The sequence below is a fragment of the Rattus norvegicus genome, chromosome 1, assembly GCF_036323735.1.
Source record: "Rattus norvegicus strain BN/NHsdMcwi chromosome 1, GRCr8, whole genome shotgun sequence".
In the NCBI taxonomy this organism is placed as follows: Eukaryota; Metazoa; Chordata; class Mammalia; order Rodentia; family Muridae; genus Rattus; species Rattus norvegicus.
In genome coordinates, this window is record NC_086019.1 from 254,589,922 (window position 1) to 254,850,920 (window position 260,999).

The 260,999-nt window shown below is 45.8% G+C and overlaps 5 protein-coding genes across 19 annotated transcripts; 2 read left to right on the top strand and 3 right to left on the bottom strand.

Annotated features, from left to right (window-relative positions):
• Positions 1 to 250: 250 nt before the first annotated feature.
• Kcnip2 (potassium voltage-gated channel interacting protein 2) lies at positions 251 to 24,516 on the bottom strand. Of its 8 annotated transcripts, NM_020094.2 has the most exons (10): positions 23,683 to 23,977; positions 4,850 to 4,945; positions 3,864 to 3,917; positions 3,160 to 3,284; positions 2,805 to 2,874; positions 2,593 to 2,663; positions 2,369 to 2,476; positions 2,073 to 2,177; positions 1,887 to 1,949; positions 251 to 1,609 (listed from the first exon to the last, which is right to left on the bottom strand). In NM_020094.2, exons 1-10 carry the CDS (start codon positions 23,753 to 23,755, stop codon positions 1,562 to 1,564), a joined length of 813 nt encoding a protein of 270 aa, NP_064479.2. In that variant the 5' UTR covers positions 23,756 to 23,977; the 3' UTR covers positions 251 to 1,561. The 8 variants fall into 8 exon arrangements, with proteins under 8 accessions (NP_064479.2, XP_063128139.1, NP_064480.2 ...); XM_063272069.1 differs by having other exon boundaries at positions 251 to 1,949; positions 23,683 to 24,516; NM_020095.2 differs by lacking the exon at positions 3,864 to 3,917.
• An 836-nt stretch (positions 24,517 to 25,352) lies between these two features.
• Positions 25,353 to 207,752, bottom strand: Armh3 (armadillo-like helical domain containing 3). Of its 5 annotated transcripts, NM_001402549.1 has the most exons (26): positions 207,566 to 207,651; positions 191,282 to 191,394; positions 186,450 to 186,506; positions 186,199 to 186,345; positions 183,663 to 183,770; positions 179,517 to 179,609; positions 178,803 to 178,877; positions 178,605 to 178,691; positions 174,662 to 174,718; positions 172,911 to 172,954; positions 171,393 to 171,453; positions 168,256 to 168,302; positions 167,234 to 167,309; positions 165,209 to 165,302; positions 160,323 to 160,424; positions 153,217 to 153,275; positions 149,368 to 149,433; positions 147,750 to 147,819; positions 146,155 to 146,215; positions 133,144 to 133,232; positions 104,155 to 104,237; positions 103,289 to 103,415; positions 97,541 to 97,616; positions 56,077 to 56,155; positions 28,415 to 28,531; positions 25,353 to 26,959 (listed from the first exon to the last, which is right to left on the bottom strand). In NM_001402549.1, exons 2-26 carry the CDS (start codon positions 191,381 to 191,383, stop codon positions 26,867 to 26,869), a joined length of 2,070 nt encoding a protein of 689 aa, NP_001389478.1. In that variant the 5' UTR covers positions 191,384 to 191,394; positions 207,566 to 207,651; the 3' UTR covers positions 25,353 to 26,866. The 5 variants fall into 5 exon arrangements, with proteins under 5 accessions (NP_001389478.1, XP_038957352.1, XP_017445873.1 ...); XM_039101424.2 differs by lacking the exon at positions 186,450 to 186,506 and having other exon boundaries at positions 207,566 to 207,751; XM_017590384.3 differs by lacking the exon at positions 28,415 to 28,531 and having other exon boundaries at positions 207,566 to 207,751.
• A 4,576-nt stretch (positions 207,753 to 212,328) lies between these two features.
• Hps6 (HPS6, biogenesis of lysosomal organelles complex 2 subunit 3) lies at positions 212,329 to 214,938 on the top strand. The gene has a single exon (NM_181432.2). The coding sequence runs from the start codon at positions 212,397 to 212,399 to the stop codon at positions 214,824 to 214,826; it is 2,430 nt and encodes an 809-aa protein (NP_852097.1). The 5' UTR covers positions 212,329 to 212,396; the 3' UTR covers positions 214,827 to 214,938.
• Positions 214,939 to 223,239: 8,301 nt separating this feature from the next.
• On the bottom strand, positions 223,240 to 249,010 carry Ldb1 (LIM domain binding 1). 4 transcript variants are annotated; one of them, XM_017589289.3, is made up of 11 exons: positions 248,878 to 249,010; positions 239,978 to 240,080; positions 239,807 to 239,851; positions 239,612 to 239,687; positions 239,409 to 239,511; positions 239,110 to 239,282; positions 238,493 to 238,615; positions 238,230 to 238,313; positions 238,013 to 238,136; positions 237,653 to 237,801; positions 223,240 to 223,278 (listed from the first exon to the last, which is right to left on the bottom strand). In XM_017589289.3, exons 1-11 carry the CDS (start codon positions 248,900 to 248,902, stop codon positions 223,255 to 223,257), a joined length of 1,029 nt encoding a protein of 342 aa, XP_017444778.1. In that variant the 5' UTR covers positions 248,903 to 249,010; the 3' UTR covers positions 223,240 to 223,254. The 4 variants fall into 4 exon arrangements, with proteins under 4 accessions (XP_017444778.1, XP_006231556.1, XP_006231555.1 ...); XM_006231494.3 differs by lacking the exon at positions 223,240 to 223,278 and adding an exon at positions 236,217 to 236,966 and having other exon boundaries at positions 237,659 to 237,801; XM_006231493.3 differs by lacking the exon at positions 223,240 to 223,278 and adding an exon at positions 236,217 to 236,966.
• Ldb1l (LIM domain binding 1 like) lies at positions 248,942 to 253,853 on the top strand. The gene is made up of 2 exons (XM_039101427.2): positions 248,942 to 249,479; positions 253,509 to 253,853. Exons 1-2 carry the CDS (start codon positions 248,942 to 248,944, stop codon positions 253,586 to 253,588), a joined length of 618 nt encoding a protein of 205 aa, XP_038957355.1. The 3' UTR covers positions 253,589 to 253,853.
• Positions 253,854 to 260,999: the final 7,146 nt, after the last annotated feature.

Below are 260,999 nucleotides of genomic sequence, written 5' to 3' on the forward strand. Positions count from 1 at the left end.
CCTGCTCCGTGCATACAGTCCTTACATGCCATCCCACCTTTTCCTGTGTCTTCTCAAGTCATGCGAGGAGATTCGTGGAGGGGCTAAGGTCAGGTGGATTTCTAACCTGAGTCTTGGTCATGTGCCAAGTCATAGCCATCCTTGGAAAGACAAGCACTTCCTTGAGCATTTAAAGGGCTGCAGGTCTGTCGTTGGATTCCATGGCAATTGCATGGCGGCGGTGGGGGATAAAGAGGCAGAGCCAGCAGGCTGTGCATAGCCGTGTGTTTTATTGGATCTGATGTCTTATTTTACAAAATAGATAGAAGAGCCCAAAATGCAAAGCAGTCAACCATGTCTGACGGATGGGGAAACGGGAGGCCCTTCCCCTCAGACCCTGGCTGACTGAGAAGGGGCGCAGGAGGAGACAAGCAGGTTTGTTAATGAGGAGCAGCAGCATGGCAGGGTGCTGACCTGGAGAGGTTGGACCTGGAGCCTACCGTCCCTACCCTCTAGGTGAGCTCAGGAGCATCTCTGGGTAGACTAAACAGAGGGAGCGGGTACCCTAGGGGACCCTAGGGCATTGTGAGGAACCGGGCAAAGATTCTAATGGGTGCCCCCACACTGGGTTCTTCCCATTCCCCTAAGGCAGCCACTAGGAGGAGTGGTAAAACTCAAGTTCGGGAAATCCCTGACTCACTCCATGCCTCTACATCTAGATAGGGGTCATGGAGAACCAAACAGCTGTCATGAGAACAGCCGGAGGGGAGGTGGGACCTTGACAGGCATCATCCGGGACACCACTCATCTTCCCCTGGCCACCACTCCCACCATACGAGCAAGAAGGAGGGAGAGGATTCAGGGATGAACCAGACATCTGGATCCCGGGCCCTCCTAAGACACTGAGAAGTGTATGGTGAATTTCTGGGACATTGCTAAGGACCTTCTGGAAAGTCTGGGAACTCATACTCTGCTGACCCAGGGCTGTAGGCCCTGGAACCTGCAGTGACAGCCCAGCTGGGCTCTCATCATCTGCCCAGGCTTTCTGGCCTCCACTCCAGCCAATTCCTAGGACCTAACCACTGGCTCGGGGCCAAGACTTTTCTGCTTTCTTGTCCCCGCCTCCCCACAGGGCCCTCAAAGGCTAGGCTGAGAAGCCAGCTGGGGACATGGACAGAGCGTGTTCTCTGAGAAGGGAGTCTTGAGGAAAATCTAAGAGATTAGGGATGGGGAAAGCACCATAGCAGGAGACCTTCTGTCTAATGTGGTTTCTAGAGTGGGACTAGAAAGTGGAGAACCACTTGGTCCCTACACCAGGGGTGTCCTCAGCACTAGGTATCAGTTGAGAAGGGGTGAGAGCTGTCGGGGGTTGGGAAGCCCCCAGATTTAGCTTGCCTACTCTTGCCTACTTTTGTGACTTAGCTCAGGGATCTGGACTACTGAAGCCCCAGGATATTGAATCCCTACAGCCCCCAGGGTACAGGTAAGATGAGGACAGGCCTGGAGAGAGAGGGTTAGGTTCGTCTGGACTAGGACTACAGCCTGGTCACCCTAGGACACACTAACCCCTCTCCCTGGGGAGCTAGATGACATTATCAAAGAGCTGCATGGACCTCATGATGTTCTCGTCCTGTGGTCATGACATGAGGGAGGCAGGTAGAGAGAGAGAGAAAAAAAAATAAAAAAGCTTGTCAGAGACACAGAGGAAGACATTCAAAGATGGGGGCATTCAGGAGTTAGGAAGAAGCTTATCTAGGGGGATCTGAGGTGGTAAAAGGGTAAATCTGCCCTGGTCATAAAAGAATAGGATTGGGAGGTGGGGAGTGAGTGAAGTTGAGAGGAGCCTTCTCCCGTTTCACGGATTTAGGTTCAGAACAGGGACAGATGTGTAGAGAGTGGAACCATACCTGTTGACAAGACTCGATGAATTCCTCGATGGTCACCACGCCGTCCTTGTTCCTGTCCATCTTCTGTAAGAAGGTGGACAGGCAGGGGCGTGAGGGGACAATGGGAGAGAGATACTTAGGTTAGTGCCTTCTTGGGCCCTGGTGTCCTTCCCTCCACCCCTGGGCCACCAGCCTACCCAGACGCACCTGGAAGAAGCTCTCCACGTGTTCTCTTGGGGCCTCCTCCCGGAGGGCAGGGTATGTGTACTTGCCCATCATGTCATAGATGGACTTCATAATGTCAAGCATTTCCTGTTAAGCCAAACGAGAGATTTCACCTAAGAGCCTCTAGCCTCCAGATTTACAGCCTAGGGCCAAGGACCGACTCGACTCGCTCACCGCTTACCGCTGACACATACGACACACATGGTTCCATACCAGATCCGACTCTACATTACCAGCACCCCACCCCCCACCCTTCTTGCCCTGCGGTGGCCCTGCACCTCCTTTGTGATACAGCCGTCCTTGTTGAGGTCATATAAGTTGAAAGCCCAGCTCAGTCTATCATCTATGGTCCCCCGAAGAATCACCGACAAACCAGCCACAAAGTCCTGGAAAGGAGGTGGAGGGAACTCTGCCAACCCACTCTTTGGGTTTGGCGTGCAAATCTTGGCCCCCAGAAGCCCAGGGAAACAGGCTTGCTTGACCCATCTCTCTTAGCTCTCACCTCAAAACTGACAGAGCCATCGTGGTTGGTGTCAAAGGCATTGAAGAGAAAAGTAGCATAGTTGCTGGAGTCTGTGGATGAGGTGGGACACGAACGTGGTCTTCAGGCAGGGGTACTCACGTCCCCTTAGCTTTCTCAACCCCCAGTTTCTCAGCACCCCCAGGCCTCCAGAACCCTCTTCCCACCTCAGCCTTGGGTGTCTGACTCCTCACCTCCTTGGGGAAAGAACTGAGAATAAATCTGCTTGAAGTTCTCCTCGTTGACAATCCCACTGGGGCATTCCTGGGCAGAGACAACCAGACTGAGTAGACACTCCCTTCCTACTCATCACCCTGAGAGAGACTCCCAGAAGGAGGGAAGATTATCCTGCCTCTGTGGAACTTACCACAGAGTTCTGGTAAGGACTAGCAAGCAACTTCTTCCCCGTGTACAAACAGACATGAATTAAACCATCACAAGCCCAGCTTACCAACCCCAGGGCCCTGAACCTCAGGATATAGGTTGGGTCAGCTACGCCTCTGCCTCTCCGATTCAGCCCTTACCCAGTTGGTGACACCCTCCACTCACGTTCTTGAAGCCTCGGTACAGGACCTGCAGCTCTCTGCGTGTGAACTTGGTCTGTTCCTGGAGTTGTTCCAGGCCCTCAGGTCGGTGACACACCGTGGATAATTCAAACTCATCCTCTACGCTGTCTGTGGGGAGTGGGAGGGGGATAGCTTTGCCTCAGGTCAAGCCCCTGAGATCACGTGGGTAATCTTCAAAGTAACTAATCCATCATCACCCCCACCCCCACCCCCTTCTCCCTGTCCCCTCTTCCACACCCGAGAGAACAGTTTGCCAGACTCAGAGCTGAGAACATCGAAGGAAAAAAAAGACACTGGCCAGCTTTAAGGTCAGTTGGGGCTAAGGCTATGCCTGGCCCCAGATTCAGCACTGGCTCCTGGCCCTTGGTAGGGGACAGTCCAGTGTTATAGCTTCTCAGTAGGGGGATAGAATGGGGCCCCAGACGCCAGAAGGTCGGAACCTCTCTTGAACCAACTTAGAGCTGCCCAACCCTAGTTCTGGAGGGCCCACAACCCAGCCCGATCCCAATCGAACCCCGTCCATCTCAGCCATGCCCGAGCCATGCCCCGCCCAGCTCCAGCCAATCATCATTCAGACCCCAAATCCCAATTCCAACCACCCTCAGTCCCACCCTAGCTCCCAACATCCATCCCTCCAGGCAAGTACCCTCCCCTCCCAATCCCGCCCCAACCAGGAGAGTAAGTCACCTGGGTCCAGCGGGCGGGGTCTGTGGGGGCGGAGGGAGGCTGGGGCAGCTAATGCTGAAGGGAGCGAATTGTCACCGAGAAGGCGGCAGCAGAAGATAAGGCCAACTGCAGACACTCCCCAGGCCCCACACTCACAGGAAATCTCACAGACTTGAGTGTTTCAACAAACGAACCCCAGACCCACAACAAAGGCACATCGCAGTGCACACAGACATTCATGATGGTATGGGCTCCCCATAAACAGTCCCCTTCTTTTTCCAAGGTTTTTCCACTCGGTGACACCATCCGAGTGAAGCAACTTTAAGTGCTCAATTAGCTACTGGGCCTTTATGGCTTATAAAATTCAGTGCGTTTTTTTTTTTTTTTTTTTTTCCGGAGCTGGGGACCGAACTCAGGGCCTTGTGCTTCCTAGGTAAGCGCTCTACCACTGAGCTAAATCCCCAGCCCCTCAGTGCGTTTTTATAAGGTGGGCAAGGCTCAGCTGAAGAAACGGAACCTATAGAACAGAGGAGGTCCCTACTTAATTGGGGACCACTCAGTTCAAGATCGGGCTAGGACAGAAAAACCTCGGTATCCTGACATCTGGGAAAGTGGGCTCCATCCTCTACACCTGTCACCTGTTAAGGCACAGGTGACATACATTCCAAGGTCTAAAACAGTAGGGAGGCCACAGAGTTGCAGACCAACCTCACCAGCTGAGCCAACCCATCACGGTCTTGGCTATACTTACAAGGGCTCGGAGTTGAGGCCTTAACGCACTAGCCATGGTTCACCATTCTGCAGATTTAGGGATGCTCACTCACAAGCACTCATGATTTGCCTGTTACATTCCAGTTTGTAGCTACACCCTTAACATTCAGACCCAACCAATTCCCAATTCCCGTCACATATCGCTCGCTCGCTCGCTCGCTCGCACGCACGCACGCACGCACGCACGCACGCACGCACGCACGCCCCACCCCCAGAAGCATAGGAGAGGCACTTGCTTTCACTGACTGAGGGCAGGGCTTGGGGCCCGCAGCACGGCAGCAGCTTGAGGAAACGCTGCTTCAGGGCTTTTTTACTGGGCCCTGGAGGGTGGCCTGGGAAGAGAGAAGACCCCGGGAAGGTACATTAACTCCCACAGCCCCTCAGTTCTCTGTTTGCCTATCTGCTCCCCCACCAATCACAAATCAACACTGGCTGGGGTGGGGACAGGAAATGAATGGGGGCTGTGTAGATGGGCAGGATAGCTGGGGCCAGGATGCCTCTTGGGTCTCATAGGCATGGAAAGTCAACCTCGGGCCAGGCTTGGTCATGTTGTATAAGGAGAAAAGCAGGTAAGAGTGAGGCAGCCTCAGAGTCTGCTAACTGCTAACCCCACTTAGGGTAATGTCTAAGGAATTGTCGGAATAGGACTCACTCTCTCTCTCTCTCTCTCTCTCTCTCTCTCTCACTGTCTCTGTCTCTCTCATGCACACACATGCACGTACCCACAAGCATGTTGCATAGTAACAAGTGAGAATGGCAAGTGACATAGAGAAGACAGTAACACTTGATGGTATAAGCATGTTCCAAACACAAAGTTTTACCCAAAACTCTAATATACACAAATATGACCAAAGTAAAATATGATCACACATATGGAGAGCCTTATAGACCATCTCATGCACAGTATGATCAAACCACATAAAATATACAAGGACCCTCAGGCATCATAACACTATAATGATCTCAAGACAATAATAACCAAAGTTATTATGATCATTACATTCTGACCTAGATCTCTGTGAAGGTTAATATCTATTATTAACTTGACTGGATTTAGAATCATCCAGAAAGCTGGGAAGTGGTGGTGCATGCCTTTAATCCCTGCACTCAGGAGGCAGAGGCAGAGGCAGGCAGATCTCTGTGAGTTCAAGGTCAGCCTGGTCTACAGAGTGAGTTTCAGGACAGCCAGGGCTACACAGAGAAACCCTGTCTTGAAAAAGCAAACAACAACAACAACAACAAATTTCCTAGAAGACACACCTCTGGACATTTGGTTGAAGAGGAAAGGCCCACCCTGAATGTGAGTGGCATCATCCCATGGGCTGGGGTCCAGACTGAATAAAAAGGGTACAAAAGAGAAGGTGGGCTGAGTGCCAGTAATGATGTATGTTTCCTGACTGGGACAGCTTACTGTAACCTTCACTACTGCACCTTCCTAACACAATGGACGACACCTACAACTGTCTGCTGGTCATTCATCACAGTAGGAAGTAACTATTACAGAGAACTGGTTCCAGGAGTGGGGTTGTTAGCACAAACCTGAGTGGTCTGTAGGCCTTTAGGGCCGGTTTATGAGAGAAACAGAGTCTGAAGCCATGGGATAGAGAAGGCCTAAGGTACTCTAATTAGGGCTTACTGGGCCGTTTTAGTGAGATCGTGGCAGACAAGCATGGCAACAGAAATGCAGACAGTGGGGCTCATGACACAGTTCAGTGGAAGAGTACTTGCCCTTGAGAAGACATTACATGAACCTCTGAAGCTGATACCTAAGCTGCATTGGAGCCTCAGGGTGTTGGAGATGCCAGAGCTATGGGAAACCGTGAAGGAAAGCTGCCGGCATTAAATAGAGAAGGTCCACGAGAGATTACAAGTAACAGTGGGAAGGGACTACCCAAGACTTGCCCAGGTGGTGCCACCAAGATCCCAATACCAAATGCAGCACGGCAGGACTTATTGTTTGCCTCGCTGGGCTTAAGTCTTGCTTTGGTCCAGCCTGTCCTTGCCCTGCCCTCGTCCTTTTTTTTTTTTTTTTTAAGATTTATTCATTTATTATATATAAGTACACTGTAGCTGTCTTCAGACACACCAGAAGAGGGCATCGGATCTCTTTACAGATGGTTGTGAGCCACCATGTGGTTGCTGGGAATTGAACTCAGGACCTCTGGAAGAGCAGCCAGTGCTCTTAATGGCTGAGCCATCTCTCCAGCCCCGTCCTTCTTTTTAAATGTGAATAGTTGCTCTGTAACATTATGTATTGGAACCTCATTGCTTCTTTTTACTTTACTGGGGCTCACAGTTAAGAGATTGCTCTGAGTCTCAAAAGAGACTTTGAGATTTTGGACAAATTTAGAACTGTTAAGATTCTGGGCAATCTGGCGCCAAGGGAAAAGCTCACTAGGTAAAAGCATTAGCCACACAAGCCTATTGACCTGAGTTCAGGCTCTAGCATAGTGGAATGTGGGGGTACACATTTGTAATCCCAAGTGCTCCTATGGGGAGATGGGAGGCTGAGACAGGATAATCTCTGAGAGGCTCACATGCCTGCTAGCCCGGAGTACACAACAGAGCAGTAGCAGAAGCCAGCGAAACCCTCACTCAATAGAAATTGAGAATGGACTGCTGAAGGGTGGCCTCTGACCTTCACATCATAGCGTATGTATAGCTACACACACTAAAAAAAAAAAATTGTGTATGTGGGGGGGCTCATACACATGAACTAAACACATTTGTTTTATGAGGTAACCAGGAGCCTTTGAAGACCAGGGATGGAGAAGTTGACAATGAATAAACTTGTGATGACTGGGTTTACAATCACTTAAGGGGACACACCACTATGTATGTCTGTAATAGTTTAAATGAGAATGGTCCCCAGAGGCTCCTATGTTTGAATACTTGGTGCCCATTTAGTAGAACTCTTTGGGAAGGATTAGAAGTGTGGCCATTTTGGAGGAGGTGTGTCACTGGGGGTGGATTTGGAGGTTTCAAAAGCCCATATTAGGCCTAGCTTTTCTCTGTCTTTCTCTGTCCGATTGTCTGTCTATTTTCCTCTCTCTCTCTCTCTCTCTCTCTCTCTCTCTCTCTCTCTCTCTATCTCTCTCTCTCTCTGTGTGTATGTGTGTATGTGTGTGTATGTGTGTATGTGTGTGTGTATTTGTGTGTGTATGTGTGTGTGTATGTGTGTGTATGTGTGTGTGTATGTGTGTGTATGTGTGTGTGTATGTGTGAGCATATGTGTGTATGTGTGTGTATGTGTGTGTATGTGTGTATGTGTGTGTGTATGTGTATATGTGTGTGTATGTGTGTGTGTATGTGTGTGTATGTGTGTGTATGTGTGTATGTGTGTATGTGTGTGTATGTGTGTGTATGTGTGTGTATGTGTGTGTATGTGTGTGTATGTGTGTGTATGTGTGTATGTGTGTGTATGTGTGTGAGTATGTGTGTGTATGTGTGAGTATGTGTGTGAGTGTGTGTGAGTATGTGTGTGTATGTGTGAGTATGTGTGTATGTGTGTGTATGTGTGTGTATGTGTGTATGTGTGTGTATGTGTGAGTATGTGTGTGTATGTGTGAGTATGTGTGTGTGTATGTGTGTGTATGTGTGTGTATGTGTGTGTGTATGTGTGTGTGTGTATGTGTGTGTATGTGTGTATGTGTGTGTATGTGTGTGTGTATGTGTGTGTATGTGTGTGTGTATGTGTGTGTATGTGTGTATGTGTGTGTATGTGTGGGTGTGTATGTGTGTGTGTATGTGTGTGTATGTGTGTGTGTGTATGTGTGTGTGTGTGCTGTCTGTGGATTAGGATGTAAAGCTCACCTGCTACTCCAGTGCCATGCCTGTCTGCTTCTCACCAAGATGATGATGGACTAAGCCTCTAAAATGGCAAGCAAGCAAGCCCCCAATGAAATGCTTTCTCTTCAAATGGTGTCTCCTCACAGCAGAGGAACAGTAACTGTCTCTGAAGATGTTTCTAAGTTGCTTTAACAGAGGACAGAACCCCTCACGAATGCGGGCACAGCAGTATCACAGGGCTAGGAGCACAGGCAGAATAAAGAGTTGAACGGGGGAGCTGAACATCAGCATGTAGTTCTGTTTTCTGACTGGGGACACAATGCGACAGACTGGCTGCTTCCAGGTCCTGCGGCTACAGCGAAAGACAGCTCACCACCCTGCCTTCCCCACTATGGTGGACTACATTGAAACTTCGAGCCAAAACAAACCCTTCTTTTAACAAGTTTCTTTTGTCATGTATTTTGCCACAGCAATGAGATACATAGAATCACATAGAATCACCACACACATGGCACCCACACACCTATGACTATACTTCATCTACAAAGGCCTGGCTTGTCCTGTCCCATGCACCTGTCCCTCTTGAAATCCCTCACTCCATTGCACCCTCAATCTTCCTTCAGAGGAACAAGGTTCCCTGTTCCTGAGTCCTTCACTACATGGCCAGCTCTTTGAAGGTGAAATAGCAACTTTCACACAGTAGCCGTCCTGGGAAGCTGGATGGGAGAGTTCGAGCCTGGAATTCTAGCACTTGGGAAGTGAAGGCAGAAGGATCAGGGGTTCAAGGCTAGCCCCACTGATTGTGTCCTCCTCACTTCTACGTGTGTCCTTCACTGTAGCCGAACCCTGGGAGACCCCTAACGCTATTACATGTGTCTCTCAGCTGCACTCACCTAGTACTACAGATCCGCTGGAGTTGGCACCCTGACTAGGGTTGACGTCATTCCTAATAGGGCCCAACTTCCTTCAGTTATATTCCTCTTCTGTCATAGCTCTCTATGCCACACTGTCCTCCCAAGTAAGGCTCTACACATGGGACCAGTCCCTCCTCCAAGGGGGTAACTACATAAGGTCACAGCCTTCTACCCTCCAACCCATCCCATCTCACCCCAGGAGTTACTGAAAGGTAGTGGGGGAAGGCAATGGGCCAGGCCGGGATCAATGGTGGCCTGGCCCTTGGCCCAGGCCTCCATTAGCCTGGACTCTGGTTTCCCGAAGCCAGATTATATATATCCAGGGCCTCTGGTGGTGGTGTCAGTCACCCGGGTGGTGGGTGGCTCTCTCTCTTGGGCCCCCACCTTCCTTGCTCTCCCATGTCACCTGCTTGCATGCTCCTAAGCCTCATGTGTCTCCTCTCTTGCATACTCTGTGATCACTGGGGTTTTCTTTTTTTCTTTTTTTTTTTTCCGGTTCTTTTTTTCGGAGCTGGGGACCGAACCCAGGGCCTTGCGCTTCCTAGGCAAGCGCTCTACCACTGAGCTAAATCCCCAACCCCTAATCACTGGGGTTTTCTAGATGGCCCCTTGCCCACCACCACAGTCTAGAGGGGATGGCGAATTAGATGCAAATTACTTCATCTATAATGAGATGCTCAGCCCGGCTCCTCAGACAGTCTGGGTCTGATTCCTTGTTTAGACCTCAATAACACTGGCAGGTTATTGATGGCGGGTGCTCTTACTGAGCCCCAGAACAGGCAATCCCTAGACCTTCCTCTTGTCTCTGGCTTCCTGAACATCTTTCCAGTTCTGCCAGGTGTCTATCCTACAGCGTCCTCATCCCCTTCCCTTGCCTGTCTCTAATATCCCTGGGTGACTGCACCACAATTAAAAAGATCCTTACTGTGAAGAAGCAGGGGAGGCCGGACCTCTGTCTGGGGCTCTGTCTGGGGCTCTGTCTGGGGCTACCTATCCTCTGGGAACACTATGCCTCTGTCTGGGGCTACCTATCCTCTGGGAACACTGGGGACAGTTACTACCCAAAGAGGCTGAGCCACCCATCCTGCCCAGCCCGGGAACAGTAGCATCCACTGTCTCACAAAGCCACATTCTTGTCACTCTGACATATGCAGTCACGTCTCTGTCACATACACAAGCTTACACACTTTTGTCTTCTCTTACACATAAACAAAGAGGGACACCCCATGTGTCACGCAGTGTATTTACCCCCCACGCCTTCCTGAAAACCTTAAGTCAGTACCCGGACCTGGAGTCACACATCCTGAGAGTCACTGTGGGACCCTGGCTCCAAGAGAGACTTCTGATGTGCTCTCTGGTTTCCTTTTTGACACTAAACAATGTGCCAGATGGCTACTGGTGTGGCCCAGGTTCTTCTCACTCCCTCTCCATACCCCTCCCCCTGTCTCCCAGATGCCATCCTCTTGTCCCTTTGTCAGTTCCCATGAATCCTGTTCCCAGCATTCCACCTTCTCACTCACCTGCTCGCCCTGAACTCAGGCACGAAGACAGCACAACCCAGTCCCCAAATAGTAACTCACATATGCCCAGCTACCTGGGTTACCTTCCAAGGAGACAGGCTCAAAGAGGCCAAACTGTTCCAGAACCTTGACAAAAAGAACGAGGACCACGAGTACAGCCACCATTTCCAGCCCTGCCAGGGTCATGGCAGTCCTGGGGCATGGCCCCCACCTACTGATGCTCAGTCAGGACACACTGCCCCACAGCACTTCCCCCCAGACTCCCCTGCTTGAGTAAGGCTGAGTAAGACAGCCCTGCAGCCTCCCTCCTGTCTCCCGCCCTGGGTCTCCTCCCTTCCCCTCTCTCCCCGCCTCTGCCCCACACACCTCCCAGCTACAGCCTCCGCCTTTTTCCTCTTCTCCAGGCTACCTCAGCCCTTGGACCAGCACTTCCTCCACAGGATCTTTTGGTGTGGGGGAGTTAGGCTTAGAAGAGTGACCTGCTGCAGTTGTGGAGGGCTTCCCCAAGACACTCTGTGATGCAGAGAGGGGACAGTGAGAGCAGCTGAGTTTTAGAAGGCAGGCAGGGTGTGGATGCCTGCATGCGTGCATGAGGAACTGTGAACTGTCCCGGGTAAGTAATAGATGGGTAAGAGTAATTATGAGTTCTTGATGTTTTGCTGTGTGCCTGTCTGTCTGTCTGCCTGCCTGCCTGTCTCTCGCTCAGTGTGTGTGTGTGTGTGTGTGTGTGTGTGTGTGTGTGTGTGTGTGTGATTGTGTACGATTGTGTACGTGTCACAAAGGTATGTTTGGGAGTATGACTGGCTTGGGTGACTGTGGAATATCTGTACGTTGTCAATCTGTGTGGGGATTTCTGAGGGTGTGTTTTGGGCTGGGATGCCCTGGCAAGCATGCGCTGTATAGTGAGGCGATGATGGGTCTATGGCTACAGTAACAGATTGATATAGAATTGTGTGAGAATGTAAGGTGGAGAGAAGGCAAGTAACCTCTCCTGTCAGAAGGACGCGATCAGCATCGATTGTGGTTGTCATGGAGACTTTGAGGCGGGAAGCACTCTCTTCCCACAGGCCACAGGCAGTGAAACTGAGGCCCCGTGGAAGGGAGAATTAGATCTCACCACGGAAGCAGGAAAAAGGCCACTAGCCTCTTCATGACCCTCCAGGAAGGGAACTTATTGAGGCTGCCTTTGGGACTCAAACAATTAAAGCTCCTGAGGGGAGGTGGAGAGAGCTGTGTTTTTCCTTCCTTCAGGCTAGAGACTCACTCATCCTGATATGCGAAGCCTGATCCCTCCTTGGGGAAGCCCAGGATAGGAGGGAAATATGAACCCCCATGGTACCATCTCCCAGCCCCTTGAAGCATTTCTGGAGTCTCTCCCTTCCTGTGTGGGGCAGTGTGTGGGGGTCGAGAGGCCTTCAGAGCCTGTAAACCACAAGACAAGGGCCCTCTGAGTTAATGCTGTTACCATGGCATTGCAATCGAGCACTCATTACTAGATGATGCACTAGAGCTGACTGATGCTATCAAATGGCGCGTTCCCTATAAATCTTTGAAGACGTTCCCCTAAGCCAGAACCAGAGTGAGCTTATGTCCGATGTCAGTGCCTCCATTTCAACCCAGGGTGACTCCGAGACTACCCTCTGTTGCCCCATTCTTTAAAAGCTCCAACTTTTGTGGGGGTGGCCCTTGCAAGGCTCCCACTCTGAAGCTCTGGGATTACTGGGTCTCAGATGGGCAGGAACCAGCCTCTTGGCTCCAGCTGAAGGTCCAACTGCACTTCTACAAAGCTACCACTGGGGGTCAGTGTCTACCTCGTACCCTATCTTAACCCTGTGTGTTTACCTGCCCTGGAAAGTTGGAAGGAAGACAGCTGAGTGCTGTGTCTCAGTGCTCTGTTGCCCACCTCCCCGATATGGGAGTCAATTTATATATTGGCTGCTGTTTCTCATACCTTAGAAGCTGTGGTTTCACAGATAAAATCAGTAAATACCCCAGGAGCATACTCCACCCCTGGCCTGTGATGCCCTTTTACCACTATCACAAGAGCCCTCCCTGTTTCAGCCACTGTCCCACAGGTGCTCCTACCTGATGACCATAGACTCGTCAATCACTCTCTAAGCCTATGAAGCCTCCCCTTTTCACTACCCCAGAAACTAGAGGTGTCACCCACCTTTCCAGGCCATTTAACTCTCTTTCTGTCACAGCCTTCAGCCCTCAGCACAGAGCTGGGTGGGTTGTGGCAGCATCTTGCTGTAATCCCAACACCTCTGCAAGTGGCTGTGGGAGGATTAGGCATTCAAGGACAGCCTTGGCTACACAGGTCATTTAAGGCCAATATGGGCTACTTAAGATCATGGTTGTTTGTTTGTTTTGTTTTTTAAATCCTGTTGAATCCACAAAATGCAACCCTCACTCAAGAATGTTAATAAAGGAAACAGAAGAGAGATGGCTGGGATCAGAGGCTAAAATGCCCTACTCGCCTGGGCTCAAATCACAGCTTGTACTTAACTGGGTGAACCCCGGACCTCCCTTATTTCAAAAAGTGTTACTTGAGCTGGACATAGTGGCTCACTCCTTAGTCCCAGAATTCAGGTGACAGAGGCAGGCAGATCTCTGAGTGCAAGGCCAACTTACCTGGTCTCCAGAGTGAGTTCTAGGACAGCCAGGGCTACAAGAGAAACCCTATCTTGAGAACAAAAACCAAACCAAATCACAAGGAAAAAAAAAACAGTATTATTTGGAGGAAGAGTTCAGGGAACTGTCACAGCATACGTGTGGAGCAATTTGTAGGAGCCTCTCTTACCAATAGGGTCCAAGGGCTTAAACGCAGGTCATGAGGTTTACTGGCAACTACCTTTGCCGGCTGCTGGCTGAGCCTTGATGAGTGGGGTTTTTTGTTTGTTTGTTTGTGTGGGGTTTTTTGTTTGTTTTTGTTTTTTTGAGACAGGGTTTCTTGGGAGCTCAGTCTGAAAACCAGCTTAGCCTGAAACTCAGAGATCCTCCTGCCTCTGCCTGAGAGCTGGGATTAAAGGTGTGTGAGCCACCACCACCTGGTGCTTCAATGAGTTAACATGTATGTGGGGCTGGAGAGATGGCTCAGCGGTTAAGAGCACAGACTGCTCTTCCAGGGGTGCTGAGTTCAAATCCCAGAAACCATGTGGTGACTCACGACCATCTGTAATAAAATCTGATGCCTTCTTAACATCTATGTGTTTCAGCTTCTCAGCAAATGAACTTGAGCATAAACACTGGACAATTTCATGAGTGCTGGCTGAATAAGCACTGCCACCTTAACTGACACAGCCTCCCTCCCAGAGTTCCACAGCACCCACTGTGACCAACACAGCCTCCCTCCCAGAGTTCCACAGCACCCACTGTCCCACTGTGACTGACACAGCCCTCTTCCCAGAGTTCCACAGCACCCACTGTGACCAACCCAGCCCTCTTCCCAGAGTTCTACAGCACCCACTGTGACTGACACAGCCTCCCTCTCAGAGTTCCACAGCACCCACTGTGACTGACACAGCCTCCCTCCCAGAGTTCCACAGCACCCACTGTGACTGACAAGCCTCCCTCCCAGAGTTCTACAGCACCCACTGTGACTGACACAGCCTTCCTCCCAGAGTTCCACAGCACCCACTGTGACTGACACAGCCTCCCTCCCAGAGTTCCACAGCACCCACTGTGACCAACCCAGCCCTCCTCCCAGAGTTCCACAGCACCCACTGTGACTGACAAGCCTCCCTCCCAGAGTTCCACAGCACCCACTGTGACTGACACAGCCTTTCTCCCAGAGTTCCATAGCACTCACTGTGACTGACCCAGCCTCCCTCCCAGAGTTCTACAGCACCCACTGTGACTGACACAGCCTCCCTCCCAGAGTTCCACAGCACCCACTGTGACCGACCCAGCCTCCCTCCCAGAGTTCCACAGCACCCACTGTGACCGACACAGCCTCCCTCCCAGAGTTCCACAGCACCCACTGTGACCGACCCAGCCCTCCTCCCAGAGTTCCACAGCACCCACTGTGACTGACAAGCCTCCCTCCCAGAGTTCCACAGCACCCACTGTGACTGACACAGCCTTCCTCCCAGAGTTCCACAGCACTCACTGTGACTGACCCAGCCTCCCTCCCAGAGTTCTACAGCACCCACTGTGACTGACACAGCCTCCCTCCCAGAGTTCCACAGCACCCACTGTGATCGACACAGCCTCCCTCCCAGAGTTCCACAGCACCCACTGTGACCGACACAGCCTCCCTCCCAGAGTTCCACAGCACCCACTGTGACCGACACAGCCTCCCTCCCAGAGTTCCACAGCACCCACTGTGACCGACCCAGCCCTCCTCCCAGAGTTCCACAGCACCCACTGTGACTGACAAGCCTTCCTCCCAGAGTTCCACAGCACCCACTGTGACTGACACAGCCTCCCTCCCAGAGTTCCACAGCACCCTGTACTTCACAAATGGTTCAGATTTGTCACTGTGATTTTTTTTTCTTTACTGTTTTTCCGCAGACAGGGTCCGCCCCCTTTAGATTTATTTTATATGTATACATATTTTGCCTGGATGTATATATGTGCACCACCTGAATACTTGGTGCCTGTGGACATCTGAGGAAGGAGTCAGATCCCCTGGATCTGAAGTTACATGTGATTGTGAGCCATCATGACGCTGAGAACCAAATCCAGGTCCTCTGCAAGAACAATAACTACTCTTAACTGCTGAGCCATTTCTCTAACCCCCAGTCAGGTTCTTAACATAGCCTGGCCCCAAAGGTAAACAGCTCAGAAAGACCTCGAACTCCAGATCTTCCTGCCTCTGCCTCAAAAGTGCTGGGACTCCAGGTGTGTGCCACCAAACTGAGCACATTTCTACTCTGATGGCTTCTTGTGGCAACCCGTGGGGTCCATAGCAACTAGGATTGTGCCCCTTGCACTGACGAGGTAAAGAAGATTCCGTGTAACCTGCTCACGGCACTCAACTGAGAAGAGCTAACTTGGAGACGACTAGATGGCAATGTACCCTCCACTCGATTCTAAGTGCTGGGATGGTGAGAATGCTCAAAACCAACCAACCAACCAAACGCGACAATAACAAAAAACTCCACTGGCCCCGGCATGGTGGTATACACACCTGGGATGTCAGCACTGCAAAGAGTGAGGCAGGAGGATCTCTCAAGTTCCAGGCCAGCGTGGGCCATATAAAAGGAAACCCACTAAAAACATGGCAAAGCAATTTACACAAATTGATCCCGAGGTAGAACAAGATGAAGGAGATCCAAACTCAAGCTTAACTTTCATTGCGTGGGGAGACAGCCCCCACCGAGAAAAGCTCATTAAAAATTGTTCTGCTGCATGGCTAGTATATGATAAACTGTTCTAGGCAGGGTATTAAACGAGTTAGTTATATTGCAAACGATTTCTAATTGGGAGGTCAAGGGAAACCCAACCTAAGTTGGTATCATGGTAATGAGGATCAAACCCAGACAGTATGTGCTAGACAGTAGTTTTAGCACTGAGCAGCTGAAGAGAGGACTCAGTAGTTAGCAGCACATACTTCGGCTGCTCCAGAGGACCTGGGTTCAGTTCCCACACCCAACAGCTCACAGCCTCCTGTAAAGCTAGCTCCAGGAGACTTGGCGCCCTCTTCTGGACCCTGAGGGCATTTGCACAAACATTATATATAGACATACATATTTAAAAAAAAAATAGGTCTACCATTGAGCTATATCCCTCAACTTTGGGGTGTCTGTTTACTTTTTAAAGCCATATCCCCAGTCCAGGGTCTTGCTATGTAGCTCAGGGTAGCCAGGTTCTTCTGCCTCCACCTCCTAGGTGCTGGAATCACATGTGCTACTGTGTTCAACTTTGAGCTGACCATACGTGCCTGTGAAACTAGCACTCACAAGGCTGAAGCATGAAGATCTTGGAGTTTGAGGCCAGCTTTTACTATATAGCTAAGTCTAGGCTACCCAGCCATGGCTATAGAGTGAGAATCCATCTAAAATGAAATGCTGGCTCAAACATCCACCTTAGCAAAAGGACCAGCATTTGGTAAGCACACTTCTAGTTATCTGTATGTACTATTCTATGTCACCTCCATGATAAACCTGAGAGGAACTGATATCTATGAAGTGACTTTCCCCAAGAAAGTAGTTAATGTTCCAGTAAAAAGTGACTTTGGCCACAGCCTGTCATCTGCCAGCTCTCTCAGCCATCTCTCCAACAGTCATGGTAGTGTCAAGAAGACAGTTTATGTTGGGAGAGCTAAGGGTGACAAAATTTAAAAGGGTTAGATTCTATGAATGCTAAACAGACTACCTGGAATAAAAGAGGCAAAATCTTTAATTTAAAAAAAAGGAAAAAGCATCATAGCAACACATCCTGCTTTCTGCTGCTGGAGAGACCAACAACCCTGAGTCCAAATGTCCTGTCCTTTTCCCTTCCAGCTCTCAGAGACCTTGATCTAGCCTCACAGTGACTCCTGATTCTAAATCCCAGGCATCCTGGGAAGTAGTGAAGAAGCTCTTCTCCAGAGTCTCCCTTCCTCCTACAAAAACTTTTCGGACTTCCCATCCCACAATCCCTTGCGCCCTTCCTTTCCAACTTGGGCCTGGCAGAATGGATCCCACAAGGAAGGGTGGTGAGAAGAAGGGCCGTTCTGCCATCAGTGAGGTGGTGACCCAAGAATATACCAACAACATTCACAAGGGTATCCATGGAGTGGGCTTCAAGAAGCGCACTCCTTGGGCACTCAAAGAAATTTGGAAATTTGCCATGAAGGAAACGGGGACTCCAGATATGCGTATCGACATCAGGCTCAATAAAGCCGTCTAGGCCAAGGGAAGAAGCAATGTTCTGTACCACATCTGAGTGTGTTTGCCCAGAAAGCATAATGAGGACGCAGATTCACCAAACAAGCTCTACGCACTGGTAACTTACCTGACTGTTACCACATTCAAAACTCTACAGACGGTCAATGTAAATGAGAACTAACCTGCTCAGTGTCAAATAAAGCTGCAAACTGCCCCTCTCAAAAAAGAAAAAAAAAAAAAAGAGAAAAAAAGAAAAAGAAAACTTTTCAAGTCTTAAGAGAAACTGATAACAGACTTGACTTGGCGACTGTCCCACCAGCTTTAATCATCCAGTTTGCAGTGCCTGGGGATCAAACTCTGGGTCAATCATCTGTGAGGCAAACATGTGATCTGTGAGCTGAACTTACAGAGGTCAAACCAGGAGGTGGTGCCACATGCACAGGGGAGGCAGAGGCAGGAGAATCTGAGTTTGAGGCCAGCCTGGTCTACGGAGTGAGCTCTAGGGACAGCCAGTGATGAACAGAGAAACCCTAATGGTCTCTAAAAACCCAAACCAAACAACCAAACAAAAGAACTCACTGAAGTCCCCCGGGTGCTGGGGCTAATGGTGAACTCCTGTTTCCCCAGCCTGGATTTTGTTTTTTAGGATGGGCTCTCGCTGTGTACCTGGAGCCCGAATTACCTGAGTACTCATCCTGTATTTCAGGTTAGCCTCAAACTCACGGCAGTCCTCAGCCGCAACGCCCACACTTTCCTTTAGAAGATAAAGTCTTTATTTTTTTTTTTCTTTTTTCTTTTTTTCGGAGCTGGGGACCGAACCCAGGGCCTTGCGCTTCCTAGGCAAGCGCTCTACCACTGAGCTAAATCCCCAACCCCCAAAGTCTTTATTTTTATTTCCTCCTTCTTCTTCATGTTTAGAGACAGGGTTTCTCTGTTTAACAGCCATGGCTGTCTTAACTCTGTCCTCATTCTGTCTCAGAGATCTGTCTGGCTTTGTGTGTCCCCCCCACCCCAAGTTCTAGGATTAAAGGCACGTGCCATTGCGTCTGGCTAAAAGACATGGTCTTACGTACGGTCTTTCTATGTAGCCTTGGCTGGCTTGATACTTGATCATGGGTGTGCATGGCCACACTGTCTTAAAGATGTTTGTTTGGGTTGGTACTGGGGATTGAACCGAGGGTCATGCACATTAGAGGTGAACACGCTTAGACTGACCATATAGCCAGCTCCAGAGGGAGATCTTAATGGAATCACTTTAGGCAAAGTGAGAACTCAAGACTCAACCGTAAGGGCACTGGGCTGGTCCTTCCCAGACATCTCAAATCTCACCACAGAGATACCACTAACGTTCAGTCACTATCCACAGTTCAAGTCTGGAAAAATACTGCTCTGTGGAGGAACCCACACCCTAAGCCACCTGCTCTCCACTGTCACCCCATCAGCAAAGACCCTGGAGCCCTTGTCTCAGCCCCCCAGACCATTCCATCCCAAGCTAATCAAAAAGATCCTGCAGCCCCCAGCTGCATCAGGTGATTAATGACCTCCCTAGGCGTTGGGGCTATTTTGGGTCCTGGAAGTCATGCCCGCAATGATTGAGAGCTGGCTCCGCCTGGCTCCAGCCATCTGTCACTAGAGACAAGCCCAAGCAGGGGGCTTGAGGGGATTCATGCTCCCCAAGAGACTTGTAAGCATGGCTCTCACTAAGGCCCAACACTCCTCTCTCTGAAGGCACATGGCGTGAAGCAGCCACAGGCCCTGAATATAATCCAGGGGCTCAGGGGGAACCCCATGTAATGAGGCAGAGAACTACAGATCCCGGAATGCCATGGGGCCAGATTGTTTCAGTTTCTTGGAAGCCAGATGAAGGGAGAATTCCAGGTTCTGTGGCCCAGGTAGCCCTGAGGAAATCTAAGTGCAGGTGTGTGCCAATCTCAGTAGACTCATATGAAACCCACAATTCACAGCATAAACCCACAAACTTTATGCCAACATACAACTTCATGAAAGCTAGTTGTCTGACTCAGGGTTCTCAAACTCCAAAGCATTATAACCCTGGCAATCCTAGGGATGTGCCATCCAGGATACACAGCCTTGGAGACCTATAACTCCATCTGTCTGGTCAGGCACAAACTCACTAGTGAGCTCAGCTTGTTCTAGCTCTTTTTTTTTGGACACTGATAGCTCACTGTAAGAAGACATCCCCCAAAAACCAAAACCCAAGTAATGCAATATGGGGGCCGTGCCTTTTCCCAGATCAGCGGCAAGCTTCTTCCTTCCATCCCCGCGCCCTGCCCCTTTCTTGGGGCTTGACCCTTCAATGAGCAGCCCTATCCAATGTTGTGAGCCATGATGTCCGAAGCTTCCTTTATCCTGATGCTTCGTGAATGATCCTTATCCTCTGCTCTACTCTGTGAGCGAACTTGCCCTCTTACCCAGTTTATGTGCGAGTCCCTGCTTCCTCCGACCTCCGTGAGAAACCCTTCTCTTGACTTCTGTAAGGCTCCAATCCTGAGCCACTCATTTTTAGAGGGGGTCCTCCCTTCCCTTCCTCATACCTGGCGACAGCGACCCAGTTACCAACTGGTAGAGAGATCGAGCTGCCTGCCCCAACGGGCTCCGGCACCTGCGAGGGCAGTGGTTCATGGCTTGACTGGGAGCACTGTGCCCAAGCTCCGCCCCCAAGGTCCCTGACTGAGGGCGGTGCCGCCCCCATTAGAGTGGGTGGTGCGAGAGGACAAGACTGACAGGCCCTGAGCCTTTCAGCTGCAGGTTGCTGGCCTCACAGGAACACCTTGACCAGCTCATTTTAAGCACTCTGCACCCACCCGCAAAGCTCTTAAGAGACGGGGGTGTGGCGGAGGGGCAGGGCGTTCTCTCCTCACAGCTTTCTCTCCAAACGTCTTCTGGATTTCTGGTAAGGAAAAGAGGTACACACGAATTTTGAAAGAAAATCTGGATGACTGAATGATGAATGACTTATTTGTTTATTTTAGATCGGGTCTTGTCTGGCACTTGCGACATGATTCAGGCTGGCCTCAAATTTGTGGCAATCCTCCTGTCTCATCTTCCCAAATGCTGGGATTACAGATGTGAGCCACTACTGATCTCATTTACCCTTTATTGCTCCACTTCAACCCCTCTTCCAGCTCTTTCCCCCACCCCCACCTCCCGTATTAGCACAGGGACGCTACAGGGGTGAGAGGACACAGTTGTCATGGCAACTCTCCACACTTCCTGGACCAATAGGAGAAAAAGCAGGAAGGAGGAGAAAGGACCGTACATTAGCTTAGCAAAGGGGTGGCGGGGTTGAGTGCCTAGTGATGCCTCCTGGCTCCAAATCCCTTTCAAAACTATGCCCATCTTTCGAGTCTTCTTTCTTAAAAAACTCGACCATCATGCACTGGCTCCCAGCCAACTACAACAAGTAGAAGCTCCCATACCTATCAATCTCTGTCTAAACCCTTTTTTCTAGGACTTATGCTATTAATAAAACCCTATGCAAATCCTTCCAGCACCTACAAACACTTCAAAATCCTGGGGTAGGCCATAGAAGATGTATGCTCCCATTTCTTCCACTGTGTGTGTGAAGGGAAGGGGAGCGAGCCTATAATATTAAGAGCAGACAATTACCACCAACCACCATACTTTGTCCACTCCCATCCCACGGGCAACTGCCCACGAGGAATTAGTTTCATACTCAGGGTTCTTTGGCCACACGGGGGCGCTCCACCCCCAGAAACGATACTTTAATTGCCAAAGGAACAAGACTCGGGAGATTCTGGACCCAGGTCCTGGGGCATGGCCAATCAGGACCCAACTTTCATCTTAGCTTGTACTGTTCTTTCTGGCCTCTTTTTAGACGGGGTTGCTGCTGAGTGCTGATGCAGCTTTCTCCACTGAGCAGTACTGCCAAACAGCCCCACTCGGCCAGTAAGATACGAAGAATGAAGAATTGGGGGTAAGGGGGCGGGCACATCCTATCCTACCCCTACTATGACACAGTCGTTCCCAACTGTTTTGAGCTTGAGGTAAGCCTGTGACGGTCGGGGTGTATCCAAGGTGCTCCGAGTCACAACTTTAACACCACTTTGCTGCCAGCATAATGAACCAAGATGATACATATGCATAGTCTCTTCCCCTACCCCAAATCCAACTGAGGAATCCCGCCTGCATAGGGAAGGGGAGGGCTGGAGCACGCTTCAGCACCGTGGACAACGACTCCCCTTTGGGCTCCAATCAGCAGACTCTAGTCACAAGATAAGCCTCTACACAAAGGGGAGGTTTCCATGGTGCTTTTTCTACTTCTCCGGTCATGTGCAGAACTATCTACAGCGAGGGTGATGATGATTAGAGAGCTTAAGCTTTGGGTCCAGTCTAGACTACATAGTGAGTCCAAGGCCAGGGCTATGTAGCAAAACACTATCTCAAATAAACCAAGTAGCCAAGCAAGGAGGAGAACATTTCACTAAAGGGGAGAATCTCGGGATAGGAAGCAAACTGGCTAGTAGCATGTTAGTGAAGGCTCCTGGACTCTTACTGCTTTCAAGGATCCTTAGCTAATGGTACAGAGTAGAACTGGATCCCACATGGGTGAACATTCTTCCTTCTGGGGGTCTTGACATTGCAACTAGGGTCTTCCCAAAGTCAGTAGCTGAGACTTATCCTCAAAGCACAATATCCTGGTCCCCTTCCCTGCTTCCCAGGTTTTATCCTGACTCCACGAGGAAGGGCAAGGATTATGGTCTTCCCCACTTGTCCAGCTGTCTGTCTGTCTTAGGACAGACAGAGTCCCTCCTACTCTTGGTTGGAGTTCTTAGGCAGACTGCACAATGAGACACACAAATACGGAAATGTGGAAATTTGGAAATATATGAAGGTAACAAAGTCATTTACACAAACACAATCTAACCTATCAAGCTCAGGACTCTACAAATTCATACAGATGTTCTTTGTCTCACGGACTCTCCCAAGGTGGCCGCAAAGTGACCGGGGCAGGGGGTGGGGGGAGCCTGACTGCACGTCCTAGGCCCATAATTTCTATCTTTGGCCCTGAAGGAAAGCAAGAGGTTTGGATGAAGTTCTAATAGGGTTGTTGGTGATTAAAGGGGCTTTGCATGACCAGAATGATGTGAGTAATTTTCCTCTTGGATAGAAACTAATCCAGCACTAACTGAAGTCCCTCTACAGGGGCTAGGGGCTAGAGCCACAGGGTGCTTCTGCAAGCCAGACTGTCTGGGTGGTGGGTCTCTCTCTGGGTCCTTGAGCTTTTGCAGGAAATGGAGGGGACAAACGGGGAGGGGGAGGGCACTAAAGACCCTCGCTAACAGCAGGAAGACAGAAAGGCAAAAAGGACAGAACTACCATTAACACTCACTACAGGCATCACACATGAGAGTAGACAGCACCAAATGCTGAAACAACCCATAGCCCCACAATCACAGACTTTTAATGAACGCTTACCCCAGAAGTCTTCTAAAGGGACACAATACCACCAAGTGACACCCTGATGCACTCTGGTAGTCACATGACATTCCATATGGGATCACTCAAAGCACATGGTTGAACATGTAACAGACATACGGTTAAAACAAACTTCACTAGTGCAGCCAGGGTCCTACGCAACCACACTCAAACATCTGGCAAGACCATAAAACCCGCACTGCCTCATGCAATCACACTCACCCTGGCTGTCACCAAAGCTCAGGGCACATGGCAACTAGCCGTGGGAGGTGCACACATACATACACAGACACACAAGAACGGCAGGTGCTCACGCACGTAACACCTCCCACTCCAGACACACTCCTAGCCCTGTGTCACACCCGCCTACACCTGCTGCCTCTCTACACCTGCCCCACCTGTTCTTCCTCAGCCCCCTAGGAACCCCAAGCTTTGAATCCTAGGGTCTTGCTCCCCAGACTAGCCTGGAGGTGCATAGGAATGGGGCAGAGTGTGTATAAGGGCCAAGCCAGGGTCAGAGAGATGGGAGTGTGCTCACCCTCCCAGGACCCCTGAACTATCACCGACTCACCCGTAAGCTGGTCATAGGAGCCGTCCAGATCTCGGGATTCGGACAAACTCTCCTTTCTGCCTTGGCCCCGCATGGCCCCCGGCGCCCCGCTCCCGCCTGGGCCGTGGGAGGGGGCGCCGGGTGGCCAGAATAGGGCGCTCACACAGCGCCCCCCTGGCGGCGCAGCGACCTGCTGGGGTTGGGGGCCGGGAGTAGGGGCTGGCAAGGCTTTTCTTTAGAGAGCGCTGGGTTTTAGGGCCCACCTCAGAGTCCTGGGGCAGGAGCAGGAGCCTTGGGCAGCAAGTGAGAGCGGAGCAGAAGGCAGAGTGGAGCTGAGAGCCGAGCTGGAGCCCAGCCGCCTCTCCTCCGCCCCCTCCCCGCGGCTGTCACTGCCGCCTCCCCCCTTAGGCGCTGCTGGGATTGGCTCCCCCTACCCCCCGCCCCCCACCCTCTGCAGCTCGGAGGAGGCACCGGGTGAAGGGGTGAACTGGAAAGTGCCGGAAGGGAGAATAGCTCTCCAGCTACACCACCCACTAAATTGCGGGGCTTGGGGAAGAGGGGGCCAGAAAAGCCCCGCTGTAAAGAAACTCCGCCTCCAATTCTCAGGCAAACTCCCCCAATCCCCCCAGTCAGCCAGCCCTGCTCAGCAGGGCGGGAGCCTGGGGTATGTGTGAGTTCCTTGTTCCCTTTGGTCTTCATCTCAGCCTTATTTTCTCGGTTGTTTCTCCTGCCTCGTGTTGCATGTTCCCAGTCAGCAGTCACCCTTCTCTAGCAGAATGGGGATGCAGAGCCACCTGGCCTCTGGACACGGGCTCACAGGTGGCACTGGGTACATTTGTCTTCTCAAGTTCCAGAAGGGGCCTCACTTTGTGAATGCCCTCTTCCCAGATCTGATGACTCTTCCCCACCACTTCCCACCCACCCGCTCAGGCCACTGGGAAGGTGAAAGCAGTGAACTTTTTGCCCGTTTCTCGTTTCCCATCTGCTGCTCTAGACTTTGTTTTCCAGCAGATTTAGGGAGCTTCTGAAAGGTTTGGGGGTCCGGGTGTGATACAGAAGAGAGATGTCTCTCATGAAGCCACCCTCATTTTCTGAAGGGAACCAGTACTGCACAGCACTGCACAGAGCTCCCTTCACCTCAGTCTCCAGGAACGGCCTGCTGAGAGAAAAGGCCTAAGCTAAGGTAGTACCTCAGTGAGCCTTTTCAGTCAGATTTTCTTTCCAAATGCTGGAGTCAGTGAACCCTGGTGGGTGTTCCTGTGTGAAGCTGGGACAGGCAGCAGCCTTAAGGAGGCCTGTCTTTGGGAGGAACACTCCCAGAAACCTCCACGGAGCTGTCAGAGGCACCAGCCAAGCTGACTGGTAGATGAGGCAGACTCCAGGTTAAAGGTCTCAGGTGTACATGAGAGGTGGGCTTTTAGTCAGGGGAGAAAAGAGATACTTTGCTTAGGGCTGCTCATCCTAGACTGGCCCTTGTTCCACTATAGGAAGGGCTGGAGAAACCCAGAAGGCACCTAAGGGACCTGCTCATAACATTCTCCCTTCTTTCTCTCAGTGGCAAGGGAGACCATAGTTCTCAGGACCCAGCTGGACCAGGAGACTCAGAAGAACCAAGTCTTAAGGAAGGTCCCTTTATGACACAGGACCAATCTGCATTTAGGAGACGAAGAGGGGAAAGACACTAAAGAGACTAAAGACACACAGATCAACTTTTAATAGCTTTGATTTGCCACCAGCTCCAGATCCAGCTGCTCTGGGGTTCATAACCATGGGGAACACTAAACACCTCAGGTCAAGTTACCCATCTGGTGACCAGTGAATAGAGATGATGCACCCCACAATGGCTTAAGGTTCTACATCTATGCATGTCAGTCTGCCGACAAATTCTCTAGAACTATTATACTTCTGCTCAATCAGAACTCTGGCTTCCAGGGAGGCAAGTATCCCAAAGAGACAGATGCTAAACAGACAGGAGCTCAGAAAGCCCCAGACCTACCCTCAGCCCCCCTCAGACCCTCACTTGCTGCTTGCCCTGGCCATCCTGGGGCTTCACAAAGCTTTAGACTGGAGGGACCTCCGAGCAGCAGCTATTTCAGGGGCATCTGTGGGACAGGGAGAACCCTACAGTGGTTCCACGGAGACTGTCCGATGATAGAATCCACAGGCCAGCTTCATGGAGGTTGGATGTGCTCGAGACCCAGCTACAGTATGGCTGGACAAGATGGAGGCTCGAGGCATGATGCTCACCTAGGCTGTCCGGATGAACAGCACTCTACCCCCAGCAGGTTCTCTCCCAGCACCAGACCACAGCAGGAACAGATTCCTCCCCAGAGGAAATTCTTAGGCAGGCTGAATGTAAACAACAGCAGGGTGAGGGGGTGGAACACGTGGAGGGGAGCTCATCTAGGCTCCCACTGGAGGGGTGGGTGGGGAGGGGGGAGCTGCTGGAAAGGGAACCAGCAAAGTAGGCACCTTGAGGGCTCCAGAAAACCTGTCAATGTTTATTTCACACAGACTCTTTTAAGACAGTTTAAAACACTAAAAAGGCAAGGCTAAAGTTGTGGGCCTATTGTGTTGACGAGTCAACGTGGGAAGGCAAGGAAAGGAACAGGTGCTCCTGGTGCCAAAACTAAAATCCAGAAAGGAGAGGTCGGACAGCAGAGCACCAGGCAGATCCAATCTCCAGTCTCTCAGAGGTGTCAACTTTGAATTTAGAAGACAGAAAAAGGCGCCAATCCCTGACCTACTCTGTGCCAGAACTGAGGTGCTAAGGACTGCGCAGACTGCAGTGGGGGCAGGGGCCTTGCTCAGCTCCAGGTCCAAAAAGAAACAGGATGTGGCATCAGCCAAGAACAGCCGTTTGCCTTCAGAGTGTTGGCATCAGCTGCGGACTGACCAACCAGCACCCGAATAATCAGAAGCCAGAACGTGGAATCTCAACTGGAATCATGAGGCAGTATCCAGGGAATGCAGCCTGGAAATCCCACACTTTAGGTTGCCTCTCCCATTACCCTCCCATTTCTCCCAAATAAGACCATCCTGGGCTTGCCCTTGCTGTCCAAGCTCACTGAAGTACGGCCTTCACCAAGAGCCTCGGGGTCTGTGCTTCTCTCCAACCTTGAAGGCAGTCCCCACTCCTTTTGCTCGCCCTCCAGCCCAGGAGCCTCATGGGTAAGGCAGTCAGTGGCTCTCAGGCAGTGCAGCCTCAGGAGATGGTGGAGAACTCCTTCAGGAGGGCTTCCTGGCTGAGTGTGTGGAAGGCGAGGTTCCTCCGGACGTTGGTACTAATGGACCGAACCTGGGAGAGGGTTGGGGAGGTGGAAGGGCAGAGAAAACAGTTACATTACAAACAGCAGAGGGCAGGCCTGAGGCACCAGGCCAAGATGAAGTGTTCACTTGCTGGCAGGAGAAGACTTGTGAAGAAAGGCTGGGAGAGCCAAACTCCCAGTTCTAGGAGGCTTATGGGAATTCAGCAGCCTCTGCAAGGAGGCTCGTCCATGGAAATACATATGTGTTTCTATGAGGAACAAACCAACAGCAGAGGGAAAAAATGTATCTGCTTAGTCCTGGAAACCCAGAGCTTTACTTTAGTTCTTGCTTTGCTCTAAGAGTCATCTGGCAGGAAGCAAAGGGAAAACAGCAGGGCAACACCAGGCAAATCCACCTCATTAAGGACCAGAACTTTGCTTCCCTGTGCCAGAAGTACAGCCAGAAGGAGTAAGGGAAGCGGGGCAGTGCCAAGGATCTGCAAGACAGCTCCCTCTGCAGAGGCTCATGCCTAAAAGCCCAGCACTTGGGAGACTGAGGCAGGATGACTACTCCAAGTCCCAAGCTAGCCTAGGCTATATATAGTGAGATACTGTCCTTGAGAGATAGGCAGGCGGGCAGGTGGGCAGACCCATTCTAATTCTTCTTTACAACCCTCTCCATAAGTTAAGTCATTCTCTTATTTGTTTCTGGCACCCAGTAAATCTCTACCCAGTAAATCTCCACATTGATGTAAAAATCACTATTCATCTCATTGAAAACACTGTGCCTACTTATTACACGATGGGTTTTTGTTCATAACTAACTCACCACAGAAAAATCCTGAGGCCTTTCACGTCAGGGTTGGAGTTGGACTGTGATGATCTGAAATCTAGTACCTCTGCCACAAACTTATGCATTATGTTAAAGCTCTGTTGATGAGAGCCTGGTGAATGCTTTAGAACCTCTCTGTCCTGTCCCATTCACTAGCAGGGTTTGTGTCAACCAGGAAGGAAGCGTACCTACAGGAAGGCAGAGCTTCCCCTGGGGCAGCTGAGTACAGAACAGGAAAGGGTCATTCAAAAGGGAGGCCAGCTTGGAGCCACACCTGGGAGACTGGGTGGGTGAGATATGGGAGTGGGCACAGACAGTGAGGAACGCAGAGCTATAGGGCAGTCTCTCAAGACAGGACCAGTCAGGGAGTGAGGAAGGAGCAACTACTCTGTTTAGTTGCTCTAAGGACAGCAAGGGGTGCTGCATCATGGCTGCCACTGGTGACCCATGCCAGACCCCCGCCCAGCCCTGCTGGAGCTGTGCAAGGTTGTCTCTGGCTGCAGACGAGGTGGATAATGCTGTCTCTCACTGCCTCATCCAAACTGCTTCGGTAGAAAGGCTGCATACCAAACTCCTCTAGTTTTATTAATCTTTAGCAAACTGCAGACATATCCAAGAGTACAGCAGATCTCAGTGTCTAAAGACACAGGCAGGGTTGGGGATGGGAGCTCACCAGCTCTTTGAAGAAGGCGGCCTCCTTGTGCTGCTCAGAGTAGCGCTCATACTGGTCCAGGCCATCTTGCAGCTTCAGTGTGAGTGTGTCGTAGTTGGCTCGCACTACCTCTAGTACCTGAGGGAAGTCAAGGGCCAAGGGCTCTCAGTCCTGGTAAGAATCTCTATGTAAAGCAAGGAGGAAGGATGGCAGGGGGTAGTTTCTCTGGTTTATGAGATTTTGTGTGTGTGTGTGTGTGTGTGTGTGTGTGTGTGTGTGTGTGTGTGAGAGAGAGAGAGAGACACACACACACACACACACACACACACACACACACACAGAGACATACCTCGGGGTAGGGGGACAGAGATAGACAGACACACACACAGACACACCAGAGAGAGAGAGAGAGAGAGAGAGAGAGAGAGAGAGAGAGAGAGAGAGAGAGAGAGAAAGAGAGAGATTTCTCTGTGTAGCCCTGGAACTCACTCTGCAGACCAGGCTGGCCTTGAAGCTTGGATTAAAGACGAGGACCCCCCCCCCCCCCCCGCTAAAGTCTCTCTCCTTCCCGAGATGGAGTCTCATATGTGGGGCTGACACTGAATTTTTTTATCCTTTAGCCCCTGCTAGGCCTTTCCTGACAGCTCATCCTGACCACAAAGACTGTGCACTCTGGTTATGGCCCCACTGTCCCTGACACCACCAGAGCACTCTTAGCCTCTGCAGGAGGCTCACTCTGGTCAGGTTTTCCCAGACACTGAGTTTGCCAATGTCTGACTGCTTCTCCTTTCTGGAAACCATGTTTCTTCAGCCCTGGAATGTTCCTGAGACCATCTGCCACTTGTTTTCATGTGCCGACCCATTATTCTTATCCATCTCCTGGAGCAAACTTTTGGGTATCCAAGCACTGAGTCACAGTGGACACTGACGGGGCACAGGATGTGCATCTCCTCAACAATGCTTCTCTAAGTTTTGTTTTAGAGACAGGGTCTCTCTATGTACTCTGGGCTGGCCTGGAACTCACTATATAGCTCAGTCTGGTCTGTAATTTTTATCTTCCTAACTCACCTCCTGATATCTGGGCTTATAAGTGTCTACTACCACACTTGACCTGACTATGGGGTGAGGAGTCAAAATTCAAATGACTTTAGGAACCCTGGTGTCTGAGGTTAAAAATAAAGGATCTGGAAGCCAAACTTGATGTGACTTCAAGACCCTGAATCAAACAAAGGCAAGGGTCGGGCAGGTGGGAGGAAAGGCACTTGTCAAGTCAGCGGAAGTGGACAGGGCAGAGGAGGAGCAAGGAGGAGGAGGACTCAGTCTGGTGACCTGCATGTAGGTATCTGATATGCAGGAAAACCATGTCGTTAAGGAAAACCCTGCTCGGGTTGGGGATTTAGCTCAGTGGTAGAGCGCTTGCTTAGGAAGCGCAAGGCCCTGGGTTCGGTCCCCAGCTCCGGAAAAAAAAAAAGAACCAAAAAAAAAAAAAAAAAAAAAAAAAAAAAGGAAAACCCTGCTCATCAGGAAGTTAAGTGTGAGGGACCTGGCTCTGACAGAAGGCAAAGGGGGTCAGCCAGGGTCAGGACATGTCGTGGGACAGAGGCCAGGCTCCCCGGTGCAGAAGGGTATACCTCTGCATTGTTTCCTTTTCAGACCAAATTTGTGGTGGGCCAGGCTTTACTTGGGAACAAACGCTCCTGCCTGCCAAGTTCCTGAGGTAATAAAGGAAATGGTGAACACTGGGAGGAGAAGCTCTGCGTTTGGGTTTCAAGGGAAGATGCAATGAGGACCAAGGCCTATCCCCTTCTTCCCTCTAAACATCCAGATCTACCGGACTGTTTTGCCTACTGGGTCCCACAGTGTAGGCCACTTGCTCTGCTTCCAGCAATACTTCCAGTGACGGCGGGCACACAGGTAAACCAGGCCTCTCCAGCTGTGGGCAGCATTCATAGATAACTGGGATGGCTGCAGTCAAGGTCTTGGCTCAAGGCCAAAAAAGGGGCAAAATTCCTCCAACATGATGCCAGTCCCTAGAAACCAGGCAAAACAGAGTAATATATGCTTTCCTAAGACCTAAAATCTGGGCAGCCTCAGCGATGCTTATAATCTAACGGCTTGGCTTAAGTCTTCCCTGAGGAGAGTCAGGTACCAAGTGATAAAATTCACACCAAAGCCAGCTGCTGAAAATCAGATGCGGCTCAGGAAGATGGCTGTTCCTCCCAGTGTATCCCCAGAGACTCAGCCTAAGAGCTTTCTGGATTGCCTGGATATTCTCTCTTGCCAGGTCAGAGCAGAAGGTAAGGCTATGTATGCTTAGAGCAGGAGAGTGGCCTGTCAGTTCCTGTAGGCTCTGCTGTCTTCTTCTGTCCCCACTGCTCTTCACTTCTAATGACATGCTTGGCTTGGTTCTGGGTTGAGCACACTTAGTGATTCCCCACTGCTGTAGGAATATCACTTTTGGTGTATCGCTTTTTTAAATGTAGACCAGGCTGCCTTGATCTCAGAGATCCACTTGTCTTTGCCTCCCAAGTGCTGGGATGAAAGGCCTGTGCCACCACACTTGGACATTACTATATATCTTACTTGAGCCTCAGTACTGGCTTGGGTCATGGCAAAGGCAGTGCTTGGGCAGGCAGCAAACGTCCAAATGTCCAAACGTCTGTGTGCCTAAAGGCATTGAGCTTTCTCACAGCCCCTTCTGTACCTAACTTCTTGGCAGCTCCAGTAGCCCTTCGTAAGCTCTCTTTATCTGTGGCTTTGTAGTGCAAGCCTTAGACTTGCAGTCTCCTGACTCAAAAGACCTGAGTAGCTGGGATTAGAGACCTGTGTCACCAGGCTGAGCTCAGATACCCTCTCAAACTATTACCACCAAGTACAAATTACACACCTTTAATCCTAGCAGTGGGGAGGGAGAGGTAGATAGAAACCTATGAATCAGAGGCAAATGTGTCTAAATCGAGTTTCCAGGCCAGCTAGGGCTACAGAGTGGGACCCTGTCTCAAAGCACCACCACCACCACCACTACCACCACCACCACCACCACCACCACCACCACCACCACCACCACCCACCACCACCACAATACCACCAATACCATGAATGCCACATAAATAGCCTATTCTCTAAACACAGGCCCCACCTTTCTTCATATGCTGCTTGGTTTGTAGGCTTCCTAGATCCATACCTACAGTTTAGCCCACAGTAGCTTCAGAGTAGGAAAACTACCCACTAGCCATGCTTTCTAAGGAATCTTCACAAACCACTATGACCCCAGGTAGCCAGGAAACTGGATGTGGGAAGGCTCTGACAGAAACAGACTATTATCAACAGTCACTATAGCTCTCTTGCTTTGGGAACTGAGATACACTTGACATCTTATGTGTATGTGTGAGTGCATGTGTGCACAGGGGTAGGGGAGAATGCATGCTGGTGTGTGTGCGTGCATGTGCATGCACATGTATGTTCACACTTGGCCTTATTTCCTTGAGATGAGGTCTCTGACCTGGTGTTCTGTTAGAGGCTAGGACAGTAAACCTCTTGCCTCTGCCCCTCACAGCACTGTGTTACAGGAGCAAATATAACTATGTTTGGCTTTTTAAGTGGATATATACATTTTGAACTCTGCTACTCATGCTTGCAGAGTAAGCACTTTTACTCTGAGTCCTTTCCTCAACTGCAACAGTTGACGTCTTTGCACCTCAAGCCTTCTGTGAAATGTAACTTGAATTTTCCTTTCTAAAGCGACCTCCTAATAAAGTTTGAATATTATAATGTTACCACAGTCGATGGAAACACTGGCCTCCCAAATGGCTACACGGCTACTCTGACAGTTCCCGGGTCTCAAGAGCAGCTACCTTCACAGGCCAGGAAGTACCTGAGTCTCACGCTCTGCCGACTGAGCTAGCCAGGCGTTGGAAGCACCTAATTCAAATTCCCCAAAGGCACTACTGGCCCACATGATTCTTTACCACACAGGAACATTTGGGTTCCAGGGAGACAGACAAATGGCCTCAGTCTCGAAGACCTTATGCCCACTTTGGTTTAAAACCACGTCAAAAAAAGCCAAGAGAAAGCAACTGGGGCTGGAGACAATAGCAGGAGAAAACAGCAAAGTAATTAAGATCATGGACTTTAAAGTCACAGGTCTGAATTTTGGTTTCACATTAAGCACTGAATAACTATATACATTCACTGTGAGTTTCTGGTCTTTCAGCTTAGTTCTTCTAAGCTATACAGGGGTGTAACACTACCTGCCTCATCAAGCTGATGGGACATGACAGGAGATAGTGACTTTCCAGGACCTGGAACACAGTGAATGGCCAATAAGTAGATACTAATTATATAAAGAAAGCTTTCCGGGGATGAGGGTTTTGGATGTTCTTGCTGTCCCCAGATAACCCTAACTATAAGGCAGGAGAAAGGCCGAGCTAATCCTCATTCAGCTGACAGGTTCTCTGCTAAGGACACCAGACTCTCCTATGCAGTATAAATGCAGGACACCGAAGTCAGAAGAGTACCTAGGACCCCTGGCTGGAACATTACCCCTTGGTGGTGCAAGGGACGCAGGCATTAAGAAAGGACAACTGAGGAGATAGACCCAGAGAAGCCTGGCTTTCCACAGCACAGGTAAGCTGTTGGAGTGGTTTTGTTTTGTTGTTTCACGCTTTAGAGCAAGGCCTTTGACTCGCTCTGTAGACCGGATTGGCCTCAAACTCAACAGAGATCCACCTGCCTCTGCCTCTGCCTCCCTAGTACTGGGACTAAAAGCATGTGCTACCATGCCTAGTTGCTGCTGCTGCTTTTTTTTCTTCTTCTTCCTCCTCCTCCTCCTTCTCTCTTCTTTTTCACATGGAGGAGGTTTATTGGAATGGTGGAGACAGAGGGGTGGGTAAGAGACGGAGAAGAGAGAGAGAAAAGGGAAGAGAAAGAGAAGAGTAGAGACCGGCCATGAGCATGTGGAGAGAAGTGGGGAGGGGAATGGGGAGAGAGGGAGAAAGGGAGAAGAAGGTAAGAGCAAGAGAGCAAGAACAAGAGCCATGCCTGGCTTTTAAAGCAAGGTCTTTGAAACAAGAAATCACTCTAGTCTGACTGTCAGTCACAGTGAATAAGAATCACCAGGTTAGGGGTTGGGGATTTAGCTCAGTGGTAGAGCGCTTGCCTAGGAAGCGCAAGGCCCTGGGTTCAGTCCCCAGCTCCGAAAAAAAGAAAAAAGAAAAAAAAAAAAAAAAAAAAAAAAAAAAAGAATCACCAGGTTAGTTTCAAGTTACCTCCAAAGGCCGACCTCTGAGTTGATTCTGATAAGAGAAAGCAAATGACGATTTTTTTCCCCAGAATTCACATTTTATAGTTAAATTCAGGACAGATTATGGCTGATCACTGAAAAGATGTTCACCCTGGCTGCTGGGCCTCCCTGCTCATGGGTATTGAAAAAGTTTCAATCAAAAGTATTTGGAAGCCAGTACTTCAGTTAAGAGCAGAGGACGAAGGGCCAGAGAACTGGCTCAGGGGACAAAGGCACCTGCACTAAGCCCGATCGATGACCTCAATTCCATCTCCAGAACCTACTAAGTAGGAGAAAAGTGACCCCTGGAAGCTATCCTCTGATGTCTACAGGTGCTGTGGCAGGTGCATGCCAGTTTTCTTGTTTCCTGTTTTGTTTTTGAGACATCCCTGGCCTGGAATCACGCTGACCTTAAACTCACAGGATCTGCCCATTGGCTGGAATTAAAAGTGTACATTACCACACCCCATGCAGTTTTCTCACCGAGTGGGTAATGATATTTTCATCGAACTGCTAGTTCTGGTGACCACACAGGGTGGTGACTGTAAGGCACCGCCATGTCTGACGCGGCAGTCCTAGTAACTGCAGCTATGCCTACTGTTACTTTTCACCTGCTTGAACCTATTGTTCGCTATTTTAGGGCCTGAAGTTCACTTCCACTCCTAGCATAAACAAGTCCCTTCCTATCCTCCTGATCTCTGGGAGACACCTATATTTTACAGGTTTCCCAAAGAGATATTCGCTGGCAAGCCTTCTCCTGGGGTAATAAACATGGGATCACCACCATTAATTTCCTTACTCAGAATTGCCATATTAGTGAGCGCTTTGCTCTCTGAACAGAGTCAGTGTGACTTTGTGAATTTCTCACATTGCCAAACAGAGTCCCAAGAACAGTAAACACTTAACAAGCTTGTAGAATTAATTTAGTAACACAGGCTCAACTAAAAAGGTAAGGAATCTCTTGTTGGGGTCACATGGTAAGATCAGAATTAGCCCTGCTGATCTAACACTCAGCACTGTTCTTAGCACTTTGAGAGGCTTCTGAAACCTTCAAGCCAAGTTCTGCCTTCATGAAGCCAATAAGAAAACTGGGGATTCAAATACATGTGGAGCCAAGCAGGGTCAGGTATGAAACAATGAATGTGCCCTAGGTTGAGATGCCACTACACAATTCTGTGAGACAGGGTTTCAAGTAGCCTCAAAGTCCCCATGTGACTGAGGCTGTCTTTGCCTTCCCAGTGCTGCATGTTACCCTATGCCTGGCCATACACCCGTGAAAACAGGCAGGAGGAATGAAAGGCCTTAAGGTTTCTTCTCTTTAAAACAAAAGTTTACATTGTGTGTGTGTGTGTGTGTGTGTGTGTGTGTGTGTGTGTGTCCCCACTTGCCATGACATGTACAGTGTCCACCTATTATGGCATGTAGAAGTCTGAGGGTAATAATTTGTTTGAGGCCATTCTCTTCCACCATGTGAGTCCTATTGACGAGACTTGGGTCTTGAGCCTTAGTAACAAGTGTCTTTACCTCCGATCACTGAGTGTGAAGGTCTCTTCTAATCACCATCTCTCCTACTTTATGCTAGTGTGACAGTTAATTCAGAATGCCACATTCTAGGCTGACAGGACCCCTAGGACAGCAGCTTCAGAAAAAGCCACTTACTTGGGCAAGTTGGCCCTGCATTGACAGCTGCAGGTCCTGTCAGGAACACAGAGTGTGGGGGGACGGGAAGAAGGGGAACACAGGGTGTTGGTGGATGGAAAGAAGGGAAGTCCCTTTATTCCACACACACACAGACTAGACTTTAAGTTTCTCAGAGTTCAGACTCACCCCATTCTGAAAGGTCATAGTGAGGCATGTTCTAGTTAGTGATAGTTTTTACAGCATAAATGCAACTCAATGTGCAGTGTACTCATTAGATAACCATGCCAGCGAGCTAAGCAGACACACACGGTGATCTCAGAGCAGCCAGGTTCAAATACTTGCTGAGCTATTTTTAGCACTTGTTTACATAGAACAACGAAAAGATTTGCACCTCAAAGGACAAGAACAAACAAGGAGATTCATGAGTTCCAGGTCTAACCAGTACCCAGAGGAAACTAATCATTCCTTCAGACACGGAGCTGCCATCTCCCCCTCCCCTTCCCTGAAGAACAGTGTGTGAGTGTGGAGGTGTTTATGGAGGTCAGAAGACGATGTGGGTCCCTTAGAGCTGAAGATTCAGGCAGTCATGCATCACTGCTTGTGATGGAACTGGGACTTGAATGCCAGTCCTCTGCAAGAGCAGAGGGCACTCTCAGTCAGGGAGCTCTCCAGCTCAGTCATAAACAGTTTTTAAAGATGGGTTTCTCTGTGTAGCACTGGTTGTCCTAGAACTTGCTCTGTAGACCAGGCTAGCCTCAAACTCACAGAGATTCTCCTGCCTCTGCTTCCCAAGTGCTGGGACTGAAGGTGTGTGCCACCGTGTTCAGCTCCCCATCTTTACAGTTTTTCTTTCCTTTCTTAAAAAATTATTTTATTATTTTGTGTGTGTAAGTGTTTGGACTGAACTGATGTGACATGTGTGTGCAGTACCTTTGGAGACCAGAAAAGGGCACTGATTCTCCTAGGACTAGAGTTACTGAGAGTTGTGAGCCATCATGTGGGTGCTGGGAATTGAACCTTGTCCTCTGTAAAAGCAATCAGTGCTTTTAACCAGAGCCATTTCTCCCCACCCCCACGCCCTATTTTTTTTTAAATACACGTGTGTGTGTGTGTGTGTGTGTGTGTGTGTGTGTACGCGTACGCGTACGCGTGCGCGCGCGCGCGCACCTGTCTGTGTGGGTGGGTGGGTATGGACGTGCCATGGGCTAAGTGTATGTATCTGTAATGGACTTCCCATGCCATCTTCTGGTGTGTCTGGAGACAGCGACAGTGTACTGACATACATAAAATAAAAAAATAAATCTTTAAAAAATAAAAAGAAAACCCAAGAACAAACATATCAGTAGCAGGCAGGTTCTTCCTTTTCTTTTTTAAACGAAACTTATTTTATTTTATTTTTTTATTTATTTTATTTATATGAGTTCACCACAGCTGTCTTCAGACACACCAGAAGAGGGCATCAGATCCCTTTACAGATGGTTGTGAGTCACCATGCAGTGGCTGGGAATTGAACTCAGGACCTCTGGAAGAGCAGTCAATGCTCTTAACCGCTGAGCCATCTCTCCAGCCCCAGCAGGTAGGTTCTTAACGGGAACATTACCATATGAAGGCTACTCCCAAGTCTACCTATCTGAAGATGAAGATTGAAATGGATCATAGTACTCTACAAATAATTCACCTGCCTTCTTGAATAAAGTCTACCACTGCTTAAGGAAGCCAGCAGGACTGGTGAGATACCGCTAAGGGTAAAGGCTCGCCACCACACCTGTCAACCTGAGTTTGATCCCTGAGATTTACATGTTGAAGGAGGAGAATCAACTTCCTCAGGTTGTTCCAACCGTCACACACAGGCTCACCAAATAAACACATGTGAGAAGAAAAACAGCAGGCACTGAGTCAAATCCTCCAAGAAGGAATCACTCACCATGAGACATAACAGCCCTGCATATGTGTGCAGACAGTAACAGCTTCAAAGCTCTGAATGAGGCACACCGACACTGAGGGACGAGAAAGAGGGATCTGCAGTTACAGCTGCAGGCTCCATCACTGCCCTTAGTAGCTGATGGGACAAGCAGACAAGCCCCAGCGTCAACCGTCAGACTACCAACCTACTTGACCTAAGGGTATTCATAGGAAAACTCTACTCCACTACAGCAGAGCACATTCTTCACAAGAGCACAGAACATCAACAAGACAGACCATGTGCCACACCATAAGCCAAACCTCAGTGCATTAAAGGAACTGGAATCACACCAAACACATTTTTTGACCACCAGGAAATTAAATAATGAGTTAATAACACATATATCTAGAAAATCCCCAAATAATCAAATAAAATGACACATTTTAAAATGTCATAAAAGAAATGAGAAAATATTTTCAGCTGAATAAAAATGAAAACAGAGGGCTGGAGAGATGGCTCAGCGGTTAAGAGCACCGACTGCTCTTCCAGAGGTCCTGAGTTCAAATCCCAGCAACCACATGGTGGCTCACAACCATCTGTAATGAGATCTGATGCCCTCTTCTGGTGTATCTGGAGACAGCTACAGTGTACTTATAGATAATAAATCTTTAAAAAAATGAAAACAGAATTTATGGGATGTTAACCACAAGGAGAACTTAGGCCACTCGATTTCTGTGTTAGAAAACAGACAAGCAGAGGTGGCACAGGTCTTGAATACCACGACTCTGTGAGTTTGAGGCCAGCCTGGCCTGGGCTATCGAGTAAGTTCCAGGACAGTGAGGGTACACGGAGAGTCTCTGTCTTAAACCAACAAAAAAGAAAAAAAGAAAATAAAACATGATCTAAACCAATCACCTGTTTTTGACTTAAGTTAGAGAAAGAAAAGCAACTTAAACCAAGGTGAAGAGGAGGAAGTAAGATAACCTTATAACCAATCAAGACAAAACAACAAAAAAGTCTGATGAGACTAAAGGCAGATTGATTGAAATGATTAAGGAAATTGATAAACTTCTAGCCAGACTGGTAAGGAACAAAAGAAAAAAGGTATACCTATATCATTAATCCCATAGGCATATCAAAGCAAAAAGAAAATGGCAACCAACTCCCAGTAAGTTCTGTAACCTAGATGGACAACTTTCTTAAATAAGCCTGCTGTGTGTCACATGATTATCCACAGAGGATCAACACCATCCTCCCTACATGGGAGTCCCAGGCCATCTGGGGCACATGAGACCCTGGCTGAGAAATTAATAAAACTGCTACAAGCATAAAGTAAAACACCCTGGGCTGTGGAGATGGCTCAGCGGGAAAAAGTGCTTTCCTCTGTGCCTGACGTCTCAGTCCCACCCCCAGGAGCGGTAGGGTGGAAAGGAGAACTAACTCAGGCCAGTTTTCATAATATCACATTTCAAACCCCATGGCTGAGGTGCCTCTTAACTTATTAAAGTGGACCTGACCTCCAGGTTCTCCAGCATCCCCTCAGTTCCTGTTTCAGGATATGACTGGCATAGCCACCCTCTACACTCACTCTTCCCCTCCAGCTCTCCAACCCAGGGCCTGGGCTGCCCCTCCCAGAGGTTCCTTCCTAGATAATCCAGCCATTTTGGTTACCTGCCCTTTTGTACTTTTGGCATTCTGGATGCTGCACCTGGTTCCCGTCTCTAACCTCTCCCTTTCCTCTCTCGATCTCTTCAGTGGCTCAGGGTCAGGACCACTCTGGGCTTTCCCAGATGTGCCTGATTCTGGCTGTGCTTTTACTAAACTATGGACTAGAAGTTTTGGACAGAGCAGTGAGAAAAGAGAAAGAGACTAAATGCATACAACTTTTAAAGACAGGAGTGAAAAAGCATGTAAAACTGTATTATTTATTCATGCCCAGCATGACTGAGAGCCAACAATTCTAAAGACTTTAAAAAAGAGAACAAATGACAGGCACAGTGACTTAATCCTGTGGTCCCCACAATTGAGAGGCCGAAGCAGGAGGACAAGTATCAAGTTCAGGGTCAGCATGAGTCCTTTAAAATCAACAAACTAAACAAAGAATTTCCTCTTTGTGGGTCCATCATAACTACACACAAAATGTAGAAACAGCCAGGACATGGTAGTAAACACCTGATGTCCTAGCACTCAGAAGACTGGAGCAAGAAGATGGGGGGGACACAGAATCAGAACCCTGTTCTGAAATTAGACACACACCATATGTAAATTCCTCCTCCAGGGAAGGACAGATAGTTCAGTTAAAAGCATGAACATGCCAGGCAGTGGTGGTGCACACCTTTAATCCAGCTCTTGAGAGGCAGAGCAGGTGATCTCTCTGAGTTTGAGGGCAGCCTGACCTACAGAGTGAGTTCCAGGACAGCCAGGGCAACATAACACAATGAGACTGGGTCTCAACCAAAAAAGGGAAGTTGAAAATACAACTATATAACATAATGTAAGATTATCTTGGGAGAAACAGAAATAGGTGAAAATAAGATAGGAAATAGGTGAAAACCAGTCCACTAAAAAGTACAAAACACTGATTAAAAAAAAAAAAACAACTTAAAAGGTGGCTGGAGAGATGGCTCAGTGGTTAAGAGCACTGACTGCTCTTTCAGAGGTCCTGAGTTCAATTCCCAGCTACCACATAGTGGCTCACAATCATCTGTAAATGAGATCTGGGGCTCTCTTCCGGTGTGTCTGAAGACAGCTGCAGTGTACTTGTTCTTTAAAAAAGAAATCTTAAAAGATCTCAAGAGATGCGCTCATAGACTTGAAGACAGTATCATCACCATTAAATGCTGAGTGCTGAACATTAAGCCTAAGTCCGTGGGTGCTAAGCACATGCTCTACCATTGAGCTACATCTCAAAAACATACTAAGGTATCAGTTCTTTCTAAAAGTTTCTAGTAAAGTAAAAGGTTTCTAGAGTTATTACAATTCTGATCAAAATCCCAGAAGCCTTATTTTCTTTAACAAAAAAGGTCATTTTTTGCTTTATATGTGAATTCAAAGGATTCAGAATATTAAAATCAATTTTTAAAAAGAATGAGTATAGAAGACTTCCATTATTCCATTTCCGTTGTATGCGGTAGTCATACAACGATGAAGACAGCGTGGCTGTGGTGTGGAAGAGGTGGGTAAGAGCACTTGCTCTTTCGGAGAGTGTGATTCTCAGCATCCAGTTGTCATCTCAAAGCTATGTGTAATTCCAACTTCAGAGGTTTTTCTGACCTCCTTCCATGGGTACTGCACATGTGTGGTGCACTTATACACACATACATGCATGCAAGCAAAATGCTCCCATGTTCAAAAACAAGTACACCGTTAAAAAAAGACATTGTGGCCAGGTATTACACATATAAACCCACAGAACAGACCTGACTTCTGAATGGACCTGCGCATGCCTGGTCAACAGGCTCTATACTAAACCAAGGCATTTAAATTAATTGTCTATAATTTACTTGTTTATCATTTGGTTTTCAAACTGGCTTCAAACGTACTCTAGAGTCCAAGTTGGGCCTGATGTCCTGGACTTCCTGCCTCTACCTTCTGACTGCTGGGGTTACCAGCGTGGAGTACCACACCGGGTTTACTTAATGCTGGGGATCAACCCCATGGCTCTGAGTAGGCTAGGCAGGCGTTCTACTGACTGAACTAGATCTATAGTCTTCAAGGTATTTAAGTGGGGGAAAGGTCAGTTCTTAGAAGAGACAGTAATGGAAGACCTGAGTATCACAGGGAAATGGATATTTACTTTTACTACACATTAAACAAACACTCCTTGAAATAAATCACAGATCTAAATGTAGGAGCCTGAATTATCTGGATTATAAAACTTTTACATGAGGGCTGGTAAGATGGCTGAGAGGGCCACTTGTCACCAAGTGTGAAGGCCTGACTTCAACTCCTGGGGCCCATAGAGTGGGAAGGCAGAACTGACTCCTGCAAGTTTTTCTCTGACCTTCATACACAAGCATCCCTTCCCACCTACAACAAACAAACGAATGTAATTTTTTTTGAGACAAGGTTTCTCTGTGTAGCCCTGTCCTGGAAGTCACTCTGGAGAAGGCTGGCTTCAGGGATGTGCCTGCCTTTGCCTCCTTGGGGCTGAGGTATGGATGGCCCTACACTTAAAGTGACTGACAACCCTGTGTGGATACATCAGTGGCCTTGAACCAAGGGAACTTACAGTCACAGGAGCAGGAGGTTCAAACTCTGAACCTTCCCATGCTGGCAGAATGGGAAAAGAGCCCACAGAGTGGTGAGTACTAGCCACAAGTGGTGCCTCAGTGTGGGGCTGGAAAGTTAAGGATAAAAATAGGAAATCTGAATTAAAATGCTGCAGGGGATGAATTTTTTTTTTCAAGAGGCCAGCAAAAAGTTTATTGTTGCTGCTATCACTGCTTTGCTCCCAGAGGGGATTTTCTATTTTTTTTTCCTTTTCTTCTTTGTATATTTTGTTTCAAAAAAGTTTGAAAGACTAACTGAGCAGTTGGAAAAATTGTGAGTGGAAACCGAGGAGCCTGAGAAACAAAAATTGGCTGAAGTGGGAAACAAAAGGGGTCACTTTATTCTCTTTTCTGAACGGTTGCAGAGTTGGCTGCACACCTGGAGAGGTTGTAGATGGAGAGGGAAGCCCTTGGGAGGTGGGAGCACTGGAAAAGAGAGAACAAAAAGGCTCAGTCCCATGAGCAAGCAACAAAGTGGGTGCCTCACCCAGGAAGACAGAGGGCAGAGACTGCACTGGAGGGTGGTGGATCAGAGAAAAGCTGGAAAAGCAGGAGGACAATCTAATGAAACAGCCTTTGGAGAGAAAGGGTTAATCTCAAACCACCACCAGGGTAGTGGGAGGCCGGGAGGCCTGGGGTTATGACACCATCAGCCCTCCCAGTAGTCATACAGCATGTACCTGCTAATGATGTGGGACAAGGTTAGGAGGAGATAGAATTCGTCCTGTGGAAATGACAGATCTAAGGCATTTTAAAGAGGTTATGATTTCATATGAGATGCACTCCTCTTGTCTGAAACCAAGTCTAAATAACTGAGCTACTCAAAATAGAATTATTCCCCAAGACTGGAAGGGATTGGTAACAGTTGCATCAGAGGCAGGTCCACAGTTGCAATGGTGGATGGAAGAATAAGGAACAGTGAAACAGTGAGAGAGATGAATACAGCAAAGACCAGTTGCTGGGTGAAGAGCCGTGCTCTAGTGCTCTAACACAGAACAGATTCAATCTGAGGATGATACTAAGGAACAATGCTGCACTGTAGCTTTAAGAGTTTGGAAAAAAGTCCACCTCATTTACAAAGATTAGACAAGGCTCTGGAGAAGCCTTCACTGATTTGTAACGATGATTAATCTCAGCTGTGAACAAAGTCATATCAGACCCTGATGCAAGACAGGTGTTGATAGAGACCTTAGTGTATGAAAATACAAATACCAAATGTAAAAGGCTACTGGGCCATGAAAAGTATGAACAATGCCTACAGATGAATTGTGCCACTGATGTTGGTCCCAATGTACACCATGCTAATATAATAGGCCAAGGTAAGGCTTGAGGTCTCTGATACCAAAATGCCTGGTGCTTCAATTGAGGGAAACATGGTCGTTTGCAAAGAGACTGTGACCAAACCGTTAAGTGCAAGAAGCAGCACTGGACTGGAAAAGTGAACAAGCTGGCTTTAGGCTCCATGGCTTTCCTAAATCTCACACAGAAAGAAGGCCTAGGCTTCCCAGGGTGTGTATGTGACATGGAAAAGGTCGAACTGGGTTCAGGAATGCAGATCCAAAAGATTCAAGGTAACTTCTTACTCTCAGGAAACGGCCTTGGGGGCCTGGCTCCGGGCTCAAAGCAAAATTACTATCCATCTCAGTCAAGGAGTATCATGCTACAAGGGAGAAAAATAAAAATCCCAGACATAGAATCAGTAGTGCTGTGTTAACTTTAAATTTTCTGACTGTTAATGAGAAAGGAACAACTGCATCAAGAGACATTGGGTTACAGAAAAAAAACGTGGAAATAAATCAGCCTCTACATACATACATACATACATACATATATATATATATATATATATATATATATATATATATATATACTGTAAGGATGTGTTAGCTGAATGAAAGCCAATGTGAGTTTTTGTGTTGGGGACACAGATTTGCTTTTATAGCCACAGGAAATGAGAAGCTGTGGACACATCAAAACAGACACAGAACAGAACTGAGCATCAGAGGTCTCCTGAAGACCTAGCCCACTCTCCTGAAAAGTGCTTAGTTCATTGAAAATATCTGTTTGTAATTTACCACTACACACAGCATGACTAATGGCCTAGCATGGAGGGAATGTATTGATAATTCTGGGATTTTGCTTTCTTAAAAAAAAAAACAAAACAGAAATATTTTAAGAATATGTTTTATTTTAACTCCAGGTGTGGGAATATCAGGCTGTTTTCGACTGTCTGCGACAGCTAACTATGATTTACTCTGTGCTCTAACAGAGGTGTGGTTTCGCCGGCTGCAGATAATTTCTGTGATTATGCGCTGTTTGGAAATCTGGGAACTTTTCAGAGGGTATAAATGAGGGCCCTAAGGTGGATGATGGTTGCTCAGGGAGATTAGTTGGGGTTTGCTACTAGCCATGATCAAAGAAACAAGGAGAAAGACATTAGATACAAGGATCTGTCTGTCTGCCTGCCTGCCTGCCTGCCTGTCTGTCTGTCTGTCTCTCCTCTATCCTTTCTCTCCTATTTAGTGAGAGGGGGGTGAAACCAGGGGATGGGGAGAGATAAAGGGTAGGATAAAGAAGAACCCACAAAGTGGCAAAGACCAGCTACACTGGGATTAAAGGCATTCATCACCACTGCCTGCCTAAACAAATGTAATTTAAGAAAATTATAGAGGAAAATAAAAGTTGAAAACTTTTGTGCCTGGGAATAGGTAAAGATTTATTCAGGATGTCCTTGAACTTGTTATGTAACAAACAGTGACCTTGAACTCCTGATCCTCTTGCCTCTGCCTCACTGGTATAACAGGAATGAAGGAGGGGTGTCTTAAGCTGGGCATGGTGGCACATGTCTGTACGCACAGCACTCAGGAAGAGGATGCAGAGGGATCACAACCAGTTTAAAGCTGGTGTCTGTCTACCTGTTGAGTTCTCATCTCCAAAGATAAATATCCAAAGCCAGCCGTGCTGCGCACTGTGCTTCTTGGGCAGATGCAGTTTTGGAGTGTGTGTGGCTCCTAGATTGGTACAGCAAGTACTTCTGTACTGTTTGCACAGAAGAGCTGGGGAGAGTCAGTCTAGGCAGGCACATAGTTCCTGTCTTGTACCAAAGATGCTCTGAAGCAGGGAATTCTCAGACCACAGCAGTTCTTGAGAGTTTCCTTTAGAGATAAGAACTTGTTCTTTTTCAGAGTACCTTAGCTCAAAATGGCTGCAAAGGAAAGAAAGGAAGAGATACGAAAACACACACACACACACACACACACACACACACACACACACACACGCAAAGAATGTAACCCACAAAACAAAACAAACACACAAACATACACACACACACACAAAAAAACCACCCAAAGCCAAGAGCCAAACAGCACAAAACCAGACTGTTGCTGAGTATCTGTCCTTCCTCTGGGTACTTTAAGTGACTTTCTACCGAGACACCTTGCTTTTCTCCTAGGGCACTACCATTTCATATGACTTGCTGGGAAACAGGGCTTCTAAGGGTGGAGGCCAACCTCTTGGCTTTCTGAGAAGCGGTCTGTTTGAAAGGGAACAGCTTCTGCTACGGCCGCCTGCATACAATATGCACAAGTTTGCTGTTTGCTTTCCTTCCTCCCTCTCTGTTTTCGTCTCCTGTACTTCAGGAACAAACTCAATTTTAAAACCAATTTAAGCTGCCCAGGTCTCACAGTGGTCTATGCCTTTCAAGGCTGCTACCAAAGGGCTTTCTAGTGCCTTGAGACTTATTGATTTGACAGGCTGTACCTGCCCTTCAGCAAGGTGGACCAGATAATGAACCTCACAGTGGGTGATTAGTAAGAGGCTGCCACTTGGGTAAAGGATTGGTGACAGTGACTTTCCTTAATTTCCCTGGGCAGTCACCCCACCTCCCTTTATTTGGCTGAAACCACAGACAGCCCTGTGAAGCTTTTCTTTGCACTAATTACATGTCCAACACATTCAGACCCATACACTGTATAAGCAAGGCACCTAATCATGTCTACAGGTGCCAAGGTAACAGGAATGGAGGAGACACAAGACTTCCATCAGGCCTTCTTTACATGCTGCCCCAATGTGTCTGAACTCCCTACCTGAGGTCTCTTTCCTTGGAAACAGGAAGTTTCCTGTTCAACTCTGAAGAAACTGTCATCTGCTGCCGGTGGTGCACAGCAGTTTCCAATCCTAGCACTTGGGAGGTGGAAGCAGGAGGATTAGGCAGGATTTCAAGGCCAGCCTTGGTGATAAGTTTTGAGGCCAGCCTTTCTGACCCTAACTCACTAGTCTCTGCCTCCGTGTCAGGGCCTCGCTTACTTCCCACCCCTAACAGATTATCATTTGTGATCTATGCTCAGTGTCCCCTTTTAGCTGAGTGGGTTCTTTTTCAGATTGCAATTATCACATGGTCACAACTGTTATGAAAAATTGAAATACTGTTATGGTTCCCAAAAACTATTTCAAGCTGGAGGGCTGGCTCGGCATTTAAGAGCACTTGGTCGCTCTTGCAGAGGACCTAGGTTTACTCCCCAGCACCCGAATGGTGGGTCAAAAACCATTTGTAACTCCAGTTCCAAGGATCTCTCATCCTCTTCTGGATTCCATAGTCAACACGAATATACCTGGTGCTCAGGCAAAACGCTCATACACACAAAGAAAGAATGACAAAACCGAGATACAGCTTTGCATAAGGGTACTTCTAGCCTCTGCTACTATCACAGGGGCAAGCCAGGCTCTCCACACATCTCCCGGAGTTCTCAAGACCTTCCTAGAAGAGATGGCAGTGGAGATCTCTTCCCAAAATCTTCCCAAAATCAAATGAAGGAAGTGGTTGTGAAGAGAGAAGTGTCCCTGAGCATCCCGACTACACCCAGAGCACTGGAGGGAGACCCTCCCTCCTGCAAGTGAAGGAAGCAGGACTACTCGGCTGCAACTCTGAGGATAACAAGGTCCTCAGTGCCTACTGCCATCCTCTAGCACTTCCTTCCTCACACTGACAAAGTGGCTTCATAGCTGCCACACTGAGAAAGAGCAGACATTCATGTGGTGGCCATTTCCAAGTTCTCCTGCAGTGACAGCAGCAGACACAAAGAACAAATGCTGCACCAAGGCATGGCCTCCACCACACAGTTGTTCCCTGGCTGTGCAACAACTAAACTGGAATAAACAGACTCACTACGGCAGTTAAGGGGCTGGATAGACTTAGCTTGTAGACTGCTTGGCCAGCATGTAAACCCTGGGTGGGACTCCAAGTACCATGTAAAGGAGGCATGGTAGGTAGCACATGCCATGTAGTTAGAGCACTCAGCAAAGCAGGGCAGAAAGATTGGACGTTCAAGGTCATCCTTAGTACAAAGTGAATTCCCACAGGGGTAATTAAACTTTAATGTGAAAAAAGTGGAAATATATAAAAAAAATCTACTGTGTAAATAAAAATGTTTCTAAAAGGTCACCATGACACCCCTTTATTTGGAGGAAAGTCTTCCTAGGATACCTGTTTGGAATAAAGGGGCGCATTCCATTTATGAAGTTGTCACACCACATTAGGACCCTGTATGTGGATATATCCGTAAGCAACCCCTCTAGCATGGACTGGTACTTTGCATCCTCAGCTAAATGCCTTCTAAGACTTCTGGCTACCTCCCAGGAACAGGCCCATCACTGCCACTCTCCTGCTTCTTGCTCCTTCATAACCCCAGCTTACCTATTCCTTCAACCTATCTGACAGACTCAAATTGTCATACACGCCTCAGCCTGACAAAACAGAGAGGCTTAGATTCTGGAGAAAGTCCAGCCTAGCTACATTTGTAGCCCTGAACAAATCAGTTCTTTGTAGTGTTTTCACCTATAAAATAATAATTATGTTTATCCCCAAAACCTGACATAAGATTAAAGTAAATAACCCATACAAAAGTGCTCCCTCAATAATTACAAAGTGTCCTCGTCCTTGTGTGTTTTTGCATCTGTATTAAATCCAAGACACTTTCTCTCCTACACAGGCCACTGATGGTATAGTCAACTCACTGGTCCAACTAAGACAATCACCCACAGTTGGCTTTCTTCTGGGGGCTTCTTATGCCTATGGTATGTAAGCAGCACGCAGGAGCCACCCTTCCCTCTGACTTTGTGTCTTTCTTGTTTAAGGGAATGAATTCAGTGAACTAACAGCTCCATTGAGGTGTTTTTCCACCCAACGAGTCAACTGAAATGCCAGAACACAAATAAAGACAGCAAGGCAGGCAGGGTGGGACAGCAGCTAGAGTTGGGGTCACATGTCTCACTCAGCCAGAGTTCTCACAGCAACAGTCACTCATGGCTACAGAGAGGCGGTCCACTGCTATAAGCCATTGTAGAAAAGCACGCTGTCAAGTACAGGAAACGAATCACGGCTACTGTGGGAGTCTTAAACCTTAAATCTTGAGCATGTATCTTTCTGCCAAGGCTGCCTTGTTCTAAGAGGAGAAAACAGCACGGGGCACTGGGAGCCTGCTGTTCAGAGTCTAAAATCACCATGTTTAAAATGCAAACGTGGCCTGGGACATTATTTAGTTTACTTTAGTTGTGGGAGAGACAAAGTCTCTATGTAACACTGCCCATTCTGGAACCCTGTAGGTAGACCAGGCTGGCTTCTGCCTCTGCCTCCCAGTGCTGAGATTAAAGGTGTACTCAACCATGCCTGGCTGGGGAGAATTTTTATAGAGGTGGCTCCCATGAGGAAAGTGAGCCATAAGAACTTCCTCCTTAGAAAATCCTGATAGGAACAATAGGCTTCACCTTGTACCCATGGTGGGAGCTTCACACCAAAACACACAAATCAGCCCTCTCTACTGCTCACATCCACAGAGGCTGCTACACACTCACGCAGTACACCAAGGGGGGAGAACGCTGAAGATGAAAGAAAATGAGGCTTGGTTCTCCTCAGAGGCCTGTAAGTTCTTAGGGCTTTCTACCAAGTTCTCTCACACAAAGTATTCTACTCGGGCTCCTAGAGACACGGTGCCACACAAAAGTGGGGCTCCCCTCTTATTACAGTTCAGTTTTCACTGGAAATAAACCAGGCTGGGCCTGATGGCTCAAACTTCTAATTCTAGCACCCAGAAGGCTAAGGCACTAGTTAGAGACCAGCCTGGGCTACATGGGGAGTTCCAGATTTGTTCTAAACAGAACAGAACAGAACAAAAAATCCAAACAACGAGAAACTGAAAAAAAAAAAAAAAAAAAGGCTAGGTATCATTTGGATTTCTAAATATCTAGCAGTCATTTGTAGTTTTTTTTTTTTTTTTTTTTTCCGGAGCTGGGGACCGAACCCAGGGCCTTGCGCTCGCTAGGCAAGTGCTCTACCGCTGAGCTAAATCCCCAACCCCGTCATTTGTAGTTTTTAAGATTTATTTTTACTGTATGTCTACCTGTGAGTATCTTCAAGTATATAAGTGTATCATGCACATGTTGGTGTCTGTGGAAACCAGAACAGGGTACTGGATACCCAAAGGTGACGTTACAGGTGGCTGTGAGCTGCCCAACGTGGGTTCTGAGAACCGAGTACTGATCTGCAGCAGCGGCCAGTGCTCTTATGATAAGCTGTCTCTCCTCCCTTCAGCAGTCATTTGTAATGGCTCTTAGGAGCAGGAGAAGTCAAATGTATTTAGAAACTTTACTAAAGTAATACTTACAGCTTTCCACACTACTCTGCTTGTAATAATACTTTAAAAAAATGTCTTGAGGGCTGTCAAGATGGTTCAGCCAATATAAACATCTGCTGCCTAGGCTGGCCACCGGAATCCTCAAAGCCTACATGGTAGAAGGAAGGACAAACTCTGAGCACGAGAGCACACACACACACACACACACACGCGCTCGCGCTCTCTCGCAGGCAGACACACACACGCGCGCGTGCACACACACACTATGCACTATGTAGTATGTGCATCCATACATGTAAAACTGCATAGAGGCCTCCTTTGGATCCAAAATCCAAAGCTCTAGGGAGAGTAGACAGGAATCCAAACCTCGGCAAAGATTTGCTAACACAGCTGTCTCACACCTACAATCCCAGAGTTTGGGAAGCTGGAGACAGAGACTTTTACAAACTCAAGGTCATTTTCAGTTACAAGGAAGTTAGTTTTGGGCTAACCTAGTCTATATGAAACCTTTCTTAAAAAACAAGGTAGGGATGTGGTGAACAGATGTATATGCACTAAAACACACTAAAAAAAAAGTAAATAAATCTAAAATGACAAACTGATTTTGATTATGTCATAATATTAAAAACAGTAACAATTCCTATCATAGAAAACTAGGGGATCTGACTGTATCAGCCTAGGGCCATAACACTGTGGGTCCCAGCAGAATATCTTTCTCCCAATTGTCCTTTCTTTGGAGGGTGTGCTGGGAAATTAAACCAGAGTCTTCGGTATGCTGGGCAGAGACCCACAGGGTTGAGCTATATCCCAAACCTTAAGGTTGTCTCAGAAAATCTATAACTTTGTATGCAGAGGAATTTTTAGCAAGCTCCAGGCCACTGGGGTGAAAGTAAAGCTTCAAGATAGGTTCTCTACCCTTAGAAACAGAAAGTAGGATGGTGGTTGCCAAGGCAGCAGGCGGAGAGGAACAGGGAGTTGTTCAGAGGACAGAGCTTTAGTTCTGCAGGATGGAAATGGCTTAGAGATCTGTGGCACAACAGTGTACGTGGTGTTAAGTGTACTGTTTCATGCCCTGAGAAATGGTTAGTATGGCAAATATTTTTAACTGCGATTTAAAAAAAAGGCTTTTCCATCAGGCCTCACCATATGCCTGGCATCGTTAGACCCTTAATAAGTGTTTGTGATCAAATTAAAAACAAGTAATCAGGAAGAAACTCTGGGTATGATGGTGCATACATGTAACCACAGCATTCGGGAGGCAGAGGCAGGTGGATCTCTGTAAGTCAAACCAGCCAGAGTTATATAGTTACGTGCTACATTTTAAACATTGTCTGTTAAAAAAAAGGAGGGGGTGGGGGAGAATCTTGTGCACTGTGTATTCAGATGCTGATTTCTGTGCCCAGAGTTCAGGTTACAGTCTAGATGCTGGCATTGTCACGATTACTGAGCCATCTCCTGTATCTATGCTGTGTAAAGAATGTTCCCATTATGTCTGATTGGTTAATAAAGAGCGATCAGCCTATGGCTGGGCAGGAGAGCACAGAGAAGCCAGGACATCTGAGAGTCCCAAAGAGACAGAGTGGAAGGGGGGTGGGGAAGGGAAGAAGGTGTGGAGAGGCCAAGTGGAGGGACCAGGAGGAGAAGAAAGTGGCCAGGAGGCCAGTGACGCACCATGAGGAGTCTCCATGAGGACACATGGAACAGAAAGAATATGGACACGACAAAAAAAAAGGGGCTGGGGATTTAGCTCAGTGGTAGAGCGCTTACCTAGGAAGCGCAAGGCCCTGGGTTCGGTCCCCAGCTCCGGAAAGAAAAAAAAAAAAAAAAAGAATATGGACACGACTCAGATTAGAGGTAAAGGACCTTGTGGCTAGGTGGTAGGCAGCCTAACTGGGTTAGATTAGGATAGCAAGGGGGTGAAGAAAACCCCCCAAATTATTATTCTGGGGTGGTATTGGGGGGAAATCAGGCTGGCCTTAAACTCACAGAGCTCTGCCTGCCTCTGCCTCCCCAGTGCTGGAATTAGAGATGTGTGCCACTACACTCCACCAAGCTTCAGACTGTTTTGTGACCCAAGGACATGACATTCAAAACTCTGGGATTCTCCATTCTTCCTGACTTGTTCAGGTCCTAGTTTTGAGTATACTTTACAATTTATGTCTCTCTGTTAACTAAGCATATCCTTCCTCTTCTGAGTTACGTTGAGCTGGCCTTTCCTCCCTGTCTTACGAGCACAACTGCAGATTCCTTGCTTACACCGTTGGCTGCCATCTCTCTCTCTGGAATTATCTTCTTTCATATGTGTGGGTGTTTGCCTGCATGGATGGACCACATGCAAGCCTGCTACTCACAGAGGCCAGAAACAGGTACGGGATCCCCTTGAACTGGAGTTACAGAAGTTGTGACAACACCTACAGTGTAGGTGTTAACCTTGGGACCTCTGGAAGAGCAGCCAGTGCTCTTAACTGCTGAGCCAGCTCCCAAGGCCCCAAGGATTTTTCTTAAACACCAAGTGGGATCTGCTGCACGATGCATCCCAGGCACCAGGAGGCCTGCAGCTTGCCTGGGCTACACAGCAAGTTAAAGAACAATCTAAGCAAATTAGTAAGACCCTATCAAGATAAAAACTAGCAAGGGGGGCTGGGGCCACAGCTCAATGGCAGAACACTTGCTTAACTAAGTGTGTGAACCCCTGGGTCTCACCATTACGTGCCTTCAGCCCACATTTATTTAGTACAGATAAAGCAGTCACTGAAATGTTTCAAGGAAACAGGCTGTTTAGCTCAACTACCTTATGGGAATGAAAACCGGGCCAGGGCAGTAGTGGGGGAAGACAACTCACAATGACTTAAAGGGCAATGTCTGAAGCTGCTCCTTTTGCGTCCTTTTAAAAGGATGGAGTTCTAGAAATGAACACCAAGGAAGGCCGACGCAAACCTCATGAAGTCAGAAGTTCTTTTGCTGACATGCATTTTGACAGCGACTCACTCTACAGCCTGAGCTGACCTCACGCAGCCATCCTTCATGCTGGGATTACAGGCATGAGGAACAGTGACATCATCTTTTAAAAGATCTTACTTCTTGATGGTCAAGTTTCCCAGTACAGCAAATGGTTCTACTAGGTAGGCACGAATGTTTGCTACCGAGATACCCGGGAGAGAGACAGGAGCTAAATCCCAGCCGAGGGTAGACAATTAGCCTGAAGAGCAATTTTTCTCCAACTGTTCTAGAAATAACCATACCTCTTAGTTTCACTATTGATGGTGCACTCCCTTTTGTTTGTTTTGTTTGAGACAAGGTCTTATGTGGCAATGGCTGTCCTAGATTCCATTATGTAGACCAGGCTGGCCTTAAACTCAGAGATCTGCCTGCCTCTGGTATTAAAGGAGGACACCACTACATACAGCAGGGATTACAACAATGCCTAGTATGTTCAAAACATTTAAACTTACAAAATAAATAAATCTCCCCAAATCCTTACAAACCTAGGTAACCATGGTAGCCTCCTGGTTCTAATACCAGCACCTGGGAGGCTGAAGCAAGAAGATTCTATGAGCTGAAGGCCAGCCTGGGCTACACAGTGAATTCCAGGTTAGTCCAGGCTAACCCTGTCTCTAAAAAAGGAAGAAAAAAAAAAGATTCATCCCAGTATTCCAGAGGCTGAGGCAGGCCAATATCTGTGAGGCCAGCCTGGTCTACAAATTGAATTACAGGACAACCAAGACTGTTACACAGAAAAATCCTGTCTCGAAGCCCTCCACTCCCCAAAAAAGGATTCACAAATCTTTTCTAGAACAAAATGGAAGGCTGGCAGGTAGAGCTAACAAAGAGCCTGCCCTGTCCGTCTAACTTAACTGATGCTATTAACTCCTGGGAATGCCTATTAACAGGCTTTAGGCTTTCTCTTAGAAGGACTTTAGAATCTGCTAGAGATTAAAATCCTGTTTTGTTTAGCTCTTTTTTCTTTTCCCTCCCTACTAACATAGCTGCTAACAGCTGCAGGGCCTTACTGCTGTCAAAGCCAGCTCTTTGGGAAGTGTAAATCCTCTCGACTTTCTGACATTAGTATTAATGTTCATAAGTAAAGGGAGAGAAGTACTCCACATGTTGGAGACAGACAAGGGAGTCAGATGCTTCTAACCTGATAAAAACAAGTGCATTTGCTGTTACAGACAGGGAGGGGGGAAGGGAGAGGAAGGGGAGGGGGAGAGGGGGAGAGCGCCATTACTGAGCAGCCTTCCGAGGCAGTTGGGGAAGAGAAACTCTATTCTGCGATCAGGGTCCTGGGGTAACAGTGCTCTGTGAGAGGAAATGAGCGCATAATAACCAGGGCTGCAGAGATTACACTTGGGCTTTTCACCAATGAGCCTCATCGCCCTCTGTACTGTCACAGGCATGTAACTGCTACAAAGCAAATGGACACTGAGGACCCCTTCTCTTTGTGGTGCTGGGAATGAAACAGCACATCACACATGTCAGACGAGCATCACAAGCACACTATCCCCAGCCCTCTTCCCTGTTACTGAATCAGCTCAGCTCCTTTCCCTAGGAGCCACCTCTCTGCTGGCTCAAGGAACACTTTTCTCATCACTTTCAACCCTGAATGGAGGTGAAAGGGCATGAGGATACAGCTTGTCAGTTTTCCCCTTTCTGACTTTCTCATGCACCACATGGTTTTGTTTTTTGTTTGTTTGTTTGTTTTTGTTTTAAATTATTATTGGCTGGTGGCTGCTACTTCTAGAGAAAAATGTCAGCTGTCCTTCCCAGGCTGCTGTGCATGGCTTTCAGGCTACCCAAAGCTTAGAGTGGTAGGAAGACCATCTTGTTCCCTTAACATACAGAACATAATACACAGACGTTCTGTATAAAAATGATACACAGACAGCTCCAGTATCAAAGGAACAGGAGTCTGCTCTGCTTCACAGGCAGAGGGAAAAAGAAAATGTTAGCCATTTATAAAGGCAGCTTTAAGTGTGAGGATGGAGCCACACAGCTGGCTTCACAAAAGAGAACAAATATTGAATAGGAAACAACTGACAGATTAATAGAGCTCCATCCATCTGGCTGCAGAAAGAGCCGCTGGGGGGAGTACTGAGAAGGCTCTGTTAGAAAAAAGCTTGCCTGCTGCCTCGCTGGGAGAAACGAGTACCTCTCAAGAAGGCTGGAACACATGGTCACACACAGTTGCTGGCTGGTCCTGTTCCTTAGAAAACTCACAAGAGGGGCTGGGGATTTAGCTCAGTGGTAGAGCGCTTACCTACCTAGGAAGCGCAAGGCCCTGGGTTTGGTCCCCAGCTCCGAAAAAAAGAACCAAAAAAAAAGAAAAAGAAAACTCACAAGAGCTACAAGGATGCACTGGCAAGAAAGGGAGACCAGAACATACGAGGTTTGGGATTCATCCCTTGGCTTCTCCAACTCAGAAGAAGGATGACATGCAAGAAAGGAGATTCAGGTACGTATGTATCCACGTATGTGTGTATGTATGTGTGTATGTATGTATGTATGTGTGTGTGTATGTATGTATGTATGTATGTATTTAGTGTGGGTGTGTGCAAGTGAGCATGTGTGGAGGACAGGTTCACAACCTGTGTCTTCAACTGCTTTCTACCTTCTGTGTGTGTGTGTGCTGGGGTCTCTCACTGAGCTTAGAGGTCACCTGTTCAATTAGACGGGCTAGCTAGCAAGCTCTAGGAATCCACCCACCTCTGCCTTTTTCATGTTGGAATTACAGGCACACCTAGCTTTTTTGTGTGTGCTCGGGGACTGAGCTTGGGCTCCCTTGCTTGAACAGCAAGCACTTCACCCAAATAAGCCATCCCCTCAGCAACTCAGTTTGTGCTTTTGACATAAGACTCGAAAGCCTTCAATGAAAGAGCAAAGTAAAGGCAGGAGGTCAGGAGTGAAAGGTCATCCTCAGCTACACAGGGAGTTTGGCCATATACACGAGTTAAATTCTTATAGCCAACATAGGCATGTGAGCCTGGTTTCACGTCTTCTTTTTCTTTTAGCAGCAGTTTTTTTTTTTTTTTGTTTTGTTTTGTTTTTTGGTTCTTTTTTTCAGAGCTGGGGACCGAACCCAGGGCCTTGCGCTTCCTAGGCAAGCGCTCTACCACTGAGCTAAATCCCCAACCCCGCAGCAGTTTTATATAACGTTATCAAGCAGTTTTATATACTTATCAAGCTATTAATAAAGATTCTTACCCAGAGAGAGAGAGAGAGAGAGAGTGCGGGAGTGAGAGCGCTCAGATGAAACAGTAGGTTCAACTCCATGCCATGCTGAATGCCATCTGTACTTTTACATGGTGTAGAGCCCAGCACAAGTGCTAGCTGAGAAGAGGAAATCAGGCCAAACAAACGTGCAGGGCTATCTGCATCCTCGACTCAGTTGCTAGCACAGAAAACCCTGCTCGGAAATAACTGCTCAGGCAAAGAGAGCACAGCCACTAAGGAAAACGAGCTCTCAATTAAAGCTTATGCTTTCCATTCATTCCTAACTTATCATGCCTTACTTTTTTTTTTTTTTTTTGATTTGTTGGCGTGCAGCGCAGACTGTGGCTGCCTCACTGTGTAACCAAGGATAACTCTACTCCTGCTTCCAGGTACTGGGATTACAGGTATGCATCATGATGTTGACTTTTCTGACTTTCAGAATCAAAATCACTGTGACTGAGAGCTTAACAATGAAGGCCTTGTCACCTGCTCTAAGACAGTAATGCATCAAGTTTCACCTCATGCTTGATACAATTAAACCCTTCAGATGGCACGAGTGAAGGAGGTATTAATGGCTTTAAAGAACCAGCAAGCAATCTTGCACTAACTCTTCCCACCAGCCTGGTTTTACCACCCCACCACTACCCTTGCTCAAAGCTCAGTAACAGAGTCCCATTACTAGAAAAAAAAAAGAGCCATGAGATCCTCCTCACCATGAGGTCAATGTGGGGAGAGCAGTGACTTACCTGTTCCTCTGAGAGTTGAGAGATGTGGTTCACAGCAGCGTAGGACTCAATTTTGGGAGTAAAGTGACTGACGATGGCTCTGAAATAAAGAATTAACATTACTATGGTCCCAGACGGAAGAAAATGATAATCCAGTTAATAACTAGCAGTAGCCTTGGGTTTATCTGTGTCAACTTGACATAAGCCACAGTGTCAATCAAGAAATGCCTCCATCACACTGGCCTCTAGGCAATCCTTAAGGAAATCTCTTTGATTAATGATTATTGATGCGGGAGAGAAATGCCACTCCTGGACAGGTGGTCCTGGACAGGGTAAGAAAACATGCTGAAGGACCAGAGAGATGCCTCAATGGTCAAGATCGATTGCTTGTTCTTACAAAGAACCCGGGTGAGCTCCTAGCAGCCACACTGGGTACCTCACAACTGTCTCTAACTCCAATTTTAAGGGAGCTGACACCCTCTTCAGGCCCCCAAGGACACTGCACGTGCTTGGTATATACATGTAGGCAAGCGCGCGTGTGTGTGCGCGTGCACACACACACATACACAAGAGAGAGAGAGGGAGAGAGAGAGGGAGGGAAAGAGGGAGAGAGAGAGAGAGAGAGAGAGAGAGAGAGAGAGAGAGAGAGAGAGAGAGAGTGTAAGTAAGCAGTGAGAAGAAAGTCAGTAAGCAGCACCCTCCACGGTCTGTTTCAGCTCCTGCCTCAGGTTCCTGTCTTGAGTTCCCACTCTGACTTTGTTCTGAGGGAGTGACCTAGGAGCTATGAGATGAAATAAACCCTTTTCTCTCCAAGTTGCTTCAAACCACAGTGTTAATGACAACATGAGGACAAGGACAACTGTCCTCTTCCTAAGCATGAGTTATAAATGATATGAAGTGGGGAGGATTTAACAACCCACTGAAGAGTAGAATCAGATGCCTCTGATATGGAAATGAGCTACAGAGGAGAACATATAAAAACAAAAACCTAGCATGGATGAAAAAGGTCCTGGAGGTGTCCACTAGGGGGCCACAGTGTTCCAATTAGAAGGAGGCGTACAGGCGGGTACTCTGAAGCTGGACCAACATGTAGACAAAATACAGTCTCTGAGGAAGCTAAGCTTTGCCAAAGCTGACATTCAGTCTTTTTTTTTTTTTTTTTTTTTTGGTTCTTTTTTTCGGAGCTGGGGACCGAACCCAGGGCCTTGTGCTTCCTAGGTAAGCGCTCTACCACTGAGCTAAATCCCCAGCCCCGACATTCAGTCTTTATGCTTGTTAGTATTAGTCCCAAACCATAATCTAAACTACAAAATCAATCACTTGATCACATCTAAAGTCACCACATCCGGTTAAATTCACCTTTCAAAAAAAAAAATCTCTGAGGGCCTGGAGAAAAAGTGTGTGTTAAGCAAACATGAGAACCTGAGTTCAGAGCCCTAGCACCAATATAAAAGTTGAGCACAGGGGTTGGGGATTTAGCTCAGTGGTAGAGCGCTTGCCTAGGAAGCGCAAGGCCCTGGGTTCGGTCCCCAGCTCCAAAAAAAAGAACCAAAAAAAAAAAAAAAAAAAAAAAAGTTGAGCACAGTCATGTGCCTGAGTCCCCAGATTGTGTGTGTGTGTGTGTGTGTTCATGCAGAGACAGAGGGCTGGGTAGCCAACCAGTGTAGTGAAACATAATGAACTCCAGATTCAGTGAGAGGAGATCATGTTTTAAAAATTTAGGTTCCCATGGGTACAATAGTGTCGTGAACAGGAAGGGTGGGTAACTACTTTCTGCTTGGTTACTTGCTGCACAGATGGAAACACATGTCTAGTTCTGTAAATTAAGAGCCAAGGTTGAAGAGCTCAGAAGACCCAGGGATGAGCCGCCGCCTACTACTACTACTACTACTACTACTACTACTACTACTACTACTACTATTGTTTAGCTCAATGAAAATGTCAAGCTGCCCTACAAATCTGTAGGTCTCAACCACGGATTAGTGTAGCTCTCAGACCTCCTCAGAGAAGAAACTCACACTAGGTCAAGCACAGAGAATCAGGGTCAGCAGAGTGCTCAGCCATTTATGGGACACATCTATATCACACCCCCTGCATTAGGTTCAAGGATCATTGTCGAAGACGGATGGGAAGACTCCAAGAGCCAGAGGTCAAGGAGGAGAGAGCGAAATACTATCTTCTGAGTCCTATCAGCCACGAGGTCCCAGCAGCCAGAGTTGCTGAACAAAATCCAGCCGCTCAGCATTTCAGCACAATCCCCCACTCCTGCCTGTGGAGTTGAACAGAGGATGGTTTCTGGAAAAGGGAGGGTTTTATTTAAGGATGTGGCTCCTGGTAACTTGGCCACACTCTGGTAATGGCCTCACACCCAGGAGTATATGGGCAGCACAAATTGTAGTCAATGGGTTATTAAAAAAATCAAAAAGAGGGAGGGGTTGGGGATTTAGCTCAGTGGTAGAGCGCTTGCCTAGCAAGCGCAAGGCCCTGGGTTCAGTCCTCAGCTCCGGGAAAAAAAAAAGAAAAAGAAAAAGAAAAAAGAGGATTATACCCCAACTCAAAGATAGGGGTGTATTAGGAAGGGGATGTGTATTTGGAAGGCAATGTGGATCTGGGAAAAGTTAGAGGGGAGAGTTGGGGGGTAAATATGATTGAAATGTACTATAAAATTCTCAAGGAATTAGAAAAAAAAATTAAAACATATATAGTGGAGAGGAGTTGATGAGGAGGGAGAAACATTTCTTCAGTGGTGTATTCACTGGTTAGGAGCCCATGATCCTATAAAATTACCTTCACCTGTGTCTATGTGAGCAGCCTAACTAAACTCGATGGGGTTACACATACCAAAAAAGGTCATTAGGGTAGAAAGGATCCATGGGAGTGAAAGCAGGGCAAGATAAGGTAACTGCGGCATGGGTATTACTAAAATACATCAAATACATGTGTGAAAATATCATAATAAAATCCATTATGTCAACATACACAAATAAAAATACAAAATTGTAGACAACATAGTACACAGAGACAATGTAGATTGTTCCTCACGTCCATTATGAATCCAGTGCAACTCTTCCCCAGATGCAATTCCCAGGTCTAAGATATATCACACGGATGAAACATACACAAGTCTTCTATGAAACAATAAATAAGTCACGGTTTTCATCCAGCAGCCCAGAAGAGCACAACTGCTTCCGTTCCTGAGTTCCCTGGAGCAATCAGGCAGCCTCCAAGAGCAGCTATATGAACCCTTTGGGCAGGTGTGGCAGCAAAAAGCAAACGCCCAGTCTTATGCAGGTGACTGCCTGACCATGCTTAGAGCTTGCAACTTGAAGCTCCACCTTCAGAAGAGGTATAATGCTTAATTTCAACTGTGGTGATCAGGGAAAAGGTCTCCATTTTGTTTACTGGGTTTTGGTTATATGTAATGCTATTTCTCTTCACTACTAAAAAATCTGAATCTTATTTTTTCCCTGGAGGCCTAGGTAGAATAACACTGTTTCCATGAACAACACATAATGAAAACGAAAAACAAGAACAAACAAAAACAATCTCAAGGACTTTAGATGTAGAGAAAGAAGGCCCCAGTTGAAATCCTGATTCCTCACTGAGCCCTGAGGCACACACCTATAATCCTAGCACTCAGGAGGCTGAAGGTTTTTTTTTTTTTCTTCTTTATTAACTTGAGTATTTCTTATTTACATTTTGATTGTTATTCCCTTTCCCGGTTTCCGGGCCAACATCCCCCTAGCCCCCCCTTCTATGTGGGTGTTCCCCTCCCCATCCTCCCCCCATTACTGCCCTCCCCCCAGCAATCACGTTCACTGGGGGTTCAGTCTTGGCAGGACCAAGGGCTTCCCCTTCCACTGGTGCTCTTATGAGGTTATTTATTGCTACCTATGAGGTTGGAGCCCAGGGTCAGTCCATGTATAGTCTTTGGGTAGTGGCTTAGTCTCTGGAAGCTCTGGTTGCTTGGCATTGTTGTTCATATGGGGTCTCGAGCCCCTTCAAGCTCTTCCAGTCCTTTCTCTGATTCCTTCAACGGGGGTCCCGTTCTCAGTTCAGTGGTTTGCTGCTGGCATTCGCCTCTGTATTTGCTGTATTCTGCCTGTGTCTCTCAGGAGAGATTTACATCCGCTTCCTGTCGGCCTGCACTTCTTTGCTTCATCCATCTTGTCTAATTGGGTGGCTGTATATGTATGGGCCACATGTGGGGCAGGCTCTGAATGGGTGTTCCTTCTGCCTCTGTTTTAATCTTTGCCTCCCTATTCCCTGCCAAGGGTATTCCTGTTCCCCTTTTAAAGAAGGAGTGAAGCATTCGCAATTTGATTATCCGTCTTGAGTTTCATGTGTTCTGTGCATCTAGGGCAATTCAAGCATTTGGGCTAATAGCCACTTACCAATGAGTGCATACCATGTGTGTTTTTCTGTGATTGGGTTACCTCATTCAGGATGATATTTTCCAGTTCCATCCATTTGAGGCTGAAGGTTTTAAGGCCAGCCCGAGTAAATGAGACTGGTTCAAAAATACAGGATTGGGATGGATCTCAGCGGTAAAGCATCCCCCTAGCATGTCCGAGACCTTAGGTTAGATCACTCAGCAGTGGGGAAATCCTCACTCTTCTGCTGATTTGCTGTAAGAGTTAAGCACTGGTTTTTTCATGTTTTCTTGTATACCATCTCACTAACTTGCCCCAAAGGGTAGGTTAGAAGAGTGTGTGTATGTGTGAGTGTGAGTGTGTGTGTGTGTTTGTGTATGTATGCATGTGTCTCTGTGAGTATATGTGTCTGTATGTGAGTGTGTTTGTATATATGTGTATGTCTTTGTGTATGTATGTGTGTGTCTCTATGGGTGTATTTGTGTGTGTGTGTATGTGTTTCTGTGTTTGAATATGGGTGGATCTGTGTGTATGTGTGTGTCTCTGTTGGTGTGTCTGTATAACAGTGTGTGTGTGTGTGTGTGTGTGTGTGTGTGTGTTTTGCCACTGATTACCAGTAAGCTAAATCCTCATCTGTGCTTCTTTTTGTTTGTTTAGTTTTTCCTTTTAAGCAATTTCTCCTTTCCTTGACCATCCTGAGACATAGTATACAATATACTACAGAGTGTATTCCTGGGTACCTGGTGATTATAAGTGGGAAAAACATTCTATGCTTTTAAACACTCTTAAAAGTAGAAACCTTCCAACACACTGGCCTCTGAGAACAGGGGAAGGCATGACTGAATGGTGTGTGTCAGTTGATAAATTGTTTGTCTGAGGTTTAGTTATTTAATTTTACACTAACTTTTCTTTTCACCTTCACAACTTCACACACACTCCCATTTCATGCAATAATAAACTTCTTACCTTATGGAGCCAATGAATCTTTAGCCCATACAATTCAATAACAAAAGCAACAAAAAAAGCAATTTCCCTTGATGCCCGTTAACAGCGGTGCATTACAAGCCTCAGAGCCTCTGCTGATTAACATTTAACAAAATAAAACCGCAAATAAGAATTCCTCTCAACCTTTTCACTTTGAAACTATCTAATCACAAACTTCCTCAGCTGACCTGTTGGGCACTCCTCTACCTTACCCTCAGGCCTTGTGCACTCCTACCTGTGCCCTAGTGCACACTCCTGCCCCGGTGGCCATTCTTCCCAAGATCAAAGACCAAAATAAATAAGCAAGTGTGTACATTCTTAAAATTAAATGGAAAAAAGGAAACCTTAGTAGGAGAGGCATTTTGATGAATAGTGAAGAAAAAAGCGCATAGAAACCAAAGATGAGCGGCTAGGGATGTGGACATGGGGTGCAGGGTCGGGGATGTGGCTAAGTTGGTACGATGCTTAGCCAGCACGGAAGGAGCCCCAGTACCACATAAACTAGGTGTCTGTGACTCCAGAACGTGGCAGGTAGAGGCAGGAGGATCAGGAGTTCTGCAGTAAATATAAAAATAATCAAGGAAACAACACATTACACGCACATGTGAAAAGGTCACGATGAAGCTCCTTATGATATGTAATTAACATGATAAAAAAGGAGATGGGTAGGCATTCTGCCAGCTGACAAAAAGAATAAGCCATTGGCCAGGACGACAGTGGCTTGCTTTACTCACTGGTCCAAGCTTGTCAAGTGGCTTAGGAACCTATTAAAGCAACTGACTGGTTTAGGCAGTAGATCTGCTGGCTGAAAGGAGGGCACTGGGAATGAGCACCATTGACTGCATCCTAGCAGCTCATACCCTTTAATGGCTTGAGAAAGCGCTTTCCTGACTTCTAAGTGGGAATCACACGTGTCACTCCAGGGCTCTATTTGCCTTCTGTCTTCATTTCTCAGGTAAATGAAGGTTCACAACTCACTAAACCGGAAGCAGCAGGGGAGTAACGTGCGTGAACTACACAGGCACATGGTCTCTGGGTAGCTGCCCCTCTTCCAAAGCTTGTGCATGGCTGTCTAGTTGGGGACTTTAGGCTTTCTACCTTGATGCATGGCTTCATCTGCTGGAGATTTCTACCTCATTGCGGGCTGGAAATTAGGCAATAGCTTATAGCCACTTTCCTTGAAAAACGAGTTTGTGTATTCTTTTTTTCCTCTCTCTCTCTCTCTTTTTTTTTTTTTTTTCCAGAGCTGGGGACCGAACCCAGGGCCTAGCGCTTGCTAGGCAAGCGCTCTACCACTGAGCTAAATCCCCAACCCCGAGTTTGTGTATTCTTATTCCCTGTGTCTGGTGGAGAACAAGCTGAGTTCCAGTTCTTCTGTCCTCTAATCACAGATTTCAGCTGAGTAAGATGGACACCACAGCCTTCATACTTGGCTATACGTTATACTGCATCTCTTACATGGCTGTGCGAGGGGACAGACATGCTCTCCTGCTTTAGCAGCTAGCCTTACATTTGTTTCCAGTCTCTGCAATCAGTGAATATAGAGAATTAGCCACAGGAGCTGACAGGGCTGCCCCCTTTTGACGAAGGACATAAGTTACACACTCCTCTCAGACACGCCCACTTTCTTAGCAGATCTTTCCCCCAATAAATGAGCAGAATAAAATCTTCTGAAAGGGGGTTGGGGATTTAGCTCAGCGGTAGAGCGCTTGCCTAAGAAGCGCAAGGCCCTGGGTTCGGTCCCCAGCTCTGAAAAAAAGAACCAAAAAAAAAAAAATCTTCTGAAAGATAAAAGACTCACGTGACAGACCCAACCTGCACACATTCTATTACTCTGTAATAGAGAGTTTTCCTTTCCTCCCTGTCTTTGACAGGATTTCTTTCTATAGCTCTGGCTGTCCTGGAACTCACTCTGTAGACCAGACTGGCCTTGAACTTACAGATACGCCCCTGCCTCTGCTAGAATTAAAAGTGTGTGCCACCACCGCCTTGCTCATTAAAATTACTAATTTTTAGATTTCATTTTGATTTTATGTGCACATTTTGCCTGCATGTATGTCTGTGTGAGCAAATGGATCCTCTGGAACCAGAGCTACAGACAGTAGCTGCCATGTGGGTGCTGGGGTTGAGCATAGGTTCTCTGGGAGAGCAGCCAGTTCTCTAACTGCTGAGCCGTCTCTGTCTCTATGGCAGGTCAGGAATAGCTCATGGGAAATGTTCTTGAGGCTGGAGAATAAAACCTTTGGAGTCTGGCCCTGGGTTTCCTATCTCTGGAAGCAAAGGTAAGGAAACAAAACAAGCCATTTGAAATTATATACTACATTCTTCTGTTTCTCTTGAGAAAATAAAGATACCTGGCAGAAATTCCCAAGAGTGAGAATCTGTTAAAAATCCCAGAAGCAACCTAATTTTAATTAATGGTAAACATTTTAACCTTTTGAATATGACTTGAACATGTTCCAAAACTGGCATAGGACAAAGGCTTGACATGCGCTAGTTACCTCTTATTCTCATTAGCCCAACCAATCTATTGTTATGAGAAAAAATTAAGCATGGAAAGGGAAGGAGGCCAGAAAATAAGGTTATCACCTCAAAAATGGAGGCAAATTTTGAGCAGTTTACAAACTGAGGACTGAGGAAAATACTCTGTGGGTCCTATACCTCATGAGACAAGGGGCAATCAGCTAACATATTCCTCAGATATACCTCTGTGCTCGACATCATTATTGGTGGTGCACGCCTTTAATCCCAGCACTTGGGAGCGGAAGGTAGTCAATCTCTGTGAGTTTGAGGCCAGCCTGGTCTACAGATGAGTTTCAGGATAGTTAGGGCTACACAGAGAAACCCTGTCTCCAAAAGCCAAAAACCAAAACCAACCAAACAAAAAAACCTCACTGTGAACAGAAGAGGAAGACAGCTATCAAGAGCTCTGTGCTACATGAGAGGGCCCAATGTTGTGCATAGAGAAAAGGGATAATGGGTCATACGGATCCCATACTGGTTCTCAAGGGCTCCAAGAAAAGAATGACATGAAAAGACATGGGAAGAGGTTTGTTTTCTATCCCAGGGGAGCCTTTTAGAACTCCTTAGGAAAGGCAATCATTGAGACTGCCAAAGTAATTAAGCAAGTGAGCACTTACCATAAAGCCCACATCAGTTAAGTGAGCAGAGATGAATCTTATTACAGTGCACTGTCAGCCCTGAGCCTGCAGGTGCTAACCACCGAGACGTGGTACAGCTCTGTCCTGAATGCTCTCCACTAAGGGTGACAGAGTGCTTTGCCCTTCCTGCCAGTTCTGAAGAGGGCTGTTGTCACCTGCTTTGGCAGTGACATATTTAGAATCCTGACACAGTGCTTTTCTGTAAGTCGGTATGGCTTCTGTGAGGTGGCTAGAAAAAGCAGTACAGGGTAAGGAAGATGGAGAGAGAGCAGAGGAGTCAGATGGGGCACTGCTAGTAAGGAACAGGGTGGTCTAGTAGACTAAGAACTAAATGGAGAACAAACTATAAGTAAGACTGCGTCAAAAGAGAAAACTTAATACTGTCTGTTGTAAACTACCTTCTTGGAAAAAGAAGCATTACCAAGGACACGTTTCACAATACTAAGGAAGCATCGACATCAGCATCACTAGTGAGCTGGTGTCAAAGACTCAGATTCTCAACAGCCTAATCAGTAGCACTAATAACCAACTGTTAACCGAGGAGACGGCCATTTATCCTAAGATTTGCAGATGGCACTGGAACACCTTTTGGTTCTATTTTGTCCTGTGACTAGTTTGGTGAGCTAACATGAAAGTTCAAAATGGACTAAATGACAGCTTATTGTCAGAGACTCAGCAACAGGAACTCTCCAAAAGGGAACAGCACAAAGTAACTGTGGAGACAAATTCAAACATCAATTAAACTCATTGTAAAAACCCTATCAAAGACCATGTCTATTACTCCAAGGAGAAAGCCAGAGTAGACGGAGGTAGGCAAAGCTGGAGTCTAGAGGCCAATTCACATCGAACTCACTACGGAGCAGACCTGACAACACTGCTGGGTGACAGATGTGACACCAATTGGGTTACAGCATGAACCAGATGCTGAAGAGCTCACTGCACACACTGCACACCAGTTTCTCCTCTCTGAGGCCCTCAACGGGAGCAAACAGGGAGCTCTGGAAGAGAATGGTTTGCAGCCGCACCTTCTCCCACAGCTCTCTGTCCGCAGCAGGGCCTGCAGTTCCCCTTCAGTGCAGTGCAATGAGAAAAGCAGGAGAAGCTGTGTGGCTACTCCTCAGATCTAGCAGCGCTGCCCGGGAGAGGACTTAAGAGAATAAATTTGGGGCCCCGTTCTTTGACAGCACCTTCAGTGATATCCAGTAAAGCAAGGGTGAGAGCCGGCTCTAAACATTCATCATCATAGTGCAAGACGAAGGTCTTTAGGGGAGCATCTGTGGAATTCCAGAGTAAGAAACTGAAGCTGGGAGAAGGAGGAGGGTTGGCTCTGGCATCGTGTCTCTATGGGAGGCTGATGTAATTGTTTTATGTCCACGAACAGGCTATTAACTGTTTTCTTTCCAATGTATTAGGAAAGAAATGTATTTGGTGTGCTCTCCCCACCAAAGGTGAGGCTATAAAAGGAAAAAATAAACATGGTTTGAGAACTTTGAAGAAATAACTTTTGTATTTTCTTCTCCTTCACTGCAATACTGCTTTCTACACAGTGAAGGAGCACTGTTCCCAGGACAAAGGCCTGTGGTGTCTGAGGTGAAGGGCTGCTGGTGCCATCAGAGACTCTCGTTCATTCAGACTGTGTTGACAGATGTGTGAACACCCGCCATGTGCAGGTACCATCAGGAGAAACAGAGAGATGATTCCAGAGATCCAGGAGCATACAGGGTCCTGAGAGGGACACACACCAGACACTATGTCACTGGGATGTGCTAAGGACTAAGACAAAGAATAACAAGGTTCCACGGAGGCAGAGAGCAGGAGCACTTGGCCTCCCTTTAGGGAAGGCATGTGGAAGGCTGGTGCTTAAGTAGTCTAAAACCACAGTGGCTTTAATCAGGCATTGAAGGACACTTTCTTACAGGGTTAGAGACTCTGTATTAATAACATTAGAACAGGTTTGCTAATAAGTTAGATTTATACATCTAATAAATAGTTAAAACTGTCCACTAAACTACACAGGAAATGTGTACTTTCTTACCTAAGGTCTTACTTTAAACTTCCTCTAGCCATAAGACCTCTGCCTACGGTGTTGTCTGTTCAGTGCTCACTCAGACAGTGCAGACTTAGTGCAGCTCCAGAAGATCCAATGCATCTGGCCTGCACAGGAGCCTGTACTCATGTGCAATACCTACACACACCAAAGAAGCAGTTGCAGTGCTGGAGGGATGGATGGCTCAGTGCTTAGTGCACAGGACTCTTGCAGAGGGCTGAGTTCAAGTGCCAGAACTCATTCTGGACAGTTCATAGCAGTAACCCCAGCACCATAGGCTCCGGCAGGCAACTGCAACTCACACGCACATCTTCCACTCATATACACATAATTCTAAATAAAAATAAAGGCATCTTTTTGTTTGTTTGTTTTTTGAGACCGGGTTTCTCTGTGTAGCCCTGGCTGTCCTGGAACTTACTCTGTAGACCAAGCTGTCTTCAAACTTAGAGACTCACCTGCCTCTGCCTCCTTAGTGCTGGGTTTCAAGACATGTGTGATTACACTAATTTTCTCTGGTTCTCTGTGGACTTATAAGAGTAGATATTTGGAAGGTGGCAAGATGGCTCACCAGGTGTGATGCTTAGTTTTGGGTTTCTTACAATTACTTGTTTATTGTGTGTATATTAGAGTACGTATGTATGTGAGGGTCAAAAGGTAACTTAAAGTCCTGGGGACATCAAGCTCAGGCTATCACATTTGGTGGCAAAAGCTTTTTCTCATAGGCTCATTTTGCTGGCCCTGATGTTTAGTTCTGATTGTCAACTTGTTATAGTCCAGAATCATTTGGAAAAATTCTCAGTGAGATAATATTTAGATTAGGTTGGCCTATGGACATGCTCATGAGGGATTTTCTGTAATTGCGGTGGCTTGAATGTGAAAATACTGTTCCCTAGGCTTGGGTCTTGGACCACATAGATGGCTGAGCAGAATCATGCACACATTCATTCTCTGGCTGTTGGGTGTTTTTGGGGAGGGTTGCAGAGACTCACGAGGAGGCACCTGTCTGCCTCCCAAGTGCTAGAATTACACTGTGCGCCCGCCAGCGCTCTCCCTGCTCTTTACTGTGGACATAACTAGCGGCTTTGACTCCTGCCCTGAGTTCCATGAAGTCGTGGACTAGAACCAGGGATTGAGAGCACATAGAACTTTTCTCCCTTAAAGTTGGTTTGTCAGGGTGAGTCGTCACAGCAACTAACGGAAAACTGACACAAGCAGGTACAGTCTTATCCCCAAGCCTGAGGACCTGGATTTGACCTCTCAAACTGACCGGGTAGAAGCCGCCTTCTGATTTCCACAGGTGTGTCCTCCCCCACCTCTCAATAAACTGAATTAAAAAAAAATGTAAAGAAGTATACCTGGGAAGGTCCTCAGTGAATGCTGACAGAGGAGCGCTGACTTTAGAAAGAACCTCGGCAAACATCTCACTGCTCTTGGCAGTAAGATGTCTAGACACCTAAGCCAGTGAGTGGCCCATGACAGCACAGAGCCCACAAACTCCTTCTGCAGGGCTGCTAGTTTACATAAATGACAGAAACCGAGCATTTAGCCAACAAAGGTTTCTAAAGGCACTCTTAAAATCGCTTATAATTCAGGAAATCGGCAAAGATTAAAAACAGCATTAACTGCCTTACTTTGTTGCTTAAAAGCACATGCAAAATAAGCAGTGCTCCCAACCACCAATAATCCGCTTCACAGAAGCTGTCTCGAAGCCTCCATCTGGATAATTAAAACTTCCCTGCTCTTCTCTCTAACTCTGGAGCGACTGGAAGCCAGTAAACTCTACTGTATTGGGATAAACAATTCAATTCACCACCAAGAAAGGAGTCTGGTGACAACTCCAAAACACACGTCACACCTTGGCTACACTGGGTGAGTACAGGGCCTGTCCGTGCTCACTACATCTGCCTACTGAGATCTGTGCAGACCTTTATAATGAAGCCTCCAGATACTTCTATGGAGCATCGTCACAGGGAGTGTGCTTTAATTTTTTTCTTACTTTAAGATTTATTTAGGGGCTGGGGATTTAGCTCAGTGGTAGAGCGCTTACCTAGGAAGCGCAAGGCCCTGGGTTCGGTCCCCAGCTCCGAAAAAAAAAGACCCCCCCAAAAAAAAGATTTATTTATTTTTATTTTATAAGCATGAGCATTTAGCCTGCATATATTCTGGGTATCACGTGACTGTTTGGGGCCAGAAGAGGCCAGAGGAGGGTGCTGGGAATTAAACCTAGGCCCTCTGGAAGAACAAGTGCTCTTCACTGCTGAGCCGTCTCTCCAGCCTCCTGTAAGCATTTCTTGATATCTCAGTTTTCTTTCTCCAGTCTAAGGTAAGGTTGGCCAGGTCCCTTAGTGACTCTGAAACACAGTACTTTGGTTACTTTTCTACCGCTGTGATAAGACACCATGACTGAGGTAATTTATAGAAAATAAGTGTATTTGGGATTTAAAGTTTCAGAGAATCATGACCATGGCCAGGAGAATGGCAGCAGGCAGGTAGGCCATGGTACTGAAGCAGTAGCTGAGAGCTCACATCGTGAGACACACCGAGAGAGAGAGAGAGAGAGAGAGAGAGAGAGAGAGAGAGAGAGAGAGAGAGAGCGCGAGCACACTGGCAACGGCATGAATCTTTTGAAACTGAAAGCCCACCCCAGTGACACACATCTTCTAACAAGGCCACGTTTCCTAATTCTTTCCAGACAATTCCACCAAGTGGAGACCGAGTATTCAAATATATACTCAAACCATATATATATATTCTCAAACCATCAGTCATAAAGACCCTAAAAGAGGAAACAACTCTAGCTCTACATGCATTGTACTGTGGGGCTGGTAGGCTGTGCGACCAAGGGAGCCAGTCTGGAGCAAGAGTGAGGTTGAGATGTGTCTAATCCCCAAAAATCTTGTCCTGAGAGCAGCAGGAGTAGGACTGCTTCCTTCCTGCCCTGGGCCTGCATGTTCTAGAGCATGTAGCCTTGTGATCCTGAGGTAGTCAGGTAGCCTGGTGGTCAGATACAGGTTAAACTTCCTTTCTCCTTATAAGCCTATGTCCAGCAAGCACCTGGAATTCTTCTTGCAAATGAAGCATTCCTTGGCACACCAGGCTCCAGCCAATGATGTACACTCATCCCCAAACCCCTACCCACCCCCTAAGGTTTATACCCCCCAATAAAGAGAGCTTCTTCCCTGAGAACTGTCCCTGGAGGAGGCTGTTTCTCCCGCACTCCACTGACTCAGATCCTGCCGAACCCGCCTGTCCCAGCTAAGCTTCATTCCCTCCAGCCCAGCCCTGGGTGCAATGTGCTTGGGTGTCTCATGGGGAGACGCAGACCCAGGGTGGCATTGCACTGTACCATTCTATGCTAGGAACAGAGGTCACTGAAGTAAACACAGACAACAGAAATCAGGGCTCCTGTCCTTAGGAAATGGTCAGTGGTGACCAACAGACATAGGAAGAGCCACCTCAATGTGACAAAGGCTTTAAGTGAGAACTAGACAAGGTCCTGTGGCAATGCAGGTGTGAATCATTGTGCGACAAAGAATTCAGGATGTTTTTAAGAACAGTAATCACTGAGTGATTTTGAAACATAAATAGAATTTTGTTGGATAAAAAGACTGGCAAAGCCTTCTGGCAAAAGCTTACACATAGCTATTGTGAGACTCTTGGGCCAAGTCTAATCTGCCCATACTTTGGGACAGACAAAAGACTAAGGGTAAGAAGTAAATTAGGATCACCTGTGGAAAATATGGACATTATCCTATCAATGACGGAGAGGGAAGGGACACTTAAAACCCAGAATCTTTCTAATGAGGTATTTCAGGCATAGGAAGAGAACATACTGAAACCCTCAAACATGGGGCTAGCATCTATGCCTCATCAGTGGAAAGACCTACACTTCTCCAGTCCTTGTAACTGAACAGACTAGATGATGGCCACTACAACAGGATAAAAGGAATATTCTGAAACGGCTTGCTCTAGGTGGAAGGCTGCAAGGCCTTCCATAAAAACAGTGGCTGTAGGAATGGAGAGGAAATTCAAAGAACCTATTGATTGAGGGGAACAAAGAAAGAAAAATCTTGTCACTTTTGAGATTTCTACTTTAGGCACTGAACAGCTAACAGCACCATTAGCTGAGACAATGCAGGGGAGGAAATGATCCTGGGAAGTCAAGACCTAGTTTTTATAAGGTCATGTTGAAGGACTGTGAGGCGCATTAGGTAGCGTATGAAGTTCAAGAGGCAAGGCTGGTAGTGCAGACTGGGAAGGTTGCTCACCTGGGGAACTACAGAGAATCGAATGTGTGGACAGAAAACAACTAAGGACATAATAAAAACAACGGTGCTCTACTAGTTAACATTCGTCTCTCCACTTTAGGGTGGAGGGAAACCAGCTGCACACCCCAGGATACCAGGGACTTTCTAACTTTGAACTATTTCTGAACGTTACTCTGCCTGTCTAGACTGATACCTCCTGCTTGAAATAAAATAGTTAGAGATGAAAGACCGGTTTGTGCCCTAGACCTCAGAGATACCAAGTTGTGCTTCAGATATCTAGCAAAGGGGAGACGAAATGACATCCTGCTCAACAAGGAAATAAGTCCGTGTCTTCTAAGTGTAGCCTGCTTACGGATATATTCAAATTTCCCATACTTTCTGAGTCTGACCCATTGCATTTCTAGAGCTATAGAACAGTGCTTTTCTTTCTTCATTTTAAAGAAATTTCTGAGTTGCGACCCTAATTACTTTTTATTTTGTTTGCAATGGGGTTTGTATCCATTACTATTCTCATTCACTGTCATGAAGTACCTGACAAGGGTTTATTTGGCTCAAGGTGGATGGGGTGACATGATTCAACACAGAGGAAAGCCATGGAGCAAAGGTTTCAGGTGGCTAGTCACACTGCCTCGGTGGTCAGTTCTCCTTTTCTCTCAGTCTAAGAGTCTGTCTTTAGAATAAGGTCACTGGGGGCTGGAGAGATGGCTCAGCGGTTAAGAGCACCAACTACTCGTCCAGAGATCCTGAGTTCAATTCCCAGCAACCACATGGTGGTTCACAACCATCTGTAATGAGATCTGATGCCCTCTTCTGGTGTGTCTGAGACAGTGACAGTGTACTTATATATAATAAATGAATAAATCTTTAGAATAAGGTCACTGATATTTGGGGTGCGTGTGTGGGGTGAACGCCCTGTCTTCTTCAGTTAAGTCTCCCCACAAAAGCTCTTACAAGTGTGCCCAGACACATCTCCTGGTTGATACTACATCTTGAGAAGTTGGCGTCATGATATTCTGGATAAGAAATGTTCCCTACGGGTCACTCGGTGTATGCTCCCCCCCCCTCCCCGGAGCTGAGGACTGAACCCAGGGCCTTGCACTTGCTAGGCAAGCGCTCTACCACTGAGCTAAATCCCCAATCCTCAGAGTATGTTCTTGCTTGACTGGGCAGACAGAAGAAACAAACTATCTTAACCAAAATCAAAGGCCACAGGATTCTCCTGGTGCTGTGGGGGATTCAGGCAACGCAGCGTAGCTGCAGGAAGTCTGACAATGGGAGCGTGCTGGAAGAGGAATAGCCACCCTAGTTTGCGCTTTCTCCTTTGTGTCTGTGCTCACCATGTGAGTACTCTGTTCCTGCTCCTGCCAACGCGCCTGCTGACGCCTTATGGACTCTAACTCTGTAAAACCATAAGCCGAAATAAACTTCTTCTACAAAAATTGATGAAACAATTGGCATGTGATATCACAACAACAGAAAAGAAATCAAAATGGCCCTCAAGACAAACTGTTATAAGCTTATGGCATTGCAAGGAAGGCCCTGGATTCCTAGGCTCAAGCAATCCTCTAGTCTTAGCCCCAGTTAAATGTTTCCTTTATAAGAGCTGCCATGCTCATGGTGTTTCTTCACAGTAATAAACACTGACAAAAATACCTGTATATAGGAGTAGGCAAAAATCTATTATACTACCAATGTCAGGCCTGCTCTTCAGCTGTAAGTGTGACCTTGAGAATATCAGGGTTATGAAGCCAAAGAGGTAGTTCGTAGCTCCATAATGCACACATGTTCTCTAGAAGGACACCTAAGACAGAGAGGGGAAAAGGAACTTTTGCTCTGGAAGTTATCTTGTTTGACAGGACAGACAGAGGAAACAGACTATCTTAATCAAATGGGTAAATGTCCTTAGCAGTCAGTCCTGTTTAGTTTAATGCTTAAAATGGTCTTATTCCTGAAGTGGCCATGACTGCACAGAAGGGATTACTCCAAAAACTTTGGAAGAAAATGATATGCGGTACGCAGTGGTGTGCTGTCTCCTAGAGCTTTTCAAAAGAGTTATAATGAGAAATACAAGTTATAGTCTATTTTAGTTACCACAGGGCTGTAACCTAGCCTTCATGTATTCCTCAAAGTCTTAACTGTAACGTCATGCTCATGCAACCGAGACATGCTTCCAAGACAGGTCTCACATAGCTCAGGGTGGACTCCAACTTGTTGTATAGGTACACGTAGCCATGAACGCCTGTGCTGCCTGACTCTATATTCTACATGAGGGATTCCAAGTATGTATACACCATGATGCTTAGCTTAATAAATGAAGCCCTAGCCAGCAGCGGTGGTGCACACCTTTAATCTCGTCACTTGGAAATGAAAAGCAAGAGGATCTCTGTGAGTTTGAGGTCAGCCTGGTCTACAGAGCAAGTTCCAGGACAGCTAGGGCTACACAGAGAAACCTGTCTCAATAACATAAATAATAAATGAAGCTTTAAAAGAGAAACTAAGGGCTGGAGAGATGTTCAGAACACTGATTGCTCTTCCAGAGTTCTGAGTTCAATTTCCAGCAGCCACATTGTGGCTCACAACCATCTGTAATGGGATCTGATGCCCTCTTATGCTGTGTCTGAAGACAGCTACAGTGTACACATATAAATATAATAATAAATAAATCTTAAAAAAAAGAGAGAAACTAAACTTGGATGGTAACACATTCCAGCATTCAGCAGGTAGGGGCAGGAGGGTAACCATGAGTCTGAGGTCAGACTGTTATGTTCTAGGCCAACCAGGGCTACATTCCAAGAGCCTGTATCAGACACAAAGTCTAAATTATATTATAAAACTCGAAAAACTGGATCCAACCCATAAACTAGGGAAATGATCCTCTCATCTATGCCTGGTGGCTATCAGCACAATTCAACAGCTTTTTCAGTGAGCTGTCCTCGAACAGTCCTTTTACTGATTGTATAATGCTCACACATAAGAAAATGCACAGAAACCCTATTCTCCTATTTCTCTTCCCACTCAAAACTGTACAGAACCTTAAAATCTGGAAGAAAAGTGAAGAAAATTTAAGCACTGCAAGGACTATGGAAGCAAGTGTCCTAAGTCCAGACTTCCGGGCAGCACACAGTGCTTCAAGTCTGCAATCTCAGGACTAGGAAGCAAGGCAGGACAATCAGGTGCTCAGGGTTATCCTGTTACATAGCCAGTCTGGGCTCCACTAGACTGCCTTAAATTTTTTTCAAAGAAAGATGACTCTTTTATGTCCTCTTCTATGAAGATCTTTTTCCCTGATTTAAAAAATTATAGTTTTTATACAGTAAAATGTATCCACTCCAATGATATGATGGCTCATTTTTAAATGTATTTTTTAGTTAAAACCTTTTTGTGGAGGCTGGAGAGATGGCTCAGTGGTTCAGAGCACAGAATGTTCTTCCAGAGGTCCTGAGTTCAATTCCTAGCAAGCACATGGTAGCTCACAACCATCTGGGATGGGATCTAATGCCCTCTTCTGGTGTGTCTGAGACAACAACAGTGTATGCATATACACAAAATAAATAAATCTTTAAAACCATTTTGTGGTTTGCACATGTGTGCATGCAAATATGTATGCACATGATATGTGTGTTGAGGTGAGAGTTTAACTTTGGTTGTCATTTCTTAGTAGTCTACCCTGGTTTTGCTTAAAATAAATCTCTTCATCTGTAAATATATCTTTTTTTTAAAGATTTATTTGTTTACATTGTAGCTGTCTGCAGACACACCAGAAGAGAGCCTCAGATCCCATTACAGATGGTTGTGAGCCACCATGTGGTTGTTGGGAATTGAACTCAGGACCTCCAGGAAAAGCAGTCAGCGCTCTTAACCTCTGAGCCATCTCTCCAGCCCAAGTATGTTTTTATTTGCTTGTTTGCCTACATAATTCTAATCACCACAATAAACACATAGTTTCCCAAGTTTTGAAAAGAGTACATACACTATGAACCCACCACACTCAAGATAAAAAAGTTTCATCACCCCAAAAGTTCCTTGGTGCCTACTGATAGTCAACCTGTCTCACATCTGGCACCTAGCAACTGATCTAAATTCTGACCCCTTAAGGCTGACATTTCCAGAATGCAAGATAAATGGACTCATATGAGACTTAGCGTAGATTCCTTCACTATGTACAGTGCAATTTAATTCACCCATGTTACACGTATCACAGCTATTCTTGATTGCTAAGTGGTATTTGACTACGTGGACATTTCATAGTTAGGAAACACTTGGGTTCTCTCCAGGTTTGACAGCTTATGAATAAAGCCACTGTGAGTACCTGTCTAAGCCAAGTCATTACTGCACTTAAGTGGGTACTTACGAGTGGACGGCTGGAGGATCTGCTTTACAAAATATGTGCCTGATTCTGTTCCTGCATATGCATTTTTCTATGTAGCAGAGACCTTGGTGAAACCTCTCTTCCTGGTGTGTTCATATTAATTAATTAATTATATTACTAAATTAATTAAATGCTCTGCCTTCTGGCTGCAGGAAACATCTCTGACTCTGGATCGCTTTCAGACTCCATGAACCTTACTTTGCTTACTGTTGTCCCAGACCATTAACAAAAACGTTGACCATGCCTGGGTGCCTCACCAGTACCCTGCAGCCTCCAGAAAACAAGGCTTCCCTAACCCACACACTGTCTGCTTGCTTTACACACATTTCACAGCTCACTTTCCAGCAGCTTCTCCTCTGTTTTGTTTGCACAGGGTCTCACAAGCCCACACTGGCCTTGAATCCGTAAGTATCCAAGGATGGTTTTGACCTTCCTGTCTCAGCCTTCCGAGCGTTCAGGTTACAGCTGTGAGCCAGCACATCCACTGCTCTCCTTTTTGACAACTGCAGAAAATGGAGCCAAGTTTTCCCAACTCACTGGCAGCCAGTGTGCTTTTCATAATCGTGAATAAACTAAGGCTAACGTGAAGTATATTCAGAAAATTCAATGTACTGGTCCCTAACATCAGCTTAAAAGCAACTGTGGGCTTTGCTGCCCCTAAAACTGACAGCACCCAGTCCTTTAAAAGTCTCTTAAAGAAATGCTATATTAATTAAACTAAAGGGAAGGGGGAAAAAGTCAGCATAATTAACATAGAAAGCAACACAATTGCCCAATTAATCACTATGAAGAGCAATCGAATAAAATACTATGCATTTTTATGGAGCAATTTAATCTGGCAAGTAATTAATCACAGAAACACTGAACAAAACAAATGGATTTCCCTTTAAGGAAGTCACATTTATCATCTCTAATGTATCCCAAACCCTAATTTGTTATCTAGGAGACAATGAATTGTCAGCCTTAGCAGAAAATGGGTTTCTAATTAAAAAAGAACCCTTAGCTTTTCAAGTGAAGCCAAGTTCCAGGGCATCCAACATGCTAAAGCATCAGGGACCGAGGTCTATAATGACCAGCATGGAGGTCTTAACCTTGGCAGGTCTAAGTCTAGATCAGTTCAATGAGTCCCACAATTGTTAAATAAATCAAAGAGAAAATACTTATTATTAACAGTAAACATAACTGGCTACAAATAGTACCAAAATACCTAAAAAATGGAAGGCCCTCCAGAAGACAACAGAGCATTCTTCAGAACAAGCAAAAGGGTGGGGGTGGGGACACATGAATGTCCAGAAATTTAACTCAAAGAAATTCTTCTATCTTCCCTAGTTCTGTAGACTAGGCTGGCCTTAAACTCAGAGTCCTGCCTGTCCCCGCCCCCAGAGTGCTGGGACCAAAGCTGTGTGCCCTCAGTGCCTGGCCCTTTCTTATTTTAAACAATAACGCATTTAAGTTCAAACAGCCTTACTAGTTTGATCATCAACAGACTGACCCTTTTTGAGACAGGGTCTCAAGGTGTAGCTTTGCTCAGCCTGGAATTCACTATATAAATCAGGTTGACCTTGAACTCAGAGATCCTCCTGCCTCTGCCTCCCTAGTTCTAAGATTAAAGGTGTGAATCACCAAATCCCACTAACAGGCTGAAATTTACAATAACTTTAATATTCTAAGATAGCAATAAGCATAATCTAAGAATGTATAACTGACATCTTTCCACCTCCTCCCAGCTCCTTCTGTGGAATATATGTGACTATTCAACCTGCCCTTTGTTTGCCAAGAAAGTTTATGACATTCTCGCACCATCTCCTTTCCTATTTTACAGTACCAAAAGATTTAGCTTCTCTTATAGAACAACCCCACAGACTAAGGCACCTAGCAGAACCTCAGGTCTTTGAGGGTTGCAACTACAATGTTGTCTTTACCAGTGCACCCCATCCTCAGTGCTAGACCCTATGACCTGCCTCTTAAACTGCTGTATCTTTCCCAATTCTTCCACTTGAGAAAAGGTACTGCCTGGGGGTTGGGGATTTAACTCAGTGGTAGAGCGCTTGCCTAGCAAGCGCAAGGCCCTGGGTTCGGTCCCCAGCTCCGAAAAAAAGAAAAAAAAAAAAGAGAAAAGGTACTGCCACTATCCTCTCTGTCCCAGGCCACTGTCTTCCAGACTAACTCTTACACCTTCCACTTTGTGCAGGTGTCTTTGGTCAGTACCACTGGCTTGGGTTCTATTTCACCTTGCCTTTCAGTAGATTTCTGAGTGGTAGAGTCTGCTGGCATTTTTGTTCAGACTTTATCTGAGCTCTTGTCTCTGAACTGTCTTATTTCTTCCCTTCGTCATGTGAACTTTCAACTACCATTACTCCTGTCCATGCCATGTCAGGCCTGGGTGCTATTTGGCATCTCTAGTTGTAAGAAAGAAACTCTGTTTGCTGATCTCTAGTCAACAAATAATCAGCAAACAGAAGCACAGATGCCACCTGTCTTCAATAGACTTCTATAAAGGACAACAAAAAACAGCTACTCTGGAATATGGTCAAGCTTGTTTGAAAAGAGCTGAGGCTGAATATGTACTCTGATGAGACAAGCTGACAAGTTGGCTAAGGACATTCCAGAAAAGGATGAGACTTATAAATAGTTTATCCAGAGAAACACATATGGCTAGCCCACTAAAGCTAACATATCAATATCTACCTTTTCTAGACTATTAAAGATGGAGGCTGGGCTTGGTGGTATATGCCTATAATCTTCCAAATCCCTCTTTATAACTAACCAAATAGATCATTCTTTTACTAAAGAAATTAGTTCAGCCATGCAAAGTGATTCATGGATGTAATCTAAACATTTGTGAGGCTGAGACAGGAGGATTGCTGCAAGTTTCCGGTTAGCCTGGGCTACATTATCTCAAAGAAGAACAGAAACAAAGCCAAGGGGCTATACAGATGGCTCAGCAGTTAAGAGCACTGACGTTCTTCCAAAGGACTTAGGTCCAATACCCAGAACCTACATGGTGGGTCACAACTATCTGTAACTCCAGTTCTGATGATCTGACACCCTCTTCTGGCCTTCACAGGTACCAGCCATGCACTCTTAAGCATAGACATGAATGCAGGCAAACACACACATAAAATAAATCTAAAACCCAAAAACCTTTGATGAGGAGTTCAAGGCCAGCCTTGTATGGGAGGAAAGGAGAGAGAGAGAGACAGAGAGAGAGACAGAGAGAGAGAGAGAGAGACAGAGAGAGAGAGAGACAGAGAAAGAGACAGAGAGAGAGAGACAGAGAGAGAGACAGAGAGAGACAGAGAGAGAGACAGAGAGAGAGACAGAGAGAGACAGAGAGAGAGACAGAGAGAGAGACAGAGAGAGACAGAGAGAGAGACAGAGAGAGAGACAGAGAGAGAGAGACAGAGAAACAGAGACACAGAGAGACAGAGAGACAGAAAGAAAGAGGGAAAGGGGAGGAAGAAAAGAAGGAAGGATGGACAGACAAACCATATGAGAGAAAAAATAGATTTTAATCCACCTCTATCTACAAGGCCCACTATGATGACTAACACTGTCATTGCCAAACCAACCTGACAGGATCTAACGTCAGCAAAGAGACGATCATCTGAGCAGATGATCATGTTACGGAGACTGGACAGACCCACACTGTAAGCGTGCATGGCACAACTGCGCAGACTCAGCCCTGGGTTACATTTTAAAGGCAAAGAAAGGGGATTCTGAACAGCAGCATTTCACCCTGTGCTTCCCAACTGTGGCCGAAGTGAGACCGCTGCCCCAGGCTCCGCTATCAAACCTTCCCCAGCCCTTCCTCCCTTTTAAGTTGCTTCTTGTCTTGTATTTGCTCTGAGCAAGTCCACTTAATAAGTCATCCCCCAATAAGATGAGGTATTGTAGAAACTACAGCAATCATGGGCGCTCCACCAGCACCAGTGAGCACCAGTGGCAGAAGCAGTTTCCAGATGCTCTCAGGTGCACTCCGAGCATGTGAGGTGTAAGTAAGAAATGAGTTTCTCTGCTGTGAGGGTCTTGGAAATGCATCAGCACATCTTGAGCTTCACATCCTCATCACATGACTGGTTTTCAAAGACATGATATAGAAACCAATTACGACAACAACAACAAAAATCTCATCAAACCCGTTACTACAGGAGCTCACTTTGCTAGAGCAAATATCTGAGCTCCAGGGAGAAACGCACAGTTGAGGTAAAATTAATCAAACCTACATAAAAAGAACAGCAAGAGACGGTGTAAGAAGAAAATTTTCCTCAGAAATTCCTGAAGTCTGATCACTAAGTGCATAATTCTGTTTACTATTATCTCCTACAATGTAAACCTGTATTTATAATTAGGTTGATATTACAGTAATATGACAGTACCATGTAGACACAATTCATTTAACGATTAATCTACCGGAGCTAGAAATTCTTAGCTTGTCATTAGTCGCCTGCTTATTAAAGCAGCACCTCAGCTTCAGTTGCAGACGATCACACCCTTGTTACAGCCCCAGGGGAAATGCAAGCACACTCACGGGACAATTAGCAAGTAAGGGGACCCCAACTCTGAAGAAAGCGGAGAGACCAAGGAGATCCTCTGAGAGCTCTCCATTTCCCTCAACCCCAGTTCCCATGCTGTCTTCTCACTGCCCTCTCCCTGGGCCTGCATCCTCAGTTCTCAAAGGCAGAACCAATGCCTGCTACAACCACCCTCTGCGTCTAGTTCTTAGCTGGCGAGTCCTGCTGGGGCTTAGAGAGCGCAGGAGAGCAGAGGACGATCTGACCCACTCCAGGAAGGCCACGGTCTGGTTTGTTTAACTAAGGCTATTGTTTTTCTGGTTCTGCGCTGCTTGAGGGCTCTACCCACACTTCTAATTCCCCGAGGGCTTTCCAGTTGCCTCTTCAGGAATGCGTTCAGGCTTCGGGGCCATTTTATGTAACAGTAACAAAGCAGAGCCCAGAATGGAGAGAGATTAGTCCCAAATCATCTACCAAATCAGGAGCAGAGTCAGGAATAGATCAAAGCATCTGGACAAAGACTCTGAAGACACATTTAGGAAATGTGCTGAGGACACAAAGCTGCAGAAGGTCCCAGCACACAGGATGACGTAACCAGGACGCAGAGCACACCCTGATAAGCTAAAGTGATGGGCTGAACACATCAAAACAAACAAGGATAAAGTGGTGAATATAGGTTAGACACAAAAGAAAAAAATAAGCTGTAGAAATTGAGGAGATTCACCAAAATAGTGACCGAAGCTCTACTGAAGGGTGAGACTGTAAGTTCTGAATTATTTTTACTCTGTCCTTTGTACATTTCTTCCAAGTTTTATACCAAGTACCACGTAGATAGCAAAATGCTCCTATCAACTGAACAAGCATGGCATGCGAGAACAGAGGAGGGCCACCTCTTGAATCGGCTTTGAAGGTTTCCAAGGGTCCTACGAACGAGCAGCACAATTCACCTGACAAATAATCTAGTGCCGGTCAGGGATGTAGCTCACGGGACAGGGTTCACCCAGTGTGCAAAAGTCCCTGGTTTTTGCACCAGAGGAACTGAGCATGTGTACACTTCCCAACATCTTCCAGGTAGAAGAATCAAACGTTTAAGGCTGAGGCTAGGACAGCTCAGTGGTGATGATATGTGCCAAGCAAGCCTGGTGAACTGGGTTTGATTCCTGGAGATGAACGTGGAAAGAGAACAACTGACAGCTGTCTGCTGACAATCCCTCTGCATGTGCACTGTACCAAATACGTCATACACACAGACAGACACACCTCATACACACAGACAGTTAAATAACTAAGGTAAAAAGAAGTTCAAGGTGATCAGCTATATTGAGAGTGGGAGGCCAGGATAGACTCTGTGAAACCTGCAGCTCCAGTTCCAGAGGATCTGACGCCACAGACACCCACATGGTGCATAAACATACATGCAGGCAAAATACACACACACGGAAAATTTTTAAAAATCCAAATCTTCAAAATCTTTTAAAAAATCCAATTTAGGAAAGCAAGTAAAATGTTCTATTTGGGGTTATTCTATTTCACTGGCTCTGAGTACCCTTTATAACCTGCACCACGCACGTATCTGGGTCCTGTCTGACAATCTGTGCTGCATAGTTTTATGTCAACCTGATACAAGCCAAAGTCATCAGAGAGGATTGAATCTCAACTAAGAGAATGCCTCGATAATGATTGGGGAGGGCCCAGCCAATTGTGGACGGTGCTATCCTTGGGCTGGTGGTCCTGGGTTTTATAAGAAAGCAGGCCGAGCAAGCTGTGATGACTAAGCCAGTAAGCAGCACCCTTCCCTGGCCTCTGCCTCAGCCTCCAGGATCCTGCCCTGTGTAAAATCCTGTTCTGACTTCTTTCAATGATGAACAGTGGTAAGAAGTTTTAGCTAAACAAACCCTTTCCTCTCCAACTGGCTTTTTTGTCATGGTGTTTCATCATTGCAGTAGAAACCCAAACTAAGAAAGGACCTTTCACTATAATAAACATTTTCTCAAATACACCTTTAATCCCAGCACTCAGGAGACAGAGGAGGATCTCAATGTGTTCAAGGCCAGCCTGGTCTACAGAGTAAGTTGCAGGACAGCCAGAGATACACAGAGAAACCCTGTCTCAAATAAACAAAACAAAATAAAAAATTTTTGATGAAAGATATACCTGACACCATATAGTAGAGGTTAAATAATTAAGAAATTAAATATGAGACCCCAGCATGGCCGTACATGACTTTACTCCTTGTACTCAGGAAGCAGAGGCAGATGAGTCTCTATTTGAGGCCAGCCAGGGCTAAGCAGTGAGACTGTCTTTGAAGAAAGGAAGGGTGGTGGCAGGGAGGAAGACCAGAAGGAAATAATTAAATTACAGGTCTGCAAAGATGGTTCAATGGAGAAGAATGTTCCCTGCAGAAGTCTGAAGATCTGAGTTCAGATGCCAGCACATATGGCCACACATCTGTAACCACAGCACCGTGTGGGACAGAGACAGAAGAGTCCCTGAGCTTTCTGCCCACCAGCCTAGCCTAAGGTTCAGTGGGAGAGCCTGCGTCAAAGGAGTAGTCAGAGAGCACTAGAGCAGGGACCCGGCATCTTCCTCCTGACTATAACAAGGGAGCACATACCCACACCACACACACTCACACATTCAACACCCCACACGATAATCTAAAGCAAACCATAGTATGCAAAGAAAATCTGAAACCATGTCCTAAAGAGTCATTGATGGGAAAAAGGCGTTTTACCTACAAGAGAGCAGAACTAGGGCTAAAGAGATGGCTCAGCAGTTAAGACATCTGCTGCTCTTGCAGAGGACTAAAGTCTGGTTCCCAGCACCTATGCTGGGTGCTCACAACCATCTATCTCCAGCTGCAGGGGATGATGCCTTTTTCTGGTCTTCTAGCTCTGAAGGCAATATACAGAGACACACATACAAAATTAAAATTATATATATATGTATATATATACATATACATATATATGTATATGTATACACACACACACACACACACACACACACACACACACATATATATGGAGAGAGAGGAAGAGGGAGAGAGGGGGGAAGGAGGGAGGAACTATATATAATAGTCATTTGAAGAAGTTAATATTTAGAAAACAAGGGTAAGTTTTTGGTATTTTATATTCATGTTTTATTTTGATTTTTGTTTTATCTTTTGAGAAAGGGTCTCAAGACTATACTTTTGGGGATAATTTCTGTAGTTTGAGAAAGGCCCTCATGTTACCCAAGCTGGTCTTAGTTCCCTTTGTAGTCAAGAACTGGTTTTAAAGTCCTTGCCCTCCTGTCTCTCTGTCTCTTGAGTTTTACTATTAGAGGCCCCTTCTACCACACTGGGGTTGGTGCTATATTTTAAGATTCTGAGTTCACAGGTTAACATAAGGAAGTGATTTTCAGGATATAAATTACTGGGTAGTTTGAAGCCTCCAGTATTAAGCACTTCACTGAAGGTTGGGGGGAAGGAGGGAGGGGGATTGATTGTAGAGAGAAAATCTTGTGTTGTATGAATGCACCACCTGTCAATCACCTGTGGCCTATGGCTTAGGCAGGAAATGGGAGGTGGGACATCCCAGGGGAGAAGGAATTCTGGGTAGAGCCAGAGATTCACCTGGACGACGTGACAAAATGGATGCATGGTACCTGAGCACAGGTAAGCAGCCACGCGGGAGAATAGAGGTTGGAATAAGCGGGACATCTGAAGTTAGATCTAGGCAAAGAAGAGCCTAGCCATATGGCCAAGGTATCTGTAAATATATTTCGAGTCTGAGTCTTATTTCTGGGGTCATGGGCTGGAATGAAGAACCACTCCTAACTTCTAGGATGGAGAGAGAGAGAGAGAGAGAGAGAGAGAGAGAGAGATTGATTGATTGATTGATTTGGCTTTTCAAGACAAGGTTTCTCTGTATAGCCCCAGCTATCCTGGAACTCATCCTGTAGATCAGGCTAGCCACCAACTCAGAGATCCACCTGTCTCTGCCTCCCAAATGCTGGGATTAAAGGTGTGTGCCACCACTGCTCAGAGCTGTGGCCTTGTTAGAGGAAGTGAGATACTGGGGCAGGCTGTCTGGTAGCGTGCACGCCTCCTGCTTGTTGTTCAAGGTGTGAGCAGCCCCCAGCTTTGCTTCTGGCCAGCGCATGTGCTGCTTGCTCCCGTACTTCTTCCCTGTCCTGATGGCCTCTGGAGCTGTAAGGCAAGCAACCCTCCTTCTCTAAGATGCCTGCGCTGCGGGGCTTTACCAGAGCAAGAGAAAAGCTAACTAACATAACCCCGCAGCCCTAGTATAAATGAGCCAACTGGAAATACCTTTTCCCTTGTAAAACAGCAGTTCAGGTCACCATGACGGATCTTATGGAATTGTTTCAAAGATGAGGAAACAACAGCAGAAGCAGGAAAATAAAGGCTTAAAAGCACTCCAATCTACCAAATGCAAACACATTATATGGCTTCTTGTTCATTCTCTCGCCCTACCTCTGACGCTTACCTAAAGAACCTAGGAACAGTCCATGATGGAGCTTCTCCGGAGTAGAAAAAGGTTGGCATAAAGGACACATCTGACATGCTTCATCTCAGATATTCATAAATTTTAAAGATTATACTGAAATTATGAATAGGAGAGCCTACTAACTATATGCAGGATGCCTGCTATCCTGAGAAGACACCTGGGGGTGGGTGTAAGTCACAGCAGCATACACACCAAACACATAGAAGGCCTTGGGTTTGACCCCAACACTAAAAGGGAAGGGGGAAAAGGACTGGGGCTGAGGTCAGGAATTGGCTCTCTTGCCACACAGAGGTAATTCATCCTGACCTCTGGGACTGAGAGCTCCTGCATCGACCTGGGAATCGTTCGTTCACTTCTCCAGTGCTCTCTGCAATGTTAGCTGCAACAGTGCTCAAAACATCATAGCTTAACTTATGCCAAGGCCTAAAATGTTTGGTTATCTTAAGTTACCAGGAAGTAACTATCCTACTATCACCAACTCAGTCACAAAGGTATTCCCTATCAACTACTGCCCAAAAAAAAAAAAAAAAAAAAAAAAAAAATCAAGCAAACATTTGTGATAAGCTATGAAGCAAGAGAAAATTGTCAGTGTAATTAGTAAGCAGATTGCCAAAACAACAAAGTAAGGTTTCCAGACTTAAATATACATAAGATTTCTTTGAACTAAACCATAATGACAATAAAATGCTTTTATAAATTTCCTGAAGCTGGAGCTAGCAAAATGTTTCAGTCCATAAAAGTGTGTGCAGTGCAGTGCAAACCTGATAACCTAACTGAGTTTCCAGAACCAACAGTAGAGCCTGGCTCCCAAAAGCTGTTCTCAGATCTCTACATGTGCTCAGTATCATGCACATGCCTACACTCAAACACTCATCAAACACACAAACACACACACACACACACACACACACACACACACACACACACACACACAGACACCCCCCAAAACAAAACAACAACAAAAACCTAAATACACCTCTACAAAGGGTGAGCCTTCAAGTGAGTGTCTCAGGATATATGTGTGTAGTATCTGGATCCTGCTAATAAGGAGAGCCTTCTATTTCAGTCCAATAGCCTGATTCGGGCTCAGCTCAAGATTGACTCCTTTTCTCCTAGGAGCCATATTCCAGAAATAGCCTCTTATTTGAACCAATAAAAACAGGCCGCAATCAGTAGCCTTCTTGGAAGAAAATGAGATGCAGAAGGCAGAGCAACCAAGAACATCTTCTACAGACCAATGCTGACTCTAGACATTTAAAAAGCACACATAATAGCTCCTTCAGTCACTCCACATCAAAGTTCTATGTCCTTTCAAAATCACAAAGACCCCCCCACGCAAATGTTAGACTAGTCTTGCTACTTTTGTACCAGCTCTTTTCTTTGTTATAAAGATCAACATGCAGGCATCAAAAGCCAATGAGCTTTGACTGCTCAGATCCCGAATGCAGAGAAGAAATAGCTATAGGCTATTAGCTCACCAGGGAATGCTGTGTTTAACACCTACACGCAAGAAAATCTCTCACAAAGGAAATGTACGTGTATAAAACCAAATCCAAACTTCCCCACTATCACAGAGCTGCAAATACAGTAAAGAGAACAGTACGAGTCCTCCTCACTTGTTTCTGAAACTGAGAAATCCCTCTTGTGTTTTTTTTTCTTTCTTTCTTTAAAGTAAAAAAATTTTTTACTGAGATGAATATAGTATGTCTATATTATTTAGAGCTGCACAGAAATGTCTATATTTCACTGCAATTAGTATAAATTTTGGCAGGGCATAGTGGTATGTTATCTATTAAAAAGAAGGTATAATTTCCAGAGTGGTTGTACCAGTTTGTAATCCCAACAGCAGTGAAGGAGTGTTCCTCTTTTTCTATATCCTTGCCAGCATGTGCTGTCACTTGAGTTTTTGAACTCAGCCGTTCTGACTGCTGTGAGATGGAATCGCAGGGTGGCCCTATGGCAGAATTAGGGACAGGATTGAAGAAGCTGCAATCGTGAGAGACCCCATAGGAAGACTAGCTCCCAGAACCCAGGGAGCATACACGGGCTGCTCTGAGTGCCGGGCACGTATGTAGCAGAGGGCTACCTGGTCTGGCCTCAGTGGACTCCTCAAGATTTTTGAGGCCCCAGGGAAGGGGTAGGTCTGGTAGGGGAGAGAGCTCAGAGGAAAGGGGGAGGAGGAATGGGATGAGGAACTGTGGCGGGGGGGGGGGGGACAACAATGACTGGAATGTAAATAAATAAAATAATTTAAATTTAAAAAAGGGAAAAAAGAAAAGGAGGAAGAAGAGGAAGAAGGAGGAGGAGGAGGAAGAAGAAGGAAGAAGAGGAAGAGGAAGAGGAGGAGAAGAAGGAGGAAGAAGAGGAAGAAGAAGAGGAGGAGAAGAAGGAGGAAGAAGAGGAAGAGGAAGAGGAGAAGAAGAAGGAGGAAGAAGAAGAGGAGGAGGAGGAGAAGGAGGAAGAAGAGGAAGAGGAGGAGAAGAAGGAGGAGGAATAAAACCAGGCATGTCAGTGCATTCCTATGCTCCCAGCAGTAACAGGAGACCAAACACAACCCCTTACAACTAACTCTCTCTCTCTCTCTCTCTCTCTCTCTCTCTCTCTCTCTCTCTTTCTCTCTTTCTCTCTTTCTCTCTTTCTCTGTTTTTGTTTTAGTAAGCCAGGTATGGCAGAGTTTGTAACATTAGCACTGGGGAGCGCGCGGATCAGCCAGGCAGCTTTGAGCAGCTCAGTCACCCCTTGTCTCAGAACACAAAGCAAACAGAGACTGAGGAGATGGTTCAGAGGCTAAGCACATGTAATGCCCTGCCGAGGTTCTGGCTGTGGTTCCCAGCTCTCATACATACTCAAGAGGATCTGATGCCTTCTGGCCTCTTTGGGTAGATGCACACACATGCTGCACATAAGCTCACGCACACGCGCACACACACACACACACACACACACACACACACAAAACTAAAAATGAGTAAATATTTTTTAAAACATAAAGAGACTTGTAGGTAGAACTTGGCAGCATAATACTTGCTTCACAGCAGTGAGGCCCTTGCTTCAATCTCTAATACAGCAAAACCACAACAGATAGGAAAGAAAAGAATTAAAGAAAAATGTAGTAGGCAGATGAAGTCCAATTGAATCCACAATAATATTAAATGTGAGTGAAATGAACATTCCAATCAGAATGCAGGAACCGTCAGACCAGAGGAAGAGTCTGACCTGCAGAACAGGACAAAGCATGTCTTTAATCCCAGTCCTTAGGAAGCAGATTTCTATGAGTTAAAAACCAGCCTGGTCGGGGCTGGGGATTTAGCTCAGTGGTAGAGCGCTTACCTAGGAAGCACAAGGCCCTGGGTTCGGTCCCCAGCTCCGAAAAAAAGAACCAAAAAAAAAAAAAAAAAAAAAAAAAAAAAAAAAAAAAAAAAACCAGCCTGGTCTACACAGAGAGTTCCAGGCCAGCTGAGGCTACATTGTGAGACTCTGTAAGAGAAGAAAAAAAGAAGCCAGATTCAACTATCTATCACAAATATTTTATAGAGGTAAAAACAGATAAAACATAAAAGAATGGGAAAAGATATGTCATGACGGAAAATATAATTAGCAAAGAAGCGTAAGAGTTAACATTGTGTATGTATTTAACATGTCTGCAGATGCTCTATAGCCCACTGAACAACAGTCGGGTGTCTAAACAAGGTGCATCATTTGTGAGGCAGTGAACCAAACTTCAGTTTAAAACATTTTTGGTTTTTGTTTGTTTGATTTTTGGTTTTGTAATAGGAGCTCCTGTATTTCAGGCTGGTATTGAAGTCAATATATAACTGAAAATAATCCTGAACTTCTATTTTCCTGCCTCTGCCTCCAAGGGCTGGCATTACAAGCATGTGCCACCAAGTGTGTGCGGGTACCTGCAGAGGTCAGAGGCACTGGATTCTCCAGAGCTGGAGATGCACATGTCCACACCCTCCTCCCCCTCAGACACACACAGACTTAGTGAGAAACAGTAACAGTCATGCAAGAAGAAATGAACAACATGAAGGGTTATCAGACAGAGGGATTAAATCACTTATTAAAAAAAAACAAACAAACTGGGGGCTGGGGATTTAGCTCAGTGGTAGAGCGCTTACCTAGGAAGCACAAGGCCCTGGGTTCGGTCCCCAGCTCCGAAAAAAAGAACCAAAAAAAAAAAAAAAAAAACCAAAACAAAACAAAACTGCTTCTGGGGGGTTGGGAAGATGATTCATGGTTAAAAGCACTGGCTTACCCAGATGGTTCTTCTAAAGGACCTAGGTTTTACTCCTAGCATTCACATGGCAGCTCATTGTCACCTGTAACTCCAGGTCCAGGGGAACCAATGTCCTCTTCTGGCCTATATGGGCACCAGGCACATTCATGGTGCACAGATATTTCAGACCAAACGCCCTTAAACATAAAAATAAAATAGTAAAAAAAAAATATTTGTGAAAAGAACATCAAGTTCTAATAAATTTTACCATACATTTAATATTAATCCTCTGCAAACTCTTCCAGAAACAAAAGGTGAAGAACACAAACCAATTTATTCCATAGTGCCATTATTACCCTGATATAAAAACAAAAACATCACACGAAAACTACAGAAGACAGAAATACAATCTTCTCAGTTATAGGTAGAGTCATTTTGGGACTTTTTAAAAATCATAATAAAAATACAGCATAATACAGCAGGAACCTCTGGAGTAAAACTAGGTCAGACATCCTATGAGCAGACTCAAAGTGAAGGAGAGCACGAATCTTCCCCCTACTACTCTCCCATCACTGGGGATAGGAACAGGCTGACAGCCTAAGCTCCCACATGACCTCTAAAGCCAGCCTGTCACTACCATCATTTTAGATCTCCAGTCTCTCCAAGTGCACACGAGAAGGGACAGAGACAGGAGGAAAGTGGATATGAAAGGGCTTAATCCTATGGGCTGAGTTCTCCCTGAGACTCATGCGAACTGAAACTGTAAGATCTGTACACTTGTACAATCAGGACACAATTTTTAATAAATTAGTAAATATTGAGTATATGCCATTTAATAGTCTCCTTAACAGCTCAGGCCCATGATTAGCCTCACTCTGTGGCTGAGAAAACTCAAGCACAGGGTGGCTGAATCACTTGCCCAAAGGAAGAATAGAACTGGAACTCAAAATTCAATCTCCTTTATTCTTATCCCCCCCCACGCCCCCAACCCGGGACTGAGCACCGAACCCAGGGCCTTGCGCTTGCTAGGCAAGCGCTCTACCACTGAGCTAAACCCCCCAACCCCATCTCCTTTATTCTTAAGCATTTTATTACCCAGTGTCATAAACCACACTGGAGTGAGTAAACCTACAAAGCAAAGCCAAGGGGACACGTAGGAAAACTACAGACAAACTGAGTTTCTTTCTTTGTCAGCCTGAGTGAAGATGAGAAACTGGAGCCGTTCAAGAATGTGCAGGAATCAGTGGGACTGAATTCTATTCCCAGGAACCCCTCAAAACATTCTAGAATCAGAGCTGGTATTATCTTTAAAAAGGCAAAGTAGGTGCTAGTGGAACTGCATTTCCACATAGAAGGAAGTAAAGCTTGGCCCTCGGTTAATTTTATATACAAATCAGAGCTCCGGGCAGAGTGCTTGCTGAGCATGTGCAAAGCCCTGGGTTTGAGCACTGGATTTGCTCTCCAGCAACACATTATGATAGTGGTGATATCATGTGATAGTAAGACAAGTGTTCAAAGATGGGACAAGAGACTGGGAGAGCAGGGATAGAGGCAGGGGGATCAGGTGTTCAAGGACAGCCTCTAATACACTGTAAGTTTGACACCAGTCTCAGGTGCACAGTAAGGTACTTCAAAGGTGGGGTGGTACAGTGGTGCACGCGTGCAATGCTCAGGAAGCTGAGGTATAAGAATCCAGAGCTTGGGGTTGGGGATTTAGCTCAGTGGTAGAGCGCTTGCCTAGCAAACGCAAGGCCCTGGGTTTGGTCCCCAGCTCCGAGAAAAAAAAAAAAAGAAAAAAAAGAAAAAAAAGAAAAGAATCCAGAGCTTGGGAACTCAACCATTCCTGAGTAATATAGTTTACATCTGACTACATATAAAGATCAACTCTTCTGTGCACCAAAGAACACTGTAAAAAGTAAAAAGGCAACTCACAGAATGGGAGAAAATAATTGCAAATCATCTGATACAGGATTGGCATATAGATTACATAAAGAATGCCTGAAATCGGGGCTGGGGATTTAGCTCAGTGGTAGAGTGCTTACCTAGGAAGTGCAAGGCCCTGGGTTCGGTCCCCAGCTCCGGAAAAAAAAAAAAAAAAAAAAAAAAAAAAAAAAAAGAACCAAAAAAAAAAAAAAAAAAAAAAAGAATGCCTGAAATCCAATAACAAAACCCAACTCAATTAGCTGAGCACAGTGGCACAGTCCTTTAATCCCAGTACCTTCAGGTCAGCCTGGGTTACATATACACAGGTAGTCACTATCACCCTACCCCACCACTGCCCCCACCAAGAAGAAAGAGAGAGCTGCTGTGTGTGTTGGGGTGAGGATGGGGAGGATTTGAATAGTATTTCTTCAAGGAAGAAATATAAATGCCTAAGAAAATTTTTAGGTGGCACATGCCTTTAATACCAGCACTGGGGAGGCAGAGGCAAGTGGATCTTTGTGAGTTTAAGGCTGGCTTGGTCTACAACATGAGTTCTAGAACACCCAGGACTCTATGCAGAAAAACCCTGTCTCAAAAAAAACAAAACAAAACAAAACAAGTGTTCAACATTACTATTAGTCATTAGAGAAATGCAAATTAAAAATATAATGAGATACATCTTCACACCCATTACGATGGGTAGTGCCAAAAAAGGGAAAAGCATTAGTAAGAATGTGTAAAATTAGAATGTAAAATAGTGCAGCCACTTTGAGAAATGGTTGGCAAGTTCTCCAAATGTCATACATAAATTATCGTATACTGTAGTAATTCCACATCTGAAGCAAGCAAGGTACTGAAGAGATTTATGTATAATCCTGCTCATATAAGCAACACTCACAGCGTCCGTCTGTCTAAAAGGTAGAAGCAATTCAAGTATTTTCAACATGACAACAGAGTAACAAAATGTGGTAGACACACATGATGGAACTCACACAGGAAATTCTGACATGTTAACACAGCACACATGTTGATGCTTGAGGACAGTATACTACACGAACTAAGTCAGTCACAATGGACAAACAGGATGAAGTTCTCGGCAGTCAATCAGAAAATCGAAAACAGAATGGGATTGCCAGGTGCCAGAGGAGAAGGAAAGGGAGATGGGACTGTGATGGGTGCGTAGTTTGAGCTGGGAGTCAAGCCCTGTGGTAAGTGCTAGTCTGATATGTAAGGCTCTGCTTTCAGTCCCCAATGCCACTCAGAATACTAAAGTTCTGAAAGTGATGGTGGCAGTGATACTGTAACAAGGTAAATACACTTACTGTCAAGGAGCTATACGGTTAAAAATAACTAAAGAAGGGGCTGGAGAGATGGCTCAGTGGTTAAGAGCACTGATGCTCTTCCAGAGGTCCTGAGTTCAATTCCCATCAACCGCATGACGGCTCACAACCATCTGTAATGGGATCTGATGCCCTCTTCTGGCATGCACCATATATGCACACAGAACACTCATACACAAATAAGTAATATTTAAAAAATAAGATCTGGAGCTGAAGAGATGGCTCATCAGTTAAGAGCACTGGCTGACCTCTAAGAGGACCTGGATTCAATTCCCAGCACCCTCATAGCAGCTCAAAACTGTCTGTAAATCCAGTCCCATGGGATCCAATGCTTCTGACGTCCTTGGGCACTGCACACACATGATGCACAGACATGCATGCAGGCAAAACATACACATGATGACGATGAAGATATAGAGGAAGCAAAGTGCAGAAGTACTCCAAGGGAATTTTAAGCCAAGTTTAAGAGGGGTATACTAAAATCACCCTCACCTACAAATCATTACAGACCCAGATAAAAATCTCAGTATTTCACTATAAATACCCCATTTTCCTAATCCAAGATTCTTAACGTCTCTGCAGTTCACCAACCCTAGCTATGTCCTTATGCAAAAATCTCACTTTGTAGCGTAAACTAGCTGCAGTCTTAGAAGACTGGGAGCACTGAGGAAACAATGTTCCTGTGGCTTCATTTTAGTGCTTTGTTGTAATGTGCATAGGCTTCTCACTCTGTCTAAAGGTGTGGATCAGGGTCCGATTAACAAAAGCAGGGCCACCATTGACAAATTCTAACTCAAGCGGCATCTAAGCCTAGGCAGACAACTCTGTGGTCACATGCTCCCTGCTACTTGCCAATTATCAATTCAGTGCCCCTGCTCATATCTTTTACTTTAGTCTGCACTTCATCCTCTCCCCTAGTCCACATTCATTTCTCAGTAACTAAGTTGCATCCTTCTGCTGAAGTGCCTGGGCCTCAAGCTGCGCCTCTTCTCCCTTCGCCTGTGCTCATTTTACCTCTAAGTAGGAGGAGGACACTGAAGCCCAGACAGTGCGTGAGCAATGACTTCAGAGCTGCGAAGACTTCAGAGGACCGAGACCTCCTCACATTCCCTTCTCAGCTCCAATTCTGTCTCCATTAACAGAGGTAACCAGGCTAGGGTGGTGGTGTGCACCTCTAATTTCCATACCAGAGAGAGGTGTAAGCGAGAAAGACCATGTATTTAAGGACAGCCTGGTCTGTGTACTAATTTCCAAATTAGCCTTAGCTACTAGCACTTGGCACAAAGATCAGGAACACAAAACCATGCTTGAATACAGAACAAGTTCAAAGTCAGCCTCGGATACTGAGGCCTGTCTCATATAGACAAATACCACAGAATGCACAGGGAGAGAGGAGGCAGACCTTCCAAACGGTTGGTAAAGGAGCCATAGTGTATCTTACTCTTCTTATGAAAGGACTACAGTTCCTGTGGGGAGGATCTGCTAAAAACAGGAAGAGGCTTGTTCAAATGCAAATAACTTTGACAACTGAAGAACCAAAGTGACTAAACCATGAAAGACAGAAAAGCAGAGCACCTGAAACTCCATGCTTGTGTTAGTACTTTAGCTCCCACTGTCAAAACCCAAGCTCCAAAGGACAGAAAGGTCCGTGGTCTTTCTGCTACTCCCCAAGTTGTTGGGAGGCCCTAAGTAAGGGTAGTCAACAGACCCACCACATGCCAGGAGACCCAGAGGCACAGCTTTACAGTGTCATCTGGAAGTTGGCCTTCAACTCATCTCTTCCTGGGGAATATCAAATAACATTCTCCAGGCAGGTGATAAGAGTTTGTTCATGCTGCCTTAGCAATCCTTCTCTTTTTTTTTCTTTTTCTTTTTCTTTTTCTTTTTTTTTTTTTGGAGCTGGGGACCGAACCCAGGGCCTTGCGTTTGCTAGGCAAGCGCTCTACCACTGAGCTAAATCCCCAACCCCAGCAATCCTTCTCATGTACATATCAGCACAAATAACCTTTAGAAACAGCTAAAATAAATTGTGCCACCACAATTTTCCCACTAAGCCTTACTCTATGGTATTTCTTGGAGACCCAGTAGTGTGATTGCTGACCCAGCCCTTGCTTTCTCAACCACCCAAAGTCACAGGTGCACATCACAAACCTTAAGTCACAAGTGTACATCACAAACTAAGTCACAGGTGCACATCACAAACTAAGTCACAGGTGTACATCACAAACTAAGTCACAGGTGCACATCACAAACCTTAAGTCACAGGTGTACATCACAAACTAAGTCACAGGTGCACATCACAAACTAAGTCACAGGTGCACATCACAAACTAAGTCACAGGTGCACATCACAAACCGTAAGAAAAGACAAAAGTGCAGGGAAGCCTGGCTCAGTCACACTGTTCCTCTCCTTCCTCGGATATATAACTACAGAAAATGACACAACTTCCTTGATCATTCTCATCCAAAGCCAGCAATGTCCATCTACAAAGAAACCCAAAACATTTTAACCTTCACAGAACAGAAAGGTAAAGGGTAGCTGGAATACTAAACAAGCTTCAAAATAGGCCAAGTGCAGTGGTACATGCTGTTAATCCCAGCACTCATCAGGCAAAGCCTAGTGGATCTGAGTTTGAGGCATGTCTACTATTGATTCCTAGGCCAGCCAGGGTATACAGTGAAACCCTGTCTCAAAGTTAAGGTGTGTGTGTGTGTGTGTGTGTGTGTAAAATGTTAAAAGCAACTGCTGCTTTTGTGAGGACCCAAGTTCAATTCTTAGCACCCACATGGTGATTCATACTATCTGCAACCCAGAACCAAAAGTTTCAATGTCCTCTTCTGCCCCCCAGGGACACCAAGCACCTATGTGCTATATATACATGTAACATAAAACTAAACAGAGGACTACCATATGATACAGAAACTCCTCATCTGGGCCTATGCCTCAGAGAAATGAAAGCAGGGTCTCTTTACTCCTTTTAAGAGAGCCTTGCTATGTAGCCCAAGATAGCCTAGAAATGGCGATCCATCTACCTACCTCAGCCTCCCAGTGCTAATGTTAGAGCATGCAACACCATATGGATCTGAAAGCAAGCTCCCAAACACAACTTACCATACACACAACCAAAACAGTAACGATAACTCAAGTATCTATCAGCAAATGAACAGATAAAATATGGTAAATAAATACCATGAAAATATTAGTTGGCCTAAGAGAAGAAAAGAGAGTCTGGCATCCTATAAGATGTATGAAACTTAAGGACATTCTCTATGAAGTGACCACCATTTTACAGTTTACTATCAGGAGCTAATGGTGGGAGAAGGTCCAGAGAAGGCCATTGCTCACATCATATGGCAACAGTAGCAGCAGCTTCTTCTCTAATTCAACTCACCCCATGCCTTCCAGTCCATAGAAAAAGGCAGAGGGGCATAAAGCATCTCTGTGAGCCTGGAACATTACATCCTGAAAGGAAGAGCCTGTGCTCACAACTTTGCCACGAAAAGAAAGCAGAGCTTTCCAAAAGTCACTCTTTAATCTCTAAGAATTGCTGTCCCGGCCGCCATAGGAGAGCAGCAACCATGGCCCTGTGCTACCCCATGGCCATGGGCCCCAACAAAGGCCACAGGGTCAGGTCAGAGTGTCCAAGGACAAGTGTGCACTCAAGTTCATCAAGAAGAGGGTGGGCACACACATCCATGCCAAGAGAAAGCAGGAGTGCCAAGCACACATCTGTGCCAAGAGAAAGTAAGAGGAGCTAAGTAACTTGCTGGCAACCATGAAGAAGGTGGCAGCCAAGAAGGATTAATGAACCCCAATAAAAGATTGTTCTTACAAAAAGAAAAAAAAAGAATTAGTTTCTTTGCTGGTAAGGTGTATTTTGAGGAAGGTGTGGTGACAAACACATGTAATCCCAGCACTTCAGTAGTAGAGCAGGAGGTCACTGTTGGCTACTGAGTTCAAAGCTATTTGAGAATCTGTTTCAAGTGGCAAGAACAAGGACATTTTAAGCAGAATATACTATACTCTAGAGTTGGAAGACTAAAAGATTAGAGAAATAGCATATGGAAGAACACTCTACACCTGACATTTAGTAAGGGAAAAGAGATGTCAATAAGGAGCAAAGGAGTTCTGTTCTTAGTTTCATCAGTACATGTTCCTTGAACAAGGTTTGCAGTGATAAGATTCCCACGAATCTTTCCAATGATGTCTTCAGGAAGCTGAAGGGTGCTTGCTTCTTTGGCCAAATACTAACTAGCAACAGTGAAATGGATGCGCTCACTCCACAGGAAGCCTGGTGTGAGAAGTGGAGAGAGGCAGCCATGCTGATAGGCATCTTTTCCAGGCTCAGCCTGGTTTTCTCAGTTACTCAGAGAAGGCAAGGGACTTAAGCCAGCCGCCTGGTGGCCCTTGGGAAGAACAAGGGCAGCAGCCAAGGCAAAAATCATTGAAAGCCAAAGCAACAGAGTAGAAGATACAGTAAACGGGCCCCAGACGAATGAGAGCTGCCTGGAAAGCCTGTGTAAATACACGATAAATAAATAACACACACTATATCCTTACGGACTTTATACTCTCACCCAGAAGCCAACGCCGCATCCAAACATCTACGGCTGTCTCACTGCCCTTACGTCATAAAGGGACGTGGCAGAAGAGTCTGTAATGTCAAATTCTTTTAGAAACTGACATTTATCATACAGACTCACTACAGTGTCTTGACTGCTAGGTGCAGCTCTGCATCTGTTGGTGAGATTTATAAAACTGTGTTTGCTGCAAAATGTCCCTGGGTGTAGGCAGGCCATGCAACGTCTTTCACTGTGTCTTGTTAGCGCATCTCACCTCATGCTCCCTCGTCCCAGCCCACCTAACACACATTTCACAGCTTCCCTTTTATTCCCAGATGTGACACACTGTAGTAAATCACTGCCGAGATGAGACATTTTACTTTAAAAGAAAGACAGCAATAAACACACACTCCTGCCCTCTCACACATTAGGATCTATACAAAGTTGTAAAAGCGCGCTCCTATTATTGGAGTGCCTGGCAAGCCTTACATCTGGAGCTAAATCAAGTTCCCCATCTGCTGGCTTTGCCTCTTTTAATCAACATTAACTTCTTGATTGTTTGCAAAAACAACTTAATAACTGTTGGGAAAAAGGAAAATCATAGGAACAAAGGGAGGAAACAATGGAGAAAGTCAGACTGAGATCTAACATGTAGCCCTTTCCCTCCCCACTCCCAGACCCACACATTCCTATGAGATTACTGCCTCCCCCGGCCTGGGAGCCCCACATCTGACACAATTTGACCTAACACGTACAACACTCTGCTTTGCTATTTCATAAGGAACTAAAAATGACTTAGCCCTTAGGGCCTTTGTTTGCTTGTATTTACCACAAATAGAAATAGCTATCTACAGTAAAATGTGAAAGTTCTAGATCCCCATGAAGAAACTCTGGTGAGGAGCAGAGGAAACCTTAGGGGAAGCTCGCTCTCGGGTAGCTTATGCATAAAGAACACTTTGGCAGCTAAGGTGCCTGCAAAGGGCATGCAACCATCTCTGGGGTAGAAAATTCACAAAACAGCCAGCACTTTGAGCTATTTCAATATGACAAAATGAGAGCCTCATGTACTCCTGCTTCTTGATCAAGTATGACAATTTCTTCCACTCCTACAGACATCAGGGCTTAAAATAGTCGCAGTGCTTAGAGCGTGCTCCTCGGGAAGGTGCATCAAGCTTGGGATGAGCAGCAGCTCTGAGGAAGCGTTCGTCCCTTACCTGATATTCACCAATGCGTGTGTCACCTTGCTCGCTGCTTCCTTCCACTGGCCAGCGTTGGTGGAAAGCCTAAGGACTGGGAAAGAGAGAATACCGGTCTGTCACGCTCCTGACAAAAAGCAAATGTGAGGAGTGAGGACACGCCTCAGAATAGCATGATTACAAAACCAAACAAAGCCTGTGCCAATCTTGTTTTTAAAAAGACAACAAATGAGGCCTTATAGACTCTTTCAATGATTTTCTCCAGGAATTGTTCTTTCTCTGACTTCTTACTTTTCATCAAAGTAGTCACTACTCCTTTTCTGCCTCAGGCGGTTCCTAGCCCCTCTCCTGATAAGAGGCCCCCAAATTTAGTTTCTGTAGTCACTTAATATACAAAGAAGATGAGGAGTTAGTGCAGTTGGCCAGTAGAGCACGATGACCTGAGTTAGAGTCCCAACCCATGGGAAAATATCGGGTGCAGGACACAGGCTCGTCATCCCAGCACTGGTGAATAAAGACAGATGGGACCCTGGGCTTGCTCCTGGCTAGTCAGCTTTGTCTTCTTGGCAAACCCAGGCCAACGAGTGGTCCTGCTTAAAATGATGAGGTGGGGGGGCTGGAGAGATGGCTCAGCGGTTAAGAGCACTGACTGCTCTTCCAGAGGTTCTGAGTTCAATTCCCAGCGACCACATGGTGGCTCACAACCATCTGTAATGAGATCCAATGCTCTCTTCTGGTTTGTCTAAAGACAGCTACAATGTACTTACATATAATAAATAAATCTTTAAAAAAAATGATGAGGTGGACAGCTCCCGTGTAATAACCTGAGATTGACCCCTGGCCTCCATGCATGCATGCCTGTACAACACATGCACGCTCACAGATATCTACTATAGGAGTGGCATTGTGAGGGCAACCTGGTTGCCATGTTTACCGTTTCGCTAATGGCAAGGGTTGCACTTGGTTAGCATGGAACTATGTAGACGAGGCTAGCCTTAAACTCATAGCACTTCTACTGGCTGAGCTGGTGTCCCTTCCTGCTCCACACACATCTTTATAAACCAGCCATACATCCAGTCAAATAGAACGAATAACCTTTCCAGATAGAGAATGATCATGTTTCAAACAAGGAATATGCTGTTTTCCTTCTCTAGCTTACATGGGTAACCTGCAAAATGAAGCAACAGAAAGCATTCACTATCTAACCAAATTCTCTTTTACAAACACATTCACAGGGAGACAAACACAAAAGTAAACATATTCCTTGACAGCTATGATTTCAGGCCACACAGGTATTATAACCATGCCATTTAGAAAAGACACAACAACACAACTACTCCCTGGATAATGAACAGAAGGCAGGCATTCAATTACATTTTTGTTTTTGCGGTTTGTATGCATGCATACGTGCATTCATGTGTATAGGAACATGTGCACAACATGCATGTGAACATAAAAAACGGAGATGAACTTTGCCTTCTATCACTCAGTACATTTTATACTAATTAGTAAAATTTTTTTTTACTAATTTATGTGAGTGTTAAAGTGCACACTTATGGAGGTCAGAGGACAATTTGTGAAGCTGATTTTCTTCTTCTATTGTGTGGGTTCCAGAGATTGAGTTTCGGTTGTCAGGCTCAGAGGCAAGCCCCATTACCTACCAAGCCATCTAGGTGGCCCTTCTACCTCATTTTTTGATATATGATCTCTTACTAAACTTGGAAGTCACTGATTGACTCTATTAGTAGCAAGAGAAGCCTTGTCTCTATCTCCCCAGCATGGAATTATGAGCATATACACATAACGTGTGTACTGAGGATTTTACCCACTGAGCCATCTCTCCAGCCCCCAAATATGTTCTTAGAGACTGTGTGATTACAGAGGCAAATGTGTGGAATGTTTACAAAGTATTAGGCACTGGACAAAGGTCATATATAATATAGCATACGAATAGGTGTTATGTAACTGTTTCCTCTAAAATCAAAACATTCCATTCTGCAGAAAAGTTCTTTAGGCAGGAAGAACTACTCAAGATGCTTCAGGAAGTTCCTGAAACTGACCAGATTCACCAGGCCCCTCCCTCCAAGAGTTAACAAGTCAAGCTCCTAAGAGTCACGCTCAAACAAGCCGAGTAACAAAAAGTTCTCTTTAGATAAGCCAAGCTATAAAGAGGACCCAAGAGACTAGCTGCCCAGAAGAAGCAAAGCCAGCTGAGCTACCTGAAAGAGGTTTAGACTGGAGTCACTTAGAAAGGACATTCTCTAACCTGTTGAGATACCTGCAGACTATGGAGTATGTTCCAGGTTCCTGGCTTTTGTTAGCTGTCACCAGTACTGGGGTGGACATTAGTGATGAAGCTGTCTTTGAGTCATTACTGTTCCTGTAATTCCTCACCCACATTCTTATAAGTAACTCTAATAAAACTCACTGGTTCACCAAGTTGGATTTTGTTGGTATCTATACTTTGGTTTATCCTTGGCTTCCTATCTGGTGTGAGTAGACATGTCTCCCCTCCCCCCAAAAAAGCCTTGTCACACAACAATAGGAAACTCTGAATCAGAGAAAACAAGTGATTGTGATTATTCACAGTTGTTTTGTTGGTGTGTGTGTGTGTGTGTGTGTGTGTGTGTGTGTGTGTGAGCAGAGGTCTTGTAGGCCCCAGGCCCACGCACAGAAGGCATAGCTCTAACAGGCCTTTCTCTTTCCCAGCTCCCTTAGATTACATTCCTAAAGTCAGCCACCAAGGTCTATTCCTTATTTGGCCACTTCTTCCCTCTGAGATTGACCACCCAGGTCCAGCTATCACAGTAATGTAGTTCAGCAATCTAAAGTCCCCCTTTGGCTGCCCTAATTAACATGTACAATCAAAACAAACCAACTCTTCCTAACAGTTTCCTTTTTTCCCTTTATAAACTGCCATTTGCCTGTGAGCCACAGCTGTGGCTTGGGAGATGGCTCAGTGGGTAAAATCCATGCTGCCCAAGCATGAAGACCTGAGTCAGCAGCACACAGAGGCAGCCCTTTATCCCTGTGAGACACATATCATTTCCCTCTTTCCCTTGCCCCTTTTCTCCCCCTCCCTTGTTCCTCTTCCCTTCTTACTCTTCTTGTCTGACTTGTTTCTTATTCCCTGCCCTAGTCTTTTTGAATGTGGTCTTGGGGTGTCTTGTGCTGACTTCAAGGGGACTGATAGTTTGAAGAATTTTTTGGTTTGTTTTCAAATATTTATTTAAGGGAGGGCGAGAAAAACAGGTGTGCACACGCTCACATGTGTACATGTATGTGCATGTGTGCTCCATCTTTAATGGTCTAGGAAAGGCCTGGGGTGACCAAAGCATGGACCGCAAATGCTCTTTGAAAGTTTGAAACTGCTGTCACTGCCTTCCATTTGGAATAGCTAGCACTGGGTAGGAGGTACATGCAGTAAATAGATCTGAACTTCAATCACAATGGGTAGCTCTCTTTTTATCCTCTCCCTCCCTCCCTCTTCTCTCCTTCCTTCCAACTGAAAGTTGAACTCTGGTCCTCATACTTGTATGGTAAGCACATTACCAACTGATCTGTCAGCCCAGAATTTAATAGCCCTGGCTGTCTTGGACTTGCTTTGTAGACCAGTTGGCCTCAAAGTCACAGAGATCCACCTGCTCTACCTCGCAAGTGTGAGATTAAAGGTGCTCGCCCCGTACACAGCCTTATTAAAGACATTTTAACAGGGGCTCAGTGGTTAAGAACAGGTATTGCTCTTCCAGAGGGTCTAGATTCAGTTCCTAGCAGCATGTCAAGAGTTGCACAACCTCCTGTGACTCCAGCTCCAGGGAATGCAATGCCTCTGGCCTCCATGGCACCTGCACGCATGGAGCATACACTGACACAGACATTCTTTCAAAAATTTTAGAGATATTTTAATGTAGACTTGAGCAGATGGAGAGGAGATTCAGAGGATCTCAGAAGAATTAAGACATTCCACGTCTAGTATACTGTTCTCAAGGAAGAGTTGCCTAGCGATACATTTTAAGTTTTCTTAAAACATTTATTTTATTCATTATGTGTATGTGTGTGTACACTGAGTGCAGGTTCCTGTGGAGCTCGGAAAAAGACACTGGATCCACACTTAGGCAGCAGCCATGTCCTACACACCAGGATGCCCTCGATGCTGAGACTGATGGTACATAACGCCACATCTGGATTCCCTCAATCTTCTGGCCTCTATGCACATTTCTGACCACAGAGATGTACATGTGGATGTGCACATGCACACATACGTGCACACACATACACACACAAAACAAAATTTAAAAACCTCAAGACAGTGCCTCCTCTAACTCAGGCTGGCTTTGAGTTTGTTGTGAAGCCAATTGTGACCCTGAACTTTTGATCTTCCTGTTTCTACCTCCATGCTGGGATCAAACCCACGTCATGCACTTAGGAAGCGCTCTACCACTGCGCTGTATCCCTAACCCCTCGTCACATATATGTAATTTTTTTCCCTTTTTTTTTTTTTTTTTTTTCGGAGCTGGGGACCGAACCCAGGGCCTTCTGCTTGCTAGGCAAGCGCTCTACCACTGAGCTAAATCCCCAACCCCAATTTTTTTTTGAAACAGAGTTTTATGAACTCAAATTTCTCCAGATTTAACTCTCCAGCTGGGATTACACAGACACCATCTTTACATCGGAGGCCAGATCTTAGGTCCTTATGTTTGCTAGGCAAGTACTTTACAACTGAGCTGCCTCCCCAGCCCACCTATGGCTGCTTTTGCAGACAACAGCTCAGGTAGCCCAGATTGGCCTAGACCTCTTTATGTCAATGAGAATGACCTTGAACTTCTGAGTCTCCTGCTTCTACCTCCAGAGCGCTGAGACCACAGGTGTGTGTGAGCATACACTGCTATGTGTGCTAAGGATTGAACCCAGAGTTTCCTACATTCCAAGAAAAGCACTCTATCAACTGAATTACATCCTCAGCCTAAAATCCCCAACTGGGGTAAGTTTCCTCAGTCTTTCTTTCATGACTTTAATAGTGTATTACTTTTGTTTCCCATAATTTGCTATATAAATAATATCTTTAGTTTGAAGTACAGTTACAATGTGCACATAGGGGTCAGAAGACAACTTTTGAGAATTTGTTCTTTCTTTTCACCATGGGTTCCAATGACTCAAATAAAGTAAGCAGTATTGTACAGTGAGTACTGTTACTACCAAATGAGCCATTTCATTGCCCTGTCTCCTTTAACACACGTTTAAAAACATTTTGTCTGTACGGGTTTGTTCCTGTATGAGATTACGTATACCGTGTGCATACATACACTCATGTGCCTGTAAAGGTCAGAAGGCATTGGATTCCCCCTAGAACTGGAGTTGTACATGGTTTTGAGTCACTGACATGTTTTGCTGGTGAGCTTTTGTTTTGTTCTGCTTTGTTTTTTAAGGGTCAACAAGAGAGCACTCACCTAGCAGGCAGGATGTAACTCCTCAAGGATGCTCTCTACCTCCTATTTTGAGATAGGGGCCCTCAATGGCCTGAAGCTCACTGAGTAGGCTAGGCTAGATGGCCAGTACACCTCAGGGCTCTATTTATCAGGTTGGTTTCTGGAATTCACAGAGATCTGTCTGCCTCTGCCATTTGAGTGCTAGAATCAAAGTCATTCACTATCATGCCTAGCTATGATCTATTTACTTCTATACCATCCAACTAGGGAATCTTTCATAGTATTTTCCTGTTACTTACTGGACAGGGCAGAGAAAGATAAGGAGAAAGACAGAGCTTACCCATGCAGTAGAGGTTGTCAAAGCTCTGGTGCATGCGGATAATCTCATAGTAAAGCTCGTCATAGCTGCTGGGGGTTGGCAGGAATGTGTCACCGTATGTGATGAACATGTTAAATAGGTTCACAATCTGAAAGAGAAGCAATAGCCCTTATCCAGACACCATGCTGAGAAGACCAGAAAAGCACCACTAGTGGTATGCTGTAGGCATCTCTTATTGATTTCCAGATATATACTACTTCGGGACTTTGTAAACCGGTTGTAAAATAATTATTAAAAATTCACTGATAAAAACTAACAAATTGCTTACTTACTGTCTACCTTTACTCTTACATGTACTCTGAAACTAACTTATCCATGTGACGGAGTATCATATAATAAGGTACTGCCACATGTCTCAACCCTGCATGACTTTGTTGTCATGCTGAGAGTTGAAAATTGGCCATCTTGGGCATAGTTCTGCAATTACAGATACTACAAAATCAGGACATTCATCCCCACCAAATACTTAAGATTTACATGCTGTATAGACAACTGAAAGGTTCGGTGCCTCCTTCTGCCCTGAATTACCAGCCAGATAAGCATTTCTGTGTACTCTTCAGAAGCCAAGTACAATGATGATGCAACTACTTATCTGGCCAGGAATCCTCTAGAAAACTTACTCCTCACCTACACAGACACTGCAAGAGTGCAGATTCTTAGCTGGAACCAAACTCAATCTTCATAGAGATATGACCTGTATCCATGCCTCCCAGGCCAAACCCAAAAGGAAAATATAGCTTAGATCCCAGACCCTGGCTCCTATTACAAACCAGCCCACTTCTGCCTTAGTATATTGGCTTTAAAAAAATATTTTTATTAATACTCACCATAAGGGTCAATGTAAAAATGTTGTGTTTGGCCAAAAGTACAGTTTCATTTGACATAAGGAACTTCAGCAAGTTTATCAAGGCTTTAGAGAAAAAAAAAACAAATTATTCAAATCATAATCAATATAATCAATAAAGGTAAGTAAGGACCAGCAGGATGGCTCAGCGGCATCACTGAGTGTGATGACCATGGTGGCTCCAGGTTGTACACAGTAGAAGGAGAAAACTGGCTCCCACGATGTGTCATCTAACCTCCACCCATGTGTACACATGCGATGTGTCCACATACAAATGCGCACACACACACACACACACACACACACACACACACACACACACACACAAATAAGTGTAATGAAACATTAAATAAATAAAAGCAGAATAGCTCTATAGGAACCCATAAGTCAGAAGAGCCTCGGCAACCAAGGCATTTTGTTATTATTAACATGTAATTGTGCATGTGCCTCTGTGTGCGTGTGTGTGCGCATGTGTGTGTGTGCCTGTGTGTGTGTGTGTGTGTGCATATGTGTGTGTGTGCGTGCGTGTGTGTGTGTGTGACCTGAAAGTAGTAAAGGGCTATGAGGAGTGGACGAGGTTTAAGGGAGGGGTGGGAAACAAGAGCCTAATAGAGCACATGTGACAATGAAAGCAGAAGGAACTACTTAGTGGGGAAAAAGGAACCAGCGACTGAGGAAGAAATCCATTGTTTGATATGCAACTAAAAACAAAAGAAACACACAATACTTAAGATTAATTTATGGGTTATAGTGTGCTATTTCAATATACACAGAAAGAAAAAAAAGACTAAGTCAGAATAACTAAAACATAAATAACCTTTTCTCATTATTTATGTTTAGAGCCTTGGAGCTTTTGAGAGCTCCCAAGTTTAAAAAATTAAGTTTTTCAAAGTTAAAAAAAATAAAAGTTAAAAATTAACAAAAGAACCCCCCTACGTATGTTTATGTAAAATAGGTAGTTGTAAAACACCACCATCTCACTGTGGTATGAAACACTAGCACCTATTTCTTCCATCCGGTGCCTTCCGGTGCCCATTACCCAACAGCTCTCTGCCCTCCCCCAATTATCAGTGTCAGTAATCACTACTCTACATTAAGACCAAATATTTTTAAAAACTTCCATGTCTAAGAGAATATGGTATTTGTCTTTCTGTGTCTGGCTTATCTTGTTGATATACATCCTCTAATTCCATACACTTCATTTGACTACAGGTGACAGGATTTATCCTTTATTGGGCTCAATAATATCCCACTCCTCTGTAAACAATTATTTTTGGTAGTAAGGAGGAACTGTTGTAGAATGTTGTAGGATGAGAATGGCCACAAATAGGCTTGTATGTTGAAATGTTTGGTCCCAGCTGGTGGTACAGTTTGGGAAGGATTAGGAGGTGTGGCCTTGTTGGAAGAGGTGTGTTACTAGGGGTGGGCTTTTAAGGTTTCAAAGCACTGACACCATTCCCCGTGTGTCTCTGTCTGCCTCCTGCTTTTGGGTCAATGTGAGCTCAGCTGTTCCTGCTGCTGTGCATTTGCTCAGCCTTCATGGACTCTTACAATGGCAGTTTTATGCCCATTTAACATGCATTACAGTTATCTGAGAGAAGAGACCCTCAATTGAGAAAATGTCTGAAGACTGAGCTGCAAGCAAGCCTGTAGGACATTTTCTTAATTAGTGATTAATGGGGAGGGCACAGTCATTGTAGGTCAGGCTAATTCTGGGCTGGTGGTTCTGGGTTTGATAAGAAAGCAAGCTGAACAAGCCATGAGGAACAAGGCAGTAAGCAGGACTCTTCCATGGCCTCTCCATCAGCTCCTGTATGAGTTCCTTCCTGACTTCCTCCTGATGAGGAACAGTGATGCGGAAGCTTAAGCTGAATAAACCCTTTCCTCCCCAGGTTGGGTCAGTTATGGTGATTCATCACAGCAGCAGTAACCTAAGACAACTCTAAGTTCTGAAACCATGGCCAATAAATGGCCAATGGCTGGTTATGGTTTTGTCACAGCAACAGAAGAATAAGACAGGGACAGAAGAGAAGACTGTCTGGCTCAGACCCCAGGCTGACATCAAATTCACGATCTTCCTGCCTCTGACTGAGTGCTGGGATCACAGGCACATACTATCTTGTCCACTGTACCACATATGTGTGTATACATCCCAAACACAGGCATGGCCTCCAACTCGCTATAACTGAGAAGGATGCTCGTCTTCAGTGAGCCCAGAGCCACGGAAATCTAGGTAAGTGTCCCACCGCTGAGCTACACCCCAGACCCCTGCCCAATATAACTGCACCTTCAGTGCCTTCCCCCATCCATGTGTAAAAGAGAATCTCATGGAGCCCAGACTAGCCTAAAACTTGTTTTACATAGAGGCTTATCTTAATTATTGATCCTTTGGCTTCCACCTCCCAAATGAAAGAATTATCACATCTGAAGCTCTGGCTCATTTTTAAACTGTATTATCTGGTTATGTTTTTGAGTTCTATATAACTTCTGGTATCAATCTCTTGTCAGGAAGTCAGAGAGATGGATTAGCAGTTAAATGCATACTGTTCTTGCAGATGCCCCAAGTATGTTTCCCTGCACCTAGGGAAGTGGGGCTCTCACAACGTCCTGTAATTCCAGCTCCAGTGGAATCCAATCCCCTGGCCTCTACCACCACCCATACACATAATTTTTTAAAAATTATATATAATATCTCACACACACACACACACACACACACACACACACACACACACAGTCTCATTATGAAGCCCTGGCTGGTCTTGTGCTCACAAAGATTCTCCTGCCTCTGTTTCCCATGGGATTAAAGGACTCTACTAACATACCCAGCTCAAAAAAGAAATCTTTTAATAGATCTTTTGGTAGATGAACATTTTGACAATTTCTCATTTTGTAGGTTGTCCACATTACTTCTATTTTTGCTATGTATAGTCTAATATAATGCTATCTGTCTATTTCTTGCTTTTATGGTATGCATTCTTAGGGTCTTTTATTTATTTGCAATAGTGGAGGTAGTACCTAGGGCTTTGTACCTGCTTAGTAAGTCTCTGCTATATAGTCCTTTCTTTTGTTTGTTTTTTGTTTTTTGAAACAGGATTTCTTTGTGTAATAGCCCTTGCTGTCTTTGAACTCACTTTGTAGACCAAGGTGGCCTCAAACTGACAGAGATCCTCCTGCCTCTGCCTCCCGAGTGCTGGGATTAAAGGTGTGTGCCACTGCTACTCAGCTACATTTTTCATTTTAGTGTGTGTGTGCACAACACTTTTACTGGACTATGGTGATCAAGCTTAGGTCCTCACCTTTGCTCAGCAGAACCTTAGCCCTTGAAACACATCCCCAGTTCTTCATTTTTTATTTGATACAGGGTCTAAGTTGCCCAAGTAGGCCCTGAGCTTACCCCATAAGGTGGCTTTGACCTGGCTTTTTGAATACATGGAATAGCAGGCCTGTGCCACCAGGCTCAAGGTCATTTAAAAGCAGACTAAAGGCTGGATAGTGCAGCTCAATGCTACACAGTCGTCTAGTATAGACAAGGCCCTGGTTCCCTCTAGCCCAGATAAACTGGAACATTTTTAAAAAGTGGGTCAGTGTGGAGGCACACCCCTATAATCTTAGCACTTGGTTGGTGAGGACAGGAGGTTTCTGGTTGGGTCATGTGATGCAGACTCATGTGGTGTTTTGCTGAGGCAAGCCCCGTGGGAGGACATGCTATCTGGAGAGAGTATAAGTAGGACTCAGTGGACAGAGATGGTTCGCTTGCACAGTCAGCCTTGCAACACTTTGTTGGTCTTCGTCTTCGTCTTCGCAGATCTTCATTTGGCTGCTGACTTGCTGTATCCTGGCACTACTGAACTGGACTGCTGGTGTCCTGACAATGGAGGCTGGAATCACCCCAAGGAACTCCTCCTAAACAGGCCGAACCCCTTGTCCTATTTACCATCTTTCTCTCCTACCTCTGGACTGTGGGGGTCGAAGCATCTGAGACCTCTTACTAAAAGCTGATTTTGATCAGGTATGGGAGGAGATTTTGATCAGGTATGGGAGGAGACAGGGATGACATACAGAGGGTCAGGAAATTGAACAGAGGTGTGTAGCAATGGGGGGATGGGGAAGTGGGGGTAGCCACCAGAAAGTCCCAGATGCCAGGAAAGCAAGAGGCTCCTAGAACCCAACAGGAATGAGATTGGCTGAAATGCCCAACAAAGAGGAAGGGGAACCTGAAAAGACCAAATCCAGAGTGAGGCAAGGCCTCCGGTTGTGGGGCCACCCACTCATCTCCAAATTTTTAATCCAGAATTGTTCCTGTCTAAAGGAAATACGGGGACAAAGTGTGGAGCAGAGACTGAAGGAAAGACCATCCAGAGACTGCCCTACCTGGGGATCCATCCCATATGCAGCCACCAAACCCAGTCACTATTGCTGATGCCAAGAAGTGTTTGCTGACAGGAGCCTGATATAGCTGTCTCCTGAGAGACTCTGCCACAGCTGGACAAATACAGATACAGATGCTCGCAGCAACCAATGGACTGAGCATGGGGACCCCAGGGGAGGAGTTACGGAAAGAACTGAAGGAGCTGAAGGGGTTTGCAACCCCATAGGAAAAACAATATCAACCAACTAGTTCCCCAGAGCTCCCAGGGACTAAACCACCAACCAAAGAGTAAAAACATGAAAAGACCCATGGCTCCAGCCGCATATGTAGCAGAGGATGGCCTTGTCTGGCATCAATGGGAGGAGAGGCCCTTGGTCCTGTGAAGGCTCAATGCCTTCACAGTGTAGGGGAATGCCAGGGCAGTGAGGTGGGAGTGGGTGGGTGGGGAGCACCCTCATAGAAACTGGAGGAGGGGGGATGGGATAGAGGATTTGCGAAGGAGAAGCCCGGAATGGGGATGACATTTGAAATGTAAATAAATAAAATATCCAATAATAAAACTGATTTTGAAACAGGCGGCGCCCAAAGTGGCTGAGGCATGAGTAGATCTGCTTCGGGTGCAGTAGAGGAAAGGTCAGGTTATGAGGGGTTAACAGTGCTCTTTAAGGAGGTTGGCATAATAGTAGTTACCAAGGACAGGAAACCTCCTACCCTGTCCCCAGAGAGGGTTTTCAGAGTTTGTTTCCTGGTTTTCATGTATAATCTTTTGAAAAAGACTGGGGGGAAAGCTGACAAGTCTCTTATGTCAGAGAAGACTGCAGAGTTGGCCATGCACAGAGGTAGTGAATAGTGGGAGAAGTGCTTGGGAAGCAAAAAGGTCCAGTGGCAGGAAAACATCAGTGAAATCCAGCCTGTGCTAAATGACACCATCTTAAAGAAAACCAGTCATCTCCCCAGGTGCACCGTCTTCTTATCTGCCCATTTAAGGTTTTAGAAACATCTACTTCTTTTTACCACTTCTTACAAGCAATTAAGCTCAGAGATGTGACTGCTAAATTGACATCTTAGAGTTCCAAACCCACTCCCACATGGTGATCTCCCCATCAAACTTTCTCAATTTACAAGTAAAGTACAAACCCCTTCCACCTCACACTCCTAGCGTCTACTGTCCAAGTTTCACCTCGCATCTGTTTCAGACATCAGTACTGGCAGGTAGATATTCTGACTGGTTACCAGATGTGGCAGCCACACTGAAGGACCCACAGCAGCACCGCTGCCCTGTGGGAAGCCAGCTCATCAAAAGGTGAAAAGCTGTCAGGTGAGCTGGCACGTGCTTGTCATCCCAGCTACTTTAGAGGCTCGGGTAGAGGCAGGCTGAGCCAAAGTTTAGGCCTACAGAGGTGACTTCCTGTGAGCCTATATTTAAAGGGCTGGCCTTGGGAGGGTAGGCAGGAGGACTGTTGTGATTTTAGGCCACCTGGGCTATATAAGGACAGCATAGGTTATTGAATGAGCCTCTCAAAAACAAAACCAACCACCCACTGCTCCCAAGTCCTGGCAATATAGCTCAACTGTACACCACTTACCTAGTGTGCATGCTCAATACCCGGTACCAGAACAAGAAAAAAATGCTTTTTTATTAAAATTTTAAAGATTTTTTTCATTTTGTATATGTGCACACAAATGTCAGTGCCCTCAGATCCCCTGTAGCTGGAGTTACAGGTAATTGTTAGCTGGGTGCTGGGACCCAAATTCCAGTCATCTGCAAGAGCAGCCAGCATTCCTGACCAATGAACAACCTCCTGCCACCTGGGGGAGGGGCGGTGTAGGATCTTAAGTATTCTAGTTGTGCAAATGAAAATGTAGCTTGTTCTGTCCACTCACAGCAACTTTTACCAGAAAGGATTTTCTCTGCCTGACATTCAGGAAAGACTGTCCGCACAAAGCGATCTTGACGAATATAAAGTACTGTCAAGTCCCAGGGGTAACTTCGCAACTTTAAACACCTTATTATAGCAAAATAAACAAAAAAATCACCTAGGGCAGTGGTTCCACCCTTCCTAACCCTGGAGCCTTTAATGCAGGCCCTAACGCTGTGGTGACTCCCAAGGGAAAATACATCACTGCTACTTCGAAACTGTCATTTTGCTACTGTTACGATTCATGACATAAATAGCTGTTTCCCAATGGCCTTAGGCACCCTCTGCGAGAGTGTCAGTTGACCCCTGAAGGGTTTTGACCCACAGGGTAAAACACTGACCTAGGACACTTGTTTATGAATCGGATCCAACTTCTGTGCCCATCCTGCCCCGCCCTGCACTGAGAGGGAAAGGAGGAAATCAGCTAAAGCCTTCGGTTCTCTCAGCGCCGGGATTATAAGCATGCATCTGACATCTGACTTGTGGTGCTGGGATTTGAACTCAGCTCCAAACGATTGTGCAGCAGGTTCTCTTACCTAGCCTTTGAGACAAGATTTTAAGGTAGCCCAGGCGAAGCTGGAGTTCATTATCTTCCTGCCTGTGCTTCCCCACCAAGTACAGCGATTACAGGAGCACACCACCACTCCTGGCTTCAGTGATCTTCTTAAACTACATCTGGTTTTGGTCAGTAAAGAAGTCCATTCTTCTATGCTGTCGGTACTTTGTATGAAGTTCACTGTTCTTAGAGAAGAGTTCTGTGCTTTGATTTGGAACAGCAGGGAAAGATGAGTGGAAGTGACTTAGCAAAGGCTACCAGCCATACAACAGTCCTCCCATGCAGTCCTCTAGGAGTTAGACAAGCAGCGGACGAGGACAGTGCCAGAGGCTGGCTGTGCCTACATTCTGTTCTCAAGGTTCACTATTCCCTCAGATAGCAAGGAGATAGAGACGAAGAAGGCAGGAACCCTGATGTATGCACTCTACTCCTGTCTGGAGGAAAGTTCTCTAGGGTTTTGTGTTGGAAAGGCAAAGCACAGGCAGCTTGCCTGATGGTGTCCGTTAACAAGTGACTCAGGCAGGGTTGGGGAAGCTCCACAGGTACCCACAATAGATCACACAGTCTTCTTAGCTCCTACTGGCAGCTGAGAGTACAAGCCGGCTAGGAAAGCCACGTAGATGACTAACCTCAGTCCAAACGTCTGTCTTGCTGCAGACCACCTTGCTCAGCTGTTTGGAGCTACCACTGATATAGTGCTGTGGTTGTGAGATTACAGCGGGCCTTGATCAGCATCCCAGAAAGAAGTGTCTGTTGGGAAAACCTATGTCCCAGGATAACTTGTCTTATCTCAAACAAACAATTTCAGATAGGAGAGACTGCAGAACCACACAGCCCTCTAGGGCTGTGACAATTTCCTCATTCTGAAGCTTCTCAGCCTACCCTTACAAAGGGTTTTCCCTTGTCAGGCTCCTCAGCTGCCCAGCGGAGAGAGGCTAATACCCACTGTGTGTGCTAATAAACAGTCCCCTGAAGGTCAGACTCTGCTCTCTTTTTGCCCTCTCTCTTTACACTGCCCCAGAACCCTACACCCTTCTCTCCCTCAATCCTAGCACTCACAAAACTACTGTGAATGGATGAACACCTAACAGACTTCATTAACTCACAGGAGACAAGAGAAAGAGAGGGTAGAACATAAGGAGTAGAGAAAGACATAGCTTTTCTTCATATCCCAGGCAGAACAGCAGAGATGCAGCTTCGGCAGTGCCTGTGTGGTAATTAAAGGGTACGAGATCTGGAGGACGGGAACTGGGGACAATTTTGTCCCTGTGATGGACTTCTGATGAACATGATTCCTGGGAGTCAGAGTTAGGAATGACAAAGTAATAAGAGTGTAATTCTAGCACAAGCCAACAGGCAATTAGTGTCCAAACTGATGCAAACTCAGGCAGAGCAAAACAGCACAGAAGACAGTCCAGCACATGGATGCTCTCTGTGTAAGTACTGCAGAGACATGTTTATCCCTGTGATTCGGGTCACATGTCATTCTCCTGTCACCCAAAGATCACTAGGAAGTGAAATAAACCCTATGGGTTGAAACCTCTCTGGGACTCTTACTGAGTTGCCTAAGACCACCAGAAAACACAGATAATTATATTATGATTCATAAGAGTAGCAAAATTACAGTTATGAAGTTGCAACAAAATAATTTTATGGTTGGAGGTTATCACAACATGAGAAGCTGTATTAAAGGGCCACAGCATTAGGAAGGCTGAGAGCTACTGTCCTAGATGGTATTTCTCTTTCCTTGTTGCAACACCTGGGAACTGAACCTAGGACTACGCACAGTCTAGGTAAGTGGCTGAGCTACTGAGCCTAGCTAGAGGGATCTTTCACAGGCAGCTAACATGAACAAAGCAACCTGAAACTTGGCTCCAAAAAGCCTAATACCATAATCCCCTGTGGTGGTTTGAACAGGCTTGGGCCAGGGAGTTGTATTATTAGGAGGTGTGACCTTATAGGAGTAGGTGTGGCCTTGTTAGAGAAAGTGAGTGACTGTGGATGTAAGCTTTGGATGTGGATGTCCTAGCTGCCTGGAAGTCAGTCTTCTCCTGTCTGCCTTTGGAAGATGCAGATCTCCCAGTTTCTCCAGCCCCATGTCTTCCTGGACACTGCCATGTTCTTTCCTTGATGCTAATGGACTGACCTCTGAATCGGTAAGCCAGTCCCAGTGAAATGTTGTCTTTATAAAGTTGCCTCGGCCATGTGTCCCACGGGGAGGTACCTAACATCTGTAAGCGCAGCTTCCCCTTCACCATCTCACTGACTTCACACACACCACATCCTGTGCAGTCGGCAGTGCACACATATCCTCTTCCCCTTCAGACCTTTAGATTTACAACTGCCCTCCTGCTAAGGCTGAGAATAAAGTTCCAGAATTTAGGATCTCAAGAGGTCATTTAATCCAATTCCTCATGTTTTAGAAGAGAAAAACCTACACCCATTCCCATTCCCACTCACTAATGATTAAACAAATTGGCAATGGTGAGTCAATTTCACTGGCTTTAGAATCACCATGGAAACACCTCTCGGGATGTCTTATAAGGTGTTTCCAGAAAGGTATACCTAAAGAGGGAAGACACTCGATGTGGGTGGCAGCATTAGAGGTGGGATCCTGAACTGACATAAAAGGAGAAACAGCACTCCCTCCCCCCTCCAGCAGACACACTGAGACCAGCTGCCTCCCTGGCCTGCACTGAGCCTTCTCTGCCATGATGCCTTCCGAGAAACCAGGTTACAAGTTTGCACCTTGGCATTCAGCTTGCATAGGCAACTTGGATTTTCATGCTCATCCAGAAAATACTTTACTGATGGACTGCTCTTTTTTAAAACATATAATTACCAAGTGAAATTGTTTCTAATTTCCTCACTCAGAGTTGGCTCTCAAAATTATGTCCTATACACAGAATATGATTGGATAATGGACTTTACAAGAACCCAGAATAACCTTCATGCAAAATCAGAACCAACACAAATAAAGACTGGGCATAAACAATTAATAACCAAGATTATTCCTATGCAATTAAGGCACAGACCTTTGCCCAGAGCTTATGTAACAGGCCAAAGAAAATAGTGACCTATGTCTGGGGCAGCTTCAAGGACAAGAGAAAATGTACAGCCAGGCTCTTGATGCCAGCACACAAACAGGACAGAGATTGTGCTGGCTGCTCCTAGCTCACTCTCTCCATATGCATTCATTTTTAGAAAACTGCCCTTGATCTACTTGTCCTCTGTATGCCAACTGGGCACATGACTAGCCAAGCTATTCCTAGGATAGCCACAAAAGTCACAGTACATGGCGGGAATAATAAAGATAACCATAAAAGTCAAAGGAGTGATCGAATAAACGGCACTGAGTCATGTGTTTGTAAGCATTTGCTATCATGAACTGCATGCTGTGGCCACTGAGAAGATACAAGAATAGAATGTGCCTTTTTACTCTTCCTTAGTTAATGCTTTAAATGGTCATGCTTCTCACAGTTAAAGAATTTTTAAGGAGGCAGGGGTAGGGAAGAGTAAACACAAGCCTCTTCCTCGCCGCAGGCCCAGCACTTTTGATCCCTGTTCTGGAAGGTTTCCAAAGAACAGCCACATCACACAGGGACTTAAGTAAGTTAAAGGTCGGGCTGGAGAGATGGTTCAGCGGTTAAGAGCACCCGACTGCTCTTCCAGAGGTCATGAGTTCAAATCCCAGCAACCACATGGTGGCTCACAACCATCTGTAATGGGGTTGGGTGTGTCTGAAGACAGCTACAGTGTACTTATATATAATAAATAAATAAATAAATCTTAAAAAAAAAAAAAAGTAAGTTAAAGGTCTGGTGCGAGCAAGGGGTGGTAGGTCCTGCCTGGAGTTCCAGCTCAGGAGGCACAAACAGGCAGATCTCTGAACTCATGGTTTGCCTGAGCTACAAAGCAAGTTGTAGAATAGCCAGGGCTACAGAGAGAGACCTTGTCTCAAAACCAAATGAACAAACAAAAGAAGTTTGGCTCAGTGAGTGAGAAATTGTTGCTCATCTCTCAACGAAAACCTTGTTGAGAGGTTGTTGTAGCTTGTTGTAGCTAATATTTTGATATTTTGGTTATAGAGAAAAATCTCTTAGGTATTATGTGGAAGCATCGCCTGTCAATAAAAGGTTGTGGCCTAATAGCAAAAGGCAGGAAATAAGACATGGGAGTTCTGGTAGAGAGATAGGAACTCTGTGAGTTAGTGAGAGGTGGGAAGATTCGCCACCAGGCTCTAAGGTGACAGATGTATGAAAGTGAGGAGAGGTAACCAGCCATGTGACACGCATAGAATAGAATAGGTAGGTTATATAAGTTAAGGGCGAGTCAGGGAACAAGCCCAAGCTTATGGCCTAGGCATGTATTCATAAATAACTAAGTCTCAAAGTAGTTATTTGGGAACTGAGGTGCTGGTAGAAAAAGCATGTTACAAATGGCACACTGAATGTGTGGCTAGAAATTCCAGAGTGGAATGTGAACCACAGAGAGGCAATGTGGAAGGTGGCTCTTTAAAAAAAAAAAAAAAAAGCCCCTGCTGACTAGGAAAGCCAGCGCTTCTACCAGAGCCTCAGCGCACTTCCCAGGCACAGCTCCTGTAACTGGGGCTGATGAGCTCACTCAGCTGCTGCAGTCTCTTTCTGGCTGGGCTGTAGTGCACTTCCCAGGTATGGCAGAGGGAATGAGCAGCCTACACCTGTGGGAAGAGCCTGCAACAGTCCAAAGCCAAAAAGGTAGCAAAACACTGTGGCCAGGAGCCACGCCCCAGAGCCAGCAGGCATCAGAGGGCAAAAAAGTGGCCCCAGGCCAAAAAACAACAAGGAAAGCCTGCTAGACCTAGCAGCCCAGTCCAGGGTGGCACAAAGACCCTAAACAAACCATGGGAATACATGCCAGTCTAAGCCAGAGGGCTGAACTGCTATTCCCCTGTGAGCAAAAGGGAAGGGGCATGGCTGGTTACAGCTACGGGAAGAAGAAGCCAGAAAAAAACAGAAAAGAAGAAATCCAAGCACAGCCAAACTTTTGATAAGGTAAAAAAAAAATGTTTGAAATTATGTTTTAATGCTAAAGAAAGAAAGAAATTGGGTATAAAAATTCATAGATAGAGTTAGTTTGAAATAGTAAAATAAAGTTAAATCATATTTTAAAGTTTGCCTAGAGGAAAGAGTTTAGAGAAAATTAAACAGACAAACAGATATTAAGTTTAGAGAATGATAAGAGAGAAATGAATAAAAGAACATTGAAAGAAAGGAGAGAAAGAAAAATAATAAAGTACTTGTAGAAAGGAGAGAATTGGAGAGATTAAAAAAGAAAATGTTTTCCATGTTAAAAAATGGAAGGGGTTGGGGATTTAGCTCAGCGGTAGAGCGCTTGCCTAGCAAGCGTGAGGCCCTGGGTTCAGTCCCCAGCTCCGGGGAAAAACAAAAAAAAAAAAGAAAAAGAAAAAAAAAGGAAAACACTATGGAAGAAGGCATTAGGACCCCATAGAGTTTTGTTTTGACTGTCAGCATAAAAATAATTATACATTTAGTAATGATTATAATTTTACATATCCTCTTTAAGAGAGATCAGAATAAAGCAGACTTAGATACAGAGAGGACTGAAAGACAGACTGCTAGGTTACAGGCCATAGGACAGAGGTTAGAGGAGTCTTTAGATCAGAATAAAGCATCTTCAGAAGAATCCAATCTGGAACCTACAGCAACAGCAAAAAAGGTAGTACCAAGTGAAAAAAATCCACAAAGGCTTGGGGAATTAGAATGGCAACGCACCGAACTGGAATATACTGAGTTAAGAGTACAGACTATGTTTGAAGCTACCTTAGAGCAACATCATACAACAGATTATATATGTTTCATTCTGCAGAGTTTGAAAAAATAAAATACACACACCATACCATAGGCACATATTCAGGATTTAAGTGGCCAATTGCTTTAAGTCACAAAAAGGCTGATTCTATAACTAGGCATTTATTAGAAGTTACAGCAATTATGGGATACCTGTACAAATCAAAACTGAGAATGCTCCAACATATGTCTCTAGTCAAATGGAACATCTTTTACATATTACAATGAAGCACACTGCGGGTGTACCGCACAATCTACAAGACAAGCAGTGGGAGAAAGCTCTAACTGTACTTAAAAAACATACTAAACAAACAAAACGGGGTAACAAGACTCCCTGAGATAGATTACATAATACTTTATTGACTTTATCTTTTTTTAAATACTAATGAACAACAAAAAAACTACTGAGAGACAATGGATTACAGAAAAATCCTGCTGAAGGAAGTCAGCCTGTTTATATTAAGGATGTCTAACTTCAGAATGGAAGGAAGGAAATGTGTTACAGTTGGGGAAGAAGTGGTGCATTTGTTTCCACAAGAGAAGAAAAGCTATGAATTCCTTCAAAATGAATAAAAATCAGATATGACAAGGGGAAACCCCCTGAAGAAATCAATAGGACCAACAATACAGGTAACATATTGCTGATCCTTGTACGTGGGAACAGCTCTGAGACTGGCTGGGAGGTGAAAATGTCTCCAGCCAGGACTTCAGCTAAGCATAGCCAATAAATCTTGTGGGCTACAGAATCCTTGAGCTTGATTTTTCACATTTTGGCTTCACTAGAAAACCCTGGCACCAAGCCTCCTCAGATAGTCAGTCCCTGACCCCATGGACTGCAGTGACGACCTACTGAACTCCTCTTTGGGTCCCTCTCACACACCAAGTCCTGGGGATGCCTTGAACTACAGTCGCTGGACCTTTCTCTCTTCCTCATCCAGGGGAATGGTCTCATCTATAGAAAAACTCCACCCTTTCAACCTAGCACCCAACCCAAAGGACTCCAAATTTATCCACTCTTGCAATAAAATCTCGCCTCAATATCCTTTAGCTAACTGATCCAAATGTGGCCAACTAACCGCACCCTAGAGTCTAGTATCATTCAAGGCCTTTACAAATGCTACAGTAGATCAAGGTCAATGGAAAGAGAGTCTCCACTCCCTGTTTCTCTTCTCTCCACTCCAAGTCCTGTTGGTTTTTGTCTGGTCTCCCCCTACATTGTATAAATGTCCTATCTTTAGGTTACAGTTCATAGATCTGAAAGTCTGTTGTAAAGTGGGAGTCAGAGTGTACATAATAGGAGAGAAAGGAAATGATGGAGTAGACCAGCCCCAAGTGCACACACCCCACACTGGCCACTGCACCTCCGTGCCCCCCCCCCAGCATCCTCTCCTAAGATATGTAAGGACCATTTGTTTCTACAGGACATCATGAGTTTTGCAGGCAAATGGATGGCACTAGAAAATACCATCCTGAGTGAGGTAACTCACACACAAAAGGACAAGGTATGTACTCACTAATAAGTAGATATTAGCCAAAAAAGTACAGAATATCCAGGATACACAATCCACAAAACTCAAGAAGGTTAACAAGCAGAAGGACCCAAGTGAGAATGCCTCAATCCCACTTAGGAGGAAGAAAACAATTATGAGTACAGTGGTGGGAGGAGGGAGGAACATGAATGGGGTGGGGAGAAGGGGAAATGATTAGGTATGGGCAGGGGGACAGGAGAGAAGTCCTGAGGGCCAGCAAAATAAATGGAAATATGCAACCTCAGGGGGTGAGGTAGGAAGTAGGGGGACCCTATAGAAGTATAAGAGGGTGTTGGGGATTTAGCTCAGCGGTAGAGCGCTTGCCTAGCGAGCGCAAGGCCCTGGGTTCGGTCCCCAGCTCCAGAAAAAAAAAAAGAAAAAAAAAAAAAAAAGAAGTATAAGAGACCTGGGAGGTGAGAGACTCTCAGGACTCAAAAGCAGGGGGCTTAGATAAAATGCCCTACAGTGAAGAAAAGGAACTCGTAGAGTCCATCTCCCGTAGAAAGACAGGGCATCAATTGAGTGATAGGGTTGCCATCCCACAGTCAAAAACTCTGACCCAGAATTGTTTCTGTCTAAAAGAATTGCTGGGACAAAAATGGAGAAGAGACTGAGGGAAAGGAGGTCCAGTGACAGGTCTAACTTGGGATCCATCTCAGGGGAGGCTCTAAGGCCTAACACTATTACTGATGCTATGATGTTCTTACAGACAGGAGCCTAGCATGGCTGTCCTCCAAGAGGCCAACAACCAGCTGACTAAGACAGAAGCAGATACTTCACACCGAACCTTAGACTAAAGTCAGGGACCCCTGTGGTTGAAATAGGAAAAGGCTTTTTTTTTTAAGATTTATTTACTTGGGGTTGGGGATTTAGCTCAGTGGTAGAACACTTGCCTAGCAAGCGCAAGGCCTTGGGTTCGGTCCCTAGCTCCGAAAAAAAAAAAAAAAAGATTTATTTACTTATTTATTTATTATGTATACAGCATTCTGCCTCCATATATGTCTGCAGGCCAGAAGAAGGCCTGAGATCTCATTATAGATGGTTTTGAGTCCCCATGTTGTTGCTAGGAATTGAATGTAAGACCTCTGGAAAAACAGACAGTGCTCTTAATCTCTGAGCCACTTCTCCAGCTCCATTACCAGCATTACTTACAGCCCCAACCATTGGACTAAGCCTGGAAACCCCAATGGAAGAGTTAGGGGAGGAGCTGAAGGAGCTGAAGGGGAATGCAACCCCATAGGAAGAGCAACAGTGTCAACTAACGTTAACTCCTCAGAGCTCTCAGGGACTAAACCACCAACCAAAGAGCACACATGGCCCAGTCCATGGCCCCAGCTACATAGGTAGCAGAGGACTGACTGCCTCATCTGGCCTCAGGGGAAGGGATGTGCTTTGGTCTTGTGGAGACTTGATGCCCCAGAGAAGGGGGATGCTAGAGGGGTGAGGTGGGAGTAGAGGGGAGAGGTAGGAGTAGGTGGGTGGGTGGGTGGGTGAGTACCCTCTTAGAGGTGAAGGGGAGGGGAAATGAAGTGGGGAGATTGTGGAGGGGGGACCTGGAAGGGGGACAACATTTGACATGTAAATAAATAAAATAATAAAAAAATTTAACACAGATCTGGGTTCGGTCCCCAGCTCCAAAAAAAAGAACCAAAAAAAAAAAAAAATTTAACACAGATAAAGCTACAAAATCCTAATCTTATAAAAAAATTACTACCTTATTGTAAACTGTTCAAGGTAATTAAGTCATGCAAGTTAGTAGTCAGTCATCTTATAAATGATCAAATGTGGGGAGCGGGTGTGGCGGCAGTCCCAAGATGGCCCCCGGGACTGCAGCTAAGTCTCATGACTAGCATCTGACTTCCTCATACACCTGAAACTAGCCACGTCCATTGTGAGAGCTGCGCAGGCGCACCACTGTGCAAGATCAGGCCATGTGACATAGACCTATGAACTGAGATGACGCAGACTGGACTGAGGAGGCGGAGTTGAGGGAGGATATAAGGGAGTGTGCTCGGGGGCTGAGGAAAGGGAGAAAAAAGAAAAGATTCCTGCTTGCATGCTGTAAGGTTCCTGAATAAACTGCTTTGAGAAGAACGCTGTGCCGTTGCTCTTTTCTTCAGGTTGGAGACAGAAGTGACAATCAAACTCTTTAATGTATTCAGAACCATACTTGTAGCCATGCTGATAACTAATGTAATTAATTACAGGGGTCAGCCTTATTTAGCCTCCTGTATGTTTTCAAATTGTAACCTAAAACAAGGAGCTAGAAATGACCAAATCTATTTAGTTTAGATATAGCTAACAGACAATGATCCTCAAAACTTTTCGGAGACCCGCTGAATATGCTATTTAAAATATTTAGTGGGAAAAGCTTACAGAGTTCCCCAGATCCTAGCAGTGACCCCCCCCCCACACCAAGGTCTCCAAAGATGATGATGATGAGACACAGAAGAATTATCTGGAGATTGCTTTAAATGTGCCAAATCCAGCCACCTGGTGACAAATCCGGTCACTGCACTGCACTGACTTCATCATTTCAGGACCCTGTGCAAACTGTGGACAAGCAGGACACTGGGAGCTGATTGCCCCATTTTCCCTAGATAAGGCAGGCCAATCCCCAAAGCTCCTACTCCACAGAACAGTTTGCTGGATCTCCTGGGCCTGGGTGGCAAAGACTAATGATGCCCTGGGACCTCTGCACCATCTGCCTAGCGTGAGTGTCTGCAGGAGAAGTCTACCCTTCTCAGTCTGATGGGGTGGACAACAAGGCCAGTGATGATGTCTCAGTGCAAAGGCAGCACCCAAGGTTTCAGCTGCCTCCTCATCGCTTCAAGTGTAACATCAGGACGCAGGCCTCACTTGCCTAGAGCTACTGCTAGGTCTAGACTCAGGTTAACGTTCTACCAGATTCTGGAAAGAGATAGATTGTTTTAGTTAAAGGGACTCACTTTACAATGACTGCTCTTTGTAATCAACAACCTGTGTCTGTTGGTAAATAACAGTAAAGTTTATGCCTGTAAGATATGAAAGTTTATGTGAGTCATAAGGACTAAAACGTGTTTTAATATATGTAAATGTGGGGTTGGGGATTTAGCTCAGTGGTAGAGCGCTTGCCTAGGAAGCGCAAGGCCCTGGGTTTGGTCCCCAGCTCCGGAAAAAAAAAAAAAAAGAACCAAAAAAAAAAATATATGTAAATGCAAGTTATAAAGGTCTAAGAAAGTGTCTTAAAGTGTTTAAATACAATGTGTAAAAGTATAAGAGAGTAATTTAATACATATGCAAAAATTTAAACTATTTCAGATTTCTCTTTATGCTATTGTTATGTAATGCTTCAAAAGTTCAGAGCTTTACACTCATCAACGGAGTTCTGATAAGCTCTTATCTAGCTGGTAAGGGACTGACTACTATTATCATGATCACAAGCTCAATATTTTAAATTTCCTTTGGTTGTCTTCTAAGAATAAACTTTAGCAGTGCTTCTCTTATGCTAAGAACATCTGTCTAATCTCTACGCCCAATCTTCTGGACAGAGAAAAAGTATTCATGCCAAGGTCATTTGGGGTCCCAAGCTTTCCTATAACTGGAAGGCCTGAATATACTGTCTTTTCTACAATGTGAAGTACAGATTACAAACGTGGTAATGTTAACTAACATATCTAAAACATATCTCTTTATATGAACTTAAATTCTTATAAGCTTCAGGGGACTGGCTTGAATCCACCTCTCACAGGTCAAATGGATTTCAGATAAGCACTGTCAATCAGCAGCCTGCTTCCCCACCTGCTATTCTGCTTTTCCCTGAGGGTGGGGTATAAGCTTCAGGGGACCCAACTTCAGGGGACTCCAGCTTCAGGGGACCTGACACCCACCCGCATCAGGCCTTTGATGGCAATGGAACACACATGTACATATACACACAGAAAGATGAACACATATATAAATGAAAATAAAATCATCTTTAAAAGAAGGAAATCATGTTAGTGAAGAAGCTACTCATAAGAGTCAACAGGATGGGGGTTGGGGATTTAGCTCAGTGGTAGAGCGCTTGCCTAGCAAGCACAAGGCCCTGGGTTCAGTCCCCAGCCCCAAAAAATAAGAAAAGAAAAAAAAAAAAGTCAACAGGATGGGCTTAAGAACTAAATTTCGTGGGTTCGGTCCCCAGCTCCGAAAAAAAGAACCAAAAAAAAAAGAACTAAATTTCGGGGGCTGGAGAGATGGCTCAGTGGTTAAGAGCACCGACTGCTCTTCCTGAGGTCCTGAGTTCAAATCCCAGCAACCATATGGTGGCTTACAACCATCTGTAGTGAGATCTGATGCCCTTTTCTGGTGTGTCTGAAGATAGCTACAATGTATATAATAAATAAAGATTTAAAAAAAAAAAAGAACTAAATTTCGCTTACTAGGAACGACTTGAGTAGTCAAACTCAAAGAGACAAAGTAGAATAGAAACCCCTCACTTGATGTTGTGGTACAAGCCTGTATCCCAGCAGGTAGAGGCAGAAGGATCAGAAGCTCAAGGATGGTCTCACCTACACAGGAAATTCAAAGCCAGCCTAGGCTACATGAAACTGTTTCAAAAAGAAAGAAAGAAAAAAGTCAGGGTTGGGCTCAAAGCTAACTAAGCTCTTCAGATGCCAACAATACCTTATGTATCTTAAGGGACCCTGAGTTTGACTTCTAGTCCAGCCTCTCATTTACTAGCAAAGCTCTAGATACTTGGCTCCAAACACTCCAACCCGGACCGAATGAAAAAGTCTTCCACCCTCCACAGCCACATGCACACAAGAACCGAGTTTACACCATAGATAAACTGAAGGTAAGTAGCTGCTTTGAATATACTTATTTGTTATCAGAAAGTCATTTTCTACAAGAGTCCTTGTAATCTTGGTTTCTGGGTGTTTGTCCAGAACCTGGCTCTTCTGATACTGCTGGAGGCAAGTAGCTGTCTCCTAAGTAGCTTCAGCCTCCGTTCCTTTCCAGTGAGGTGTGCACTTCGCACTGGTGTGCACAGGCACTCGCACTGTCTAGAAATACAGTGTCTAAGCTCTAGAACGCTGAGCCAAGACTATTATGGTACTGTTTTAGGTTCCCAAGTCAATACTTAAAGACAGCAGCAGCCAACCCACCGGCCAAATAGAGGGTTCAGTACCACCCCTTGAAAACCTCGCGCCTTCATAGGCTCCCATCACAAAGCAGAGAACAAGGCTCTGAACTTAATGAGCTGTCCTTAGTACTCATGTGCTCTACACAATGAGGACTTCCCCAGATTTGGTTCTATCCTCCTTTGGCTTCAGGGGGAAGGAAAGAAGATAGCAGCAAATTGTGCTGCCATGTAGGAGCAGAATGAATAATGGATACAGGAACTTGTCCAGGACCAAAATCTGTCCCCACATGGAGGGCAGACCAGGTGCAGAGAGAGAACAAGTCAGCCACAGGAAGCCACGTTGAGTGGTAGCTCAGCCTCCTTCTGCTGCCTCAGAGAAGAGAGGGAGGCTTAACTGTGAGAATTAAATGAGTGACATTTAAATAAAATTAAAGACAGGAAGGAGACAGACTCCAGTTGAGCACAAATTGGTGTCTCTACAGAAATAGGGCAGAGAGAGCTGTCTGCATGGCTTCTGTCCACAATGAAGAGGAAAGGATACAATGGGAGGCAAGAGTCTATTTTGTGGTGTGGTACGAAGCTAGGACTGGGTGCCACTGAGCTCAAATCACAGCACAGGGAGATGCATAATTTCAGTGACCAATAGACAGGCAATAACAGTATCTCACTTGCTTAAGAAAGAAGCCGAGGGGGGCTGGGGATTTAGCTCAGTGGTAGAGCGCTTACCTAGGAAGCGCAAGGCCCTGGGTTCGGTCCCCAGCTCCGAAAAAAAGAACCAAAAAAAAAAAAAAAAAAAAAAAGAAGCCGAGGAGAAGCTAAAAATAGCACTGATATAACAAGCTAAAGCCACCAAAACCCTAGAGGCCCCATGAACTCCAGCCAATTCCAGCATCCCCGGAGAAAAGTCACCAATCACCCAAGGACACCAGCAGTGAGTGAGCAGCAGGCTCACCGTCAATCAAGATCAGTGCAGAAGGGACTGGAGAGATGGCTCAGCGGTTAAGAGCACTGACCACTCTTCCATTGGTTCTGAGTTCAATTCCCAGCACCCATATGGTGGCTCACAACCACCTGTAATGGAATCCAATGTCCTCTTCTGGTGTGTCTGAAGAGAGCAACAGTGTAAGTGTACTCATATAAATAAAATAAATATTTTTTAAAAATAGAAAGAAGGGGTTGGGGATTTAGCTCAGTGGCAGAGCGCTTGCCTAGGAAGCGCAAGGCCCTGGGTTCGGTCCCCAGCTCCGAAAAAAAGAACCAAAAAAAAAAAAAAATAGAAAGAAATGTTACATTAAAAGAAAAAAGAATGGTGCAGAAAAGAGTAAAAAGGAAATACCTCCCAACTGAATCACTTTAAATTACACTGGATGCCGCCAAAATACAGGTTTCTAATGTGGTGCTCTGACTGTACCCCAGCACTGGAAGGTAAAGGAAGGCGTCAAGAGCTCAAGATCATTCTCAGGTACACAGTGTGTTCAAGCCTGTGCTAGATACATGAGAACACAATATTTAATTAAAAGATTAATTTTAAAAATTCATCCATTTGTCTGTGTATCTAAGCACCTCATCAACACAGCAGCAAAAGAATCCACTATAAACAAAACAGTTCCACGGCATTTGCTGGTGCTCCGAGTCTCCGGGTAAACAGAGCACACAAGTCAGTAGAACAAATCGTTCTTAAATGGAAGTCAGACTTCTCTATTTCCCTCCTATGAATGTATATCTACTAAAAAGGAAAACAATGTTCTTAGTCACTTCCCATCCTGTTTACTTGGGAGGATGCAACCTTCCAATTACCACCTACCCTCTTCTTCATCATGAATGAACTTTTAAACTGAAGTTCCCAGGCTCAGCCTGTATGAACCTCTATAATTCTAGCCAGGGGAAGCAGAGGCAAGACAGTTGCTTACCACTGAAGGAGAGCATGGGCTTGGGGTTAGCAAAACCCTGTGTCTCTAAAGTGACTAAAGAGGCCGGCTGCATACCTTTTATCTCAGCACTCAGGAGGCAGAGGATAGCCAGGGCCAAGAGAGAGATCCTGTCTCAGAAAGGGGGGAGGGGGCTGAAGGAAGGGGGCTGGAGAGAGGGAGGGAAGGAGGGAGGGAGGGGAGAGAAAGAGGGGTGGGGGTAGAACTGGTTGGATTCTCAATACCCACATGGCAGCTAGCTCACAGCCATTCCTAGCACCCATTCCAGAGGATCTGATGCCCTCTTCTGGGCTCCAGCAGTACTGCACACATGTGGTGTACAGACTTAACAAGCTGGCAAAACTCCCATACACATGAAAATAATTAAAGAGAAAATGGAAGCCCTTTTTTAAAAAAGGAAAAAAGAGAGGGAGAAAAAGAAGGAAAAAGGAGAGAGGAAGAGGGAGTATATAGAGCCTAGACTTGGGGCAACATAGGACCTCTGTGCAGCTCCCCATCACTAAGCATGCTGGGAACCACCTTCAGTACCTGCTGCTTTCCCCAGCATTATTCAACTGAGTGACAGTCAAACTCCCTCCATGAAATTTAGCACTCAGTGGAACAGATCATGTCCACACTGCATCTGCCATGGGACCAAAGGTCACTCTCTCCCAGGCTACATGAGCACCAGTGTCACATCTGTCTGGCCCAGTCAAGAGGTTAGAAGGATAACACCTTATAGAGGTCAACTCTGTGTCCTGTTAGGACTGGGAAACCAGCACAGGCACAGTAGCAAGAGCAGCTGCTCCTCTCCTCACCCTACCCATGAACTGACAAGACACTGACTGACTGGCCTGTGGACGGTAACTTCTCTTTATATAAAGAGACTTTCACAAGCAAAGAAAGGAGAAAAATAATTCCTGGCTCTTTCAGAGCTTTAGCCTCTATGTGAGAATCTTTTTCCATTTTTTCCCCTAAAACTGGATTTTCTCTGTATAGCCCTGGCTGTCCTGCAATTAATTATGTAGACCAGGCTAGCCTGCTTCTGCCTCCTGAGAGCTGGGATGCCTGCCTTCTCCTTGATTCTTATCTTTGCCTTCTGTCAAGTTTCTGAGAGAATAAAAGAGGATTCCAGATAGTTTAAGCTTTAGATTTAGTCAAATGTAATGATCTAACAAGGAAAAGAGTTCCCTACTAGTCTTTTTCTATACCATACAGACTATTCACAACTAAGCAATAGAAAATGAGGAGACACCTAAGGAACTTGCACAAAAACACTCTAAGTTTAAGAACTTGGTTACCCATGGAGGAAAGTCTGTCTTTCACACATGGACACGAAAGGAGTCTCAAGGGTGCATGCAGCTTTCTATTTTGTGATATGCTCCCCTAAATCCGCAAATATTTTAAAGTAAGTGTGGGAAATGGTTTTGTTTTTCTCTCTCACAGGTAGCTAGCTTGCTAAGAGCGAATAGTTCAGAAATCTCCCCTCATGTCCACCACCGTGCAAACCTTTCTAAGAATCTTTAATCTCCTCTGCCTCAACAGGCCTTGATGGCCTGGGACAGCTGAACCCTGGCCCTTTTCCTTTGTTTCCTTTGTTCGTTTGTTTGTTTGTTTACCTGTTTGTTACTGAGTGTGGGGGTCAGAGAACAACTTTTGAAAGCCAACTCTGTACTTGGCAGCAAGGGCTACCTGCTCAACCATCACACAGCTCACCCTCAACCTTCAATTTCTGAACTCCCTCCTCCTCCTGACTCTGAGCCCTAGAATCAATTCCGTCCTTCCTGTCTCCTCTTCCTGAGTGCTGGGCTAGATAATTTTCACAAGCACACTATATTCTTTCCCACCTGAAGAACCTCTTCAAAACTAAAAGGAGGGTTGGGGATTTAGCTCAGTGGTAGAGCGCTTGCCTAGCAAGCACAAGGCCCTGAGTTCGGTCCCCAGCTCCAAAAAAAAAAAAAAAAAAAAACTAAAAGGAGTCAGTGGCTGTCTGAGATGCTCTCTTTGGAGGAGGCCAGGGAAAGGTGTACTTGTACTATTTTGAGAGGAGGCTGGGGAAAGGTATACTTTTACTATTTTTGCAACTTCCTATAAGTCTATAATCACATCAAATTACAGTTTAAAAACAAACTAAACCAAAGGAAGCAGACAACTAAATGCTCACAGGTAAGAAACTACATTTGGGAAGGGCTGCCAAAGCCATACCTACAGTACGGCTGCCAGATAATGAAATACACCCAACAGTTCAGCCCTGAGCTGGCTGGTGGTGGCTCATGCCTTTAATCCCAGCACTCAGGAGGCAGAGGCAGGTGGATCTCTGAGTTCAAGGGTCTCCAGAGTGAGTTCCAGGACAGTCAAGGCTACACAGAGGAAACCCTGTCTTGAAAAACCAAAAGAAAAAAAAAATCGCTTCCCTGTAACACCCACAACAACATAGCTTCCAACAACAGGCTCTCAAATTGTTCCTAACCATGAAGGCACAGGTTGTGCCAGTGATGAGAGAGCCAGCTGGATCCGGAAAGCTGTGACGCTCTCTGGGTGTTCCATGGTTCCCAGTAGGTACCTAAAAGGTCAGACCATGTACCATTTCCCTTCTGCAAAGCTAAATGCTTGGGATGCTATGTAGCACAGTGAAGCTTAACAGATTGTTTTGGGGGCTTTGGGACCTTCCTTCCTGCAGGGAGTAAATGTTGCCTAGTGATCTACATCTCAGCAGAGAAGTCAGGAACTCTAAGTTCCAACCATGACTGTTTGGTATCTGGCTCCGTAATCCTTTCTAAGTCACTTAACCCTTTTGTGTCTCTGCTCCTTTCCCCCCAGAATAGGGATTTAAGTTATGGCTGGCTTCTCACCCTGAGACATGGCATAGTGAAGGGGTAAGGACTTTGATCTACAGACAAATGCTGAATAGAGAATCCCAGCATAAACCCGCCTTTAAACCATGTTTTCAGACTGTGGAAACCACATATTTAGATGCAAGCTGCTTTCCCAGTGCTCCTTCTGCCTACTGTGGAAGTAAAATAAGCTGTCTCTAGGAGGCTCTGCTCAAGTAGCTCCTTCCCAACAACTGCAAGCTTCTCCTATTCTTTGGTTAATGGCTTCGAAGTCATCAGTCTCCATTCTTCACTTGGTTAAAAGTAATGCATTCATCTGTTTCTACGGAAGAAGCACACAAAGGGAGGAGAACAGGCTCTACTTCCTTGCAGCTCAATGATTCCAATAAATCTTAGTCGGGGTTGCTGTACCCAGAGATGCCGAGCAGCTCCCATCAGAAGCACTACAGCAACCACGTCTGGTCCTGCTGCTGCTGTTGTTTTAAGGTAGACGCACAACACTGTGTTGTTTTAGGTGACTGTTAATTCATTATTAGTGAAATGTCTACACTGTCATTTGTGAATCTATTACTCAAATGTTTTCTACATCCTTATTAAAAGCCATGTAGTCAGGGCTGGAGAGCTAGCTCAGTGCTTAAGAGTACTTGCTGCTCTTCCAGAAAGACCCACGTTCAGATCCCAGAACCCACACAAGACTCTAAATACATACATACATACATACATACATACATACATACATACATACATACATACATGGCCCAAAGTGCCATAGGGACAAACAAGAAATTAGACACAACAAAGAAAATTATCTATAGCCTCAGAAAGTTCAGAAAGAAGCTGGCTATGGTGGTGCATGCCTTTAACTGCAACACTCAGGAGGCAGAGGCAGGTGGAGTCTGAGTCTGAGACCAGCACGGTCTACACGGTGTACTCCAGGACAGCCTGGTGATATAGTAAGACCCTTTCTCAAAAAAAAAAAAAAGTGTTCAGAGAGAAGATGGTGCTAAAAGTCCACATAGATAAGGCCAGCATGATGGGTTAACAAAAAAAGCTTGACTAGACACCAGGATAGGGCCATTATTTTTTTTCCCATTTAAGATCATGGCTGAGGGGCTGGAGAGATGGCTCAGCCGTTAAAGGCTTGGCTCACAACCAAAAATATAAGATCCTGGCTGAGTCTCACAGGGTTCAGGAACTCCCTGACATTCTATGTAGCATATGAATACACAGATGTTTCATTCTGGTTTCAAAGATAAAAAACTGTGGCATCTGATCCCCAAATCTCATTTTCTGTCTTCATCAGAGATGAGTTTCAGATAAGATTTTGCTCAGAGACTGGCATTTAAAGATCATAAGAGGATTCCCAAACTGTCTACATCTAGGGGAAAACAATGGTTCCTAAAAAGAAGGGCAGAGCAGACATACAGGACTTCCTTCTTCCACAGATGTCCTCCTACACATTCAGACACCATGGCAACAGCCACTGTATAAAGAGTACAGCAGGGAGTGGGTCAGGGCTTGTGTATGTGAAGCCAACTGCAGGGAAAGGCATAAGTGGACCTGGGCCACAGTTAATACAGCTGCCATTTTCCTCTCCCACATCTGCTTCTTTGGAAATTCATTTCAGGAATTTTGGAGACTTCTGGCAATCTTCCCCCAAAACAAAGAGCAACCACAAAAATAAAAATTAACACTGAAGAAATATAGTGCCACTGAGCACCCATATTCCAAACATAGAGGCATCTGGACCCTGACTATCTTCCATAAGCTCAAAAGCTTCTGGCTGTTCAATCTAACATTACATGCCTTACACTCTTATTTATAAATAAAACTCATTTATAATTCATAACCTATACATGGGCAGCATTTATCTACACTGGTTTATTTTCCATGATGAGTTTCACACACCTCCCTCAAACCATAACTCTAGAAGCAAAGAGAGAATGAAAACATGGGCATTCCAACATGAGGGTAGTGGCAGCCAAGGAGTGGGTGGATCCAACACAGCCACACTGTACTCACTGGATGCGCTGTTACACATTACCATGGGCTCTCACTGCACTGGCTGGAGCACTGTGTTCTGCAGCTTTCCGTAACACCTGCTGCTCCTCACCTCATGGTATACGCCATGTATGAACACACAGAAGCAGGGTTAGAGGAGAGCTCACTCCGTCACTACAAGTGAAGAAGGGCTCAGAAGGTAAAGGCGCTCGCCACCAAGCCTGACAACTTGAGCTTTATCCCTGGGTTCCAAATGGCAGAAGGTGACAGATGACTCCAGTAAGTTGTCCTGTCATCTTCACAAACATGGGTAACGTGCACACATAACCAATCAATCAATAAATAAATGTGATACTAACCTCACAAAGCACAAACATCTATGCCTTAGAAACAAGCAGTCACTAATGGTGCTCCTCCATAACTCCCTTTAACACACAAACGACAGTTGAACATTAATCAAGACAGCAAGTGATCACCGAGCAGAATACAACAGAAAGTTCTCAAAGACATAAAGTCAACCAATCAACACAGGATAAAGAATAGTTTTTTTCTTTACTAATTAAACTGATCACTGCTAGGCCTCCTTCAGTTATAGTTACGCCTACGGGGAAGTCTAGCACTTGGGAGGCAGAGGCAGGCAGGGGTGATGGCCTCCTCCATCTTAAGATCAGAAGTCATCCTGTTACAAAATAAAGTCATCCCTGTTCTGTCAATCCCATTTTCTCCTATGTTCCATGCTGTTCTTTCAAACCCTGCTTTAAGGAAACAGCCCTGTGTGACAGGGAGTAAAACTTGCTTACTTCCAATAAAAGAATTTGCGTAATGGTCTTTACTCTCCTTCAATGGGATTAACAGCAGATCTCTGAGTTCAAGGCCAGACTGGTCTACAGAGCAAAGCACAGAGAAACCATGGCTATACAGAGGAACCCTGTCTCGAAAAATAAATAAATAAATAAATAGTAAACAAACAAATAAAAAGAAAACGGTGATTGGAAATATGACACAGAAGCAGAACAGTCGGAAGCCTGAGAGGCCTGAGGAAAACACAGCAGGGCAGAGTAGAGAGCAGCAGGCAGCACACAGTGGGACAGGGGATGAGGGAAGAGGGACCAGCTAACTGGTCCACAGGGGCCAGGGCAAAAATGACCAAAAAAAGAAAGAATAAAACTATATGAGAGCCAGAAGCCGTAGACAACTGCTGTTCCACAGAATCCTAAACACTACCTGAAACATGGTCTCACGGCAGTCTCTAACCACAGGCATGTGTTCTACGTCCTACACCTGCCCCAAGTACACGAGTCTGTACTGTTTTCATTTCCTTTTACACTCTAGGCTTTCAGAGCTCTATAATTATATTACTACTCTATGTGGTGCACATGCCTATAACTCCAGCATCTGGGAGGCTGAGACAGGGAGACGGCCTTGAGTTCAGGGCTACAGAGCAAGACTCAGTCTCAAACAACACACACAAATCTCTTTCAATATCTCTTCTAGCACACCCTCAACCTCAAACCCTCCGACTATATTCTTCTGTCCTAAAACTCAGACTAAAATTGCCGCTGTCGCCCCATTGGTATGGCTCTCCTGCCCTCCCCTTTACTGTCATACACAGTAACTGCTGAAAAACTTGCTAATCCATTAATTAAAGATCTCTACTTCCCATTATGGAGGACTAAATTTAGAAAGCCAAATTAAGCTGGGAGGAAAGCATGTGTCACAATAAGGGAGATGAATTCCACAGAAGGGGCTGGGCTCCTGGCCTGTATCTTACAGAGCCCCTGACACTAACATGTTCTCCTCTGCTCAGCAAACAGAGACACATCCCACCGGAGGGCAGCCACTCATCACTGTAATCATCTGGAGAAAACTATTATCCCATCAGGTCACAAAAGCCACAGGACATCAGCAAGCAACTGCCTCAGAGGACAATCTTTGCTTTCCCAAACCTCCAATTTAGTCACACAAAAGAAATGGTGACAAGCCTAGCATTAACTGTGCCCTCAGAGAAGAGCCACTTCCCGCCTGCAGGGGTGGCAGTGACTTTACTGGGTTACCAAATGGATATAAAGACAAAAGTAAACATTGTAATTTTCTGTTTTGTCTCTGGCACAGGGGGAGTGGTACCATCTACACAGTCTGTAAACAGTAATAATGCCAGATGTAACAAAAGAACAGGGTTCCCCCCATCTCTCCGCCCCCATCTCCATCCGCCTAATGCCCTTCCTTCTGAGATTACTCATCTTGAGGAAACACACAGCAGCTTCCCTATAGTCCATATGCTGCTACCAAATGGAAGTGGGTGAGAATCCAAGTTTGCACTGATTCCTCCTTGCTGTTACACAAAGCCATAATAACTGAGATTCAAGACACTTTTGTTTGGTTGGTTTGTTTCTTAAGACAGGGCACCAGATGGCCTGGAATTCACTATGTATCCCAGGCTGGCCTAGAACTCACAAAGATCCACTTGCCTCTCCCTTCAGTGCTGAGAATTCAGGTTTGTACCATTACGCCTGGCTAACAAGTTATACCCCTTCTTGAAATTTTTTCTTTTCCCTTTTTTCTCACTGCTTAGGGTCAAACCCAGGGCCTTATGCTTACGAGGCAAGCACTCTACACAAGCTAATAGTTTAGGCTGAGAACGCAAGGAACCGTCAACTGTTTCTAAAGGCTGACAGACAGACAAGACACAGGGAAGGAGAAGGAACAGGAAAGCAAGTATGGACCACACAGCATGCTGAAGTCTAGACTCAAATAAGACTGAAATGTTAAAAATAGATAGTATACGTGAAAACAGAATATTCTAGGAAACTGAGGCTAAACGGGCTACTAACAGTCTGAGCCTGAGCCTAGGGATCCACAGAACACACAGAGGAAGAGGACGAACTGGAGAAGGAACGTTACCTGACCAGAGTTCCCGCCAGGTGTAATGCAGGCGAACTCTACACTTCTTCTGGTAACACAGCAGTTTGTGCACTACTTGGACACACCGCCTGCAATGCAAAGAAAACCGGACGAGCTTCAGAATCCAGCACAGCTCCCCGTACTCTTCCTGTAGGGAGGCAGCTTTGCTGGGGTCACTAAGACTGAGGTTAAAAAAATAAATTAATTAAAAAAAAAAGATAATCCTATTGAATTTCCTGTCAGTCTCTTTCACACCCTCAAACCGACTCCCCAATTCCCCAACCACCACACACACAATTTGTGCTATCAATGGGGCTACAGTCTCTTAGAGGTCTGTACACTGAAGGGGCTCTCAATGGCTCTTCCAGAAGACCTGGGTTCAGTTCCCAGCACCCACATGGCAGCTCACTACTGTCTGTAAGTCTGGTTCCAAGGGATCCAACATCTTCTGGCTTCTCTAGATACCAGGCATATATGTGCTATGCAAAGTACATGCAGGCAAAACACCCATACACATGAAACGTTTTTAATTAAAAAAATTTTAAAAGAGGAATGGATTGAATATAAAAAAATTAAAGACATTAAGACTCTAGATCAAATTCAGTTTTAAGAGATGGCTCAGCAGGTTCCAGGATCTTCCAAAGGCTTCAACAGAATCCTAGTACCTACACAGAGCGGCTTAGAGTTACCTGGGACTCCAGCTCCAGGACCTGACACTTTCTGGCCTCTAAAGGCACAGCAAGTTCCAGGCCAACATGAATGGAAACAAACACCAGCCTAGGGATGCCAGAAGCACACACAAATCCAGCTCCTTAGCTGCACAAACCAAGGAATTAGCTGCAAGTGCTGCAGCAGCCACAGAGGCCAACAGCCCAGTCACCAGTCTCTCCAGTTACACATGTCACAACAACACACTGTAACAGCCCAGTCACCAGTCACCAGTCTCTTCAGTTACACACATCACAACAAGTGTCACAGTGCAGTCACCGGACTCTTCAGTTATACACATCACAACAACACAATGTTTCATTTGCTGTTTTGAGACAGGATCTCATGTAGTACAAATTCGCCTCCAACTTAATATGATAGCTAAGAATGACCTTGAACTCTTGATCTTCCTGGCTTCACTTCCCACGCACTGGTATTTGTTTTGTGGAGGTGCTAGAGATCAAACCCAGAACTTCATGCATGCTAGGCAACTCTTCTACCAAATGAACTATATCCCCAGCCTGTTTTGTTTTGTTGAAACAGAGTTTCATGTAGCCCAGACTACCCTTGAACTTGAAATGGAGCCAGGGCTAATGAGGCAGGGAAAAAATATAGGAAAAAATTATGAGGACACGGAAAGACAATCTCTCACTCCACTCACCCCGGCTGAGAAGCAAGAGGTTACTGACACAGATAATTCTAAAACAGCAATGAACCAAGACTAAGGCCTGACTATGTATGACCTTGGGTAGGACCATATTCCATCCCACATGTTTCTGGGGGTCTCAAAATTAATTTTGTTTCAGTAGAGATGTCCTAACTCTGCACTACATCCCTGTATTCTAGAAATGATTTTATTCACATAGCATCTCATTTATATTTCTGGCAACCCTCTCAAGAAAATTGTTTCAAAAGCCATCAAACAGTCCAGCTGGCTACTCTGAGTTACAAAGGCTATCTCCTGGGGACACACACACCCATGCTTTCAAGTCTTTAACTTCTTGCCCAATATTTGCTCTTAAATCTTGGGCTTAATATCTATTTTATAAAAAATATTTCCAGACGCTGGGGCTGAATTGCCTAGCTTGCCTAACATGAGTGCAGCCTAGTTCAATCCTGTGTACTGTATACACTGGACACACTGGCAAGCATCTGTAACCGAAGCACTGTGTGGGTGGAGCAGAAGGATGCCAAGTAATGAACTTTAGCTTACATAATGAGTAACAAACACCCTTCATTGGGTTTGTATTGCTATGTGATTAGGCACTTTAATTCCTCTTGCTCTGTGGTTCTCAACTTTCCAAACTCTTCAACCCTTTCATTCAGTTCCTCATGTTGTGGTAACTCCCAATCATAAAATTATTTTCATGACTACTTCATATCTGTAATTTTGCTACTGTTTGAACTGTTATGTAAATGTTTGTGATTTCTGGTGGTTTAGGCAACCCCAGTAAAAGGGCCATCTGACTCTTAAAGGAGTCATCACAAGCCACAGGTTGAGAGCTACTGTTTGAGCTGGTCTCTCTGGCTTTTACCTCTCAGAGCACAGTTAGCACTGTTTTTTTCTGTTTCTTTGAGAAAGAGTCTCACAGTGTAGCGTTGGTTGCCCTGGAACTCATTATGTAGACTTTCAAATTCACAGATATCCTCCTGCCTCTGCCTCTGCCTCTGCCTCTGCCTCTGCCTCTGCCTCTGCCTCTGCCTCTGCCTCTGCCTCTGCCTCTGCCTCTGCCTCTGCCTCTGCCTCTGCCTCTGCCTCTGCCTCTGCCTCTGCCTCTGCCTCTGCCTCTGCCTCTGCCTCTGCCTCTGCCTCTGCCTCTGCCTCTGCCTCTGCCTCTGCCTCTCAGGTGCTTGGATTAAAAGTGTGAACCATCATTCCAGGTCCTCTTTTTTTTTTTTTCCTCTGCTTATTTCTCCTTTACAAAGAGGGTCAAGAAATGACCCAAAGTGGGTTTGGACCAACCTCGGATACATGAGATCCTGCCTCAAAACAAAACTACCAACAACAATAATAATAACAAAGGAGGCAGGGAACAAAAGGAAAGAAAGAAGGAAGGAAGGAAGGAAGGAAGGAAGGAAGGAAGGAAGGAAGGAAGGAGGGAAGGAGGGAAGGAGGGAGGGAGGGAAGGAGGGAGGGAGGGAGGGAGGGAGGGAAGGAGGGAAGGAATTTTACTAAACTCCAAATCTACTACATATAGGCTTGTCTTGAAATTCTTCTCTATAAGGAAGAAAAAAATATGATCTTGCCTGAACTGAGGTCCCTAATGGATTAGGGGAAGTCTCCAGGCTGCTTCAAGTGACGTCATGTTTTTATCTGATTGCTGCAGGAGGGTCTGCTCATGGCCCAGGCTGGCCTTCACCTTTCCTAAACCTAGGGTTATAGGTACAGGCCACTGTCCCAGCTCAAGCCAGTGCTTTGTATCACCCATTCACCAAACACTGGTTGAACTGCTACTTAAATCCTGCTGTGCTTATGTTCTAAGGTTCTTAGCACACTTGTGCCAGGTAACCCATTGGTTTTAAGCAAATTGAAAAGTTCCTTTCTGTGAGAACTGTTCCACAGAGAGAAAGTGAAAGCAGAACCAAATAAGCAAGGCAAAACAGCACTGCAGGAAGTGGCCGTTGCCCATCTCCTTTGATTTACTGAAGCTTTCTAATATATTCAAGGCCACTTCAACTGAATGGCAGCTTCAAGTAGAGGATACTTCCTGAGGTAGGTGCTGTGCCCTTAATATAAGGCAAGGATGCCTGGGACACCAATTGCACTGCCCTGTGGGTACCAATCTGCTACTGAATAAGCTACCTTAAGGGTAGCTACTCTAGGGGCCTCTATCGAAGGTGAAAACAGAAAGAACACTAACCGACCTCCCTGAGAGGTGAGAGCCAGAGACAGGCTAAAGGACACAGCAAAGACACACACATTGTGTGCTTGCTCACTCCGTATGTAGACTGACGGCCAGAGTTAAGCCAGCTATGGTGGCACATGCCAGTAATCAAGGTCAGCCTGGACTACACAGAAAACACTAGGCGTGGGACTAAACAGCTGTTTCAGCAGATTCAGGTTTAAATCCCAGCAACCACATGGCAGCTAACATTCATTTCTAACTCGAGTTCCCAGAGGTCCAATTCCCCCTTCTGGCCTTCTTGGGCACTAAGTGCACATACATGCAGGTGAAACACATAAAATAAAATGTTTTTACAAGAAAATATTACACCGTCCAAAGCTACGCTGCAAGACTTCTGTCTCAAGACGACAAGCCATCAGGCCAGGGAGATGGCTCAGCAGATAAAGGCTCTTCTCACACAGGCCTGGTAACCCGAGCTTCAACCCTGGACCCAGGAGAGAAACCCTGGATGCAATGGCACACATGAACACAAGCTGCTATGAGGAGAAGACAGAATCACCCAGAGCCTGGCGAGCCAGTACAGTACAGCAGAAACAATAGAGACATTCTGCCTCATCAAGGCAGGAGAACCAACTTCTTACATGAATGGCTGATTTTTTTATGTTCACCATAACACACACACACACACACACACACACACACACACACACACACGAGTCAGCAATCACAAAAAATAAAAGGTAAAACATAAATTAATATACACAACAACAAATTTTAAATATTTTTCTCTTACCCTCAAGAAAAAAAATGTACTGAAACTGCCTACCAAGTGATACAAATTTCAAACAAAGTATCCTTCCGGTTTCTAAGTCATTTCCTTGTTTTCTAGAGATGATGGCACGGTCTCATTTGGTGTGGCTGGCATCTGCCAACTCATTTGAGTCAATCTTAAAAAATTAGTCTAAAACATTACCCAATCTGTAAAGCTTCTATTGATTTCTCCCTAGAACTTACAGTGATTAGGTCCCAGCTGCTAAAGTTATGTTGCAGCCAACAAGGATAGCTGGAGGCCACCTGTCTGAGACCACCCATGTGGGCTGGTCCTTGGCAAACACACGCCTTAGCTGTTGTGGACAGTGACCACACTGAGCTACTCCAGGGTAGCTCCTTGCTGACATGCTTCCTCAGCGCCTAGCCATGCCCCTGCTGCTCTCTGCCTTACTTACGGGGTGCACACCTCACTCCAGCTCTGCTCCTAGGCTCTCTCGCTGTCTCCAGTCACCCAACAGGTGCTCTGTCAGCCTTGTGCTCACAATTACTCACACTATAGAGGTTTTTTTTTTTTTTAAGAGCTGGGGACCGAACCCAGAGCCTTGCGCTTGCTAGGCAATCGCTCTACCACTGAGCTAAATCCCCAACCCCTATGACTCACACTATAATGGTACCAAGCACAATGATATTTTTAACAAGTGGCAGGTGCCAAGGGAGACAAAGTACATTATGATCCCAGCACTCAGAAAGCTGAGGCAGGAAGCTGGACAGTTTGAGGCCAGCCTGGGTTACATTACAAGACTGTCTAAAAAAGAAAAGAAACAAAAACAAATTTAACAACTGTTACATCCTTAAAAATACACACTGGCAGAATGACTCCAGATTTACTGCTTCTTGGGGTAGCTCCCTCATGCACACAGTGGTTTCCTATTCTAAGAAAAGACAGCCCTGCCTTCTCCTGATTTTCCCTTTCTCCTGTACCTTTTGTAGACCCTGTCTCAAAAAAGAAGTGGGGTAGGCTTGAGTTTTCCATGTAAGAGTAATTTTGAAGAGTTTCTTTTCCTGGATTCCCTTCTCCTCCCTCTCCAATGCTGTGGTAAGCAGAGGAGTGACAAGAACACAGCAGACCAAGGGCTGGTTGCTTGGTTAGCTTGGGGTTTTCTCCTACCACTTCCTGCTCGCAGTGAGACTGTCACCCCTTGGACAAGCAGCTTTCCCCATTACTCAGTACATATAGTGCTCACACAAAGAAGCTTGCCCACTGCTGACCCAGATTCTGTACTCCATATTTCTTCACACTTCACCATGAGGATTATAAACTTGTCTAAAATGGTAAGAATTCATTTTGCTTTCTGCTCCTCCTTGGCCACATGCTGCTGAGAGGCCATACATAATGAGAAGTGGGAGCAGCAGCCTGGCCTGCTGCCCAGCCGGGAGCAGACACGTTCACCTAAAAAGGACTTGATGCTCCAAATACCAAACTGAAAAAGGAAATGGGGAAGGAAAATCTGGACCATATCCATGGATACAGGCTTGGAGAAAGTAAATCCACACGAGGGTGGGTTTCCTTCTGCCTAAGCTTCTTCTCATCATCTTCACCACTCTTAACCTCAGTACACTCAAGGAGGAAGCAGGTGGAGAAAAGGCAAACTGCAGAGAAAGCAAAGCCATGGAGAAGACTTCCTGGGGCACAGGTATTCCTAACTGTGGAAGGAATAAGCACAGGTTAGCATGGAGAGTGGGTCAAGAACATGCACTGTAAGCCAGGTAAAAGGTTGGGTGGACAGATGCGGCGTCCTTTAACTCTACGGTTGTAAGCATAGGTCCGTCCAAGCACTCTTCCACTGTCCACGTTCTCTCAGGCAATCTTTCCTTCCACTCTCACCTTTCCTCCTGTACCCTGCTCTCTAACCGTCCAAGCCCATCTACTCCTCTCCAAACACTGCACTGAGAAGCTACTGCAATCCTGAACTGTGTGCCGATCCCTACCTGGAATGCTCTTTCCTACTCATCCACATAGAAAACTCCCAAGGTCTTTTCATGGATTAGGTGGAATGGAAGGAACCTATTCTGGGGTTCTATCAACATGGTCACTCTGTATCTTTCCGTTGTTCCTTATCACCAAAAAAAAAAAAAAAAGCTGAGAGTGCAAACTAAGATCAGGGGAAATGAGGGTTGGAGAGGTGGCCCAGTGGTTAGGAGCACTGACTGCTCTTCCAGAGGTCCTGAGTTCAAATCCCAGCAACCACATGGTGGCTCACAACCACCCGTAATGGAATCCGATGCCCTCTTCTGGTGTGTCTGAAGACAGCTACAGTGTACTCATATGCAAAATAAATAAATAAATCTTAAAAAAAAGATCAGGAGAAATGAATTTGAATCTTGCTCATACAACTCACTAGCCATGAAGCTGAGGTACCAGCTTGCCATACGATTACTGGCAATCCTAGCCCCCTAGAACTCACAATTCTTCGTCACAAATAAAACAATTTATAAGGAAATGTGTTCCTTGTAGAGTCCAGTGTCAGAGTGCTAGCATTTAAGAAGGGGAATCTTCCACGCACCATTCACAATGGAAGGTGGAAGGAAAAAGGACAGTAAGCTCACACACAGCTGTGCACACAAACGTGTGCAAAGGGCTGAAGATGTGTAGGGAACGAAGAGAGGGTGTGAGTAACTGGGGTCACAACCTCTAGCCCTTTTTTAGTTGATACTAATCCACTCATGAGTGGTGTCTTCATGATCTAAATGCCTCTCATTAGGGCCTATATCCCTACACTGTGTCCTGGAGATTAATTTCCAACATAGGATTTGGAAGAGACAATCAAACAATAGCACCCTGGCATAATCCTTCCCACATTATATCCATGTGACCGAAAGAAATGCAGAACACTTGGTATTCAGTTATAACAGACACTGTATCTTCCATCTCGGGCTCCACACTCCTCCTTTCTCTATTGGATTACTCGCTGTGAGGAAAGCTAACTGCATGTAAACAACCTAAACAGAGAGTCAGGGGAAGAACAGGATTGTACCAGCAAGATGGCTCAACAAGTAAAAATGCCTGCCACCGAGTCTGAGATACTAAGTTTGATGCCCCAAACAGTCCTCTGACACACACACACACACACACACACACACACACACACACACACACACAAAACATCATTAAAAAACCAAGGCTTACCAACAGCTATTACATGAACACCAAAGCAAGTTCTCCAGCCCCAGGACTTCATTGAGCGTCAGCCCCACCTAGCACTTTTTTCTACGGCCTTCTGAGCCCAGTACAGCTGAGGCGGATTGGTGTGCCTGGGCTATACAGCAAGCTCCAGCCCAGGGCAGGGTCAGTTGGTAGAGGGTCTGCCTCTGTGCACAAAGGCCTGGGCCCATCCCTAGCACTACATAAAACCAAGCCTGGTAGCATGTGTGATCCCAGCATTCTGCACATAGAAGCAAAAGACCAGGAGCTCAGGGATGGCCTTAGATCCGTAGCAAATGCCAGCCTGTGACACATGAGAATCAGTCTGAAAGAAATAAATTATCGACCCATGAGAGGTCTCAGGTTAAAAATATCCGGGTGTGGGGTTGGGGATTTAGCTCAGTGGTAGAGCGCTTGCCTAGCAAGCGCAAGGCCCTGGGTTCGGTCCCCAGCTCCGAAAAAAAGAAAAAGAAAAAAAAATATCCGGGTGAACGTTTCCACAGAAAATATAAAATTATGAATATTGATCTTAAACTACTAGGTTCTAGAGTACTTTGGTACACTAATAATGCATTTGTGAAGGACACTGACAGCTCAACATTTATAGGAAAAAAATTTAGAGTTAGGTCTCGTGGTGCCCATTTTTTTTTTTTTAATTAACTTGAGTATTTCTTATATACATTTCGAGTGTTATTCCCTTTCCCGGTATCCGGGCAAACATCCCCCTCCCCCCTCCCCTTCCTTATGGGTGTTCCCCTCCCAACCCTCCCCCCATTGCCGCCCTCCCCCCACCAGTCTAGTTCACTGGGGGTTCAGTCTTAGCAGGACCCAGGGCTTCCCCTTCCACTGGTGCTCTTACTAGGATATTCATTGCTACCTATGAGGTCAGAGTCCAGGGTCAGTCCATGTATAGTCTTTAGGTAGTGGCTTAGTCCCTGGAAGCTCTGGTTGCTTGGCATTGTTGTACATATGGGGTCTCGAGCCCCTTCAAGCTCTTCCAGTTCTTTCTCTGATTCCTTCAACGGGGGTCCTATTCTCAGTTCAGTGGTTTGCTGCTGGCATTCGCCTCTGTATTTGCTGTATTCTGGCTGTGTCTCTCAGGAGCGATCTACATCCAGCTCCTGTCGGTCTGCACTTCTTTGCTTCATCCATCTTGTCTAATTGGGTGGCTGTATATGTATGGGCCACATGTGGGGCAGGCTCTGAATGGGTGTTCCTTCAGTCTCTGTTTTAATCTTTGCCTCTCTCTTCCCTGCCAAGGGTATTCTTGTTCCCCTTTTAAAGAAGGAGTGAAGCATTCACATTTTGATCATCCGTCTTGAGTTTCATTTGTTCTAGGCATCTAGGGTAGTTCAAGCATTTGGGCTAATAGCCACTTATCAATGAGTGCATACCATGTATGTCTTTCTGTGATTGGGTTAGCTCACTCAGGATGATATTTTCCAGTTCCCTCCATTTGCCTATGAATTTCATAAAGTCATTGTTTTGATAGCTGAGTAATATTCCATTGTGTAGATGTACCACATTTTCTGTATCCATTCCTCTGTTGAAGGGCATCTGGGTTCTTTCCAGCTTCTGGCTATTATAAATAAGGCTGCAATGAACATAGTGGAGCACGTGTCTTTTTTATATGTTGGGGCATCTTTTGGGTATATGCCCAAGAGAGGTATAGCTGGATCCTCAGGCAGTTCAATGTCCAATTTTCTGAGGATCCTCCAGACTGATTTCCAGAATGGTTGGACCAGTATGCAATCCCACCAACAATGGAGGAGTGTTCCTCTTTCTCCACATCCTCGCCAGCATCTGTTGTCCCCTGAGTTTTTGATCTTAGTCATTCTCACTGGTGTGAGATGAAATCTCAGGGTTGTTTTGATTTGCATTTCCCTTATGACTAAAGATGTTGAACATTTCTTTAGGTGTTTCTCAGCCATTCGGCATTCCTCAGCTGTGAATTCTTTGTTTAGCTCTGAACCCCATTTTTTAATAGGGTTATTTGTTTCCCTGCGGTCTAACTTCTTGAGTTCTTTGTATATTTTGGATATAAGGCCTCTATCTGTTGTAGGATTGGTAAAGATCTTTTTCCAATCTGTTGGTTGCCGTTTTGTCCTAACCACAGTGTCCTTTGCCTTACAGAAGCTTTGCAGTTTTATAAGATCCCATTTGTCGATCCTTGATCTTCGTAAGCCATTGGTGTTTTGTTTAGGAAATTTTTTCCAGTGCCCATGTGTTCCAGATGCTTCCCTAGTTTTTCTTCTATTAGTTTGAGTGTATCTGGTTTGATGTGGAGGTCCTTGATCCACTTGGACTTTAGCTTTGTACCTGGTGATAAGCATGGATCGATCTGCATTCTTCTACATGTTGACCTCCGGTTGAACCAGCACCATTTGCTGAAAATGCTATCTTTTTTCCATTTGATGGTTTTGGCTCCTTTGTCAAAAATCAAGTGACCGTAGGTGTGTGGGTTCATTTCTGGGTCTTCAATTCTATTCCATTGGTCTATCTGCCTGTCTCTGTACCAATACCATGCAGTTTTTATCACTATTGCTCTGTAATACTGCTTGAGTTCAGGGATAGTGATTCCCCCTGAAGTCCTTTTATCGTTGAGGAAAGCTTTAGCTATCCTGGGTTTTTTGTTATTCCAGATGAATTTGCAAATTGTTCTGTCTAACTCTTTGAAGAATTGGATTGGTATTTTGATGGGGATTGCATTGAATCTGTAGATTGCTTTTGGTAAAATGGCCATTTTTACTATACTAATCCTGCCAACCCATGAGCATGGGAGATCTTTCCATCTTCTGAGGTCTTCTTCAATTTCCTTCTTCAGTGTCTTGAAGTTCTTATTGTACAGATCTTTTACTTGCTTTGTTAAAGTCACACCAAGGTACTTTATATTATTTGGGTCTATTATGAAGGGTGTCGTTTCCCTAATTTCTTTCTCGGCTTGTTTCTCTTTTGTATAGAGGAAGGCAACTGCACCTTTAATCCTAGCACTCAGGAGGCAGAGAGACAGATACATCACTGAGTTTGAGGTTAGCCTGGTCTATGGAGGGAGTTTCAGGACAGCCTGGGCAACACAAAACAAAAACAAAAACAAAACACGTGTTTTGGGCTAGCAGGATGGAGCACGCCTGTAATCACAGCACTTGGGAGATAGAAACAGAAAAAAAAAGTAAAAGCCATTCTTATCTACATAGAGGATTCAAGACCATCCTAGCTTGGAACCCATTTTAAAAACAAACCGAGGTGGGGGACTGGAATAATGCACCATCATGCCTAGCTTGTTTTTGTTTTGTTTTGTTTTGTTTTAGATTTTTTTATTGAATATTTTTAATTGGATTTTTAAATTTACATTTCAAATGTTATTCCCTTTCCCGGTTTCCTGGACATAAGCCCCCTATCCTATAAAGCGGATATTTTAAATTAGAATATACCCGGGATTGTGATCCACGCCTGTAATCCTAGTACTTAAGGCTGAAGCAGAAGGATCACCAGTTAGAAGGTAGCCTGGAGGGCTGGAGAGATGGCTCAGCGGTTAAGAGCACCCAACTGCTCTTCCAGAGGTCATGAGTTCAATTCCCAGCAACCACATGGTGGCTCACAACCATCTGTAAAGAGATCCGATGCCCTCTTCTGGAGTATCTGAAGACAGCTACAGTGTATTTATATATAATAAATGAATTAAAAAAAAAAAAAAGAAGAAGGTAGCCTGGTTTACATAGCAAGTTCTAGGTTAACTTGAGCTAAATAGCAAGACTCTGACTCAAACAACAGCACAAATTAATAACAATTTTTAAAAAATATATGGTAGGGGGTTGGAAAGATGGTTCAGAGGAGAAAGACATTTGCCACCAAGCCTGACAACTGAGTTCAATCCCAGGGGCCTACCTGGTAGGAAATCATGCACATAAAAAGTAATAATAAACAGAGTTGGCAGTGGTGGTGCAGGCCTTTAATCCCAGCACTTGAGAGGCAGAGGCAGGCGGATCTCTGTGAGTTCAAAGCCAGCCTCGTCTACAGAGTGAGCTCAAGGACAGCCAGCTCTACATAGCAAGACCCTGTCTTAAGGAAGGAAGGAAGGAAAAAATTTAAAAACAATAAAGGAGAAATGAAAAGAAGAAAAAGTCAGAAAGTCTATACTAAAAATATATTTAATCCCTAAGGTACTGGTTGGTGTTCACAGACTCCATCTAAAATAAGCTGAAATTCATCTGCTAAGTTTTATAAAAAGTAGTTTCATTGCCTTTGAGTTAAAATCAAGCATCAGACATCTAAACCCAAAAAGTATGGCAAACTAACTTACTAATCCAAAAGTAAAGTTCACTATTATTACACTAGACCCAGGAAACCATAACATTCAGCCTGTAAGCAATCTGAAATCTGGTGGTCTGCTCTGTGAAGCCCTGGGCACACCCACATCCCTGACACTGGGATAGTGTGCCAAGTTAGCACACCAATGACGCTCTCAGACGGAAACAGGAAGGCATCAATTCCATTGTCAGACTTAACTGAGGGGTGTGTGTGTGTTTGTGTGTGTGTGTGTGTGTGTGTGTGTGTGTGTGTGTGTGTGTGTGTGTGTACAAGGTTTCCAATAACTCAGCTTTGCCTCAAAATCACCGTGTACCTAAGAATGGCCATGAACTTATCCTGCCCCCATCCCAAGTGCTAGGATCGCAGGCCTGTACCAATCCGCCCCTCCTGAGCTGCTTCTGAAGAAAGAAAAATATACAGTTAAGTGGCCTACCTGAACCCCAAGAAAACTTCAGTGGCCTCTCACGCGTCATGGAAACAACTGCTATGGACAATCACATCTCCTTAGGAGTTTAGCATGGCCATTGGCGACATAAACCTACCTGACAAGGGTGTGGGATATCAAGACAGTATAGACAAAGAACAGAGCAAAGGTCTCTGCTGACCTCTACCTACTCTCTAAACATTAGTGACTGCTTGATACTAGCACAGAGAGCGAATGAATGCCGGCTTTATACATCTTTAGAGCGCAAGAGCCTCCTGATCTGCTTCCAGGCATCTATCTACCTAGACCTCCATGCAGTAAGCTTAAAAGTGAGATAGAAGAGATACGTAAAACCCAAACTCTGGCTTATACTTTCTCCCTTCCAAAACAAAACAACAAACACAACATTTCTTGGCATTTCTTCACACACAAATGTTTCCTTCCTTTTTAAAAGAATCTTGGTTTTCTTTCCTAAAGATTTGTTTTATGTAGGTATATGCACATGAGTGTGGGTTCCCACAAAGGCTAGAGGTGTCAGTCACCTTGGAACTAGACTTACAGGCTATTGTGACCCGCATGCCATGGTGCTGGACACTGAACTCTGGTCCCCTGCACAGGCAGTATGCACTCCTAACCACTGAACCACCTCTCCTCCCAGTGAGTTTTTCTTGAAGTAAACACAGAGCAAACATTTTCTATCACTTGATTCTTTAAAATAAATCTGCACATATAAAATGAGCCATGGAGCTTACACATAGAGATCCATAGGGAATTCCTTCATCATGTGCGTTACAATGAACTCCACCATCAGGTCTAAAAAGAGAAAGGAGAAAATTTTTATCAAACACAATCAAATTCACTCCTTACCTTTGAGTTTGGGGAAAAAAGCTCCTCAAAACTGTGTGCCTTCTGCTCACACTGAGTGACATCCCCTGCTGACATCTATCTGTAAGAACTTATTTTCTATGCCACTTTTTAAACACTTGCCACTTGGAAATTAACAAGCAAAAAGCTTCGGTCACTATTACATTTCAGTAAAATCGTTCACTGTCTTCTAGGTTAACAAGATAAAGATCTTACTCTCCTATGCCTAGAAAGACCTGCCAACACATTTAGAGTCAAGGGAGGGGCTGGAGAGGTGGCTCTGAGAACTGAGAACCCCAGTTCAATTCCCAGCACCCACATGGCAGCTGGTAACTGTCTAGAAGTCTAGTTCCAGAGGATCTGCCAACCTTGCCCAGACATACATGCAGGCAAAACACCAAAGCACATGAAATAAAACAAATCATTTTAAGAAAATGTGGATACAAGGGAAATTTCATTGTACACATATCTCATTCCACACATAACACAAATACAAATGCCTACAGGGGATCTGAGACTAGAGAAATGAAGCAAGCAGAGATGAAAGTACTTGGAACCCATTCACACAGGCAGAGGCTCAGCTCTAAAGCTGTCTGTCAGTCTGTCCCAGTTCACTATCCTGCTGATTGACAGAAGCTCATTGAAATCGGCTGTGAAGCTCTGGGCCAATAGAGGCGCTTGCTCTCTTTTCTCTCTCTCTCTCTTTCTCTCTCTCTCTCTCTCTCTCTCTCTATATATATATATATATATATATATATATATGTATATGTATATGTATATGTATATGTATATGTATATGTATATGTATATGTATATACACACACATGTATATATGTATATATGTATATATACACATAGTTTCTAAGATCAGGCAGATCCAGGAACTGAGGTGCAAGTGAGATCAGGAGCTTCTCTAACAGTCAGGGGTGATAGCGCACACCTTTAGTCCCAGTGCTTGAAAGACAGAGGCAGGGGGATCTCTAAGAATTTGAGCCCAGCCTAGTCTACAGGGCAAGTTCCAGAGCAGCCAAAGCTACAGAGAAAAAAGAAGAAAAAAAAGTGCACCAATGCAGATTTCTGAACAAAGAGGATGATACAAGACCCTACCTACCAGCTCTGTCAGCCCCATCTCAACTTACTCAGGGAAGTTTTCCATGTTTGAATCTCAAATTGTAAAGTTTCTGACCTTTAAACACATCACTGCAGACCACGAAAGAGAAGTAAGAATTTGAAATCTTGGTGAAGAGTAACACATACTCATTTTTGTCCTGTCCCAGGGAAGTTGTTTGGGTTTGTTGGTTGGTTGTTTTGTTTTTGAGCAGCAGCACCTTTTACTGAGCACTCTAGTCATTGAGGTGATTTACAGAACACAAGAAACAGAGCTTCTTCTGTAAATATGCTGAGGAAAAGGCATGACAACCAAAACCTTCACCATGAAAATCACCAGTGCTTCAGAAACATGCCGTTCTGACTGCTCACTCACCCAGGACTGCGCACACCAGGGGACGGCAGGGAAGATTCTTGTCAGCAGCCTTCTTCCTGTGTCTCATAGGCTTTAAAAATGCACATGCAGAAAAGAGGGAATTAGCAGACACTTGAACTGAAATCCAATGACTTATGTTTCTCATGCAAATAAAATGACCACTACAGAGATTTACTCCAAGGCATCCACCTTGTCTTTCTCTTTCTAGTGGGGTGCAGGAGGGAGCAAGCAGGACAGGCACAGGAAAATGCTTCTGAGTTATCAATGAAAGGTGTGTGACAAAAACACAAATTACAGCACGTCCCAAAGGAAACACTACAACAGGACAACTGTTATTACTTTCATTTATGGCATTGTTAACAGCAAACAAGGTACAATGGTACTTTTCTATAATAATAAAAATAAGTAAGAAAAAGAGGAGGTGCTGGAGAAATGCTTCAGTTGGTAAAGCCAAGCACAAGGCATCCAGAAGCCACAGAAAGCCACTCGTGTGTAATCCCAATGCTGGGTTGGTAGAGTCAGGCAGATTTCTAGGAGTCTCTGGCCAGCTCCAGACCAGAGCCCTGTCTCAAAAAGAAGTGGACAGTGCGCTGGGAGCAACACCGAAGGCTCTGACTATACCATATGTACCTGCTCAGACACATAAAAGAGGACAGGGCCTAGAAAGATGGCTCAGCACTGGCTGCTCTTCCAGATGACCTGGGTTTAATTAGGAGCACCCACATGACAGCTCACAACTGTCTGTAACTCCAGTTCCTAGGGATCTGAAATGCTTTTTCTGGCTTCCTCAGGCACCAGGCACTTAAGTGGTACAGAGACATACATATAAGCAAAACACCCATACACATAAAATTAAAAAAAAATAAATTTAAAAAGTAAAAAATAAATAAAAAGAGAAGGAAGGGATGGTGGTAGCTTACGTCAGCAACTGTAGCATTGGGGCGGGGGGTAGGGAGGAGAGCTAAGTTTCAAATCTAAACCATGTTGTAACATGTTTCAACACACTCCAGTCTGAGCTTCATCTTCCCTATTCTGATTTCTCCACACTCCGCCTCTCGGGTGAATGAATCGAAGCAGACCATAGTCTTATAGAATAAAAGCCATGCTACATGGCTGGGCACAATGGATGGACACCTGTACTTCTAGCATAAGAAGTCAGAAGCAAGAGACTCAGAAGTTGAAGGCCAGCTTTGGCTACAGAGAACTCAGTGTCTGGAGAGACAGGGCTTAAAAAGATGGCTTGGCAGTTTAAGGCACTTGTTGACAAGCCTGAGTTCTGGGACCCGTGTGATACAGGGAGAGGACTAAGGCCACTCCTGCGGGCTGTGCTCTGACCTCCATGCTCACACCGTGCCACACTGACATGAGACCTTTTGGGAATCCATGTCCCTCTACTGCCCAGTATTATGATAATCGCCATCTGGCTGTAGATCTTTCTGTCCCCAGGAGAGCAAAACACATCTCCATGACAAACAAAAGCACCCTAAAGGGCAGACAGGTCTGTTGGAAAGCAATCGTGCCCTGAGCCCTTTAAGCACAATTATCCAGCGACATTTGTTCTGAAAGAAGCATCCTAACTCATCCAACACACGAGAAGTAAATGTAAAGTCGCACCTACCATTCTGTGTAGGTTTACCCGGAAGTTCATGTTGTCATCGTGTAAAAAGGCGTTGGCATACTGATCCTGACAAAAACAGAAAAGGCAAGACGTGGTAACTACATTTAAGAAACTCAACTGGGCATGGTGGCACAGGCCCAGTCTTCAGCATTTAGGAGACAGGAGGACCGGGAATTTGAGGTCATCCTGCTATACAGTCAATTTAATCCTAATGGAGGCTATATGAGACCCTGAGGAAAGACAAAAACACAATAAAAATAAAAACAGAAAGACCGAGAAAGACAGGATGAGAGGGGCGGTGAGATGCTCGCTCAGTGGGTAGACGACTCCACCATGTTGACGAACGGATTGAGTTTGCTCCTGCAACCCACTGCGCTGCAACCCGAAGCTGCCCTCCGACCTCCGTGTGTAAGCCAAGACACAAGTGCACGCGCATCCACTCATAAATAAGCAAGCACACTTTAAAAGACAGAAGAAAGACGGGATGGAGGTGGGGAGGGAGCGACAAAGGAAGATAGGAAAATTTAATGAGGGTGGGTTTTGGTTTTTTGTTTTGGTTTGGTTTTTGGTTTGGTTTGATTTGTTTTGTTTTGGTTGGTTTGGCTTGGTTTGGTTTGGTTTTGGTTTTTTGAGACAGGGTTTCACTGTGTAGCCCTGGAGGTCCTGGAACTCACTGCATAGACCAGATTGGCCTCAAATTCACAGAAATCCACCTGCCTCTGCCTCCTGAGTGCTGGGATTAAGGTACCCAGCACCAACCAGCTGAAAGGCAGGAAGAAAGGCAGGCAGGCGAGCAGGCTGTGACATCCTACAAATCCTCCCTCCCTCCTTCCCCAAGCTCTAAAACAAGGTCCCCTCCAGCCTAGGCTGGCCTCCAACTCCCTATGAAGCTAAGAACAGCCTTGAACTTCTGCCCCTCCTGCCTCACCTCCACCTCTGACTGCTGGGAGTACAGGCATAGTTCCTGCAGTGATAGACTGAACCAAGTGCTTGGCCAACTGAAATATAACCTCAGACCAAACTCTTGGACCTTTAAGATCCACTTTCAGGATCAGCTGGAGAGCTGAAGTGTAAGTCTAGAGCCTTTCTCTCAACCCCTCGCCTAAGCCATGAAAATGAGTATAGTTTCCCAGCATGCCTTTAGCTGGTCAAAGATCTCTGAGAAAATTAAATACAATAAAGATTAAAATCCAGGGATTTGAGACAAATGCTGAGAGGAATCTGACTTCCTATTCTCTCTTCCTTTCCATCTGCGCAAGGAGTCAGCTGTGTTTGTGACAGCTTGTGACAGCTTGGAGGCTCTCACAGGGGCAAGACCATGCATGTGCAAGAGCCACATGAGGCTTTGGAATAAGGCAGGCCTGCGCTCTGCTGGGAACGAGCTCAGCACAACAGGAAACAACTGCTATGCTGGCAGCGCAGAAGCAGGCAAGACCCCATCTCTCCCTGGCTTTTAAAGACTGATGGAAAAATCAAATCTCACCACAGTGGATTGGAAATAAGCATCCACTGTCCCTTTCCCAACACCGTCCTGAGATCTGACATGCCTACAGACGCCCGTTACCAAAACTGTTACCATTTGTGAAAACAACTCCTTCAAAGATTTTCTTTAAAAGATTTTTGAAAAGCAATTACACAAGGCCCACTGTTAATAAGCAGTTCGTCCAGACCTGGCCTCCCCTGGCCTTGTGAAAAGAGCTCATCTTCCCAAGAGAACACAGAAAGGAAGCCAGTGGGAGACCGCTACACCCTGTGGATTACCTTGACTATTGTCTCAAAAAAACCAAAGACAAGGACAGGGAGTTCTGAAAGCAGAGGCTGAGGCTCTAAATGTTGCTCAAGCTCCATCAGGCTGGGTGGGGCTGGGGGTCACCACCGACAACAAATGTGAGTCTAGTTGGCCCAGCCTTCTCACAGGGAAGCAGCAGTTGCCATAGGTAAGCTTTACGGATGATCTGAATAGTTTTCAAATCACTGCTAAGGCATCCTCCATGTATATCTAAGAGGGTGTCTTCCGAGAGATTAAATTAAGGAATTAAAGATCCATCCTAATTGTGTCTCTATGGGCTAAGGACTCAAAATGAAGAAAAAGAGAAAAGGAAGAATGCCTAAATGTGGACAGACTTTTGGCTACTTTGTGGGTCCTTTTTTTCTTCCACCCTTTCAACCCCCTAACACTAGACAGGAGAGAAAAAAGGACAGAGGGAAAGGGGATGTCATTATTCTTAGACTTCCTGATGATTAGGGGTGTCCTTGGGGCAAATTTGGTCTTCGATGTCAGGATATCTAATTTCTTCTCATTGTTTCTTCTTTACGAACTATTTAACAAACCACAACCAAGAGCAAGCACCGACCAACAACCCACAGGCCTCATGGGGCCCTAGCAGAGGCCCCAGAATTCAAACGTCACACACGTGCAGAAACTATCTGCAGCTGTCGCTATCATGCCCCTGCTACCGCATGAGGCAAATCATAGTCAGCTGCTGTGGACAATTTGAGGTACCCCAAATCCCACACCTGAAATTAAAATAAAAACATATGCTTATAATATCTCTGTGTTTTTAAAGAAACCAACATTCTCACTGCATCTAACTGATAGACACCAGCAATCAGCTCTGCTTCTGAGGACAGCAGCTACACTGTGAACAAGATGCCTCAGGCTCCAGAGTCGTGGCCCACAGCCGTGTCTTCCCTCAGCAACAGACTGTACCACTTAAACCGCGTAAAGAAAACTGAAGCCCCTTTGTTAAAAAATGACACTACTGTGTGTGAATAAGTGCACAGGTGCACATGTGGAGGTCACAGAACAGCTTGCAAGAACCAGTCAGTTCTCTCCTTCCATCATCTGGATGCCAGGATCAAACTCAGGCCATCAGACTTGGTAGCAAGTGCCTTTACCAGGGGAACCATGTCCCCACACGTAAACTGCTGCTTATTTGGAATTTGGTTACAGAAATGTAATTCATCCGCATGACTTCCTCCTTCGGGTCCTACTCACCACCAAAATACAACAGGAGAATTCCTGTTTCTCTTCTACTCCTCTATCCCCAAGATACCTCAGCTCTTTTTTAATTCACTAAATACAAGATACAACACGGGCAGCTCCAAAGGGAAATGACTGGTTTTTAGAACATTTTAAACCTTTTGGTTAGAACTGTTAAATGCCAGAACACAGATGGGGTTGTAGCTCAGCTGGCGTAGTCTTGTGCAGCAAGCATAATGCAGTCCCACCACCACATAAAACCATGTGTGGTGGTATGCTGTGTACCTGTAAGTCTAACGCACAGGGGGGTAGAGACAAAAGGTCAGAAGTTCAAGGCCATCCAAAACCACATAGGAAGCTTGTGGCAGCCTGGACTATAACAGACCTCTCTCTTAAAAAAGATGGTAGATGGAATACCATCCTGTTCTCAACCACCACAGTTACTGTGCCAGTTGGGCTTTATTTTAAATGGAATCTCACGTATTCCCAGGTACCACAAACTCACTATTACAGCAAGGAAAGCCTTAAAATTCTAATCTTCCTGCCTCCTTCTCCAGAGACATGCCAGGCTTTCATATGGTGCCGGGAGTCAAGGCCAGGGCTCCATGACTGCTCGGCAAGCACTGTTCGGCTGAGCTACATTTCAGGCACCTCGAGGTTCACTAGGAATCCATCTAATGGATGCTAACTGAGTCCACAGAGTGCGCCAGAGGAGGAGGGCAGAGTGGTGCCTAAGCTCACGTCCTAGAGGAAGAAGATGGACAACACAAAAAACCTTCCAGTCACAGAAGAGAAGTGGGTGGGCAGAAAGGAGCACTCTATCCGGGAGACATCAGCTCACACCCAGGACTCACAGCAAGACCTACCTCTGCGATACACGTGAGGATGATCAGACAGAGCTTGCCACTGTGAAGCCTGTGTTCATCTGTAAAGAAAACAACAAAACTCTTCTTTGTCCATAGTCCAAACCACACGTCCAGAGAGAACAGAGGCACACACCATAAAACGGAACAGTGTGTTCTCATCCCACAAAGCCAAGAGTGAAGGGCTGGGGAGACAGTTCAGTCACAGAACTGCATGTCTTGCAAGCATGTGGATTTCAATTCCGTTTTATGTAAAACCCCTGCAATACACACTTGTAGCCCAGCTCTGAGAAGAGAGAAACAGGATCCCTGATGATCACTAGCTAGGCAGCCCTACCTACTTGGTGAGCTCTCAGCAGGTAAGAAACCTGTCTCAAAAAAAGGTGGATGGTGCCGAGGGAATCTCAATCTCAATCAATCAATCTCTCTCTCTCTCTCTCTCTCTCTCTCTCACACACACACACACACACACACACACACACACACACACAGAGGGGGTGCATATGTATGAGTATGGATACGTGGTGCCTATGTGTGAAGATCAAATGTCAAAGTGTCAAAGTTAGGAGCTTTCCTCAATCACTTCCCACCTAAGTTTTTACACAATCTCTGGACCTGGATTTCATCAATCCAGCTAGTCTTGACTGGCTAGCAAGCCCCAGGGATCTGCCTGTCTCTGCCTGACAAGTGCTGAGATTCCAGTCCTTTGCCACAACGGCCACCTTTTTATATGGGTACTGGATCTGAACTCAGGAACGTGTATGAGTACACTGTCACTGTCTTCAGACACACCAGAAGAGGGCATCGGATCCCATTACAGATGGTTGTGAGCTACCATGTGGTTGCTAGGATTTGAACTCAGGACCTCTGGAAGAGCAGTCAGTGCTCTTAACCTCTGAGCCATCTCTCTGGCCCACCTTGATCTTACAAAATCATCATACTACTTGGCTTTCCCATACAGGGTTCTCACCCCTATAAATGAAAAACAATGGTTCCCACCCTTTCTTTCTTTCTCTCTCTCTCTCTCTCTCTCTCTCTCTCTCTCTCTCTCTCTCACACACACACACACACACACACACACACACACACACACACACACACACACCATCACATACAACTGTAGACAGTTAAAACACACAGACACACATGAATCAAAACCAGATGATACTGACATCTTGCTTCCCTCCTAGGCAAAGGAATTGACACAATTTTTTTTTTTTTAAATCCTGGTAGCTTGTAACATATCTGCCTAGGATGTAGGCCTTGTACCCATTCCTATGGCCATGCCCTTGACTTTTCTTCCAGTGCTGGGGGCACTATATGTGCTAGGCAAGAGCTCCACGACCGAACTGTACTCCCCAACCTTAAACCTATTTTAAAGATCAAGCATATTTCTCTTTAAGGTAACAACACCAAAGACACCACTACCAAGGATTTTTAAAAAGCCTTAAAAGTAGAATAAAAACATAAAATCCGGGCTGGAGAGATGGCTCGGCGGTTGGGAGCGCCGGCTGCTCTTCCGGAGGTCCTGAGTTCGGGTCCCGGCGACCACATGGTGGCTCACAACCACCTGTGGGGAGATCCGGTGCCCTCTTCTGGTGTGTCTGGGACGGCTACAGTGTATTCATATATAATAAATAAATAAATCTTAAAAAAAAAAAAAAAAACATAAAATCCCAGAGAATGAAGAGAAAGGAATGACTGAGGAGATGACTTCAACAACATAATAAAATACGTTTTTAAAAGCTGAGTAGGTAGCAACGGGATGGAGAGATGGCTCAGCGGTTAAGAGCACCAACTGCCACAGCCAGAATACGGCAAATACATAGGCGAATGCCAGCAGCAAACCACTGAACTGAGAACGGGACCCCCGTTGAAGGAATCAGAGAAAGGACTGAAAGAGTTGAAGGGGCTTGAGAACCTATATGAACAACAATGCCAAGCAACCAGAGCTTCCAGGGACTAAGCCACTACCTAAAGACTATACATGGACTGACCCTGGACTCTGACCTCATAGGTAGCAATGAATAGCCTAGTAAGATCACCAGTGGAAGGGGAAGCCCTGGGTCCTGCCAAGACTGAACCCCCAGTGAACGTGATTGTTGGGGGGAGGGTGGTAATCGGGGGAGGGTGGGGAGGGGAGGCCCATATAGAAGAGGAGGGGTTAGGGGGATGTTGACCTGGAAACCGGGAAAGGGAATAACAATTGAAATGTAAATAAGAAATATCCAATTTAATAAAGATGGAGGGAAAAAAAAGAGCATTGACTGCTCTTCTAGAGGTCCTGAGTTCAATTCCCAGCAACCACACAGTGACTCACAACCATCTGTAATGGGATCCGATGCCCTCTTCTGGTGTGTCTGAAGACAGCTACAGTGTATTTACATATAGTAAATAAATCTTTAAAAAAAAAAAAAAAAGAGTGTATTTTCAGAGGACCAAAGTTCAGTACCCAAGATATATGTGAAACAGCTCACACAGTCTGTAACTCTACCTCCAAGGAATCTGGCAACCTCTTCTGGCACCCATGTACACAACACACACACACACACACACACACACACACACACACACACACACACACACACACACACACTGAATAAATAAATCTGAAGGAAAGCATTTTATAGATGTTGACTGATACATACATTTTTTTAAAAGGTATCTTAGAGCCAGGCATGGTAATAAACACCTTTAATCCCAGCACTTGGATGGCAGAGGCAAATGGATCTCTGTGAGTTCAAGGCCAGCCTGGACTACATAGTGAGGTCCAGACCAGTCATCTATAAGGTGAGAAACTTTGTCTGACAAAAACAAAAGAAAAAGACGCCTTGTTTGGGACAAAGAAAATGTTGGTTCTATTCTCCTAAGATCATGATGTGTGACCGGCTGTGGTTAGCGGTAGGGCGTCTGGTTTTATGGGGAAGGCCATACATCTCATCCCCAGCACCACAGGAAAAAAAGTATAAGACTTATGTTAATAGTAACAATGATAGCTCGATCCTGTAGCCAGGTCTTGTACAGCAGGTCTTGAGCTAAGACAGAGAGAGATCGGGAAAAAAAAAAAAAAAAAGCCACAAAACAGCCATTTTTTAAATTAACTATTCATCATGCCTAACCTCGTCCTTAGCCATTTTTAAACTGCTTGCATTCTACAGACCTGTGACTACCCATATTGACTATTAATTAATTAGTCTTTAATCTGGGCTTATATTTATGAACAGGAAGTGACCAGGACAGAGGCTTATAAAACTATTAAGAGCTAAAAATACATTCTAAGAGCCTCAATTCACTGTGTAATATCAAGCAAAGTAAAAGTTCATTTTTCTGGGTCATATCCAAGCAATTTCTTTCTTCTGTGGTTGCTGCAGTCTGTGTGGAGAAAGGAGGAAGCAGGCCATGTCCATAAAGAAGCAATAACCTCAGGAAGCTCAGAGGCACAGGAGTCTTTCTTGTTAGCCTTGCCTGCCAGGTCTCAAAGGGCCAACAACACCAGCAGCTCCCAGTGGACTGTTATGTTAGGATCAGGTAACATGGAGTATCTGCATGTAGTTAACCCCTGTGTGTAGCTCTTTGCCTTGGAAGAAAATCACAAGAGACGAGAGGGAAAGGTCTGTTTTCAAGGCAGAAATCTCCAATAGCAAACCCAATGTCTGAACACAGCACAGCTTCGCCTCACCCAAGCTCCTTTTAGCTCTAGCTAGTCTCCATTTCCCGTACTGACCTTTCACCTTCCTGATCTCTGCCTACCAGTTTTTTCTTCTCTCCAGAGTCCCTGAACCTGCTCTTTCTTTCATTTCTAGAACTCTTGAAAACCCTCATAACAGAAACCTGCTCACTTGGCAAGGAACAGACTTCTCAAGTACAAACCATGCTGAAGGGAGCTCCAGACAACCTCAGGGGCAATATATCGTCTTTTCACAAAAAAGCAAGGCAGCAGAACAATCAATCTTAATAATTCTCAGTTCTATAAATAAAGCTGGCTTTTATATCTAGGAATATGAAGTTACTTATAGACTATAAGCTAATAACACACTGGGCATGGTAGTATACATATATAACTCCGGCAATTGTAACAGACAGGAGGATCAAGAGGTCAAGGCTGGCCTCTACGACAGAACAAGTTTGAGGCAGTCTGGAATACTCGAGACCCAGAAAGAAAAGAGAAAAGAAGAGGATAGGAAAAAGGAGAAGAGGAAAGGAGGAGGGAGAGGAGAGGAGGAGAAAGGAAGGGAGGGGAAGAGAAAGGGGGAGAGGAGGGGAGGGGGGAAAGGAAAAAAACACTCATGTTTATACCCACCCATAGACTTGTGTTAAATCTAAATCTAGCTTTTATAGAGAAGCTTCTTATCACAACAGTCCAGAGTATGGTGTGACCAGAATGAAAATACACATGGAGTAGCTCTAATAGGAGGTATGGCATTGAGGATTGGGTGTGGCCTTCTTGGAGGAAGTGTGTCACTATGAGTGGGCTCTGAGGTTTCAGATCATCAAGCCAGACCTATTCTCATTCTCTCTCTGTCTCTCTTTCTCTTTGTCTCTCTGTCTGTCTCTCTCTGTATGTCTCGCTCTCTGTGTGTGTCTCTCTCTGTCTGTCTCTCTCTGTCTGTCCATCTGTCTGTCTGTCTCCCCCGCAACCCAATGCTGCCTGCAGGTCCAGATGAGAAGCCCTTTTCTAGCACTATGTCTGCCTACATGTTGCCATGATTCTTGCCACATCGATATATGGACTAAATCTCTGAACTGTAAGCCAGCCCTAATTAAATACTTTTCTTATAAGAGTTGCCATGGTCGGGGTTGGGGATTTAGCTCAGTGGTAGAGCGCTTGCCTAGCAAGCGCAAGGCCCTGGGTTCGGTCCCCAGCTCCGAAAAAAAGAAAAGGAAAAAAAAAAAAAAAAAGAGTTGCCATGGTCACACTGTCTCTTTACAGCAATAGAAACCCTAATGAAGACACCATGGTTACAGGAACCCATAACTGACAAAAGTGTCAAAGATAAGTAATGGTAGAGTCTCTAAACAGCGCAGCTATGTCACCCACTCCAAAGCTCAGGAGACATCAGAGAGGAGGGAATGGTGAAATGTAAGGGTCAGAAGAGAGGCAGACATGCAGCAAAAGGTACGTCCTGGATATGGCATACACTCACACTCAGGAACTCACCAAGGCTGTGCCCATAGCACAAGACCTACTCAAGACGGGACATCGACATTTCGTCATGGATATGGAAGGCCCAATGAGGCCCCAGCCTTCCCTCTGGAACTACTCACAATGAACAGCTGTTGGGATTGACGGTGCTCTAGAGAATAACCTCCCGTCTACACTTGAGCAAGAAATTTGAAATTAAACTAGGGGGGTGGGGGTGGGAGTGGGAGAGGGAGGGGGGCTACAGAGCACCTGGGTTCCATGTCCAGCACCTACCAAACAGCTCACAACTGTCTGTAACCTCAATTCTAGGAGCTCCAACACTCTCTTCTGACCTCCTTAGGCTCCTCCTGCACAACATCACAACGTGTGGTACACAAACATGACCTAAGGCAGGCACAGAGAAAGAGAGAGAGAGAAAGAGAGAGAGAGAGACAGAGAGACAGAGAGAAAGAGACAGAGACAGAGAGAGACAAAGAATATCAAACAAAAAAAAATCATACATAAAATCAAATATACAGGGGGTTGGGGATTTAGCTCAGTGGTAGAGCGCTTGCCTAGGAAGCGCAAGGCCCTGGGTTCGGTCCCCAGCTCCCAAAAAAAGAACCAAAAAAAAAACAACAACAACAAAAAAAAATCAAATACACAAAAGGAAGACAGGAAGTACATGGGGGATGGGGTGACTGGAGGTATGCAGAGATGACTCACTCGGCAGCTGAAAGCACTGGCCTCCTCCAGAGGGCCTGGATCTGATTTCTAGCACCCTTATGTGGCTTACAACCTTCTATAACTATAGTCCCATGGGATCTGATGCCCTCTTCTGGTGTGCACATATGGAGACAAAACACTCCTATCCATAAATAAACAAATCTTTTTTTTTTCTTTTCTTTTTTTTTTGGAGCTGGGGACAGAACCCAGGGCCTTGAGCTTGCTAGGCAAGCACTCTTCACAGAGCTAAACAAACCCCTAAACAAATCTTTAAAAGAAGAAAGCAACATGGAGACTTGTTGGGAAGAGGCCTTCAGTGGGAGGAGAAAGATCAAAGATCAGGACCCGACATGCTTCTGCATGCTTTAATCCCATGACAATGGAGGCAGAGGCAGGTAGATTTTATGATTTCAAGGCCAAACCCATCCACATAGTGAGTGACAGGCCACACAGGGCTATAGAATGAGTCCCCAACGCAAAATTCAAATACAAACAAAGAAAATTTAAATCTGACTAGAAAACTACTCAAATTCATTATATAAATGTATGAGACTGCCAACTTTGTAAAAAGGAAAAGAGAAAGACTTGAGGAAAACCGAAGAAATTTAAATATGGACTGAATATTATATGCTATTAGAGAGCAACTGTTGATTTTTTTAGGTATAATAACATTTTAAATATCTAGAAAAATATTTTCAATTTTTAAAGATACACACCACAGTACTTAAATGTGAAGTAGAGTGCTGTTTGTGATTTCCTTCGGAATTTAAAGGCAAACCAAACACAGCAAAATGTCAGTGTGATGCAGGTGAGGCTCAGAAGGGATCTCCCCATACCCGTTAATCCCACCCACCCAACTTCAGAAGAGCCTGCATCCTGGGGTTGGGGATTTAGCTCAGTGGTAGAGCACTTGCCTAGCAAGCGCAAGGCCCTGGGTTCAGTCCCCAGCTCCGAAAAAAAAGAATAAAAAAAAAAAAAAAAAAAAAAAAAAGAAGAGCCTGCATCCACTTACTAGGCCTTGCTAAGAAGACTTAGTAAATTTTGTGGGGATCAACTGCTTTCCTTTTCTATTTTTAAGCACTTCCCTCCAACTTCAGGTTTTCCCAAACCACCTAGTTATCACCCAGAAGTAAGAAACCACTGTTTCCCAGAAAGCAGGTCTGTCCCTGCACAGGAGGTCCCAGAGACTCAGCTGTCAAAGCCCCAAAGCCTCCGCTCTTTGCAGCGAGCTGCCTGCCACAGCTCCCCAGGCGTGTCTTACCCTTGGTGTCCTGCATGACGATTGAGCTGTACTTTAAGAAGGTTATCAGGAGATTGCTGGTCTGTACATCTGCGTCCAGTGAGAGCTCCACGGAACTTATAACTGGAACAGAAGAAATAAAACACTTAGCCCATAACATACTCCACCTAACAAGTCTACCCACACAGCCAATGTACCACCAGGCAAGGAAAGGACTAAGTAAGCTGTCCCCACAACAGAAGTGGACCCAGGGCTTTCCATAAAACTTTCAGCTGCTCTTACTAGGCCTCTAGAGCCCCTACCCCACACTCCCCATTCACCTAGTACAGAAAGTTGTTCTCCTAACATTCTGGCCCCAAGTAATCAATAGTTCAAGGTCCTCTTAGAGAGATTGTCATTTCTAACTAAAGGAAAAAGTTATACTGAACATAAGTAAGCTTTACTTTGATGAGTCTCTCACTTAAAATGAAGAGTTTTCTCTTCCAAATAAAGAGAAGTTTTGCTCAGTCTTGAAAACAAGTCTGACACTGAAGTAAGGAGCACAGGCTGAGGAAGAACTAAGTTCAAACTCCACCCCTTCAGTTCGTCTCCTAGGAAGGGAACCTGAAACGCAGTATCAGACAGAAAACAGGTGGGCATCACTGACTAGCACCCAGGAATTGCAATTTTATATGTCCAGTCTCTGTGTGCAAAGAGAAGATCCTTTTGCTTACTCTCCCACCCTCTCCGAGTCATGGCCCCAGAGAACAAGGGGATGTCAGATCAGAACTGACCCAACCACAACAGCTTTAACTTAGAGCTCCTGAGATTCAAAGACTTTAAACTAGAATTAGTCACCTTGTTAAGTGTTTTAAATGTCTAAAACAGACACATATACAAAAAGAGCCTCAAGATGACACAGGGATATTTGAAAATCTATAGCTTTCTGCTATATTTTAAACTATAAACACATGGCTAGGTTTGGGGTATTAGTCATAATATGTATTCATAACCATTATGGATTCCTCTGGAGTTATCACAATGCATGAGCAGGACATTTATTAACAATGGGAAACACTGCACATTATGGTTCCATAATACACAGCAAAAAACTTATGAAAAGAAATTAGCATGTCCAACCCTTGGCTCTTTTCCCAAATATAAGATAAATTTATTTTTGTATTGAAACATTAAAATATTTCTTACAGAGTGAGACCCTGTCTCAAAAACAAACAAACAAACTTAAAAGGTTTTAATTCATGCTATGGTTTAATAGCACAGGCTATCACCTCAAACCTCAGCCATTTTGAACTTATAACCTATAATCATTCCTTTGTTATCTAACTAGTAAGTTACCCTACTCACACAGAGTGATAACTAGGAAGCTCTCTTACATAATATAGTAGAAATATAGAACTATATGTATTTTTAGTTTACCAGAAAGTCCTCTCATGCCAAGGCGGAGTTGTCAAATGTCAAGTCTGAGCTGTGAACAAATGTTACAGCTAACTGCTGGCTTTTAAAAATAATAGTGCCAGTGACATCCCTTTAAATATAACTGGGCTACAGAGCAGCACTATAATTAAAAACCAAAAATTGAAAATAAGGCCATAATACTTAGGACCCATGCAGAAAGTAAGTGAGTTAGGGGAGAATAAAATAAAGACAGAATCAAATCCCTTGTAAATTAAAATCCCCTTCCTAAGCAAGTTTCATCCCTTAATCGTTGGCTTTATAATTCTTCCCAGTAGCTTTTGTCAAGAGAGACAGTCATCCGAAAGTGGGCTGATCTTCCCACTAGAACACTAAAGGCTCAGTGGTTGTAGGTAAGCACAAATCCTGCCATTGCATAATCAAGTGTGTGGGTGAAGTGTTCACAATCAACAGTTTGAAAGGCAGTGCTCTGAAGTATCCAAACCCAACAACACATGGAACCCAGCTATATATACACTCACACTCACAATTACACATATATGGCTTTGGATATCCATGGTAACCAGGCAAGCTTCATCCTTAAAGAGGAAGTACAGTGTTTCTATTGGCTTATCCAGTGACCTGAATAAACAGATGGGTAGGCAGTCCTCACTACACTTCTTCTCATTAAGATATTTTGGAATTTGGCTTTCAATTCTAAACAGACCCAATTTGCTATCATAGATCTGGCTATCAATGACACCTCCTTGCTGTTCTCTGGTGCTTGTACTGCCTTAAAATACAAATGCACACCATATAACATGTAGGGGCTAAGCCGGGCAATGGCGATGCTCGCCTTTAATCTCACCACTCTGGAAACAGAGGCCAACGGATCTGTGAGCTCTAGGCCAGCCTGGTCTACAGAGCAAGTTCCAGGACAGCCAGGGCTATACAGAGAAACCCTGTCTTGGGGTATAGGGGGAGCTGGAGTGGAAAAAAACTTGATAATTATGTACAAAGCACTAGCTATGATTGGAAAAAACAAAGAGAGACATTTTACTGAACCGGAAAGGGTCAAAGTTAGATTTGTTAACATTTTAAAACCATTATTAATGCTGCTGTTGTCACTGAGCTCATGTGTCAATGATCTGCACATGAAGGTGAGGGGACGTCTCTCTCTGCCTTTATGCCAACAGCTAGGGATCTAATTCAGGCTCTTGCAGAGCAAAGAGTCTACTCACTGAACCACCTTGCCAATCCCAAAGTTGGATATTTCTCATACTCATTACACAAAACAAGTTCAACATTTGAAGAATAGCACCAAGTATTAATGTATATATTTTTTAATTGTTTCAGACAGGGTCTCATAAAGCCTAGGCTGGCCTCAAACTCACTATATAGCTGAAGATGCTCTTAAACCTCTGATGCTCCTGCCTCCACATCCATTGTCATGTGCCACCACATTGACTTTTATAAGGTGCTGGCAACCAAGCACTCTACCGTTGGACTACAGCCTTGGCCATATATTTATATAATAAAATAATATATCTCCCCTGAGCCTCTCGAGCAACCCACGAGTCCTCGAAGGACAGGCATTAGTCAGTGGTGCAGTCACTTTCAGCTCTTTTGGAATCCTACGGCTACCTAAGGAGGACAAACCAGGCTAATGCTGCTCCTGGGGCTGTGTGACTGTCTGGGGTATGCTAAGATAAGAACTCTCCATATACATACATGTAGCTGTCCTGGCACTCACTCTATAGACCAGACTGACCTCAAACTCACAGATTTCTACCCGCCTCTGCCTTCCAAGAGCTGATAAAGGTGTGCCACTACCACAACCCTGGCTAGTAATTTTTTGAGATGTTTCACGGAGCCAAGGCTGGTCTTGAACTGATCCTCCTGCCTCTAGTTCCTCCAGCTGGGATAACAGGTATACACTACCACACGTAGCTTTAAATAGTTCCTTTTTCTTTGAAGAATTATTTTTACTTAGGTGGTGGTGATCAAGGACTACACAGAGAAACCTATCTCAGAAAGGAAGGAAGGAAGGAAGGAAAGATGGAAGGATGGAAGGAAGGAAGGAAGGAAGGAAGGAAGGAAGGAAGGAAGGAAGGGACAAAGGAAGGAAGGGAGGGAGGGAGGAAGGGAAGGAAGAAAAACAGAAAAAAAAAGTTTTATTTTTAGTATTTTTAAGTGTGTGCACGTGGGCTAGAGAGATGGCTCAGTGGTTAAGAGTCTCCATCTGCTCTTCCAGAGGTCCCGAGTTCAATTCCCAGCAACCACGTGGTGGCTCACGACCATTCGTAATGGGATGCAATGCCCTTCCGGTATGTCTGAAGACATCAACAGTGTATTACACATATACATAAAATAAATCAATCTTTAAAAAAAAAAGTGTGTGCATGTGCCTGCACCCATCTACAGGTCTAAAGTGTTACATTCTCTGGAAAGTTACAAACAGTTGAGAGCTGCCTGATATGTATGGGTGATGGGAACTGAACCCAGGTCCTGTGTAACACAAGCGTGTGCTCTTAGCTACTAAGCCATCTTGCACCCCCACATGTTTCTTACACACAGATGAAACATTCCATTTGACTATCTTTCCAAATTTTTCTCTAGAACTTCAGAGCCTAAAGCATATCATCATATACTTCCTTTTTGTTTTTGTTGTTGTTGTTGTTGTTGTTGTTGTTGTTGCTGTTGCTGTTGTTGTTTTGAGGGGAGGCCCATTGGTGACAAGTGTTTCTTTTATTTACTTACTTACTTACTTACATCCCAAATGCCACCCCCCATCTTCTTCCCTTCAGAGTCCTTCACCCATCCCCATGCCTCTGAGAGGGCAGTGCCCCTCTAGGTATCCCCCAACCCTGGTGCATCAAGTCTCTGTAGGAATAGATGTATCTTCTCCCACTGAGGCCAGCCGAGACAGCCCTCCGCTACATACGGGGGAAGGGGGTGCGGAGGGAGCTTGGTCCAGCCCCAAACTCAAACAAATTCATTCTTTTCTTTTTCCTTTTCCTTCTCCTTCCCCATCTTGGGGATTAAACCTGGAGCTCATTCATGGGCAGGCATTCTACCACATAATTATATCCCCATCCCTTTTTAAATTTTAAGTTGACCAGGTAAACCAAGCAGGCCTTGAACTTGTAATCCTTCTACTTCAGCCTCCAAGTATCTGGGATTACAGATGTGTACCAACACTAATTACACACTTAGGCTAATTAAAATAATTAATAAATGTATTCTTTGCTCAACACAACTATGCTTAACCCTGAAAGATCTAGAGTCAGCAGGGAGTGGTGGCACACACACACCTTTAATCCCAGCACTCAGGAAGCAGAGGCAGGCAGATCTCAGATTTTGAAGCTAGTCTGGTCTATACAATACAGTAAGTTCCAGACAGCCAGGGCTACACAGAGAAACCCTGCCTCAAATAATGAACACACTAAAAAGAGAGAAAGAAAGATCTAAAATCATATTAATCAAGAATACAATAATACAAGTGGTGGCCTCACCATCAGAGGAAGGCGGTGTAGTCCCAAGTGGTGTGGCTGGGGTTGTAGGAGTAGGGCTGACAGGGGTTGTCACCAACCCCATCTCTGGATGGCTCTGAAAGAGGACACAGAAGGAAAGGAAACAGAAAATCGACTTCTCAGTAAGTCTCCTCTTCTAAGCATGCTTACTGGTTTTCCAGAATCAAAATGAGACTGGCAGCCCACTGAGGACCTCTATTTAGCACTCCTTAATACTTGATTACTATTAGTTCCTGCTGAACTAACAAGAAGCACTGTGAATTAATTTTCATTAAGGAATTTGGGTTCCATTACAAATTTTTGTGTTGAGTCATATAAACTAAAAGAAAAACTGTTCTGAAGAATGCACTATTTTCATGAGCACAGAGTTGACAATAGACATAAGAAAACCAAGGGAGGCCAGGAACCACAGAAGGTGCTGTTCTGATTGCAGCCTTGCTGTTCCACAAGAAACATAAAACCAAAAACAAACAAACAAACAAACAAACACCCAAGAGCACGTAAGCCAGCAAGATGGCTCCAAGGGGAAAGGTTGTTACCAAGCGAATGGCCTGAATTGGGTCCCAGGACCCATATGATAGAAGAGAACCAACTCCCAAAAGTTATCATCTGACCTCTACATGCACCACACTTACACATCCCCCAACATACACACACACACACACACACACACACACACACACACTAAACTGTGTAAAGTGTCAAGGCAGAGAAGACAAAAAGACATCTAGTGTGTACAACACAGAGGGCCACTGTGTCCTTGATTTTCCTGGCCACCTCAACTGAGAGAAGGAGGCTCAGAAGCAGCCCTTTCATTTTTCAACAGCCTGACCAGTCCTTCATCTTTCTCACATCTTCTAAAGTCATTTATGGAATTTGATAGACAAGAAATTGGCAAGAATAGCAGATAAACTTCCCTAAATTATCTTATAAAACTAGGAAGAGTCCAAAGCACACCCCAAAACAGCATATGTTTTCGAAGCATAGCTTTACTTTCTGGGTAACATTCTACTAGTAGGTTACCTCAAAAGAAATACACACACCAGGAATGGTAGCACATGCTTTTAATCCCAGAGTTCAGGAGGCAGAAACAGGTGGATCTCTGAGTTCCACAACAGCCAGTCAGGCCTACAACACGAGATCCCATCTTACCAAAAAACTAGGGTCGGGGGGAATGAAGAAAGAAACTCACATATCTTAAACAGTGTGCCATTAGGATAAAAACACTTCTGTCTTTTAAGGTACATCCATGGGCCAGAGTCCTGGCTCGACTTAGTCCCTCCCTGTGCCGACTACTGAGGACGCATGCCCTTGGGCATGTGAGCGAGAGCCCTGTGTCTCCTCAGCCTCCATGTGTGTACACTATTTTGTCTGCTAACAGCTGACACACGCTGGTTAGAAAGCCTTTTGACTTTGCTCTCTGGAAACTGGTAAGATAATGGCATAAGTGACTTGGCCTATAGTATCCCCAGTTGTAATTCCATCAAGACTTAGAAAAAAGACAGACTAACAGAAAACTCCAAAAACTACATAGAACAAATAAACCCAGCAGACCCTGAGGGTTAAAACGCAGTGATCTCAACTCTTTCAAAGGGTAGCAGCATCAGCAAATCAGTCTAGCCACTAACTTAGCATGCCCCAGTTGAACGCAGTCACTGAGGACACAAAGCTGGGCAACTACGCAGCACCTGCTACTCCCACCGACTGACGCAGAGCAGAGTTTAGACCGACACAGACAGATGGGCTTCGAATGGAATGAACCTGTGTCAAATTCAAGGGGAGGGCTGAGGATACAGCATATACAAGGTCCTGGATTTGCTCCCACAACATCACAAAAACTAAAGATAAATAAAAAGATAAAATTTGAAGGAGAAAGGGATAGGGGAGGAGTACCTCACTTTGTAACCCAGGCTGTCCTGGAACTCAGAGATCCACCTGCCTCTCTCTCCCCAATAGTAGTATTAAGGGTGCAGGCCACCATGCCCAGCCAGGATTGGGGTTACCAACCTGAGCTAAAACTGTGATGAAGTTTCGATTTAAATGGACAGCTTCATAAAGTGCGAGAAGAATGGCCTCATTGGTTCTAAAGAAAAAGAGAACAATCAGATTCCTTTTTAAAGAGTAGACATTGTGGAACATATAATAACTGTCAAGAGCTCCTCCTGGTCTATCCCTCCATTACCCTTTGGACTTATGCAAATGAACACAGGTTAGGAACCTGAAATCCCAGGACCAGTTCTCCCCACCCCTGCCCACTAACCCTGTAAGAGGTGGATACCCAGCCCCCAGTCATTTCATTCCAGACACAAAGCTAAAGTAATGATGACCTTAACACTTAGGAGGCAGAAGCAGGGGGATGGCTACAAGTTTGAGGCCAGGAAGACTTATTTATACAGAGAGTTCCAGGGCAGGCAGTATTACTCATAGCAACATCATGTCTCAAAAACTTTTTTTTTTTTTTTTTGGTTCTTTTTTTCGGAGCTGGGGACCGAACCCAGGGCCTTGCGCTTCCTAGGCAAGTGCTCTACCACTGAGCTAAATCCCCAATCCCTCAAAAACTTTTTAAAGATAGGGTCTCATGCTGCCCAGATTGGCCTCAATCTCACACATAGCAAAGGATGTTTGCACACTTCTGCTCCTCCTACCTCCACCTCAGGGGTACTGACTGGGATAACAGGCATATGCCAATCACATTCCGTTCATTTAATGTGGCTGATCAAACTGAGGGCTTCATGCACACTAAGCAAGCGTTCTACCAAACCTAGCCTCTAAAGCAAAGATCTCTAAGAACCCACTGTGGTGGGGTTGGGGATTTAGCTCAGTGGTAGAGCGCTTGCCTAGGAAGCGCAAGGCCCTGGGTTCAGTCCCCAGCTCTGAAAAAAAGAACAAAAAAAAAAAAAAAAATCCACTGTGGCTTAAAACACAAGAAACACTTCACAAATCATAAAAAACTTTTAATCCGCAAAATGTTGTCAAGATGTTATGTTTGTATTCAGCCAGAGAGCCCACACTACAGCCCAAGTACTTACTGAACTGAGATTTTCTCATGGGCGTCTGCTATGAACATGCTGCCCACCTGTGGAAGAGAAGAGGAATAGCAGCGGATTTTACACAGGAGGACGGGGAAAGAGCTCATCCTAAGAAATGAATCCGTGAGAAAACAAAGAACAAGGAACTCTGGGCGGCAGTCATACTTTGAAAACTGTGAAAGACCTATAAGTAATAAGTGTAATAACGAGACTCCTACTACATCATCCAGCCTCTCAGTGTGTAAGTGTGCAAAGTGTCAAGGTTCCTCTAAACCTAAACATTCCAGTCCAGCTCTTTATTCTCAGCCAGAAGCTAACTCACAAAGAACTTCAAGCTTGCCCTGAAACCACAACTATCATCTGACAGGTTCAAGATCAGTCTGGGCAACATAGGGAGTAGAGAGACAACCTGGGCTACATAGGGAGTGGGAGACAACCTGAGCTACAGTGGTGAAACCTGTCTCAAATGGAAATAAGAGAAAATAAGTATTTAACTTCAGAGAATAGGCTGATACCAACTACGGAAAACCATTTTCCTTTCAGATCACAGAATTTGAACTTATGTGCTGTCAGGGAAAGGAAGTAAATAACAGACACAAGCTGCCTTTAATACACAAGATTTTAGAAGTCAAATGTGGTGGTGCACACCTGCAAACCAGGCACTGAAGAGGAAGGATCAGGAGTTCAAGGTCATCCTCAGCTATACAAGTTCAAGGCCAGCCTGGAGTTCATGAGACTAGGCCTAAAAATCTGAAAACACCTGAGAACAATATAATTATATCTAATTCACATAATCAAGTATTAATAGAAAATTCACACTTCTATAGCCCATGAGATCCTTCAGTGATGTATGTCTGAGTTAAAGCATTTTTTTTTTTTTTTTGGTTCTTTTTTTCGGAGCTGGGGACCGAACCCAGGGCCTTGCGCTTCCTAGGTAAGCGCTCTACCACTGAGCTAAATCCCCAGCCCCGAGTTAAAGCATTTTTAAGATTCTTTTGAAATCAGGTTCTTAAGGAAAAGGATGCACAGACACGGCGGGGGCGGGGGGCGGTTGGTGTGTGCAATAAACTCAAGAAACTGTCTAATCTCTAGGGCACTTGTACACTAACGCCCCCCAAAGTGGGTTCCAAATTTGCCTATACTTTAGGATCCACTAGGTTTATTTATCTCCCCTTCTTCCCCCTCCCTTTTTATACTTCAAAATTTTTTTTATTGCCAGGTAGTGGTAGCACACATCTTTAATCCCAGCACTCAGGAGACAGCAGCAGACAGATCTCTGTGAGTTCAAGGGCAACCTAGTCTACAGAGTGAGTTCCAGGACAGCCAGAAATACAGAAATTTCAAAACCTTGTCACAAAACACTTTAAATATATTTTGTTTTATTTTGTGAATGGGTATTTTGCCTGTGTGCATGTCTGTGTGCCACATGTGTGCAGTGCTCACTGAGGCCAAAAGATGAAGTGAGAGCCCTCAGAAATGGAGGAATGGACAGTAAACTGACAGTTGTGAACTGACATGTGGGTGTTGGGAATTGAACCTGGGATCTCTGCGAGAGCAGCCAGTGCTCTTAACTACTAAGCCATCTCTGCAGCCCTCTCTCCTGTATTTTTGAGACAGGGACTCAGGAAGTCCTTTGCCTCTTACTCTCAATTGCTGGGATTACAGGTATTTGTCCCATTCTAGATTTCTCTCTCAGAGATCAATCTCATTGACTGGAGATACAGCCCTGGTGGTTCAGTGCTTGCCTAGCATTCCCAAAGTTCGGGTTCAGTCCTCAGCACCATACAAACAAAGCATCGGAGTGCTGTGCCTCCTCCAGCTACCCAGATCAGCACCAGGGAGGACTCATGTCTGTGTTCCAGAGTCAATCTTGAGCACGCTCATGGAGGTCTTGAATGTGTAGACGATTCAGGTACGTGCATCTCATCAAGCAGCCTAGGCTGCAGGACAATTCTTTTATTGGGGTCTGCTTCAGTTTTTTTTTTTTTTTTTTTTTTTTTTTTGTTTGAGAAAAGAGTCTCCCTGCTTAGCTTTGACTGGCCTAGAGCTCCATGTATTCACTAGGCTGGCCTCGCAGTCATAGAGATCCACCTGCCTCATCCAAAGTCTACGTTAATGTGTACAGTAGCTTTCTTTCATTCCTTCTCTGTTCCTTCCTTTCTTACTGTAGCTTTCTTTCGTTCCTTCATCCTTCCTTCCTTTTGTTTATTTGTTTTGGGTTGTTGTTATTGTTGTTGTTGCTGTTATTGTTATTGTTGTTCTTGTTATTGTTGTTATTTTGAAACAGGGTCTCACTGTGTATCCCTGGCTACCCTGGAGCTCACAAAGATCCTCCTGACTCTGCCTCCCAAGTGTTAGAATTAAAGCTGTACACCACCATGCCTGCTTCTTACTTTGTTTCTTTTTTTTTTTTTTTCCGGAGCTGGGGACCGAACCCAGGACCTTGCGCTTCCTAGGTAAGCGCTCTACCACTGAGCTAAATCCCCAGCCCTCTTACTTTGTTTCTTAAACCAGCTTTCTTTATGGAACCCAAGCTATTATCAAACTCCTACTTTCCTGCCTCAGTCTTCCCAGAGATGGAATTAAGCATCCACTAAGTCCAATCCTACTTTTCTTTACTAATTAATCATAGGAAAAAAAATCAGTCCCAGAAAATCAAGGCTGCCCTCTACACTGTGTAGCCTGGTTTTGGAACTTACTGAAAATGCTGTGGTTCTGGTGAGGGTATGGCAGCCACATCTGTGACCTCAGCGTTTGAAAGGTTAGGGCAGGACTGTCATGTGTTCCAAGCCAGCCAGAATCTCAATCTGTAACTAAAATTATTATTCTTTTAATGATTTATTTACTTGTGTTTTATGTGCATTGGTGTTTCGTCTGCATGTATTTGTTATGATGGTGTCAGATCCGCTGGAGTTACAGATAGTTGTGAGCTGCCATATGGGTGCTGGGTGTTGAACTCAGGTCCTCAGGAAGAGCAGCCAGTGCTCTTAAGTAAGAAAATATGGTTCCAAATAAAGCCTAATCTGTTCTCTCCTCCTTCCACCATTACCTCCAAGACACCTGCCCTCCTGAGCCCAGATTTGCCCCGAATTCTTCCTGCACTTCTCAACAAGAGGGAGAACATAAGCAGAACTTACCATATTTGTTAAAGCAGAAAAAAAACCACTCTGATGTTCTTCTTCCTTGTCTTTATACTGCCTAAAAAGAAACTAAATTAAACTGGAGAATTTTTTTTACCACATATATATTCGACCCTGACATTCTAGGGAATCAGGGCAGCGTACTCTTAGAATGTCTGACTCTAGAAATCTGAAGCAGATGACGCTCTAGCCATGGCAGTTCCCCCGCAAGCTGAGGAGCCCATCTGCTCTTAGGTACTGTGTACCCAATGCCTGGCTACTTTGGGAGAGCCGTGGAAGGCAGCTGCACAAGTGTGGAACTCTCGAGCATATGGCTGATCCAGTTATTTCCCAAACACATGACTCCTTGAGAAGTGTGGCAGTGAAAATTCTTCCAGGCTGTGGAAGACAGTGAAAGCCTTGTTTGTGTTTGAAGAAGGAATAGAGTTGAATGGCTAAGACATTTGAGGAGATGGGACATCCTTGAAGTTTTAAAACCCAAGGATATGTGAGGAATATGTGGAGAAGCAAGAAAGATCCTGAGGGCCTTCGAGGGATCTCAGTATTTCTGGTTTCCTTCATGGAACCCCAGATCCTTCCCTATCTATAGGAGGAAAACCAAGCATCAACTTATGAGACCCTGAGACTAAACAAGGATTATGGGAGGTTGAGTCACTAATGAAAAAGAAACATTTGGTTCAGTAATAGAGGTTGTTCTTAGCTTGCATAAGGGCCTGGATTCAACTCCCAGAGGAAGGAAGAAGGGGGTAAGGAAAACTCTGCAAATCTGTCAAATGAAACTTAACTCAATGCACTTTTTCTTTTTATTCTTTAAAAATTTTAGCCGGGGGCTGGAGTGATAGCTCATCAGTCAAGCACTGGTTGCTCTTCCTGAGCTCAATGTCCAGCACTTACATGGCAGCTCACAACTATCTGTAACTCCAGCAGATCTGACACCACCACCAAACATACATGCAGATGAAACACCAATGCACATAAAATATGAATAAATAAATCATTAAAAATAATAATTTTAGCTGGGTAGTGGTGGCACATGCCTTTAATCCCTGAACTTAGGAGGTAAAGGCAGGAGGATCTGTGGGTTCAAGGCCACCCTCGTCTACAGAGTGAGTTCCAGGATACACAGAGAAACCCTGTCTCAGAAAACCAAAAACCAAAAGCAAACAAAGAATTTTAAAGTGATAATGGCATTTACATGACATTCTGGGTAAAAGCCTGCTTTGGATCTAATAAGCTAGAAGTGTTCTTTAACAAGATACCAAAGGCTGGAAAAGAATGTGCCTAATTGCTAGACCAAAGGTGGGCACGAAGTGGATGGATGCTTTTCCTTGATGTTAGCACACGGCCCTTTGGATACCTCAGGCTGAAGTAGAGCAGATGCATCTGCATGCAGCTACCTTCAACTATTCTTTTGGGATAGGTTAGGAATCTTTACCTAAGAATTCTAACAAACCTCTTCCCTACTCACCCCATTCAACTGAAAAGTTGCCTTTTTCCCTCTGGAAAAGCACTTACCTGTTGTACTCAGATAAAGCCTGAGTGATCACAAGCCCCATTCCCTGGAAGAAAAAAATACAATGCTCTGAAAGAGGCCAGGAGCCTTGAGGTGTGGGTTGCATTGCTGCAGCTCAGCCAGGAAAGCTCTAAAGCCCTCCCGCCTGCACCCTGGATGTTCTCCTGAGAGCGGACATGAAGAGCAGAAATGCTCAGTAGAACTCCGTTTACTTGTTCTGTCAAAGCAACAAAACTTCTAAACCAAGGGGCTGGGAACATCCTCTTTGGAAAGATTGTTTATCTAATTATTTTGCTTAATGTTCCCACAAAGCATTTCAAACTGAGTAACAAGAGACAAACGGGCCAGTGTAGGTTACCGACAGCTCACTGGCGTCATTTCCCCTCCTGAAAAGGCAAGTGAGTGAGAAGACGCAAACAAAAACAACTCACAGACTGCAAGCAGCCGCAACAAAAGCGATTGTGCATGCATGTGTATGCGTATACTTGTCATGTGTGTGACTTGTTTGACATATGTAAGACATATGTCACATACATACATATATGCATACAAATAAATTTACACACAAACACACTCTAAATAAAATGAATTTTTTTTTGAAACAGGGTCTCACTAAAAACGAGCCTTTGCTATCCTAGAACTCACTATGTAGACCAGGCTGGCCATGAACTCTAAGAGATCTGCCTGCCTTTGCCTTTCAAGTGCTGGGATTGAAGGTGTGTGGCACCACAGCCATCATAATTTTAAAAATGTAAAGAAAACAGGAAGTAAAAGGAAAGAAGCATGGAATAAATATTGAAATGACAGTCCCGTTTTCTCCACTCTGTGAAGCATAGCATAAAGATCTATTAAGGTCACAAGGATAAGTCACACATGTACTTTTTAAATAAGGAAAATTAAAAGAAACAAAAGGAAGTAAAGCCAAATTATCTGGTAACTTTTTCCTCCCTATATCCAGAAAATTTTAAGGACAATATATACATACACATACACATATACATCATCCTTCATGTCTCAGCCTCCTAAAGTCAGGCTACAAATTGTATCAAGCTAGTTCTTTAAGAAGGAATTTCAGGGCTGAAGAAATGGCGTGGCTGTAAACGGCCCTTGCTGCTCCTGCGAAAGACCCAGGTTTAGTTCCCAGCACCCACATGGAGGCTCACAACCATCTTTAATTCCAGTTCTGGGAATCTGGCACCTTCTTCTGGTCTTTTCAGGCACCAAGCACACATGTGGTTGTACATGGACACACTGGTAATCCCATACTGAAGCAGAAGGACCAGGAGTTTAAGGCCAGCTAGGGCTACACAGTAGGAGTGTCTCAAAAAAAAAAAAACCAAAAAACAAACTTATAATAAAGCTCTTGCTTTCTGGGATTTGTTTTGCATTTGTTTGTTGTAGAACTGGAAGTTGAACCCAAAACTAGTAAGTTATATCCCCAACCCGTTTTCTTTTCATTTGAGATAGGGTCACATTATCTCACAGGACGCCTGAACCTGCACTCTTCCTACCAGTTTCCATTACCAGCACCACTAACCCAGCTTCTCTCTTCTTTTTTTTTTTTTTTTTTTTTTTTTGGTTCTTTTTTTCCGGAGCTGGGGACCGAACCCAGGGCCTTGTGCTTCCTAGGCAAGCGCTCTACCACTGAGCTAAATCCCCAACCCCCAGCTTCTCTCTTCTTAATCTCCATTGGAAATAAGGTCTCTGTATGCAAGTAAGACAATACCGAAACATCTAGAATCTAGATACTCACATTCAGCGTAGCCTCATCATCCACAATAGACAGCTTCACAATGTAAGGATTCACAGACTATTAAGAGAAGAGTGAAGGTAAGTGTGACCAAGTTAAGAGAGACTGCTGGCTAATTAAGAAAGTAATAACACAAATGCTCTGTAAGCCCTCTTTCCACAGCGATGCGTCCAATAACAACCCCAAGCATCCTGCCTGCTGACAGCCCCACTGCCTGTGACTCTCTCGGATTACCCAGGCACTGATCAAGTGCATACGTGTGCAAAGGACACACATAAACACAACTATCAGTTCTGTTTCACCTGCATTTCTGTCTGGGCTGAGTTAGCTCATGTTATTACCACTCCTATTATTTCGTTTCTTGCATCTAAGAAGTGAATACTCTGAAACCTCAATCTGTCCTCCTGAGTCCTCAGGGATAGCCGTCCTCTGGGAAAAGTAACATCTTTTTCCTTTAAGACAAGTACTTGTCAGCTGCTAACTTACACTCTCCTCCCAAAGGCTCCCTAACCATTTCAGAACCACATGCAAGGACTGATTCACCCACCCAGAAAACAAAGCCACCTCAGGGGTGGGAAGTGGCAGCTGCTTAACAGCCAGCGAGGCCATTTATGGAGATCTGATACCCAAATTACACTGCAGGGGGTACTGAAGGAGGGATGCTATTATCCAAGCAACAATCTGGGCAGGACACTGGGGTTTAATGTCTGTCCCATCACTTACAGCACTGGAGGTTTAGAGACCCAGTCTCAGCTGGGCACATATTCAAACTCATTAAAGATATGACTACTTCTGAAAAGTGGGATGAGAGTCAACGACCTGCTCACCTTAAAAACATTCCCCACCCACAGGATATGAGGAAAGTTCTCTTAAGGACCAAGCACCAATCCAGCCCAAGGAGGGCGAGTAATGCAAGAGTTCAGATTGGTACAGCTACCAAGAAAATTCATTACTGAGAAACCTGAAACTGAAACTGAAAAACTAATCACCCACATAGATCTCATTTAATCAAATTTCAAACCACATCTTTCACATGTAAACTGAGAATATAAAAAGGTTTTAAATGTTTATTATGTTTTACATGCCACTACAGACTGGCATGCAAGACCCAATGCAGGTGGATCCTTGGAGAAGAAAAATCAGCATTGGCTGACCTACGGGCCTCACCATGTTGGTAGCAACGTTAGAAAAAGCAAAGCTTCTTTTCTTTTCAAGACAGGGCCTCACTCTGCAGCCTTAGTTTCCGTGACTCTTGCTACACTGCCCAGGCTGGCCTTTATCTCCCAGAGGCACTTGTTGGCCTAATCTGTGTGTCTCCCTCCTGAGAGTGGGAATTAAAGGCGTGCACGTGTCCAGTCACAGCACATTTTCTTGACATTGTTTCTGTAATATCAGTCACTCACCTTCCCAAAAGAACACTGTACGTGGAAGTAAGGATTCGGGTGAGGACTTGGGAAGTACCAGGACTGGCATGCGTGTGGGCAGCAGCTGAGGGACAGGGAAGGATTATGCTCCAATGCCCCTTACTAATAATGACATGCTACACAGATTACCTAAATTTCATCTCCAGTCTTCCAGTCTTGTCCCCTCTGGTGCTCTGAGGCTTAGTTAAGACACATAAAACCCTTAGCAGAACATCTAACACACTGCAAGCCCTTTTACTCTGTTCTATGACGTTACCATAGTCAGAGGAAGTTCAGTGTGTGTGTGTGTGTGTGTGTGTGTGTGTGTGTGTGTGTGTGTCCATAAAGCTATCCATAAAGCTATCCATCTTGCCTTGTGACTGGGTTTCTCACTGGAACCTGGGACTTGAGGCCTGTCAACTAGACAAGGCTGGCTGGCCAGCAAGCCCCAAGGATGCTGTCTCCTCCTCTGCAAACTGGGATTACAGGTGCACGGCAGTGTACCACCTTTTCTGAGAGTGCCGAAGACTGCAATCACGTTCGTCATTTTATGCCTGCTTTACCAACAGGGCCATCTCCCCGACCCAGGGGAGTTCTTTATTAAAAAGAGGAAAAGGAAAGAAAAAAGAAGAATGAAAGAGAATGAGGGAGGGAGGGGGAAGAAGGGAAGGGAAAGAGGGAAGGAGGGAGGGAGGGAGGGAAGGAAAAGCTTCCTATTAGATACAGTTTAATTTTTTTCTTTAATTTAGGGAAACAACAGGCTTAGGGCAGTAGATGGGTTTCCAATCAGTTCATCTCAGAAGGCCAGGATCTTAACCCTGTAAGAATGGATCCCTTCGGGGTTGGGGATTTAGCTCAGTGGTAGAGCACTTGCCTAGGAAGCGCAAGGTCCTGGGTTCGGTCCCCAGCTCCGGAAAAAAAAAGAACAAAAAAAAAAAAAAAAAAAAGAATGGATCCCTTCCCTAAACTCCGTTGAAACAGGAAGCAGTGTACCTCTCATCCACAAGAGAGGATTGGAAACTTAGCCACAGTCGCTGCTGACTCTACTTGCGGCTCCTTCTTTGCTAATTTTATTTTTTTATTTTTTTATTTTTTTTTTTTATTTTTTTTTTTTTTTCAGAGCTGGGGACCGAACCCAGGGCCTTGTGCTTGCTAGGCAAGCGCTCTACCACTGAGCTAAATCCTCAACCATAATTTTATTTTTTTACTTTTGGGGTCCTAGATTTCAGAGTTTTCCCCATCAGTTTTCATTGTCTCTAAAACAGAATGCATTATTAAAACGAGGAATAATTGTACATGATATCCTTCGCAATTTCCTTTTGTTTTGCTTTGATTTAGTTTGGTTTTCTGAGACAGGCTCTCTCTGTTAGCCCTGGCTGTTGTCCTGAAACTTGCTCTGTAGACCAGCTTAGAACTCTGAAGTCTACCTGCCTCTTCCTCTCAAATGCTAGGATTTACATGCGCCCTGGCACACAGTTCTCTCGTATTTCTTATATCTAACACATATCTGCTTTCTCTGCTTTAGCTGGATAACTAGTCTCTGATACCTTTACATCTTTCTAGCAAGTATTACAACTTGTCTTACTGGTCATGGGCTTGACTATAGTAGTAGCTAAAATATTCTTCCCAGCACACCTTCTCCTACTGGTTTGCGTAAGATTTCAGTGGCCTCTAACTTTTTCATGTTCATCTGGAATTTCTGGTACTCTTGTCAAAACCTTCCTGTTCTACTGTAATTGGACTTCTCTACAAGCATCTGTAAACAACTTATTCAAAACTGCAAATCCCAGAGAAATCATGCCCAACAGCCTTTCCCTTACCGGGTATATTGATTCTTCTGGAGTTTCTGACACAGCAAAGATACAGAAATACAGTTTTCTCCAGCTATTGGCTGGTTCCCATGTTTCAGGCTGACATTTCAGACCCTCACTGGGTTTAAGCCAGGGTTCAGTTTGCACTTAGAAAAGTCAAGCCACTGCTTAGAATGGCTGTAACCACTAACACGTGGTGAAACACTCAACACTGACACCAGCACATTCCAGTCACACAGGACACCACTTCTTAACTTTTTTCAGCTGTTTTTCTTGCTTTTGTAAGGCAGGAGTTCCAGACCAGGCTGTTCTACATACTGAGTTCTACAGTAGTCAGGGCTATATAGCAAGACTCTATTTTTAAAGAAAATATTGGGGGAGGGCAGGGCTGGAGAGATGGCTCAGCAGTTAAGAGCACTGGTTTTTCTTCTAGAAGATGTAGATTCAATCCCAGCACCTACCCCACTCTCATCACAATTAGGTGTAACTCCAATTCAAGGGGCTCTGATGCCCTCTTCTGGCCTGCATGGGCACCAGGCACATACATGGTGCACAGACATACATGTAGACAAAATACCCATACACATGAAATAAGTAAAACTTTTTTAAGTGAAAAAAGAAAAATATAGTTTGCTAAGAACATGTCTCCCACATTAAGCAATCGTTTAGAAATGGCTGAGTCCAACAAAATGATTATGAAAAATAGTAAGTGTACCCTGGGGGCCCACCTACCTCATATTTTCTGTAGTTGACCAGCAAAGCCAAGAGGACAACAGCATCATACCCATGTTCTCTACGACTTGGGGGATGGGATAGTATCTGTAAGCAAGAGGCAGAAGGGATAACTATGTCCTGGTTCCTGAGATGGCAGACGAAAATTTTAAGTGACAGTCTATCTAACAGAGAAAGGTCATCAGGAAGGCGGCCTACCTGTAAAATTGCTTCAAATATGCTGTTGATCATTACATACTCCAGGATAGTGTTCTGACTGATGTTATCTGTAACCTGAAAGCAACAGAAAGCTTTTGAAGGTTTGTAAAAAGCACACAACGTCTCATGAACATCTCCTACCCTAGTCTCGAAGTGAGACAGAAATAAATGGTCAAGAGCAAACCAAAATATCCCAAGAATCAGAATCCCAAGGATCACAATGAAAAGGAATCAGACAATCTAAAGATGGTGGCTCTCCTAGAACAGCCAGCCCTCCTAACATGGTGTGTATCAACTGGAGAGACGGTTCTACATGCTAAGGCACTTGCCACCAAACCTAATAACCTGAGTTCTATCCTGGGTCCCCCATGGTAGAAGGGAAAAACCAACTCCTGAAAATGGTGACCAACATGACTATATGTGAGGGGAAGGGGATACACAAAAGTAATTTTTTAAATTTTTAAGTAAAATTAAAAAAAAATAAAGTGGGAAGTATCATAGAGTCTTCAGGCTAAAAATGGCAGTAGGTATCCAAAGATTAATTTCCAAAAAGCAAAACTACATACAACTAACTTTCTACTACACATTCAGACCAAAAGGAATGATATGATACCAAAGGAGGGAACTCTTCTTTTACTTTTGGGAGGAAGTGTTCAACTCGGCTTGATTCAGCTGTAATTAATACCCTTGACAAACACATAGGAGGTCACTTACAGTCACTAAGCAAAGAAGAAGTTTCAGACATAGACTCTTCAGACTTTCAGAACCTTCTGCACAGAGTAATGAATCCAAACTCTCCATCAAGTTCTGGGGAAAGAACCATCAAACACTAAAGCAAGTCAAGTAACGCATATACCCCATCTTCTACCCAGTCCTGTACTACGTTACAAAGGACACGTGAATAACAGGGAATCAGCCTTAACATCTCCCTAGTTCAGGCCTTGTAAGATCAAAGAAAAAGACTTCAAAGTCTAACTACTTAGGGGGAAATGTTTTAGAACAACTGCAGAGAACAATAGGGAATTTACTCTTGTACTACATGAATGCTTGAAGCTTTACACATATGGAAATTATAAGATCAGAACAATGAAGTAATTTGAAAAAGGGAAACCTAATGGTTTAATAACTATACATGAACTTCCTTACTTGTTTAAGAAAGTACAAGGTGCAGGCACACTAAACAGGCGACAGGCATAGTATCAATTTACCACAGGGCATCAGTGGCCATCTGAGCATCAGTGACCATCTGAGCACCAGTGGTGTCTAAGCAATCCAATGAAGCTAAAAGTTGGTTCATCGGGACCAACTCCAATTGACAATGGGACTGGAATGTGATGTTTGCACTAAAAAGTAGCCTTTAAACATAAACTAATTGAAAGATGAAACCTTCATACTATGATAGAAGTATGAAGGAAAATATTCTACATTATATAAAGGAAAAGAATTCAAGGCTAGAGAAATGGCCCTGAAGTTAAAAAAAAGCACTTGCTCTTACAGAAAACCTGGGTGTTTGGATCCCAGTAGCCACACGGTAGTTCAAAGTCAGCTATAACTCCAGTTCTAGTAGGTATAATATCCTCTTCTGGCATGCATGTGCACACACACACAAATCAATAAATGCAATAAAGTTTATTAGTAAACAACAAGACACTTCAACCCCTAGCCTCACATGTACACACACACACACACACACACACACACACACACACACACACACAGAAACAAAACAGAAAACAGAAAAATATAGGCTTGGCACAGTGGTATACACTTGTAATCCCAGCACCAGGAAGACAGAGACAGGAAGACCCTGGGGCTTATGAACCAGCTACTCTAGCCAAATTCTGTTAAAAAAAAAAAAAAAAAAAAAAAAAAAAAAAAAAAAAAAAAACCTTGTCTCAAAAAAATACAGTGGAATTGGATAGAAGACACTCAATGTTGACCTTTGGCTTCTGTATACACCCACATACTCAGGCCTCTCTCTCTGTTTCTCTCTGTCTCTGTCTCTGTCTCTCTGTGTGTCTCTCTCTGTCTCTTTCTCTCTCTGTCTCTGTCTCTTTCTCTCTCTGTCTCTGTCTCTCTCTCTCTTTCACACACACACACACACACACACACACACACACACACACACACACACACAGAGATAGACTTTAGAATGCTCAAAGGAACATAAGGAGAGGCTGGAAATGCTCGACCTGACAGATTGCTTGCCTAGCTTTCACAGGGCCCTGGGTCAATCCTGAATATGAACCAGACACATGTCTATAATCCCAGCAGTCAGAAGGAATGTAATTTGGGGTGGGGGAGGCAATTAAAACTGGTTTTAAAATTAATAGTGGTGATACTTGTTCAATTTAAGGATCAACTACATGTTATGTGTTGTAAAAGTGTTATTATAAAAAGATAGTCTTACTGTAAAAGCCTTGTCTATCATACACCATGAATGAAACTTAGGTGCAATCCCCAGTGGAGGGTAAAAGGAGAAGCAAAAGAAAAACTAAAATAGTTTGAAACAGTGGATATAAAAATCCAAACCAGGTGGTTGTGGCTAACACCTTTAATCTCAGCACTTGGGAAATAAAGACAGATCTCTGTGAGTTCCAAGTTCCAGGACAGCCAGGGCTACACAGAGAAACCCTGTCTTGAAAAATAAAATAAGGGTTGGGGGATTTAGCTCAGTGGTAGAGCGCTTGCCTAGCAAGAGCAAGGCCCTGGGTTCGGTCCCCAACTCCGGAAAAAAAAAAAAAAAAAAAGAAAGAAAGAAAAATAAAATAAATAACCATTCCACATGTTTGCAAGTATACAAACAAATAAACACATAAGCATAATTCTAAAAAATTAATTCAAGGGACTGGAGAGATGGCTCAGCAGTTAGGAGCATTGGCTGCTCTTCCAGCGGTTATGAGTTCAATTCCCAGCAACCACATGGTGGCTCACAACCATCTGTAATGGATCTTCTGACATGCAGGCATACTTACAAATAGAGTAAGTACTTATATACATTAAGTAAAAAAAATAAATAAATCCTTTCCAAAAATTTAATTCAAGCCAAGCATTGTGGTATGTGCCAACAGTCTAAGTCTACTTAAGAAGGTGAAGCAGGAAGAATTATTTGAATTATTATTTAATCAAGACCAGCCTAGGCAACATAACTAGATCGATCTCAAAAGGAAAACTGGTATGGTCATGGTGGTGTACACCTGTAATCCCAACAACTGGAAAATGGAAGGAAAAAAAATCAAGACTTTAGTGTCCTGTTCTCTCAAGAAGCAAGAAAGGACACAAAGTCTGAAATGTGCCAAAAGTCACAGTCAACAAACGGCTAACACCAAGAGCTCCTGCGTCTCATCAGACTCGGCAACCATGAAGACACTCATGTGAACATGAGCAGTGGCCAAGAGCTTCAGTACAGACCACACACTCATGACCAACACTAGGAAACTGGGACTACAGAAACCGATGAAGAGATGCATAACCACAAACGGAATGCGTCCATGTTCTTTGCCCAGATGGTGCCACTTCAGTTGCCTCACTGAGAGTTGGCTCAAACAATAACTTATCTATCCTGTGTACAAACTTGGAGACTTTCTATAATTAACTGCCTCTTCAAATGTACCAGACATACAAAGAAAGACACTCTTGATCAATAACAAAAGACCCAGGAAGGCCAGCAAGATGGCTTAGCAGGTAAAGATGCTTCCACATAAGCTGATGACCTACACGTGTGCACTATGGCACGTGTGTTCTCACAAACATTACAGATACAGGCACACGACAAGTTTCCCAATGGCCAGAGGGTCATCCACTGTGAAATGAATTCAGTGGTAAGTCACTCACAACCTGTCAAGCTCAGGGCGCTCTTACCGTCCCCAGCCTTCCAGTGGCCATCTGGAGCCGTATTTTTTCAGGAGCTGGTTTCCCACTTGCACAGTTGTCTCTGGTTGTGTTTCTTTAAATTAAATTTAGGTTGTCTTTTTTTTTTTTAACTTGAGACAGACAGACAGACAGACACGCAAGCAGGCAGGCAGGCTGGCTGGCTGAAAAGACGGTTCAGTACTTAAAAACATGTTATTGCAGAGGATCCATGATCAGTTCCCAGCACCCACAACAGGCTCAAAGCCATTCATAAGGCCAATTCCAAAGGATCCCATACCCTCTTCAGACCTTTCAGGTACCAGGCACACATGAAGTACCCAGACTTACATGCAGGCAAAACAATCATACACATAAAATAGATAAACCTAAAAAAAAACTAGAAAAAATATTTTTTAAAAAGGTTCTACGCGAAGCGCAAGGCCCTGGGTTCTGTCCCCAGCTCCGAAAAAAAGAACCAAAAAAAAAAAAAGGTTCTACGCTCTGTATGTAAGTCTGAAGCCAGCCTCCGCTACATAAGACATTGTACCTAATATCTAAAAGCAGACAAGGACTGATTCTGGGTAACAGAGCACTCGCCTTCCAGGCAGAACACCATGGACTGACTCATCACCAGTACCACAAAATAGCTGATCCTGTAACTTTTCATGTTTTACATAAGCTCATAAATGTCATACAAAGCTGGGCATGGTGGTTCACACCTTTAAACCCAGAACTGAAGAGACAGAGGCAAGTGGATCCCTGTTAAGTTTGAACCAGCCTGGGCCACATAGTGAATTCCAGAACAGCAAGGACTATGTAAACAGACCTTGTCCCAGAAAAAAAAAAAAGAATATAAATCTTCTTTTTTTTTTGGTTCTTTTTTTCGGAGCTGGGAACTGAACCCAGGGCCTTGCGCTTCCTAGGCAAGCCCTCTACCACTGAGCTAAATCCCCAGCCCCGAATATAAATCTTCAGCCTGCACGTAGTATTCGCAAGCTCGAGCCTCACCTTCATGCACAGCTCCGCCTTGTCAAAGCCCATCAGCATATTGATGATGTCAAATCCAGACGTAGACTTATTCTTCTGGTGGACTCCTCGAATAAGTGCACACAAGGTCTGCAGAGATGAGAAAAGGGTTCTTTCTAGAGAAGAAGTCTCAACACTAGGGGTACACTAAATCTGTAGCCTCCCACTGCAACTCAGAACTATGTCTTAACAAGCCAGCTCTCCAATTTCTGTTACTCTGAATTTGAAAACGGCTTGAGTGTTAACATATAAAACCCAAAATGACTAAACGGCAACACATGTCCAATCCCCACCCTGAGGAGGTGGGGCAGAAGAATCAGAAAGGTCAAGGTGAGGGTCGGAGAGTCAGCTGAGCAGATAAAGGCACTTGCTGCCATGTCTGACAAGAGAACCGATTTCCACAGGTTGTTCTCTGACTCCATGGATGCCCACATACACATACAAATACACATGCATGAGTAAACGCATACACAGGAGAGCTGCTGGGGCTTTCAACCCAGCTAAAAAAGAAAGGTTGAGCTCAGTGCCCTGATCTCCGGGGAGTAATGCAGTCAGTAACAAACACACCACTTCCATCTCTGAGGAAAGAGGTGAGGAGCTGGAGAGATGGCTCTGATGGCCAAGTGCTTGCCCTACAAGCCTGGTGTCCTGCTTGAGACCTGGAACCAGGTAAAGTGGAAGCAGAGAAGCGAGGTCACACAGTTGTCCTTTAGTCCCTGGGAGCACTGTGAACACTCCCCATGCACACTATACACAGTGAATGCAGGTTTCACTACTTGGCTTTTGCTCACTTTGAGACAGGATCTCACTACACAGACGTGGCTGGCCTGAAACTCCCTAGACACATCAGCTTAGCTTCCAACACAAAATCCACCTGCCTCTGCCTCTAAGTACTGGAATTACAGGCATATCCATAATAAATTTTTTTGGAGATTTATCTTTTAGCTCATGAGTATGGATTTCTGCCTGCATGCATGTCTACGAAACCACTATGTAAGAAGAAACAGGCATTGAATCCCCTGGAACTGGAGTTATAAACAGCTGTCAGCAGCCATGTAATGGCTGGGAACTGAACCCAGGTTCTCTGCAAGAACAACAAGTGTTATTAATTGCTAAGCCATCTCTCCAGTAGCCCTAGTAAATTTTTTTTAATTAAAAAATAAAAATAGCTTTTCCGCCAAGATGGCTCTGAAAGTGAAGAAGGGAAGCTCCTGCCACCTCCAAAGCCAAAGCTAAAGCGAACGCCCTGAAAGCTAAGAAGGCAGTGCTGAGAGGCATCCACAGCCACAAAAAGAAGATCCGAACGTCACCCACTTTCCGGAGGTCTAAAACCCTGTGGCTCCAGAGGCAGCCAAAATATCCTCGAAAGAGTATACCCAGGAGAAACAAGCTTGACTACCAAGTCAGCCATGAAAAAAATAGAGGACAACAGGCTTGTGTTCACTGTGGATGTCAAGGCCAACACGCGCCAGATCACACAGGTCATGAAGAAACTCTCTGACATTGATGTGGCCAAAGTCAATACCCATACAGCCTCGCTCGGCTCCTATGATGCTCTAGATGCTGCCAACAAGACTGGGATCATCTACAGTGAGTCCAGATGGCTAAGTCTAAATATACACTTGTTTGTCATCATAAAAATAAATAAATACCAGGGGAAAAATAAATAAAAATAAAAATAACAAGGTACAAAGTAAATGTGGAAGTTACCCGGTGTCCACCTCTGGCCTCTACACACACAAACACACACATATACACCACACACCCAAAAGAAAAAATAATCATAAAATCAAGCAGGAAACCATTTACATTAGACTGGAAAGTTGGGTGAGGGGTTAAGAGTACATGCTGCTCTTTCAGAAGGCCCAAGGACGATTCACCTCGCCCATGGTAGGTGACTCAAAGCAGCTGTGGTTACAGCACCAAAGGGTTCCACATCCTGCTCTGGCAGACAGACAGATCCCTGTTCTCCCACCACACAGACACACAATTAAAATAATGGTAATAAATGTTTCAATTATCTTTATTCATTTTTATGTACATGGATGTCTCACCTGAACACATGGGTACCACATGCATACGATGTACCCACAGAGACCAGAAGAGGGCACAGGATGCCCTAACACTAGAGTTAGACAGTTCTTTTTTTTTTTTTTTTTTTGGTTCTTTTTTTCGGAGCTGGGGACCGAACCCAGGGCCTTGCGCTTCCTAGGCAAGCGCTCTACCACTGAGCTAAATCCCCAGCCCCAAGTTAGACAGTTCTAAACTGCCATATGGGTGCTGGGAATCGAACTCTGGTCCAATAAGCTCTCTTTCCAGTCCATATAAATGTTTTTAAAAAAATAAATATAACAAGAAGATGGGTAATAGGGCAGATTTCTATTTTAAAAGATAGAACTAGAAAGGAGAGAGACACAAAGCAAAGCTGACGCCTACAGGCAGCTCTAGCTCCTCACTGCTAACAGAGGAGCTGCACCTCCATTCTCCTATTGAACAAGACCCCCCCGCCCAGCCTTACCTGCAATGCGTTGACGACTCGGATGGGGTGCTCCTCCCCCAGAGCCTGGATACAGTGCTGGAATAAACAATTAATGTTGTCCTTGATCTTCATTAGCTCCTCCCCATCCAGAGACTCCAGCTTGCCTTCCAGATACTCTAAATTCACCTGCCAGAAGACAAGAGGGGCCTGAGCACACTTCCAGTGCAGCACTCAGAACACACGGGACAATCTTACCTACCAGAGAACTCCAACATGCCACCCACTCTCACCTTCATGAGAAAGAGCTCCTCCCAAAACCGAGGACTACACTTACTGGGGTCCTCCGTCTGTAACCAAAACACAGACATGCTCAACTTTATTGCAGATTCAAAACACCGAAACCACTGCCAGCTTTACTTGTCATATTTAACTCTGAAAACGTGTCATTACCTTAAACTACAACAACAGAGAAAGAGAACGATATTTTCCGTATGCACTGTGTACGGATATATATTCTCTACACCAAAAGCAAAACAACGGCTCAAAACATTTCCTTTAAATACGTCTCTTTTAAGTAAATAAAAAAAAAAAATTAAAAGTTAGGCCAGCAGACATAGTAAGTAGTACATGCCTTTAAGGGAGGCAAAGGCAAGCCGATCCCTCATGAGTTCAAGGACAGCCTGGTTTACATATCAAGTTCCAGAACAGCAAGGAATACATAGAAAGATCTTGCCTCTATCAGTCAATCCAGGTTGGAAAGAACATGGGCTAGCTATTCTTCCAGAAGACCTGGGTTTAATTCTCAGCGCCCACATAGCAGCTCACAAAAGTCTATTAATTCCACTTCCAGGAAATCCAAAGTCCTCTTCTGGCCTTCTCAGGCACTGTACACACATAGCATACATACATGTAGGCAAAAATACCCTCACACATAAAATAAAAATCTTTAAAATAAAACTACACACACAAACACACACCCTCCATCACCCTCAGGTATATAACAAGGCCAGCCTGTGACAGAGTCCCTGTCTCAAAATAAGAAATATTCCTATTGGGGGTTGGGGACTTGGCTCAGTGGTAGAGCGCTTGCCTAGCAAGCGCAAGGCCCTGGGTTCGGTCCCCAGCTCCGGAAAAAAAAAAAAAAAAAGAAATATTCCTATTAAGATTCCACTATCTACATATTTTTAGCTTCTCTGTATAGCTACTCTGTATTTGTTTTCAATAAACTGGATGTGGTGCACAGGACTGTAATCTGAGTGTCCAGGGTGCTGAGACAGGACTACCATTAAGTCCCAGGCAGACTAACAAGATTCTGTTTCAAAATGAAAAAAAGAAAAACAAATTCTGATTTTAAGGCTTGCCAATAATTAGGAGCATTTGATCTGAGTGCACTGCCTATTTTGAGTGTGGCAAAGCTGAAAGAATAAAGCCTCTGGGGTTAGATACAAGCCAAGCTGGAGCCCCATCCCTCTGTTATAAGACAAACCACTTCATCTATGAAATAGAGTAGTATAGCCAGCAACATGGCTTAGCAGGTAAAGGCCCTTGCCACCAACCCTGATGGCCTGTTTGATTCCTAAGAACCACATGATAAAGGAGAAATCAGCTATCCTCTGACACCTCCACCCACCCAACCACACAAGTAAGTAAAAAAAATAAATAAATGTCTAAAATTCTTTGTTTGCCTTTTGGTCTTTTGATACAGGATCTCACTACATAGGCCTAAATGACCTGGAACTCCACATATTATATCGGGCTGTCAGCCAACTCTAACAGAAACCTACAAGCCTCTGCCTCCAAGGGCTGCGATTAAAGGGGTGCACCACTGTACCTGCCCTTAAAGGTTGTTTTTAATGAGGGTACTATCAGCACCAATAAAGATTTGTCAGGATTAGAACTTGTTTAGTAACACAGAAGTTTAGTATGCTGCTGGGTATATAACAGAAACAGAAATATATGCTCTTTGTAAGTATTATTCTAATTTATATTTGAAGACTGAAATAAATCTCCAATCCAATTCATAATAATTCTATAGTCGCCCCATATAACACTAGAGAATGAGGATGTCTAATTACTTGGTCTATCTACCAACAACTTGAGATAGAATCTAACTGCATCTTTTTAAAAATACCTGAAATTGAAATTATAGAATTTAAGCTTCAAAAGAAAATTCATAGGACATCTATCATTTTTAAAAAGGAGGCCTTTAGGTAAGAAAAAGAAAGAAACAAATAAAGAAAGGTCATAAAAAAATGAGTCACGGGGTTGGGGATTTAGCTCAGTGGTACAGCACTTGCCTAGCAAGCGCAAGGCCCTGGGTTCAGTCCCCAGCTCCGAAAAAAAGAAAAAAAAAAAAAAAATGAGTCATAAGACTGAAGAAATGGCTCAGTGGTCAAAACCACTTGCTACTCTCCAAGAGGCCCAGGGTCTCCCTCCATCGCCAACGTCAGGTGAACAACTCATGGCACTCCAGCTCCAAGGGATCTGACTCTGATTCCCTCTTCTGACCTTTGTCAAGACAGGGTTCCTCTGTGTGGCCCTGGCTGTCCTGGAACTCACTATAGACCAATCAGCATGGCCTCAGGCTTAGAAGTCTGAGCTTGCCTCTGCCTCCTGAGTGCGAAGATTAAAGGCAGGCATCACCACCACCACCACCACCTAGCTGACAAATCTTTTAATTCTTTTTTTTTTTTCTTTTTCTTTTTTTCGGAGCTGGGGACCGAACCCAGGGCCTTGCGCTTCCTAGGCAAGCGCTCTACCACTGAGCTAAATCCCCAGCCCCTGACAAATCTTTTAAAAAAGAAGAGTTGGGCCAGTAGGATAGCTCAGACAATGAAGGCTCAAAAACCTGTTGATCTGAGTTCAAACCCTGGGACCCACATAAAGGTGAAAAGACAGACATACTTCCACAATCTTGTCCTCCAACCTCCACACATACTCCATGGAAACTATAAATAAATAATATTTCTTAAAGATATTTGGGGAGCTGAAAAGGTATCTCAGAAGTTAATAGCAATTTTTTCTCTTGCAGAGGACCACGGTTTGGTTCCCAGCACCCTTACGTCAGCTCACAACTGACACAGAAAAATAGCTTGACTCAGCAGGGCCTAGCTGCCCACATGCCCTGTTATGTTCTGAAGCACATTATTATTAGTTTTCTTGGAAATTCCCCAACCGAAGTCTTCTCTCAGGGCCAAGCAAGATAGAGGTCGGCTTGAACTGTTATGTCTAAACTGGTAAAGAAACTCAGAGGCAGAGGAAAGTGGATCTCTGAGTTCAAGGCCAACCAGGTCTACAGAGTGAGTTCCTAGACAGTATGAGCTACACAGAGAAACCCTGTCTTGAAAAACAAAAGAGGAGGAGGAGGAAGAGGAGGGGAAAGAAGGGAGAATTGCCGTCCTTCTTCCTCAGTTCAGTTGTTTTACCTAGATCCTGACAATGCACAAGATCACAGCATCTGGAAGATGGAAGCAGAAGGATCAGGAGTTCAAAGTCATCATTGACTACATAATATATTTGATGCCAGCCTAGGTTATATGAGGTTATCTCAAAAAATAATAATACTTTAGTAATCAATACTTGACCATCTGAGCGAAGGCTCACATCAGTCCTTGAACTCTCCTCTCACTTACTGTGCAGCAGGGTAGTCTTGAACTTCTAACCCTTCTACCTCCGATATGGGAGTAAAGTGCGCACTGCCACACACACTTCTACAGGGTCCAAGGTATCAAACCCAGACAAGATGAGCACCTTTTTTAGTTCTGTAGTCTACAAAGAGCTTTAACTTACTATGTAGCCCAGGCTGGACTCAAACTTATAATGATCCTCTTGCCTCAGCCTCTTTTTTTTTCTTTTTTTAAATTTTATTTTATTTGTATAGATGTTTTATCTGTACGTGTAGGTGTGTGTGTGATGCCCATGGAGACCAGAAGATGTCTGATTTCGTGGTTCTGAGGTTACAGATGATTATGAGGTTCCATATAGGTGCTGGGAATCGAAACTGGATCCTCTGGAAGAACAGCCAGTGCTCTTAACCACTGAGCCATCTCCCCAGCCCTTGGCTCAGGCTCTTGAAGGCCAGTGAAAATGGCAAACAGAAAGGTTTTGGGGGCATTGTTTGTTGGTTGTTCGGGGGTGGACATCTGTATGTATACTGTGTACATGCGTGTAAGCACATTCCCGTATACAGGGCCATACAAGTTTTCTGGCATGCCTGTGTGAGTGTGCCTGAGGAAATCAAAGGCAGACATCAGGTGTCTTCTTCTTCAGTCTCTGCTTTATTTACTAAGCAAGGTCTTTATCCTGGGGGTCACTGCTTTGGTGGTCCCGCTAGCCATCTTGCCTGGACAGCCCTGTCTCTGTCTGTGAGTGCTGGAATAATAGGTGGGCTGTTGTACCCATCCAGAGTTCTAAATGGATGCTGGAGATCTGAACCCTGGTCCTCGTAAGTACACAGCACGCAGTTTACCCACTAGCCATCTCTCTAGTCCCAGTAAGACTGTCTCTGATTAAGATTATTCAGGAGCAGCAGTTAAGAACACTGGCTGCTCTTCCAGAGGACCTGGGTTCATTTCCCAGCACCTACATGGTGGTTCACAACTGTCTGTAACTTCACTTCCATGGGATCTGACACCTTCCACAGACACACATATAATGTAAGGAAAGCACCAATGCATATAAAATTAAATAAATTAGGTTTTTTTAAAAAAGAGTATATGGACTAAAAAACTGAGGAGTGAAGGTTAGGTATGGTGGCTCATGCCTGTAACTGCAGCACTCAAGACGATCGCTGTGGCTGGACGCTCAATGAGTGTGACGACACTGCTCTACAGTGAGTTCCAGGCCAGCCTGAACTATAGCAAGACTCTTGCTAAACACGAAGGACCAGCCAACGACTCAGTGGGTAAAAGAACCATGCCTGACTATCTGGGTTCAACCTCCGAACCTGACAGTGGGGGCTGTTGCAAGTGGTCCCTGATTCCATACATGCAGCACGACCTGTGTTCTTCTGCGCTTGCTCAAACACATATGTGTGCACACAGAGATAAACAAACACAACTTCATTTTTTAAAGAAGCAAAGAATCGATCTAGCTGTGCAGTAGAGCAGGCTCCCGGCCTTACCATGAAAATCTCGTCATACATCAGCACCACTTTCTCCTTCAGTGGTTTCTTTGAGGCTGAGGATTTCCGGAGCAAGCCTCCTCGTTTCTCTACTTGTGCCATGGCTAGAGAACCTGTGGGGTAGAGAACACATTTTAGGATAGTGTAAATACGATAACATAACAGAAGAAATATGTTGGAATGCATTTGTTCAAACCCACAGAACATCCAGCACCAAGAATATTAATGCAAACATGGACTCCAGGTGGTAATGATGTGAAAATCAATACAGATTCGTCAACTGTAACAAATACATAATGGGATGAGCTGTGGATGTGCAAAATCACAGGACTACCACCACCTTTCTCTCAATTCTGCTATGAACCTAAAACGCCTGTAAAAGACAAAACTCATCTGAAAAACAAAAGTCAGAGCTTTGGTGGTTCATGCCTGTAATCTGGGAGGTGGAGGAAAGGCAAGATGAGTAAAGGTTCAAGGTCCTCCTTAGCTGCACAGAGTTCAAGGCCAGCCTGAACTATAGGAAGCACTGTCTTAAAGAGCTGGATGGCCATGAGTTCAATTCTCAGCAACCACACGGTAGCTAACAACCATCTACAATGTGGTTTGATGCCCTCTTCTGGAATGCAGGTATACACGTGCATAGAGCACTCAAAAACATAAAATAAGTTAATAAATCTTAAAAGAAAAAAAAACAAAAAAACGGAAGGACAGGAGGGAGGAAAAAAGAGAGGGAGAGAGGGAGGGAGAGAAGGAGGGAGGAGGGTGAACAGGTAGACAGACAGGGCCAGAACACTTTAGGATACTACAGAATCTACTGAAATATCATTCAATGGGATTTTTTTTAGGAAGAAGAAATGATAACTAATGGCTATAAATTTTATTCATTAGTCCCCTCCCCAGACCAGGTGATATCAAGACTTAAAATATTAATTGCCCTACAGCACAATACATCTTAAATCCATAAAGTCTGCCAGTGGTTAAAGCGTAGAGCTGATCTAACAGCAAACAGGAAAGTGTAACTGCTCCGTCAGTAAGAAGTCTGGTCACATATCTGAGGAGGAAAGAAGGGGGCAGAGCACGCAGCGCCCACAGAATGATGGTGAAGTGAGATTTCACATATTGATCGGGCTAAGAACCATTGGGCAGGAAGTACACTACAGACTGATGTGCTCCATCGATCCCCAGTAAGCGGGTCCTCATCACCACAAAGCACTTGCCCTTCACTGCCTCATAAATCACACTGCACTTGACTGTCTTCAGAGATTCCTCTGGAAAGAGACTATAGGCAGGAAACCAGAAGCCAAAAATAAATCTGATTTCAAAGTAATAATGACATCTACTTTCAACCTTAGCTGTCTAAATTCACACTGCTGCTGTAGATTGGGCTTCAGCTTATTTCTGGTTCCACAGAAAAGCAGTTGTAGAATCTTTACATCTTAAGGAACTCTCAGCTCTTCTCAACAGAGCAGTGCAGATTCACACACATTCCCTCAGCTCCTTCATTTGTCCTTTTTTGGTTGTTTTTTTGTTGTTGTTGTTTCGTTTTGTTTTGTTTTGTTTTTAGCTTGAAACAAAGCTTGTGTTTTGGGGTTTTTAAATTTTTTTACTGGATTTTTAATTTACATTTCAAATATTATCCCCTTTCCCGTTTCCTGTCCATAAACCCCTTACCCCATCCCTTCTCCCCCTTCTTCTATGAGGGTGTTCCCCCATCCAACTACCCACCCCTTCCCACCTCCCCACCCTGACATTCCCCTACACTGGGGGGTCCAGCCTTGGCAGGACCAAGGGCTTCTCCTCCCAAAGCTGGAGCCATGGGTCTGTCCATGTGTGCTCTTTGGATGGTGGTTTAATCCCTGGGAGCTCTGGTTGGTTGGTATCGTTGTTCTTTTTTTTTTTTTTTTTTTCTCGGAGCTGAGGACCGAACCAAGGGCCTTGTGCTTGCTAGGCAAGCGCTCTACCACTGAGCTATATCCCCAACCCCAGTATTGTTGTTCTTATGGGGTTGCAAACCCCTTCAGCTCCTTCAATCCTTTCTCTAACTCCTCCAATGGGGACCCCGGTTCTTAGTTTAATAGTTGGCTGCAAGCATTCACCTCTATATTTGTCAGGCTCTGGCAGAGCCTCTCAGGAGACAGCTATATCAGGCTCCTGTCAGCAAGCACTTCTTAGCATCAGCAAATATATAGTGTCTGGGTTTGGTGGCTATATGTATATGGGCTGGATGCCCAGGTGGGCGGCCTCTAATTGGCCATTCCTTCAGTCTCTGCTCAAAACTTTGTCTCCTCCTATGAATATTTTTGTTCCCCCTTCTAAGAAGGACTGAAGCATCTGCCTTTTGGTCATTCTTCTTGAGCTTCATGTGGTCTGTGGATTGTATCTTGGGTAATCTGAGCTTTGAGGCTAATATCCACTTATCAGTGAGTGCATACCATGTGTGGTTTTTTTGTTTTCTTTTGTTTTGTTTTGAGATTGGGTTACCTCACTCAGGATGATATTTTCTAGTTCCATCCATTTGCCTATGAATTTCATGAAGTCGTTGTTTTTAATAGCTAAGTTGTAAATGTTGTCCTTTATAAGAGTTGCCTTGGTCATGGTGTCTCTTCACAGCAACAAAGCCCTAACTAAGACACAAGGCTTAAATAACAGAAGACAGCCAGCCTCCTGAACCTCTTGGGGAAAGTGCTAAAGATAGAACGACAGGTACAATCAGACCCCAAGATCTGAACACACTAACATGTTCAGACAGAAACACCAGATGCCTAGATTAGGGTGAACCCTTTCTGAGCAGTTTCTGTAAGGTTTCTTGAAGGGGTTATATTTCTAAGCTTTGTTTAGGTTTGTTTTGTTTTATGGAGGGCCTTTCACATTATAGACAAGTGCTCCACCACTGTCATATTCCTAGTCCCTGCTTTTCAAATATATAGAGAACTCAAGAGATGGTAAGATGGCTCGGTAGGAAAAGGTGCATTCTGGGATCACAGGAATGGTTCCCTGCAAGCTGTTCTCTGATCTCCACATGTGCATCTCAGCATAAATAAGTTCACACACACGCATGCATGCACGCACACGCACACACATGCACATTAAATGTAATAAAGAGTTTTAAGGGGGCTGGGGAAAGTGCTCAGTCATTAAAAGAGCTTGCTGCTCTTGCAGAACTTCATTCCCAGAACTCAAACAGGAAGGCCACAACAGCCCTATGATGCTGATGCTGACATCTGATGCTGCCTTCCAGCCCCCACTCTTTAGCCTCAGCAAGTAACTACTCATGTGTGCACATGCATGCTTGTAGACACACTTACACATAATAAAATTAATAGTTAAAAGAGTATTGAAATATTTATCAGCAGCGAGGCTTAAGAGATAGTTTGTTAACAGTTAAGAACTTATGCTGCGGGGTTGGGGATGTAGCTCAGTGGTAGAGCGCTTGCCTAGCAAGCGCAAGGCCCTGGGTTCGGTCCCCAGCTCTGAAAAAAAGAAAAAAAAAGAAAAAAAAAGAACTTATGCTGCTCTTGCAGAGGTTCTGAGTTTGGGTTCCAACTCCCAAACTGTGGAGTTCACAGCTGCCTATAACTGCAACTCCAGAGGACCCAACAACGTCTTCTGGCCTCTAACGGCACTTCACTCACATGAACAAACCCACATTTGGACATACAACCACACATATAATATAAAAATAAAAAATAGCTGGACAATGGTACCTCACGCCTCAGCACTTGGGAGGCAGAGGCAGGTGGATCTCTCAGTTTAAGGCCAGCCTGGTCTACAGAATAAGTTCCCACATAGCCAAGGCTACACAGAGAAATCCTATCTTGAATAATTATTATTAAAAGAATCTCAGCAAAATGGAAAAATTATAGTACAGTCATACAATTGAATCATACAGAAATTTAAAAGAAAACATTAAATAATACATGTAATATGGGGGCTGGAGAGATAGCTCAGCAGTTAAGAGCACTGACTGCTCTTCCAGAGGTCCTGAGTTCAATTCCCAACAACCACATGGTGGCTCACAACCATCTGTAATGGGATCTGATGTCCTCTTCTGGTGAGTCTGAAGACAGCTACAGTGTACTTGTATAAATAAATAAATCTTTTTTTAAAAAAATTTCAGGGGGCTGGAGAGATAGCTCAGTGGTTAAGAGCACCGAATGCTCTTCCTGAGGTCCTGAGTTCAAATCCCAGCAACCACATGGTGGCTCACAACCATCTGTAATGAGATCTGATGCCCTCTTCTGCTGTGTCTGAAGACAGCTACTGTGTACTCAGATATAATAAATAAATAAAATAAAAAAAAATTTCAAATTTCGGTTTGTTTTGTTTGCTTGTCTGTGACAGGGTTTCTCTGTGTAGTCCTGGCTGTCCTAGAACTCACTCTATAGACCAGTCTGGCCTCAAACTAGAGATCCACCTGCCTCTGCCTCTCAAATGCTGGGATTAAAGGTGTGCAACACCCCCACCTAGCCATTTAAATTTATTAGATTTATTCATTTTATTTTTATGTATAAGAGTGTTTTGCCTGCATGTATGAATGTATACTATTACATGCTTGGTCCTGAAGAGAGTAAAAGAGGTCAAATCACCTAGATTTAGTTATGGGTGGTTGGAAACTACCATGTAGATGTAGGAATTAAACCCAGATCCTCTGGAAGAGCAACAAGTACTCCTAACCATTGAGCCATCTCTCCAGCCCCTTGTAAACATTACTTAAAAGGTTACATCACCCTAACTTATTTTTAAGACAGGATTTCTTATAGCCCAGGTTAACTCAAACTGTGGGTAACTGTGAACTGATAATCCTCCTGCTTCCACCACCCAAGTGCTAAGATGACAAGCTTGGACCATTATGTCCAATTTTATGCACATTTTAGTTTGCCTTCTATATTGCTGTGAAAAAGACTATGACCAAAAGCATCTTGGGAAGGAAAAGTTTATGCCAGCTTACAGCTTATAGCTCATCTTTAAGTCAGGGTACAAGGCAGGAACCTGGAGGCAGGAGCTGAGGCAGGAATCATGGAAGAGCAATACTCATTAACTGGCTCCCCATGGCTTGCTCAGCCTGCTGTGTTAAACCACCCGGGACATCTACCCAGGGTAGTTCAGTCCACAGTGGATTGGGTCTTTCCACACTAATCGTCAATCAGGCCAATCTGAAGGAAGCATTCTATGAATTGAAGTCCTCTCGTCTCAGATGAGCCTAGCTTGTGTTAAGTTGAAAACAAAACATCAATAACAACAACAACAAAAAGCCTAACTAGCTCACTGCTACTATGTTAACTGAGCAAATTTAGTCCTCTGGGCATAATTATCCACCAATTATAAGTGGAAAGACATTGTCTTAGAGTTTCTTTCACTGTGATAAAACAGGCCAAAAGCAACTGGGAGAGGAAAGGGTTTATTCTTCTTAAACTTCTGGTTCACAGTCCATCACTGAGGAAGTCAGAACAGGAACTCAAGCAGAACAGAAACCTGGAGGCAGGAGGTGATGTAGAGGCCATGGAGGGAACCTGCTTACTGGCTTGCTTCCCACGCACAGCTTGCTCAGCCTGCTTTTGCTCAGCCTGGTTTTGTTTATTACAAAACCCAAGACCACCAGCCCAAGGATGGCATTGCCCACAATGGCTGGGTCCTCTCCAAAGGATCACTAAGAAAATAGCCTACAGGTGGGCATGGTGGCACACACCTTTAATCCCAGCTGTCAGAAGGCAGGTGCAGGTGGATCTCTGGGAGTTCCAGGACAGCCTTGTCTGGGTTCTAGGACAGACAGGCTACACAGAGAAAGCCTGTCTTGGGGGAGGAGGGGAGCCCTAACTGCTCTCAAACTGCCCTCAAGTACACTTGTCAATGTCTAAAGACTTTTCTGGTTGTGCTAACCAGGTGAAGTATCAGTGGAATCTACTAGATAGAGACCAGAGACCTGAGGCACTGTTAAGCATCCTACAATGCACAGGAAACCCTCTGCAACAAGCAAGTCCCCACCCCATTATGCCAACAGTGGACGACAAGGCTAACAAGCCCTACTCCAGAAGACTAAAGCTTGAGAAGGGCTTATCTAAACTGGGTTCCTGGCGCATGCTTGTAATCCCAGCGTTAATGTGGTGGCAAGAAAAGCAAGCATTCAAGGTCATCCTCAGCTACATAAGGAGTTCGAGCACCTATACTCCCAACACTGAGAGCCAAACCACTTCACATTCACACTCAGTGAGAGACAAGTATCAAACAAAGAACATAAATATCAATGTCAGGAATCCACACTGACACATGGGCATAGGTACACAAAGCATCAGGTGTTACATGGTGTGTCTGTAATTGCAACATTCAAAAGGCTAAAGTAGGAGGGTCACTGCCAGATCAAACCAGCCTGAGCTAAATGTCAAGAGCCTGTCTCAAAATACAAACAAAATGGGGCTGGACAGATGGCTCAGCAGTTAAAAGCACTGGCTAGTCTTCCAGAGGGCCTGAGTTCAAATCCCAACAACCACATGGTGGCTCACAACCATCTGTAATGAGATCTGATGCCCTCTTCTGGTGTGCCTGAAGACAGCTACAGTCCACTTATATATAATAAAATAAATCTTTTTTTAAAAAAGTCAACTTTTGGGGGCTGGAGAGATGGCTCAGAGGTTAAGAGCACTGTCTGCTCTTCCAGAGGTCCTGAGTTCAATTCCCAGCAACCACATGGTGGCTCATAACCATCTATAATCAGGTCTGGTGCCCTCTTCTGACCTGCAGGCATACATGTAGGTAGAAAGCTATATGACATATACATAATAAATAAATGTTTAAAAAAAAAAAAGTAGTCAACTTTTCATGGTCATTTTTAACAATCATTCCAAGTCAGTGGTTCTCAGAGGAGACAATTTTGCTCTAACCCATTCCAAGAGAGACAACGCATTTACAAACCTGACTCTCCTAAAAGTGTCCTGGTTACTACAGATAAAAGGGTTTAAAAAAATTTTTAGGCAGAGTCAGGAGTATAGGTTTTGCATGGCTAGACCCCATTCCAAAGAGACACTGAGTTCTATTCCTCATACTGAAGAAAAAAGTCTTTCATTACCTGCTTCCTCTATTCTTCTGCAAGGCCCACCACACCCTTCATGAAGAAAATGCAGGCTTTGCTACCTCTGCACTCAGCTCTTCCTTTTCAAGCTACCGTCTGTCTGGGGGCTACAGACTCAGCTTATTCCACAGGTTTCTTCCCCCTACTTCCAGCCCAAAGACTGGAAACCAAGTATGAAACGTTCTGTTTCACTCCACCTCGAAGACTATTCCCACCATGCTGTAACCTACTGAGCTACCCATCCAGTTATGCAGTTATGGCTGCTTACTCCAAGTCTTTCTTTAAAGTGAAAACAGAGTAGATCCAAACTCTGTTTGTTTGGTTTGGGTTTTTGTTTTGCTTTGCTTTGTTTGGGGGGTGGGAGGGTGGGATGTCAAAATAGGGCTCTGTGTAGCCCTGGCTATCCTGGAACTCACTTTGTAGACCAGCCTGGCTTCACCTCAGAGAGCACCTGCCTTTGCCACCATGCCCAGTTTAGCTGGTGTTCTTGAACCCTGTCCCGGAGCCAGGACAGGACACCCCTTCCATGCCATCACTGCTGCTCTTCTGGTTCCTGGCTGTGGAAGTCTTGGGTGTCTCCTCCTCATCTTCAGAGCGCTGCTTCTGTCTCATGGGAGGTGACACACGCTCAGATAACACTACTGAGAAGTACTATACACTCGGACTGTTCTGTGCTTTAAATACTCTGCATTTACTCTTTGCAATAATCAGATAAAATAAGCACTACTGTCATAATTTCATATGAATTTCACTCTACCCAAAATAACACAGCAGGCAAATTAGAGTCAAGAGATGGCTCAGTAAGTAAAGACACCTGCACTAAAGCCTGACAACCTGAACTGGATCCATGTCAGAAGGAGAACGGACTCCCACCAGCTGTCTGCTGACCTCTACACATACACACACGGCACGAAGGCACCCACAGATAGGAACGCATACAGACATAATAAATAAGCACATGCATACATACATATAGACATGCATAAGATATACATAACTTAAATATATTTTAGAAGAATGTCTTGTGGGTATAGAAGATCAGGTTCTAGGAATAGTAAATTATTAAAAAGCAGACTGAGTGAGCTACAACCTTAGGGAGTGAGTGGGCGCTTACAACTGAACGCAGGACCTTGAACACACGGAGACATTCTACCTGAGCTGCATCTTCAGACCTTAAGGTTATATATAATTCTAAGTCCAAACTAAATCATAAATGAAAATTCCCACTTTATCCAAAGAAGTCTACTAACTCAAGACAACACTTTAAAAATCACCGTCTCCACTTTCTAGACAAGCACAGAAGCAGACTAAGCACATACGCTGACAATACAGGTCAGTGTCCAAAGCTCACGTGTGCCATAAGCAGCGCTTACCTCAGACTGTAGTTAGCCTGTATTTAAAAGCAGAAGTAGGGGATAGTAAGGCGGCTCAATGGGGGAAGGTGCCTACTGCCAAGCCCGAGGACCTGAGTTCAATTCCAGAAACACACAAGGTAGAAGGTAAAAGCCGGGGTTGGGGATTTAGCTCAGTGGTAGAGCACTTGCCTAGGAAGCGCAAGGCCCTGGGTTCCGTCCCCAGCTCCGGAAAAAAAGAACCAAAAAAAAAGCCAAGCAGAGAGGGCTGGAGAGATGGCTCAGCAGTTAAGAGCACTCACTGCTCTTCCACAGGTACTGAGTTCAATCCCAGCAAACACATGGTGGCTCAGCCATCTGTAATGGGATCTGATGCCCTCTTCTGGTGTGTCTGAGGACAGTGACAGTGTACTCATAAAATAAATAAACCTTTAAAATAAAATCAAGCAGAGAAGGTTGTCCTTTGACCTCCACATGCATACCATGACACATGAGTACTCACACACATAACACACAAAATAAATAAAAGCAGAAGTAGCTGGTGGCACATGCCTTTAATCCCAGCACTTGGGAGGTAGAGTTAGGAGGATCTCTGAGTCTGGACAGCCACAAGTGGACTATCTTCAAAGAAATAAATTTGGATCTGTCAATGTTAAGGTGTTATGCTCAAGACTGACACACATACGCACACACACACACGCACACACGCACACACTTCCAGTCTCCATCACGCTTACTAAACTGTCTAGTTTTACAAACCAACAACACAAATAAAGAGGTTTATATACAAACTAGTCATTAACCCCAGCACTTGGGAGACTGAGGCAAGTGGATCTCTGAGTTCCAGGTCAGCCAGGGATAAGAAAAGAAACCTTGTCTCCAAAAAACAAAAACAAACAAAAAGATTATAAACATAACCACCTCATAATCCCTTTCAACTTATCTTACACAAGAAGTAATTCTGGCCTTCATAAAGAGAGAGAAAAGACACCTATACTTTCAAAAGTTGGGACAAGTTCCAAATTGACAGTATTTCAGGAAGCTAATTGATAGCTACGCTTGCTCTCCTGCCATCTCACATAACTAAAGTCCTGCTCGAAATCAACTTCCTCACACAATACAGTGCTATTCTTCTCATTTCCTCTCTGTCGAACAGCATAAGCTCACCATGGGCAACCACCCAAAGCTGAGGTGAAGTGAGCGTGGAGCTCAGTGCGATGTGCTTGCCTATTACAAAGGCCCAGCCAAAGGAGCACGACCCTTTAATTCCATTCTCAGGAAGCAAAGGCAGGCAGATCTCTGAGGCCAAGGTCAGTCACAGGTCCAGGTTCCAGGACAGCCAGTGCTACATAAAGATAGACCCTATCTCAGTGGAATTAGGGGTTCATTACAGAGGAAGAGACATGAGGATTAGAACTTAAGGCCTCGGGCTGGAGAAATGGCTCAGTATTAAGAGCACATTGTTCTTGCAGGACCCAAATGCAATTCCCTGCACAACTGCTTGGAGCTCCATTGCCAGGGAGCTGACACCTCTCTCACCTCCTTGGACACATACACAGACTCACATACATACACATAAATTTAAACAAGAAAGTTCAGGGTCTATATCCTCATGCAACAAATTTGACCAGCAATTCAGGCTACAACACACCCTGCTTCAAAAAACAAACAAAATTTTAAAAGGCGGAAGTAGCTGGAGCGATGGCTCAGTAGACATGGGAATTTGAGTTCCAATCCCCATACTCACATAAAAATCGGGGGAGGCTACAGACATATCTCTCACCACAGCGCCACAAAGGACATGGACAGAGGCTCCCTGGGACTTACTAGCTCCAGATTCAGTGAGAGACCCTGAGGAATAGGGCAGAATGACAGGACACCAACGTCCTCTTCTGGCCTCCATACACATACACACACATAAATGTGCACACACACGAATAGATAAAAACAATAAGCTTAGAGGAGAGGGTCTGAGAGAGAGCTCTGGTGGTCAAGTGTGGGCCTGGCAAAAATAAGGCCCTGAATCAGACACCCAGAACCTACATTAGAAACAACAACAAACTGTTGTAGTGACACACACTTCTAACCCCACACTGAGGAAGGTGGACGCAGGTGGACCCCAAGGCTCATGGGGTTACTTCCAGGCAGTCTTATAAAAATAAATAAACAAGTCAGGTGACGGTCACGCACCCTTTAATCTCAGCACTCAAGAGATGGGGCGGGTGCATCTCTAAATTTGAGGCCAGCCTGGTCTACAGTGTAAGTCCCAAGACAGTCAGGGCTACACAGAGAAACCAAGTCTCTAAAAACAAACAAACAACAACAAACCCTGATAGACTTTATACCAGTACAAGCACAGAATAGGACAAAAGATACCAAATTATTACAAAATTATGATCTCTGCCTTGAGAACCCACCATTAGGTAGAAAAAGATACATATTAGGCTAAGAATACTTTTTTTTTTGCAGTGATTTTTTTTTTAAGAGATAATTTATTTAGTTTGAGTACACTGTTGCTGTCTTAAGACTCACCAGAAGAGGGCATCAGATCCCATTACAGATGGTTGTGAGCCACTATGTAGTTGCCAGGAATTGAACTCAGGACCTCTGGAAGAGCAGTCAGTGCTCCTAACCACTGAGCCATCTCTCCAGCCCTTAAGCACACTTTTAAACCTGGAATTTTGAAGGTAGAAGCAGGCAGACTTCTGTTAGTTTGAGATCAGCCTGATCTACAGAGTGAGTTCCAGGCCACCAAGGCTACACAGTGAGATCCTGTCTCAAAAACACAAAACAAATAACAACAGCAAAAAAACTACACATATTAATATTTCCTTATAAACAGATATTTTGGGGTTGGGGGGGTTGGAGATTTAGCTCAGTGGTAGAGCGCTTGCCTAGCAAGCGCAAGGCCCTGAGTTTGGTCCCCAGCTCCGGAAAAAAAAAAAAAAAAAAAAAAAAAAAACAGATATTTTCCCTGTCATCTCACATATCCCTTCCTCACTCACAGCTACTGCCAACCTTTTCAGCTCACTGACTCCCTTAGTTGCAGCAACCAAGGAGCACCTACCCTTGAATATCCCACAAGCAACGTGACCTCAATACACCAGGCAGTCTCAAGTAATTTCTTTCCATGACCACCCAACCTTTAAAAGTTGGCTCTGGGGCTGGAGAGATGGCTCAGTGGTTAAGAGCACTGACTGCTCTTCCAGAGGTCCTGAGTTCAATTCCTAGCAACCACATGGTGGCTCACAACCATCTCTAATGGAATCCGATGCCCTCTTCTGGTGTGTCTGAAGACAATGACAGTGTACTCACATACATGAAATAAATAAATCTTAAAAAAAACAAAAAAACCCAACTCAGCTCTGTTCAAGAATTCAAGAATATAAAATAGTTGTAGGGACAGACTTTTGTGCACTGTGTAAAGACTGTCCTTGAGTTACTCAGATGCTGATTTCTGTAAGGGGCAGAGATCTGATTATATGCATGACTTTGGTATTGTTCCAAGTGTTCAACACCTGCATCATATTTTGTAAGCACGCCCTCTCTCACCTTTTGATTGGTTTTAGTAAAATGCTAGTTGTCCATGGTGAAGCAGGAAAGGACAGGCTGGGAAAGTCAGCGCTGGAACGTTCCCCGCCCCTGTACTAGAGACCAATAGGTAGCAAGCCATGTGGCAGACAGATTAATATAGATTAACATTAAGTTGTAGGTGCTAGTTCTGAGCTAGAATAACCAAAGGCCTAACACTATTTTAAGTAAATAAAAGACCCCACATCGTTATTTGGAGCATGGTTGGGATAGAAAGGCCTTACGGTTATAAATATTGGTAAATGTTTGCCCAGTATGAACTAGCCTCGGGGTTTGAATGCCAGAACAACCACCACCACCACCACCACCACCACCACCACCACCACCACCACCACAACCACCACACCAAGAACAAAATTCTTTTTCCGTATACTGAAGTACAGACTCTGAGTTATTATATCCAAATCCTAGTAAATGAAATCTCATCTGCCCCAGTCCTGAAACCTTAGTCCACTCTCCCCCTCACCTACCTCAGAACTATTTCTAACATCATTCTCTTGTCTTCCTGACCAAAGCCAAGGTATTCCAAGTCTTACTCCGCTATAACTTGTCTTTTATTACCTAGTTTTTCAATCTGCACTCTGTCGCTCTCTAAAACAGTTTCAGGGGTGGAGAAACGGCTGAGCTAGTAAGAGCCTTAGCTGCTCTTCCAGAGGACCTGGGTTCAATTCCCAACACCCACATGGCAGCTCAAAACTGTCTGTAACTCCAGTTCTAGGGTATTGGACACCCCCATAAAGACATACCTGCAGGCAAAACACTATACATATAAAATGAAAAGTAAAGACAAACAATTTAAAAATTGTTAAAACAATTTAAAAACTGGGTTCTCAGTTAGGAGTGGTGGCACGTACCTTTAATCCCAATGCTCAGGAGGCAGAGGGGGAAATCCCTGTGAGTTTGAAGCCAGACTGGTTTACAGACCCAGTTCCAAGACAGTCAAGGCTACGTAGAGAAACCCTGTCTCTAAAAGTAAATAAATAAAATAAATTTTAAAAAGAGGATCAGGGAGGTTGGGGATTTAGCTCAGTGGTAGAGCGCTTGCCTAGGAAGCGCAAGGCCCTGGGTTCGGTCCCCAGCTCCGAAAAAAAGAACCAAAAAAAAAAGCCCTTAAAAAGAGGATCAGGGCTCAATTCACCGTACCCACACGGCAGCTCACACCCACTTGGTAGCTACAGCTACAGCTGGCCTATGTAGACACCACACACACCCATGAAATAATAGCTTGGTTTCCCTTTTTATTTAAGATGTATTTATTTTATGTATACAAGTACACTGTAGCTGTCTTCAGACACAGCAGAAGAGGGCATCGGATCCCATTACAGATGGTTGTGAGCCACCATGTGGTTGCTGGGAATTGAACTCAGGACCTCTGGAAGAGCAGGCAGCGCCATCTCTCCAGCCCAATAGTTTTTTTGGTTTTTGTTTTGTTTTGTTTTGTTTTGTTTTTTTGTTTTTAAGTTTCTGTGGCTTCCTGCCTTCCTTTCGATCTCACATACTTTCCCCCCCTTACCCCCCCCCCCCCGAGCTGGGGACCGAACCCAGGGCCTTGCGCTTCCTAGGCAAGCGCTCTACCACTGAGCTAAATCCCCAACCCCTTTCGATCTCACTTCCAGGAAATTCCCCAACATACATCCTGTTTTGGATGAATTTTTGAACACCCCACCAACGCCAGGTTGGTTTTTCCCCTTCATACCTCAGGACATGTCTCTGCAAAGGCTGTTCTCTCCAACTCAAATGCCGTATTGTGCAAGTTCCTACCTAACCTTCAACACGTAGTTCAAACATATCTTCCCTACAAAGCTCTTCCCAACTTTCTGTGGCAATGACAGTCTACTACTCATGCTGGACAAATGCCTTTACACAGATACGTAACACACACCCTGAGAAAACTTTGTCCAAATATGTCTCTCTGGGTGATGTTAAAAGCTGACTCTAAGCTAAGTGTCAGTCCAAGTCAGTGCTCAATGATAAGCACTGAATCAACAGCTCCCCCTCACATATCCTGAATCGATTTGGTTTTTGATCATATTTTCCAAGTTTTATGGATCCCTAAAATGTGCTGTGTGAAACCCCAAATTCTGGGTTGGTTTTGTTGTTATTTTTCATTTTTTAAAGATTTGTTTATATGAGAATACTATGGCTGCAAGTGTCTTCAGACACCAGAAGAGGGCATCGGATCCCATTACAGGTGGTTGTGAGCCACCATGTGGTTGCTGGGAACTGAACTCAGGACCTGTGGAAGAGCAGTCAGTGCTCTTAACTGCTGAGCCAGTTACAGGTAGCTGTGACCCATGAGCTATCTAGTGTAGGAGCTGGAAACCATCGGGTCTTCTGAAAGAGCAGTAAGTGCTCTTAAACCTCTGAGCCACTGCAGTATCCCAAATGCTGGGTTCTGAGTTATCTTTGATATTTTTTTTCCTCTTCTTCTTTTTTCTTTTTTTCAATCTTTGATATTTTTAAAGATTTATTTATTTATTCTCTGTAAGTACATTCATTGTAGCTGTCTTCAGACACACCAGAAGAGGGCATCAGATCTCATTACAGATGGTTGTGAGCCACCATGTGCTCCAGAAGAGCAGTCAGTGCTCTTAACCATTAAGCCATCTTTCCAGCCCCATTTTTGGTGGGGTTTTTGTTTTGTTTTGTTTTTTGGAGGGTTGTTTTTTTGTTTGTTGGTTGGTTTTTGGTTTGGGGGTGGGGGGTTGGTACTAAGCTGTTCAGGCTTGCCTTGAACCTCAATGTGTATCTCAGGCGTATCTCTATAAGTTCCAGACCAGCTTGGTCTACAGAGTTAACAGCAAGAGATACACAGAGAAGGCACAATGACTGTCATAATAAGAACACATTAGGGGGGTTGGGGATTTAGCTCAGTGGTAGAGCACTTGCCTGGCAAGCACAAGGCCTTGGGTTCGGTCCTCAGCTCCGGGGGGGGGGGGGGGGAAACAAACAAAAAAAAAACCACATTAGGGCTGGAGAGATGGCTCAGTGGTTATGGTAATCACTTCTCCTCCAGAGGTCCTGAGTTCAAATCCCATCAGCCACATGGTGCCTCACAACCATCTGTAATGAGATCTGATGCTCTCTTCTGGTGTGTCTGAAGACAGCTACAGTGTACTTATATAGAATAAATAAATAAATCTTTAAAAAAAAAACACTTAAAGGCTTGCTAATTCATTAAGAAAAGAATGGAAACTCCCTTAACTATCCTAAGAGGAGTTATCTTTTTTTTTCCCCAAAGCTGGGGACTAAACCCAGGGCCTTGCGCTTGCTAGGCAAGCGCTGTACCACTGAGCTAAATCCCCAACCCCTCTAAGAGGAGTTATCAAATCCCTTGTTAGATCTATCTTGAAAACCTTCACATAGAAATGACTATACACACACATTCAGTCAAAAACATACTAAAGATAATTCCAAGTCACTCTGTGCTAAATCATGAGCAGGAAACAAGCCTAGCACATTGGAGTACACTGAAAGCACAACATTTGAGAGAGAGGACCAAAAGGATCGCTACAAGTTTGAAGTTAGCCTGATCTACATAGCTAGTTCTGAACTGGCGAGGGGTTGAACTGAAATAGGGTTATACATGATGGCTCTAACACTAACCACGTTTAAACACCATGCTTGCCCTATTTTGCAAGCAAAATGCAAAAACTTAAGTTTAAAACTTTTTCTAGAAAGAAGTGTTGGGGAGGTGCGGATAGTCCCGCAACATTTTATTAGGACATGGCTGAAGTATCCACTGTTCCATTCGCCAGGGACAACTTAACTTCCCCAGTGACTGTCTTTCTTCACCATACCAGGGAAGGGGCAGGTTTCCCGACTTGCACCCACTCATCCCATTAAAGAACAGTGGTTTTATTAACTCTGCAAAAAGTGGGTGCTAAAGACTGAAGAGCGCAGGACCCGGCCCTTCCAGGGTATCTGAACACTTCACAGAGGGCAGCTCTCCTCGAAAAGCTGACCGGCTCAGGGTCAGCCCCGCGCTGGGGTCAAAGGTCAGCGCCTCGCCCGCCCCGAGGCCCCAGCAGGACCTCTAAGGGGCAGGACTAAGCCGGTAGCAGGCGTTCGAAGGCAGCGAGGAGCACTCTGAGTTCCCAGGCCCGACCCTCCCGCCGCAAGCAACCCCAGCAACCGCAGCCCTCCCTCTGCCCTGTCACCCGTGTCTCCGCGGCACTTAGGCCCCGCCCCCAGGGCCGCCTCTGGGTCCAGGCCTAGTAGGGCGGACCCGCAAAGGTTGGCCAGGTTCAAGGACCCAGCCGGGCCCGAGCCGCTTACCGAGCCCCCGGCTTCTCTAGCACCCTAGCAGCTCGCAGGCCTGCTCGCTCCCGACTCCGGCGACGCCGCCACTGCTCCGGAATCACGGGCGCGCTCCCGACCTCCCGACACTTTTCCCTAGTCCGCCGCGCCCCGCCGGGTCCTAAAAACCTCCTCTCCTCAGGTTCTTTCACGCCCTCTTCCTGAAGCGGGCTCAGACCACGATTCCCAGGAAGCATCGCAAAAACTACAACTCCCAACAGACACCACGAGCGAACTAACCCTACACCTGAAGCCACTGGCTTTAAATCTGCTCTAGCAAAGGTGTTGTTGTTGTTGTTGTCGTTGTCGTTGTTTTAAATTCTGACCAGCCTACAACCCAATCTTATGGAAGCATTTTCTCATTTGGGGTTCCCTTCTCTCAGATGATTCTTCGTGTGTCAAGCTGACAAAAAAATTAGCCAACTCAGATGAGAGAGAGGAGCAGCAATCTAATAGAGTAGAATGTAGATAACCAAGCATGATGCTTCACATCTGTTAATCCTACCCCTTGGGAACTAGTTAGGAGAATCAGAGGGTCAAGATTAACTCCACCTTTATAGCAAAATGAAGGGTAGCCTGTGCTACAAGAGACCCTATCTTTTTTTAGGTTTTCCAAGACAAAGTATCTCTGTGTAGCCCTGGCTGTCCTGAAACTTGCTCTGTAGACCAAGCTGGTCTCAAACTCAAAGATCCTCCAGCCTCTGCCTCCCAAATGCTGGGATTAAAGATGTGTACCATCACCACTTAGCAAGAGACTCTATCTGCAGTGGGGGAGGGGAGGGAAGAGGAGGAAAAGGAGGGGACAGGAGAGGAGAGGAGAGGAGAGGAGAGGAGAGGAGAGAAGAGAAGAGAAGAGAAGAGAAGAGAAGAGAAGAGAAGAGAAAAGAAGAGACTGGAGATATGACTTAGCAATTAAGAGCATTGGCTGTTTTGACAAGGACCCAGGTTCGATGCCCAGGACTCATGAGGCAGCGGACAACTGCCTGTAACTCCCATCCTCAGACTATCTCTGGCCTCTCTAGGCACCAGGCACACACAAAGCACACATAGATAAAGGCAAGCACCCATGCACATTTTTTTTTAAAGGAAAAGAAAACAAGGGGAGAGAAAGAGAAGGGGAAGAGAAAGAGAAAGGGAAGGAACCATGCCTTGAGTAATCAGGGTAAATGAGGTCATGGTTTGAATTTAGTGATTAGGTGCAGTTTTCAAAAGCTTTAACTCTTGGTCAAGAAATGCAAGGGTAGCCAGGCAGTGGTGGTGCATGCCTTTAATCCCAGTGCCCTGAAGCAGAAGTAGGCAGATCTCTGGGAGTTCTAGGCCAGCCTGATCTACAGGGCAAGTCCCAGGTCAGCCAGGACTAGGCAGAGAAACCTTGTCTTAAAAACAAACAAACAAAAAAAGATGAACAGAGACCTATGGCAACAAAAGCCACTGGAAGAAAGACTATTTTAGGCAGGAAGATGATATTAAGGGCACATTAGGACCGAGATGTCTGTGAGATGCCCAGGCAGAAATATCTAGTAGACAGCTAGATGCCATTCATTGGTACTCAGCCCAGCTATTAGATTGTAGCTAATACATTAGAGCCATTGGCTTGGAAGTAATGGCTGAACCCAAGAAAAAGGAGATAGCCTAGGAATGGGAAGATGAGACAAAGAGGAAACTAAACACTAGGGATAATAATGTCTAAAAGCCAAAGCAAAACAAACAGAAAAACCACAGAGGAAGAGACTACAGTATGGACTTCCAGTAAAGCTGTCAAATGCCTCAGAGGAAAAAGGAAATAAACGTATCTTTGAAGTTGTGTGTGATGTCACAGGCTTGTGATTCCTGAGTCCGGAGAATGCAGAGTTAAAGGCACAGAGAGCCTACAAAGTAAGTTCAAGCTTTCCCTGAGCTACAAAGGGACTTGTTTCAAAATTCAGAGGCTAGAGGGATGGCTCATCTGTTAAGAATACTTGGGGAGTCGGACAGTGGTGGCACACATCTTTAACCCCAGCACTCTGAAGACAAGAGGTAGGCAGATCTCTGAATTTGAAGCCAGCCTGGTCTACAGAATGAGCTCCAGGACAGCCAGGGCCACACAGAGAAACCCTGCCTCAAAAAAAACAACAAAAACAAAACGAAGACTTCTTGCAGGGGACTTGAGTCGGATTCCCAACAACAGTGTCAGGCAGTTCGAACTAACTGTAGCATCAAGGGCACCTGCACACATGTGACATACATTTGCACGGACATGCACATACATTAAAAACAAGGTTTTAAACAAAACAAAAATCAAGGTTAGGGAGATGGCTCAGTGTCAAGAGTACTTGCTGCTAAGTTCCGAAGGCCTGAATTGAGTTTCCAGCACCCATTCTCAAATGGCTGACCTGTAACTCCAGTTCCAGGGGGTTATGATGTCCTCTTCTGTGGGGGCGGGAGGTATGATGTCCTTTTCTGGTGGGTATGATGTTCTGCTTTGGCCTCATTAAGCAGCTATACACATGTCGCATACACACATTCACACATTAAAGTAAATCTCTAAGATTTCTAGTTCTGTGTCTGATTTCCTGTAGCTAGAGTTGCAGGCACTTGTGAGTTGCCTGATGAGGGTACTGGGAACCAAACCCAGGTCCCCTTGAAAAACACAGTGTTCTCAATGGCTGAACCATCTCTTCAAACCCCCCCCCCAAATTCTTTTAAAAACACCCTCCAAAAGCAGAGGAACCTCACAAATTGATCAGTATTTGTGGAACAGGGTATGGCAGTTCATGGGAGACAGGGGTAATGGCTTATAATTCCAGTATTTGGGAAGCTGAGGCAGAGGGATTGTCAAGGGATCAAGGACAAACCAGGCTACAGAGTGAGAATTTGCCTCAAAAAAAAAATGCACTAATAAAGAGCCAAGGAAATGATTCCGTGGGAGAGTACAGACTTTCTGTGATGCTGCTAGGCCTGTGTTTTACCACTCTAGTTGGCAGAGTGAGCCTGGGAGAGCTAAACCTGAAGATGCGGTGAACTAAAGTTTTATGCCATAGCCAACTTTATTCAGTGCATCAGACAGTTTACAAGGACAAGCCGCATGGGACAAAAACATGTTTTCCCACAGAGGCCGATAAACAGCAATAATCAGTTGTAATCAATAGTATAAGTTAATTTATTCCTCTCCGATACAGCTGGGAAAGGTGCAGGAGCACCTTCCAAGAACAGTCCATGTTATGAAGGAACAGAGGATACAAGACTCTTGTTTATTTGGAGTTTCTCGCAGGGTCTCGGCTCCTCACACAGTTTCCCTCGCAAACCATGTTCCAACACCTGAGTTAGATCCTTGACACCTGTCTCCGTCACTGTGCCATTGCTATGAAGAGATACCACAACCACAGCTACTCCTATAGAAGAAAACATTTAGTTACGGGCTTGCTTGTCACTTTGTCACTGGCAGAGAGCATGGTGACACATACAACAGTGAAGCAGTAGCTCAAAGCTACATCCCCATCCCAAGGCTGAGAGAGAGCCTGGACCTGGCATAGGGCTTCGAAATCTCAAAGCCCACTGCCAGTGACATACTTCCTCCAATGAGACCACACACAATTAACCCTAATTCTTCTCAAATGGTGCCGCTCCCTGATGACTAAGTATTCAAATAAATATATGAACCTGTGGGAGGCCATTCCTATTTAAACCACCACAGGACAAAAATGATACAAGGCAAGAACCAGCTCCTAAAGTTGTCCTCTGGCCTCCATATGGATGTTGTGGCATATCCCCATAATCTCGTACGCACGCAGACAGACAGACACACACACACTAAATTTAATATAATTTAATTTAAAATTGTAATGAGGAAGGCAATGAATAGGAACAAAGTATAATTATATATAATATATAATGTATGTGTGAATATGCCAGCCATAACTCAGTCAATAAAGTGTGTACCACAAAACTTAAGATGCTAATTCTATCCTCAGTGCTTGGTATTGTGGTTTGAGCCTATAATCCCAGTGTGGAAGACCAAAGCAAGAGGATCTCTGGGGCTCATCAGCTGGCTAGCACAACCTAATGGGTGAGAGGTCCTAGTGAATGAAGTTGTCTCAAAACAGTGTAGACAGACGGCTTCTGAGAAAAGACACTGAGGCTGAGCCCCAGCCTCCCTGGGAGCACGCAGCAATAAGCATACGGAGGAAGGGGCTGGGGAGGCTATAATGAGATTCATTACTTTGTGTGCTAACTAAATTTAAAACATATGTATAAAGACCAGGGGTGTGGTGGTGAACTCCTTTAATCACAGCACTTGGGAGGCAGAGACAGGTGGATCTCTGTGAATTCGTGGCCAGGCTGGTATACATACTTAGTGAGTGGAGGGTTAACCTTACAGTTTTTCCACTAAATTTCCGGAGGTTGAGATTTGCTCTTTTGCTCAGGGTTGATACAGTGTCAGTACTCAAACACAAATAAGGTGAAAGAGCAAGGTTTAGAAAGAAGGGACGCCTTGAGACGTCCTCACAGTGCCTAGGGAACTTGAGTCCAGAACAGGGACCCTTGGGTGCTGCGGATGCTCCTCCTTCAGAGATCTTCCCGCAGCTCCTCCCATGGCGTGCAGCGCTAGCGGGGCGTGCCCTGGGGCGATCCCGGACCTCGCCTGGCGGGGCGGGGCGGGGCCGGGCCGGGCCCGGCCGGGCGGAGCCGACATTCAGTCCTGGGCTTGGCTCACCTCATACACCAGGGACGGAAGTGTCAGCCCTACACTCCCCCGGGTACCACGGAGTAGCAGCCAGGCCTCGCCCCACCGGGCGATCAGGCCTTGGCAAGCTCCTACGCCAGAGGCGTCATGAAGCGTGCAGGAACTCTGCGCCTGCTTTCGGATCTGAGCAACTTCACTGGCGCGGCCCGGCTCCGCGAGTTGTTGGCAGGGGACCCAGCTATCCTAGTCCGCTGCAGCCCTGATGGCCGTCACCTGCTACTGTTAAGACCTCCCGGATCGCCCGCCCCCCAACTTCTAGTGGCTGTGCGTGGGCCGGGCCTGCCTCTGGAGCGTGCCTGGTCGGAGGGCGACCCCTCGCCGCTGGACGTCTTTTTCGTTCCATGGCTGGCGCGACCCGCGCTGATATTGGTATGGGAGAGTGGCCTAACAGAGGTGTGGGGCGTGGGGATGGAGCCTGGATGGAAGCTACTTCAGAGCACTGAGTTGTGTCCGGATGGTGGAGCCCGCGTGATGGCTGTGGCAGCAACCCGAGGCCGCCTAGTTTGGTGCGAGGAGCGTCAGCCTGGCGTTGAGGACCAACCAGGGCAGCTTTCAATGGCCTTCAACCACTGTGTGTGCGTCAAGACCCTGGACACCAGCGGGGAGGCTGGCACCAAACTAGGCTGCACCCACATCCTGCTGCATCACTGCCCCTCTTTTGGACTGATAGCCTCCCGCAAGGAACTCTTCCTGGTGCCTACTTCCACCACTTGGCCTGGTGTGGCCCATGTTCTGCTCATCTGGAGCCCAAGCAAGGGGAAGGTAATAGTTGCTGCCCCATCTCTCGGTCTTTCTCACAGTAAAAGCCTGAATCCCAAACAAGGGGATACTTGGGACTTTCGGACCCTGCTGCGAGGCCTTCCTGGATTCCTGTCCCCCAGGGAGCCGCTGGCTGTACACACTTGGGCCCCATCTTCCCAGGGCTTGTTGTTGCTTGACTTGAAAGGTAAGGTGAGCCTAGTGCAGTGCCATGGTGGTACTCGAACTGTGGGACTCCTGCAGGAGGCACCTGTAGGTCTACAAGGGTCTGCAGCCCTGGGAACATTTCATGGCACCTTAGCCTGTGTCTTGGGCTCCACCTTGGAACTGCTGGACATGAGCAGTGGGCGGCTGTTGGAAAGGAAGGTACTAAGTACAGACAGAGTACACCTCCTGGAGCCTCCAGCCCCTGGCGTGAAGAATGAGGAAGACCTAGAGACCCGAGGAGCTCTCCGTTTGCTTTCAGCCTTGGGTCTCTTTTGTGTGTGTTGGGAAGCTCCCCAAGGCCTTGAGGTGCCCTCGGACAAGGATCTGGTGTTTGAGGAGGCCTGTGGGTACTACCAGCGTCGGAGTCTTCGAGGCACCCAGCTTACCCCGGAAGAGCTGAGACACAACAGCATGTTTCGGGCACCTCAGGCCTTGGCCTCCATTCTCCAGGGCCACCTGCCCCCATCTGCACTATTGACCACCCTGAGGGCTGAACTTCGAGATTATCGGAGTATAGAACAGCTCAAGGCCCAGCTGGTGGCTGGGGATGATGAAGAGACGGGCTGGACGGAGTTAGCAGAGCACGAGGTGGCACGCCTGCTGAGAACCCACTTGACAGGAGACCAGCTGGCCCAATTCAACACCATTTTCCAAGCCCTTCCTACAGCAGCTTGGAGTGCCACCCTCCAAGCCCTACAACTGCAGCCGGATAGGAGTGGCAGGCTGAGGTCCCAAGCGCCCCCGGATGTATGGAAGAAAGTCCTGAGGGCTCCAACGGCTGGAAAGGAACATCCCAATGGAATCCTGCCTCCCTTTGAACTCCTGTGTCAGTGCCTAGGCCAGCTAGAGCCTCAGTGGCTTCCCCCGTTTGTGGAACTGGCACAGCAACAGGGTGGTCCAGGCTGGGGCGCCGAAGGTCCCAGTCTGCCCCTTTATCGCCGAGCCCTGTCCGTGCTGGGTGAGGAAGGGAAGAGACCTGAGGCTCTAGAACTCGAGCTGCTTCTGGGCAGCGGGCGACCCAAAGCCGTGCTACAAGCTGTGAGGCAGCTAATAAAGAAAGAACAGTGGGAACGGGCTCTGGAGGCCGGCCTGACCCTGGACTCCTCCAGCCCCCTGCTTCGAAGCGAGATCTTCAACCTGCTGCTGGCAGAGTTTGCCCAGCACCGCCGCCTTGATACACACCTCCCTCTCCTCTGTCGCCTGTGCCCACCAGAAGTGGCTCCAGATGAGCTCCTGCTTCTACTGAGGACACATCTCCCAGACGATGCGGGAGCCACCCCTTTCCCTGAGCCTGGGGCTGAGCCTGGGGCTGAGCCCCCTCTCACAGTGGGCTTGGTCAGAGCCCTGCTAGAACAGACTGGGGCTCAGGGAAGGTCCTCTGGCCCAGTTCAAAGCACCTTTGAGGACATCCTATGGGATTCAGGCACTCCACCCCCTACCCCACCTCGCGGACCTATGACTACTCTCCAGGCATCAGACCACCCAGGGCAGGAAGCCTGGGGACCATCTGGACAGGGGCTTGGTGCAGCTGACGTGGGAGTTCATTCGTAGAGCACGGAGATGCGAAGAGTACCCGGGGTTGGAGAGTACGAAGGTGGAACTTGTGTGTGCAATACTGTCTGTTGTGGGACAAATTTTAAAATACATGCAAATAGCAAATATATTCACAGATTTGTTTGTTTGTTTGTTTGTTTTGGTGCGTGCTAGTTTTTAGCAGCTAGGGGTTGTAGCTCATAGAGGGAATGGTTAAGTCTGGGTCTCTTGCATAAATGAGCCGCTTCTGGTGATGAAAACAACAGTCATGAGTGTTTCCTATGTACTAGGAAACCTGTTGACCTTTACAGAATCCCCCGTTTAATGCTTCTCATAACTCCGCTGGTGACGTTTTAATGTCTCCATTTCCTCGAGGGAAGAAACAGCTGGCTAGAAAGATTAAAGATCTTGGCCAAGTATGTCACCTAGAACATAGAGGTTTAACATGTGAGCCATCTCTGTAGCCCAGCCGTGCAGGCCCATCTGGACCCGCACAAGCTCCTTACCTGGTGCTGCTGGTCCCTCTGGCCCCTCTAGGACTACAAGGAGAGAATTGCATGGAGCTGCAACTTTCTTTTCCTGGGTCTCTTCTGCTCTGGGTGAGCCCATGTTTACTTAACCCAGGTATTCTTCTTTTTTTTTTAAAGATTTATTATTTATTTTATATAAGCACACTGTCACTATCTTCAGACAGAAGAGGACATCAGACCCCATCAGAGATGGTTGTGAGCCATGTGGTTGCTGGGATTTGAACTCAGGACCTCTGGAAGAGCAGTCAGTGCTCTTGACCACTGAGCCATCTCTCCAGCCCCTACCCCAGCTATTCTTGGGCAACCCCTGGTTCATACAGACAGGGGAGTTGTCAGTAAAGCCCCAGACTTGTAATGAGTCACAGCTGAGGAGGTGGAGGGGGTTCAGACAGAGGGACTACAGAGCTCTTGAGGCAGCCTCGTACTTCCAGTGACTCCCTAAGCCAAGAAATAGCAGCAGCAGCCAAGTTCTTGTTTTTCTGGATCCGTTAACAGGGCCCTTCTAAAGAGGCTGTGGTCTCTGCCCACTTCTACCCAAGTGGCCTCTTAGAGTAGAGCCTTTTGGGAGTCTGCTATACCAATTAACCGCAAGGTGTTTCTCCACCCCCTGCAACGTGTTCTGGCTCCCAAATAATAAACACAAAGACCTGGCATTTTTATTAACAAACTACACGCCTAAACTGGGCCGGTTCCGAGCTGTTCTAACCCTCTAAGAGATCTATATCCCAGCCACAGGCCGTGATACTTACATTTAGTCTCTCCTTGGCTCGCTCTATTGTAGCTGTCTGTCCTCATGGAGAGCTCACTCCCTCGGTGATGTGTTCAACATGAGTCCTTTTGGACCCTCTAGCTCATGGCCGCCTCTTCCCTTCCTTCCTTGAGGTTCTCCCCTCCCCAGGACCCATACCCCCCCAACACCCAAATCCCCGTCCCCCCATTCTCTTCTGCTCGGATAATTGACTGATCCGCTCTTTATTGACCAATCAGAAGGTACTGGAAAGAATGTTTACAAAATACTGAGACAGGTGATGCTTTATAAAAACAATGACTACCGGGGCTGGGGATTTAGCTCAGTGGTAGAGCGCTTGCCTAGGAAGTGCAAGGCCCTGGGTTCGGTCCCCAGCTCCGGAAAAAAGAAGAAAAAAAAAAAAAAAAAAAGAACCAAAAAAAAAAAAAAAACAATGACTACCAAAAATACCAAAATACCAAACTCTAGCCTGTACTCCAACTCCTGACAGTATAGAAATCAGCATTTGAATAATACAAAGACAACCTTTACGGGGTGCACAAAAAAGGTTATCTTGGGGCTGGAGGGATGGATCTGATAGCTCAGCGGTTAAGAGCACCTACTGCACTTCTAGAAGTCCTGAGTTCAATTCCCAGCAACCACATGGTGGCTCGCAACTATCTCTAATGGGATCTGATGCCCTCTTCTGGTGTGTCTGAAGACAGCCACAGTGTACTCACATACATAAATCTTAAATAAAAATTATCCCTTTTACCTGCGGCCTCCCCACCTGCTTGTGGCTGCTACTCCTCCCAGGTACCAACTGGTCCTTGCCCAACTTTGTCCTCAGAACCTGCAGCTTTGATCCTATTCATCCTCACTCTGGGCCTAAATTAGACTTAGGCTCTCAGTTCCTCAGAGCCTCTGAGTCAACCCCACGGTTGGTTGGTCTTAGTTCCTCAGTCTCACAGAGGTCCCAAGGCTCATGTGCATGGCCTGCTTAGAAATGGTTTCTTAGCCTTCGTAGAGTCTTTTTTTTTTTTTAAAGATTTATTTATTTATTATATTTAACTACACTGTCACCGTCTTCAGACACACCAGAAGAGGGCATCAGATCTCATTACAGATGGTTGTGAGCCACCATGTGGTTGCTGGGATTTGAACTCAGGACCTCTGGAAATGCAGTTGGTGTTCTTAACCACTGAGCCATCTCTCCAGCCCCCCTTCGTAGAGTCTTAGGATCATACTTTGCCCTCATCCAAGGCTGGACGGCTCTTGTCCTGACCTGAAAGCCAGGCTATCTACCAACACCTAGAATCAAGCTACTGGACTTTACACTATTTTTCCCAGGAGTAGGAACAGTTCCCTCGGTTTCCATAGCAGACTTTTCCTAGTCTGGCAAGGGTTCCATTCTATCTCCTCAGTGGGCAGCTGCTCCTTGCTTATGACTGTACTGAGTTATAATCTCCTTCAAGTCTTTGGGTTTGGCTCGGGCCTCCTCCTGTGCCTGGAAAAAAACGAATTATACTTGTTGGCCGTAAGGGACATACAAGCCAACTTTTTCCTTAGAGTTATATGACTTGAAATTCTACCCAATAGTAAGGTTTCTATGCATGTGGCTTCCTTTGAAGGCAGTAGACAGCTTTAGATGTGAGTTTTTACCTCTTTGGTTACTTTTTGGTTTTGGTGTTTTGGTCTTTTTTTTTTTAAGATTTATTTATTTAATATATATGAGTACACTGTAGCTGTATTCAGACACACCAGAAGAGGGCATCAGATTCCATTACAGATGGTTGCAAGCCACCATGTGGTTGCTGGGAATTGAAATCAGGACCTCTGGAAGAGCAGTCAGTGCTCTTAACCGCTGAGCCATCTCTTCAGCCCTTTGTTTGTTGTTTTTTATTTATTTTAGAGACAAACAAAAACCCTGGCTACCCCTGGCTATCCTGAAACTCTCTTTGTTGACCAGGATGGTCTCAAACTCACAGAGACCCTCCTGCCTCTGCCTCCTGAGTACTGGAATTAAAGGCATCCACCACCACCACACTAAACAAATGTCTACCTACTGTTATGGGCCGGACACTTGGCTATATTCACCCTTACTACCTCCAATGTGAGCCACGCAAGTGATCCAAGCTGCATTTCAAGACTCTAAGAGCATTCCAGAGACGTGAATGTCCACTGTGTTTTGGTGGCGTATGTAAGAGGGCTCACAGAGCAGTATCCAAGTGCCTGTGGGTCAGGATGTAAGCTCTCAGCTACTCCTCCATGGCATAGCTGCCGGCTGCCTGCTCCCCATTGTGGAAGTCATTGACTCTAACCCTGTGGAACTCTGCGTCCCAAATTAAATGCTTTCATTTTATAAGTTGGTCATGGTGTCTTATCCCAGTAATAGGAAAGTAAGACACGGGCTGGAGAGATGGCTCAGTGGTTAAGAGCACTGACTGCTCTTCCAGAGGTCCTGAGTTCAATTCCCAGCCACTACATGGTGGCTCTCAACCATCTGTAATGGGATCCAATGCCCTCTTCTGGTGTGTCTGAAGACAGCTTACAGTGTACACACATACATACATAAATAAATAAACCTTTAAAAAATAAAATAAAAAAAAGTAGGACACATGTCCTTTGGCATGGGTTAGACCACATGTCTAATAGTCATTGAGTTTATTGGTAGCTCTGTCTCCTCACAGTTAATCTTTTTCTTGCAAATGGCATCTCTGTACATATCTCTGGCTATCCTGGAACTCACAATGTAGACCAGGCTGGCCTGAAATTCACAGAGATCTATCCGCCTCTGCCTCCTGAGTTCTGGGATTTAATGATGTGTACCACCACACCTTAATAACCCAGAAAGTTAAACAAACAAATCTGATGGAGCCCCACCCATTACTTTAATATTCAGTTTAAAAGCCAGTGTCCTGACTGACATCTGCCTTCCTTCAGGTCTGGCCCTGCCTCCTTCCTTCTGTCTTCTTTCCGGTGCTCTTCTTTGATGTTCTGGTTACCTAGTTATGTTTTTCTCATCTCCCTAATTAGTATTCAAGTTTCTCGAAGGCTGACACCATAGTTATCTGTAATTCTGTAGCCTCATCATTGGATGCAGGATCTAACATGTTCCTAGTGCCTGGGTGAAAAAGGCCTTCTTCCTTCCCATTTCTCCATAGGCCAGACTGACCAACTGGTTGATCTAGGCATAAACATACAGGTGAGTCTCAGGGAGTGAATAGATGATCTGGGTGGGCAGTAGTAGGGTCAGCTAAGCAAGAATCATCTTGGGAAAAGGAGATAGAAGGAAATGCCCATTCTAGAAGGAAAGAACAGAAAGCCTGAATCAAGGAAGGCCCAGGAGAGAGGGGCATCAGGGTGAGAGGGAATTGGGTACTGAACTTGGGAGTGCTCCAAGACCAATCACATGTATTCAATGCAGGCCCTAAGATATGCAACTCTTAAGACATGTTCTGCAGGTTTTCCAAAAAACCTATCTCAGGAAAAAAAAGGGGGGGGAGGGGTGGGCTGGAGGGAACTGCTCTTCTAGAGATGGTGAGTTCAATTCCCAGCAACCACATGATGGTTCACAACCATCTGTAATGGGATCCAATGCCCTCTTGTGGTGTGTTCAAAGAGAGCTTCAGAGTACTCATATAAATAAAATAAATTTAAAAAGAAAGAAAGGAAGGGGGGTTGGGGATTTAGCTCAGCGGTAGAGCACTTGCCTAGCAAGCGCAAGGCCCTGGGTTCGGTCCCCAGCTCCGAAAGAAAGAAAAAAGAAAAAAAAAAGAGAGAGAAAGAAAGGAAGGGGGCTGGAGAGATGGCTCAGCGGTTAAGAGCACTGACTGCTCTTCCAGAGGTCCTGAGTTCAATTCCCAGCAACCACATGGTGGCTCACAGCCATCTGTAATGGAGATCTGATGCCCTCTTCTGGTGAGTCTGAAGACAGCAACAGTGTACTCATATACATAAAATAAATAAGTAAACCTTAAAAAAAAAAGAAAGGAAGGAAGGAAGGAAGAAAAAGTCCTATAGTACTGTGGTGGTTTGAATATGCTTGGCCCATGGGAAGTGGCACTATTAGGAGGTGTGGCCTAGTTGGAGTAGGTGTGGGCTGGTTTGGAGGAAGTATGTCACTGTGGGGGTGGGTTTTGAGTCTCTTCCTGGTTGCCTTTGAATCAAGATGCAGATCTCTCTCAGCTTCTTCTCCAGTGTCAAGTCTTTCCTGCTTGGTACAATGCTCCCCACTGTGATGACAATGGACTGAACCTCTGAAACTGTAATCCAGCCCCATTAAATGTTGTCCTTTGTAAGAATTGCATTGGTCGGGGTTGGGGATTTAGCTCAGTGGTAGAGCGCTTGCCTAGCAACCGCAAGGCCCTGGGTTTGGTCCCCAGCTCCGGAAAAAAAAAAAAAAGAGAGAGAGAAGAAAACAAACAAACAAACAAACAAGAACCAAAAAAAAAAAAAAAAAAAGAATTGCATTGGTCATGGTGTCTGCTCACAGCAAGGGAAATCTTATCTAAGACCGGTGTGCAGGGGCTGGAAAGACCGCTCAGTGGTTAAGAGCACCGACTGCTCTTCCAGAGGTCCTGAATTCAATTCCCAGCAACCACATGGTGGCTCACAGCCATCTGTAATGGGATCCAGTGCCCTCTTCTGGTGTCTGAAGACAGCCACAGTGTACTCACATACATAAAATAAATAATTTTTTTTTAAAAAGGTATGCAGAAGATGCACTAGAGCTTGGTTCCTACCTCAAGTTTGAATTAGTGTGATACTTACTGTCCCGGGCGCTGGGGGGTGAGGTCAGCAAAGCTGTTTTTGTTTTCTGATTCTCTCTCTTCCCTTCCAGATAGCTCTTGCTATGTAGATAAGGATGACTTTGAACTTCAGATCTTCCTGCCTCTGTGATTACAGGAGCGCTCTGCCACCCTGTTTCTAGCTTTTTGAGACAGTGTCTCAAGTGGCCACAGTCAGCTTCAAACTTTGCTTTGTGTCTGAGACTGGCCTTGAATGAACGCCAGCATCGCCCCCACCTTTGCCTGGTAAGTGTTAGGATGTCAGGCCTGTACCCCACTTTTGTTTCGTTCTGGGATTTTTTTCTTTTGGTTTGGATTTTTGCAGGTTTCTTTTTAACGTTTATTTATTTTGTGGATGCTTGTGTTGGGACACCCAGAAAGGTATAGGAAGGTCAGAGAACAACTTGCTGAAGTCAGTGCTCTCCTTCCATTGTGTGGGTCATGGGGATCCAACTCCTAGTGTCAGGCTTGGTAGCTGCTGCCCTACCTGATAAGCCATTCCCCAATCCCACTCCGGGGGTTTTGTCTTTTTTCAAATATGCATGTATGTACGTATGTACGTGTGTGTGTGTGTGTGTGTGTGTGTGTGTGTGTGTGTGTGTGTGTTTTTCAAGATGGGGAGATTCACTGTATAGCCCTGGTTGTCCTGTAGCTCACTTTGTAGACCAGGATGACTTTGAACACACAGAAATCCCTCTGCCTCTGTCTTTGGAGTGCTGGGATTTAAAGCATGAGCCACCACAGACAGCTGATTGTCATATGCATGTGAGTGTTTGATCTACACGTGTGTATGTGCACCACATATTGTGTGTCTCTTGTGCCTTTGGAGCCTAGATTCGAATAAAAGATTACAGGAGGTTATAAGCCAGGCAACATGGGTTCTGAGAACTGAACCCCGAACTTCTGGAGGAGCAGAGAAAGCTATGCTCTATGGAGCCAGCTCTCCGGTCCATAAGTTTTTACTTCCTTTTCTTTTTCTTCCTTTCTTTCTTTTCTTTCTTTCTTTTAAAGATTTATTTATTTTTATGTATATGAGTACACTGTAGCTGTCTTCACACACCAGAAGAGGGCATGGGATCCCATTACAGATGGTTGTGAGCCACCATGTGGTTGCTGGGAATTGAACTCAGGACCTCTGGAAGAGCAGTCAGTGCTCTTAACTGCTGAGTCATCTCTCCAGCTCTCCCCGCTCTGTCCTCTGTCTCTGTCTGTCTGTTTCTCTCTGTCCTCTGTCTCTGTCTGTCTGTCTGTCTGTTTCTCTCTGTCCTCTGTCTCTGTCTGTCTGTCTGTTTCTCTCTGTCCTCTGTCTCTGTCTGTCTGTTGTCTGTTTCTCTCTGTCCTCTGTCTCTGTCTCTGTGTGTGTGTGTGTGTGTGTGTGTGTGTGTGTGTGTGTGTGTGTGTATGTGTGTGTGTGTGTGTGTTAAGAATTTTGGTTTCTTTAGAAACATATAACTTTGTTTTCATTTTAACCCCAGTGTGGGATATGGGGCTGCTCACCCATGTCCACAGCAGCTGACCCATGATTTGTCTCATACTCTGGCAGGGGTGTGACTTTTACTATCTAAAGACAGTTTACGTTTGGAATCCTGGGAGTCTTAAGAGAATACAAAAATGTGGGGTTGGGGATTTAACTCAGTGGTAGAGTGCTTGCCTAGCAAATGCAAGGCCCTGGGTTCAGGCCTCAGCTGGGGGGGGGGGGGTGCCAGAGCCCCGCCCCAGAGGCTGCTGCATGGCCAGATTGCTGGTTGGAGATATCCTGACTATCAAGATCAAACTGCTCCAAGGAATCGGACACTCTTTTTTTTTTTTTGGAGCTGGGAACTGAACCCAGGGCCTTGCGCTTGCTAAGCAAGCGCTCTACCACTGAGCTAAATCCCCAACCCCTCGGACACTCTTAATTAGTCTAAGGTGGATGCCTCCTTTCCCCCTCTAACCTTCTCCTTTCCTACCTAGTGTTTGGGAGGTTGGAAGCGTGGAGAAGGTTGGTAGGAAAAATAACCCAATAAAGTAGGCAAAAGTCTGGTTACAGATATCTTAAAAAATTACTTTTTATTTGTGTGTGTGTGTGTGTGTGTGTGTGTGTGTGTGTGTGTGTGTGCAAATGTCCCATCCGAGGTGGGAAGAGCATTTGAGATTCCCTGGAACTGAAGTTAGAATTGATTGTGAGCCACTCTACACGGATACTAGAAATCCAGCTCAGGTTCTCTGCAAGAGCAACAACAATCTTAGCCGCTGAATTATCTCCTTTGTAGCCCAAGCTGGCCTGGAACTCCTTATGAGATCCTAGAGGGCACGGGACTTCAGTCTCCGCAGGAAGGAGCCTCCATACAGGGTTTCAGTATCTTCTTAGGCACTGGCGCCTCCTGGTGAGCATCTCTTGTCACTGCCAGCTTCACTCTTCAAATGTTCACGAGCTGGGATTTCTAGAGGCCAAGAGAAAAGAAGAAAGGATGCCAGGAGAAAATCAGGAAGCTGAATCATGGCGGGAGGAAAAGGCCTTGGGATCGAACTGGGAGGAAAATGAGCCTGAGCCACCGGGATTCTCTTCGGGATTGAAAGAGGGAAGGGAGGGGGGTGGGGATTTGGCTCAGTGGTAGAGCGCTTGCCCTGGGTTCGGTCCCCAGCTGCGGAAAAAAAAAAAAAAAGTGTACTCTAGGGCTGAGTATCGAACCTACCTACCACTTTGGGCTGGGGATTTAGCTCAGTGGTAGAGCGCTTGCCTAGGAAGCGCAAGGCCCTGGGTTCGGTCCCCAGCTCCGAAAAAAAGACCAAAAAAAAAAAAAAAAGAGGGAAGGGAGTCGCCCAGAGCTGATTCCAAAGAGGAAAAGGTCGCATTGTGTATGAATTTAAAATACAAGAATGTCAGACTTTATTTCTTTTTTTTTTTTTTTTGGTTCTTTTTTTCGGAGCTGGGGACCGAACCCAGGGCCTTGCGCTTCCTAGGTAAGCGCTCTACCACTGAGCTAAATCCCCAGCCCCCAGACTTTATTTCTAACGTGAATAACATAGTCTCATTTTTACACGCGAAGTGTAAAATAGAGGTGGACCTGCTTCTAAAAAAAAACGAACGAGGGGTTGGGGATTTAGCTCAGTGGTATAGCGCTTGCCTAGGAAGCACAAGGCCCTGGGTTCGGTCCCCAGCTCCGAAAAAAAAAAAAAAAAAAAAAAGAACCAAAAAAAAAAACGAACGAACGAACAAACAAACAAACAAACAAACAACAACAGTAACAAAACCTTTAGAGGTGGCAACCCCATAAGGGGAATCCCAAAACTGAGGAAGTAGAGGCAGCAGGATCAGGAGGATTTCAAGATTGTCCTCAGTTACATAGCAAGGTCAGTCTGGGCTATGAGACTCCCATCTCAAAAGAAAATACGGAGGAGAAAAAGTCACCTCATCTTAGAGTTCCTGGACAGCCAGAGCTGTCACATAGAGAAACCCTGTTTCGGAATAGGGTTAATTAATTAAAATGAAATTAAAGTAGGTGTGATTTTGTGATTTTTCTATGCCAAAATTCAGGGACTCCCCAAGAATGGGGTTCACCATCACACTGAAACGTACATGAAGGGGATACAGTACAGTGGCTGAATATGTGCTTGGTGCAATACCACCAAAAAATAAAAAAAAAAAATTAAAAAGGTCACTGGGAAGCTTCTTGTAGATAGTTTGGGACTTTCATGCCATACAAACTTTCTGTACAAACTTTCAGAATGTGGTCTTGTTTAGAATAAGTCTCCTTGAAGAGGTGATTAAGGATCTCAAGGGGAGATTATCCTGGATTAAGATGAGCCTTAAATCCAATAATAGCCTTATAAACCCAAAGAGAAGGCTAGGCAGAGGACACTGCTGACACAGGCTAGCCTGGACTGATGGCTGGGACCCCAGCACGTGGGAGGCTGAGGACGGAAGGTTGTTGAGAGTTCCAGGCCACCTTAGACTATGTTATGAGTTATATACGAGCATATCCTGGGCTACAGTGTGAGATTCTATCTTAAAATGCAGGGGCTGGGGCTGGAGAGACAGCTCAGCACCTAAGAGCAATGGCTATTTTTCCAGAGGTCCTAAGTTCAAATTCCCAGCACCCAGATAGTGGCTCACAACCACCTACAATAGAATCCAATGCCCTCCTCTGTCATGCAGGCACCCGGACAAATAAAGCACTCATAAATAAATAAATAAATAAATAAATAAATAAATAAATAAATAAATTTTAATTAATTTATTTTATTTATATGAACACACTGTTACTGCCCTCAGAAGAGGGCATGGGATCCCATTACAGATGGTTGTGAGCCACCATGTGGTTGCTGGGAATTGAACTCAGGACCTCTGGAAGAGCAGTCAGTGTTCCTAACCACCTCTCCAGCCCATAGATAAATATTTTAAAAGAAAAATTTAAAAACAAACACTCAAAAAAAAACCAGGGGGCCTATGAGATGGGTCTGTGGGTAAAGTTAAATGCTTTCTAAGCCTGATGGGCACCTTGATCCCAGAACCCACGTGGTGAAAGAGACCTGACCTCATAAAGGGTTATCTTAGGGGTTGGAGAGATGGCTCAGAGGTTAAGAGCTCTTCCAAAGTTCCGGAGTTCAATTCCCAGCAACCATATGGTGGCTCACAACCATCTCTAATGGGATCTGATGCCCTCCCTCTTCTGCTGTGCAAGTGTGTGTGTGTGTGTGTGTGTGTGTGTGTGTGTGTTGCACACTATTAATCCCAGTACTCAAGAGGCAGTGGTAGGAGATGTCTGAGTTTGTGAGCCGACTGGTCTACACAGTGAGTTCCAGGACAGCCAGGGCTGCACAGAAACATCCTCTTAAAAAAAACCCAAAAACAACATTTACTTTATATTAATTTTGAATTTTTTGTGTAGTTGTGTGTGTTTCCACGTGGGTGTGTACAGCAGTGTCTGCAGAGGGCAGAGGCATCAGATCTCCTGGAGCAGGAACAGTAGGTAATTGTGAGCTGTCTGCCTGGGTTCAGGGAACTAAATTCAGGTCCTCTAGAAGGGCAGTGAGTGTTGGAGACTTTTGTTTGTCTGTTTTGTTTTCAGACACAGTGTCGTCCCATATCTCTCTGACTGTCCTGGAACTCACTGTGCAGTCCAGTCTGACCTGGAACTCATAGAGAACCTCCTGCCTCTGTTTCCTGTCAAAGATGTGCAGTATCATGCCCGGCTTGTAGAATTCTTTCATCCAGGAAGAAACGGGGGCACAGAAGTTTAAGTTCAAAGGGAAGTTGACAAAGTAAATATAGCAGAATTATACAAAGAAAAGAAATAATGAAATATATTGTATGAAGAGGACCTCCCCTAAAGTCAATGCATATTTAAGAACTGATTATAAGAGATGCTCTTCCAGAGATCCAGACCTCAATTCGCAGCAACCACATGGTGGCTCACAACCATCTGTAACAGGATCCAATGCCCTCTTCTGGTGAGTCTGAAGACAGTGACAGTGTACTCACATACATTAAATAAATAAATAAATCTTTTTAAAAATTTGAATATTGGGGGGCTGGAGAGATGGCTCAGCGGTTAAGAGCACCGACTGCTCTTCCAGAGGTCATGAGTTCAATCCCCAGCAACCACATGGTGGCTCACAACCATCTGTAAAGAGACCCGATGCCCTCTTCTGGTGTATCTGAAGACAGCTACAGTGTACTTATATATAATAAATGAATAAATCTTAAAAAAATAAAATATTTAAAAAATTTTGAATATTGTCAAAATTAACTGTGGGAAATTCCTTAAATCATCCACTTAGCAAATCCAACTGAGAGAGCTTTTCCTTCATCCAGAGACACTTCGATGATTAAATACTGGGTTTGGTGTTTACTTGACTTGCTTGTTGGGTTCCCGTTGTAAATAATGCTTGGTTTTGGTTTCTAGACAGGGGCTGGCCTGGAACTTTTCTATGTGAACCTAGCTGGTCTCAAGTTCACAGATACCCCTGCTTCTAATCCAAAGGGCTAGAAGGAAAGACGTGGTACACTATGCCCAGCATGAAGAATGCTTGAATCAATAACCGATGACATCATTGACTTTCTGTGGCTTAGAATAGATTTGTCTCTCACCGAGGACACACAGGTAACTTGTACTGGCCCCAGTTTAACCGTGCCAGTAAGAGGAATAAGAGAGTTCCATTGTAGCTCCTTTGTAGCCTGGGGAAATCCTGTCTTGAAAATCCGGAGACAGGGGGCTGGAGAGATGGCTCAGCAGTTAAGAGCACTGACTGCTCTTCCAGAGGTCCTGAGTTCAAATCCCAGCAACTACATGGTGGCTCATAGCCATCTGTAATGAGATCTGATGCCCTCTTCTGGTGTGTCTGAAGATAATGACAGTGCATATACGTTAAATAAATAAATCTTTAAAAAAAAAAAAAAAGAGGGGCTGGAGAGATGGCTCAGCGGTTAAGAGCACCCGACTACTCTTCCAGAGGTCCTGAGTTCAATTCCGAGCAACCACATGGTGGCTCACAGCCATCTGTAAAGAGATCTGATGCCCTCTTCTGGTGTGTCTGAAGACAGCTACAGTGTACTTATATATAATAAATGAATAAATCTTAAAAAAAAAACTAGTTATTTAAAAAAAAAAGAAAGAAAGAAAAGAAAATCTGGAGACACAGGGAGAGGTAGGAGAGACAGACAGACAGATGGACGGACAGATGGACAGACAGAGCAGGGTGGGGCGGGATGGGAGGAAAGATTCATTGTAATTGAAGTTCAGATCTATTTACTGCATGTACCTCCTACTCAGTGCTAGCTATTCCAAATGGAAGGTAGTGACAGCAGTTTCAAACTTTCAAAGAGCATTTGCGGTCCATGCTTTGGTCACCCCAGGCCTTTCCTAGACCATTAAAGATGGAGCCAATCTTATTCACTCCTTCCCTGGTTTTTATTTTTGTACTGCTTTTTTTTTTTTTGTCCGGGGGTGGTGGGGACAGGCTTGATGAGAAGAAGTCTCTTATATCCCAGGCTGGTCTCTGATTCATTATGTAACTGAAGATAACCTTGTCTATGTAGTGTGTGTGCGGGTATGTGCGGGTATGTGCGTGTGTGTGTGTGTGTGTGTGTGTGTGTGTAAGCCAGAGTACCGTGCTAGGTATCTTACTATATTGTTTTCCACCTTATCTTATATATATATTTACATTTTTTCTGTTTATTATTTGGGTGTGTGCTTGGGTGTATGAATGCAGTGTCCCTTGAATGGAAGCCGAGGACCTACTGTAAGAGTTGGTTTTCACCATCAGTTATGTGTGTCCCAAGAATCCAACTGAACGTCAGGTTCGGCAGCGAGCGCCTTCGCAAACCCCTCTGCATATGAACCACTGATGCTTTGTTTTAAGTTTTTGTTTGTTGTTCGTTTGCTTTTTTTTTCTTTTCTTTCTTCTTTTTTTTTTTTTTTTTTTTTTTTTTTTTTTTTTTTTTCCGAAGCTGAGGACCGAACCTAGGGCCTTGTGCTTTCTAGGCAAACGCTCTACCACTGAGCTAAATCCCCAACCCCTCATTTGCTTTTTTAAGACAGGGCTTCTCTGTGTGACCCTGGCTGTCCTGGATCTCACTCTGTAGACCAGGCTGGCCTCAAACTCACTGAGATCTGCCTGCCTCTGCTTCCTGCCTGCTGGGATCAAAGGTGTGCACCAGCCACCATGTGAACCTGCCCCACTGTTTAGCTTATTTTTTATTTAAAGATTTATCTATTTTTATTTTACTTGTATATGTGAATGCCTGAGAGAGAGACAGAGAGAGAGAGAGAGAGAGAGAGAGAGAGAGAGAGAGAGAGAGAGAGAGAGCAATTGAACAAATGCTGGTGTCCTTGAAGAGCAGAGCAGGGCACTGGATCCCCTAGAACTAGAGTGGCAAACTGCTGTGATAGCAAGCGTTCTCACTTTAGCCATCTCTCCAGCCTGATCTTTCTACCTCTACCTCCTAAGTGCTGGGATTACAGCCGTGGGCCAAACTCCTGGGTTTTATGGTTGTCCCTTATTTGGGGGTCTTTTATTTTTTGTCATGATCTTACTGTGTAGCTTCTGCTGGCCTGGAACCTGCTATGTAAACCAAGTGAGTCTCGAGCTGGGACTAAAAGAGAGCGTCGCTATGCTCTGCGCGTTTTTTGTTATTGTTTTTGAGGTGTTGTGTTTTGTTTTTGAGACATGGTTTCTCTGTGTAACAGCCCTGGCTGTACCGGAACTTGCTCTGTAGACCAGGCTGGCTTTGAACTCTCAGAGATCTGGATGCCTCTGCCTCCCAAGTACTGGGATTAAAGGCATGTACCACCAACACCCAGCTGCTTTTTGGGTTTTTTGTTTGTTTGTTTGTTTTGTTTTGTTTTTTGAGACAATCGTCTGCTTTACATTGCAGACTGGCCTTGAACTTGTGGGTAATCCTGCTTCAGCCTCCCCAGGGCTTCCCAGACCGTTCCAGACCTCTATTTTTCTTTTATAAGTACTTATTTAGTTTTCAATCATCTGTATGTGTGTGCCACATGTGTTTCAGTATCTATAAATGACAGGTAGATATCCTGGAGCTAGTGTTAGAATAAGGTGTGAGCTATCCAATGTGGGAATTGAACTTGGGTCCTTCTGGAGTAATAAACACTCTTGACCACTGAGGCATCTCTCTGGCACTGGACTACTGATTCTTAACCCATCTCAGGCAAAGATCCCAGCATGAGCGTCTGATGTCCATGCAGAACAGTCCACATGTTGATCATAAAGTCTGGAGAAAGTAAGAGGACTATACACCTCCAGAGTGCCCCGCCCTCCTCATCCTGCACAGACTAGGTCTACCTCACTCAACAGGTTGGGCTGGATTTTTCTGATGGGCATCTATCCATACAGAATATAGCAAGAGTATGGGAAAGTTCGAGGGAAGGTTTCCTGATCGGGAATGATGAATGATCCCTTCTGGACATGCTGTTCCTGTGGGAAATGACAACCACAGGAAGGATATGGGTGCATACAGCTGACTGTGTGTGTGGGGGGGGGGGGGCAGGGAAAGGGAATGTGTGTTTGGAGACCAGAAGCGAATATTGAGTGTCTATGTGTTTATTCAGAGGCTAGAGGTGGCCACTGTGTGTGTGTGTGTGTGTGTGTGTGTGTGTGTGTGTGTGTGTGCGCGCGCGCGCGCGCACTCAAACATGTGTGTGTGTTCGGAGGACAGGTGGACACTTATTGTGTCCTATCCTTCTCGGCCTTATTCCCTGAGACCTGGATCTAGGCCGGCAGTCAGCAAACCCATGATCCTCCTGCCTCTGAAGCCCCTCGGAGCTGGGGATACATAGGTGCCCTCAGTCCTGCAGCCCTTTCTGTAGTGCTGGGATAGGAACAAGTGGTCTTCCTCATGAAGCTTTTCTTCCAGTCCCCATTGCCTATGAAACTGCAAGTCTCCCAGCCCCTGGAGAGCTAAGCTGGGGAAGGGGTAGGAAACTCAAGAGTCACCTCAGACTAGGGGACAGGGCAGAGTCCAGGGAGAGACGAAGGTGGGAACCAGGTGGACTAGAGGGGTGTGTGAAAGTGGGAGAAGGGCTGGAACTGAGGGAGGAAGAACAGATGTGGTCAGGTGTTGGTCTGGAGAAGTTCTTAGTAATGAGGGTGGTTCATGGCTGGATCCCTGCATTCGGGAAATTGAGGAGGGAGAGTAGTGAGTTTCAGGCCAGGATGAACAACAGTTCGTTCCAGGCCAGCCTCAGCTACCCAGATCCTGTTTGGAGAAAGAAAGAAAGAAAGAAAGAAAGAAAGAAAGAAAGAAAGAGAGAGAGAGAGAGAGAGAGAGAGAGAGAGAGAGAGAGGGAGAAAGAAAGAGGGAGGGAGGGACGGAGGGAGGGAGGAAAAAGATGGTTCAATAGCAGTGCAAAAGAGTCCCAGCTCAGAGGGATCTCCTGAGGAGCCTTGAGCCATCGGAGACAGTCAGGGGAAGGGAACATATAAAGAGTGGTTATGGGGGTTGGGGATTTAGCTCAGTGGTAGAGCTTGCCTAGGAAGCGCAAGGCCCTGGGTTCGGTCCCAGCTCCGGGGAAAAAAAAAGAACAAAAAAAAAAAAAAAAAAAAGAGTGGTTATGGCTGGGAGGAAGCAGGCGTGGATGGTGCTTGAAGTGCACTGTGGGAACACAGGGCGACAGCCTGAACAAGCACACCACCAGGGAGAGTCCCGGACACGCACCGGGCACGTGGCCAGCTGTAATGCCCAGTGTTTATTGTCAGCTGCACAGAAGTTATAATCACCTAGGAGACCGGCCTCTGGCATACCGGTTGGGGGTTGTCTTGATGGCACTGAGGTGTGAAGACCCAGCCATTGCCTGACTGGAATCCTGGACTGTGTGAGTGGTGAGAAGGACACACACATTGCTACAATATGGCTAGCTCTCTGGAGTTCCAACCTCCGACTTCCCCTGGCTGGGGGGGGGGGGGGGGACTATAACCTTGAATTGTGAGCTGAAATAAATCTTTTCTCTCTTAGTTGCTTTTGTCAACATTCTGCCACAGGGATCAAATAAGTAACTAAGCCACCAGCCACATATTTCAAGAGGGTGTCGTTGGGCTTCAGCTATTTTTCAAGTAAGTCCTCACGCCATTAAAGCGCTTGCCATGTGAACACTAGCACCTTCGTCCGGACCCTGAGTACCGGCACACAAAGCAGGGTGTAGTTGTGAGGGTGGACTCCCCGTGCCAGGGAGGCAGAAGCAAATGGATCCCTGGAATTCACTGGACTGCCAGCCTGGCCACATCAGTGAAGCTCAGGGTCAGTTAAGGGCCCTAAGTTAAGTTCTCAGTTCAGGGTTGGGGGGAGTGGGAGGGGGAGAGGGAGAGAGAAAACACAAGCTGGGTGGTGGTGGCACAAGTCTTCAATCCCAGTATTCAGCAGGCAGAGACAGCCTTTAATCCCAGCACTTTGGTGGCAGAGAGACAGGTGGATCTCTGTAAGTTCGAAGCCAGCCTGGTCCACAGAGTGAGTTCCAAGACAGCCAGGGCTACATAGAGAAGCCCTGTCTCAAACAAACAAACAAACAAACAAACAAACAAACAAACAACAAAGGCAAAGCAAAACACATGGAAAAAAAAAGTAGACAACTGAGAAACAGAGTAGATGTCAACCTCTGGCCTCCAAATACATGCACAACACGTGCACTACACACACAGACAGAGACACGCAAATACATACGTACACCACCCAAATACAACAGATGAGTAAGTAAGCAGGTATAGTGGTGCATGTCTATACTCATAGTACTTGGAGACCAGAGGCAGGAGGATCACAAGTTCAAGGCCAGCCTGGTCTATACATTAAGTTCTATGCCAGTCAGGGGTATACAGGGAGACCCTAGCTAAGAAAAACAGGGCAGTGGGGAGTCAGGGGATGTAGCTCAGCGCTTGCTTGGCACGCCGAAAGCTCCATCTTTAGCCCCCAGCATGGCATAAATGGGATCTGTGGGCACTTTTGCTGTCCCAGCATTTGGTTGGTAAAGGCAAGAGGATCAAAGTTCAAGGCTATCAACAACTTCATAATTTCAGGCCGTACTAGGACATGAGAGACCATCTCCAATTCAATACGTATGCTTCTAAAGCCCATTCTGTAGGCTGGAGAAGAAACCTGGAGGTGTGACACCAGCTTCCATTCACACTGGTAATACTTCCCAGGCTCGCAACACAAAGTATAATCCACCCTTTTGTAGGTTTCGTGGAAGACACCAGAGTGGGTAGAGAAGCCGTGGAGATGGGCTTCTTGGGAAGACAAGCCACATAGAGTCAGGAGACAACTGTAATATTCTGAGCTCGTAGACATCAGGGCTAGCAAAATCAAAGGCAACACCTTTGAAACCTGGCCTATACCTAGAGGAGCGACGACTCGAGGCTCCCTTTGGTTTTTGAGAGTCTGCTACACAAGTAAGGTTAGCACCCCCGGGTGCTGTCCAAAGCCCCAGTTTGGGTTGCCTTCCCTTCAGCCTGACCCAGAACATCAACAGTACCTCTGAGCTCTTGTCTTCTAATGTTCCCTCCTTCTCCCAGCGACAGCTACTGACCCCTCGCTTTCTCCCAATTTTCAAGATAAAACTGGACTAGGTCAAAGAGAGCTACAGGAAGGGCTGGAAAGGCCAGCTTGTTTGGGGAAAGGGCCTTGTGATCAGACTGAAGGGTGTGGGCTGGCTAGAGTTCTTTTTCAAACATCTATTTCTATTTTATCAATGTGGGTATTTGCCCCCACTCATTATGTGCGCTGAATTCATGCCTGATGCTCTTGAAGCCACAAGAGGGCGCCAGAACCTTTGAAACTCGACTTCAATAGGGGTTTCAAGGAACCACGGAGGTGCTAGGAGCTAACTCTGATCCTCTTCTGAAAAAAGTGTTTCTAACTGCTGAGCCACCTCTCCTGCCTTCTCTTTGAAAAGGAGTTGGAAGTGAAGCCAGCTTAAGGGTGCTGTAGGCTGCTCAGGGCTGGGTGGGGTCTGAGGAAAAGCATTATTAGAGTTCAGCTTAGATGGATCCAGGCCAGGCCAGAGGTTGGGGTTGTTAGTGTTGGGGTTGCATCTGGAATAGACCGAGACAAGTTCCTCATTCAGCAGCATGCTGGAGCCTGGGTCTCACCCGCATCTGCAGAGCATGAAAGTCTTGGACGGACTCTCCCTTTCTTTACCTCAGAAATTGCTTTTACCAGGGGCCTTCCCCACAGGGGCTGCTGGGGGATAATGGGGAGGAACCAGATCTGGGGCTCCAGAGGAAACTGCTGACCACTGTTTCCTGAGTTCAAATACTGAGTTCCCCTGTCTCTTGGGCCCACCCTTTTTCACCAGAGCAGAGCAGGGCAGGGCAGGGCTGGGCCTGCACCTGACTCTCTTTCACTGCTACACACAGTGCACACGGAGTGAGCCAATGTTCAGTTCAGTCTCAAAACTAGTGTCCCAGGACCCAATAACTCGACACAACCTCACTGCTACCACACATTCATTTTCAACACACCCTCATTATATACCTAAGAGCCTCCTCCATGTACCTCATGCTTCCTTTGCCTTCTCAGCTCTAAACCCCTTGCACCCAGAACTGGTTCTGGTAACTAAGAGGCCTCCATTGACACTCACTGAATGAATTTTCCAACACACGTACATAAACATACATACACACATCCACATTAACATGTTACTTACGTACATTTATACATATACCCAGGATCCCCTCGGCTTGTAGTCATATGCATAAATACACTGGCACACTCAGGCAAAAAAAAAAAAAAAAAAAGAGGCCAAAAGCACACTGTAGACCAAACACCTGCAGTTATTTCCTAGCACTCTAATGAGAAAGCGGTGGCCAATGTCCTTGTCAGGCTAGGCCAAGCCTCTGTGTGTGTATGGGTGTGTGTGTACATGTTCATGTGTAAATGGTCCTTGGGGTCTTGAGGACCTAGGCTGGCAATAGGACAGGTAACTGTGGAGGGGGCTGCGAATATGTCAGCCAGACACGTCTTTCCTCTATTATCTTTCTTCTGACATCAGAAGCTGAGGCAGAAGCACACTGAAGAATGGTCCAAGGCTTCCCCAGTCAGGATAAAAACCATTGGGTATCATGGAGGCCTCAAGCTGTAACCCACAGCAGGGTCTACCTTATCTTGAGTCTCTTCAATGTAGGGAAGTAGGCCTTGGAATTAGCAGCTAAGAGATGCTATCTCTCCCTATGGAACTTAGGTGGCCACAACCAAAGTTGGCCAAAGACAAACCTTTCTGCTTCTCTCGTAATCCTTCAGCAGGGGCCATGCGGGTGGGGGTGTGGGGTGTGTGGGGGTTGGGGGAAGGCTTGTTTAGACCTCAACTGAATTGAGCGGTTGAGTTTTCTTTCTTATGAGTCTCCCAAAAAACAAAGAGCCTTACAGTCTCTAACTGCCCCAAGGTCCTGCAACACAATTTCCTTCCAAGGTCCCCTTCCCCACATCTTCAATCAGGGCTTTCAGGAGCCCTGCTTAAGAGCTATAGGTGAGGGGCAGCAGTTGGAGTGGGGGTGTCTGAGGAAAGACCACATCTAAGGTATTGGGGCTAGGGTGGGATTCCTAGGAAAAAAGTCTGGAACCTGGAGTTAAAGGCAGACTCAGGACAGCTCCGCTGAGAAATGGAGGAAGGAAGGAATTCCTGAAAAAGCCTGCCTCCCACTGAGCCCACTGAGGCATTTTGTATGTGTAGCCCTGGGAGTCACTACACAGACCAGGCTGGTTTTGAACTCATAAAGATTCTCTCCCCTCTGAGTGCTACCATGCCTACAAACTTTACCAATGACTACCCAGAACACTCTCAAACCAAAAAAGTCTCTTTATTGATTGGTTCCATACATGACTCAAATGGCCAAAAAGAAAAAAGAAAAAAAGAAAAAAAAAAAAAAAAGAAAAAAAAAAGGAAAAAGAAAAAAAAGAAAAAAGAAAAAAAATAAAGAAAAAATAGAGGGAAAAAATCATTACAGTGGGGATGGGACATCCACTTCATCTCGCCCTTTACTTTGGCTCCTGATAGCATCCTCGAAAAAGTGGCTGGCACGGAGGATGTAGTAGGGCCCAAGGGACACCATAATCCAAAAGGGAGAATGGGGAGAGAGGCACCCACACACCCTGGGACTGCCCACAACAAGAGGCAGTTAAACCATGAGCCACAGAACCCTGCTTTTGGCCTCTCCTCACTCCGAGCCTCACATGCTCCAACTATGAAATGGAGCTGAGGACACGGCTGTTGCTCCTCCATCTAGGAGGGGACACGGGGAGAGGAATGTCTGCTCCAGCGTGGGGGAGGACAGAGGCCCTTTCCTCCCTAATGGGCTTAAGCAGGATGACCTCAGCGGCTCCTTCCCCTCAGTCAGAGAGGTTAGGACTGGATGCACAGTTTGAAGGGCTGGGAGAGGAGAGTTCTGGAGTAGAGTGGACAAAGACCTATTCCTGACACTGAGACAAAAAACACGGCGACAGACAAATGCTCCCTTCCCTCTGTGCTCCCAGAGGGAGGGAACCTCCCCACCCATCCAAAACAGCTGTTCTAGTAGAGGACTGTAAAAATACACACTGTGGAGGGGTAGGGCTGGAGAGACTCACAAGACTGGGAGGCCAGGCCAGAGCCCTGGAGGCTGGGGAGACAGACAACAGGGGGTTGTCAAAAGATGTGGTCACCAATGATCCCATCCCCAACCAATGATGGACATCCTGCTCCAAGCTCATCACCCCAGAGTGGGGGAAAGAGAAGAGATAGCGAAGTGTCTCCTTGGTCTGAAGGGCTCAAACTGTATAAAATGGTATGCATACTCCCCTGCTCGACTCTCACCGCCACCTGGGTCCTAGACCCTCCATCTGTCAGAAGAAGGGAGGTGGCTGGATTTCCAACAGGGGAATAGGGAACATGAGTGATTTTTTTTTAATTTACATTTTTAATAATATTATTTTTTTTTAAAAACTTGGAGCTGGGTAAGTGGCAAAAGGGAGGAGCCCAGAATTTTACCCTCTGTTGACAGCCGCCTAGGGGAAAGGGCATTCAACCAAGGCCCCAACATTTAGCCCCTAAGGGCTGTGGGTATAAACCCCAGGCTCAAAGGGATAAATCAGGAAGATGGGGTACCCAGAACCTGGGGTACGAATGGGGACAAATGCCCTGGGGAGAGGAGGGTCAGGACATTTCTCAGAAGCCCAGGGTCCATATAGGCATCCACATGAGTACCCCCTTCCCCCAAAAGGCTCTGCAGGGGCCAGGCCCAGCCCAGGGCAACTCGGGGGCAAATCTTGGCACCTGCCCCCAGCGAGTCCAGTCCCTCCCTGAAGTGGGTAGATGGAGGTTGCCCATTTCAGACGCCCAGTCTCTTCGTTCTGGCTTCTGCTCCCTGGAGCTGTGAGGGGTAGCAGGCAGAGACCTGGGTGGCCGTGGTAGGGCCTTTACTGGGAAGCCTGTGACGTGGGGTTCTCCGATTTGCTTTCTTGGCTGGACGGAGGCTTGCTGTTCCAGGGGCTGTTGGCGCCCAGTGCAGGGGAGTTGTTAAAGCTGTCCTCGTCGTCAATGCCGTTGGCCGCGTCAAACTGGGTGTTCTCCAGCCGAGTGATGAGCCTCTCGTCCTCGTCCCCGAACTCCCCGCCCATCAGGGTGGGCTCCCCCACCACCATCACATCCTGAGAGTGGCGGAGGTCCCCAAACATAATCGGGGCAGGGGCTCGCCCGACCCAGGGCGGCAGATATCCCCAGAGCCCCCATACCCTCCCTAGAACACCCCGACCCCTCTTCATACCCAACTCCTGGATCCCTTCCCACAAAAGGACTCCAGAGCATCATAGCCTTTAGCCCCTACCCACCGAATTCTGGGAAGAAACACACTTTTACTCCACTAGCTCCCTACTCCATCTCCTTTGGATTTTAGGGACCCTTCAGCTTCTGTCCATATGTTGTAGGAGTGAGCAGACCAAAACTGAGGGAGGTGACTGTGTTATGTGCACTAATGTGCATGTATGTATTCTACACATGCAACATCCAACTCTGCAGATCCTTCCACCAGTGAGTGCGTCCTGATGGTATATATGTACCTGCCACACAGAATCTGCTCTGAACGTCTTATGTTCTCACAGCAGACTCTGCTGTCCCATGCTCTGTGTGCCTACGGCTGAGACTGTGTGATCCCGGCCATGCATGTATGTGTCTGGCAAAGCTTGTCTCCTGAGTGGAAGGGGTCAAGTCATGCTGGCTCTATAGTACATGGGGAAAACTGACTTTGCTTCTATGTCTGTGAGTGGGCTCAGGCTCAGACTGGGGTCAGGGGTGAGCAGTGGGGCAGCCCAGAAGAGAAGAAAGCCGAGATGCTTACAGGTACCTGGCTGGAGAGAGCGAAGGTGCTGGCTGGGCTCTTCTTCTTGCTGTTGCTGTTGTTGGTGTTGCCGCCCCCCGAGCTCATGGTGCTACCCCCTGACATCTTCCGTTTCCTCCGTTTGCTGGGCTGCTGTCGTGCAGGCTCCGCTGTGCCGGAGAAAGAAGACTCAGGTGGGAGAGGGTCCTGGACCCCTCTTCTCCATTCCCACTCCTCAGAAGCCTGCCTTTACCCTGTTCTCAGTCTTGTAGTCCCAGGAGTAAAAAAGGAACGGAGGGAACTTCATGTCAGGAGGAGATAAGGGTTACAGCCTCAGGTGTCCTGTCAACAGCCTGCTGAGGGCGGGGGCAAGGCACTCACCGGGAGGTGCTACCATCCGCTGCCACTTCTGGAAAAGGCAGGTCTTGAGGCAGTCTCGGGGGCTGAGGCTGTAGGTCTTGTGACGGGACATGAGTTCCTGCATGGGCTCCAGTATCACACAGAGCTGGGGGTAGACCAGAAGGTGATAATGTGAGGGGAGAGACCTGGAGCTCAAATAAGAGAGGCTGGGACAAAACCGAAGTGGTCAGAGGCTTACTCGGAGGTAGTTGAGAGTGGAATTGGACAACCCACACCGGGTAATGTTTTTGGAGAGCTGATCCAACATCTGGGGGTCCTGGGCCTAGAGAAGGGGAAAGAAAACTGGCATCTGGTCACCCGAGCACGTGACATAGTAAGAGAAAGGGGCTAGTAAGTATTAAACCCGTCTCTCCCCTCTATTTTAAGTTCAGGAAATAGCACAGCCACTCAACCCTGCTGCTGCTAGCCTCCCCCTTATCTTAGGTCCTGCCCACAACTCACGTGCATGGCCAGGATACTCCTGGGGATGAGCTCTCTGTGCTGCCGGATACTGAAGTGCCATGTCTTTATCCGCATCATGTCGTCAAACATGAACTCCAGGTACAACCGGCCTTCCACACACACCTGGGGATAGGTTTGTCATACCCCTGCCCCCTTAGCCACACACACAAAAACGTGCCTCTAATAGCTCTCCCTCGGCTCACAGCTCTCCCCTGCATACACTTCCGCTACCTGTGCGAGTATCTAGGTGTGTAACTGCTGCAGCATGCCCCTCCCCATATACCTGTCATACCTGTCCTTTACCCACTCACACACCACAGTAGGAAAGCTTAACAGATCCTCGTCCTTTTCCCAAGTAGCCAGAGAAAAGCCCATCTGCTAGAAGCTCTATGAGAGCAGGCTCTCGTTCACCGTATACCTCGGGGACCCGGGGAACTGAGGTAAATAAACCAAACAAGTATCTGCTGGCCACTCTGCCTGCCCTCCCTTCTCTTCTCATCTGGCTGCTTCCCTTCAGGTTATGCTTCCTCGGGGGAACAGCTGGAGTACACGATGGGAAAGAGGAAATCAAATCCAGGTGCCCGGGGGTGGGTTCCATATCCTGTCGGTTTGCTGACCTGGGTAAACATGGGTTTGCCATGCTGGGTCACCATGCTGCCCTGGTCACAGTCGAGGGACACGAAGTTGCTGTGGAATGCCTCCTTGGGGTGCTTAAGTACGTAATACAGCTCCGTAGCACCCCCCTCGAAAATGCTTCGGAAGTAGCGTGGTATCAGGGTCCGGCCAATGGCTATAGAGACAGGACACGTCCTTCAGGACAGAGATGCTTAAAAAAGGACCAAGACAGACCTCCTAACCCTTCCAGACTTGCAGACTGTGGAGAAAGCTAACACTCCTTCTCACAGAGGGCACTCACTATATCTCTTTGGTCCATCCTCCAGGCAGAAAGTGATGGTCAGCATAGCATCATCCTCGAAGAACTCGGTCGTGAAAGCGTCCCACCAGAGATTGTCACACTCCTGAAGAACCCAGAGGTGAGCATGTGTGTGATAAAACATCCCACAGGGATGCTCACCTAGACACACACCCCCACCCCCAAATCTGTTTCCTTCGCCATACCTCTGTCCAGTTCTGTAGTCGTTTGTTAAGTTCAAATATTCTATAGTCTGTCTGGTTACCATATGGCGTGTGCCTCCTGTGGAAGGAAGGGAGAAAGGGAGGAAGGGAGGTCAGTGGCAGAGCCATCCTATTCACCCCCTTTCTGCACACACGCATGCAAAGGAAAGGCTTCCTTACTGGCTGTACTCCACTTACCCTATCCCAGGCTCCAGGTATGTAGGTGGGTACATGGGAGTTGGGCTGTGTAAAGGAAGAGATTGTGAGAATCGTGGTGGAAGGGGAACTAATGGAGCAGGCGGGGACGTCCCAGTCTCCTTTCAGGAGGTTTACTGTCTAATGAGGACTAGGAAGAAGGAAAGAACTCACCCCACATCCCGATCCAGCATGGTGCCGGGATGGAAGGGAGGGAAGGCGTTGCCGTTCGGGGGCTCCTTCGGGGAGTACAGCTTGAATGACTTTGAGGAACAACCTGATAGAGAGAATGGCACAGATCCCCTGAGCTTCTTTGGAGCTTCCCTGGAAGCCTGCTAGACTGTATAGGAAGGGCTGGTCTTCTGGAGTCTCTGCCCTGGTTACCAGACGGTGGTAGACTAGAGAAGGGGGACTATCCTTTTTTTTTTTTCCGGAGCTGGGGACCGAACCCAGGGCCTTGCGTTTGCTAGGCAAGCGCTCTACCACTGAGCTAAATCCCCAACCTAGGGGGACTATCCTAAAGATCACCTCTCACCCCTTCAAAATCTAGCTCCCTTCTTATTTAACTAAGAAACTGGGAGTGGGGCTGGAAACCTGGCTAGGAGTAAGAGCATGAACCGTTCACTCGGCTGAGGACCTCAATCTGGTTCCCAGCAATTCAGGCTACTTACAACCTACTGTCACTCTAGCTCCCAGGGACATGACACTCTCTTCTGGCCTCTGTGGGTGCCTGCACTTGTTTGCACATACTCCAATACCCCTCTCCCCATAATTAAACATAAAACAAAACTTTAAAGAAAGGAAGGAGCGGGCTGGAGAAGTGGCTCAGTGGTGAAGAGCACTGACTGCTCTTCCAGAGGTCCTGAGTTCAAATTCCAGCAACCACATGGTGGTTCACAACCATCTGTAATGGGATCTGATGACCTCTTCTGGTGTGTCTGAGGACAGCTACAGTGTACTTACATATAATAAATAAATAAATCTTAAAAAAAAAAAAAAAGAAGAAGAAGAAAGAAAGAAAGAGCAAGCAAGCTGGGAGGGAGTACTCAGCCCTTCTTCCAGTTCACACTCAAGATCCTGTTGCCTTGGCTGAGCCTGAACGACATGCAGGGCTCAGCGGCAAAAAGGAACACCATGACACAGAAAAAAGACCAATGAGACATTAAAATCCCGACAAACTTCCTTTTTTTTTTTTGGTTCTTTTTTTCCGGAGCTGGGGACCGAACCCAGGGCCTTGCGCTTCCTAGGCAAGCGCTCTACCACTGAGCTAAATCCCCAACCCCCAAACCTCCTTTTTTAATCTGTAGAACTTCATTCAATTCTCATAATTTTATGAGGCGGCGGGGACTGACAATAATATTACCATTTCTAAGACACCCATTTTCAAGATATGTCAACTGAGGGCTCCAAAGGGACTAGCCAAGAACATACCATCAGTAACCAGCAAAGCTAGGACTGGAGCCTAGATACTCTAGTTCCTAACCTCTGATCTCCTTTTATCGTGTGTTCAAGTGACCAAGGTGGGGGCAGAGGGATTTAGGGATTCTTCGTTCTTCCTGGGCCCTGCAGGGTCTCAGGAGGACAAGGGATAGAAAGATAAGGGGGCTGGTGTGCCTGTTGGGTGGGGCCCACCAGATAAACAGTTGAGCTTTCAGCCTCCCCACCAACAGCCACTCCCTTATCAGCCCAGCCCCCATGCCCACACCTATACTGGGGTCAAGTATTGTTTCCAGACCAGAAACTCAAAGTCTAACGCTTTTTCTGGAGACCTGAGGTGGGAAGGAAGTAGCTGAGCCTCTACTAAGATAGCATTCTACTTACAAAGGGAACAGAGAAGCCGAGGAAAGGACCTAGGTTCCAGCAGCTCAGTCTAGGAGGCAAACGCAACTAGGAGGTCTCTGTGGTGTACATGGGCATGTGCAGGGGTGGGGGTGCCCCTCCTCCACTCTGTGAAGTGGCATATACACTTCCTGGCACACTAGTTTCTGACTGCCACAGTTAAATTCATACTTGGATAGGAGCCAGTTACCCAGGCAACCCTACTCTTCCCCACCTCACCAGAGAAGGGGGGAAACCGAGGCACAGACTCCAATGTTCTGACCGTTTTTTTCACTTTATAGCCCTTAAAACTTGATTGTACTTTGAAGGTTACCTGTGTTGGCTGCATCTGAGCCCTGTCCCCTAATTTAAACATAAATCTATTTTCCTCCTGGGGGGGAAGAGACAAAGGAAGACCCTGTGCCAACATGTGTCATTTAATTTTCTCTCCAGGGGCCCCATATTACAACATGGGCAGGGGGGGGGTCCCAGAGGGGCCCAGACTACAGTCTCGAAAGGTGCCAAGAGCCAGAGCTTGTATGTACCTGCACACGCGTGTGCCTCATCCTGCCCAGCAGGCTTCCACCTTCAGCTCGCCCAGCTCGCCCCAACACGCCTACCAAGGGCTGGAACCCAGCAGCCCCAGGCAGTATCAGGGCGCCCACAAAAAGTCCTCCTCTTACACAGGATCTCCCACAGGGCCGCGTCCCCATGCTCTTAAGCACTCCCACACTGTTTTTACAGGCTAGTCCTGGACTAAACCTGTGTTTCAGGAAAGCCATTCTGTCTCTACTCAGCCTCCAAGACTCTCCATTCAACAGAAAGTCGGAACTTATGTAGCCCACAGAGGGCCGAGCCTATGTTTCGAACCCAAGAGTCTGCTTCCTCAGAAGTGGCCCTCATCTCTTCTTGTCTTAACTACCTCTGCCCTGCATTTCTGGGTCTCCTAAAGTAAAACATCAGCTCAAGAACTTGAGAAGAAGAGCAGAATTCCTCACAGGCACTGTTGGGGTTTAGGTTAAAAGTTCTGGGGAGCTAGAGCCCAAACTCTGGAGACTCTATTTACACCTCAAGTGAATGGGCGCAAACTCCGCATCTCTCCAAGAGCCATAGCAACTCTAGGTAGCTCCAGTCCAAGGGGCTGGGAGTGAGAAGGGGGGAGGGACATCACCCTGACCATCTGTCCCTGTTGCTGCCTGTCCACAAGGGAGGAATACAGGGACCAAGGTGGGGGTAGGAGTGAAGGAGATGTGTTTTCCAGCCCTAGGTCAACACCTGCCCCTCAACAATCTGGAAGCCTTTAGGAAGGGGTTGAAAAGAGCTCAGAACTAGCAAAGTTTGCTCAGGTTGGAAGCAGCATCCTGGTCTGAGAAGGTACCTCCGGTTGGGCATTTCCATGGTAACCAGACTGACCCGAAGGCAGGCCTACTCCCTTTCGGGGCTAACCAGAGGTCAGCAGGTTTGTAGCCCCCATGCTAAGAGCTGAGGCACTTCTCCCTTTGCCAACATACCAGGCCTGGGCTAGACAGAGAGGGCCTTTTGCCCACCCCAACAAGCTTTTAAGGTGTCCAGACTTACCTGGGAGAACTGAGGGGGTCAGGGGAGGTGCGGGGAGCGCCTGGAAGTCCTCAGGGACCCTGGCAAGGGTGAGGACTAAGGTGGAGCCAACTTCAGCAGCTCATGTCCCGAGTGGGACAGGCCGGTCTGGCTGGGAGCTCCACTCCGCAGGCCGCACAAAGACTCGCATGCACAGCCTCCGCCCGCCCCGCGGGGTCCACAGCCCGGGGGGAAAGTTACAATGGCCACTGGGCCGGGGGCTGGGGGCCAGGGGGCCGGCCTGGGGGGCGGGGGGCCGCGGGGAGTCCGGAGCCTTCTTTGTTTGCAAGGTTTCCCTCAACAATGGCTGCTCGGCTCTTTCCTCTCTCCTCCTCCTCCTCGGCTCTGCCCGCCGCCGCCTCTCGCTGCCTCTGCCTCCAAGCAGCCCGCCCGCCCTCCCTAGGCCACCGGGCCCCTCTGCAGGGGAGGCGGGAGAGGCAGGGCCCGGCACTCACACTCACTCACACTGGCACACTCAGACACACGCAGCGCCCGCCTGCTCCTTCCTTTCTCCCTTTCTCTCCCTCCTCCCTCCCTCTCCTCCCTGCTCGCTCTCTGAGCCTCTCTCCGAAGGAGGCCCCAGGGCGGGCGGAGGGTGGAGCTGCCCCGCCGGCCCCGCCCCCTCCCCGCGAGCGAGGAGGAAGAGCGGAGGGAGGGAGCGAGGAGGGACTGCTGAGAAAAACAAAAGAGATTGAGACGGGGGACTGGGGACCGAAGAGATCGGGCTAGGGGAGACCTGGACCGAGGGGAGGCCAGGGGAGACCAGCAGCGAAACGTACCCTCCAGAGCCACATGAAGGGGTGAAGGGAGGTGCTAGCCTCTGCAGACTCCTAGTATCTTAACCCAGTCAGCCAAACCTCCCACAGATCCCTTAGGTTAAAATCCGGGCCGAGCTGCTGCTACTCTGGGGTCCTCTGGAGAAATCCAAGAGTAGCTAGATGGGAAGCTTGGAGGTTTACTTTTGACGGAACCACATTTTTGAGTTCAGCTTGTAAATATTAGAAAAAAGATTGGACACTCCAGGCTTCCCTGCCCCAAACACAACCAAGCCCCAAGCCCTGGATTAGATTCTCTTTATAGGGAACACCCTTCCCGGACACCACCCCTGAAGCCACGTGGATGCCAGGGAAAGTGATGTTGTCAGAGTAAGGAGGGCAAACTTGCCTATCCAAGGGTCTACAGAAGGGCCCTCAAAAGGGACTATAGAATCCTTCTCAGGTCTTAATAAAGCTGTTTGGTTAGTGCGATAGGACTTGCTTCATCTCTCTTCCTAGTGGAAGAGATACTTCTGAAACTTCCCTGGAAGTCCAGGCCCTACTACTTTAGACAGAAAAAAGAAACACATACACAGACGCAACTTGAAGAAGGCCCCCCTACCCTACTACCCTCCTTCCCCAACTCTATTCAGGAACAATCAATACAAGGATGGACGGGGTTTTTCGTGGCATACACACAGAAGTAAGAAAATGATACTATTGCACCTGGCTCTGCAAACATGCTCTACACATAAATTACACTTCTCACTGTCACATAGGTCAGCATCTGATGCACACTCCTTAAACCCTACATACACCCATAGCCCAGGGATGCGCACGTAGACAAATTCGGAGTTAGCTAAGAGCCCAGCCTCCATGTTTACAGGTGCTAGGACCATGCGTGTATCCCGACCTTACACACTGAGACTGTTTTATTACTTGCTGAGTCTGGAACATGCTGTCACATGGATATCCTAATCAATTATTACACAGAGATTCTCCAGAGCCTATCTTCCCTGGAACCTGTTCTCAATCACAGCCTGCTCATATGCTATACTCTAGCTTTCACAAACACTGAGGTCTATGCCATTTTAGCCAGAACCTGCAATATACAGCCTACCACCAGGATACAAGACATTCCTTTTAGCTTGAAAATTTAGATTCCCAATTCTGAAATAAGAAACACTCCTCCTCTTCCTCCAACAACAACAACAACAAAAAGAAAAAAAATGCCTGTCATTCATTCGTACCTTCTAAACTGATCTGGACAGAGTAGAACACACCCGGAATCCCAGTACTTGGGGAGCTGAGTAGAAAGATTTCGATGAGTTTCAGAACAGCCTGGACTACACGGAGTCCCATGGCCAGCTTCAGCCATATGAAGAGACCATTTTACAAAATGAATACGTGTTTTTGGATGTGGTGGCACAAGCCTTTAATCACAGCACTGTGAGTTCAAGGCCAGCCTGGTCTAAATAACAAGTCCCAGGCCAGACAGGGCTACAGAATGAGTCCGTGTCTTAAAATAAACACATACACACATGGAGCATGCGGACCTGGGCATTGCCAACACGCAAGAGGTAGAGGCAGAGGAAGAATCAAGGAACTCAAAAACGGCCTCAGCAAAAACACAAATAAACTTCCCAAAGTGTGTCGGCAGCCATCACCTGAGCGCACGCGCACACACACACACACAGATACACGGGGACATGTGCACAGGAGATCAAATGCACAAACATCAACAGAACAAGTGAGCCAGGAAGGCTTGAAGTTGGAAACCTGGACTGGTTATAAACCCTTTCCTGGAGCCATGCAGCCATTCCTAGTCCCATTCCCTGCCCCCTCCAGGATTCAAATGACTGTCCACATAGGGATGGGGGAGGCCCAGAGCTCAGAACCCCCCACCTTGCCTGTCTAGTCAGACAGGAGCCACAAGGGGCCTCCCCTCTCCCTGTGAGAGGAGCTCTTAAGCACCAAGATGTATCAAGACTCTGACCTATCATTCAAAAGGCTCTCAGTTCCTTTTCTGTAGCAAGTCTGCTCCTGCTCTGACCCAGTTCCCCCAGTGCACAGGGCAGAAAAGGTCCAGTCAACGGTACTAAGTCTATGTCAGAAGGCCCTAAAAATTGATTGGGGGGGGGGGCAACAAAGAATGACAAAGGGGAGAGAGGCCTAGGAGTACTCCTAGAGGTGGGGGCTCAAAGAAAAGCAGCCCACAGTATGAGGTACCAGCACTGCCCCCTGCCCGGGCCCCTGACCCAGGCCTCCAGTGTGCCTGCCCCCCTTCCTTTGTCTGTGCCCGGCCTCCCGTTGGCCTGGCGCTCTGCCATCCTCCTCTCCTGGCTCCCAGCCGCCACCACTGCTGCCTCCTCCCCTCCCCCTACTTCTCCCTGCCTTAACCCTTCTGAGCTACATGCTGCCCTAGACAGGCCTTAGCCCCTCAGCATCCTGCCCAGGGAGATGCTCCTTCGCAAGGCTTGTTCCTGTTTCAAGTCATTTAGCCTCGAGATGTTGTTCTTCACCGGAGGAGCACCAAGGGGGCTGGAGGGGTGTGTACATGTGTATCCTGTGGTGTTTCTGCGTGTGTATTCATGTGGCTGTGTGTGCTCTGGCTTCCCTCAGTCACATGTGTGGGGCATGTGCTGTCTGTCAGGCTGGGGGAGGAGGAGGAGCCCAGAGACAGCAGAGCACAAAGGAGAGACTCAGGCAGGCAGACTGCCAGAGTGCCTAGGCCCCAGGACTGCTCAGAGTGGTGCTGGTCCTCAGACCTAAACTGCTATATGCTGCTAGAATGCCCTTGGTTGAATGAAGCATGTGCTCTTACCCATATATGCAAGGCTGTCGCTTCCCCTCCTTACCCCAACTCCTACCATTCTCCACAGACAGGCCTCACTCACTTTAAGCCCTTTCCCACGTGGTCTCCTCTTGAAGTCTAATGTCTATCCATTCACCAAGACACATCAGTCTATCAGACTTCATCATCAAGAAAAAGATGCTCTCAGCTATCCTGTGCATGCGTGTGCGAGCTCACGCTCCCCCCCCCCTCTCTGGCAAGCTACCATACTACAAAAACAATGTGAGTTTTGGAACAGTGACTGAAGTTGCACATACACACCCCTGGGCATGGGTCCTCTTCCTGTCTCCATGAGGAACCAGTCTCCCACTGATGCATGCAGGTACTTTGCCCTAATTCCAGGACCAATCTCCCATCTTACCCCAGCCTGACAACTTCTCCATATAAAACCCCCAAGAATAAAAAAATTAAGTTTCAGTCAGGCGGCGGTGGTGACACATGGCCTTTAGTCCCAGCACTCAGGAGGCTGAGGCAGGTGGATCTCTGAGTTTGAGCTCGGCAGTTCCTCATCTATAGAGTGAGTTCCAGGACAGACAGAACTGTTACATAGAGAAGCCCTGTCTTGGGGGTTAAGTTTCAGCCCACTAGCTTGTTTAAAGCTTTGCCTTACTTTGGGTTCTCTTACATGATACTGTAGGGAGAAGACCCACTGGTGGGCCAAGAGCATGAACTATCTTGTCTAACATTGGCCAATTGCAGAAGAGAAAACACACACACACACACACACACACACACACACACACACACACAAACATACACATCAAACTGGTGGGAAGGATATGAGGCTAGGGAGATTCCTCTCCTCCTCCTCCTTCCCACCCTCTGTAGCAGGAGCCGGGGGTCCCCACACCCAGATGCTCCACAAGGTTTCTATCCCTTCTCCTAGGCCCTATGCCCCAAAAATGTAGCTTCAGCAGTCACTTTAAGTGTCGGCCCAACCTAGTCTAATTTGGCCAGGGTCACATGATTTCCAAGGAAGATTCTGCACTGGCAGCTTCCCTTGGGGGATGGTGTTTGTGTGAGTATTGGGGGGCTGGAGGGCCCTAGTTCTGAAGTACAGGCTTCGCAGAATACAGGACATACAGACCACTGTATTACTTTACTAGAGATAGCTGCCTCCATCCTGGAAGGTAGGCCAGTTTGAAGACACAAGAGTTATAAGGAGGGGGCAGACTATATTCTAGTATTCTCTTTAGACTACCTCTCCCATCACAGGGTTCAACTTTTTCCTCTAAGCACTTGTAGAGCCCACACCCCGACCCTGCGAGAAAAATCTCAAACACTCTCAGACACAGGTGTTCCCTGGCAAGATCTGATACCTGTTAGGGAACGTTGGGATTTGAATTTGGGTCCTCAAGTGTTCACTTTGGGGGGGGGGGGTCAAGCATTGCTCCCCCAACTCAAAATTGCAAACCACTCAACTTCATGCCCCACCTGGAACTGCTACATTCCCCCTCCCACGAAGACAGAGCTAGCAGACCCAAGGGCCCAATTATCTGACACCCCCTAGGAGTGCTTTCTGTCCCTCAGAGGGCCAACCTTCCCTGGCAACAGACAGGAAAAGTTAAAGGGGGGTAAGATGGGCTCCAATCAACTCCTCCCCCAAACAGCATCCTAAGAAACAGCCCGAGGGGGGGGGTGGATGTCACAAAATATGTAAGAGGCAATAAGCAGCAGGAAAGGGGGGGGACCCAAATCAACCAATCAGAACTCTACGATGACCCGAGGGGGGGTCAAAAGTCCAAAGTCACTTCTGATTGGCTAACACCCTGGAATTCTGGGAATTTCAGTCCCCCCATCCCTCCCCAGTTAGCCTCCCCCCCTCAAAAAAAAAAAATACAAGCCATCCTTAGCACCCCCTTCCCGTGCCGCTGGGCAGCTGCGCATTTATACAGAGCAGAAAACCCGCCCCCGACTGAGGCCCCACTAACTCCATACTGTCCCCGACCCCCACCATGCCTTCGACGCCCCCCACATACAAATTATCGCCAAACCAGGGGTAAAGGGGCCCAGAGGGAGAGAGGGGCCAAGCGGCCTTGAGACCCACTCACCAGGACAGGCACAGCCCACTGACATCTTCACATCGCCCGCTGCTGGGGGCCCAGCCGAGTCACGATGCCCGCCCCTCGCAGGGACAGGCTGGGCATGAGCCGCTGCCGCCGCCCGCGGCCCCCGTTGCCCGCGCCGCCGGCCCGGCCCGGCCTTTGCCCGGTGCGGGCCGCCCCTGCCTGCAGCGAGGGGCCTGTCAGGCGCGGAGCAAACAGGAAGGAAGCCAGGCAGGAAGGCGAGCTGCCTCTGCGTGTGTACGCGCGGGTGTGCGTCCCCGGAGTGTGTGTCCGTGTGTGCGCGTGTGCGTGTGCGTGTCTGTGCGCTCCCGCCGCCCTCCCCGCCGCCGCCCTCGCGCTCGCTCCCGTTCGCGCGTCCTCTCCCTCTCGCAGGCGCCGGCTCTCCGGCCAGAGTCGAGCTGGGCCGGGCTTTATTAATATGCTAATTGTCCTGGTAGTGGGAGGGGAGAGCCGTGTCAAAGTGACCCGGGCGAGCGCGCCTCGAGCGACGACGTGCGTGCGCTGCGCGGCGAGGGGCAGGGAGCGCTCCCGGGAACCGCATGCATGTGACGCAGCTCTTAAAAAACGAGACGGAGGCAGAGACCCCGGTGAGGGCGGGCGCTTGGGAGCGGGAGGAGGCGAAGCCTCACGCTCGGCGTCCGTCCTCCGGGTGCGCGGGGTTGGGAGCGTGGCTGAGCGGGAGCGGGAGCGGGGATTGGGGGAGGCGGAGCCTGGGTGGGCAGTGAGGTGTACCCTCTCTCCACCCCCGGGAGGGATGGGGCTCTGACCCCTGCCTGTGCTCTTCGCTGAGACCCTAGCCGTATTCTACAGGCCCTGTGTGACACGCTTCACCCAAAGCTGGGTGGGAAAAGGAGCACTATCCTAATTCTCAGAGCAACCCCTAGACTCATCCCTTTCTAAATTAACCAGACCATGCCTGCTAAACCAGTTGGGACTAGAGCTAAAAGGGTTAATTAAGTAGGGACCCCGCCCTCCCCTGCCTAAGGGCCTGAGGTCTGCATTTTGCAAGGGGACACAGGGCTATGGTATGACCATTAGGCTGGGGGTTGGGGGGGGGCTAGGAAGGCCATCCTTTCCTCTTGCAGCTCTGACGCACCAATTAAGACACTTCCCTTCCCCCACTTTCTCCTTCCAGCCCTGGAACCTTCTACCCACCCACCCCCATCCTCCGCCCCCTGGAAGCAGCTCTCTGTTGAGGGTTTTGGAAGTGGAGAACAGGAAGCCTACTCCTTTAGTGCCCCCTACCCATAGGGACAGAGGCCACGGCGCGGGCTGGGGGTGGGGCATCCTGGACAGTCTGTGTAAGAAACACTCTTCCAAAGGGAGAACCCTCCCAACCTTCAGGCAGTCCTCAAGGACTCCTCAACCCAACCCTTAGAGGGGAAGAACTCTTCCATCCCTTCCCCAAAGCCCAGCCCTAGCTGCCTCATAAACAGGAAATACCTATTAGCGGGGAGGAGGGGAACTGCTTGAAGGAGTTCCGGGGGGTGGGGGGTCCCCAAGCCTTAGCTTCTTTCTAAGGCTTCATAGTGTATTCCGTGGGTAGATTCTGGGAACCTGGGCTGGTATCTTCTCTCTAAGGTTTCTGAGCTAGACTGAGTAGATTGGCTTCCCTTTGTTGCTAAAATGGGGATTGGTTGACCAAGGTGTTTGATTTCCCTACCCCGACTTAAGAGTTTGCACAGGTGGCTTGACTGTCCAGGAGACGGTTACAAATGTGGAGGCTAAGGTGCTATGAGACCAAGTACCCCAACCTTAGGTTTTTGCTAAGGAGCAAGAAACTATGGAAGGAGAGCCTGAGGATTGAAAGGAGGGCGTGCCTGGGAATGAGAATACCCCTCCCCCAGCGTTGAGAATAGGAGTTGCTCCTCGGGATTACTCCGCTTGAAGTCGTCCCCGTCCCCACCCCCACCAAGGGCATAGAAGGACTTGACAAAAAAACATCCACACACCAGCATTTCCTTGGCAGCATCCTCTCTGCCAGAGTGCATCTCCTTTCCACGTTCTTTCAGAGGTCAGCACTAGAGGGAGCAGAGAGGACCTAAGGCAACAAAATAGCCCAGGGTTCTGGATGCTTAGATTTGAATTCCAGCACAACCCCCTCATGAGCTGAATGGCAGCCTACAGCCCCACCCTGAACTCCCGGCTTTACCCTCTGTAATTGGTACCTGCAGCTTGATGAGATATAAACCAGACGATGTATACCCAGATCCCAGCATAGCCTCTCTCCCCATGTAGCAGTACTGGATAGACGTTATTAGTACAGTATGCTTTTTTTTTTTTTTTTTGAGTTTATTTCAAAGATGACAGGAGAGCGCGGAATGGAGGAAGGGGAATGTCTTTCAGCTTTGACTCCGAGAGTGTGCCTTCTCCCGGTCCTGTGACCACTTACCCCCAAGGCCACTCATTCCAGACAACTAGCTAGACCAGATTCCGTGCAGATCCTGAGCCTACAGAGAGGTCTTCCTTCCTTCTCAATGGGAGATTCTTCTGGGTCAGAGATATAGAAGGTGAAATGTAAGGACGGAGACAAAAATCTAACTGCAGCAGTGAACAAGTACCAGGCTGTGTGCTGGGCGTTGTACACCTTTATAAGTGGTCTCCTTTATAAGGACGTTGTACATTCCGGTGTGAATGATGCCTGTGCATGTGTGTGTGCATAGTTTCATGTGTATGTGCAGAGGCCAGAGGTCAACCTCCGGCGTACTTTCTCGGGAGCCATCTTAATCTTAACACCGTCCAGTCTCTCACTGAGCTGTGGGGCTCCCAGGTTAGGCTAGACTGGCTAACCCTGACGGCTGTGGAGCCCCAAGGATGTGCTCATCCCCAACGCCCCAGTGCTAGGATTACAGGCACTTACTACCACATCTGTATTTTTAGGTAGGTGCTCATGCTTGCAGAACAAACCCTTTACCCACTTAGCTTCTCTCTTGCCTGGAACTACTGATCCTACCGCTTCCGCCTCCCAAGGATTTCATGAGGACCTTTGGAAGGTGCTGTTTATCGCCTGCATTGCACAAGCAAGCACACTGAGGCTCAGGGTTGGGCCACACAGCTCAGTGGTAGAGAGCACACCGCCAAACCAAACCATGTGCAACTCCGCCTGCCCTCAGCTTTGACACGCTGGGGTTCAGAGAGCTGAATACAACTCATGTCGGAGGGGAGGGAGTTATTTTATGCGTATGGTCTCTTGCAAAAAGAGACAGAGGGGAGAAGAGTGGAAGGAGGGTAAATAAAAAAAGGAAGTACATGGCTGGAGAGATGACTGTGTAGCCGGCCTTAAAGATCCACCTGCTTCTCCAGTGCTGGGATCAAAGATGTGTGCACCCTGGCTCATGCAGGATGTTCTTATAAAAAGACTAGGGTCCAATTGCCAGCACCCACATGGCGGCTCACAGTGATAACGTAAGGAGATCTGATGCCCTCTTCTGTGCACACACACATGCACAGGCATCATTCACACCGGAATGTACAACGTCCTTATAAAGGAGACCACTTATAAAGGTGTACAACGCCCAGCACACAGCCTGGTACTTGTTCACTGCTGCAGTTTGATTTTTGTCTCCGTCCTTACATTTCACCTTCTACATCTCTGACCCAGAAGAATCTCCCATTGAGAAAGAAGGAAGACCTCTCTGTAGAGCACTGAATGATGCACAGTATAAGTGCATATATGTGAGTAAAACGCCCACACACAGAAAATAACTTAAAAAAAAAAAGAATAAAGCTTAAAGCATATATGAAAATGACATCATCATGATTTAATTTTTTGTCAGTACTGGGGATTGAACCCAGGGCCTTATGCATGCTAGAACTGTTGAACTTCATTACCAACCCCGAAAATGTCATAATGAAACTTATTTTTTCATATATTTTCTTTTTTATTGGATATTTTCTTTATTTGCATTTCTTTTTTTTTTTTAAGGTTTATTCATTTATTATATATAAGTACACTGTAGCTGTCTTCAGATACACCAGAAGAGGGCATCAGATCTCTTTACAGATGATTGTGAGCCACCATATGGTTGCTGGGAATTGAACTCAGGACCTCTGGAAGAGCTCTTAACCACTGACCAATCTCTCCAGCCCTCTTTATTTGCATTTCAAATGTTATCCCCTTTCCCAGTTTTCTCTTTGGAAGTCCCCTATCCCATCCTCCCTCCCCCTGCTTCTATGAGGGTGATCCCCCACCTCCCCCACCCACCGCTTCCCCACCTTTCCGCCCTGACATTCCCCTACACTGGGGCATCAAGCCTTCACAGGATCAAGGGTCTCTCCTCCATATATTTTCTTAGAAATAATTTTGTGTGACTGGTAAAATGGCTCAGTGGGTAAAAGTCCTTGCCACACAGGACTCACATCAATACCTTGAGTCTACGACAGCAGAAGAAAGAGGACCCCCCCAAAAGTTATCCATTGACTATTCTACATCGAACCTAGGCCACATATAGGCAAGACAGGTGTTGTCCTAGCCCAGTTTACACCTGTAATCCCAATAGTAAGTGCCCGCCTATCGGGGGCCACATAGTAAAGTGAATGTTCTACCACCGACCCACAACCCTTAGCCCAGGAGGTTAATCACTTTTTTTTCTTTTTTCTTTTTTTTTTTTTTCCAGAGATGAGGACCGAACCCAGGGCCTTGCACTTGCTAGGCAAGCGCTCTACCACTGAGCTAAATCTCCAACCCCAAGGTTAATCACTTTAACCTTCCTTTAAAACCATTTCTCCTGGGGACTGGAGAGATAGTTCAGTGCTTAAGAACACTGGCTGCTTTTCCAGAGGTCCTGAGTTCAATTCCCAGCAACCACGTGGTTCACAACCATCTGTTATGGGATCCGATGCCCTCTTCTGGTGTATCTGAAGACTGCTACAATGTATTCACAAAGACTGCTACAGTGTATTCACATAAATAAATAGATCTTTTTAAAAAGTAAATAAAAAATAAAAACAAAACAACAAAAGTAGTTCTTGCTCTTCTCTACCTACTACCTAGTAAATGCTTCCTCACTATCTTCTTTAGAAGGATTACCTTTGATTCTTCCACTCCCACCCTAGGTGATTTAGGGTCCCAGTTTCATTTTGTTTTTTTTTTGTTTTGTTTTGTTTTTAATATTTTATTTATTTATTATATATTATGATTACACTGTCGCTATCTTCAGACACACCAGAAGAGGGCATCAGACTCGTTTCAGATGGTTGTGAGCCACCATGTGGTTGCTGGGATTTGAACTCAGGACCTTGGGAAGAGCAGTCGGTGCTCTTAACCACTGAGCCATCTCTCCAGCCCTCATTTTGTTTTTTAAGGAAATATCATCTCAATAGATGTAGAGGAACCATGCCTGGGGAATTTAGGTCATTGAAATTTTCGGAAGGTCACAGAGCTAACAAGCGGCTAGGTCATCCCTTCCTCCTCCTCAGCAGGGATCAGACATGCAAAGGAAAAAGCATCTTTGGAGCTGCCCTGGGAATTATGGTGCCAGCAGAAAGAGGGAAGAGAGGCCCCAGGGCTTGGCAGGTAGACCTGGGATGATGCAGAGATGGGGCGGAGCCCTTGTGAAAGGTCTTTAAGTGTTTTTGGACACAGGAGTATGAGGCAGGATCTCATTGTATTGCTGAACCAGCCTGAAACTGTCTTGTGTAGAGCAAGCTGGCCTTGAACCAACAGCTGTCTTCCTGCCTCTGACTCCTCTGAATGCAGCCCATGCCTGTTGATTTTTTTTTTCTTAGATAGGGTTTGAACTGTAGCTTAGGCTGACCTGAAGCTTGCTATGTTGCCCAGTCGGTGCCAACTTCTGCTCCTCTTGTCTCAGCCTCCTGAGACGTTGGGATTACAGGCCTGTAGTACCAAGTGCATAACATTCTCTCTCTCTCTCTCTCTCTCTCTCTCTCTCTCTCTCTCTCTCCCCTCTCTCCCTCAGACTCTCTCTCTCCCTTCCTCCTTCTCCCTCTCTCTTTCTCTCTCTCTCCCCCCTCTCTCCCTCAGACTCTCTCTCTCCCTCCCTTCTCCTCTCTTCCCTCCTTTCTCCCCCTCCCTCCCCCTTCCTTCCCTCTCCTTCCCTCTCCCTTCCTCCTTCTCTCTCTCTCTCTCTCTCTCTCTCTCTCTCTCTCTCCCCCCTCTCTCCCTCAGGTTCTCTCTCTCCCTCCCTCCTTTTCTCTACTCTCTCCCCTCCCTCCTTCTCTCTCTCTTTCTCTCTCTAAAGATAGGTTCTCAGATGCCCCAGCCTGGAAGTCACAGTAGTCATGAATGATCTTATATTTGAAGTAATCCTTCTGCCTCAGCTGACTGAATGCTGGCTGGCATTATAGGTTTGTGTCACCATGCCTGACTTCTGATTGATAATTCATATTGGAAAAACATGTCGTGTGAATTAATGTCTCTCTCTTAGGAAAAGGTTTTATAAATGTATTTTTAGATTTTTTTAATGTCTATTGAGTGTTGGGTCTGCATATTATTTATATGCACCCTGTGCATATCTGGTGCCTTCAGAATTCCGTCCTGCTTTTGGCTTTCTTGATCACTGTCTTCCTATTGAAAATTTTTATAGGGTCTATGAGTATACCATACTGATTATACTTACTGTTATCTCAACAACAACAACAACAACAACAACAAAAGCCTTCTGGGGCTGGAGAGATGGCTCAGAGGTTAAGAGCACTGACTGCTCTTCCAGAGGTCCTGAGTTCCATTCCCAGCAACCACGCGGTGGTTCACAACCACCTGTAATGGGATCCGATGCCCTCTTCTGGTGTGTTTGAAGACAGCCAAGAGTGTATTCACATAAAATAAATAAATAAATCTTTAAAAAAGCAAGACAAACAAACAAACGAGAAATCCATTTTTTAAAAAGTGGACATGCTGACAGGTACACGGAGTCCTAAAACTGGGGAAGCAGTTCAGGAGGCTTGCCACTTCTAGACCAACTGGAGCTCTAGGGTGAGACCCTATTCAAATAATAAAAAGATAAGTCCATCGGGAAAATTAGATCAGACTGTGGTGGGAATGGACGCAGATAAATGGCGGCAGTTCCCAGTGTTCGGGTGGCCGGTCTCTGAGATTTTTCTTCTTGGTCTTTAGGAAGAACACCTCTGTTTTGTTGCAGCTCAATGCTCAGGACGTGCACATGCAAAGCGGGTGCCGTGCTAGCGGGGTTGTAGACAAACCACCAGCCACAAGTTCATGTCTGTCCTTAGGGCCTGACGTGGATGACGGGGAGTTAAAGAAACGCATAGAGAAGAGCTGGGCTTGTGTGGGCCGTGCACTCTGACGAAGACAGGCGAGCAGCCCGGAAACACAGCTGGTTTGCCGTACACGGCTGAACCTGAATCAGGAAGCAGGTTCACTAATTTTGGTTCCATGTCTGCAGGGGAGCAGTCATGTAGGAGCAGGAAGCTGTGGTTGGTTGGTAGTTTCTGCGCACACTACCAACGTTTTCGGAGGAACCAAGGGAAGAACTTGCCGCCATTCCTATGGGTCTAAGACTGTAGGGTCTCTGACATAGCTCTGCTCGTATTAGCAATATGCATTCACTCGGGAAGCCATCTCCCCACACACTGGACACTCAGGAATTTTTTTTCCTATTATCTTTCTCTTTTGTTTTGTTTGGATTTTGTTTTTGAGACATGGTTCCTCTATCTAGCCCCGGCTCTCTTGGAACTCACTTTGTAGACCAGAGCTCTGCGTCCCTAGTGCTGGGATTAAAGGTATGTGCGATTGCTAGGCAGTGTTGGCCCACACCTTTAATCCCAGCACTTGGGGGGATCTCTGTGAGTTCGAGGCCAGCCTGGTCCACAAAAGGAGATCTGGGACAGCTAAGGATACACAAAGAAGCTATTTCAGAATTGGAGGGCAAAAAAAAAAAAAAGTGTTCATCATCAGGTACCCTGTCTGGCTTTGCTGTTGTTGTTGTTGCTGTTGTTGTTGTTGTTTTTCTTTCTTTTTTTTTTCTTTTTTCTTTTTTTAGGAGCTGGGGACCAAACCCAGGGCCTTGCGCTTGCTTGTTCACTAAAATTCACTGCCACATGCCTGGCCCTGAACCTGTGGACTCGAGCAAGATTTACCTCAGCCTCTCCCCAGCTGAGTCCATAGGAAGTACCTGGCCAGAGCATCTTTCTTTTGAGGTGATGGTGATGAAACTGTGGGTAGTTCATATGCTAGGCAAGTGCTCTGTCACTGAGCCACAGCTCTGTCCCCAATGCCTGCATTTTGGGGGAGAAGAGCAAGTCTCATTAGGTAGCCTAGGCTGTCCTCTAACATCCGGCCTCAGCCTCCTGGGCACTAGGAATATAGCTGAGTGTCACACCCTAACTTCTTTTAGGATGTCTCTTCCACAGGAGAAAGTACAGTGACATTCCATGCCATTCTTAGTCATTCCTCAGGGACAGTTTCATTTACTTATTTATTTAAAAGATCTATTTTTGGGGTTGGGGATTTAGCTCAGTGGTAGAGCGCTTGCCTAGGAAGCGCAAGGCCCTGGGTTCGGTCCCCAGCTCCGAAAAAAAGAACCAAAAAAAAAAAGGATTTATTTTTATTTATATGAGTACACTGTCGCTGTCTTCAGACACACCAGAAGAGGGCATCAGATCCCATTACAGATGGTTGTGAGCCACCATGTGGTTGCTGGGAATGGAACTCAGGACCTCTGGAAGAGCAGTCAGTGCTTTTAACTACTGAGCCACCTCTCCAGCCGCCTCTTTCTTTCTTCCTTCCTTCCTTCCTTTTTTTTTTTTTTAGAGTTTGTTTTCTTTTTTTTTTTCTTTTCTTTTTTTCGGAGCTGGGGACCTTTTTTTTTTTTTTTTAAAAAACATCTTTTTTTTTTTTTTGGTTCTTTTTTTCGGAGCTGGGGACCGAACCCAGGGCCTTGAGCTTCCTAGGTAAGCGCTCTACCACTGAGCTAAATCCCCAGCCCCAAAAAAACATCTTTATGGTTGGGGATTTAGCTCAGTGGTAGAGCGCTTACCTAGGAAGCTCAAGGCCCTGGGTTCGGTCCCCAGCTCCGAAAAAAAGAAGCAAAAAAAAAAAAAAATCTTTATTTATTATATACATTGTAGCTGTCTTCAGACACACCAGAAGAGGGCATCAGATTCTATTACAGATGGTCGTGAGCCACCATGTGGTTGCTGGGAATTGAATTCAAAACCTCTGAAAGAGCAGTCTCTGCTGAGCCATCTCTCTGACCTCGAAGGAACGTTTCTGAATACAGATGTAAGCAGAGGCATGAAGAGAAGAAAGAATCTGGGGTATGAGGTTAGGAAGATAAGGAGCGCAATGTCATTTTTGACTATAGATGACTCATCTTTGACCTAGACTCTAAAGAAGACCCTACCTCTTACACCAGTAAATAAATGAATGAATAAATAAATGAATGAATAAATAATCTAACAGCCAGGCATGGTAGTAAATGTCCATAATCCCAGTTTGGGGTTAAAGACAGGAGGATCAAAGCCAGGGCTGGAGAGATGGCTCAGCGGTTTGGAACACAGACTGTTCCTCCTGAGTTCAAGTCCCAGCAACCACATGGCAGCTTACAACCACCTATAATGGGAGATGAGATCTGATGCTCTCTTCTGGTGTGTCCGAAGACAGCAACGATGCACTCATCATATATATAAAACAAATAAATAAAATCTTTAAAAGCAGTACAAAGCCACATAAGACGTATACAGTTACATATTTCGATAATAGCATGTGAGTGCGAAAAACCAAGAAATAATGGAAACATCTAATTATATGCTCATGTAATGGAACTAGTTTTCTTTCATAGCCCAGGAACCTAGTGACTTCATTAACACATTGATACGTGAAAAAAAGCAAACTGTGAAGCCTCCACATACAGAATGACGCCATCGTTAAACGAACCTGGAGTCAGTTTTCCTGGCTCAGTCTTTGTAATCCCAGCATTCAGTAGGCTGAGGCAGGACTGTTACAAGTTTAGGGCCAGCCTGACTGCATAATTCAAAGCTAGCTCAGACACTGCTTCAAAGACACACACCCCCACGCCCCAATACAATGGCCAGTGTGTGTTGCTATCCCTTTTATACAGGGTTTTACACAGACTTGGTTGGTTTTAAGTTTTCTATATGGTGGAGACTGGCTTTGAACTCTTACACTGGTTTTCTTTTTTTAACATTATTTATTGGTTTTGTGTATATGATTGTGTGTGTGTGTGTGTGTGTGTGTGTGTGTGTGTGTTTCAGAAGGCAATTTGTAGAAGTTGGTTCTTTCCTTTTTTTCTACCATGTGGGTTCCAGGGAAGGAATGTTCAGGTCATCGGGTCCCTTCATTGTTGATCTCTCTGACAGGCTCCGAGGACTTGAGCATGCTCATGATCTTCTTGCCACCCCACCCCCATGCCAGTGTTATAGTCATGCGCCACCAGACCCAGCATGCTAAACCTTTTGATCTGTGTGTGCTTTCGTGCGTTTGGAGGTGAGAAGCAGATGCTGACTCTCTCTAGTAGTTCTACCTTACTGTTTACTTGTGTGTATAGATGTTTTGCCATCACGAATGTCTATGTGTCATGTGTGTGTCTGGTTCCTGTGAGGGACTGAGGAGGGTTGCAGATGCCTTGAAACTGGAGGTAGGGACGGTTGGGTCCAGCCAGTGTTCTCAGCAGCTGAGCCAGCCCCTAGTTTTGTACTATTTCAAATGAACAGGCTGGAGAGGTGGCTCAGCGGTTAAGAGCACTGACTGTTCTTCTAGAGGTCCTCAGTTCAAATCCCAGCAATCACATGGTGGCTCAGAACCATCTGTAATGGGATCCGATGTCCTCTTCTGGTGTGCTTAGGCATTGTGTACTCAAATGATTTTTTTTTTTCTTTTTAACAGGGCTGGAGAGATGAGATGGCTCAGCAGTTAAGAGCACTGACTTCTTGTTCTTCCATAGATTCTGAGTTTAATTCCCAGCAACCACATGGTGGCTCACAACCACCTATAATGGGATCCGATGCCCTCTTCTGGTATGTTTGAAGACAGCGACAGTATAGTCACATATATAAAATAAATTAAAAAATTTTTTTACATAGATTTATTCATTTTCTGTTTATGGGTTTGCAAGAGTGGGCACACACGTGTGGATACCCAAAGACTTTTTTTTTTCTTTTCTTTTTTTTCGGAGCTGGGGATTGAACCCAGGGCCTTGCGCTTGCTAGGCAAGTGCTCTACCTCTGAGCTAAATCCCCAACCCACCCAAAGACATCTTTAGAGTCAGTTTTCTTTTTTTTTCTTTTTTTTTTTTTGGTTCTTTTTTTCGGAGCTGGGGACCGAACCCAGGGCCTTGCGCTTCCTAGGTAAGCGCTCTACCACTGAGCTAAATCCCCAGCCCCTAGAGTCAGTTTTCAATCCTTCCACCACACCACCTTATGGATTCTTGGAATGGAACTCGGGCTTGGTGGTAAAGTATCTTTAGGGCCTGAGCCATCTCATTGACTGTCAAATGTGTTTGTATATGCCATGAGAATGTAAATGACCCCCCCCCAACTCTGTAAAGATCCCCTGGAGCTGGAGTTATTGGTGTTTGTAAGCTACCTGATGAGGGTGCTAGATCCTTTGGAAGAGCAGCAAGTAATCGTAATTGCCGAGCATTCTCTCTAACCCCCTCAAATAACCTATGGTTTTGTAATAATAAATGTTGCTTTAAAAGCAAGGAAATTATGATGAATGAACGAACATTAGAAATAGGAATGAAGTGTAAAAATACAGAAAAGGATCGTGGCTGGCGGGGATAATCAGAAAGGCTTTCCTAGATTAAATAAGACTTGAAGGCTATTTTGAGGTTAGAAGTTCCATGCAGAGAAACAAAGGCAAGAACACTTGAAGGATGGCAAGGGTTTCTGGAGCAGTAGGAAAGAAGCTAGAAAGAGAGAAACCAATGTAGTTTTCTAAGTAACTGTAGAGAAAGAATGGAAAATGCGGTATTTTAATAGAAACATTTGCACTAGTGCCGCAGTATGAGATTAGGTGAGGGTTAGGGTCTATACTGGGAGTGTCCACTTGGGGGTGCTGTTTCAAAACAGAGGTCGACTTGATGTAAGGTGAAAGGAAAGTGCAGCAGGTAGAACGTCAAACAAAGAAAGAGGTCTCACATCTGGACAAATTAACAAAAATAAAG

Bases quoted from the DNA above. Each gene is read 5' to 3' on its own strand.
- Hps6 (NM_181432.2), top strand. From the start codon at position 212,397: ATGAAGCGTGCAGGAACTCTGCGCCTGCTTTCGGATCTGAGCAACTTC.
- Kcnip2 (XM_063272069.1), bottom strand. From the start codon at position 23,755: ATGCGGGGCCAAGGCAGAAAGGAGAGTTTGTCCGAATCCCGAGATCTG. The intron at 3,918-4,849 runs GCAAGTGCCTCT...CGCTCCCTTCAG, and splicing joins CCTGCCCTCAGTCAGTGAAA to CATTAGCTGCCCCAGCCTCC. The intron at 2,178-2,368 runs GTGCAGGGCCAC...TTGGCTTAACAG, and splicing joins ACGGCTGTATCACAAAGGAG to GAAATGCTTGACATTATGAA.
- Armh3 (NM_001402549.1), bottom strand. From the start codon at position 191,383: ATGGCACAAGTAGAGAAACGAGGAGGCTTGCTCCGGAAATCCTCAGCC. The intron at 178,878-179,516 runs GTAAGTGACCTC...TGTTGCTTTCAG, and splicing joins TTCTTCTTTGCTTAGTGACT to GTTACAGATAACATCAGTCA. The intron at 167,310-168,255 runs GTAAGTACTTGG...CTTTTTCTTTAG, and splicing joins CATGAGAAAATCTCAGTTCA to AACCAATGAGGCCATTCTTC.
- Ldb1l (XM_039101427.2), top strand. From the start codon at position 248,942: ATGCCCGCCCCTCGCAGGGACAGGCTGGGCATGAGCCGCTGCCGCCGC. The intron at 249,480-253,508 runs GTGAGGGCGGGC...TTTTTTTTCCAG, and splicing joins AGACGGAGGCAGAGACCCCG to AGATGAGGACCGAACCCAGG.
- Ldb1 (XM_006231493.3), bottom strand. From the start codon at position 248,902: ATGTCAGTGGGCTGTGCCTGTCCTG. The intron at 239,283-239,408 runs GTGAGTGCCCTC...CTGTCTCTATAG, and splicing joins GGATGGACCAAAGAGATATA to CCATTGGCCGGACCCTGATA. The intron at 238,314-238,492 runs GTGAGTTGTGGG...CCCCTTCTCTAG, and splicing joins GGAGTATCCTGGCCATGCAC to GCCCAGGACCCCCAGATGTT.